This window comes from Artemia sp. Qi Xiang Cuo, chromosome 6 (genome assembly GCF_049724085.1).
Source record: "Artemia sp. Qi Xiang Cuo chromosome 6, ASM4972408v1, whole genome shotgun sequence".
NCBI lineage: Eukaryota > Metazoa > Arthropoda > Branchiopoda > Anostraca > Artemiidae > Artemia > Artemia sp. Qi Xiang Cuo.
Window position 1 is genome coordinate 13,677,692 of NC_142799.1, and position 229,779 is coordinate 13,907,470.

Here is a 229,779-nt window from a genome sequence, read left to right on the forward strand (position 1 = left end):
TCCATTAAAGTGAGAAAGTTCCTGTTTTTCAAATTCTCACTGACAAAAACCATAAAACATCCATTAAAGTGAGAAAGTTCCTGTTTTTCATTCTCACTGACAAAAACCATAAAACATCCATTAAAGTGAGAAAGTTCCTGTTTTTTTAATTCTCACTGACAAAAACCATAAAATATCCATTAAAGTGAGAAAGTTCCTGTTTTTTCATTCTCACTGACAAAAACCATAAAACATCCATTAAAGTGAGAAAGTTCCTTTTATTCCATTCTCAATGAAAAAAACCATAAAAAATCCATTAAAGTGAGAAAGTTCCTGTTTTTTCATTCTCACTGACAAAAACCATAAAACATACATAAATCGATGTTGACATCCATGAAAAACATCAGATAAACTGACCAACACACATAACCGTCGAAGAAAACATCAATAAATGTGACAAATATACTGTTTTTTCATTCTCACTGACAAAAACCATCTCCCTAGGGACTCTATGCCCATATTTGGTGCCCTGTCACGAGTATGAGATAGCTCTCTACTGACGTCATAAAGAAAGATTTAAAGGAAATGGGAACTTCGTGGGCGGGTGTAAAAGGGAGGCTTTGAATAGATTGGGGTGGAGGAGGAGTGTGCGTAGCTGTGTAGGCCTCGGGCGGCTTGGTGCTGCGGTGAGTTGTTATTAGTAGCAGTTGTAGAAACTTCAAAGGGCTTATTCGATAGGAAATTGAAAGGGCTAGTGTCATTTTTAATAGTTGAAAGTGACTGGAGAGCAACTAACGTCCCTCTCACACCTACCATTTCCCCAAACACATCCAATCAAAATTTTGAGATAGCCGTTTTGTTTAACGTACTTGAAAGTTATGGAAATTAGGTCTTTGAGGATGAGAACCCCCTCAAAGCCCTCAAGGCAAGGGTTGTAATTTATGCCCTGGGGGCATATAAGGTGTTTATAGAAAGCGTTGTCGTAGAAACTCAAAAATGGCTCATTCGATTGGAAATTGAAAGGGCTAGTGCCCTTTTTAATAGTCGAAAGTGATTGGAAGGCTTGGCATTTTTATAGTAAAGATCGATGTGGGTACAATGTATTATTATTTTTTTGTTTGTTTAGACCAGGGCACTTCGTATCGAAGGAGTTGTCATATGAACTTCAAACAGGACTCATTCGATTGAAAATAGAAAGGGCTAATGCCCTTTTTAAGAGTCGAAAGCGATTGGAGGGCAACTAATCCCCTTCCCACGCCTACCCACCCATTTGCCCACTGTGTTTAAAAACTAAATGTTGCCTTAAGATTAAATCAAAATGCACTGTGCTGATGCTAATTCTCAATAAGGGATCTCAGCAGTATCCCAAAAATGACTGAGGGTATTATGTTCAAACTTTCGGGGATACTTCTGCTCTTAAAACTTAACCAAAGCAAAATAGCATAAGTGTATCCAGGCTACCAAAGAAAGTAAACAGATTTTTTTTGCGAATGGTATCAAGTTTTCTATTTCAGGTCCACCAAAGGAGGTATGAAACTAAATTAAACTCTACTATTTGTGTCCAGATTTTAAAAAGGGTGTATGCTGTTAAATATTGCTGAAAATTTTTCTGAAAATTGACTAGTTGCCCTCCAATCACTTTGGACTATTAAAAAGGGCATTAGCCCTTTCTATTTCTAATCGAATGAGCCCTTTTCAATGTTCCTACGACAACTCCTTCGATACGAAGTACCCTGGTCTAAAAAAAGAGGAGGCGTAAGGAAGGGGCTTAGTTGCCCTCAAATCACTTTCGACTATTAAAAAGGGCACTAGCCCTTTGAATTTCCAAACGAGTGAGACAATTTTCAAGTTTCTAAGACAAAACTTCCAATAAAAACCTTATATGCCCCCAGGGCATAACTTACAACCCTTACCCTGAGGGCTGTGGGGGGAGTGTCATCCTCAAAGATATAATTTTCGGACCTTTCAACTACTTTGAACAAAATGGTTATCTCAAAATTTTGATTGGATGTGTTTGGATAAACGGTGGGCGTGAAAGGGATGTTAGTTGCCTTCAAATCACTTCGACTATTAAAAAAGGCACTAGCCCTTTGAATTTCCAATCGAATGATTCTTTTTTGAAGTTCCTACGACAATGCTTTCTATATAAAAAAAACTTATATGTCCCCAGGGCATAACTTAAAACCCTTGCCTTGGGGACCGTGGGGGAGTGTCTTCCTCAAAAAATAATTTCTGTCTGGAAATCAACTACGCTGAACAAAATTACTATCTCAAAATTTGGATTGGATATGTTTGGGGAAATGGTGGGCATGATAGGGGGGTAAGTTGCCGTCCAATCACTTTCAACTATTAAAAAAGGCACTAGCCCTTTGAATTTCCAATCGAATGATTCTTTTTTGAAGTTCCTACGACAACGCTTTCTATATAAAAAAAACTTAAATGCCCCCAGGGCATAACTTAAAACCCTTTTCCTGGGGGCTGTGGGGGAGTGTCTTTCTTAAAAAAATTATTTTGTCAATGGAAATCAACTAAGTTGAACAAAATGGCTATCCCAATCTTTTGTTTGGATGTGTTTGGGGAAATGGTGGGCGTGGAAGGGGTGTTAGTTGCCTTCCAATCACTTTCGGCTATTAAAAAGGGTAAAGCACTCCAATTTCCAATCAAATGAGCCCTTTTCGAAGTTTCTACGACAACTCCTTCGATACGAAGTGCCCTGGTCAAAAGGAAAAAAAAATAATAATACATTGTGCCAACATCGTTCTTTACTTAGGCAGCTTGATTGCACTGCCTATTATATCTTTGCTTTTATGGTACTGTATAGATCATTTTTCAATCTTCACTATCATTTTACTTGATTTGGGAAAATTGGCTTTAACTATACCCCCTTCCCAGGATTTTGACGAAGTTACGCCATTGAACGAAGGGGGATATCTTTCCTCTCCTCTGAAGTCTTTAAGTGACTTTCAAACTACATGCATAAATTTCTATGCTAGTGGTAAAATAAATAAAATCATTATTATCATCGTCTAAACTCATCACAATCGTCATAATCAAACTATCCGAAAATTAATAATTTGGGATTTGGATGAAAATTTTAAGTCCGATTCAACGTGAAAGGCTTTCTATAAACTTGTTTTAATTTATTTTCAAAATTTATCAGTTGCTCATCGAGAAATTTTCATTTTTATGTTTCTATATTGACTTTTCATGATGTTCCGTGAGATCAAGTAACATCATGCAAAAGGTTTAAGTCTTGCTTGTGCAATTGTTAACCTGGCCTCTCTTGCGCTCAGGGGAAAATCTTGATTAGTGCCCCTGTCTCCCAAATATTGTCAGGCCAAATTAAAAAAAAAAAATTAAAACAATTTTTTTCATCTATTTAAATCTTCTTACTATAGCCTCTGCAAAATTGTTATTTATCTCGTCCCAATTGATTGCTCGTTAAAGCTAAATCCTTTAGACGATCCTAGCCCATAGTCGATCTAAGGTATGTTTAAGGTTCACTAACGACCGCTTAATACTGAACACCAACACTGCAATCGCTAATACTATTTGACAGACACCTCTGACGTTTGCAAACACCCCTTCATCTCCGTATTGCACATTTAATTCTAACAACATTAAAATTAATTATATGTGTTCTACTTGCTTGTATTTTCAAGGAATGACGATGAAGATATGAGGAAAATAAAATTTTAGATTCAATTTGCTTATACTCACTACCAACACTGCACCCTCAACTTTATTTTAGTAGTGGATTTTTTATTTGGAATTTTGGCACCCCTTTAATTTCTAAGCCTGGAGCTAATGCTCCCTCTGCCCTCCTAAAACTATCTCTGTGATAGTGTGACAGGCTTTACGGCCAAAAAAGGCATCACGCTGATGCTTTTTGGTGAAAGAAGCATCACGATTCCCTCCATAATTTTGTGTCTTATATTTTTGCATTTTTTAAAAGTACCCCTACCCTCCTCCAAACCGATGCCTTTCCCGACACATAATCTGAGATACATCCGTGACATTTTCTTTGGGAAGATTTTACCTTAAAATTTGCAGTGACGTCAATTTGTATGCAGTGACGTCAATTGGAGAGGGAGAGATATGCCTCCCCATTGATTTTTGCCCCTCTCTCCGTAGGTTTTGAAAAATAAACTTTTGAATATTTTCATTGACCAATCCCCTTTTTTAGTATGTTCGTTGAAAATATTGAAGAAATGACAAACTTGCCCCACCATTCTAGATATTGAATAACACATTTGGCCCTTCCCCCTCTATATTCTCATGAATTGACGGCACTGTGTACCTAGACTATAGGAAAGTAATATTTTTACATCTATTTAAAGAAAAAGTTTCCTTTTCACAAAGGTGTTCTGATATTTTGTAGAGGGAGGTGCCCACTAGTCCTTCGCTAACTCAACAATCCCAAGGATTTTAATTGATTTTTGTTTCAAACTTGGGTTTACTCTCATTCCGCCTTGAGTTTGGTAAACTCCATACATAGGGTCAATCTGTTTTTCCCACATCAAGATACATATTTTCGCAAAGTCTGTTATATTTTCTTGTCTCCCTTTCCCAAGAAACTCATAAAATATATATAATAATAATAAAAAAAAGATTGTGTTTAAATATCCCCCACCCTCACTCTCAAAATAACTTTCTATGGATTGCTGAAATGGCTTTTCTTCTTGGTTTTTATACTTAGATTTATATTTTCTAGGTTGAGCTGACGGGCAACCCTATCTATGAATATATTCACCCCGAAGACCATGAAGAAATGGCGACAGTGCTGAATCATATCCCAAATTTCCCCCCGAGACATGCGCAAATAGGACTGGGTAAGATGTCAACTTCTGTTAATTCAAGTTTGTGTTTACTCCTCAAAATTGAAGGTTGCCGTTTTGCAGAACAGTTTTTATTACTTTTTTTTTGTACGATTTGATTTTTCTCCTGTAACGGTTTTGACTTTAAAGATTGGGCAATATGATAACTTTTTTTCTCATTAAAGTGTATGTGCACTTTGAAGTTTTACAAAAGAAATTTTAATTTTAAGAAGAAAGAAAGAGCCTCCTAGTCCACTTTTCCTAATTCTACAGGAGAAAGAAATAAAAATGAAAACGCACAATCAAAAAATCTTTCTCATAAATCAGAACTTGAGAAACTTGGAACTTTAAAGACCGATTCCTACTTAACTTTTCAATTATAATTTGCTGGAAGTGTCCAAATTACTGAATTGTTTGTTACTTAAGAATACATGACTTACACCCTTTTAGCGCCCTTTTGGAACGATTTGTAAATCGGTCAGAATTAAAGACACACCCATCTTGAATTGACCAATCGATAAATCTCTTCGGGCATTTTCAAACCATGTCTTTAACTCATTTTTTGGGGGAAAAGGGGGACTTGGGTCCTTTTTGCAATCATAGAAACTTTGGGATAGCACAACCCTTACCCATAGGCTGTGTTACCTATTTGGAGAAAACGTGTAATGACAAATGAGGGTTTCAAAATATTCAACTGTTGCCAAAGCCATTTCCTTTTTAAGTATCATATACCCTCTGCTTGCTTCTTTCCTTAATTAACAGAGCCTGGAACTCCCTTTCTCGATAAATTTGACAGAATTCCGATATTTTCTCAAAATTGTAGATGGACCGATAATACCACGCTAGTTCCACGAAGAACCGAAATTTTTCTCTGTATGTAGGACAGCTGCATTATGAATCATTCCCATCTTTTCTGACTTTGAGACCATCCGCCCATTCCCAATTTGGTGAACCAGTTACTAACTCTGAGTTTCTACCAGTCTACATTTTACTATATTTAGGGCCAACCCGCTTTCCTGAATATGTTAATGTTGTTAGAATTAAATGTGCAATACGGAGATGAAGGTGTCTTTGCAAACGTCAGAAGTGTCTGTCAAATAGTATTAGCGATTGCAGTGTTGGTGTTCAGTATTAAGCGGTCGTTAGTGAACCTTAAACGTACCTTAGATCGACTATGGGCTAGGATCGTCTAAAGGATTTAGCTTTAACGAGCAATCAATTGGGACGAGATAAATAACAATTTTGCAGAGGCTATAGTAAGAAGATTTAAATAGATGAAAAAAATTGTTTTAAATTTTTTTTTTTTAATTTGGCCTGACAATATTTGGGAGACAGGGGCACTAATAAAGATTTTCCCCTGAGCGCAAGAGAGGCCAGGTTCACAATTGCACAATCATGACTTAAGCCTTTTGCATGATGTTACTTGATCTCACGGAACATTATGAAAAGTCAATATAGTACCATAAAAATGAAAATTTCTCGATGAGCAACTGATAAATTTTGAAAATAAATTTTGAAAATAAATTAAAACAAGTTTATAAAAAGCCTTTCACGTTGAATCGGACTTTAAATTTTCATCCAAATCCCAAATTATTAATTTTCGAATAGTTTGCTTATGATGATTGTGATGAGTTTAGACGATGATAATAATGATTTTATTTATTTTACCACTAGCATAGAAATTTATGCATGTAGTTTGAAAGTCACTTAAAGACTTCAGAGGAGAGGAAAGATATCCCCCTTCTTTCAATGGCGTAATTTCGTCAAAATCCTGGGAAGGGGTATAGTTAAAGCCAATTTTCCCAAATCAGGTAAAAATGATGGTGAAGATTGAAAAATGATCTATAATGAAATTAGGTGATATAGAATTCGTTTATTCAGACAAGAAGGATGGGGTACATAGACAGGGAGCAGGGCTCATAATGAATAAGGAAGCTGCTAAGTCTTTTTTAGGCTGGGAAGGTATTAAAAATAGAATACTAATTGATTTTTATGACTAAAAAGTTCAGGGCATCATTTATAGTAGTATACGCCCCTGTAGAACCGACTGACGGAGATACTAGTGACTCGGATGAATTTTACTTACAGTTGCAGGAGCAAATAGACAAGGTCCCAGGTAGAAATATGATGTTATTACTGGGAGATTTTAACGCCCAGGTTGGTAGAAATAAGGATAGATGGTATCCCAGCTTAGGTAAATTTGGTGTAGGAAAAGAAAACAGTAATAGATACAGACTTTTGCAATTTTGTAGGTATAACAATCTAGTTATAACCAATACGGTGTTTGGTCATAAAATGGCTCATAAGCTAACAGGGTATTCAAGTGATGGTAAGACAGCAAACCTTATTTGAATGTTGATTATTTTATTGTAAAACGAAGACTAGCAGGGTCAATACAAGATACTAGGGTATATAGGAGTGCTGTTATTGATGTTAAAAGTAAAGATCACCATCTAGTAGAGTCAAGGATTAATTTAAAGTTGAAATATCGGAAGAGTAATTACCTCCCGGGAAGTTATGATGTTAGTAGACTCCAGGATGAGAATTTGAGAGAAACTTTCCAGGAACAGTTGAATGCTAAACTTGAGAGTTTAAAATTTGACAATCTGGAAGATAGTTGAAATAATTTTAGAAAAATAATTTGTGAAGTTGGTGAAGGTGTCTTAGGAGGAAAGCAAGGACTGGAGCTAAGAATATTAGTGGAAAAGCTATATGTTTATTAAAAAGGAGAAATGACTTGTACAAGAATTATCTGAGTGATAGATTGCATGAAAACAAAAGAAATATAAAGAAAGTGGAGAAAGCATTGAAATATGAACTAAGGAGGTGTGAAGTGGTGGCCATGGATAAAATTGCCGAGGATTTAGAAGATGCAGCTAGACGGCATAATAGTAAAATATTGTACTGGCACTTTAACAAATTGAGAGGTAGTAGTCAATCCGGACTTGTCCCAGTTAAAGATAGGAATGGGTTGGCAATTAGCGATAAGGAAAAAGCTAAAGCGAGATGGGCCGAACATTTTGAGAACTTGCTTAACCGAGATAGAGTTGCAGGAAAAAATATAGAGGAAAAGGAAAAATATGATACCTTGGATGTGAAGGAAGAATCGTTTTGTGAGGAGGAAATAGCAACAGTACTAAAAGGATTATAGAATAATAAGGCTCGAGGTGCTGATAGGGTAGTAAATGAGTTTCTTAAATATGGTGGCTCTGAGGTTAGAAATAAGTTACTGAAGATTATGAATATGATTTTTGAAAAAGGGGAAGTACCTAACGATTTTAGGAAAACCTTAATTAAGCCACTTTAGAAGAAATGTGATAAAAGTGATTATGGTAATTATCGAGGCATTAGTTTGGTCTCTGTAGGTAGCAAATTACTTAGTAATATGATATTTTTTAGACTGAGAGATGCCGTAGACAAAGTTTTAAGAGAAGAAAAGTGCGGTTTTAGAAAAGGTAGAGGATGTGTTGACCAAATTTTCACTCTTAGGTTAATAATTGAGAAGTGCCTAAGTTTTCAAACACCTTTGGTCCTCAGTTTTATAGATTATGAGCAATCGTTCGATTCTGTTAATAGAAGAGAGCTTTAGCAAAGGTTTTATCCTTGTATGGTATACCAGGCAAATACATTAAAGTGATAAGTGTTTTGTACCAGAATAACACTGTTGCGGTTAAACTGGAAAATAAGGTTAGCAACTGGTTTTCTATTAAATCAGGAGTTAATCAGGGTTGTGTCCTATCCCCCTTTGTATTAATTATTTTGTAGGACTTTGTCTTAAGGAGCACAGGAAAGGCAATGGGAGACCACTGAATCAAATGGGGAGGAAAAAGTCTCCTGGACTTGGATTATGCTGATGATTTAAGCATCCTAGATGAAAGTGTGAGCAAAATGAATGAAGTTTTAGAGGTTTTGCGATTTCAGGGTGCTAGTATTGGTTTGAAAATTAATGTTAGGAAGACTAAGTCACTAAGGCTAGGAATAAGTGAAGATGAAAAGGGGACGTTGGGTAATGAAAAGATTGATCAGGTGGGCAGCTTCACTTACCTTGGCAGTATTATTAGTAAAGATGGTAGGAGCAGTGAAGATGTTAAAAATAGAATAGCCAAGGTTCAGGGTGTTTTTTCACACTTAAAAAAAGTCTGGAAGAATAGGAAGATAAGTCTGCAAACCAAGATTAGAATCTTAGAGGCTACAGTGATGACAGTGGTCAAATATGGCTCTGAAGCATGGACGCTCCGAAAAGCGGATGAAGATTTGCTAGATGTTTTCCAGAGAAATTGCTTAAGGATTGTTCTGGGTACCCGGCTGACTGACCGTATTTCAAACAATAGGCTATACGAAAAATGTGGTTCAATACCGCTTTCTAGGTCTATAATGAAAGAAAGGTTGAGGTGGTTAGGGCATGTTGTGCGGATGAAGGATGACAGATTGCCGAAGATTGTTCTTTTCGGCCAACCATCTAGGGCTAAACGGAAAGTAGGTCGTCCACGTCTGGGGTGGGAGGACGTCATAAAGAAAGATTTAAAGAAAATAGGAACTTCGTGGGCGGGTGTGAAAAGGGAGGCTTTGAATAAATTGGGATGGAGGAGGAGCGTGCGTAGCTGTGTTGGCCTCAGGCGGCTTGGTGCTGCGATGAGTTGTTAGTAGTAGTAGCAGTAATAGTCGAAAGTGATTGGAGGGCAACTAGCACCCCTTCCACTCCCACCATTTCCCCAAACACATCCAATAAAAATTTTGAGATAGCCATTTTGTTCAGCGTAGTTGATTTACAGATAGAAATAATGTTTTTGAGGAGGACACTCCCCCACAGCCTCCAGGGCAAGGGTTTTAAGTTATGCCCTGGGGGCATTTAAGTTTTTTTTTTATATAGAAAGCGTTGTCGTAGAAACTTCAAAAAAGAATCATTCGATTGGAAATTCAAAGGGCTAGTGCCTTTTTTAGTAGTTGAAAGTGATTGGAGGGCAACTAACCCCTCTCTCACGCCCAGCTTTTCCCCAAACACATCCAAACAAAATTTTGAGATAGCCATTTTATTCAACGTAGTTGAAAGTTCTGGAAATTAGGTCTTTGAGAATGCCAACCCCCCCCCCCCCCACCACCACAGCTCTCAGGGCAAGGGTTGTAAGTTATGCCCTGGGGGCATATAAGGTTTTGACGTTGTGGTGGAAACTTAAAAAAGGGCTCATTTGATTGGAAATTGAAATGGCTAGTGCCCTTTTTAATAGTCGAAAGTGATTGGAAGGCAACTAACACACCTTCCACGCCCAACATTTATCCAAACACATCCAATCAAAATTTTGAGATAGCCATTTCGTTCAAAGTAGTTGAAAGGTCCAGAAATAATATCTTTGAGGATGACACTCCCCCCACAGCCCTCATGATAAGGGTTGTAATTTATGCCCTGGGGCCCCAGGGCCCCGGGCCCCAATATACCTTATATGCCCCCAGGCTGGGGGCATATAAGGTTTTTATTGAAAGTTTTGTCGTAGAAACTTGAAAATTGGCTCACTCGTTTGGAAATTCAAAGGGCTAGTGCCCTTTTTAATAGTCGAAAGTGATTTGAGGGCAACTAAGCCCCCCCCCTATGCCTCCTCTTTTTTTTAGACCAGGGTACTTCGTATCAAAGGATTTATCGTAGGAACATTGAAAAGGGCTCATTCGATTGAAAATAGAAAGGGCTAATGCCCTTTTTAATAGTAGAAAGTGATTGGAGGGCAACTAGTCAATTTTCAGAAAAATTTTCAGCAATATTTAACAGCATACACCCTTTTAAAAATCTGGACACAAATAGTAGTGTTTTATTTAGTTTCATACCTCCTTTGGTGGACCTGAAATAGAAAACTTGATACCATTCGCAAAAAAAAATCTGTTTACTTTCTTTGGTCGCCTGAATATACTCATACTATTTTTAATTGGAACAATTCTAGTAACAGTATTAGCCCCGAAGGTCTGAATTTTGGGTCCTTAGTCGTTCTTGAGATACAACCCTAATACGTCATTTGGAAGCAAAATTATCAGAGTGCAATAGAGTATGTTCTTTATATAGCGCTGTGTTCCTAAATATAGTGAGCAAATAGGAGGGAGGGCGTGGGAGAAGGACTAGTTGCCCTCCAATCACTTTCGACTCTTAAAAAGGCATTAGCCCTTTCTATTTTCAATCGAATGAGTCCTTTTTGAAGTTCATACGACAACTCCTTCGATACGAAGTGCCCTGGTCTAAACAAACAAAAAAATAATAATAATACATTGTACCCACATCGATCTATATTATAATTAAATAAAAAAAAAGACAAGGTTTTTTAACAGAAAGTAAGGAACGACGTTAAAACTTAAAACGAACAGAAATTATTCTATACATGAAGGGGGCTGTCCGCTCCTCAACGCCTCGCTCTTTACGCTAAAGTTTTTTTATTGTTTAAAAAAAAATAGAGTTGTGAGAAAGTCAAACTTTAGCGTAAAGAGCGAGGCGTTGAGGAGGGACCAGCCCCCTTCATATACGGAATAATTTCTATTCGTTTTAAGTTTTAACGTTGTTCCTTACTTTCAGTTAAAAAAAACTTGTTTTTTTTATACTTAATTTTTCAACGTTTTGAATTAATGCAGGTTTTGATTTTGGCTCACCGTACATGAATAATTAAACCAAAATTTGCATATTATATTTGGTTAAATGGCTTTCTCGAAACTTGTTTAATTTTATTTACGAACGTTTTTATTAGTAATAAATATACGTAACTTAGAATTAACTTACGTAACGAACTTCTATATTCCTAAATTTTTAACACGTATATTAGGGGGTTCGCCCCCTAGTCAATACCCTGCTCTTTAAACTATAGTTCCATTTTTTTTTTTCAAGTTCTTTAAAAATGACCTCTTAATCACAATCAGTTGATCAGTTGAAAAACTTGTTTTTTTATATTTAATTCCTGATCTTTTTCTTTAATAATGCTGGGAAATCCGGCGCCCCCTTCATAGCAATGTTCCTTCCCCTATGGAAACGTGCTTCATGGACAGATCCTTCCAGATAGCCCCCGGCCCTCTCCTTCTCCCACTTACCAGAAACAAACTCCTCTGAAAAAGTCTGTATACGTCCCAATAACCACTACTATATGTTAACATTGAGTAAAGTTCATAACTTTCAGCCCTCCCCCTGGGGACTTTGGGGGATCAAGTCATGCTAAAAGACATTTTTATCATATTTTCGACCCTGCTAAACAAAATGGCTATTTCAAAATTTTGATCGGATGACTTTGGGAAAAAAGTGAGCATGGGAGGGGGTCTAGTTGCCCTCCATTTTTTTAGTCACTTAAAAAGGGCACTAGAACTTTTGATTTCCGTTCCAATGAGCCCTCCTACAATATTCTAGGACCACTGGGTCGATACAATCACCCCTGGGGGAAAAAAAAACCACAACACAAAAACAACGAAACACGCATCCGTGATCTTTCTTCTGGCAAAAAATGCAAAATTCCACATTTTTGTAGATAGGAGCTTGCAAAGTTGATCGTAAGGTTGTCTAAGACGTGGAATATGATGATGTGATTTTCATTAAGGCTGTGTTACGTTTAGGGAGTTTTTCTGCTTTTTTTCGAAAATCAGCTAAATTTTCTCAGGCACGTAACTTTTGATGGGTATAATTAAACTTGATGAAACTTATATATTTGAAATCAGAATTAAAATCTGATTCTTTTGATGTATCTATTGGTATCAAAATCCTGTTTTTTAGAGTTTCGGTTACCATTGAGCCGGGTCGCTCCTTACTTACAGTTCGTTACCACGAACCGTTTGAAAATGTCAAGCCTTCCAATCACCTTCAACTATTAGAAAGGACACTAGCCCATTCAATTTCTAATCAAATGAGCCCTTTTTGAGTGTCTACGACAACACTTTGTATATAGATCTAATGTGCCCCCAGGGCGTAAATAACAACCCTTGCCATGAGGGTTTTGAGAGGGTTCTCATCTTCAAAGACGTGATTTCCAGAATTTTCACCTGCGTTAAGGAAAATGACAATCTCAAAATTTTGGTTGAATGAGTTTGGGGAAATGGTAGGTGTGAGAGGGACGTTAGTTGCTCTCCAATCACTTTCAACTATTAAAAATGATACCAGACCTTTCAATTTCCAATCGAATGAGCCCTTTTTGAAGTTTCTGCGACAACTGCTACTACTAACAACTCACAACAGCACCAAGCCGCCTAAGGCCAACACGGCTACACACGCTCCTCATCCACCCCAATCTATTCAAAGCCTCCCTTTTTACACCCACCAACGAAGTTCCCATTTCCTTTAAATCTTTCTTTATGACGTCCTCTTACCTCAGACGAGGACGGCCAGCGTTCGTTTTAGTCCTAGACGGTTGGCCAAAAAGAACAATCTTCGGCAATCTGTCATCCTTCATCCACACAACGTGCCCTAGCCACCTCAACCTTTCTTTTGTTATAGCCCTAGAGAGCGGTATTGAACCACATTTTTCGTACAGCCTATTGTTTGAAATACGGTCAGTCAGCCGGGTACCCAGAAAATCCTTAAGCAATTTCTCTGGAAAACATCTAGCAAATCTTTATCCGCTTTTCGGAGCGTCCATGCTTCAGAGCCATATTTGACCACTGTCATCACTGTAGCTTCTAATATTCTAATTTTGGTTTGCAGACTTATCTTCCTATTCTTCCAGTCTTTTTTTAACTGTGAAAAAACACCCTGAGCCTTGGCTATTCTACTTTTAACATCTTCACTGCTCCCACCATCTTTACTAATAATACTACCAAGGTAAGTGAAGCTGCCCCCCTGATCAATCTATTCATTACCCAATGTCACCTTTTCATCTTCACTTATTCCTAGCCTTAGTGACTTAGTCTTCCTAACATTAATTTTTCAAACCGATTCTAGCACTCTCAACTCGCAAAACCTCTAAAACTTCATTCATTTTGCTCACACTTTCATCTAGGATGCTTAAATCATCAGCATAATCAAAGTCCAGGAGACCTTTTCCTCCCCATTTGATTCCGTGGTCTCCCATTGCCTTTCCTGTGCTCCTTAAGACAAAGTCCATCAAAATAATCCATACAAAGAGGGATAGAACACAACCCTGCTTAACTCCTGATTTAATACAAAACCAGCTTCTAACCTTATTTCCAACATTAACCAAAGCAGTGTTATCCTCGGACATAGCACTAATCCCTTTAATATATTTGTCTAGTAGACCATACAAGCATAAAACCTTTGCTAAAGCTCTTCTATCAACAGAATCGAACACTTGCTCATAATCTATAAAACTGAGGACCAAAGGTAGCCTGAGAGTGAAAATTTGGTCGACACATCCTCTACCTTTTCTAAAACCGCAATGCTCTTCTTTTAAAACTTTGTCTACGGCCTCTCTCAGTCTAAAAAGTATCATATTACAAAGTAATTTACTACCTACAGAGACCAGACTAATGCCTCGATAATTACCACACTCACTTTTATCACATTTCATATATTATCACATTTCTTCCCCTTTTTCAAAAATCATATGCATAATCTTCAGTAACTTATTTCTAACCTCAGAGCCACCATATTTAAGAAACTCATTTACCACCCTATCAGCACCTGGAGCCTTATTATTCTTTAATCCTTTTAGTACTGTTGATAATTCCTCCTCATAAAACAAATCTTCCTTCACATCCAAGGTATCACAAACTTTTTCATTTTCGTCTATGTTTTTTCCTGCAACTCTACCTCGGTTAAGCAAATTCTCAAAATGTTCGGCCCATCTCTCTTTAGTTTTTTCCCTATCGCTAATTGCGACCCCATTCCCATCTTTAGCTGGGCCAAGTCCGGATTGACTATTCCTTCTTAATTTATTCACATGCCAGTAAAATATTATACTATTATACCGTCTAGCTGCATTTTTCAGATCCTCGGCAATTTTACCCATGGTCTCCACTTCACTCCTCCTTAGTTCATATTTTAATGCTTTCTCCACTTTCTTTACATTTCCTTTGTTTTCAATAGATCTATCACTCAGATAATTCTTGTACAAGTCCTTTCTCCTTTCTATTAAACATAAAGCTTTTTCACTAATATTCTTAGCTGCAGTTCTAGCTTTCTTCCCTAATAAACCTTCAGCAACTTCATAAACTATTTTTCTAAAATGATTCCATCTTCCACATTATCAAATTTTAAACTCTTAAGTTTAGTACTCAACTGTTCCTGGAAAGCTTCTCTCAAATTCTCATACTGGAATCTACCAACATCATATCTTCCCGGAAGGTAGTTATCCTTCCGATATATCAGCTTTAAATTAACCATTGACACTATTAGATGGTGATCTTTGCTTTTAACATCAATAACAGCACTCCTATATGCCCTAGTATCTTGTATTGATCCTGCCAGTCTTCGGTTTACTATAACATAATTAATAAGGTTTGTTGTCTTACCATCACGTGAATACCATGTTAATTTATGAACCATTTTATGACCAAACACCGTGTTGGTTATAACTAGATTGTTATACCTACAAAATTGCAAAAGTCTGTATCCATTACTGTTTTATTTTCCCTACACCAAATTTAACTAGGCTGGGATACCATCTATCCCTATTTCTACCAACCTGGGCGTTAAAATCTCCCAGTAATAGCATCATATTTCTACCTGGGACCCTGTCTATTTGCTCCTGTAACTGTAAGTAAAATTCATCTGAGTCACTAGTATCTCCGTCAGTCGGTTCTACAGGGGCGTATACTACTATAACTGATACCCTGAACTATCTAGTCATAAAATGAGCCATTAGTATTCAATTATTAATACCTTCCCAGCCTAAACAAGACTTAGCAGCTTCCTTATTCATCATGAGCCCTACTCCCTGTCTATGTACCCCATCCTTCCTGCCTGAGTAAACAAATTCTATATCACCTAATTACATGCTTCCTACCCATAGGATATGAGTTTTTGAAACTCCTAATAAATCCAGTTCAAATCGCCTGAATTCGTCAGTCAAAATTTCGATACGATAGCCATTTTTTAATGTCGTAACATTCCAAGTTCCAATTATCATGTTCTTTAAATCATTGAAATTATTTTTGCCTCAGGAAAAGCAATGATCCCGGATACCAGTGCAGGACGGGGATCACATCTCTTTTCCAGTCGTCACAGAAATGTTTAAACCGGCTGAGAACCGGACAGCAAGAAGTCTCTGGGACCTCCAGTTTAATGGAGACTTTGTGCATCCTGGGCCCATTTTGGTAACAACACGATTTTCAGCACTTTGAATATGCTCTTCTATCAACAAGAGTCGAAATCCCGCACAGACAATCTCAAGCCTATTACCTCCGACTCATTATATATTCATGCCTACAAATATTATGCTACTACGTGGAGGCAACCCATAATAGATAAATTAGCTAGGAAGAGGTTTTCAGCCCAAAGACGCCCATCAAAATATACCAAGCCCAGAAGAACTGTCCATTTGTCAGAATCCCGTGCGAATGCTGTGTCGTTTACTAGGCTATAATTTCCTCGAGGGGCGCCACTCCTCAAGTGGGAATAGAGTTGACCGCAAGGTCCCCAGTCTTGCAGGTACCCCGAAAATGTCGAGACAGTCTTTTGCAGAGGCCGTTGTCCATAGAACTGGATCTTACGCCCTGCCGCAGTTGTCCTCCTATAGAGGATCCTCCCGCGATGGTGTTCTGCATTACCATGCAATTTAACCCATTACTGGGAGAAGGTTTGCAACTCATGGGACTTGTGGACAAACCAGTGGGCCCTTTTGAGTGTACATTTGAGGGACCTTCTTCCTCCTCCGCCTGTATTTATGACCCCGGGTGAGGGTGCCCCAGTTTCTATTATGGACCCGCAGGACAAGGACCCCCTTGGCCCGTGCCTCCTATTGAGGTACCCTACATATCTATAGAGCGTTCCTCTATCCCCACCTGGGGACACGCTGAATGGCCGGTGGGAGGCCAGAAAAATAAAAATGAAATTAATTTAAAATGTTGTGTTTCCATTAAACATGGAAAATGGTATAGTCTTGTGTATGACTTTTTGAACATCAAATTATTATAGAGAGGTATACGACATTATACGACATTATTGCAATAAAAAACCTTATATGACCCCAGGGCATAACTTACAGCCCTTGCCCTGAGGGATGTGGGTGAGTGTCCTCCTCAAAAACATAATTTCTATCTGGAAGTCAACTACGCTGAACAATATGGATATCTCAAAATTTTGATTGGATGTGTTTGGGGAAATGGTGGGCATGGAAGGGGTGTTAGTTGCATTCCAATCACTTTCGACTATTAAAAAGGGCACAAGCCACTCCAATTTCCAATCGAATGAGCCCTTCTTGAAGTTTCTACAACAACTCCTTCGGCTGTGCCTTGATAACATAAATAATAGGGGGGATAAAGAGGTCAAAGACCCATGGGGAATAAAACAAGATGGTCATAAAATAGAGATGAACGACCTACAACGGGTTGGGAGTAAATTTGGGAGATATTGAATGTCGAGTCGGATTGAAAAAACTTGGGAAGGAATCTGAGATTAGTACTATAAACTCAAAAGATATGTCGATCCTTTATAAGGGGGAGGAATCCCTTGGGGAAGATCCCCTGCGGGAAGTCGCGAAAGATAGCCCTTTTCTTCAATGCACAACTGGCGGACAAGTTCTGATCCCTTTACCGAGGTTTGCCTCTCTGATCTGGAATCCTTGGGGGATACTCTCTCCCAGTCACTTCACATTTCACCCAAACCTTTGTCCAGTAACCCTATTCATAGTTGTTATTTTTCATGGGAATCGACAATTATTTCAGGTAAACCATATTCAGTATCTCAGTTTCATCTTCAATTAGCAACAACGCATATTCTTCATTTGATTATCCCAGGGGAGGAAACCCAGAAAAAAAAGGCGATCCATGGTTTGCTCAAAATTTTACTTCATTCCCAGTATCCTTGTTGTATTCAGAGGCCTGTGTATTTTTGGCCTTGGACTATTTCAAATTATGCCAAGGGGCAATTTACTTTTATTGGGATGTAGGGTTGTTTCCACAGATGGAGATGGGAGGCTAGTGCAGCCAATTTTTCATGATGGCTGGTATCATTGAATCTGGCAGAAACTGATTCTCTGCTCATCTCAAATGTAAATTTGTGAGAGCGAGAAAATTTTTATTTTTGACTGCGGTGTGCACGATCATTTTCTACGAGTCTTGGGGACTTTAACTTTCAAAACCTAATGCGGATGCCATACGATAGAGACCATGGTGGTTCTATGGTAGAGACGTGTGGATGACGAGGAATCCGGAGCCGAGCGGTGGAAGTACAGGCACTGCTGGAAAAAGAAGATAAGATAAACAAGTTTGGTGATTTTGAAGTTGGTGTTATTTATTTTATGTCTGAGTTTCCAGCCAATCCACCGGGGATGCAGGCCATTTAAACATTTGCCTATCAATTACTTGGACTATCTGTCTTGGCTTTTCTCTGTCTACAATTACCCAGCCCAGGCTTGATGCAACCTATTGCCCAAAATACTTGATAACTTCAATTTAAAATCAACGTCTTAGGAGGGAGGTGTTGGAACCGTTGGTCCCAGATTCTTTTCTTTTGGTCCTTTAATTATTCTTTTCCCCCCTAGTAATAATTATTAATTTTCCTTTAATTATGGTGGCGCCATTTTCTTTTCTTCTTTAATTGCGTAGTTCGTGAAACGGACCATGAGGCATTAATTGCGCAGTTGGGGATGATTCACCATAGGGCAGTAAATAGTAAGCCTTTGGATTGGCTGGAAAAAATCCACCCATCACCCACCGCAGGCACGCGGTGATCGGACTGGGGGAAAATTGGAAGTGTGATTTTTAGTTCCTTTTGTAGTGTGACTGAATACAGTAAGATTTTTTATACTATATAATCTTTTACTTTTTAGCCTAAATAGAGTCCAAGGAGATATTTAGAAATATTACCGGTAACCCTTGGCCTTAAAGTGGCCCCTGGGACCGTTCGATCACGCTATCTTACCCTAGGGCAGGGTATATTGTAAATCGGGCACAGATATACCCGATAGATATGGAACCGTTGGGGTAAGTGCGGGAATCCCACTAATATTTGGGCCGACAAGGGGCTTCCCCCCTTTAGTATGTGGCATAGCAACATTTTTGCGCCATTTTTGCACCAATAAGTGGCGAGCCTTGTATATTACACCCCCAATACTGGTGGCATTCTAACCTACCAGTTTAACAACAGCGCTATTGCCCCAGCAGCTCCTATGCCCCAGCAGCGGCTCTAAGTATCTTTATCTTCACAGCTAACATGATAATTGTTTATAGAGTGCTCTTGCACAGCGCCTATGCCCCAGCAACGGCTCTGGAGAATCTTTATCCCCATAGATAACATGATAATTGTTTATACAGTGCTCTTGTACAGCGCGTTTGCCTAAGCAACGGCTAACAAGGATATTTATCCTCGCAGATAACATTATAATTTTTATACATCGCTATTGTACAGTGGCTACGCCCCAGCAACGGCTCTAGAGGATCTTTATCCTCGTAAATAACATGAAAATTGTTTACACCGCGCTGTTGTACAGCTCCTATGCCCCAGCAGCGGCTCTCAAGTATCTTTATCTTCACAGCTAACATGATAATTGTTTATAGAGTGCTCTTGTACAGCACCTATGCCCATGCAACGGCTATCGAGGATCTTTATCCTCACAGATAACATTAAAATTCTTACCCAGTGCTCTGTTACAGCGCCTATGCACCAGCAACAGCTCTCAAGTATCTTTATATTGACAGAGAACATGATAGTTGTTTATACAGTGCTCTTGTACAGCACCTAAGCCAAAGCAATGGCTATCGAGGATCTTTATCCTCACAGATAACATGATATTTACAATATGATGTATTTACTTGGAGATTTTATAGCCCAGGTCGGTAGAAATAGAGATAGATGGTATCCTAGCCTAGGTAAATTTGGTATAGGACAAGAAAACAGTAATGAATAGATTTTTGCAATTTTGTAGGTATAACAATCTAGTTATAACCAATGCGGTGTTTGGTCATAAAATGGTTCATAAATTAACATGGTATTCACGTGATGGTAAGACAGGAAACCTTATTGATTATGTTATAGTAAGCCGAAGACTGGCAGGATCAATACAAGATGCTAGGGAATATAGGAGTGTTTTTATTGATGTTAAAAGTAAAGATCACCATCTAGTAGTGTCAAGGGTTAATTTAAAGCGGAAATTTCCGAAGGGTAACTACCTCCCGGGAAATTATGATGTTGGTAGACTCCAGGATAAGAATTTGAGAGAAACGCTCCAGGAACAGTTGAATGCTAAACTTGGGAGTTTAAAATTGGATAATGTGGAAGATGGTTGGAATAATTTTAGAAAAATAATTTATGAAGTTGCTGAAGGTGTCTTAGGGAAGAAAGCTAGGACTGCAGCTAAGAATATTTGTGAAAAAGCTCTATGTTTAATAGATAGGAGAAATGACTTGTACAAGAATTGTCTGGATGATAGAACATATGAAAATAAGAGGGCTGTAAAGAAAGTGGAGAAATTATTTAAATATGAACTAAAGAGGTGTGAAGTGGAGACCATGGATAAAATTACTGAGGATCTGGAAGATGCAACTAGACGGCATAATAGTAAAATATTGTACTAGTATGTTAATAAATTGAAAGGGAGTAGCCAATCCGGACTTTGCTCAGTTAAAGATAGGAATGGGGCCACAATTAGCGATAAGGAAAAAATTAAATAGAGATGGCAGAACATTTTGAGAATTTGCTAAACCGAGATAGAGTTGCAAGAAAAGATATAGAGGAAATTGAAAAAGTTTGTGATGCCTTGGATGTGAAGGAAGGTTTGTTTTGTGAGGAAGAATTTTCGACAGTACAAAAAGGATTAAAAAATAATAAGGCTCCAGGTGCTGATAGGGTGGTAAATGAGTTTCTTAAATATGCTGGCTCTGAGAAATTATGAATATGATTTTTGAAAAAGGAGAAGTACCTAACGATTTTAGGAAAACCTTAATTAAGCCACTTTATAAGAAATGTGATAAAAGTGAGTGTGGTAATTATCGAGGCATTAGTCTGGTCTCTGTAGGTAGTAAATTACTTAGTAATATGATGCTTTTTAGACTGAGAGATGCCGTAGACAAAGTTATAAGAGAAGAACAGTGCGGTTTTAGAAAAGGTAGAGGATGTGTAGACCAAATTTTTACTTTTAGATTAATAATTGAGAAGTGCATGAGTTGTCAAACACCTTTGGTCCTTAGTTTTATAGATCATGAGCAAACGTTCAATTGTGTTGGTTGAAGAGCTTTAGTAAAGGTTTTATCTTTGTATGGTATACCAGACAAATACATTGAAGTGATTAGTTTTAAGTACTTACACGAGAATAACACTGCTGCGGTTAAGGTAGGAAATGAGGTTAGCAGCTGGTTTTGTATTAAATCAGGAGTTTAGTAGGGTTGTGTTCTATTCCCCTTTATATGGATTATTTTGATGGACTTTGTCTTAAGGAGGACAGGAAAGGCAATGGGAGACCACGGAATCAAATGGGGGGGGGGGGAGTCTAGACTTAGATTATGGTGATGATTTAAGCATCCTAGATGAAAGTGTGAGCAAAATGAATGAACTTTTAGAGGTTTTGCGAGTTCAGAGTGCTAGAATAGGTTTGAAAATTAAGGTTAAGAAAAATAAGGCACTAAGGCTAGGAATAAGTGAAGATGAAAAGCTGATGTTGGGCAATGAAAAGATTGATCAGGTGGGCAGCTTCACATACCTCGGTAGTATTATTAGTAAAGATGGTGGGAGCAGTGAAGATGTTAAAACAAGAATAGCCAAGGCTCAGGGTGTTTTTTCATAGTTAAAAAACGTTTGGAAGAATAGGAAGATAAGTCTGCAAATCAGGATTGGAGTATTAAAATCTACAGCGTTGACATTGTTCAAATATTGCTTTGAAGCATGAGCACTCCAAAAAGCAGATGAAGATTTTCTAGATATTTTCCAGAGGAACTCCCTACGGATTGTTCTGGGTACCCAGCTGACTGACCGTATTTCAAACAGTAGGCTGTATGAAAAATGTAATTCAATACCGCTCTCTAGGGCTATAATGAAAGAAAGGCTGAGGTGGCTAGGGCACGTTGTGCTGATGAAGGATGACAGATTGCCGAAGATTGTTCTTTTCGGACAACCGTTTAGGGCTAAACGGAAAGCAGGTCGTCCTCGTTTGGGGTCGGAGGACGTCATAAAGGTGGGAGGACGTTTTCTGAGTGTGGAAAGGATGTTGGGAAGACATGGAAAATTATTAATTCTGTACTTAGACCTACTCCCCCTCCGCCTTCAGTTCCAACAACGCTGATAGTCGATGGTAAAATTGTCCAAGGAGAAGAAAATGTTAGCTTACTAGAGCTTACGTCTTATTTTGCTAATATAGGAAAGCCGACTGCTTCCTCTGTGAGCTCTACAACTCCTCGTTGCGATTTCAGAGCCTATCTTGGACCCTCATGTTTAAAATTCAATGGTCTTGAACCCTGTTTCTGAGTTTGAGGTAACTCGGATCGTAAATGCACTTAAAGGTTCATCGTCTTCAGGGCCAGACAGAATCCCTACAAGGGTTATCCGTGCCGTTCTGCCTGCTATTCTGTCACCATTGAATAAGGTTGTCAATCTGTCTTTCGAGAAGGGAATTTTCCCTGAATCACTCAAGCGAGCTAAAGTTATAGTGCTGTATAAAGGTGGGTCCCGGAGTGATCCTGCTAATTATAGGCCAATTTCTCTTCTATCTGTTTTCAGAAAAATTTTTGAGAAGGCTATGCTATCCAGACTTCTTAGTTTTCTGGATGTCAAAAAAATTTTCCATGATCTCCAGTTCGGATTCCGAGCGAATCACTCTACACAGCATGCTTGCGCATCTCTCTTGAATTTCATTCATTCGGCAATAGATTTTGGTCTTATTCCGGCAGCTTTATTTTTGGATGTTCGTAAAGCTTTTGATTCTTTGACTCATCAGATTCTTCTTTGGAAACTATCACATATTGTTATAAAATCAAATGCTTTTTATTTGTTTGAATCATATCTTTCTGTTAGATTATTTCAATTGACCCGCTTTTCCGGAGCCATTCTGGAGTAGAATATGGCGTCCCCCAGGGATCTGTTCTTGGCCCCATTTTATTTCTGATTTACGGCAATGATCTGATTTCAGCAGTCAAGAACACCGGTCCTCTAGTATGCTGCAATCTGTGTCATCCGGATGTTCCTTCGTGTCCCAATGCTACTTCTAATGAAGATTGCCTCGTTGCTTTTGCCGACGGCAGCACTTTTGGGACTCTAGGGAAGACGGAATGTGATATCAGGTCTAACCTGGTGGCAATATTCGAGAGGAGTAGTTTCATGGTTTGATGTGAATTACTTGGCCTTGAATGTTGCCAAGTCACATTTTTTTATTTTTTCTCGAATTGGTGTAGCTTTCCCTCAACTGACACAGCTTCAGGTGTCACAAGGCTCCTTGTGTAGACCAAAGAATCGATTAGTCCGGTTTCTTGGTATCCTGCTTGATGAAAACCATTCGTTTAGACACCATATAGCCATGATTAGGGTTAAGGTCTCACGGAGTTTGGGTGTCATTCGAAAACTCAAACACACCATTCCTGGATCTATTCTGAAGCTTTTTTTTTCTTCCTTGTCCAGTCATATGTCTCTTATTGCCCCATAGTATGGATGTCTACTTTTACTTGTACACTGCGGTCGCTTAATGTAATGCATAACAAAGCAAGGCGTCTCGTTATTGACACCAGCCTTTCTCCACCAAAACGCCGTCTAAATCTTAAGTCTGTCTGCAGTCTTTCTTGTGACTCTTTTGTTTTTCATCAGCTTCATGGCAATCTTCCAAAATCTCTTCAAAAACCTTCCTCAGTTTATTTCTGATTCAGCTCCATATAACCTTCGTTCGTCACATAATATCTGCATTCCTCCTACTCCCACTGTGCGGTCAGATTTCATTCCCCTCATCGCCTGTCATCAGGTTTGGAACTCCCTGCCTTCTTCCGTAGGCTAAAGAAATGCCACTCGTTTGGCACTTTCAAGAGGATCTTAAGGACCATTTAGTTAAGAATCAAACAGAATAGTTTTTTTGTTTTTTTTTTGTGGATTTGATGTCCCCTGAATGTTTAGTTTTGTTATATGGTGGTCTACTCTGCGCTATGACTCCAAGGCCTCAGGTATGGTCTCTTTTTAATTGTATATGTTGTTTGGAGATTGATTTCTTTTTTATGGTTGTTTGGATATATTGTATTCTTTTTTCTCATTCCCCCTTGTATCCCTGGCCATGAAGCCTTTCGAGGGGAATTAGGAGTGTTGTGATTGGATTGTGTATGTATTGTGGAATAGAATAAAAAATTATACGCGGACCAAATAAAGAACTTTTATTAAATTCTTTGCCAAACGATGCTACAATAACGCTGTATAAAACTTTATCATGTTATCTGTGAAGATAAAGAAACTTAAGAACCGCTACTGGGGCATATGAGCTATAAAATAGCTCTATATTAACAATTATCATGTTATCTATGAGGATAAAGATCCTCCAGAGCCATTGCTGGGGCATGGGCGCTGTGCAATAGCGCTGTATAAACAATTATCATGTTATCTATGAGGATAAAGATCCTCTAGAGCCGTTTTTGAGGCAGAGGCGCTGTAAAATAGCGCTGTATAAAAATTATAATGTTATCTGTGAGGATAAGGATCCTCGATAGCCATTGCTTGGGCATAGGCGCTGTACACGAGCACTGTATAAACAATTATTATGTTATCTGTGAAGTTAAAGATCCTTGAGAACCGTTGCTGTTGCATAAGCGCAGTGCAATAGCGCTGTATAAACAACTATCATGTTTGCTGTGAGGATAAAGATCCTCGAGAGTTGTTGCAGGGGCAGGAGCGCTGTACAATAGCGCTACATAAACAATTATCCTGTTCTCTGTGAAGATAAAGATCCTCCAGAGCCGTTACTGGGGCACAGGTGATGTGCAGTAGCGGTGAATTGACAATTATCATGTTATCTACTACTACTACTACTACTAACAACTCACCGCAGCACCAAGCCGCCTGAGGCCAACACAGTTACAAACGCCCCTCCTCCATCCCAATCTATTCAAAGCCTCCCTTTTTACACCCTTCCACGAAGTTCCTATTTCCTTTAAATCTTTCTTTATGACGTCCTCCGACCCCAGCCGAGGACGACCTGCTTTCCGTTTAGCCCTAAACGGTTGTCCTTAAAAGAACAATCTTCGGCAATCTGTCATCCTTCATCAGCACAACGTGCCCTAGGTACCTCAACTTTTCTTTCATCAAAGCCCTAGAAAGTGGCGTTGAAATACAGTTTTCGTACAGCCTATTGTTTGAAATAGGCTCAGTCAGCCGGGTACCCAGAACAATCCTTAAGCAATTTCTCTGGAAAACATCTAGAAAATCTTCATCCGCTTTTCGGAGCGCACATGCTTAAGAGCCATATGTAACCACTGTCATCCCTTTAGATTCTAATATTCTAATCTTGATTTGCAGACTTATCTTCCTATTCTTCCTAACTTTTTTGAACTATGAAAAGACACCCTGAGCCTTGGCTATTCTACTTTTAACATCTTCACTGCTCCCACCATCTTTACTAATAATACTACCAAGGTAAGTGAAGCTGCCCACCTGATCAATCTTTTCATTACCCAACGTCACCTTTTCATCTTCACTTATTCCTAACCTTAGTGACTTAGTCTTCTTAACCTCAATATTCCTACCTATTCCAGCCCCCTGATCTCAAAAAACCTCTAAAGTTCTTTCATTTTTCTAGAAATATCATATAGGATGCTTAAATCATCAGCATAATCTAAGTCCAGAATCCCCCCCCCATTTGATTCCGTGGTCTCCCATTGCCTTTCCTGTCCCCCTTAAGACAAAGTCCATCAAAATAATCCATATAAAGGGGGATAGAACACAACCCTGCTTAACTCCTGATTTAATACAAAACCAGCTGTTAAACACATTTCCTACCTTAACCGCAGCAGTGTTATTCTCGTATATAGCACCAATCACTTTAATGTATTTGTCTGGTATACCATATAAGGATAAAACCTTTACTAAAGCACTTCTATAAACAGAATCGAACGTTTGCTCATGATCTATAAAACTGAGGACCAAAGGTGTTCGACACCTTAACCTACCTTATTTCCTACCTTAACCGCAGCAGTGTTATTCTCGTATATAGCACTAATCACTTTAATGTATTTGGCTGGTATACCATATAAGGATAAAACCTTTACTAAAACACTTCTATCAACAGAATCGAACGTTTGCTCATGACCTATAAAACTGAGGACCAAAGGTGTTAGACAACTGAGGCACTTCTCAATTATTAAACTAAGAGTGAAAATTAGGTTGACACATCCTCTATCCTTTCTAAAACCGCACTGTTATTCTCTTAAAACTTTGTCTATAGCATCTCTCAGTCTAAAAAGTATCATATTGCTAAGCAATTAACTACCTATAGAGACCAGACTAATGCCTCGATAATTACCACACTCACTTTTATCACATTTCTTATCAAGTGGCTTAATTAAGGTTTTCCTAAAATCGTTAGGAACTTTCCCTTTTTCAAAAATCATATTCATGATCTTCGGTAACTTATTTATAACCTCAGAGCCACCATATTTAAGAAACTCATTTATCACCCTCTCAGCACCTGGAGCCTTATTATTTTTTAATCCTTTTAGTACTGTCGAAAATTCTTCCTCACAAAACCAATCTTGTTTCACATCCATGGTATCACAAACTTTTTAATTTTCCTCTATATCTTTTCTTGCAACTCCATCTCGGTTTAGCAAATTCTCAAAATGTTCTGCCATCTCTATTTAATTGTTTCCTTATCGCTGATTGTGGCCCCATTCTTATCTTTAACTGAGCTAAGTCCGGATTGGCTACTCCCTCTCAATTTATTAACATGCCAGTACAATATTTTACCGTTATACCGTCTAGCTGTATCTTCCAGATCCTCGGCAATTTTATCCATGGCCTCCACTTCACACCTCCTCAGTTCATATTTTAATGCTTTCTCCACTTTCTTTACATTACTTTTGTTTTCATATGATCTATCATCCAGATAATTCTTGTACAGGTCCTTTCTCCTTTCTATTAAACATAAAGCTTTTTCACAAATATTCTTAGCGGCAGTCCTAGCTTTCTTCCCTAAGGCACCTTCAGCAACTTCATAAATTATTTTTCTAAAATTATTCCAACCATCTTCCACATTATCCAATTTTAAACTCCCAAGTTTAGCATTCAACTGTTCCTGGAGCGTTTCTCTCAAATTCTTATCCTGGAGTCTACCAACATCATAATTTCCCGGGAGGTAGTTATCCTTCGGAAATTTCCGCTTTAAATTAACCCTTGACACTACTAGATGGTGATCTTTACTTTTAACATCAATAAAAGCACTCCTATATTCTCTAGCATCTTGTATTGATCCTGCCAGTCTTCGGCTTACTATAACATAATCAATAAGGTTTGCTGTCTTACCATCACGTGAATACCATGTTAATTTATGAGCGATTTTATGACTAAACGACGCATTGGTTATAACTAGATTGTTATACCTACAAAATTGCAAAAATCTATTCATTACTGTTTTCTTGTCCTATACCAAATTTACCTAGGCTAGGATACCATCTATCTCTATTTCTACCGACCTGGGCGTTAAAATCTCCAAGTAAATACATCATATTGTAAACATCATGTTATCTGTGAGGATAAAGATCCTCGATAGCCGTTGCTTGGGCATAGGCGCTGTACAAGAGCACTGTATAAACAACTATCATGTTCTCTGTGAATATAAAGATACTTGAGAGCCGTTGCTGGGGTATAGGCGCTGTAACAGAGCACTGTATAAGAATTTTAATGTTATCTGTGAGGATAAAGATCCTCGATAGCCGTTGCTTGGGCATAGGCGCTGTACAAGAGCACTCTATAAACAATTATCATGTTAGCTGTGAAGATAAAGATACTTGAGAGCCGCTGCTGGGGCATAGGAGCTGTACAATAGCACTGTGTAAACAATTATCATGTTATTTACGAGGATAAAGATCCTCTAGAGCCGTTGCTGGGGCGTAGCCACTGTACAATAGCAATGTATAAAAATTATAATGTTATCTGTGAGGATAAATATCCTCGTTAGCCGTTGCTTGGGCAAAGGCACAGCCTATCCAACATTATAAATTTTTAACCTATATCTTTTTTATCATAATCGGGACATGCTGTCAGCATTTCCGTTATCTGTCCCCGGTCTTGATTTTATTTCGAAATCATATTCCTGTAAGCACAGGGCCCACCGTGCCAATCGTCTGTTATCTGGCTTAATTATATTTAGCCGTCTTAAAGGGTTGTGATCTGTCACTATTTTAAACATTCGTCCATATACATAATAGTCAACTTTTTTGACCGCATATACTATTGCAAGACATTCTTTTTCAATTGTGCTATAATTTAATTCTGCTTTTGATAATTTTCAGGATATGAATATGATTGGATGTTCCCCATTCTTAAAATATTGAGATAAAACTGCCCCTAATCCGTAATTTGAACTGTCTGTTTGTAGCACAAATGGTAAGAAAAAATCTGGATTTTTCAGTATTCTTTCGCTACAAAGAGCATCTTTCAGTGTATCAAATGCATTTTGTTCACTTTCTGCCCATTTAACGGGGCCTACGGACCCCTTCCTTGTTAACTCCGTCAAAGGTGTAGCAATCGTTGCAAAATTTGGTATGAATTTTTGGTAATATCCTGCCAACCCCAAAAATGACTGTACTTTTTTCTTTGCATTCGGAACTGCTGCATTTTTTATTTTCTCTGTTTTTTCCCTTAATGGGGTTATTATACCATTTTCTATTTTGTGTCCCAGGTATTCTGTCTGTGACTGTACCAATTTACATTTTTCTACATTCAAAGTTAGTCCTGCGCTCCTCAGCCTGGTTAACACTTCTTCCATATGGATTAGATGTTCATTGAACGAGTTCGAAAATACTAGAATGTCATCCAAGTAGGTTCTTGTATATGGTAAGGAATTCAAGATATAATCTACTAGTCTTTGGAACGTTGCTGGTGCCCCTTTTAGTCCAAATGGCATATACCTAAATTAGTATAACCCAAAAGGCGTAATAGCGGCAGTTTTTGCTGAATAATCTGGGTGCATTTTTACTTGCCAATACCCCCTTCTCAAGTCCAAAACTGATATAAATTTTGTGGAACCTACTGACTGTAGAATTTTGTCCATTCTTGGTATCGGATACGCATCTGATTCGGAAATATTATTCACTTTTATATAGTCTACGCAAAATCAAATGGAGCCATCTTTCTTCGGGACTAATACGACTGGCGCCGCACATTCTGAATTTGATGGTCCTATAACCCCTAAATCGAGCATTTGGTCTATTTCTTTTTTCATTTATTTCCTTTCAGCTTCTGGTATTCGGTACGGGTATTGTTTTATTGGTTTCTTGTCCTTCAATAGTATTTTATGTACCACATTTTCTGTTTTTCCGATTCCGTCTGTTAGTACTTCTACAAATTCCGTGAATAATTTATTTAACTGTGATTTCTGAGCTCGGCTCAGATGTGTTTCTGCCAAAACTCTTTCAATGGCATTTATATGTGTTTCCGCCAGGTCTATTGTACCCAAAGGGACACTTTCCTCGTCATTTTCTGAGGTCAAAATCATGAGGCAGCGCTTCTGGAGATCTTTGTGGCTTCCCTTTTCATTCTCTTTGTTAAATTTCCTCAATATATTCACATGGTGAGCTTCTTCCTTTTTTCTTACACCATCTAATTCTATCATATAATTTACCTCATTTATTTTCTTTTTCACCTTAAATGGTCCTTTCCATCTTACTTCCAATTTATTATTTCCGTCAGGTAGCAATATGAGGACTTCATCGCCTTCCGTGAATTCGCGCATTCGGGTGGATTTATCGTACCATATTTTCGTTTTTTCCTGCATATTCCCCCTGTGCTTGCTTGGCAATTCCATGGTATTTATGCAGTTTTTCTCGTAGTGATAGCAAGTGGGTTATTACTGTTTCTTCATTTTTTCCTCATTCTCCCATGATTCCTTTAAAATGTCTAACAACCCCCTCGGGTTTGTTCCATATAGTAATTCAAACGGCGAGAACCCTGTAGCTTGGTGTGGAGTTTCTCTGTATGCAAAAAGGACAAAAGGAAGCATTTTGTCCCATTGGTTTACATCATCACTTACAAAACGTCTCAACATACTAATTAGGGTTCTGTTAAATCTCTCTGTCACTCCATTTGTCTGAGGATGGAATGGAGTGGCTAGTACTTGTTTAATGTCAAGAATTTTGTACATTTTTCGAATGTATGTTGATCCAAAATTTGTTCCATTATCTGTTAAAATTTCCTTCGGGATTCCGTGACGTGAGACATATTTTGCTAATTCTTCTGCGATTTTTGGCGATTTCACTGTCCGCATTGGGATAGCTTCTGGGTATCTCGTAGCCAGATCATTAATAACTAGAATAAATCTATTTCCAGCACTAGATTTTGGGAGTGGGCCTATAATGGCATTGAAATTCTCTCATACGGTTTGCCGAAAATGGGCATTTTTTTCATTGGAACTTTTTCATTCGGTTTTTTGTATGCGACTAATAGACAATCTTTGCATCTTTTCCAAAAGTTGATAATATCCTTTCTTAACCTTTTCCACCAAAAACGTTGCAAGACTCTATCTCTTGTTCTTTGGGATCCCATGTGTCCCCCCGCTGGGCTTGAGTGAGCCAATTTTATTACTGCTTTTCTCAAATCCTGTGGTATCAAAAGTTGTAATTTTCTAGGGTTTTCCCCAGTCTCCATTATTTTGTAAAGTAGCTTTCCATTACTGGAAAACTGTTTAGATTGCGGAATTTTTTTTATTTATCTGTGCTAGTTTTATTTTTCTACAATCTCTATCCTTTGCTTGTAATTCCTCGAATGTTTCGGAAGTTATCCCGAGTGTTTCGGTTAGTTCCTCTTTTGTTTTCTCTGGTTCTCTTTCTACGGTAAACGATTTCTCTCGTTTCTGGTTATATTCCTTTTTATCCGCCCTTTTTTGGCTTTTAGGTTTTCTCAGTTTTGCATTTTTTATGAACATCTCGTCGTTAAACTGAAATTGGTTTTGTATATTTTGGCCATCATTTTCATTAGTGGGCGGCACAGCCACCCATTTATTTTTTTTTTATTGGTTTCGTGTCACCGCATTTACTTTTTTAATAATGGAGGTTGCTTTTAGTGCAAGAAAGTTTTCGATATTGCCGAAATCTCCCCCTAATAAAACGTCTAATGCAACAGTAGGTACAACACCTACTTTTAATTCCTTTTTAACCGTATTTCCTTCTTTATTGCATTTATTTATTGCTCTTTATTTCAAGCATTAAATTTACTGCGGACGATCCTTGCTGCTCCTGGGAATATTTCCCTGCAATTATTTGCATTAGTTCTCTTATATCCTCTCTATCTGCCTCTTCCTTTCGTTCTCTGGCTATTCTATCAGCCTCTTCTTTTCGTTCTCTGGCTATCCTATCAGCCTCGTCTTTTCGTTCTCTAGCTATCCTCTCTTTCTCTCTTTCTTTTCTATCTTCCTCCTCTTTTTGTTCTCTGGCTAATCTGTCTTTCTCCATGAAATTTAATAGTTGTTGTGTCATATCTATTTGAGTGCTTTTTCGCGAGCTCCTGCTGGAAATTGAGCTTTTAATACTCCTGCTACTTGGACTACTATTATTCTCACTGTCTTTATATTCTCTCAATTCGTTTTCTGCGTCTGTTCGTTCCATAATATTTTCTCTTACCCGCAACTCCCCTACTTTTTGCACCTCATCTGAAGGGTGATTTGGTTTTGTATTACCCGTATTTTCATATGAGGATTTTTCTTCATGTATTATCGCAACTGTTCGTTTTGTCTGGGTTTCTCTATCCGGGAATAATTCTTTCTGAATCTGCCTTAAACTCTTTTCTTCTTCCATGGTTTGTACCGGAGATCACTCTATTACTGATTTTGTTTTGAAGATTTCCCCTTCACACGTGTCAGAAATGTCTATTTCACCTGTTGATTGATATATGGTTCTATTTGATGGTGTTTTTGTTAGGGTATTTCCAGCGGGAGTCGCATACAATTGTGTGTCTGAATTTGATTTTTGTTTTACCGCGGTAGATCTTGTCTGAATTCTCCGTTTGTCCACCATTATTTCAAGGTTTACTTAACGTCTTCCATCCAAATAAAAATCCTTTTACCAATCTCTCTTTTTATCTTTTCGTGAAAAATTGTTTCGTTTTAGTTTGCCGATTCTACGTGGTCAGTGCAGCCTTCTTTGTCTCACAAATTAATTATTCGCGTGGTATATTGATTATTCAATTTTATTACTTATTATTATTTAACTAGGCACAGCCCAGATAATTACTATAATTTTATTAATGTAATTACAATAGGCTACTCTGTAGGCTAAAGTAATTTATCTTTTCGAAAGCGCGGAATTTTTTCACTATTAATGCTGTTAATAGCTCTTTTCTTACTGCCACCAGTGTTATACTGGTAGGTTACAATGCCACCAGTATTGGGGGTGTAAGGTACGGGGGTCACCACTTATTGGTGCAAAAATATTGCTATGCCACTTACTCGAGGGGGAGAAGAGCCCCTTGTCAGTCCAAATATTATAATGTGATGCCCGTGTCTACCACACCGGTTCTGTAAATATCGGGTTTGGTACTACCCTATTGACAGTACACCCTGTCCCAGGGTATGATAACGTGATCGAGTGGTCAAATGGCCACTTTCTAAAGCCAAGTGTACCCGTCCTGGGTTACCGATAATATTTCTAACTATCTCTTTGGACTCTACCTAGGCTAAAAAGTCAAAGATTATATATTATAAAAAATCTTACTGTATTCAGTAACGCTACAAGAGGAACTAAAAACCACACTTCCAATTTTCCCCCACTTCGCTCACATCGTGCCTGCGATGGGTGGTGGGTGGATTTTTCCAGCCAATCCAAAGGCTTACTAATTACTAACCTATGGTGAATCATCCCCAACTGCGCAATTAATGCCTCATGGTCCGTTTCACGAACTACGCAATTAAAGAAGAAAAGAAAATGGCGCCACCATAATTAAAGGAAAATTAATAATTATTACTAGGGGGGAAAGAAATAATTAAAGGACCAAAAGAAAAGAATCCGGGAAGGGCATTTATCTGGTATAAACTAGGACCAACGGTTCCAACAGCTGTGTAAACAATTATCATGTTATTTACGAGGATAAAGATCCCCTAGAGCCGTTGCTGGGGCGTAGCCACTATACAATAGCGCTGTATAAAAATTATAATGTTATCTGTGAAGATAAATATCCTCGTTAGTCGTTGCTTGGGCAAAGGCGCTGTACAAGACCACTGCATAAACAATTATCATCTTATCTGTGAAGACAAAGATCCTTGAGAGCCGTTGCTTGGGCATAGAAGCTGTACAATAGCGCTATATAAAAAAATATCATGTTATCTATGAAGATAAAGATCCTCCAGGGCCGTTGCTGTGGCATAGGCGGCACACGTATAAATAATTATCATGTTTTCTGTGAGGATAAAGATCCTCGAGAGCTGTTGCTGAAGCATAGGCGCTGTACAATAGCGCTGTATAAAAACTATAATGATATCTGCGTGGATAAAGGTCCTCAATAGCTGTTGCTTGGGCATAGGCGCTGTACAAGAACAGAGTATAAACAATTATCATGTTATCTGTGAAGATAAAGATTCTCCAGAGCCATTACTGGGGCATAAGCACTGTAGAAACGCACTGTATAAAAACCATAATGTTATCTGTGAGGATAAAGATCCTCCTGAGCCGTTGCTGGGGCATCGGCGCTGTACAATAGCACTGCTTAAACAATTATCATGTTATCTATGAGAATAAAGATCCTCCAGAGCCGTTGCCGGGGCATAGGGACTGTATAACCGCGCTGTATAAAAATTATAATGTTATCTGTAAGGATAAAGATCCTCGATAGCCGTTGCTTGGGCATAGGCACTGTATAACAGCACTGTATAAAAACTATAATAGTATCTATTAGGATAAAGATCCTCTATAGCCGTTGCTTGGGCACATGCGCTGTACAAGAGCACTGTATAGACACTTATCATGTTATCTGTGAAGATAAAGATACTTGAGAGCCGTTGCTGGGGTATAGGCGCTGTAAAATAGAGCTGTACGAAAATTATATTGTTATCTGTGAGGATAAAGATCGTCGATAACCCGTTGCTTGGGAATATGCGCTGTACAAGAGCACTGTATAAACAATTATCATGTTATCTGTAAAGTTAAAGATACTTGAGAGCCGTTGCTGGGGCATAGGAGCTGTAAAATAGCGCTGCATAAACAATTATCATGTTATATATGAGGATAAAGATCCTCCAGGGCCGTTGTTGGCACATAGGCGCTGTGCAATAGCGCTGTATAAGCAATTATCATGTTATCTGTCACAGCTATTATGTTATCTGTCAGGATAGAGATCCTCGAAAGTCGTTGCTGGGGCATAGGTGCTGTAAAATGGCGCTGTATAAACAATTATCATATTATCGTGAGGATAAAGATCCTCGAGAGCTTTTGCTGGGGCATAGGCGCTGTACAATCGCGCAGTAAAAAAATTATGATGTTATCTGTGAAGATAAAGATCTTCTATAGCCGTTGCTTGGGCATAAGAGCTGTATAAGAGCACCGTATAAACAATTATCATGTTATCTGTGAAGATAAAGATCCTCCAGAGCCGTTGCTGGGGCATAGGCGCTGAACAATAGCACTGTATAAAAATTATAATGTTATCTGTGAGGATAAAGATCCTCCAGACCCTTTGGGGCATAGGCCCTGTACAAGAGCACTGTATAAACAACTATTATGTTCTCTGTCACGTTAAAGATACTTGAGAGCCGTTGCTGGGGCATAAGCGCTGTACAACAGCGCTGTGTAAAAATTTTAATGTTATCTATGAGGATAAAGATCCTCGATAGCCGTTGCTTGGGCATAGGCGTTGTACAAGAGCACTCTATAAACAATTATCATGTTATCTGTGAAGACAAAGATACTTGAGAGCCGCTGCTGGGGCATAGGAGCTGTACAATAGCGCTGTATAAACAATTATCATGTTATCTATGAGGATAAAGATTCTCCAGAGCCGTTGCTGGGGCATAGGTGTTGTGCAATAGGAATGTGTAAACAATTACATATTATTTACGAGGATAAAGATCCTCTAGAGCCGTTGCTGGAGTGTAGGCACTGTAAAATAGCACTGTATAAAAATTATACTGAGGATAAATATCCTCGTTATCCGTTGCTTGGGAAAACCGCTGTACAAGAGCACTGTATAAACAATTATTATGTTATCTGTTAAGATAAAGATCCTTGAGAGCCGTTACTGGAGTGTAGGAGCTGTACAATAGCGCTGTATAAAAATAATAATGTTATCTGTGAGGATAAATATCTTCGTTAGTCGTTGCTTGGGCAAAGGCGCTGTACAAGAGCACTGTATAAACGATTATAATGTTATCTGTTAAGATAAAGATCATTGAGAGCCGTTGCTGGAGCAGAAAAGCTTACAATAGCGCTGTATAAAAAATTATCATGTTATCTATGAAGACAAAGATCCTCCAGAGCCGTTGCTGTGGCAAAGGCGCTGTACAATCGCGCTGTACAAGAGGATAAAGAGGATCTTAATCCTCTGTGAGGATAAAGATCCTCGATAGCTGTTGCTTGGGCATAGGCGCTGTACAAGAACACAGTATATACAATTATCATGTTATCTGTGAGGATAAAAATCCTCCAGAGCCGTTTCTGGGGCATAAGCACTGTACAATAATACTGTTTAAACAATTATCATGTTATCTATGAGAATAAAGATCCTCCAGAGCCGTTGCCGAGGCATAGGCACTATGTAATAGCGCTGTATAAAATTTATAATTTTATCTGTAAGGATAAAGATCCTCATTTGCTTGGGCATAAGCGCTGTAAAAGAACAATGTGTAAACAATTATCATGTTATCTGTGAAGATAAAGATCCTCCAGAGCCATTGCTGGGGCATAGGCGCTGTACAATAGAGCTGTATAAAAATTATAATGTTATCTGTTAGGATAAAGACCCTCAAGAGCCGCTGCTGGGGCATAGGCGCTGCACAATAGCAGTGTTTAAACAATTATTATGTTATCTCTGAGGATAAAGATCCTCCAGAGCCGTTGAAGGGGCATAGGCACTGTACAATAGCGCTGTATAAAAATTATAATGTTATCTGTAAGGCTAAAGATCCTCGCTAGCCGTTGCTTGGGCATAGGCGTTGTACACGAGCACTGTATAAACAATTATCAAGTTATCTGTGAAGATAAAGATCCTTGAGAGCCGTTGCTGGAGCATAGGAGCTGTACAATAGCGCTGTATAAAAAATTATAATGTTATCTATGAAGTTAAAGATCCTCCAGAGCCATTACTGTGGCATAAGCGCTGTACGATAGCACTATATAAATAATTATCATGTTTTCTGTGAGGATAAAGATCCTCGAGAGCTGTTGCTGAGGCATAGGCGCTGTAAAATAGCGCTGTATAAAAACCATAAAAACTATGCTAGGGCATAGGAGCTGTACAATAGCGCTATATAAGCCATTATCACGTTATCTATGAGGATAAAGATCCTCCAAAGCCGTTGCTGGGGCATAGGCGCTGTACAATAGCATTGTAAGAACAACTATTATGTTATCTGTGAGAATAAAGATCCTCGAAAGCCGTTTCTGGGGTATAGGCGCTGTACAATGGCCCTGTATAAACAATTTAAATGTTATCTGTGAGGATAAAGATCCTCGAGAGCTTTTGCTGGGACATAGGCGCTGTACAATCCCGCAGTAAAAAATTATAATGTTATCTGTGAGGATAAAGATCCTCTATACCCGTTGCTTTGGCATAGGAGCTGTACAAGAGCACCGTATAAACAATTATCATGTTAGCTGTGAATATAAAGATCCTCCAGAGCCATTACTGGGGCATAGGCGCTGAACAATAGCGCTGTATAAAAATTATAATGTTATCTGTGAGGATAAACATCCTCCAGACCCGTTGGGGCACAGGCGCTGTACAAGAGCACTGTATAAACAACTATTATGTTCTCTGTGACGATAAAGATACTTGAGAGACGTTGCTGGGGCATAAGCGCTGTACAAGAGCACTGTCTAAAAATTATAATGTTATCTATGAGGAAAAAAATCCTCGATAGCCGTTGCTTGGGCATAGGAGCAGTACAATCGCGCTGTATAAAAACTATAATGGTATCTGTGAGGATAAAGATCCATGTGAAGATAAAGATCCTCCACAGCCGTTGCTGGGGCATAAACGCTGTACAATAACGCTGTATAAAAATTATAATGTTATCTGTGAGGATAAAGATCCTCCAGAGCCCGTGGGGCATAGGCGCTATAAAATACCACTGTACAAACAATTGTCATGTTATTTTTTCCACCATGTGTTTTTTTTCCACCCGGGCACTTCGTATCGAAGGAGTCGTCGTAGAAACTTTGAAAAGGGCTCATTCGTTTGGAAATTGGAGTGGCTAGTGCCCCTTTTAATAGTCGAAAGTAATTGGAGGGCAACTAACCCCCACACGCCCATCATTCCCCCAAATACATCCCATCAAAATGTTGATATAGCCATGTTGTTAAGCTTAGTTGATTTCCAGATAGAAAATATGTCTTTTAATGGGGCATTCCCCCACAACTCACTGGGTAAGAGTTGTAATTTATGCCCTGTGGGCAGATAAGATTTTATAGAAGGCGTTGTCGTATAAACTTAAAAAAAGGCTCATTCGATTGGAAATTCAAAGGGCTAGTGCCCTTTTTAATAGTCGAAAGTGATTGGACGGCAACTAGCCCCCCTTCCCCACGCCCATCATTCCCCCAAATACATCCAATCAAAATTTTGAGATGGCCATTTTGTTCAGCGTAGTTGATTTCCAGATAGAAAATATCTTTTTGTGAAGGACAATCCCCCACAAACCTCGGGGCAAGGGTTTTAAGTTATGCCCCGGGGGCATATAAGGTGTTTATAGAAGGCGTTGTCGTAGAAGCTTCAAAAAAGGTTCATTCGATTGGAAATTCAAAGGGGCGAGTCCACTTTTTAATAGTCGAAAGTTATTGGAGGGCAACTAGCCCCCCCCCACGCCCATCAGTCCCCCAAACACATCCAATCAAAATTTTGATATAGCCATTTTGTTCAGCGTAGTTGATTTCCAGATATGACATATGTTTTTGAGGAGGACACTCCCACACAACCCTCGGGGCAAGGGTTTTAAGTTATGCCCTGGGGACATATAAGGTTTTTATAGAAGGCGTTGTCGTAGAAACTTCAAAAAAGGCTCATTCGATTGGAAATTCAAAGGGCTAGTGCCCGTTTATTAATTTGACTATTAAGTCGAAAGTGATTGGATGGCTACTAGCCCCCCCCCCCGCACCCATCATTCCCCCAAACACATCAAATCAAAATTTTGAAATAGCCATTTTGTCCAGCGCAGTTGATTTCCAGATAGAAAATATGTTTTTGAGGAGGACAATTCCCTACAACCCTCGAGGCAGGGGTTTAAGTTATGCCCTGGGGGTATATAAGGTTTTTATAGAAGGCGTTGTCGTAGAAACTTCAAAAAAAGGCTCATTCGATTGGAAATTCAAAGGGCTAGTACCCTTTTTAATAGTCGAAAGTGATTGTAAGGCAACTAGACCCCCCCCCCACGACCATCATTCCCCCAAACATATCCAATCAAAATTTTTGAGATAGCCATTTTGTTCAGCGTAGTTGATTTCCAGATAGAAAATATGTTTTTGAGGAGGACACTCCCCAACAGCCCTCAGGGCAAGAGTTTTATGTTATTCCCTGGGGGCAGTTAAGGTTTTTAGAGAAGGCTTTGTCGTAGAAACTTCAAAAAAGGCTCATTCAATTGGAAATTCAAAGGGCTAGTACCCTTTTTAATAGTCGAAAGTGATTTGAGTGCATCTAGCCCCCCCCCCTCACACCCTTCATTCCCCCAAACACATCCAATCAAAATGTTGAGATAGCCATTTTGCTCAAGGTAGTTGATTTCCAGATAGAAAACATACTTTTAAAGAGGACACTCACCCACAACCCTCAGGGCAAGGATTATAAGTTATGCCCTGGGGGCAAATAAGGTTTTCCTTGAAATCTTTGTCGTAGAAACTTGAAAAAGGGCTCATTCTAATTTAAAATTCAAAGGACTAGTACCATTTTTAATAGTCAAAAGTGATTTGAGGGTAACTAACCCCCCTCTCTCGCACACCTTTTCCCAAAACACATCCAATCAAAATTTTTAGATAGCCATTTTATTCAACGTAGTTGAAAGTTTTGGAAATTAGGTCTTTAAGGATGAGAATCCCTCCCCCCACAGCCCTCAGGGTAGGTGTTGTAAGTTATGCCCTGGGGGCATATAAAGTTTTTATTGAAAGCGTAGTCGTAGAAACTTCAAAAGGGCTCATTCTATTTGAAATTTAAAGGGCAAGTGCCATTTCAAATAGCTGAAAGTTATCGGAGAGTGAATAGTACTCCTTTGATACCAATAATTTTTCAAAACACATCGAATTAAAATTTTGAGATATCCATTTTTCTCAATGTAGATGAAAGTTCTGGAAATTAGGTCTTTTAGGATGATAACACCCTCAGAGCCCTCGGTGCAAGGGTTGTAAGTTATGCCCTGGGGGCATATAAGGTTTATATAGAAAGTTTTTGTATATGATTATATAGAATATAGATATAGAATAGATTTTAGTCTTCCTCAAATCCAATTTTTATATGTTTAAAAACTAATTGGTGCCTTAAAATTAAATCAAAATGCACTGTGATAATACTAATTCCTAATAAGGCATCTCAGCAGTGTTCCAAAAACGACTGAGGGTATTATGTTCAAACGTTCGGGGCTACTTATGTTCTTCAAATTTAAGCAAATCAAAATAGTTTAAGTGTATCCAAGCTATCAAAGAAAGTAAAAAGTTTGTTTGGGAAATGGTATCAAGTTTTTCATTACAGGTCGACTAGAGGAGTTATGAAACTAAATCAAACTGTACTATTTGTGTCCAGATTTTTAAAAGGGTGTATGCAGTTAAAATTGCTGAAAATTTTTCTCCGGCATACAAATAGCAGGCCAAACTATAAAGTCTTAAAAAACAAAAAGAGTTAAAGTATTATTTCCTTTTTCCCTGAAAAGACTAAGTCAATATAAAACGAACAGAAATTAATTAAAAAAACTTTTTTCCCCAAAATAAGTTTATCAAAGAAAAGTAAAGAACTCCATTAAACAAAAACTGAGAACTGCAAAACAAAATTTGCACTTTACTGAAAAAAAATTAATGTTTTTACTTTTATAACTTTAATAAATCAAATAATATTAACGTTTTGATTGCTAAATATCAGTATATGTATATTAAATTGACAATAGACATTCATTTGTATTTTTTCAGTAAAGTACAAATTTTGTTCTGGCCTTGGGAAGGCATAGGAGTTTTGCGCCCAACTTATGTAAATTTCTGCTCGTTTTGAGTTTGACTCGGTTAATTATTGTAATTTCTGTTCGTTTTGGGTTTCATTTATTTATCAATGCTGATTTGTGGTAGTTTCACGCTTGGTAGATTATTTGATTTTAGTTTTGCTCATTTTTTGTTTCATGTAGTTCTTTACTTTTCTTTGAAAAACTTATTTTGCGGAAAAAGTTTTTTTAATTAATGAGGATAAAGATCCTCCAGAGCCCCTGCTGGGGCATAGGCGCTGTACAATAGCGCTGTATGAAAAATGACCATGTTATCTGTGAGGATAAAGATCCTCGAGAGTCGTTGCTGGGGCAAAGGCACTGTACAGTAGCGCTGTATAAACAATTATCATGTTATCTGTGAGGATAAAGATCCTCGAGAGCTGTTGCTGGGGCATAGGAGCTGTACAATCGCGCTGTATAAAAACTATAATGGTATCTGTGAGGATAGAGATCCTCTTGTTTGGGCATATGCGCTGTACAAGAGCACTGTATAAACACTTATCATGTTATCTGTGAAAATAAAGATCCTTCACAGCCGTTGCTGGGGCATAGGCCCTATACAATAGCGCTGTATAAAAATTATGATATTATCTGTGAGGATAAAGATCCTCCAGAGCCGTTGGGGCATAGGCGCTGTACAATAGCACTGCATAAACAATTATCATGTTATCTATGAGAATAGAGATCCTCCAGAGCTGTTGCTGGGGCATAGGCAATGTACAATAGCGCTGTATAAAAATTATAATGTTATCTGTGAGGATAAAGATCCTCGATAGCCGTTGCCTGGGTATAGGCGCTGTAAATGACACTGTATAAACAACTATCATGTTCTCTGTGAAGATAAAGATACTTGAGAGCCGATGCTGGGGCATAGGAGCTGTACAATAGCGCTGTATAAACAATTATCATGTTATCTATGAGGATAAAGATTCTCCAGAGCCGTTGCTGGGGCATAGGTGCTGTGCAATAGCGCTGGGTAAACAATTATCATGTTATTTACTAGGATAAAGATCCTCTAGAGCCGTTGCTGGAGCGTAGGCACTGTACAATAGCGCATTATCAAAATTATAATGTTATCTGTGAGGATAAATATCCTTGTTAGCCGTTGCCTGGGCAAAGAGCACTGTATAAACAATTATAATGTTATCTGTTAAGATAAAGATCCTTGAGAGCCGTTGCTGGAGCATAGGATCTGTACAATAGCGCTGTATAAAAGTTATAATGTTATCTGTGAGGATAAATATTCTCGTAAGCCGTTGCTTGGACAAAGACGCTGTACAAGAGCACTGTATAAAAAATTATCATGTTATCTATGAAGATAAAGATCCTCCAGAGCCATTACTGTGGCATGGGCGCTGTACAATAGCGCTGTATAAATAATTATCATGTTTTCTGTGAGAAAAAAGATCCTCAAGAGCTGTTGCTGAGGCATAGGCACTGTACAATAGCACTGTTTAAACAATTATAATGTTATCTATGAGAATAAAGATCCTCCAGAGCCGTTGCCGGGGTAAAACTATAATGTTATCTGCGAGGATAAAGATCCTCGATAGCTGTTACTTGGGCATAGGCGCTATAAAAGAACACAGTATAAACAATTATCATGTTATCTGTGACGATAAAGATCCTCCAGAGCCATTGCTGGGGCATAAGCGCTGTAAAATAGCACTGTATAAAAATTATAATGTTATCTGTGAGGATAAAGATCCTCAAGAGCCGTTGATGGGGCATAGGCAATGTACAATAGCACTGTTTAAACAATTATAATGTTATCTATGAGAATAAAGATCCTCCAGAGCCGTTGCCGGGGTATAGGCACTATATAATAGCGCTGTATAAAAATTAAAATGTTATCTGTAAGGATAAAGATCATCGATAGCCGTTGCTTGGGCATAGGCGCTGTACAAGAGCACTGTATAAACAATTATCATGTTATCTGTGACGATAAATATCCTTGAGAGTCGTTGCAGGGTCATAGGAGCTGTAAAATAGCGCTATAATTAAACAATTATCAAGTTATCTATGAGGATAAAGATCCTCCAGGGCCGCTGCTGTGGCAGAGGCGCTGTACAATTTCACTGTATGAAAAATTATCAAGTTATCTGTGAGGAGAAAGATCCTCGAAAGCCGTTGCTGGGGCATAGACACAGTACAATAGCACCGTATAAAAAATCATCATGTTATCTATAAGGATAAAGATCCTCGACAGCCGTTACTTGGGCATAGGCGCTGTACAAGAACCTTTTGTAAGAAATTATCATGTTATCTGTGAAGATAAAGATCCTCCAGAGCCATTGCTTGGGCATATGCGCTGTAAAATAGCGCTGTATAAAAATTACAATGTTATCTGGGAGGATAAAGATCGTCCAGAGCCGTTTCTGGGGCAGAGGTGATGTACAATAGCACTGTTTAAACAATTATTATGTTATCTATGAGGATAAAGGCACTGTAAAATAGCGCTGTTTAAAAATTATAATGTTATCTGTGAGGATAAAGATCCTCGATAGCCTTTGCTTGGGTATAGGCGCTGTACAAGAGCACTGTATGAACAATTATCATGTTATCAGTGAGGATAAAGATCCTCGATAACAGTTGCTTGGGCATAGGCGCTGTACAAGAGCACTGTATAAACAATTATCATGGTATCTGTGAAGACAAAGATACTTGAGAGCCGTTGCCGGGGCATAGGAGCTGTAGAATAGCGCTGTATAAACATTTATCATGATATATATGAGGATAAAGATCCTCCAGAGCCGATGCTGGTACATAGGTGCTGTGCAATAGCGCTGTATAAACAATTATCATGGTATCTATGAGGATAAAGATTCTTTACAGCCGTTGCTGGGTCAGAGGCGCTGTACAACAGCGCTGCATAAAATTATAATGTTATCTGTGTGGATACAGATCCTCGACAGCCGTTGCTTGGGCATAGAAGCTGTACAAGAGCACTGTATAAACAATTATTATGTTACCTGTGAAGATAAAGACCCTTGAGAGCCGTTGCTGTTGCATAAGTGCTGCGCAATAGCGCTGTATAAACAACTATGATGTTTTCTGTGAGGATAAAGATCCTCAAGAGCTGTTGCCAGGGCAGGGTCGCTGTACAATAGCAATGTATAAAAATTATAATGTTATCTGCGAGGATAAAGATTTTCGATAGCCGTTGCTTGGGCATAGGCGCTGTAGAAGAACAATGTATAAACAATTATCAAGTTATGTGTGAAGATAAAAATCCTCCAGAGCCATTGCTGGGGCATAGGCGCTGTATAAAAATGATAATGTTATCTGTGAGAATAAAGACCCTGCAGAGCCGTTGCTGGGGCATAGGCGCTGTACCATAGCACTGTTTAAACAATTATTATATTATCTTTGAGGATAAAGATCCTCCAGAGCCGTTGCCGGGGCATAGGCGCTGTACAATAGCGTTATATAAAAATTATAATGTTATCTGTAAGGATAAAGATCCTCGCTAGCTGTTGCTTGGGCATAGGCGCTGTACAGCACTGTATAAACAATTAGCATGTTATTTGTGAAGATAAAGATCCTTGAGAGCCGTTGCCGGGGCATAGGCGCTGTGCAATAGCGCTGTATAAAAATTATAATGTTATCTGTAAGGATAAAGATCCTCGCTAGCCGTTGCTTGGGCATAGGCGCTGTACAAGAGCACTGTATAAACAATTATCATGTTATTTGTGAAGATAAAGATCCTCGAAAGCCGTTGCTGGGGCATAGGTGATGTACAATGGCACTGTATAAAAAATTATCTTGTTATCTGTGAGGATAAAGATCCTCGAGAGCTTTTTCTGGGGCATAGGCGCTGTACAATAGCGCTGTATGAACAATTATCATGTTATCTGTGATGATAAAGATGCTCGGGCTGTACAATAGCGCTGTATAAACAATTATCATGTTATCTATGAAGATAAAGATCCTCCAGAGCCGTTGCTGGGGCAAAGACGCTGTACAATAGCGTTGTATAAACAATTATTATGTTATCTGTGAGGATAAAGATCCTCGAAAGCCGTTGCTGGGGCATAGGCGCTGTACAGCGGCGCTGTATAAAAAATTATCATGTTATCTGTGAGGATAAAGATCCTCGAAACCTTTTGCTGGGGCACAGGCGCTGTACAATCGCGCTGTATAAACATTATATTGTTATCTGTGAGGATAAAGATCTTCTATAGCCGTTGCTTGGGCATAGCCGCTGTACAAGAGCACTGTATAACAATTATCATGTTATCTGTGAAGATAAAAATCCACCAGAGCTGTTGCTGGGGCATAGGCAATGTACAAAAGCGCTGTATAAAAATTATAATGTTATCTGTGATGATACAGATCCTCGAAAGCCGTTGCTGGGGCATAGGCGCTGTACAACTGCGCTGTATAAACAATAATCATGTTATCTGTGAAGATAAAGATCCTTGAGACCATTGCTGGGGCATAGAAGCTGTACAATAGCGCTGTCTGAACAAATTATCATGTTATCTTTGAGGATAAAGATCCTCGAGTGCCGTTGCTGGGGTATAGGTGAGGTACAATAGCGCTGTATAAACAATTATCATGTCATCTGTGAGAATAAAGATCCTCGAGGGCTTTTGCAAGGGCTAAGGCGCTGTACAATCGCGCTTTATAAAAATTATAATGTTATCTGTGAGGATAAACATCCTCTATAGCCGTTGCTTGGGCATAGGCGCTGTACAAGAGCACTGTATAAACAATTATCATGTTGTCTGTGAAGATAAAGATCCTCGAGAGCCGTTTCTGGGGCATAGGCGCTGTACAATATTACTGTATGAATAATTATCATGCTATCTGTATGAATAAAGATCCTTGATAGCCGTTGCTTGGACATAGGTGCTGTACAAGAGCGTTGTATAAACAATTATCATGTTATCTGTGAGGATAGAGATCCTTGAGAGCCGTTGCTGCGGCATAGGCGCTGTACAATAGCGCAGTATAAACAATTATCATGTTATCTGTGAGGATAAAGATCCTTGAGAGCCGTTGCTGGGGCATAGGCGCTATACAATGCCGTTGTGTCAACAACTATCATATTATCTGTGAGGATAAAGATCCTCCAGAGCCGTTGCTGGGGCATAGGTGCTGTATTATATAGGGCATAGGCACCTACTGCATTATAACTGGTACCACTAAGGGTTAGCCATATATAGGGCAAGGTTTAAAAAGCAGGTGTGAAACCCTGGTATAATTTTTCTATGGTGCCAAGACTGGCTAGTGAGGAAAAAAATTGCGATTTTTTGCTGATTCAGGAATAGTAACTATTATTTCAATTACTCTTAATAGTAAAATTTTATTTTTAAGCCAAATTTGAGGGAATTCTGAGAAATAGCCTAAAACCCCTAAAATATGGTGTTAGACTAAAACAGAAAGTATGCCATTAGAATTACCACGTTCGATACTCGTATATAGGGAAGTTCCCCTTCAGGGAGTAGTCTCCTGTTTATCACTTTCCTGTCAAGGAATATTACTTCTTTGCATAGGTGGCACTGATGTATCTTGGTTGTTCCTTTTCTTTCTCCATTGCAAGCGGGGCACTGGAATGTCATGTAGAGCTATTTAGGGGATTTTTTTTTAATGCTACATCTGCAAGTTTTGTAATTAGCAAATATAATGTTAAAATGAAATCTATTTTATGACAAAACTGCTTCTTTGTATACCCGATCAGGAATGATGTCATAACCTTTTGGTTTCAATCATATGTGATGTCATAGTAAAGTTGCATAATAAGATCACTCGTGATGACATCATTAAACATATAAAACGTCAACTAATCCACTCAACTTAACAGTTAAAGTTTGTAAATATAGAGCTAAAGATAAAATGAAATTTGTTATGTTTGTACTATTTGTACTTATTTTTGTTTGTACTCTTTGTGCAACGCCTCTACTTGGCAACAACGATGGTAAAGAAGAATCAGATGAGTCAGGGATGCTACCTTACATTTTATTATCGCCAATACTATTAATAATTGTGATGTCAATTGGCACTGGTGTTGCTCTTCTCCGACTAGCGAAAAAAATTAACGCCCTTCAGAGCCAACTTGAACTCTCCGTGAAAGACATTAAAGTTCTGAATAACGAAAAAGCTTCAATCAAAAAGAAGAAAATTTCACTTCAGGAAAAATTGTGTCAAGATGCTATAACTTACTTAGCCTGCTGTAATTCACTTAAAAGCAAACGAGAGAAATTAACAGCTGAAAAGGACGCTTTCCAAAAGCAATTGACTGATTATAAAATTAGATATCAGACGATGGAAATCGAACTAGCAAACGCTTTGGAAAAAGTAGCTCAACTTGAAGCTGCTGAGACCGAGTGCTCACAGCCTACTAAAAAATACAATCTTCAGGTCACAGTCCAATCTTTTGAAAATGAAAAATTCAAAGAAGAATCTAGCCCTAATGATGAAAAGTTGAAAAGCTTGCCCCTTAAAGCCCCATTAAGTAAACTCAAGCCGATCAGAGGTTCTGTGCCTGCTGGTCAAATGTATGCTCTGCTTGATGCAAAGAAAATCAGAACAGAAATAAATATTACAAAAGAAGAGTGTGATGCTCTGAAAAAGCAGTTACCTGAAATGGAAAACTCAAACTCTGCGTTGCAAAGAGTAAATGAAGAATCGCAACAGAGATGTGACAGTCTTGAGAGCCGCTTCGCCAGTGAGCATGCAGAAGAAAAGCTGACGATGTATAAAGGTGCAACTGACTCTATAATCAAAACCCTTGATCAGCGGCTGGACCCCGCTAGGACAAATGAGGTAACACTCAACCGAACCATCAAAGATTTACAGAATCAACTTCAAGACCGCCACCAAAAGAATAGACGACTGATGGTGCAAAATCAGGAATTGCACAAAGAGTGTGCAGCTTTAAGAAAAAAATTTAATGAGATGGCTTCCCAAATGAGACACGCTAACTCTCTAGTCCCTGACCTTAATGTACTTAATTTTGTTTATTTTCACTTACTGCCGTACTCTGGCCGTCCTTTGGCCCCTGCATTTAATTTACCTTACTGTGACGACCGAGGACCTGCAAATTCCATGAGAGCCTTCTCGCCTCAGAGTCACCCACGACGCCAGCAGGAAGAAGCATCACCCAGCAGCAGGCAGACACATCATTTAACACTGAAATAGCTTTAGTGTCTATTAGATTTTTAGTTTAGAGTTTTAGTTTATAGTATTAATTTAGATTTTTAGTTTAGAGTTTTAATTTAGAGTTTTAGTTTAGTTTTAGTTTAGCGTTCTAGTTTAGAGTTTTAATTTAAAGTTTTAGTTCAGGTTTTTAGTTTAGTCTTAGTTTATAGCATTAGTTTAGAATTTTAGTTTAGAGTTTTAAATTAGAGTTTTAGTTTAGAGTTTTATTTTGAAGTTAGAGTTTTAGTTAAGAGTTTTAGTTTAGAGTTTTAATTAGAGTTTTAATTAGAATTTTAGTTTTGATTTTTAGTTTAGAGTTTTAGTTTAGAATTTTAGTTTAGAGTTTTAGCTTAGAGTTTTAGTGTAGAGTTTTTATCCAGATTCTCACTGTAGAATTTTATTTCAGAGTTTTAGCTTAGGGTCTTAGTTTAGGATTTTTAGATTAGAGTTTTATTTAATAGTTTTAGTTTAGAGTTTTAGATTAGAGTTTTAGTTTAGAGTTCTAGTGATTTAGACTACTCTGCGGATGCGGTGCTTAAGCTAAAAGTTCATAAGAGCTTATTCAGTTTCAAGTTCTTGACAGTTACACAAAAAAAGATTTGTTCAGCTATTTCAGTCTAGGGACGAAAATTTGTCACTGATTCATGTCCAGGGTTCACCATTCAAGAAGAAAGACTTTGAAAACTGCCCCTTTGCATTGTGAAAATAGGTTTTGTGTTTTCATTAGCGAAAATACGAATACATTCTAGAATTGTTGAACTAAATTGTGCTTTAATTTGTATTTTCATTTGTAACAATAGAATTTAGTCAAGAATTCTTGGATTTAATTTCGATTTGTCATGTTTTGCCTTAATTGACACTTATATTCAGAGTATTTTGGTTTTTCAAACTCGTTAACAAAAATATTTACTAAGACCTACTATTTACTGTGTAATATTAATAGCTGATTTGGTAAAAGCTGATGGGCACTTTTACATCATTGTATTACGAAGCAAGTCAATCGGGGTGTCATCCATCCCAGCTGTCCGTATCGTTTTCGTCTTTGGTAGACTTATTTGGAGGTCATTCATAAGTCCTCTGCTCGCTACTTCATTAATCATGACCTGGGCATCTGTAACAGACTCAGCAAGTATATCCATATCATCAGCGTTATAAAGATCCGTGACAGAGAAGGACGGGCTCACTTTCACACCTTTTTACTTGTCGAGGGCCACGAGAATCCAATCGATGAAGAAGTTGAATGAGGTCGGTGACAGAATGCATCCTTGACATGCCTCCTCCACAATCAGGACCAGATCCGAAAGCTCACTATTAACTCTAACTTGGGCCTTGGTTCTATCGTAGTATGCCTTCAACAGTCTGATTATCTTCTCAGCGACTCCGTCCTCTAATTGCGACCCATACTGGCGTCCTAATGGACTAGTCAAAAGCCATGATGAAATCGATGAAGATTTGGATTGTGTCCTGCTGGCGTTTGAAGCGATGTTATAGGACCTGTCGTAAGCTAAATATCTGGTCACTGCAGCCCATGCCTGGTCAAAATCCTGCTTGGTTGGGTCGCGTTCGGGAATTTATAGTGTCTCGGAAATTATTTAGAAGTATAATTGCGAACATCTTTGCAGCAATCGGGATGAGGGATATGCCTAGGTAGTTTTTACATTCCATTTGATCTTCTTTTTTGAAGATAGGGACAATCATCGATGAGTTCCACTCATGGGGAATGTATTCACTGCCCCATATATCCGTAAAAGTTCATGGAGCTCATCTGTAGCCGACTCAGGCAGAGCTTTCAGCAGCTCAGTAGGGATGCTATCTGTTGGTACCTTTGGCCCTATTTATCAGGAAATGCCCTGTTTGTAAATTTAACTTATTCTATCTTCAATTGTAATGTTAAACCTTCAGCCAAGCTGTTACTAAGTGACGTCACAAAAGATTTCGCTATAAGCCTGAAAAATACAGACCGACGATAACTCATACAGCTTAAATTTACAGTCCGAGCTCCAAAGGATACTGGGAAATTTTAATTTGACTCGGCCATTCAAAAGGAGGTCCAGAGCATAAAGCGTCTCAAAGTGTATTTGTTAATTGTAAGAGTTTTTGAGTTTCAGTTCATGTACAGAGTTAAGTTAATTTAGCTTAAAGCTTACCACTTTAATTTCAGAACTGTTTCAATACAGAGTAATGATGTAAGTGTGACTTTTATTGCAAGGCTTAAACAAAGTAAAAGTGTCACTTTGTCATTAGGCATGTATGCTAGAACATACTACATTGATTTTGAAAAGCACCTTTTTTGTGTCTTCATTAAAAAAAAAACAAAAAAAACAGCAAAACTGTTGTATCCCTTTGTTTTCATGAATTGGTACCCCTGGAAACTCTTAAAATTATTAACAAGGGAATCTACCTAGCTGGGCAACAAACAACCATTGGAGCCTTTCCCATGCCCATTACATTGCTTTTTCATCTCAATACATCCTTAGTTTCAATGAAACTTTAAAGGAAAAGAGGAGGGAAAGGCCAGATACTAAAACTAAAACGTATAACTATGCTTGACAAAAACTTGGGTATTGTAATTTTGATAATTTCAAACATTGAATTAGTCCTTCTTTTGGGAAATGTTTCTTTGTAATTTGCTCTTTAGCTTATGTTGCTGCTGCCCAGGGTGCTTGCCACCCTAGATCCTGTCCTGAGCACTGATGATAGGGGATTTGATTTGCTAAATAATGAACTTTCTTAGGTGATGGATAAAGATACACCAAAAGAACATGAGGTAATAGAGCAGTTTGATAGCTCAGCAAAAATCTCAAGAGCTGCATATGAACAGTTAGACCCTTTGTCAAGACTGCTTGCAACACCTAGACATGAAAGTGAAGCAGCAGCCAGCTTTAAGTTAGATGAATTTGTGTTTTTGCCACCTCGACCAAAGAAACCCAAGAAAGAAAAGGCAGACGGGGAGTCAAGCTCCACTTTAGGGCAGGGAGACCCAGCTGAACTACAAAAAATGAAAACAAAGAGGAAACTTGAAGAAGAAGAAAGAGAAAAAATGCAGTAAGTTTAAAATAATTAATTTTAGTGTACAGTGTTGCAACTTTATGCTAGTATTAGATCATTTGATTAAATGATAACTTGAATAATGATTACTCACTACTTCTTTGGTGTTTTGCAGCCTAGTAACCAATCTGATTTTGCATTAAACAGTTTTCTATTGAATGTTGTGTTTCAGATATTCTTAGCAAAAAGCTTACTAATCAGTCAATGTATTGTTTGGTTTCAATAATTAACATCCACCAATTTTTTTTAACTAAGCAACATTGAAGGAAGATTTTCCCCTAGTCTGCTTGATAGACATTCCCTACCTGTTGGGAAAACTTTTCAACTAAATTTATTGCTTTGAAGAATTTTTTGCTAGAATTCTGGTGATTCTTTGTCAAGGAGAGCTTATTTTTACTGCAAAATATTCTCATGATAAAATTGTAATAGAAATAGATTCAGATTGAAATAACACTAATTATTCTAAATATGTTTTCTTGGTTCTAAGTATGTTTGATTCCTCTCTAGGGTATTAGTATCCAACTTCACTGAAGACCAGCTCAACAGATATGAAATGTATAGAAGGTCTGCATTCCCAAAAGCTGCTATTAAAAGGGTAAGTTATTGTCATGTTTATTACAGTTAACCTTCTAGAAATATGTTTATGAATAGAGAGAATCCTATACTCAGCAAGAGATCTTTCCTCGAGGGAAGGAAAGGGAATTGGAGGAGTTCAATCTTTATGGTGCCGGGGGCCAAATAGTTTGGCACAAGCAGAAATCCGTGGCGCGTATAAGTTACGCTGGAATCTGGGGTACCGCAAGATTACTTTGGTGGCATTAGAGGTTTTCTCTAATATCAGGTAGCAACCGTGGTTGCTATATCTGATACCATCTACTCCAGGACTTTTGTGATTTTTAGCAGTTTGATTGCCAGGACTACTTCCTCTCTAGTAGGTGGGCCCGTAGACATTATTTCATTAGAATTGTTTTCTGATGGATTGAGTGAGGCTATGGAGTATTTGTTTTCGCTGCTAGTAATTCCCGGTAACAGCAATTCTGAAAAGTGTGCCCACCACCTTTCGATACGTTTTTCCCTACTTGTAAGCAGTTTCCCGTCTTTCGCTTTAAGCAGAGGGATGGTAGATTGCTTTTTCTTCCCCGTACATTCTCCAAGAATCTGGTAAAGTTTCCTTGTATCATTTTGTGAGGCGACTTTTTCTATCTCATCGGCCATATTTGACCAGTAAGTCTTTCTGTCGGCTCTAGCAGACTTATGGCATTCCTGGCACAACGATTTATATGCAGCGGACTTTCTGCTGGTTATCTCCATCTTCTTTGCAGAGAGTTTTAGTGTTTTCTCATAAATCCATTTTTCGGCTTTTCATTTAACAACTCCGAGGATGTTTGCGGTTTGATCTTAACGTTACTGCTAGTAGCACAGTTTCTACAAATAAATTCACGATTTCAGCAGTTACGGAGAGTCTAAATACTGTTATCAGTTTGGTAACAGAAACTGGATAAGAGCTAGATTCTTTAGAAAATAGGATTAAGAGAATTGAAGATAAAGTGGCAAATTTGGAGACATCACATGCAGGATTTGCAAGGCAGCTGACTGAAAATGATGAGCGAGTGAGGCAACTTGAGCAAGTCAAAGAATCTCTAAAGAATCAAGTAAAAGCAATTGATGATGATTGTATAGCTGGGAGTAAAGAATCAAATAACTTGAGTATGAGATTGGCCAGGCTGGCGTTGCATAAACTGGAAAAGAATATTATTGTATGGAATGTCTCTTGTGAATCTGAACAAAATGCAAAGGAAATCTTCAAAAGTATTCTTACGGAAGGATTCGAAATAGCTCCTGTCCCACCATTCAAGCTAACCGAACTTAGTAAGCAACAGAAATTAATTCGTGTTGAAGTATCAGATAAAAAATCAAAAATTGATATTTTGAAAAATGCTAAGAAATTAAAAGGTAAAGTAGTGTCGTCGTTCCGTGATATTTACCTCAGTGATGATGTCCCAGATGAAGTTCACAAAGCAAGATGTTGATTAAAATAAAAAAAAAAGTGTTTTAAACTGAAAGTAAGGAGCGACATTAAATCTTAAAACGAACAGACTTTCTCACAAATCTTTTTTTTAAACAATAAAAACTTTAGCGTAAAGAGCGAGGCGTTGAGGAGGGCACAGCCCCTTTCATATACGGAATAATTTCTGTTCGTTTTAAGATTTAATGTCGCTCCTTACTTTCAGTTTAAAACACTTTTTTTTTTATTTAAATGCTGCGAAAGCGGGGGGTTTGGGGGCGGCAGCCCCCCCAACTGTGCCTCCAAATCACTGTACGTTTTAAGGTTCGACCTTGTAACTCAGCCTCTTTAACTCTTTAGAAAACGTAATTTTTTTCAAATAATCGATAAACAAGAAGACTAATTTGTATGAGAAAAAGGTAAGTCATCCCTGCGATAAAAATGAGCGAATCCATAAGAGTTAACGTAATGAGCTAGACAGACTCCTGCGAAGGGCTAGACAAGATGACTATAAAATAGAATTTAAAAAAGCATCTGGAAGTCCATCGAAAACATGGAATGTGATAAGAAGCACTTTAGGACAATCATCTGGAGGGATCCCTCAGGAAATATTCCGTAAAGATAGAAGCAGTCTTAAAAATCCAGAGGAAATTTGTGAAGAATTTGCTAACAATTTTTCGACAGTTGGATAGAGAGTGAAAGAGTCAATTATAAGCAAACCAGGCGACCAGGCTTTTCAAAATTACCTTACTAAGGAGATGAAAATCTCTTCAAATCTACTCCCAGTTCAGGAATCTGAGGTTCGAAAAATTGTTAATGGTATGAAAGGTACGGGTACGGTACGGCAGGTACGGCTTCTGGCTCTGATATTGTTTCAATTAGAGTAATAAAAACAATTTGGGAAGTGATTACTCAAACTTTTGTTTCATTAATTAATCAGTGTCTAAAAGACGGAGTGTTTCCGAGCTGTTTTAAATCAGCGAAAATTACACCAATACATTAATAAGGGAATGCTGGTGATGTTGAAAATTATAGACCCATATCAATTTTACCCATTATGTCTAGAATGCTTGAAAAATGCTTTTCGGTCAGAATCTATCAGTACCTGGAAAACCAGAGAATATTTACTCCTACACAATTTGGATTCCGTCAAGATGGCGCTACTGAGCAAGCAAACATATGTTTGACTAGCATTATTAATATGGCGTTAGATAATGAATACAAAGTGGCAACTGTATTTTTAGATATTGTAAAGGCTTTTTATACGGTCAGTTATAATATTCTTTTAATGAAGTGTGAAACTTATGGGATTAGGGGTCCAGCTCTTTCGTTTTTACGTTCTTTTTTGTCTTGTAGAAAACAATATGTTCAAATTGCTAATATGGGTTCTGATGAAAATTATATTGAGTGTGGAGTTCCACAGGGTTCGGAACTTGGACTCTTATTATTTTTGATTTTTGCGAATGATCTTCCACAGTCTGTAAGTAAACTGGAAACAAAAATGAGTGAGATCGTCAAAAAGGATAGCGCGGTTACAATGCCTATGTTTGCTGATGACACTTCTTTAGTGGTGATCGCAAAGTCAGAGAGGTTGCTCCTAGAGAGTGTAAGAGAATCGCTAAATGAAGTTTTAAGATGGCTGAGAGTGAATCAGCTAAAGGTGAACCTCACTAAAATTAATTTTCTCATATTTTCGAGGACATAAAATTGTTATCCATGGATACAGCATATAGCATATGAAGACGGTATGATTGTTCGTCAAAAGGCAGTAAAGTATCTTGGAATTATTATAGATGGAAACTCTCAGTTTCCGATGGAAACTTGGAAACTTGGAAAGATGGAAACTTGGAAACTCTCAGTTTCCGATCCCATTTTGAAACTTTATCCCGGATTTTATCGCGCAATTTGGGGATGATTCGTAAACTTAATTATATGTTTCCAACTAGTATACTCAGGCTTCTCTATTTTTCGTTAATCCATCCCTATATTTTAAATTGTTTATCCTGTGCGAATTATCCAAAACAAGTCTATTAGAGTATTATCAGGAAAATCAGAAAGAGAATCAGTTCGAGAAGTTTAGGGATCTTAGGTTATTGCCAGTGGCGGGTCTTCATCATTTTTATATTTTAGTATTTATGTATAGGTACAATGTGAACCAGCTGCTGGAGTGTTTTAACGGTTGGTTTTACAGCCGATGGAATCTACATAACCAAAATACTAGGGGTAAAAATGGTTATTACACACCACCTCTAATGTCTCCCAGGTCAAGGTTTTCTTTTACTATAGAGGGTATAAATTTATGGAATAATTTTGATAATGATATGAAGAAGATAGAAAATTTTAGTGATTTTAAAGGAAAATTGAAAGAAAAGTTATTAAGTAAGTATGAATTCTAGTTTTGTTTGTTTTGGAGGAGATTTGATTCAATTTAAGTTAAGTTGTAATTGTTTGTTGGTTTGTGTCTGTGACCCCACAGCATGACATGAATATGGTATGTATTTGCTGTCCCTGTAGTATTATTGTTATTTTTTTTATTATTTCTTTTGTTTTCTCTCTTTTTCTTTCTTTCTTTCTTATTATACTGAATTTAAAAGACGTTATATGTACGTCTTTTTTTTTACCTGATTCACCCCACGTCAACCGTTTGGTTTTGGGTAAATCATAATGACTTTTGTATGTACATTTTTTGATAAAGTTAATTAAATATATCAATAAATATCAATATATATATATATATATATATATATATATATATATATATATATATATATATATATATATATATATATATATATATATATATATATATATATATATATATATATATATATATATATATATATGTGTGTGTGTGTGTGTGTGTGTACATATATATCAATATAATTACTAAGACATCTTTCTTTTCTTCTTCTTTTTCGGACAGTCCAACTGAGTGGTAGCAAATCTATTTATTTTTTCACAGTATAAATTTCAAACGACATAAGTCGTTATATATAACAATAAAATGACTCAACTTTTCATTCTTTTTACTGTCATGTCGTTCAATAAAATATAACAATTTAGCGAGTGGTAATAAGAGGAATTAGCATAAAAGTGTAATTGAAAAGAAAAACTACCTGGGGAAGAAAGATTTTTCCCTTTGCAAGTACTCCCAGAGGTTTTTTTGTATTTTCCCAAGGACATCATTCAAACGCTGTATAGATCTTCGAAAATCTTGAATAATATGAACATGCGATGACATTGACGTTTCTGAAACCTTCTTCATAAGCGTCGAAAAATCAGAGCTAAAACATATTTAGAAAATTAAGCCACTGTTTAAGAAATATTTAGAACCGGTAAAAAAAAAAGAAAAAAAAGGCATCTATACCTTGTACTGAATCAAACGCATCACACATTATACCACCTTATCAGGCATCTAAAGGAGTATAAAAAGGATATGTAGTGGCTCAACACCCTATTTTTGGCTTCTCGAAAAAAAACGAACAAAGCGTGCTTTCATTTCTCACCCAGAATACTAACACACTTGTTTCTTCTCCTTTCATTGTTATACATAATTCCAATATCGTTTTAGTCAATCTCAAGTCTATGGAGTCCCAACCATCAAAAAATTCCTTCAAAAACCCAAATACAATTTCAAATAACTAGTCTTCGAAAACCTATTTTGCAGAAAAAGCAACTTTCTTTTCCGTAGGTACTTTTTGTAACTTCTCAGCTGTTCGTTTCTTCCCTTCAGTGTCTCTGTCGCTGACAATAGCTTCAACTTTCTCCCTTATTTCTTGCCATGTCTTTAACTGTATGTTATGTGTTCGTGTTTGAGCCAAACCAGTTCGTGATACTGATTAGATTATTTCCCAACGCCCATGAACTTTTGCTGATAACAAAGGGAGACCAACTTTCTCAAAAAATTTTCTCCAAGTTTAAGCGCATCGCCTATAGCGTCTGGCCACAGCCATAACTGTTCAGAAATTCTTGTTTTGTTACCCAGCAGCAAATAGTTGACGCCTTAGTAGTTTTATTCGTACAAATTTAGTATGACTATGGTGTGAATATTTGATTATTTTGACGCGCTGCTTGAATTCTACCTCAGACTTCTTAGATCTTTACCCGTTGGAAAAATATTTTTCTCAATAACATTCTTGTGAGTTTCATCTCTCCTACATCATAGTGAATTACTTAAAAGCTGTAGTTTCAAGACAAACTTAATTCGGATATTTCTTACGCAGAGGGGGAAGCCAAAAATAAAATGTCAGAGCCATATAACCTTCTACAAGGTTTCTTTGTTGTACAATATTCATTAATGAAGCATTTTGAAATGTCAAATTCATACATCAGGTTGGTACCAAAAAGCGACAGGCAGTGGCATATAATGGTCTAATTTTTTTTTAACTGGGGTTGGGAATGAAGCTATTTTAAACACGGATTCCTGCTCGCAACAGAAAGCTACGAAACCAATTTGAAGGCTTTGCCAAAATCTGCCAAGCCAATCTACGGTGGTTGTAGAAAGTGAGTTTGGTTACTATCATTTCGGTTTTAGAACACAGCTACATACTTCATAGCGATAAAATAAAAGTTCAAAATAGGGATAAAATCCTTTTTAATAGACAGTATATAGAAATTCACGAAAATACCAGATATTTCGGTCACATATACAGTGATCGTCATCAGTAGTAAAACTAAACAAAAACAATTTAAAACAAAAGTATATATACGAAATCAAATAAAACTACATATTGTTTAATTCTCTGATTTTTTTCAAAGCAAAGGCGGAAGCTAGCCTCTTTGACCTTCTTGGATTCGGTTCATTAGCGTTTAATGATATAAAATTTGGAAAGAGGTCAACTACATTGGGTGAAATTATCTACGACATACTTCATAGATACTTGTGCTTACTTATAATAATAATAACAGTATATTTTTAACCTGTTATAAACAGCAGGACAAAAGTGAAGTAATGAATCACAGAAAAAAATGAATAAGAAGTTATCAATTTAATGCTTCTTATCTAATAATAATCTGACGTGTCCTTTCCAAAAGTCTAAAAAGGGTCTTGATTTTGGAGGGCTTGCAAATCCTTAAAAAGGGGGTGTGACTTTTTCCAAGTCATGTTAGTTTAGTATTTAAATTACTAGTGGAGAAACAAAGAAATTTTAAGGCAAGATATAAAACTGCTATATAAATCCTTGTCACTGAATAAGCTGATACGGCTTCTACTGAAGACATATAATTAGAATTAATTTCAAATAAACTGCAATACTTGAATGAAATTTAAATATAATTTTGTTCAATTATGTTCAATAAAAATGATGTGAGAATAGAAGCAATTAAAAAAAGGATGAAATTTAAACAAAACGATGAATCCCCCCCCCCCATGTATGATTTTCAGCAATTGGAATATCTGGATATTTACATTTAATGGGCCAACAAAACACTTGCCATGCCTTCTGATAAAATCCTCAGTAGCACCTGAAAAATACAAGAAAACAACAGAAATAGTAACTCAGCTGGGAGAGGCACGCCGTCATATCTAGTCTCACCAATAGGCTTGATATCTTTCTTAGCAGAGATAGCATGTGACATAATCCTATCCCCTCCCTTAAACCTCTTCATGAATGTGGGTAAATATATTAAACTATGTAAGCAGTTAACCTGATACGGTGGAAACACGATGTTTCAACTGGAAGCAAAGTTTTTATGTCGACATTACTAGTAAACATTCCTTCAAGATAGACCCAACGTCTGTGTACATCATTCCAAACATCAAACAAAGGATTGGCACTGTCAAGTTTGGCTTCCCAAGTAGATGCCTTCTCTTCGAAAACCTAGAAAGAAATGTTTTTGTACATCGTCCAAATATGTATTTCGGAAAACTTTCTAAATCAAACTCTCATGAACAGAGGCGTGGCGAGGCATCATAATCTCAAAGATGTTCAACTCTTTACCTATTTTTTTTTACTAAAAATTCCATCCCCTTCTCTCAAAATATCTTTCTATCCTACATATTAGGAGATACTTTCAGACAAGACAAGGCAAACAAGCTAAATATCGCAATGCTTAAGGCATGACTTAAGCTTTCTTTAAAATATGAAATTCATATGCCGCCAGAACTTCTTTGTATCTTGGGCTGTTCTTCCAACTTCTCATTTTCAGAAAGCGAATCCTTTTCTGTATGGGAAACAGTAACTTCACGATTCCTAACTAAATTATTTGTTTCTGTTGGAGTGTTGGCAACAGAGAAACAGATACTTTAATCTTTATTTTGTCAATATTCTCAAGATGATTTATGAACGATGTTGTTTTTCCAAGTGATTGATGCATGGGCAGTTACAAATGGAAGATTGAAGATCGATTTTTGGAATGGCTTTTGTATTTTCAAGGCTTTTTTTGAAGAAGTATTAAAAAAAAGAGCGTTAAAATTGCAAAAGAAAAAAAAAAATCACATAAATAAATAAATCTTTAGTCTTCTTATAGATACCTCCTCATGCATCAATCACTCTGAAGAACACTATATTTTTGGAGGGGAGTGGCCTGGCAGCTTTACCATGAATTTTTGCTTTATGAATGTAGAAATAACTATTTAAGGCAGTTCTGAGGTTTTAGGTTCAGCTCAATTCAGACATGGGGTGGCTAACCTTTTCTGATTACCTGAATTTATTCACACTAATGCAAATTCAAGGTCATACTCAATCATTTGCCTCTCTGGACCATTTATTTTTTGTTATTCAAGACTACCCTTGACTTTGTTTCTTCTATTTCATTTTCTTTTTCTGTTATACAGACGCTACGATCTTTCACCGCCAGACAGCAGAGCAGGTTTGCTGACCTTAATCCGCTAGACAATTAAGAAAACACAAAAAAAAAGGATAAAAATCCTCCTGAGCCATTACTAGCTAATAGGGCGTCGAATCGACGTTTCAGCACCTGGGTCTTTTTTACAGGGACAAGTCGCAAGCTTGTCACCCAACCTTGCTGCCGCGGGGTCAAATCTCGGGTCTCCTATTGCCAAGCAGAGCATTAATCCACTGTGCTACAACAAGAGTAAAAACACAAGCGCTCGGTAATATTAAAAAAAAAACAACAACAAAACACACAAAAAAACAAAAAAAAAACGGAAAATAAAGGTTAAGAAAAAAACATAGCAGAAACAGGTCCGGCAAAAAAGCTAGTCTGTTTCTGTTCTGTTGTGTTTTTTTTTTTTTTTTGAAAACAGAAACAGGTTAGATAAAAACAGAAACAGTTCGAAGGCTTAACTGGAACACCACTTTCACAACAAGCACGCACATAGTTTGTTTTGTTTGGGTTCGCCTTCCTTCGCAACATCTACTCAAAGTGATAACCTTTTTTGGAGACACAACAGACCCCATATCCCAAAAAAAGGGGTATGTCAAAAATACCCATTTCGTGGTTTCCAGCGGTTGCTGCAAAATAGTGAAGGATGAAACTTAGCTCACAATACCCAAATTTAATTATTTTGAAAACAAATCGGATCGAAATAAGAAATACTTCATCACCATAGCCGAAAAACCCTGTAAAGAAACTTACAGATTCCTGGGTTAAACTACAAGCAAAATAATGTTTTTATGCCTTGGCAACAATGTTGTGTCCTCTTTTTTCTCTTTTTCCACGCTGCTGGCGGGGCACTTGAACATCATAGATGTGCTACTATATACACAGTGCCTTTTGTAATTACCAAAACACAATATGTAGAATTTCTTAATAGTTTTTTATTATAATCAACAACGAGCAACTTGCAAAATCTACCAATCTTATCACATCTGCTATAAAGGGAGTGGGAGTGGTAACAACCCTGGAGGCAGTATTTATTTGACGTTTTGACTGCTTTGAACAAGACCCCTATCTCAAAAGTTTGATCGGATGACACTGGGGGGGGGGAATGGCATTGGAAGGAGACTGGTTGCTCTGCGGTTGCTAAACAAAGGGAACTATAATTTATAATATCCAATCAAACGAACCCAATCCGAAATTTATATGACTAGCCTTTCCATATGAAGGCGCTCTGGAAAAAATACATAGCAAGAAGAATAGACTAAATTAATACGGTGCCACTGTTTCCTACAGACAGCGCTAAAGTGTTGTCTCTGGTTCATCGTATATAAGAAGTTGGCGTAAAAACTTCAGAAGGGGTTCACTCGATTGAAAATTAAAAGTTAAAGTGCTCTATTTACGAGTCAAAATGGATTGGGAGGTAAACATTAGACTTTCCAATGAATGGAATAGCTATGAGTGTTTTTGTTAATTAATTAAAAAAAAACTTTTTCCAAAAATTAAGCTTTTCAAAGAAAAATAAAGAACTTCATTAAACCAAGAATTAGCAAAAATAAAATCGAATAATCTGCCAAGCTTGAAACTACCAAAAATCAGCATCGATAAATAAATGGAACCTAAAACGGAAAAAAATTACGAAAAATACCTTAGCCGACTTCGAAACGAGCCGAAATTAACATAGGATTTGCGCAAAACCCCTATGCCTTCCCAAGGTCAGAACAAAGTTAGCACTTTACTGAAAAAATATATAAATGTTTTTACTTTTATAACTTTTATTAATCAAATAATTTTAACATTTTGATTACTAAATATCAGTATATGTATATTAAACTGACAATGCACATTCATTTGTATTTTTTCAGTAAAGTGCAAATTTTGTTCTGGCCTTGGGAAGGCATAGGGGTTTTGCGCCCAACTTATTGTAATTTCTGTTCGTTTTGGGTTTCATTTATTTATCGATGCTTATTTGTGGCGCTATTTGTTTCACGCTTGGTAGATTAACTGATTTTATTTTTGATCATTTTTTGTTTAATGGAGTTCTATACTTTTATTTGAAAAACTTATTTTGAGAAAAAAGTTTTTCTAATTAATTTCTGTTTGTTTTATATTGACATAATCTTATCAGAGAAAAAGAAAATAATACTTTAAATCTTTTCGTTTTTTAAGACTTCATAGTTTGGCCTGCTATTTGTATGCTGGAGAAAAATTTTCAGCCGTTTTTAACAACGTACACCCTATTAAAAATCTGGACACAAATAGTATTGTTTAATTTAGTTTCATACCTCTTCTAGTTGACCTGAAATGGAAAACTTGATACCATTCGCAAAAAAATCTGTCTACTTTCTTTGATAGCTGGGATACACTTACGCTATTTTTATTTGGTTAATTTTTATGTGCAGAATTGGGAGGATTGGCGTGGGAGGGTGGTAGTGGAAGGGGGATTAGTTGCCCTCAAATCACTTTCGACTATTAAAATGTGCATCAGCCCTTTCTATTTTCAATCGAATGAGCCCTTTTTGAAGTTCCCACGGCAACTCCTTCGATACGAAGTGCCCTGGTCAAAACAACAAAAAATAATACATTATACCCACTTCGATCTTTACTATAATTAATCAAAAAAACTATCCGAAAAATATTTTTTTAAGTGAAAATCTAATACCATTTCAAAATTAAGCTCAGGGGATACAAATACATTTTAAAATTCAAACTTAACATAACAAGAAAATTCTATCAACTAACGCCTAAAGTTAATAACAAATAAAAATCATATAAACAATACAAGCAAAAAACGTACAATAAGTAATAATCACTATGAATAATCGGATCTAAAAGCGAGTAATGCTTAGATTGAATATGGATCCGCCACTGCCTTGCACTCTCTGTTTCTTTCCTTGTTAGGGAGGAGAGCAGATGCCTAATAGGTGTGTGTTAATACCAAAACATTCTAACTCTCATTGGGCCTTCAGGTATAAACAGAATTAGTTCAACGGAAGGGGTAGGGAAAAAGGGCGTGGGGGGGGGGGGGGTTATTTGCCCTTCGATCAATTTTGACTCTTAAGAGCTGGACTAAAACTTCCAATTTCCAATCAAATAAGCCCTCTCTGAACTTTATACGAGAATCCCTTCTTGCCCCGGACCCTGGGGGGTTTTGTCGACGCCAGAGTTTTGTTACTTAACCTTTCAACTATTTTTAACAAAATGGTATTTTTAACCCTTGCATATAAAGCAGCTCCGGGGGGGAAATAATAAAAAATATTGAAGCTATATAAGATTTATACATTTATTTATGTTTGCACCGGTTATCTTTATGGTTGTAAGATAGTTAATTTTAATTTCTGTTCGATCGGGGTTTTAGGCTTCTTAAGTGAGGCGATACCCAAACTCTTGTTTGTAGTTATTTTATTCGATTCAAACTACGTTTAATAAAATGGCTGTCTCAAAAGTTTTATTGGATGTGCTTGGGGAAAAGGTGGACGTGAGAGGGGGGTTAGTTGCCCTCAAATCACTTTGGACTGTTAAAAGGGCACTAGCCCTTTGAATTTCCAATCGAATGAGCCTTTTTTGACGTTTCTACAACACCACCTTCTATAAAAACCTTATATGCCCCCAGGGTATAACTTAAAACCCTTGCGTTGAGGGTTGTGGGGGAGTGTCCTCCTCAAAAACATATTTTCTATCTAAAAGCAACTACGTGGAACAAAATGGCTATCTCAAAATTTTGATTGGATGTGTTTGGGGGAATGATGGGCGTGGGGGGGCTATTTGCCCTCCAATCTCTTTCGACTATTAAAAAGGACACTAGCCCTTTGAATTTCCAATCGAATGAGACTTTTTTGAAGTTTCTACGACAACGCCTTCTATAAAAACCTTATATGCCCCCAGGGCATAACTTAAAACCCTTACCCTGAGGGTTGTGGGGGAGTGTCCTCCTCAAAAAAATATTTTCTACTTGGAAATTAACTACGCTGAACAAAATGGCTATCTCAAAATATTTATTGGATGTGTTTGGGGGAATGATGGGAGTGGGGGGTGGGGCTAGTGGCCCTCCAATCATCTTTGACTATTAAAAAGGGCTCTAGCCCGTTTAATTTCCAATCGAATGAGCCTGTTTTGAAGTTTCTACGACAACACCTTCTATAAAAACTTTATATGCCCTGAGAGTAGAAATTAAAACCCTTTCCCTGAGGGTTGGGGGGGGAGTATTCTCCTCAAAAACATATCTTCTATTTTGAAATCATATACGCTGAACAATATGGCTATCTCAAAATTTTTATTGGATGTGTTTGGGGAAATGATGGGCGAGGGGGGGGGTAGTTGCCCTTCAATCACATTCGACTATTAAAAAGGGCAGTAGCCATTTGAATTTCCAATCGAATGAGACTTTTTTGAAGTTTCTACGACAACGCCTTCTATAAAAACCTTATTTACCCCCAGGGCATAACTTAAAACTCTTGCCCTGACGGTTGTGGGGGAGTGTCCCTCTCAAAAATATATTTTCTATCTGGAAATCAACTACGCTGAACAAAATGGCTATCTCAAAATTTTGATTGGGGGTTAGTTGCCCTCCAATCATTTTCGACTATTAAAAAGGGCACTAGAACTCTCGATTTCCAATTGAATGAGCCCCCTTTGGAGTTTCTAAGACGACCCCTTCCATATGAAGTGCCTCGGGGAAAAAATAATAATAATAATAATAAAACATTGAAGCCGTATGGCCTTCACTATAGGCAGCGCTACAGCGTTGCCTCTGAAAAAATGTCAAGCCTTCCAATCACTTTCGACTATTAAAAAGGACACAAGGCCTTTCCATTTCCAATTGAATGAGCCCTTTTTGAAACGACAACGCTTTCTATAAACACCTTATATACCCCCAGGGCATAAATTACAACCCTTACCCTAAGGTCTGTCAGGGTGGTTGTCATCCTCTAAAACCAAATTTCCAGAACTACCAACTACGTTAAACAACATGGCTATCTCAAAATTTTGATTGGATGTGTTTGGGGAAATGGTGGGCGTCCGAGGGGCAGTAGTCGCTCTCCAATCACTTTTAACTATTAAAAATGGCCCTAGCCCTTTCAATTGCGAATCTAATGAGCCCTTTTTAAGTTTATACGACAAAACTTTCAATAAAAGTCTTATATGCCCCCAGGGCAGAACCTACAACCTTTGCCCTTGGGGCTCTGGGGAATTTGTCATCCTTATATACATAATTTATAGAACTTTCAACTACGGTGAACAAAATGACTATCTGAAAATTTTACTTGGATGTGTTTGGAGGAATGGTGCGCGCAAGAGAGGGGTTAATTACTCTCCACTCACTTTCGACTATTAAAAAGGGCAATTTCAATTTCCAATCAAATGAGCCCTTTTTGAAGTTTCTATAACAACTTTCTATATAAACTTTATATGCCCCCAGGGCATAACTTAAAACCCTTGCACTGAGGGCTCTGAGGGGGTTATCATCCTAAAATAGCCTAGTTTCAAGAACTTTCAACTACGTTGAACAAAATGGATATCTCCGAATTTTGATTGGATGTGTTTGGGAAAATAGAGGGCGTGAGAGGGGCGTTAGTCGCTCTCCAATCACTTTCAACTATTAATAAAAAAGACACTAACTCTTTCAATTTCCAATTGAATGAGCCTTTTTGAAGTTTCTTCGCTTTCAATAAAAACCTTATACGCCCCCTGTGCATAACTTACAACCCTTGCCCTGACGGCTGAGTGGGGGGGGAGAGGTTTTCATCCTTAAAGATCTAATTTCCAAAACTTTCAACTACGTTGAATAACATGGCCATCTAAAATATTGATTGGATGTGTTTCGGGAAAAAATAGGAATGAGAGGGGGGTTAGTCGCCTTCCAATCACTTTCGACTATTAAAAAAGGCACTAGCCCTTTGAATTTCCAATCGAATGAGCCCTTTTTCAAGTTTCTAAGACAAAGCTTTCAATATAAACCTTATATAACCCCAGGGCATAACTTATAACCCTTGCCCTGAAGACTGTGGGGGGGGAGTGTCCTGCTTAAAGGTATAGTTTCCTGAACTTTGACATGCGTGAAACAAAATGGCTATCTCAAAATCTTTATTGGATGTGTTTGGGGAAATAGTGGGCGTGAAAGAGGTGTTAGTTGCTTTCCAATCACTTTCGACTATTAAAAATGGCACTAGCCATTTCAATTTACAATCGAATGAACCCTCTTTGAAGTTTCTACGACAACGCGTTATATTAAAACCTTATATGTCCCCCTGGGCATAATTTACAACCCTTGCCCTGAGGGCTGTGGGGGGAGGGTTGTCATCCTCAAAGACCTAATTTTCAGAACTTAAAACTACGTTGAATAAAACGGCTATCTAAAAGTTTTGATTAGATGTGTTTGGGGAAAAGGTGGGCGTGAAAGGCGGGTTAGGTGCCCTCTAATCATTTTCGACTATTTAAAAGGGCACTAGCCCTTTGAATTTCCAATCGAATGAGCCTGTTTAAAGTTTATACGACAACACCTTCTTTAAAAAACCTTATATGCCCCCAGGGCATAACTTCCAACCCTTGCCCTATGGGAGACTGTCCTTAAAAACATAATTTCTATCTGGAAATCAACTACACTGAACAAAATGGCTATCTCGAAATTTTGATTGGATGTGTTTCGGGAAATGGTGGGCGTGGAATGGGTGTTAGTCAACTTCAAATCACTGTCGACTATTGAAAAAGGCACAATCCACCCCAATTTACAATTGAATGAGCGCTTTACGAAGTTTCTACGACAACTTCTTCGATACGAAGTGCCCTGCTCTAAAGGAAAAAATTAATAAATAAAACATTGTGCCAACATCGTTCTTATATAACCCCAAGGCATAACTTAAAACCCTTGCACTGAGGACTGTAGGGGAGTGTCCTCCTCTTCACTTAGTCCCCGTTTCTTGTCTCGTTCTCGAGTGTCCTCGTTCTTTACTTAGGCTCGCGCTGCCTAATATTTATGCAACAACTTTGTATATAAACCTTATATGCCCCCAGGACATAACTTACAACCCTTGCACTGAGAGCTCTGAAGGGGTTATCATCCTAAAAGACCTAATTTCCAGAACGTTCTACTACGTTGAACAAAATGGATATCTCAAAATTTTGATTGGATGTGTTTTGAGAGGGGCGTTAGTCACTATCCAATCACTTTCAACTATTAAAAAAGGCACTAACCCCTTGGATTTTCAATTGAATGAGCTCTTTTGAAGTTTCTATGACAGCACTGTCAATAAAAACTTTATATGCCCCAGGGCATAACTTACAACCCTGCACTGAGGGCTCTGAGGGTGTTATCATCCTAAAAGACCAACTTTCCAGGACTTTAAACTACGTTGAACAAAACGGATATCTCAAAACTTTAATTCGATGTGTTTGGAAAAATGGTGGGCGTGAGAGTGGCGTTAGTCGTTATCCGATCACTTTCAACTTACAACCCATTCCAATCACTTTCATCATACAAGCCCTTTCAATTTCCAATTGAATGAGCCCTTTTGAAGTTTCTACGACAAAGCTTTCAATAAAAACTTTATATGCCCCCAGGGCATAACTTACAACCCATATCCTGAGGGCTGTATGGTTGTCATCCTGAAAGACCAAATTTCCAAAACTTTCAACTACGTTGAATACAATGGCTATCTAAAAATTTTGATTGGATGTGTTTGGGGAAGTGGTGGGCGTGAGAGGGGGGTTAGTTGCCCTCAAATCACTTTCGACTATTAAAAAGGGTAATGGCCCTTTGAATTTCAAATCGAATGAGCCCTTTTTAAAGTTTCTACGACAAAGATTTCAATAAAAACCTTATATGCCCCGAGTGTATAACTTATATTCCTTGCCCTGAGGGTTGTGGGGGAGTGTTCTCCTCAAAAACAAATATTCTTTCTGGAAACCAACTACGCTGAACAATATGGATACCTCAAAATTTCTATTGGATGTGTTGGGGGGAAGGATGGGTGGGGGGGGCTAGTTGCCTTCCAATCACTTTTGACTATTAAAAAGGGCACTAGCCCTTTGAATTTCCAATCGAATGAGTTTTTTTTTTAAGTTTCTACGACAAAGCCTTCTTTAAAAACCTTATATGCCCCCAGGGAATAACTTAAAATCCTTGCCCTGAGGGCTGTGGGGGAGTGTTCTCCTCAAAAATATATTTTCTATTTGGAAATCAACTAGGCTGAATAGAATGACTATCTCAAAATTTTGATTGGATGTGTTTGGGGAAATGATAGGCGTGGGGGGGGGGGCTAGTTGCTCTCAAATCACTTTCGACTATTAAAAAGGGTAATTGTCCTTTGAATTTCAAATCGAATGAGCCATTTTTCAAGTTTCTACGACAAAGATTTCAATAAAAACCTTATATGCCCCAAGGGCATAACTTATAACCCTTGCCCTGAGGGTTGTGGGGGAGTGTCCTCCTCAAAAATATGTTTTCTATCTGGAAATTAACTACGTTGAAAAAAATGGATATCTCAAATTTTTTTTTGGTTTTGTTTGGGGTAATTTTGGGGGTGGGGGGGGGGGGGCTAGTTGCCCTCCAATCACTTTCGACTATTAGAAAGGGCACTAGCCCCTAGAATTTCCAATCGAATGAGTTTTTTTTGAAGTTTCTACGACAATGCCTTCTTTAAAAACCTTATATGCCCCCAGGGAATAACTTAAAACCCTTGCCCTAAGGGCTGTGGGGGAGTGTTCTCCTCAAAAAGATATTTTCTATTAGGAAATCAACTAGGCTGAATAGAATGACTATCTCAAAATTTTGATTGTATGTGTTTGGGGAAATGATAGGCGTGGGGGGGGGGGCTAGTTGCTCTCCAATCACTTTCGACTATTAAAAAGGCCACTAGCTCTTTGAATTTCCAATCGAATGAGCATTTTTTGAAGTTTCCGCCTTCTATAAAAATCTTATATGCCCTCAGGGCATAACTTAAAACTCTTGCCCTGAGGGTTGTGGGGGATTGTCCTACTCAAAAAACATATTTTCTATCTGGAAATCAACTACTCTGAACAAATTGGCTATCTCAAAGTTTTGATTGGATGTGTTTAAGGGAATGATGGGCGTGGGCGGGGGGGGGGGGGGGCTAGTTGCCCTCTAATCACTTTAGACTATTAAAAAGGATACTAGCCCTTTGAATTTCCTATCGAATGAGCCTGTTTTGAAGTTTCTACGATAAAGATATTTTCTATTTGGAAATCAACTACGCTGAATAGAATGACTATCTCAAAATTTGGATTGGATGTGTTTGGGGAAATGATAAGCGTGGGGGGGGGGGGCTAGTTGCTCTACAATCACTTTCGACTATTAAAAAGGCCATTAGCTCTTTGAATTTCCAATAGAATGAGCATTTTTTGAAGTTTCCGCCTTCTATAAAAACCTTATATGCCCCCAGGGCATAACTTAAAACCCTTGCCCTGACGGTTGTGGGGGAGTGTCCTCCTTGAAAACATATTTTCTATCTGGAAATCAACTACGCTGAACAAAGTGGCTATCTCACAGTTTTGATTGGACGTGTTTGGGGGAATGAGGGGCGGGGGGGGGGGCTAGTTGCCCTCTAATCACTTTCGACTACTAAAAAGGGTACTAGCCCTTTGAGTTTCCAATCAAATGAACCTGCTTTGAAGTTTTTACGATAACACCCTCTATAAAAACCTTACATGCCCCCAGGGCATAACTTAAAACCCTTGCCCTGAGGGTTGTGGGGGAGTGTCCTCCTCAAAAACATATTTCCTATCTGGAAATCAACTACGCTGAACAAAATGCTATCTCAAAATTTGGATTGGATGTGTTTGGGGGAATGATAGGCGTGGGGGGGGGGGGCTAGTTGCCCTCCATTCCAATTGAATGAGCCCTTTTCGAAGTTTCTACGACAACTCCTTCGATACGAAGGGCCCGGGTATGGAGAATAAAACACATTGTGCCCATCGTTCTTTACTTAGGCAGCGCTAACGCGCTGCCTATAAAATTGACATTGCATGTTGAGTGAGAAATTGATCAAAACTAAAATACACTATGTGTATCTAAGGTTGTCAAAAGGGTGTATCTGCGATACCTAAGGAAAAAATGAAACTTGAGGCAATGAGAAGGGGAGATACTAGATTAATACTTGTCAATGTTCAAGATCAAAACATAAGGGGGGCTTTATATTAGCTTCCATTAGCCAATAGAACGTTTAGAGAAGAAATGAAAAGATACAAACTATTCTTTGTTTAACCTATGAAAAAGACCACGTCAATAAAAAATAACCAGAAATCAATCTAAAGAACTTTTTCTAAAAAACATGATGGTGATTTTTCTTCTTTTTTAATCATAGACAGCGCAATAGCGTTGCCTAAGTAAAGAGTGATGTGGGCACAATGTATAATTTTTTTTTAGACCAGGGCACTTCGTATCAAAAAAAGTTGTCGTAGAAACTTCAAAAGGGGCTCATTCGATTGTAAATTCAAAGGGATAGGAGGTCAGTAATAATCGAAAGTGATGGGAGGGCAACTAACCCCACTCCTACGCCCACCCTTTCCCCAAACACCATCAATCAAAATTTCGAGATAGCCATTTTGTTCAACGTAGTTCAAAGATCCGGACATTATGTCTTTGAGGTTGACAAGCGCCCCACCCAGAGCCCTTAGATTAAGGGTTGTAAGTTATGCCCTGGGTGCATTTTAGGTTTATATAGAAAGGGTGATCGTGTAAACTTCGAAGAGGGCTCAATGGATTGCTCCTCGTTTTTTCCCGAAATGCATCTGATTTAAATTTTGAGATGGCCATTTATTGTCGAAGATACTTTGAAAACAGCTCATTCGATTGGAGATTGAAAGGGCCAGTATTCTTTTTACTAGTAGAAAGTGATTGGAGGACAACTAATCACCCTCCCTCGCCCACCATCTCCCCAAACGCAGCCAATCAAAATTTTCAGATAGCCATTTGTTGAACGTAATTGAAAAGACTGGAAATTATGTCTTCGAGGATGTCAGTCCCCTATACAGCCCTCAGGGCAAGGTAAGTTAAGCTCTGGGTGCATACAAGGTGTATACAGAAAGAGTTGTCGTAAATACTTCAGAGGAGGCTTGCTGGATTCGTAATCAGAAGTTCTAGTGCCCTTTTTAAGATTCAGAGTGATCAGGGGGGGATAAACCCCACCTCCACAACCTCGTATTTTCCCGTAATGCATCTGATAAAAATTTTGTGATGGTCATTTGTTGTCGTAGAAACTTAGAAAGAGGCTCATTCAATTGGAAATTGAAAGGGTTAGTGCCCTTTTTATTAGTCAAAAGTGATTGGAGGGCAAAAAGATAGCCATTTTTTTCAGTATAGCAGAAATGTCCAGTAACTATGTCTTTGGAGATATTAGGTATGTCAACCCCCCACAATTATGTAATTGTCCCATTATGATTTAAAACTAAATGTTGCTTTAAAAATCAATCAAAAGGTATTATGTTAAATGGTTGCCAATAAGACACCTCAGCAATATATCGGGAACAACTGGGGGTATTAAGTTGAAATTTTGGGGATATTACTAGTACTACTTCTGTTCTTACAATTTAAATAAATCAAAAGAGTGTAGGTGTATCCAGGTTGTCAAAGAGCATAGAGAATCTTTTGGGAATGAAATTAAGTTTTACTTTCCAGGTCAATTTCAGAAGCTATAAAATTAAATTAAAAAATACTGTGTGGGTTAGGAATAAAAATTGTTAAAACGTTTCTCCAGCATAGAAAGAACAACCCATGCCACAGATTCTTATGGAAGAAAACTGAAAAGATATACAATATTTTTTTTTTTTTTTCATGAAAAAGACTATGTCAATGAAAAACGAACAGAAATTAATTTAAAAAACTTTTCCACAAGACAAGTTTTTCAAAGAAAAGTAAAGAACTCCAGTAAGGCAAGAATGAGCAAAAATAATGTCAAGTAATCTTCCAAGCTTAAAACTACCCCAAATAAATAAATGAAACAGATTTTATAAAACCTAACCGAGTCAAACTCAAAGCAAACATTAACATGAGTATGGCTGATAATCCCCATGCCTTCTCAAGATCAGAACACAATTTGCGCTTTACTGAAAATAAAATACGTTTGAAGTATTTTCATCTTTCTTACTTTCATAAATGAAAAATCATCAAAACCTTAACAAAGAAATGTCAGTATATGTCAATTTAACTCACAATCCACGGTCACTTGTTTATTTATTGTTGTTTTTTTTTGGTAAAGCGCAAATTGTGTTCTGGTCGTGAGAAGCCACAAGGGTTATCAGCCCTACTCATGTTAAATTTTGCTCGTTTTGAGTTTGATCCGTCTATCTATTGTAATTTCCGTTCGTTTTGAGTTTCATTTTTGTATTGATGTTGATTTGTGGCAATTTTATAATTGGAAGACTATTTGACTTTATTTTTGCTCATTCTTGGCTTAATGGAGCTCTTTACTTTTCTTTGAAAAACTTGTTTTGTGGAAAAAGTTTTAAAATTATTTTATGTTCATTTTTTATTGACATTCTCTTTTTCATTGACTTGGCTATTTATTGTAATTTCTGCTCGTTTTGAGTTTCATTTAATTATTGATAGTGATTTATGGTAATTTTACGCTTGGAAGATTATTTGACTTTATTTTTGCTCATTCTTGACTTAATGGATCTCTTTATTTTTCTTTGAAAAACTTGTTTTGTGGAAAAAGTTTTAAAATTATTTTATGTTCATTTTTTATTGACATTCTCTTTTTCATTGACTTGGCTATTTATTGTAATTTCTATTCGTTTTGAGTTTCATTTAATTATTGATAGTGATTTATGGTAATTTTACGCTTGGAAGATTATTTGACTTTATTTTTGCTCATTCTTGACTTAATGGATCTCTTTATTTTTCTTTGAAAAACTTGTTTTGTGGAAAAAGTTTTAAAATTATTTTATGTTCATTTTTATTGGCATTCTTTTTTCATTGACTCGGCTATTTATTGTAATTTCTGTTCGTTTTGAGTTTCATTTAATTATTGATAGTGATTTATGGTAGTTTTACGCTTGGAACATTATTTGACTTTATGTTTGCTCATTCTTGGCTTAATGGAGCTCTTTACTTTTCTTTGAAAAACTTGTTTTGTGGAAAAAGTTTTAAAATTATTTTATGTTCATTTTTTATTGACATTCTCTTTTTCATTGACTTGGCTATTTATTGTAATTTCTGTTCGTTTTGAGTTTCATTTAATTATTGATAGTGATTTATGGTAATTTTACGCTTGGAAGATTATTTGACTTTATTTTTGCTCATTCTTGACTTAATGGATCTCTTTATTTTTCTTTGAAAAACTTGTTTTGTGGAAAAAGTTTTAAAATTATTTTATGTTCATTTTTTATTGACATTCTCTTTTTCATTGACTTGGCTATTTATTGTAATTTCTGTTCGTTTTGAGTTTAATTTAATTATTGATAGTGATTTGTGTTAGTTTTACACTTGGATGATTATTCGACTTTATTTCTGCTCATTTTTGGCTTAATGGATCTCTTTATTTTTCTTTGAAAAACCCGTCTTATGGAAAAAGTTTTTTAATTAATATTATGATAAATCAAAACCCATAGCTCATACTAAAGATTATCTTCGGTACAGTAAAATTTACATTCTGGTCTTTACAGTAAACGTTAGCAATAGTCCTCTTCTTGGTAGTTGTTACTTGTTTAAAGTTTAATTTGGTTATTTATTATTGTTTCTACTCGTTACAGTTTTCATTTATCTATTAATTGGGATTTATGGTAGCTTTAAGCAAGAAAAATTATTTGACTGTCTTTTCTACTCATCCTTGATATAATCCAACTCTTTACTTTCATTGAAAAAAAACAGGTTTTATTGAATAATTTTTTTTTTAATTAATTATAATTAGGAGCCCACTGATAAACATGAGCACATAGTTCAAACCTGGAAGCATAGGACATGAAATAAACTCGCGTGGAATACGTTGATGTCAAACTTGTTTGAAATATGAGGAATTACACAGAAATAGGGGAACGGAGAGAGGTCGTTCTTTACAAAATAGTAACTAACCTTATTGTATTATTTCGTCCTCAGAAATACTAGGCTTGTTAGAAATGGGCAATATAAACCTCCGAGATCCAGATATAATAAAAGATGAAAAAATACATACCTTAGGCTTCTTTTTTGTTATTTTGGCACATCGTCTTATTTTGCAAACTTGGCGACATTTATCATTTGTACAGGGGGCGCATTTTCCACAACTGTCTTTTTTCACACAACCTGCACACTCACCACAGCGTTTTCGCTTAGTTTTTCGCCAGGGAACTGAATTTAGGTCTGACATTATCATACAACTGGTACGAAATCCTTCAACAACCCCACATGTCCTACTCATTTCTGAGCTTGGGATCGATGGTATTTGGGCAGCGGTTCTCCCAGGGTGTTTTAATGCAACCATTTTCACCCTAGGTTTCCTCCACCTCTCAGTTTTCTTGACAGGAATTGATGTAGTGTTGGGATTCTCTTGGTAACGTCTTGATAGAAAATGTTCAGTTTGAGGAGGAGAATGAGGAAATAGTATATTATTTTTTGCTCGTTCTGGCTGTATAATTAGAGATTTGCTAAGAGCCACTATAGCTTCTCCCATTCCACTCGAGAAAGTAAGATCTTTTTTTTCATTATTTGAATGAACTTGTTCCGTCGTCAAAGGTGGTACACTTTGTAAACTAGAAGGAGGATGCTGTAAGAACATAGGCCTAGTATGAGACAAAGGCAAAAGTTTGCAAGAAAATGGAAAGTTTCCCGGAAAATACGATTGAAAAGACGACATTCGAGGATCCCTAAGTGCATCAGATGTTTCCCAAAATTTGACAGTTGTAGCTTGAGAAGGCTCTGGTGATGGTAGAACCTCAGTTTTTCCCAGCTCCAGCATTGTTGAACCTCCTTGGTCATTTTTGGGGCTCAATGGTCTGTACTGAATATTTCCATTCTGATTTATCTGCCCTGGCATATTAGGATTAGATAAATCCGTTAAAGAAGCAGTAAGACTTTCTCCATAGAAGTCCCGCGTTTTACCAGAAATATCAGGCTGCCCAATGTCAAGAGATCTTCCAGGTAATGCTTCAAAATTACTTTCGATGCCCAAACTAATTAAAGGAGGTGGCGATCTAATCGGATCATCGTAGAAGCCTTGTTCCAAATTGAACCTTAAGCTGTCATGCGTAAACATTTCAGGGGCAGTCAACAAAAAGTTTGACCCGGCTGAATTTGATCCCGAGCTGCTGCAACTTTGTCCATTACCCATTGTATTTCCAGTATCCGAGTCACCTAAAAGAGATAACATGGTTCACACATGAAAAGAAGCACAATTTCTGGAACGATACACATCCGTGAGAGCTGTTCTACATAAGCTCTGTCTCTGGAGTCAGGAATGGATATTTATTTCAACAACGCGCACACATTATTACTACTAAAATCTAGCCAAGTTTAAGTTTAAAAGAGAAACTTCAGAATGATATCAGTTTTTGAGAGTGATGTCTTAGTATCTATGACAAAGATTATTCAACAGAAAGCCAAGTAGTAAACCATGCATAACAGCAACCGGTGAAAACCGATCCTTTTCTATCAAATAAACGCTTTCTGTCACGAAAAATAGATTACTACCTGTTAATTAACTCTGCCAATATGAATTTTAAAGACCCTTTTTTGGTTTAAGACTCTCTCGAGAATTGTTACTTTTTATAATAATGTTTCTTTCTTTTTTCTCCCTCTCTCAGTGTTAAGTTATTGATACTTAGAAAGTTAGTTGTATGTACCCACCAAGTCGTAAGTGCGTTTTGTACCTTTCTTGAGGCAGGTACAAGCAAGTTTAGTTGAATTCCTTTTTTTGCCTTAAAATTAAATTAGTTAAGATAGATAATTAGAAAAAAAAAATAAATCAAGCTCTTCGCAAAACCAGGCCTAGTAGAAAGAAACTAAGAAAGCAGAAATCAATTTCGATGCCCCCTCCCTCTGGAAGGCCTATGTCCCTCTATTCTCCAATATTTTGTAATTTTCTAAAATTTTATCCTAAAATTTGCTTCCACTTGATTTTAACGGTAAACCATGATTTTTTGTTTATTTATTATATTCATTTCTAGATATTTTCAAGTCCAATAGTTTAACGATTTTATCACAAATACAATGGTCACTAACGTTTTGGTAAAAATGGTTTAGTGCGAGACTAGTCATATTTTCAAAATATTAGGCTAGTTATAGTTATAACCCTGATTACTAAAAAAAAGAATATGTCCGACATGCAACTTCTTAACCTACCAAGGACTTAATAGTTCCAGTATTTCAGAGAATTTCAAGCCAATCGGAATAAAGAATGGCCGCTTCAAGGGCCCACCTTTAAGAAGCCCTACAACCAAAATTTGAAATTAATTTGGTTGCTCCTCCAATCGTCATTTTGACCAAAAGACTTACGGTTTCAAGTCTGAAGTTGTTAAGAAAATGAACTCTTTCTTAACACCTTTATGGTCCACTGACGGGAGACCATTCCTTTGTCTACATTTCCTATTATATTTTGGCTGTTAGCGCAAACAGAGACAGGTATAAAAACCAATCTAGGAATGTCACACTCTTTAGTATCAATTTTTAGGGCATTTGCTCCTAATTCATCTTACAGAATTACTGTCCAGTTGCCAAATTAACTAAATCCGTAAGTTTTAAGGAAAACAACATTTTCCACTTTGGACATGATATAGGTGAACGCATAAGAGTCTTATAGGAGGACTGGCTCCCACTCCAAAATCTTGTTTGTCTAACATTTGGTATGTTTTTCTTTTTTCCAATCTTTTCTGGCATTTTCTTTTTTTTATGTTATGACGTTAACAAGAACATTAGTGATAACTATTCCCAAAAGCAAACAACACACCAAAGCAGAACATTTCCTTTACACTTTCGCCATAGTTTTTTTTTCCTTTGACTCAATTTTAAAATTAATAATATCTTATCTCTCCGTCTACACTAGGTAAAAAACCTTCCTTTTTTTTATTTTTCTATCATCATTTTAAAATATGTCTTTGATTTTCTATTTCATTTTTGAATAAGATTTCTATTGACTGAATTTTAATGGATAAATCATGAAACTTTAGTTGAGTTATTTCTTCTATCCGTAATTCTGGACAAACAATAGAGTTCGCACTGTTTTTCACAGAAAAATACTAATTTTTCTTTTTCACCATGATTTGCATTCTCATTGTCCTTGGAAATTGTATGTTTAGGCAAAAAGGGGGAAATCTCCCAATACTACTAACTACTACTAACAACTCATCGAAGCACCAAGCCGCATGAGATCAACACAGCTACAAACGCTCCTCCTCCATCCCGATCTATTCAAAGCTTTCCTCTTTATTCCAACCCAGATATTCCTATTTCCATTAAATATTTTCTTACGACGTCATTCCACCCCAGCAGAGGACGACATGCTTTTCGTTTAGCCCTAGACGGTTGACCGAAAAGCGCAATCTGTCATATTTCATCCACATAACATGCCCTGATTACCTCTACAATCTACTGTTACTGTTTGAAATATGGTAAGGTAGTCGGGTACCTAAAACAACCTGTGGGCAATTTTTCTGGATAACATCTAGCAAATCTTCCTCGATGGATATAATTGAAAAACTACAGAAAACCTTCCAAAAACGTTTCATTGATGAGCTCCTTGAACAAACTTAAACATGGTTTAATTTCGTTGGAAGAAACACAAAATGTCAGGGAGTACCCACACAAAATAAGTCCCAACAGAGGCCCGATATGGTTCAGGCAATCGAGAACTATAACAAAATTATTTTAAATGCATTTAAGCAAGGTTTGAATGGAAGATTATATCTCCCTTTAATTTACAAAAAAACATAGAAAATCTTGAAGCAGCAACCGAGGATATAGATCGGACTTGTGAGAAAGATGCTATGGAACTGAGGCATCAAAAATTATTAATTAATAACCTAGAAAGAAATCCCCAGACAGTTCGATAAAACCCTTCATCCAAACGGACATCGAGTACAATTCGAAATCTAACGCCCCTGACCAATACGTCCTTTGCTTTTCAAGCGGTAGTCAGCTTAACAGTTTAAAAATCTTCAAATATATTAACAAAAAAGGGAATACTATAGAACTAATACATAAGCAATCGTATATATGTATATATATATATATATATATATATATATATATATATATATATAAACTTCTTTTAATTTTTGATCGTTTTTTTTTTAAATAATGTCGTTAAATCTGACTCCCCCTCCATGGAAAGGTCCCTTTTTCCATGAAAAATTCCTCCTTGAAAGGATCCTCCCACGTAAATCCCCCCCTCGAAAAGTATTTGCATACTTCCTAATAACCAATTCATAGTTTGCAGCCCTTCTCTCGGGTGCTGGCGGGGGGGGGGGGTCACGTAATCCTCGAAGACACTCATTAGATCTTTCGACTATGTTGAACAAGATGGCTGTACAAGATCAAAATTTGTATCGGGTGACTTCGAAGAAAAAAGGGGCGTGAAAGGGAGGCTAGCTGCCATTTAAAAAGAGCACTAGAACTTTTCATTTGCAATCAAATGAAATCTCTTCCGATCTTATAGGATCACTAGTTCGATATGATCACCCCTGGGGAAAAAAAACGAATAAACAAGCATCCGTGATCTTTCTTTTGGCAAAATCTATAAATTTTTAAATGGCCTACTATTTTGAAAATACCTCTCCAGCATGGAAAATTCTTAACCAATATCGTTTCGGCACTCTTCGATATTTTCGCCAACTTTGATGCTCCATATCGTTAACTAGTCTACCCAAAGCCACTATCAAAAACTGGAAAAACTAATATTCAAATAGATATTCAGTCATAAAGCCCCAGGCTAAGTTATTAATTTGATGCTTCCTCATTTGTCCCCCAGTAACACTATATTTCTTTGTAAATATGTTTTAACGCATAAAAAAAGAACACGGTCAAAAAAATTCAAGTACCTTTAAGGAGAACTGCGTCCAAAATGCAAATACATACTAAGCCTAATCGGAGGCAACGCTGTAGCGTTGCGTATAGTAAAGGCCATACGGCTCCAATGTTTTATTATTTTTTTCCCCCAGAGGCACTTCATATGGAAGGGGTCGTAGTAGAAACTTCAAAGGGGGTTCATTCGATTGGAAATCGAGAATTCTAGTGCCCTTTTTAATAGTCGAAAATGATTGGGGCGCGACTAGCCCCCCATGCCCATCATTCCCCCAAGCACATCCACTCAAAATTTTGAGATAGACATTTTGTTCAGTGCACTTGATTTCAAGATGGAAAATATGTTTTCGTGGTGGAAACTCCCCCACAACCGTCAGGGCATGGGTTTTAAGTTATGCACTGGGGGCATATAAGGTTTTTATAGAAGGCGTTGTCATAGAAACTTCAAAACACGCTCATTCGGTTGGAAATTCGAAGGGTTAGTGACCTTTTTAATAGTCGAAAGTGATCGGAGGGCAACTAGACCCCCCCACGCCCAGCTTTTCCACAAACACATCCAATCAAAATTTTGAGATATCCATTTTGTTCAGCGTAGTTGATTTCTAGACAGAAAATATACTTTTGAGGAGTACACTCCCCCACAACCCTCAAGGCAAGTGTTTTAAGTTATGCCCTGGGGGCATATAAGATTTTTATAGAAGGTGTTGTGGTAGAAACTTCACAAGGGGCTCATTCGATTGTAAATTCAAAGGGCTAGTGCCCTTTTAATAGTCGCTAGTGATTGGAGGGCAACTAGCCCCCCCCCCGCCCATCATTCCCCCAAACACATCCAATCAAAATTTTGAGATAGCCATATTGTTCAGCGTAGTCGATTTTCAGATAGAAAATATGTTTTTGAGGAGGACACTTCCCCACAACACTCGGGGAAAGGTTTTAAAGTTACGCCCTGAGGGCATATAAGGTTTTTACAGACGTTGTCGTAAAAACTTCAAAAAAGGCTCATTCGATTGGAAATTCAAAGGGATAGTGCCCTTTATAATAGTAGAGTGATTGGAGGGCAACTATCCCCCCCACGCCCAGCTTTTCCACAAACACATCCAATCAAAATTTCGAGATTGTCATTTTGTTCAGCGTAGTTGATTTCCTGATAGAAAATATGTTTTTGAGGAGGACAATCCTCCCCCCCAAAACCCCTAGGGCAAGAGTTTTAATTTATGCCCTGGGGGCATATAAGGTTTTTAATAGAAGGCGTTGTCGTAGAAACTTCAAAACAGGCTCATTCGGTTGGAAATTCAAAGGGCTAGTGACCTTTTTAATAGTCGAAAGTGATCGGAGGGCAACTAGACCCCCCCACGCCCAGCTTTTCCACAAACACATCCAATCAAAATTTTGAGATATCGATTTTGTTCAGCGTAGTTGATTTCTAGATAGAAAATATACTTTTGAGGAGTACACTCCCCCACAACCCTCAAGGCAAGGGTTTTAAGTTATGCCCTGGGGGAATATAAGATTTTTATAGAAGGCGTTGTGGTAGAAACTTCAAAAGGGGCTCATTCGATTGTAAATTCAAAGGTCTAGTGCCCTTTTAATAGTCGCTAGTGATTGGAGGACAACTAGCCCCCCCCCCCCGCCCATCATTCCCCCAAACACATCCAATCAAAATTTTGAGACAGCCATTTTGTTCAGCGTAGTTGATTTCCAGATACAAAATATGTTTTTGAGGACTCCCCCACAACCCTCAAGGCAAGGGTTTAAAGTTATGCCCTGGGGGCATATAAGATTTTTATAGAAGGCGTTGTCGTAGAAACTTCAAAAGGGGCTCATTCGATTGGAAATTGAAAGGGCTAGTGCCCTTTTAATAGTCGCTAGTGATTGGAGGACAACTAGCCCCCCCCACCCATCATTCACCCAGACACATCCAATCAAAATTTTGAGATATCTATTTTGTTCAGCGTAGTCGCTTTCCAGATAGAAAATATGGTTTGGAGGAGGACACTCCCCCAAAACCCTCAGGGCAAAGGTTTTAAGTTATGCCCTGGGACAATATAAGGTTTTTATAGACGTTGTCGTAAAAACTTCAAAAAAGGCTCATTCGATTGGAAATTCAAAGGGATAGTGCCCTTTATAATAGTAGAGTGATTGGAGGGCAACTATCCCCCCCACGCCCCTCCTTCCCCCAAACACATCCAATCAAAATTTCGAAATAGTCATTTTGTTCAGCGGAGTTGATTTCCAGATAGAAAATATGTTTTTGAGGAGAACACTCCCCAAAAACCCTCAAGGCAAGAGTTTTAATTAATACCCTGTGGGCATATAAGGTTTTTAATAGAAGGCGTTGTCGTAGAAACTTCAAAACAGGCTCATTCGGTTGGAAATTCGAAGGGCTAGTGACCTTTTTAATAGTCGAAAGTGATCGGAGGGCAACTAGACCCCCCCCACGCCCAGCTTTTCCACAAACACAGCCAATCAAAATTTTGAGATATCGATTTTGTTCAGCGTAGTTGATTTCTAGATAGAAAATATTCTTTTGAGGAGTACACTCCCCCCCAACCCTCAAGGCAAGGGTTTTAAGTTATGCCCTGGGGGCATATAAGATTTTTATAGAAGGCGTTGTGGTAGAAACTTCAAAAGGGGCTCATTCGATTGTAAATTCAAAGGGCTAGTGCCCTTTTAATAGTCGCTAGTTATTGGAGGACAACTAGCCCCCCCCCGCCCATCAGTCCCCCAAACACATCCAATCAAAATTTTGAGATAGCCATTTTGTTCAGCGTAGTTGATTTCCAGATAGAAAATATGTTTTTGAGAAGGACACTCCCCCACAACTCTCAGGGCAAGGGTTTTAAGTTATGCCCTGGGGCATATAAGGTTTTTATAGACGTTGTCGTAAAAACTTCAAAAAAGGCTCATTCGATTGGAAATTCAAAGGGATAGTGCCCTTTATAATAGTAGAGTGATTGGAGGGCAACTATCCCCCCCACGCCCATCATTCCCCCAAACACATCCAATCAAAATTTCGAAATAGTCATTTTGTTCAGCGTAGTTGATTTCCAGATAGAAAATATGTTTTTGAGGAGGACACTCCCCCAAAACCCTTAGGGCAAGAGTTTTAAGTTATGCCCTGGGGGCATATAAGGTTTTTATAGAAGGCGTTGTCGTAGAAACTTCAAAACAGGCTCATTCGGTTGGAAATTCAAAGGGCTAGTGACCTTTTTAATAGTCGAAAGTGATCGGAGGGCAACTAGACCCCCCCACGCCCAGCTTTTCCACAAACACATCCAATCAAAATTTTGAGATATCGATTTTGTTCAGCGTAGTTGATTTCTAGATAGAAAATATACTTTTGAGGAGTACACTTCCCCACAACCCTCAAGGCAAGGGTTTAAAGTTATGCCCTGGGGGCATATAAGATTTTTATAGAAGGCGTTGTCGTAGAAACTTCAAAAGGGGCTCATTCGATTGGAAATTCATAGGGCTAGTGCCCTTTTAATAGTCGCTAGTGATTGGAGGACAACTAGCCCCCCCCCATGCCCATCATTCCTCCACACACATCCAATCAAAATTTTGAGATAGCCATTTTGTTCAGTGTAGTTAATTTCCAGATAGAAAATATGTTTTGAGGAGGACACTGCCCCACAACCCTTAGGGCAAGGATTTTAAGTTATGCCCTGGGACATATCAGGTTTTTATAGACGTTGTCGTAAAAACTTCAAAAAAGGCTCATTCGATTGGAAATTCAAAGGGATAGTGCCCTTTATAATAGTAGAAAGTGATTGGAGGGCAACTATCCCCCCCACGCCCATCATTCCCCCAAACACATCGAATCAAAATTTTGAGATAGCCATTTTGTTCAGCGTAGTTGATTTCCAGATAGAAAATCTGTTTTGAGGAGGACACTCCCCCAAAACCCTCAGGGCAAGGGTTTTAAGTTATGCCCTGGGGGTATATAAGGTTTTTATAGAAGGCGTTGTCGTAGAAACTTCATAAAAAGGCTTATTCGATTGGAAATTCAAAGGGCTACTGCCCTTTTTAATATTCGAAAGTGATTGGAGAGCAACTAGCCCCCCCCCCCACGCCCACGATTCCCCCAAACACATCCAATAAAAATTTTGAGATAACCATTTTGTTCAGCGAAGTTGATTTTCTGATAGAAAATATGTTTTTGAGTTGGACACTCCCCCAAAACCCTCACGGCAAAGGTTTTAAGTTATACCCTGGGGGCATACAAGGTTTTTATGGAAGGCGGTGTCGTACAAACTGAAAAAAAGGCTCATTCGATTGGAAATTCAAAGGGCTAGTGCCCTTTTTAATAGCCGAAAGTGATTTGAGGGAAACTAACCCCCCTCTCACGCCCACCTTTTCCCCAAAAGCATCCAATTAAAATTTTGAGACAGCCATTTTATTAAACGTAGTTTTAAGTTCTGGAAATTATGTCTTTGAGGATGACAACTCCCCCACAGCCCTCAGGGCAAGGGTTGTAATCTGAGGATTCTCCGAATCCTTCCCATTATTTCTTATGAAAGGGATGCTCGTATAAACTTTAGAGGGCTCATTTGATTGGAAATTGAAAGTTCTTGTTCACTTTTTAAGAGTCAAAAGAGATTGGAGGACAACTAGCCCCCCCTCCTCCCTCCTCCACGCCCGAAGTGCATTAGATAAAAATTTTGAGATAGACAATTTGTTAAAATAGTTCAAAGTTCTGATAACAAAAAACTCCGGTGTCGACACAGCCCACCGGGGGTAGGCGATGTAAGTTATGCCCTGGGGCATATTAACAATCAAATAATCATTAAATAAACGATCAATGCAAACAAACATACAATAGATTTTAATGTAAATTAACAAATAAATTTAGTGCTGATATTAATGTAAATTAATAAATAAATTTATACTGGGTGGAATTTAACACGGGGGAATTATCAGCTGGAAAATAAAATGTTTTTTGAGGGGGGGGGGAAAATTTCCCAGGGGTGGGTTTTCCAAATGTGAATTATTCAGGGAGGGGACGACTAAACCCATTCGATAATATTCTAAATTTTACATCTGAAAGTAACGGAAATAAAGAATCAACGAAAATGTCAGAGTTCATGTTCCTTTCATGTTCCTTTAGACGACTTTGTTCGTGTCTTTTGCAAAAAGACATTTTCAAAAGACAGATTATTTTCTTTTGCAATTATTCTTTGGCGCCTTCTCGATTATTCTTGCGAGGTGGGAGGCTCCTCCTCAAATTATTCTCCGCAATAGTTTCAGTTTTTATCTCGAGGTTTAAAGATGAACATAATATAATAGAGCTATACCCAAAAATAACATATATAGAATAATATAAGCACATAACACGGAAAAATTAATCAAAATTGCATGTTATGAGTTGAGGCTCACCCAAATGATGACCCAGGGGGCTCACCATTCCAAAATCTATGAAAAAAATCCTGCAATAACTGAAAATCTAAAGTATTTTTGAGTATTTTAAGGTCTTCCGCAACTCAAAGGTCCAACATTCTACAGCCCAATGAGTCTGTCTAATCTCCTAAATCGGGAACGGAGGAGATAAGTGAAGTTCCGCCCCGTATTGGTTGAGTCTCCAACCTCACCCTCCCCCTCTCCTACTATCTACGCTAAAGTTTTCTTCTTTATGGCAACTACGCCACCCCCACCCCAAAGACTTTAATATGGTAAAGTTTTGTATGGGAAGGCCACATAGTAAATCTATTATAATTATCCAATTATAAGGTTAAAATACATACTCTGTGATAGATGCAAAATTGTTTTGGCACACAAAATCCTATTAAGGTCAATTCCAAACAGTCATAATCCCTTTGGGTCAGCAAGTGAAATGGTCTAAACCCCGTTATTGGGCTATTTTTTCAATCCATTCATTGTTGTCAATCGCTGTCCACAAGTTATGCAAGCTGTCTATTGTTCATATATAAGGTTTTTATCAAAGAAGTAATCGTATAGGCTTTGAAAAAAACCTCAGTCGATTTAAATTAAAAGTTCTAGATCCGTTTTTTAAAGTCAAGAATAATCGGACATTATGCAACCCCCCCCCCCCATGCCATAAAAACTTGAAACTTTTTGCAATCAAAAACGAACAAAAATTAATTTAAAAAAAACTTTCCGAAAAATAAGTTTTTCAAAGAGAAGTAAAGGTCATTTTAAACTCAAGATCAGCAGATAGAAATACCTGTTAAAGTCCAAACTCAAAACGACCAGAAATTACTATTAAAGAATAAATGAAACCCATAATGAACAGAAATTAAATAAACAATCATAGCCAAAAACATACAACAAGTAATAATATAAATGAATAAATAGATCTAGATCTTAAAGCGAGTAATACTTAGATTAAATATGATAATTAAGCTTAAAACGAAAAAAAATATTTTGCTATTAAAGTGTAAATAAAACTTAAAAGGAACAGGAATTAAATAAACATCAATGCAAACAAACAAACAATATATATTAATGTAAATGAATAAATAAATCTTAAAACGAGTAAAACTTAAACTGAATATGCAAATCAAGTTTGATTCGAATAAAAGTAACTACAAACAAGAGTTTGGGTATCGCCTCACTGCAGAAGCCTAAAACCTACTGCGTCATTGGCGCTTTACTGAAAATGAATTATATTACAAATGTTTTCTTTGTACTTAATATTGAAAATAAATGTTAAAATTAAAGTACAATTTTGATCTGATGAGCTTTCAGCAATTGCAGTGAGGCGATACCCAAACTCTTGTTTGTAGTTATTTTTATTCGATTCAAACTTGATTTGCATATTCAATTTAAGTTTCACTCGTTTTAAGATTTATTTATTCATTTGCATTAATATATATTGTATGTTTGTTCGCATTGATTGTTTATTTCATTTCTGTTCGTTTTAAGTTTTATTTATACTTTAATAGCAAAATATTTTTTTCGTTTTAAGTTTGATTTTCATATTAAATCTAAGCATTACTCGCTTTAAGATCTATTTATTCATTTATATTATTAATTATTGTATGTTTTTGCTATGATTGTTTATTTAATTTCTGTTCGTTTTGGTTTTCATTTATTCTTTAATAGTAATTTCTGGTCGTTTTGAGTTTGAATTTTAACAGGTATTTTTATATCCTGAGCTTAATTTTAAAATGGCCTTTAATTTTATTTGAAAAACTTATTTTTCGGAAAGTTTTTTTTTTAATTAGGCTAATTGTCAGTTAAAACATCAGCCAAGAAACAATTAAAGAGAACAGACAAAACCAAATCACGGACAATTGATAACAGGTGTGTAACAAACACCCGGAGAATACAAGACAGTAGCTAGGTCAAAGCGATTCTCTTATGGAATTTATAAGCGCGCGATGTATGAACTATACTATGAAAATTAGATACTACACAATGTGTTTAAACAAATTAATGCGTACATTAATGGGAGATTGGTGGGCACTAGTATGAATTATCAAATTAGGCAGGCTACCAACAATTTATGCTGATGACTCCAAAGTCATATAAGGAATTTAAAGGTCAAGCGATGACATATGAATATAGACCGGATGTGTATGCTGCGGGAAAGATAACTGAGGCAGTGGCCAAAGAGTATCACTTAGTAGGCAAATTAAATAATGAAACATTTAGTATCGCCCAATGGTTGCCATTCAACATTACGGTTAACATAAATTCAACACTTGCAGGGTTGCCACTGGTTCAAGAAGTCAAAAACAAGGACTGTTTGTGAAACAAGGGACCTTGGTGACATGAGGACGAATAGAGACCTAGTCCAGCTGTTGCTTACCGTATAAATGAAACAATCAGCATCATACTCGATATTCAAACCGATCTCTCATAAATCTGAAACCAGAACGGTCGGAAATGTAGCGTCATCATATTCTGGAAAGATAGTAGTGGAATCCCTTGCTATACTAATGGAACCCCATATTTGGGAGACAATTCCACTCCAGCCAGAACATTTAAAAATAGCCCATGACGATAAATCTACTCATGTAAGAAACTTGATCTAAGAACAACCCCTGACGCTGGACGAACATCAAATTATTTCTTCAGGAATTTGTCACATAATTCTTACATAGACATAAAATGAGAATAATTATTTAAATTTTCGATGAGAGAAAAGGGTTAAAAGGATTTAACCTACTTTACAGAGAGGAATATAATGCAACACTGCCACGTGAAACAATACCTCTAATATCTACTTAGCCGATAAAGCTGAGGGGTTGGGGAGACATGTTGCATAGAGTTGGTTAAGTTAGGTACATAACATAATGCGTTCTGGGCGGCCTTCTTTTCAGATTGAACAATATATAGTTGAGATTATGCCTGCTCTTCAGATTGAACAATATACAGCTGACATTATAGAGAATAAAAATGGAGTTAACCTATTCTTCGATGTAAGTTACTTTTTATAATTAAATAGTTTGTATATAATTAATTTAGATATTACCTTCCTTCTAAGCTATTATCCTCAAGTACTTCCTTTCTAAAATAGTGACTTCATTTCAAGTTATCTATTGCCAAATAGTTTATTATTCTCCAACACTGTGTCTCATGCTAACCTCGTATCAACTTCAATAGATCAAGGAGGCACACTTGTGCCTCTATAAAGAGGCGACCCACCACAATGTTAAGCAATTTCCGGTCCTAGCGGTCGCAGAGAGACAGCGGTAATCGCATTTTGTAGCCCAAACTCAAACTAAGAAACTCGCAAAATTTCACCCCCCTCCGACTTTATCTTCATGGGTGAAAGTGGACCGGATGTTTCGACCCTCCGACAACAGCCCCCCTTTAGGGTTTTACGACCGGACTGAAATTTAGAAGTTAAGGTTTTCTTGAACCCGGGAGCTTATCCTCGAAATTTCAGCTCAATCCGATTACTCCTTCCCTGTTTTCCAAAAAACAAATATAGCAACTTAAAGTTCATTTTTTTTTCTTAGCCACGCCTACAGGCCACAGTTGGCAACTGATCCGGGTGAATGAGGACTCATTCGAAGCAGAATTCGACCTGTTAGGGCCTTTTGATATTTTCAGACCGAAAAAATTATCCCCCGAATTTATATTTACGAAAAACCTCGCTTCAAGGAGGCAAACTTGTGCCTCTATAAAGAGGCGACCCACCACAATGTTAAGTGATTTCCGGTCCTAGCGGTCGCAGAGAGACAGCGGTAATCGCATTTTGTAGCCCAAGCTCAAACTAAGAAACGTGCAAAATTTCACCCCCCTCCGACTGTATCTTCATGGGTAAAAGTGGGCCGGAAGTTTCGACCCTCCGACCACAGCCCCCCTTCAACGTTGTCTGATTGGGCTGAAATTTAGAGGTTAAGCTTTCCTAGGGCCCGGGAGCTTATCCTCGAAATTTCAGCTCAATCCGATCACTCCTTCCCTGTTTTCCAAAAAACAAATATAGCCACTTAAAGTTCTTTCTTTTTTTTTCTTGTTAGCCACGCCTACAGGCCACAGTTGGCAACTGATCCGGGTGAATGAGGACTCATTCGAAGCAGAATTCGACCTGTAAGGGCCTTTTGATATTTTCAGACCGAAAAAATTATCCCCCGAATTTACATTTACGAAAAACCTTGTTTTCCTATAAGAGCCCATGTTAATTTTTCCCACCACAGCCCCCCCCCCCCCTTTAACGTTGTCGGATGGGGCTGAAATATAGAGGATAAGCTTTCCTGGGGCCTGGGAGCTTATCCTCGAAATTTCAACTTAATCTGATCACTCCGTCCCTGTTTTTCAAAAACCAAATATCAAGTTTTGTGGGGATTTGCTTGCGTCAAAAATAGATTCCACATACTAAAAATACAATTAAAATTGTTTCTCTCTAGTACAGCGGTCGATACTCCTGACTGTCACGTGGAAGACCCGGGTTCGATTCCCTGTCAGAGGAAATTTTTTATAAACTGAATTTAAAGTTTAAAAAAGAAACTCAGTTTCTTTTTTAAATTATTTGAAAAAAATTAAGTTTTATAAATAGTTAAAGAGTCTGAGTTACAAGGTCGACCCTTAAAACACCCTGTCGAGAAAGAAAAGAATAATACACAATCATCTAACAGTTAGTCAAGCAATAATAAGTAATAAACTGTACAAAAACGTGCAGAAATTATTTGAAAAAAACTACGTTTTCTAAAGAGTTAAAGAGGCTGAGTCACAAGTTCGAACCTTAAAACGTACAGGGATTAGGAGGTACAGTTGGGGGCTGCCGCCCCCCAAACCCCCCGCTTTCGCAGCCTTTAAATAAATAAAAAAATTTAACTGAAGGTAAGGAGCGACATTAAAACTTAAAACGAACAGAAATTATTCCGTATATGAAAGGGGCTGTGCCCTCCTCAACGCCTCGCTCTTTACGCTAAAGTTTGACTTTCTCACAACTCTTTTTTTAAACAATAAAAACTTTAGCGCAAAGAGCGAGGCGTTAAGGAGGGCACAGCCCCTTCCATATACGGAATAATTTCTGTTCGTTTTAAGTTTTAATGTCGCTCCTTACTTTCAGTTTAAAAAAAAAAATTATTTAAAGGCTGCGAAAGCGGGGGTTGTACTGTACCTTCTAATCCCTGTACGTTTTAAGGTTCGAACTTGTGACTCAGCCTCTTTAACTCTTTAGAAAACGTAGGTTTTTTTAAATAATAACTTTAAGAAATCAAAAATTGATTAAGATTTTAAGGAATAAATATCAGCATATGTATATAAAACTTACAATGCTCATTTTTTCATTTGAATTATTTTCATTTTTTCATTCTGATGCGTCTCATCAGAAACGGGTGGGCCAACACAATATGATAATAGTGATTTTTAGATCTTACAAGCGATCCATAAGTGCTACTGAAATGTTCAAGAAGCATAGAACGAGAACTTTTCAGAAATGACTAAATCGGCAAATCTAGATAACGCACTGTACTCACAAATTCAATTACATTGTCACCTAATACAAAACTTTGTGACCAATAATCACTACGGTTACTAAAAAGTCTCATTACTTCACTCTTACTCGCATTGAACTCCAGGACGATACACGGATATTTTCCACTTAAAATTTTTTTTTTTCTATTTGAGATAACGACTTGCTCGAACTTAGAAAGTCGTCCGCATAATTTTATAACGATAAATCCAGAGCACAGAAAATAAAATTTGTCATAATTCTTTTATGCAGACACAACGCTATCATAGGCAGCGCAATAGCTCTGCCTAAGTAAAGAACGATATTGGGACAATGTATTATTTATTGTTTTGGTTTCCGTACCAGGGTACTTCGTATCGAATGAGTTGTCGTAGAAACTTAGAAAAGAGCTCATTCGATAGGAAATTGGAGTGGCTAGTGCCCTTTTTAATAGTCGAAAGTGATTGGAGGGCAACTATCCCCCCCCCACGCCCATCATTCCCCCAAACACATCCAAGCAAAATTTTGAGATAGTCATTTTCTTCAGCGTAGTTGATTTCCAGATAAAAAATATATTTTTGAGGACGACACTCCCCCAATACCCTCAGGGCAAGGGTTTTAAGTTATGCCCTGGTGGCATATTCAACTATCAGACGCTCTAGTGCTTTTTTTAAGAGCAAAGTGATCAGAGGGTAGCTACCCTCTCCCCCCTACACACACGTCTTATTGTCCCGAAATGAGTCTAATAGAAATTTTGAGATACCCATTCTATTCAAAATAGTCTAAATATCATATAACAAGGCTTTTGGGGTTGAAACAAACCTCGGAGATTAGGGGCAAGGGTTGTAAATTATGCCCAGGGTGTATTAAAGGTTCTTATGGAAGAAATAGTTGTTTAACTTCAGAAGAGGCTCAGTCTTTCTCCCTGAAAAAGACTATGTAAATATAAAACGAACAGAAATTAATCAAAAAACTTTTTGCACAAAATAAGTTTTTCAAAAGAAAGTAAAGAACTCCATTAAACCAAAAATGAACAAAAATAGAATCAAATAATCTACCAAGCATACAACTACCACAAATCAGTACCAATATATAAATGAAACCCGAAACAAACAGAAATTAAAATAAGTCAAACTCAAAACAAGCAGAAATTAATATGAGTAGGGTTCTAAGCCCCATGCTTTCTAAAAGCTAGAATATAATTTGTATTTTACTGAAAAAAACTTTTAAATGTTTTCACTTTTATAACTTTAAGAAATCAAAAATTGATTAAGATTTTAAGGAATAAATATCAGCATATGTATATAAAACTTACAATGCTCATTTTTTCATTTGAATTATTTTCATTTTTTCATTCTGATGCGTCTCATCAGCAACTAGTAGTAGTGAGGGGGTAGCTACCCTCTGATCACTTTGCTCTTAAAAAAAGCACTAGAGCGTCTGATTACCAATCCAATGATTGAATCCCTTGAAGTGATTGAATCCCTTACCAAACCAATCCCTTTGAAGTTTATATGACCACACTTTCTATCAAACCCTATATGTCTCCAGGGCATAACTTAGAACCCTTGCCCTGAGGTCAGGGGGGATCTGTTATCCTCAAAAACGTAATTTCCAGACCTTTCTGATAGGCTTAACAAAATGGCAGTATCAAAATTTTGATTGGAAGTGTTTGGGGAAATGATAGGTGTGGAGAAAGACATTTGCCCTCTGATCACCTTTGACTAATGAAAAAGGCACTAGTCCTCTCAATTTCCAATCGAATGAGCCCTTTTTGAAGCTGAGATCGGAAATGTTTGGGGAAATGATGCGATTCTCCCTCTGATTACTTTCGAGTATTTAAAGGGGCAATATCCCTCTCAATTTCCAATTGAAAGAGCTCTTTTTGAATTTTTTACGACAACACTTTCTATATGACATTATATGCCCCCAGGGTATAACTTACAACCTTAGCCCCGATGGCTGTTGGGGGTAGTCATACTTAAAAACATGATTTCCGGACCCTTCAACCACGTTCAACAAAATGGCTATATCAAAATGTTGATCGGAAGTGATTGGGGAAATGACGGGTATGGGGGGGGGCATTCAGCCTCCGATCGCTTTTGACTATTAATAAGGGCACTAGCCTCTCAATTCCCAAATGAATGAGTCCTTTTTGAAGTTTCTACAACAACGCTGGAAAAGACCCAATTCCCCGAAATTTCAACTACGTTCAACAAAATGTCTCTCTCAAAATTTCGATTGGATATGTTTGTAGAAATGGTGGGCGTGAGGGGGCGTTAGTTGCCCTGCAATCACTTTCTACTATTAAATAGGGCACTAGCGCTTTTATTTTCCAAACAAATGAGCCCTTTTTGAAGTTTCTTCGACAACCCTTTCTATAAAACCTAATATGCATTGAGCTGAGGGCTGTTTGTCATCCTCAAATACATAATTTCCGGACTTTTCCACTACGTTGAACAAAATGGCTATCTCAAAATTTTTATTTGATATTATCGGGAAATGGTGGGCGTGGGAGGGGTGTTAGTTTTCCTCCAATTACTTTTGACTATTAAATCAAAATTTTTTACTATTAAATTTCCAATCGAATGAGCCTTTTTGAAGTTTCTACGACAACTCTTTCTATAAAACCTTATATGCCCCACTTAAAACCTTTACCCTGAGGGCTGTGGGGAGGGGGTTGTGATCCTTAAAGACCTAATTTTCAAAACTTTCAACTACGTTGAACAAAATGGCTATCTAAAAACTTTGATTGTATGTGTTTGGGGAAATGGTGGGCGTGAGAGGGGGGTTATTTGCCCTCTAATCACTTTCGACTATCAAAAAGAGCTCTAGCCCTTTGAATTTCCAGTCAAATACACCCTTTTTCAAGTTTCTACGACAACGCTTTCAATAAAAAACCTTATATGCCCCCAGGGTATAACTTTTAACCCTTGCCCTGAGGGCTCTAAGGGGGTTATCATCCTCAAAGACCTAATTTGCAGAGCTTTCAACTACGTTGAACAAAATGACTATCTCAAAATTTTGATTGGATGTGTTTGGATAAACGGTGGTCGTGGAAGGGGTGTTAGTTGCCTTCCAAAAACTTTCGACCATTAAAAAGGGCATAAGCCATTTCAATTTCCAATCGAATGAGCCCTTTTTGAAGTTTCTACGACAACGCTTTCTATGAAAACCTTATTTGCCCCCAGGGCATAACTTATAACCCTTGCCCTGAGGGCTGGTGGGGGGGGGGCGGGATAGAACTAGTTTCCAGAACTTTCAATGACGTTGAATAAAATGGCTATCTCAAAATTTTTATTGGATGTGTCTGGGAAAAAGGTGGGCGTGAGAGGGGGGGGGGGTTAGTTGCCCTCCAATCACTTTTGACGATTCAAAAGGGCCCTAGCCCTTTGAATTTCCAACTAAATGAGCCTTTTTTTAAGTTTCTAAGACAAAGCTTTCTATAAGAAAACCTTATATGCCCCCAGGGCATAACTTACAACCCTTGCCCTGAGGGCTGTAGGGGGGAGTACCCTCCTCAAACATAATTTCTATCTGGAAATCAACTACGCTGAACCAAATTGCTATCTCAAAATTTTTATTGGATGTGTTTGGGCTATTGTTATAATAACTTTCGAATATTAAAAAGGGCACTAGCCATTCCAATTTCCAATCGAATGAACCGTCTTCGAAGTTTCTATGACAACTCCTTCGATACGAAGTGCCCTGGTATGGAAAAAAAATAATACATTGTGCCAACATTGTTCTTTAGCTTGGAAGTGCGATTGCGCTGCCTATGATTAAGTTTCGGCGGCACAAGGAAAATGCTCTACATGTTGCATTCTCCACAGCATTAACTTATCATTTGGCTCATGTGCTGATGACATCATGCTAGAATTCAATTCACAAAAATCATAAACTGTTCTTTTTAACTGCCATGATGATTACTTATGGCAGGCAAATATCCCTTAGTACAACTATTTTTAAGATCGTTGACAGTATCACATACATAGGCCTCCATGTCGATAACCTTAGTTGCTCCACCTAGCTTTCTATTCTAAAATCCGCTTCTTTAAGAAGAAATTGTATGGAGTCCATGTGTAATTCAAAAATTTGTCTTTCTTCTTAGCGCTTGGTTGAACTATAAACTGTGCAGTAAAGGTCAATAGGTTAGTAGATTAAACTTAATTTTTTAAGACGCTTTAGAAGGACGAGTAAAAAGATACCAAGTAAAAAAAAGTAGAAAGTAGAAATGCAGAAAACGAAATTAGAAAGAATTAGAAAATGGAAAATGAACGTGGCACGGAAAATAGAAAGAGAAGTACAGATGGCTAGTTTTCTGTTCCATTTTATATGTTCTAAATTCTAAAAAAAGAAATTATTTTTGTGAATAGAAATAAATTAAAGTCAGTCACTTTTGAAATGGATACATTTAAACTGGCATCTATATTCTCTTGATAATTGTCAATTAAACGTTATAATTGATCAAGGTCATTGATATCACTGATCGTTTATAGTGTCTATTTATCTTTTCAGTTGCTTTTTTTCAGGACTCTTATATTTTGAAATTCTTTGGATTCGTCATGGAAAATAATTTGGCCCCTTTGTTATAAGAAACTTCTGCGAATACCTTCCCTGTAGGTGAACAAAAAAATAAGGTTTTTAATAGTGATGACGGTCTTTCCGTAAGTCCAGTTCTATTTGCTCCAACTTCAACGTAAAATATTTTTGCATTAGCAGTTTATTTTTATCTAAAAAAAATTGGACAAAAACTATGTCTTCATGTACACGATGTAACACACGAACGATATACGCTAGTTACTTTAAAGAGTAGCTTGGGTTAAAACAACGAAAACCTAGTTGTATTTATCTTTTACTAAGATTCTTGATTAAGGTCACCCACCTGGTTTGGGACAGTTAATGTGATAGCTATTTATATGATTCATAAGCTCTTCTTTGACTTCGAAGTAAGTAGAACAGTCAAAGCATCTGTAAAGACCTGTTTCAGCAGTCTCAGTAGGCCTGATTCCACAATTGGCCAAGTCCCTTTCATTAATATACATTGCGTTTATGTGAAAGCGCAAATAATGCCTCTTAAGACTAAAACCTCGTTTGCAGATGACGTTGCAGATGTCACACCGGAAACGCTGATTTTTCTTCAATCCATTTTCGGATGGAATAATGCTATCCTTTTGAAGCTTGAAGATGTAGTATTCAAGCGGCTTTTTGTTCATCATTTTTTGCTCCTTTTCCGTACACACAAGGGCACTGTCTGAAAGAGAAACAAACATTTAGAAGCAAGTCATGATAAAAGTATGTGACAAGCTTGCTGACAAAAAGGACGTAAAATTCCATTGTAAAGTGAAGCAATTGAAGCTTTTCCCAGCAAATAGCAAATGAAGCACAGCAAAATCTGTGATTGGAAGGCATGCAACATCGAGCGTCAAAACGTATAACAAACTAAAATTATTCACGACGAAATCGGCGTTCAGAAGGCAAACAGCAAAACGCATCATGACAAAAAAAAACACAACAAAATTAGCGATAACAAGAACAACGCCATCACTACGCTCGACGGTAACGAGCTACGGTACAGAATTCAGTGTAAGCAGCAAATGTACCGTAAACTGCGGAAGTGTTTACTACAAGTTATTTAGACCCTTCAAGACAGTAAATATTCACTGAGGAGCCCTTCATTTCTTTAAGGAAATAGTATTAAATAAAGGTAATTAATCAGGAGATTGCAGCTTGCATGGTCGAATTGTATTGGCACCTCCAGTGTTTCAAAGCGAATTGATTTGCCTTTTTTTATGACCTCAACCCCTGTCTAACAAGTGACATAAATCAATCTAAAGCTTAAACTAATCTTTTGCTTCCTACAAAGTATCTGGAAAAATGTACTTTTTAGACCCAAATTATACTGTTGACGACTGCCTTGCAAAACCACTAAATTATGGAGTCAGTGGTATATTAGTAGTAACCACATATGGAATTCTGACGCAGGTATAGCAAATACCATGTTATTATCGTACAGGTATAGCAAATACCATGTTATTATCGTACAGGTATAGCAAATACCATGTTATTATCGTACAGGTATAGCAAATACCATGTTATTATCGTGCAGGTATAGCAATCCTGTACCAAACAGGTTTTTCTGGTAGGTATTCTACCGGTCCAATTCTACAGGGCATTACACCTTTACGTGACGCCTATGTACCAAACAGGTTTTTCTGGTAGGTATTCTAGCGGTCCTATTCTACAGGGCATTACACCTTTGCCAACGCCCCCGTACCAAACAGGTTTTTCAGGTAGGTATTCTACCGGTCCTATTCTACAGGTCATTACACCTTTGCCAACAGGAACGAGTATAACTTGATTGGTGATTAGGATTTGAATAAAAGGAATAGTTTTCTTTACAATTCATATTAGTAAGAGAATTGAATTCAAAGAGAATAGTTTATTTGAGAGGATATTAGTGGAAAAAAAAATGGGTGGTGCATTTACGCTATTGAAGATTAATGATAGAACTGACTAACTATTTAGTTTAAATAATTCTAGGAGGAATTGAGTTTTATGGATGATATGGAAAAATGGTACTTGTTAAATATTCGGGTAAACATACGACTAAGAAACGCTTCACTATAAATAAGGCTATCGTGTTTTTCCGATTTTTCTAGGCGTGGTTAACTATTTAGTTTAAATAATTCTAGGAGGAATTGAGTTTTATGGATGGTATGGAAAAATGGTACTTGTTAAATATTCGGGTAAACATACGACTAAGAAACGCTTCACTATAAATAAGGCTATCGTGTTTTACCGAATTTACTAGGGCGGGGGTAACTATTTAGTTTAAATAATTCTAGGAGGAATTGAGTTTTCTCTTTGGGCTGTTTGTGTCTCTTTGGGCTGTTTGTGTTTCTTTGGGCTTTTTGCGTCTCTTTGGGCTGTGTGTCTCGATGGACTGTTTGAGTCTTTTTGATCTATTTGTGTCTCTTTGAGCTGTTTGAGTCTTTTTGGGTTGTGTTTGCCTCTTTGGGCTTTGTCTCTTTGGGCTGTGTGTGTTTCTTTGGGCTAGGTTTGTCTCTTTGGGCTGTTTGAGTCATTTTGATCTGTTTGTCTTTCTTTGGCTGTTTGTGTCTCTTAGGGGTCGTGTGTGCCTGTTTGGGCTATGTGTGTCTCTTTGGGGCGTTTGAATCTTTTGGTATGTATGTGTCTGTATGGGCGTTTTTTGGTCTGTGTGTGTTTCTTTGGGTTGTTTGTGTCTCTTAGAGGCCATATGTGTCTCTTTGGGCAATTTGTGTCTCTCTGGAGTGTTTGAATATTTTTGGTATATATGTGTCTGTATGGGCGTTTGTTTTCTCTTTTGGGTGGGTTTGTGTCTCTTTTGGCGTTTTGTGTGTCTTAGGACAGTGTATGTCTCTTTAGCCGGTGTGTGTCTCTGGGCTATGTGTGTCTCTTTAGGCTGTATGTCTCTTTGGGCAGTTTGAATCTTTATGGTCTGTGTGTGCCTCTTTTGGCTGTTTGTGTCGTTTTGGGCTTTGTGTCTCTCTGTTGGATGTGTGCGTCTCTTGTCTCTTTGGGCTGTGTGTCTCTTTGGGCTGTTTGAGTCTTTTTGATCTGTGTTTGTCTATTTGGGCTGTTTGAGTCTTTTTGATCTGTGTTTGTCTCTTTGGGCTTCTGTCTCTTTGGGCTGTTTGTATTTCTTTGGGCTATGTGTGTCTCTTTGGGCTGTTTGAGTCATTTTGGTCTGTGTGTCTTTCTTTTGGCTGTTTGTGTCTCTTAGGGGTCGTGTGTGCCTCTTTGGGCCATGTGTGTCTCTTTGGGGCGTTTCAATCTTTTGGTCTGTATGTGTCTGTATGGGCGTTTTTTGGTCTGTGTGTGTTTCTTTTTGCGGTTTTTGTCTCTTATAGGCCATGTGTGTCTCTTTTGGCAATGTGTGTCTCTTTGGAGGGTTTGAATCTTTTTGGTATGTATGTGTCTGTATGGGTGTGTTTTTTGTCTTTTGGGGGTGTGTGTGTCTCATTTGGGTGTTTGTGTCTCTTCTGGCTGTGTGTGTGTGTCTTTTGGCTTTGTGTGTCTCTTAGGACTGTGTGTATATCTCTTTAGCCTGTGTGTGTCTCTTTGGGCTGTGTGTGTCTCTTTAGGCTGTATATCTATATGGTCAGTTTGACTATTTATTGTCTGTGTGTGACTCTTTTGGCTGTTTGTGTCGTTTTGGGCTTTGTGTCTCTCTGTTTGATGTGTGCGTCTCTTTGAGTCGTGTACGTCTCTTTGAGCTGTATGTGTCCCTTTGGGCTGTGGGTGTCTTTTTGTGATGTGTGTGTCTCTTTAGGCTGTGTGTGTCTCGTTGGACTGTGTGTCTTTTTGGGGTGTCTGAGTCTTTTTAGTCTATGTTTGTCTCTTTGGGCTGTTTGTGTCTCTTTGGGCTGTTTGTGTCTCTTAGAGCCCATGTGTGTCTCTTTTGGCAATGTGTGTCTCTTTGGAGGGTTTGACTCTTTTTGGTATGTATGTGTCTGTATGGGCGTGTTTTTTCTATTTTGGCTGTATGTGTGTCTCTTTTGGCTTTTTGTGTATATTAGGACTGTTTTTATGTATATTTATCATGTGTGTGTCTCTTTTGGCGGTGTGTGTCTCTTTATGCTGTATATCTCTTTAGGCAGTTTGAATCTTTATGGTCTGTGTGTGCCTCTTTTGGCTGGTTGTGTCGTTTTGGGCTTTGTGTCTCTTTGTTAGATGTGTGCGTCTCTTTGGGCCGTGTACGTCTCTTTGAGCTGTATGTGTCTCTTTGGGCTGTGGGTGTCTCTTTGTGATGTGTGTGTCTCTTTAGGCTGTGTGTGTCTCGTTGGGCTATGGGATCTTTTTGGGTTGTCTGAGTCCTTTTGGTCTATGTTTGTCTCTTTGGACTGTGTATGTTTCTTTGGGCTTTGTATGTTTTTTTGGGCTGTTTGTGTCTCTTTGGACTCTGAGTCAATACGTTTAAGCAATAAATATCTTTAAGCTTAACCCGTCTTTATTCTTTATAATAGTTTTATTGTAAGCAAGTAACAAACTCTCTCCTGAAGTTGCCTCTTGGATACACAATGCAGAAACTTCATTTAAGAAACTATGAAAAAATTGTAAGTAAGTAACAAATTCTCTCTTGAAGTCACCTCTTGGATACACAATACAGAAATTTCATTAAAGAAATTATGTGGGCTGTTTGTGTTTCTTTGGGCTATGTGTGTCTCTTTGGGCTGTTTGAGTCATTTTGGTCTGTGTGTCTTTCTTTTGGCTGTTTGTGTCTCTTAGGGGTCGTGTGTGCCTCTTTGGGCTATGTGTGTCTCTTTGGGGCGTTTGAATCTTTTGGTATGTATGTGTCTGTATGGACGTTTTTTGGTCTGTGTGGGTTTATTTTTGGGGTTTGTGTCTCTTAGAGGCCATGTGTGTCTCTCTGGGCAATGTGTGTCTCTTTGGAGGGTTTGAATCTTTTTGGTATGTATGTGTCTGAATGGGCGTTTTTTGTCTCTTTGGGCTCTGTGTGTGTCACTTTGGGCTTTGTGTGTCTCTTCGGACTGTGTGTATGTCTCTTTAGCCTGTGTGGGTCTCATTGGGCTGTGTGTGTCTCTTTAGGCTGTATATCTCTTTGGGCAGTTTGAATCTTTATGGTCTGTGTGTGCCTCTTTTGGCTGTGTGTGTCGTTATGGACTTTGTGTCTCTCTGTTGGATGTGTGCGCCTCTTTGGGCCGTGTACGTCTCTTTAAGCTGTATGTGTCTCTTTGGGCTGTGGGTGTCTCTTTGTGCTGTGTGTGTCTCTTGTGGCTGTGTGTGTCTCTTTTGTCTGTTTGTCTTTTTGTGGTGTCAGAGTCTTTTTGGTCTATGTTTGTCTCTTGTGGCTTTTTGTGTCTCTTTGGGCAGTTTGTGTCTCTTAGAGGCCATGTGTGTCTCTTTGGGCAATGTGTGTCTCTTTGGAGGGTTTGAATCTTTTTGGTATGTATGTGTCTGTATGGGCGTTTTTTGTCTCTTTGGGCTGTGTGTGTGTGTCTTTGGGCTTTGTGTGTCTCTTCGGACTGCGTGTATGTCTCTTTAGCCAGTGTGTGTCTCTTTGGGCGGTGTGTGTCTATTTAGGCTGTATATCTCTTGGGGTAATTTGTCTCTGTTTTGTCTCTGTGTGTCTCTGTTGGCTGCGTGTGTCGTGGTAGGCATTGTGTCACTCTTTTGGATGTGTGCGTCTCTTTGGGTCGTGTACGTATCTTTGAGCTTTCTTTGTCCCTTTGGGTTGTGGTTGTCTCTTTGTGATGTGTGTGTCTCTTTAGGCTGTGTGTGTCTCGTTGGGCTGTGGGATCTTTTTGGGGTGTCTGAGTCTTTTTGGTCTATGTTTGTCTCTTTGGACTGTTTGTGTCTCTGAGTCTTTTTGGTCTGTGTTTGTCTCTTTGGGCTGCGTCTGTTTTTTTGGGCTGTTTGTGTCTCTTTGGGCTCTGTGTCAATACGTTTAAGCAATAAATATCTTAAAGCTTAACCCGTCTTTATTCTTTAGAATAGTTTTATTGTAAGCAAGTAACAAACTCTCTCCTGAAGTCACCTCTTGGATACACAATGCAGAAACTTCATTTAAGAAACTATGAAAAAATTGTAAGTAAGTAACAAATTCTCTCTTGAAGTCACCTCTTGGATACACAATACAGAAATTTCATTAAAGAAATTATGAAAAAATTGTAAGTAAGTAGCAAATTCTTTCTTGAATTCACCAGCTGGATAAACAAAGACATTTCGTTCAAGAAATTATGACAAAACTCTAAGTAAGTAACAAACTCTTTCTTGAAGTTACCTCATGTATACATAATGCAGAAATTTCATTTCAGAAATCATGAAAAAATTGTAACCAAGTAACAAACTCTTTCATGAAGTCACCTCGTGGATATGAAAAAATTGTAAGTAAGTAGCTAATTCTTTCTTGAATCCACCTGCTGGATAAACAAAAAATATATTTCATTCGAGAAACTATAACAAAATTCCACGTAAGTAACAAACTCTTTATTGTTTTCATGACTTAGATACACGATGTAGAAATTTAATTCAAGAAATTATAAAAAATTCTCAGCAAGTAACAATTTCTTTCTTGAAGTCAACTCTTGTGTAGAAATTTAATTCAAGAAATTATGAAAAAATTCTCAGTAAGTAACAACTTCTTTCTTGAAGTCAACTCTTGGATACACAATACGGAAATTTCATTGTAAGTAAGTAGCAAATTCTTTCTTGAATTCACCTGTTGGATAAACAAAGACATTTCGTTCAAGAAATTATGACAAAATTATAAGTGAGTAACAAACTCTTTTTTGTTTTCACGAGTTAGATATATGATGTAGAAATTAAATTCAAGAAATTATGAAAACATTCTCAGTAAGTAGCAATTTCTTTCTTGAAGTCAACTCTTGGATACACAATATGGAAATTTCATTCAAGAAATGATGAAAATATTTGTAAGTAAGTAACTTTTTTTTTCGCTTTATCACAAACAATTTTCACTTAGCTACACGATGTAGAAATTTAATTCAAGAAATTATTAAAAAATTCTCAGTAAGTAACAATTTCTTTATTTTCACTTAGCTGCACGATGTAGAAATTTAATTCAAGAAATTATGAAAAAATTCTCAGTAAGAAACAATTTCTTTCTTGAAGTCAACTCTTGGATACACAATACGGGAATTTCATTCAACAAATTATGAAAAAATTGTAACTAAGTAGCAAATTCTTTCTTGAATTCACTTGTTGAATAAACAAAAAGACATTTCATTCAAGAAATTATGAGAAAATTCTAAGTAAGTAACAAACTCTTTATTGTTTTCACGAGTTAGATATACGATTTAGAAATTAAATTCAAGAAATTATGAATAAATTCTCAGTCTAAGTAGCAAATTCTTTCTTGAATTCACCTGTTGGATAAACAAAAAGACATTTCGTTCAAGAAATTATGACAAAATTCTAAGTAAGTAACAAACTCTTTATTGTTTTCACGAGTTAGATATACGATGTAGAAATTAATTACAAGAAATTATGAAAAAATTCTCAGTAAGTAACCATTTCTTTCTTGAAGTCAACTCTTGGATACACAGAACAAGCTCTTTATTGATTTCACCTCTTGAATATACAGTACAGATACTTCATTCAAGAAACGTGATTAAACACGTTTTGAAACTACATGCTATTTGCTTGCCTTTCCTTGGCATCTTTCCAAATAAGTGGGTATTCCCCACTGCTTCCTACACATTGCAAAAAAGTGAGCAGTACGAAAACTCCACGTTTTCAACCAGACTGGTTTTTTTAGACAACACGAGAGACATGCCAAGTCGACATAGCTTTATTTCATTTTTAAGGTTAATTTAGACGAGGTTACGTGCGGCACGTAACCTCGTCTAAATTAACCTTAAAAATAAAATAAAGCTATGTCGACTTTGCATGTATCTCGTGTTGTCTAAAAAAAACCAGTCTGGTTGAAAACGTGGAGTTTTCGTACTGCTCACTTTTTTGCAATGTGTAGGAAGCAGTGGGGAATCCCCGCTCATTTGGAAAGGTGCCAAGGAAAGGCATGCAAATAGCATGTAGTTTCAAAACGTGTTTAATCACGTTTCTTGAATGAAGTATCTGTACTGTATATTCAAGAGGTGAAATCAATAAAGAGCTTGTTCTGTGTATCCAAGAGTTGACTTCAAGAAAGAAATGGTTACTTACTGAGAATTTTTTCGAAATTTCTTGTAATTAATTTCTACATCGTATATCTAACTCGTTAAAACAATAAAGAGTTTGTTACTTACTTAGAATTTTGTCATAATTTCTTGAACGAAATGTCTTTTTGTTTATCCAACAGGTGAATTCAAGAAAGAATTTGCTACTTAGACTGAGAATTTATTCATAATTTCTTGAATTTAATTTCTAAATCGTATATCTAACTCGTGAAAACAATAAAGAGTTTGTTACTTACTTAGAATTTTGTCATAATTTCTTGAATGGAATGTCTTTTTGTTTATTCAACAAGTGAATTCAAGAAAGAATTTGCTACTTAATTACAATTTTTTCATAATTTCTTGAATGAAATTCCCGTATTGTGTATTCAAGAGTTGACTTCAAGAAAGAAATTGTTACTTGCTGAGAATTTTTTCATAATTTCTTGAATTAAATTTCTACATCGTGTATCTAAGTGAAAATAAAGAAATTGTTACTTACTGAGAATTTTTTCATAATTTCTTGAATTAAATTTCTACATCGTGTAGCTAAGTGAAAATTGTTTGTGATAAAGCGAAAAAAAGTTACTTACTTACAAATATTTTCATCATTTCTTGAATGAAATTTCCATATTGTGTATCCAAGAGTTGACTTCAAGAAAGAAATTGTTACTTACTGAGAATTTTTTCCTAATTTCTTGAATTTAATTTCTACATCATACATCTAACTCGTGAAAACAATAAAGAGTTAGTTACTTACTTAGAATTTTGTCATAATTTCTTGAACGAAATGTCTTTTTGTTTATCCAACTGGTTAATTCAAGAAAGAATTTGCTACTTAGTTACAATGAAATTTCCGTATTGTGTATCCAAGAGTTGACTTCAAGAAAGAAATTGTTACTTACTGAGAATTTTTTCATAATTTCTTGAATTAAATTTCTACACAAGAGTTGACTTCAAGAAAGAAATTGTTACTTGCTGAGAATTTTTTCATAGTTTCTTGAATTAAATTTCTACATCGTGTATCTAAGTCATGAAAACAATAAAGAGTTTGTTACTTACTTGGAATTTTGTCATAATTTCTTGAACGAAATGTCTTTTTTGTTTATCCAGCAGGTGAATTCAAGAAAGAATTTGCTACTTACTTACAATTTTTCCATATCCACGAGGTGACTTCATGAAAGTTTGTTACTTGCTTACAATTTTTTCATAATTTCTTAAATGAAATTTCTGCATTGTGTATCCATGAGGTAACTTCAAGAAAGAGTTTGTTACTTACTTAGAATTTTGTCATTATTTCTTGAACGAAATGTCTTTTTGTTTATCCAGCTGGTGAATTCAAGAAAGAATTTGCTACTTACTTACAATTTTTTCATAATTTCTTTAATGAAATTTCTGTATTGTGTATCCAACAGGTGACTTCAAGAGAGAATTTGTTACTTACTTACAATTTTTTCATAGTTTCTTAAATGAAGTTTCTGCATTGTGTATCCAAGAGGTGACTTCAGGAAAGAGTTTGTTACTTGCTTACAATAGAACTATTCTAAAGAATAAAGACGGGTTAAGCTTAAAGATATTTATTGCTTAAACGTATTGATACATAGCCTAAAGAGACACACAAAGTCCAAAGAAACATACACAGCCCAAAGAGACACAAACAGCCCAAAGAGACAAACATAGACCAAAAAGACTCAGACACCCCAAAAAGACACACAGTCTAACGAGACACACACAGCCTAAAGAGACACACACATCACCAAGAGACACCCACAGCCCAAAGAGACACAAACAGCTCAAAGAGACGCACACATCCAAAAGAGAGACACAAAGCCCAAAACGACACACACAGCCAAAATAGTCACACACAGACCATAAAGATTCAAACTGCCCAAAGAGATATACAGCCTAAAGAGACACACACATCCAAAATATACAAACAAAGCATAAATATACATAAAAACAGTCCGAAGAGAAAAAAAAACCCAAAAGAGACACAAACACTGCTCAAAGAGACAAAACACGCCCATACAGACAAATACATAACAAAAAGATTCAAATCCCTCCAAAGAGACACACATTTCCAAAATAGACACACATGGTCTCTAAGAGACACAAACAGCCCAAAGAGACACAAACAGCCCAAAGAGACAAACAAAGACTAAAAAGACTCAGACACCCCAAAAAGACACACAGTCCAACGAAACACACAGCCTAAAGAGACACACACATCACAAAGAGACACCCACAGCCCAAAGAGACACATACAGCTCAAAGAGACGTACACGGCCCAAAGAGACGCACACATCCAACAGAGAGACACAAAGCCTAAAACGACACAAACAGCCAAATTAGGCACACACAGACCATAAAGATTCAAACTGCCCAAAGAGATACACAGCCTAAAGAGACACACACCGCCCAATGAGACACACACAGGCTAAAGAGACATACACACAGTCCTAATAGACACACAAAGCCCAAAGACACACACACACACCCCAAAGAGACAAAACACGCCCATACAGACACATACATACCAAAAAGATTCAAACCCTCCAAAGAGACACACATTGCCCAAAGAGACACACATGGGCTCTAAGAGACACAAACAGCCCAAAGAGACACAAACAGCCCAAAGAGACAAACATAGACCAAAAAGACTCAGACACCCCAAAAAGACACACAGTCCAACGAGACACACACAGCCTAAAGAGACACACACATCACAAAGAGACCACCACAGCCCAAAGAGACACATACAGCTCAAAGAGACGTACACGGCCCAAAGAGACGCACACATCCAACAGAGAGACACAAAGCCCAAAACGACACAAACAGCCAAAAGAGGCACACACAGACCATAAAGATTCAAACTGCCCAAAGAGATATACAGCCTAAAGATACACACACAGCCCAAAGAGACACACACAGGATAAAGAGACATACACACAGTTCGATGACAAACACAAAGCCCAACCAGACATACACACCGCCCAAAGAGACAAAAAACGCCCAAACAGACACATACATATTAAAAAGATTCAAACCCTCCAAAGAGACACACATAGCCCAAAGAAACACACAAGGCCTCTAAGAGACACAAATAGCACAAATAAACACACAAAGACCAAAAAAACGCCCATAAAGACACATACAGACCAAAAGATTCAAACGCCCCAAAGAGACACACATAGCCCAAAGAGGCACACACGACCCCTAAGAGATACAAACAGACAAAAGAAAGACACACAGACCAAAATGACTCAAACAGCCCAAAGAGACACACATAGCCCAAAGAAACTCAAACAACCCAAAGAGACAGAAGCCCAAAGAGACAAACACAGCCCAAAAAAGACTCAAACAGACCAAAGAGACACAATTATATCAAAAAGACTCAAACAGTACAAAGAGACAAACAGCCCAAAGAGACGCAAAAAGGAAAAATACAAAAACACACCCCAAATAGACACACAAAGCACAAAGAGAAAAACACAGACCAAACAGACTCAAACAGACCAAAGAGACAAACACAGACCAAAAAGACTAAAACAGCTCAAAGAGACACACAGCCAGAAGAGACAAGAGACGCACACATCCAACAGAGAGACACAAAGCCCAAAACGACACAAACAGCCAAAAGAGGCACACACAGACCATAAAGAGTCAAACTGCCCAAAGAGACATACAGCCTAAAGAGACACACACAACCCAAAGAGTCACACACAGGCTAAAGAGACATACACACAGTCCTAAGAGACACACAAAGCCAAAAGACACACACACACACCCAAAAGACACAAAAAACGCCCATACAGACACATACATACCAAAAAGATTCAAACCCTCCAAAGAGACACACATTGCCCAAAGAGACACACATGGTCTATAAGATACACAAATAGCCAAAATAAACACACACACACAAAAAAACGCCCATAAAGACACATACAGACCAATAGATTCACACGCCCCAAAGAGACACACATAGCCCAAAGAGGAAAACACGGCCCCTAAGAGACACAAACAGACCAAAGAAAGACGCAAAGCCAAAAATGACACAAACAGCCAAAAGAGACACACATAGCCCAAAGAAACACAAACAACCCAAAGAGACAGAAGCCCAAAGAGGCAAACACAGCCCAAAAAAGACTCAAACAGCCCAAAGAGACACAAACAGATCAAAAAGACTCAAACAGTCCAACGAAACACACAGCCCAAAGAGACACACAAAGCCCAAAGAAACACACACAGCCCAAAGAGACACAAACAGCCCAAAGAGAAAACTCAATTCCTCCTAGAATTATTTAAACTAAATAGTTACCCCCGCCCTAGAAAGTTCGGTAAAACACGATAGCCTTATTTATAGTGAAGCGTTTCTTAGTCGTATGTTTACCTGAATATTTAACAAGTACCATTTTTTCCATACCATCCATAAAAGTCAATTCCTCCTAGAATTATTTAAACTAAATAGTTACCCCCGCCTAGAAAAATCGGAAAAACACGATAGCCTTATTTATAGTCGTATGTTTACCCGAATATTTAACAAGTACCATTTTCCCATATCATCCATAAAACTCAATTCCTCCTAGAATTATTTAAACTAAATAGTTAGTCAGTTCTATCATTAATCTTCAATAGCGTAAATGCACCACTCATTTTTTTTTCTCCACTATTTCCTCTCAAATAAACTATTCTCTTTGAATTCAATTCTCTTACTAATATGAATTGTAAAGAAAACTATTCCTTTTATCCAAATCCTAATCACCAATCAAGTTATACTCGTTCCTCTTGGCAAAGGTGTAATGCCCTGTAGAATTGGACCGGTAGAATACCTACCAGAAAAACCTGTTTGGTACGGGGGCGTTGGCAAAGGTGTAATGCCCTGTAGAATAGGACCGCTAGAATACCTACCAGAAAAACCTGTTTGGTACATAGGCGTCACGTAAAGGTGTAATGCCCTGTAGAATTGGACCGGTAGAATACCTACCAGAAAAACCTGTTTGGTACAGGATTGCTATACCTGCACGATAATAACATGGTATTTGCTATACCTGTACGATAATAACATGGTATTTGCTATACCTGTACGATAATAACATGGTATTTGCTATACCTGCGTCAGAATTCCATATGTGGTTACTACTTATATTAACAGATCTGTTGAAAGAAACTTTTAGGACCAAAATGATCGGACCCTTAGTTATAGTTGGCTTTGAGAAGTGCCGGATGGTATAAATCAACATGATGTTGCAATGGGAATATAACTCCCTTCATTATTTTAAATAACATTCGTAATACAAAGAAGAGACTTGTGCAAGGTTTCAGGAACTTTCCAGTATAACAATTGAAAACTTTAAGGGATGTTGAGATAAATGTTGAGCTAAATAAATAAAAAAAAATGCGCATACAAATTTCCAAAAGAGAGTATCTACAAGATTTCGGGAACAACAGAGGATATTAAGTTGAAACTTCCAGCGATTGTCCAACTAAATCGAAAGAAACTTTGGTCGTCCAGGCTAGCAAAATAAAAGTATCTGTAATACCTTGGGAACACCTAATGTTATTAAAGTGAAACTTTAACGAGATTGATGGGGACAATCAACTAAATTCCAAAACACTGTGAGTATGCTGTCTGTAATAAAATCATATCTGTAATATCTGACGATTGGCTAATGGTACTTTTGTCAAGTTAATATTAAATTAAATCAAAATACCCTTTGCCCATCCAGGCTATTAAAAGTGTCTATCTGCAATATCTCAACAGCCGCTAGGGGTACGAAGATGAAAATTTTATCGAATGTTGAGGGCCGTACCAAACTAAATTCAAAGACAATATGCATCCTGGTTGTGAAAATGCTGTAACTACAAAATCTCAGAAATCGGCAATGTATTAAGTTAAGACTTTTAGAATATGTTGAGAGGGAGGCATAACAACGTCAAAAGAGTTGTGTAATGCTTTTTCTTGTATTTCTTAAGAGTTATTTCTGTTTAAAAGAAATGATTTCGATTATGTTTGAACTTTTGTATTCTATAAGAAGCATCTGGAACGATTTCAGAATTTCTGGTTTTGTAGCAAGTATTTTGTGTTCTGCCCCAACTATTTTTCATGCTGTTAGAACTATTTTAGAGTTGTGTAATGTATTTTTTTTTGTATTTCTTAAGAGTTATTTCTGTTTTATAGGAATGATTTTGGATTATATCTGAACTTTTGTATTCTATAAGAAAGTATTTGGAGCGATGTTTGAATTTCTGTGTTTTTTAACGAGTATTTTGTGTTCTACACCAACTATTTTTGCTAGAAATACTTTTGAGTTGTTTTGTGTGCCATGGTGATGTGGGGGTGTTTTGATGAGCATCATGAAAGGCTTGGCTTAGGAAAAACTTGGATCAATGGGTTGAGAGCATAATTTTTAACAAGAAATGTCTGAAAAATGTTTTGCAGGTGATGATGTGAAGTCAGAGGGTAACACATAGTAGTAATGGTGTGGCAATGTGTCGCGATTTGCTTGGAGTATCACGCTTTAGCAATAAAATGCCGAGTCCTGCTGTTCCAAAAAAGGTGTTTTTATGATTCACATGCTTATTTTCGGCGGGAAACCGGATTGAATGTGTAATTTTTAACATGAAATATCTGAAAATGTCTTGAGGGTGATGAGAAGATATTGTTCAAATGCGCATATTGTCATGGTGGATGAAAATTCATAGGCTGAGCTCAAAGAAACGAGGTATTTTCGTTAATAGATCTCAGAAATACCTCAATATGGCCCTGAATTTGCCTATAATATCAAGCCTGCCCCTCTGGAAATGACTGCTAGGATGCATTTTTCTTTAATACATGGTTCTTTTTGCGTATATTTTATTCTTTATAAGATTTTCCGTGTTTTTAGCTGATTTTTCTGTGTTTTAATAATGTTGTAAGTTTGTTTTAATTAACAGAAATTTTATTTACAAAGGTCTGTTTTTTAGATTTATTGTTTAGGACGAGTATTCAGTACATAATCGTTTACACAATTTAAGCATCTTGTAGTCCCTTTTCGCCTTTCTTACACATTTGCCTTGAAAACAATAATTTCTGGAAATAGATTTTCCCCTCTCCACGTCAAATATCGCAGGTGTATGAAATAAATAATTGTCATTCTAGCATGCGTGAAAAATGGAAACTCTCCTTGCGTTCAAATAGGCTATTTCTAGAATATATTAGTCAGAACAAAATATTGGCAACAGCCTGTTGGACCTGGCGTCTGGGGCGTTGATCTATTGGATAAAAAGAAAAAATCTTGAAAGAAAGAAAAAGAAACGCTTTGAAAGAAAAAAAGAAACGCTTTGAACATCTTGACGAAAACTAAAACCTCAAAAAAGTTGGTGTTCCGTTGTCAATACGCAACACCCAGGTGAGCACCGTCATTACATAAGACCCGAGTGTGCGTCGTCACTACATAAGATTATTTGAAAAAAACTACGTTTTCTAAAGAGTTAAAGAGGCTGAGTCACAAGTTCAAACTTTAAAACGTACAGGGATTAGAAGGTACAGTTGGGGGCTGCCGCCCCCAAACCCCCGCTTTCGCAGCCTTTAAATAAAAAAAAATTTTTAAACTGAAAGTAAGGAGTGACATTAAAACTTAAAACGAACGGAAATTATTCCGTATATGAAAGGGGCTGTGCCCTCCTCAACGCCTCGCTCTTTACGCTAAAGTTTTTATTGTTTAAAAAAAAGAGTTGTGAGAAAGTCAAACTTTAGCGTAAAGAGCGAGGCGTTGAGGAGACCACAGCCCCTTTCATATACGGAATAATTTCTGTTCGTTTTAAGTTTTAATGTCGCTCCTTACTTTCAGTTTAAAAAAAAATTTTAAAGGCTACGAAAGCGGGGGGTGGGGGGCGCCCCCCCCCCAAACTGTACCTCCTAATCCCTGTACGTTTCAAGGTTCGAACTTGTGACTCAGCCTCTTTAACTCCTTAGAAAACGTAGTTTTTTTCAAATAATTTATGCACGTTTTTGTACAGTTTATTACTTATTATTGCTTAACTAACTGTTAGAGGATTGTGTATTATTCTTTTCTTTCTCGACAGGGTGTTTTAAGGGTCGACCTTGTAACTCAGCCTCTTTAACTCTTTAGAAAACGTATTTTTTTTCAAATAATTTAAAAAAGAAACTGAGTTTCTTTTTTAAACTTTAAATTCAGTATATAAAAAGTTTCCTCTGACGGGGAATCGAACCCGGGTCTTCCGCCTGACAGTCAGGCGTATCGAGCACTGTACTAAAGAGACACATTCGTAATTGTATTTTTAGTATGTGGAATCTATTTTTGACGCAAGCAAATCCCCACAAAACTTGATATTTGGTTTTTGGAAAACAGAGAAGGAGTGATCAGATTGAGCTGAAATTTCGAGGATAAGCTCCCAGGCCCCAGGAAAGCTTATCCTCTAAATTTCAGCCCGATCGGACAACGTTAAAGGGGGGCTGTGGTGGGAAAATTTAACATGGGCTCTTATAGGAAAACGAGGTTTTTCGTAAGTGTAAATTCGGGGGATAATTTTTTCGGTCTGAAAATATCAAAAGGCCCTAACAGGTTGAATTCTGCTTTGATTGAGTCCTCATTCACCCCGATCAGTTTCCAACTGTGGCCTGTAGGCGTGGCTAACAAGAAAAAAAATGAACTTTAAGTGGCTATATTTGTTTTTTGAAAAACAGGGAAGGAGTGATCGGATTGAGCTGAAATTTTGAGGATAAGCTCCCGGGCCCTAGGAAAGCTTAACCTCTAATTTTCAGTCCAATTAGATAACATTAAAGGGGGGCTGGGTTTGGAGGGTTAATACTTCCGATCCACTTTCACCCCTGAAGATAACGTCCAAGAAGGGTGAAATTTTGAGCGTCTATGACTTGGACGCTCGGATACAAAATACAACCGCCGCTGTCTCTCCGCAACCGCTAGGGCCGGAAATCGCTTAACATTGTGGTGGGTCGCCTCTTTATAGAGGCACACAAGTGTGCCTCCTTGATGCCGTTAAATCTGACTCCCCCTCCATGGAAAAGTCCCTTTTTCCATGAAAAATTCCTCCTTGAAAGGATCCTCCCACATAAATCCCCTCCCCCTCGAAAAGTATTTGCATACTTCCTAATAACCAATTCATAGTTTACAGCCCTTCTCTCGGGTGCTGGCGGGGGGGGGGGGTCACGTAATCCTCGAAGACACTCATTAGATCTTTCGACTATGTTGAACAAGATGGCTGTACAAGATCAAAATTTGTATCGGGTGAATTCGAAGAAAAAAGGGGCGTGAAAGGGAGGCTAGCTGCCATTTAAAAAAAGCACTATCCGATCTTATAGGATCACTAGTTCGATATGATCACCCCTGGGGAAAAAAAACGAATAAACAAGCATCCGTGATCTTTCTTTTGGCAAAAAAAATGTAAAACTCCACATTTTTGTATGTAGGAGCTTTAAACCTCTGCAGAAGGGATCTCTGATATGCTGAATCTGATAGTATGATTTTTATTAAGATCACGTGATGTTTTGAGGGATGATACCCCCTTTTTCAAACATAGGGCAAATCTTCTTAGGCTCGTAACTTTTGATGGGTAACATTAAACTTGATGAATTTTATATATTTTCAATAAGCATGAAACCTATCATTATTAAGATTCTGTTTCTTAGAGTTGCTATTGAGACACATCAATGCTTACTCACAGTTGGTTACCAAGAATTGTTTGATAAAATTAATGATACAGAACTTCGACAAAACAGACTTTAACTTCACCTATGAAATAGCAGAAGAAAACTTGTTATCTTTTGAAGAAATTAAACGAGCAAATTTAGTAGTTTTGGTTGCTCAACAAGGTCGAAAATAGCTTATCAGAAAAGTAAGGGACAGAGATTAGGAAGTTCATGGACCCCAGAGAAATAAAGCGGTTCTGGAAAAAAAAAAACTAAATTAACCATAGGCACTCAGACAATATTTAGTGTTTTTAAAAACCAATTTGAGCAAATTTCCAGACAGCCCCGCAACTTTCTGATGTCAAACCTATATCTCACGGACCATTGATACCCGTTTACCACGGAGAAAACAGAAAATACGCTTGAAATGTTGAAAGATAATTAATTGCCCAGTTTTCGAATTGGGAGATGGAGAGCTCTAAACTAAAATTTCCGTTTGAAAACCCTTTGCTAAATAACCATTTCAATACTTCCCTCTTTATTCAAGAAATTTATAAATATCTTCTCATTATTTTTCTATAATATTAATTTTCCGAAATCTATATATTTTTAAATGGCCTACTATTTTGAAAAATACCTCTCCAGCATGGAAAATTCTTAACCAATATCGTTTCGGCACTCTTCGGTATTTTTGCCAACTTTGATGCTCCATATCACAGTTTATAGACAGTAAGCTTATCGCAGATAATTTCTGGTCTTCAGTCTCGGTGCGAACAAAAAGCTCCTCCCACTTGTTTCTGCCTTAGCGGATTAGTCTGTTATCGTCAATCACTGAGAAATGGTTACCAAGTGCATTATTCGTAATAGAGGGTTTCCACTTGTTTCGTGTCCAAGAGAAATCTGACTTGTCTACCCGAGAAAAGATCTGATAACGCCTATGTTTCTATCTGCAAAAACGTTCTCCGGAGCACTCGCACCCCTGTCCGGGTTTTTATAATGGGAGAGATAGAGAATGATCATACTGCTAATTCTATAAACTGTGCTCCATATCGTTAACTAGTCTACCCAAAGCCACTATCAAAAACTGGACAAACTAATATTCAAATAGATATTCATTCAAAAAGCCCCAGGCTAAGTTATTAATTTGATGCTTCCTCATTTGTCCCCCAGTAACACTATATTTCTTTGTAAATATGTTTTAACGCATAAAAAAAGAACAGGGTCAAAAAAATTCAAGTACCTTTAAGGAGAACTGCATCCAAAATGCAAATACATACTAAGCCTAATCAGAGGCAACGCTGTAGCGTTGCCTATAGTAAAGGCCATACGACTCCAATGTTTTATTATTTTTTTTCCCCAGAGGCACTTCATATGGAATGGGTCGTCGTAGAAACTTCAAAGGGGGCTCATTCGATTGGAAATCGAGAGTTCTAGTGCCCTTTTTGATAGTCGAAAATGATTGGAGGGCAACTAGCCCCCCACGCCCATCATTTCCCCAAACACATCCAATCAAAGTTTTCAGATAGCCATTTTGCTCAGCGTAGTTGATTTCCAGATAGAAAATATCTTTTTGAGGAGGAAACTCCCTCGCAACCCTCAGGGCGAGGGTTTTAAGTTATGCCCTGGAGGTATATAAGGTTTTTATAGAAGGCGTTGTCGTAGAAACTTCACAACAGGCTCATTCGGTTGGAAATTCGACGGGCTAGTGACCTTTTTAAGTCGAAAGTGATCGGAGGGCAACTAGACCCCCCCCCACCCCCAGCTATTCCACAAACACATCCAATCAAAATTTTGAGATATCCATTTTGTTCAGCGTAGTTGATTTCTAGATAGAAAATATACTTTTGAGGAGTACACTCCCCCACAACCCTCAAGGCAAGGGTTTTAAGTTATGCCCTGGGGGCATATAAGATTTTTATAGAAGGCGTTGTGGTAGAAACTTCAAAAGGAGCTCATTCGATTGGAAATTCAAAGGGCTAGTGCCCTTTTAATAGTCGCTAGTGATTGGAGGACAACTAGCCCCCCCCCCCCCGCCCATCATTCTCCCAAACACATCCAATCAAAATTTTGAGACAGCCATTTTGTTCAGCGTAGTTGATTTCCAGATAGAAAATATGTTTTTGAGGAGGACATTTCCCCACAACTCTCAGGGCAAGGCTTTTAAGTTATGCCCTGGGACATATAAGGTTTTTATAGACGTTGTCGTAAAAACTTCAAAAAAGGCTCATTCGATTGGAAATTCAAAGGGATAGTGCCCTTTATAATAGTAGAGTCATTGGAGGGCAACTATCCCCCCCCCGCCCCTCATTCCCCCCAAGACAACGAATAAAAATTTCGAAAGATCCATTTCTTTTATCTTAGTTTATTCCCAGATTTCAATAATGTTTTTGACGAGGACACTCACCCACAACTCTTAAGGCCAGAGTTTTAAGTTAAGTCCTGGAGGCTAAAAAGGTTTTTATAGAAGGCATTGTCGTAAAAACTTCAAAAAAGGCTCATTCGATTGGAAATTCAAAGGGCTAGTGACCTTTTTAATAGTCGAAAGTGATCGGAGGGCAACTAGACCCCCCCACGCCCAGCTTTTCCACAAACACATCCAATCAAAATTTTGATATATCCATTTTGTTCAGCGTAGTTGATTTCTAGATAGAAAATATACTTTTGAGGAGTACACTCCCCCACAACCCTCAAGGCAAGGGTTTAAAGTTATGCCCTGGGGGCATATAAGATTTTTATAGAAGGCGTTGTCGTAGTAACTTCAAAAGGGGCTCATTCGATTGGAAATTCAAAGGGCTAGTGCCCTTTTGCTAGTCGCTAGTGATTAGAGGCCAACTAGCCCCCCCCCCCGCCCATCATTCCCCCAAACACATCCAATCAAAATTTTGAGACAGCCATTTTGTTCAGCGTAGTTGATTTCTAGATAGAAAACATGTTTTTGAGGAGGACAATTCCCCACAACTCTCGGTGCAAGGGTTTTAAGTTATGCCCTGGGGCATATAAGGTTTTTATAGACGTTGTCGTAAAAACTTCAAAAAAGGCTCTTTCGATTGGAAATTCAAAGGGATAGTGCCCTTTATAATAGTAGAAAGTGATTGGATGGCAACTATCCCCCCACGCCCATCATTTCTCCAAAACATAGTTGATCATAGTTGAAGGGTCTGAAAATTATGTCTTTGAGTTTGACAACCCTCCAGCCCTCAGGGCTAAGGTTGAAAGTTATGCCTTGGGGGAATATAAGGTTATTATAGAAAGTGTTGTCGTAAAAACTTCAAAAAGAACTCATTCGAATGTCTAATGGGGGGGTTTTCTTTTGGAAATGGTTCGTCAGCGGAGTTTGGTTAGTTAAAGCTAATTCTAATGGGAGGGTTTTCGAAACGACTAATTCTTATATCTTTTTTGAGAATTTCCGATTGAATTATCCAATGGGAAATTTAGTTAAGCTCTTGGCTAGCGGTCCGCGGGTGGCTTACCTGAGTGGAGGCTGAACATCTAGAGTGGGGAGCTTAATGTAGGAGTACAGGTAGGGAGCTCATATTGATGGCCATACTGACTCGAAATCAGATTGACGAGTTTCAGTTCCCTTAGGAGCGAGTGGAGCCACAATGACCAACAAGCTTGAGAAATATCAACACAATAGGATAAAATAAAATAATAGTGCGTTTATTGTCACTTACATAGTTATTTCAGAGCTCGTGGTTGTATCAAAAAATTAACAACACAGGTTTCCAATACAAATTGTTCTGAGACGAAATATCTCAAAGTTAATACACTTCGAAAGTTTATTACAACGCAATCATGATCAAAAAAATAGCTAGAAGACTGGTGTAAAACTCAAACTAAGACTCCAAATAGACTGAAAATAGACTCATAGTAGACTGAAAAAGACTGGCGCAAAATTGTTAAGTTCTAACTATCTATCCTCTGCAACTATGCCCGAGGTTACGTTTAGGCGTTGCTAGAAGTATATTTTTTCAGTCCTTATTGGCTGCACTATTGTCCTACATTACTATTGGACTGGCTTGCACCAATGAGCTACTCGGGTTTAATTACAGTTTATGAGTTTTAAGATGCCACTCTGGAACTAAAAACTAAAAATAGCAACTAAAAATTCTACACTGCAATATTTTGCTAACAGGTGTCGCTTAATTTATGACTTTTAAGCTATCACTTTGGGATTTTTCGAACGATCGAAGTTTTATATTGTAACATTTTACCAGCAGGGGGTCGCTTTAATTTCAGTTGCATTATATTTTATTTATTTGTAATTTTGTAATTTTTAAAACAAATTAATTGAACAAATATAATAAGGTGTTAAACTTATTCTACAGAAAAATGCAATTAGCTTAAGCAAGTATTTTACATCTCGAGTGACTACTTTTTTTGCATTGTAAATCTTACTTTCTTGACAGTTTGGTATTTTCGAGTTCTTATTATTCGAACACAGGTGTTAGTCACCTGCCGTATGAGATTTGGTCAAGCTAATATTTATTGAATACTTTGAGGGCGGGGGGTCAGATTTACTTATTACATTTTCTGTGGGAAGGAATTTTGTTTAATTCACTACGCTTATTTCTGTATTTTAAATTGAACGCCTGATCTTTGTTTGATCTGTAGGTTACTATAATTTTCGAATATACATTCTTGGGTGATGTTATTTTACTGGGGTAAATTTTACTTGGGGAATTTTGATGTATATTTTTTGAGAATCCATCCCATTACATATCATCCATCCCACTTTTAACGATGTCCTAATCGTTTTTATGCTCCTCCCACTTTCGAATTTGTTTTTTTTTTTTTTTTAAGGAATTTATTTTGTACTTATTAATTTAATTAGCTCTGCTTTGGTAAAATTCATATATATTCTCATTTTTTATATTTGATTGCTCTACTAGAATATACATGTAACAACATCACTTTTAAAGTTTATGGTCTACTCACTCGATTTGGCGAAGGGGCCAAAGCGTTTCTGCATTAGGTTATGTGATTATATAGTAATTATTATTTCCTCCACCTAACACTAAGTTTACCTTCACCTGATACGATTATCTCATCACTGAAAATGGTACATTTTGCCTTTCTAATACTCGACTTTACTTTCACCTGACGCTAAGATGACACGATGAAATTTTTATTCCTTCACCTGATATGATAATACTTCTACTTAGTTTTAACTAATCTAAGTTCGGCATTAATAATTGCTTTATTACTTAACGTGATACATGTTTGCTACTTCTATTGCTAATTTATACTTCCACCTGATGTTACATAGGCACGATTATATTACTATCTCGTCACCTAATATTACAAGTCCTTCACTTGATGTTCTAATACTTCTATATGGCTCCAACTGGTTAAGTTCTGCTTTTGTAATTATTTTGTTATTTAACGCTAGTTTATAATTACACCAGACGCTATATTGGTATGATGGGTATTTGATTCAAAAACATCTATCTACGTCTAAAACATCTAACTACATCTAAATTTTTGGCACATTAAAATTAAAATAATTTGCAAGAAAAAGTTTGACACATTAATAGATTCTGATATTAATGTCTGATTGCAACACTGAGCTTACGTAATTTACACTGATTTTCATATTTTATGAAAATCTCTTTATGTTCTTTAAAGTTATTAGCTAGATACATAAGATTTCACACTTACTTCATCATTCTACGTGTCTATATTACTCACATACGTTTTCACTCTACTTTGGGCTTCTGTTCACTTAATTACTAGGTTGGCTAATTGTTCATGGTTTGTCTTCTTGGTGTTTTGCTTTCTGTCGTTCGTTCTTTGGAATAAGTGTTTGTGTTGTTCGCAAGTATGACTGTATGCACAAAATTGTCCGTGCGTGGTTCCTTACGTCATATACGAGGGGTTAATGTTGTAGATTCGTTGAAATGTCTATTAGGTATGTAACCCTTATGAATTAATTACATGAAATCGGTATCTCGATCGCTGGGCTGGGTATCTCTTCTTGACACTTTTTACCCTCGGAAAATCTAATACTCGTACAGTCTGTATTTCCCGTAAATTGTCTACGTTTAGTCCATCTTTCATTTGGACTATGGGCTGTGTTTCTACGTTTAACGTTGTTTATGTCAGGATCAAAACTTGATCTAATTATACACAATCATTGAGGGCTTAATTATGGAGATTACAACGGTAATAACTGTTTGGTTCTCTTCTCCGAATACTTCATGTTGGGAAAAACTTTAACACGTACAGTTTATGTTTCCCACAAAATTTATTATGAGTGGTTCTTCATTTCATGGAAGATGGTTTGGTTTTGTGACATCTAACAATAATTGGAAAATCAAAACATAAACCTTTTGTCTTGTTTAACATATTTTCTCTGATATGGGGCTTAAGATACATAGTCCTTGAGGGATTGACTCTAGGTTTATTCTTGGTGTTTTAAACATTAAATCTTAAGGCCGTTGCCGTCTAAGGATTTGACGGGTATTTATGCAGTTTTACGGCATGACAGGTCGAAGCGGCTCTTTAGGTAATCATTAATTCAGGTATATATTTGTGTATAGGGTCCTTGGTTCCCGACACAGCTTGAGGTAATATTACCTGGTACTGGGTTCTGGTGATCTGGATTGGTAATCAGCATATCGTCTCCAGATATTTTCTTGGTGAGTACTTGTCGGTGGTTGACGAATGATGAAAGTAGATGCTATTGTGCTGTATTAGTGTCGCATGTTGGTACCATAATTAGTCTGCACTGAATACTCTGCTTCCTAGAATATAAATATCTTTTCAGAATCATTTGCTCTTTACAATTACAGAAGTTAACACATATATAACAACAACATACAGTTTTCATAATATTCTGCGTGGACAAATTTTTTTTGAAATAATAGTTATGATTCATGGTGCTAATAACATAAATTTAGTGCAGTTACAGTCAAACACAACGTAAAAAAAATAAGGGCAGATTTCATGATTTCAGGTATGTTGCCGCGAACATTAAATTATTACCAAATAAATGATGTGATCATTACAAAAACTATTATGTTTAAAAAAAATAACACTAAAAATTTCCAGATTGGTGGCTATTGGTATACACGTATATATGTGCATTTGGCACATATTCTATATTCAATACATTTTTTAAATATTATTAACGCTCATCTACTTTAACATTTACTTTCCTATTATACTACTATTTGCGAGGTAGGCAATATGGTTTATATGAGAGGTCTTGGTTTACTATAAATTTACAAATCTTTATTGTCTATGCGTGTTCATACCGCTTAAGAAATATATCTTTTGCAGCCGCATGGGTCTGCAAAAACAAAAAAGAAAAATTTGGGACTGGACATGACACGAATGAGGACCTGTATTCTCACTCGCTCGATCACGTCCTCCCTTACTCTTTTTTTTTTTTTTTACTTTAAGGGTTATCAGGGAGTGCTGGGCTTAGGTTTTTCATCTCACTATGCTCGATGTTATCTGACTTTTCTATCTTTCTACGTGTTATTCTCAACACTCTTCCGTAATTTAGGTTCAATGCGATTCGTATAGAGTATGAGATTATGAATACGAATCCTATCGTCAGTAGGGTATACCACCAGAAATTTGTCGAAAATAGTCCGTATCTACTTTCCACATACGTCAGTCTTTGGTCTTCATTGGTAAATAGGGGAATTTGAGAGTCTAAAGCTTCTTTTATTTTTGTTAGCGGTAAGGTTCCCTTGATATTCTCTATTTTTGACCATATTGTGGCTCTTACTTCTTCATTATCAATGTTAGGAATTGTATACGATAGATTAACTGGTTTGAAGTTGTTTATCTTTGGACTTATTATGTTGGTGCTTGTTGTTATGAGGGGCGTTTGCACCGTGGCTTCTTTAGTCAACAGTCGGCATCCTTGTTTTATTGATTTTGTTCTCACGTCTTGTAATAGTAGCTCAGTTCTGTATCTTGGATCGATTTTTTCCGTATTATTATAACATGAGATTGTCCCAACTGTTTCTTTTGGAACAGAAAACAGCCACAGATCATTTCTAAGGTGAATAAATATTTCTCTTTTATTACTGCCTACTAACGCTTCGCATGAGTTGGGAATTTCTTCTTGTTGAGTTTTTTTTAAAAATATATCCAACATACATGATCCGGGTTTTACATTATAAATGGGCAATGTTAGTTGACATACTAGGTTTTTGAATGCTACACATTCCTTTAGGTCTTGTGGATTTGCTAAGGCATATTTCCTCCTATCTTGATTGACTAGCAGGTAATCCGCTTCGGGGGTAATAGTCATGAACGAATTGGTTCTACCTATGTTGGCTGGAAATGTGGAGATTTTATACAAGTCATATATTGATTGTTGGTTTATTAACGGGAGTGTTACTACTACAAATAATTGCTCGTTTATCTCTGTGATGTGAACTTTTAGTATGGTGTAATTGTGGAATAAGTTTGCTACCTCTAGTTCTGTCGGTAGGTGTAGTCCGAATGTTAAATGCGTTTTTATTTCGTCCAGGACACTTTTAAGGTTCGAAGGATCTCCTAGGTCGTACGATAAAGTTCCTCCGGTAAGGGCAAATAATGCAAATTCAAATTTGCTAACGTTAGTTGCCAGGTTAAGTAAGGACATAGTCACTATGTCTAGTGATACCATGGTGAGGCTCGAATCGGTAATCACGCGATCTACTTCATTTTTTAAATAATTCATTATGTTTACTGTTTTTGATATTTTCTTTGAGATTGCCTCAATTTTGTCTCTCTGGTAATTGGCTACACTGGCTTGTATTTTTTGGACATGTAAGGTTACGTTCATGGCGTTATTTAGTTTTCCTACGTTTTGCCTCAGTATATTTAGGTCTTCTTCAGTCGAAAGCCCGAACAAGCGTGAGGCTAATTCTCCTATGATTGGTATTAGACTAGCTGATCTTCGATATTTGATTTTTCAAAAAAATACCTTGAAGATTCTTGTGGTACTTTGTTTTAACTTTTGTATTTCTGTATTGAACAATTCAAATAGTGCTTGCAATCTCTGTCTATATAATATTAGAAAGGATTGGTGAATTGATACTCTTAGAGTGTTTTTCTCGTTTAGCTCAGGTAATGGTTCGATATCTTCCCTTGCTGGCTCATCGGCCATTGCTAATCTAGCACAAGTACGTTTACCGTCTATTGTCCAACATTTCTTGTGTGGGTAATCATCTTCTTCCTCCTTTTTAGTTTTATCTTTCTTTTCTTCTGGTTGAATTGCTTGTACCTTTATCGTTTGCATTTCTGTGTGCCTTACTGGGAGTCTTGCTCTTAAGCCTATAGTAAATACGCCAATTGACTAGGTGCGGTAAAACATGGGTCCCGTTGACCAAGTCCATTTTGTAAGTATCGTGGGTCTTAGATAAGTTATTGTGGTCAAATTTCTAGGTGACTCGTTGCCAAGTGCGGTTATTTCTGGGGCTGTGCTTGTCGTAGTTTCCGACATTGAAGATTGTATATCTCTTACCGGAGTCTCATACGTAGGCGTGGTTGTTTTGGTGGCTTTTCTTTTTCTTTCAGTAGGCTTTTTATTTTTTTCATCTTGTTGTGTATTTGAGAATTTTAATTCCTTTAGATTGATAATTTTCTTGTAATCCTTTTCCTTTGTGAGTTTTGATATTATTCGCTTCGTAATAATTTGTTCGGCATGATCTTGCCACAATTCCTTAAGGAAGGTCCATAGGCTCGGTAATTCATTTAGCATGGCGTAATTCCCATCATAGAGTTTATTCTTCTTAGAAGTTGCCAAAAGGGGATCGGTAGTATATTTTGCCGTGGTATATTCGTCTATAGATCCGTCCATACTGCGTAATTCTCTTTTTCTCCTGTTTCCTATATTGTTAGTTCCTAGAGCTTTGTCGATTTCTGCCATTTTCTTGTCAAAATCGTCTACTATGAATTTTGACTTTAGTTTGGGAAGAATGGGAGGTAGATTTCCTGTATTTTCCCTGTGGTGCATATCCTTTGTGGCCTGCAAGTTTTTGTCCGATCTTAAGAATTGGAATATAGAATCCTTTAATTCATTGGTGTTTTTCTCCAGTCTCATTACCTGTTGAAATAGGGTTTCAAATGGTTTTGGATCCAGTTTCATAAATATTTTCCAGGCATTGTGGCTTGCAAGTAACGAGTTCTCATGTTTGAATATTATTCCATGTTTTACGATGTCTTGGGCTATAGTTTGGGAAACGAAGATTGTTATGAGCTTTGTTATTCACATTCTGTTTGCCTTTTCTTGAATTAATATTTCATTAGACATTATATTGGAAGAATTATTATAATTTATAATTGAACGAGAGATTAGATTCCTATCATTTGTTCTTTCTTTTTTTTTTTGGGGGGGGGAGACAAGATACTAACTATAAATTATATTTTTAATATTTTATAATAATTTTTTTTTTCTAAAGGAAACAAGGTGAGATTAAGAGATGTTGTCGTTGAATTTGTTACCCTGCTCATGGTCGTCGTATTTTTGATTCTTAAGCTGGAGGGGATAGATATTTTAATTACTTTCACGTGAAAATTTAATTGTTTTAACGTAAGAGTAATTGGGTTTTAATTATTTGATTGTTTCAGCTTTTTTGTTTTCTTGATCACTTTTGATTTTGATTGATAAGTTTTAATTCTTTTAAAAACAATTTCATTTCTTCTCGCTCTATATAGTGCACTCTTTGGATTGTACAAGTACTGTTTGTAATATTTTATTTCTTGGAGGGGGTCATGTTTACCATTTGGGTTTCCTTCAATTTTATAAACTAATTTTTGCTTTCTACATTTGCCAAGGAGTAATAAATCTGTCTGGCAAGGACCTTTAACATACCAGTACCTAATTTTATATAGTTTTTGCAACTTTCTTACCTCGTGTTGAACTAAATAAAGGTACTTGCCCTTTCTGCCGTAATATTTTATTCCTAATTTGCCTCTTGCTGGTCGATATTTGGGTTAAGTCTAGCAAATACGCCCAAAAATATATGATCCTTTGTCGTATCCCCTTAAGTCGTACTTGACGTCCCATTTTTTCGCAAAGATTTCTTCCCCTGATTTATCCACAATAATCATTGCCGCTGAGTATATGACATTCTCTTTGGCATGTTTAATGGATATGAATTCTGTGTCTATAATTGCTTTGGCCATTTTTCTGAAACAAAAGGTAGTTTCTATTGATCTTTGATTAATTTACGATTTACTTTTTTTCAAGATTGGTTATGATTATGGTACACTCTGGGTCGAAGTCAAACTACCTTTTCGCCGGCATTTCCTCAATACCTCGGTTATTAATTCGTTCGACCATAACTTACTTAAAGCTCCATGTTAACCAATAATGAATATTTACTTTGTGTGGAAAAACAAGGCAACTTTAGGATGAAGTTGAACTACTTTTTCACCGGTGCCACCTTGCACCTGGTTACGTGTGTGTTCGAACATAATATCATTCCTAAAGTTCCGTACTCTAGTTTAACGACTTTGCGGTCGCGTTATAATATTAAAAGTATAGAGATTTTCGAGAAACTACCTTTTTGTCAATACATAGATAATGTATTTGTATCTCGTGACATTTACTCTAATTCGTAGTTCCATAAATATTATCACAATACTGGTTTATCATGCATTTTTTGATATTAATCGATTTTCATGGTTATAACACTTCAGGTAATATTATAGGGTTCTTTCGTCATTCATTTTAACAAGATTATTTATATATACAGTTTCTCCCACTGAGGTTGGGTTTTAATTTCAATATGGGTGCATCCTCCGGCAGTGCCGCCTCTGAATTTGGAGATTTAAGCATATCGAGAAGTCGATAATTTTCCCATGACGAAATATTTGGGCTGAGAAATTGTAGTTCAAATACTATGTCATTTTTACCGTGTTCAGGTATATTGAGGTTCATTAAATACACTAAAAGTTGGTTTGGGAGGTGCAGGGCTTCTAAAGTGGCGGTTATGTCATTCCTTCGCATATTTTGACGAATGACTTTCCGGCACAACTGAGATAAAGACAATGGGTTATTTATTATCTTTACTAAGGAGAAACTTAAATTCACGTGCGATTGGCAACAGCATAATTGCTCACGTATTATTACGTCTAATCCAGGGACTATTTTTCTTCCGAGATTTTCATCCTCTTGGAAGAAATTCAGGGTCATTTCCTTTATGTATTTATACTCTCTTGGGGCAACTTGAAAAATTGCGGCTCCCGTTGAAGGGTTTATCGGATTCAGATACGTGTTATTTACACAATTGACGTACAGGATTTTAAGAAAGTTTTCACCTTCTAACATATGTCCTTGGTCTATTAATATGGAGAGAAACTTAATTGGCCAAATTGTAGTTATGTTATTATCATTTTGATCGTACCACATATTGTTGGCGATATATTCAGACAACGAGCTATACTTTGTTGCTGGGATATATTGTACTAAAGTTCGGAAGGCCAGATTGGCACTTCGCCTTGTGTGCTCTAGTGTTTTTGTTAGCGCACGCGCGCTAAAATTATATAGCACTAGGCTTGCCGTTAATCTTAGGATTATTCTTGGTTCCAACATAGTTTTTTGAGATTTTAGAAGATAATTTAGTTTTGGACAGTCAAGATTTTCTACTGCTTTAATAAGTTCCTCTTCTTTCATTAAATTGTCAATATGTCCCCATTCCCTTAACGGAGCATTAATATTGTCTACGCTATGTCTTATTTTAAGATTCCATAAGATTTTATTTTCTCGTCTACGATTATTTAATTGTTGATTACTTGGGTATCTCATCATGGTTACTATTTTGATTGTTTTACTAGATTTTAGGTTCAATATAAGCACATACCGTATGGTTGCGTGTTCCGGCGTTTCTCTTAACCCGTGGTCGATGGTTACTTACACACCGTATCTGGAAATGTGTTCTTATGTAAAATTTATCAGTAATTATGAAATAAATTAACTAAATATGAAAAAGGTTATAATGATTAAGGCATAGTAATAGATTGGTTAGGTGCCTTTAATTTGACAATCTTTGTTATAAATTTTAGCTGTTCTTAGTTTATTCCTTTAATTCTTGATATTTAAATTTCACTGGTATTCTTGGGTTCCTTTTCCTACTTTAGTTGATCTTCATAAGAAATGTCTTGGCACGGTGCCCGAACACGAAATTAAATCTACTCGCGTCCCAGCACCGTGTCAACGTATTCCCCACGCATCGGGATTTCTGTCCATTTTTATTCCATATTCTCGTATGGTCACTTGAGTTATCACATTTTCAAATGGTGAGGGTTAGGTAGGGTAATTTTGGCGGGTCGCATAGTTGATTTTACTAGTCTTTATGGCATTCTTCTTTCGGTTCTGGTTGTATTTCGTAAGAGATACTCTCACTCTGCACACCTCCCCCAAACAGTCAACAGGAAAGGCCTACAGGGTGAAAGTATTCCCCACGTATCAGGCTTCATGTCCTTCCTTTTTCATTTCATATTCCTGTCACGGTCACTTTTGTCGTCACATTATTTTCCTATGGTAGGGATGATTTGGGGTAATTCTTGCGGGTCACTTTTTATAGAGAGGTTAGTTGATTTTCTCATGAGAGTTCGCCGGTTAAACAATAATGACTAAAGGGATATAATGCACCACATGTCACTTCATTCGACCAGCGGGTCCCCATGTTTTAGGGTAGTTTTGTCCAACTCCAAAACTGTAGTTTCTCATTATGTGATGATTAATTTTTTGTAACTGTTTGGTAGTTTCTCATGAGAGAGCTAGGGCCAAATGGAAACGGGATGTTATGTAGACACCATTTGCCATCTCCACTTTGCCACGGCTTCCCATGACTGGGGGGGGGCATTCATTTATCACATTTGCTTGTTTCTTATTTGCTTTTTGTATTTCCATATCGAGAAATTTGACAAATAGGGGTTGTAGTGTTTGCCAAGCAACGTCTTGTTGTGCAATTAAGTCTCATATCCATGTAACTCTTTTTTTTTTTTTACAGGTGGTGAAAGTCAAGTGATTGCATGGTGGGATAATGGACACCATGCTAATCCTTGGCCCTAACCTCTCATGGTTGAGGGACGATCCATATTCATCATCGTATACTGTATGGACATTTGAATTATTGCTCTTATTCCATTTCTAGAGTACTTCATTGGGTTGTCGCTGACTATTTTATTTTGCTTTTATGAATTAGAATTGCCATGTATATTAAGCTTTTATTGATTGCCGAAAGAGAAAAAAAATTTTTTTTACATTCGAAGTGTAAGGGATTCTAATACTTATTCTTCGGTAAAAATTTTGCTTCGCTTTTTTTATTTTTTATTTTTTGAAATAAAAAAAAAAAATTTTTTTTTTTTTTTTTTTTTTTTTACCGTACGAAGTAAATGAGGTGTTAATAGTGGGTTTTTTTTTGCAAAAATTATATTTTAAATGGTCCGAGTGGGTTTTGGAGTTTGAATCGTTAGGGAAAGGATTGTATTATATTACAGGTTAGTATATTTCAATTAGTGCGATATCTGTCGATCGGCTTGAGGGAATTCTAAAGTTTTCTATTAGAACTCGCTGTGGCATTCGATATCTATAATTGTTGAACCCTTATTTACAGCAAAATTTTTATTAAGTAATCTATGGTTAACGAGGCAAATTTTTCTTTTTAAACAATCTTTTTTTTTTTAAATATACATAGTTTCAATTAATTTCGTTAAGGCCATTTTTTTGAAAATATATACTTATTTTTTAATGTATTCAAAATTCAGCTAGTAGGCTGTAACGTTTTTTTTTCTTTTCATTTATTTAGATATTTTATTTAGCCGTGACGCGACTAAAGTATTACTTTTATCGGTTTTGTATATTATTAGTTAATGGGAGTTAAGTGAGTTGAAGTGTAACTTTAATTTTAAGATGTCGAATCGTTCTTCTCCTGTGGCGGAGTTAACGCCACTGAATATCGTGTTCTAAGTTGATTTCCAAATATACAGCCTTTGAAGCCTTATCATCAAGTAAATTTTAGCTGAATGATCCTCACAAACAAGGATGCTGATTTGGGAGTCAAAATTCAGTACATAGCCCGACAACAACTCACTAGTCTATAATGATTTTCACGTCTCCACCACGTGGCGTTATTACTGAAGAGTTTCGTTGTTAGGCATAGGACATATGAAATTAATTCCTTTATAATTCTCAATTGAAAACTAGTATATACTCTTTTATGATATATTTTGATGACACTAAGGTGACGCACGACTGAAGGGGGGAGGGCTCATAAATTTGATTATAATGTTACTTATAGTATCTGTAATTCTTTTTCTTGGTATTTTATCGCTATAACTCTTTAGTAGGTTACTCTTCTGTAAGAGCTTGATTCAGGGAGAAAGTTTGATAATTTATCTTTGTTAGTTTAGGGTGTTCGAAGTGTACGTTCGAACAAAGGGCTAAATTATCTCACAGGTGTTGTAGTCTATTTTATGGCTTTTACTTTCACTTAATTGCGTTAGAAATTACTCTTTCAGTTATTCATGCTTCGTATAAATGTCTGTTTTGTTCTATCAATTTTAGTTAAGCACATGCTCACTAGTGAGTGCACATTTTTTTTGAATTCTTAAATACTGTGCTTTTTACAAGGCTTAAATTTTGTGAATAATATGTGATTTACCATGTCATATTATTTATTGGGGAAAATTAAGGATTTACTGGGACCTGTGGTCGCAACTGGCTTATAAGGTTAGTAGAAATTATTAAATGTTATCTTGTGATATGAGTATGTATGACTAATCGTCAATTTTTGGAAGGATTTTCTTCCTTTCGCGTTCATTGGTTATTTTTTGTAATTCTTTACGTCTGAATTATTTTGGTTATTAGAGTATTTCGACAGACCTATGTTAGTTTAATTTTACTCTACTTGCGCGGTTCATTTGTATGCTTTAATTCAATTTAAAGTAAAATTGGTTGAACTTGTTGTTGCAAATTGTTACAGTTTTTGGTGGTTATATTATTCTTTGCCTATCGGCTGTAAGCGTTCTACGGTTTTTGCTAATTATTGCAAGACTAAGGTGTTATTTAGCTCTCTTTAGTTACGATTTTAATTTATGGTACAACAATTATCTATTAGAGAAACATATTCTCTATAGTTGGCAATCAAAAATAAAAGTAAATCACCGCGCGTTTTTTTTTTGTCTTAATTCTATTTGAATTTTGACTTCTTGGTACGATATTTTGGAATTTTGGTAATAATTTAACGTACTTGGGCTTCATGGAAGGTTTTTCTTTAACGTTTGTCGCTCTTGACTTAGAGGACATGTTAATTAATATTTAATTATGCCATCAAAAAATTTAATTTAACCGAATAGGCTATATTAAAAACATAGGGTGGGCCACCAAAAATACTTTTTCCTTTTAGGTTTTTTTTTTTTTTTTTAAAGATTTATTTGGCTTGTTTTTTTGTTTCTACCGGATTACACGGCCTTGGGGGTTTTAATGGTACTTGTGGATATATCTCCTATTTAGGATTATATCGCATTTCTGTAAGTTGAAATGTCTGCGTCAAAATTAATATTTTAAGTTCTGCAATTTTGACTTATTTTTACGTTTTATAGAGTTTTTATATAGGACTTATTTTTACATTTTTCTTGCAAACTAGTTTTTACGTTTTTTAAGGTTACTAAAATTTTTCGTTTTGCGTCAATTTTCTAGCAACTAATTTCCTTTATTCGTTTAGGTTTCGGAACGGAACTGTGTATTATTTTATTTATTTTCTATTATGCCAGACCACTCTATTAACAATATACGACTAAATCTATAGTTAAGGATATATCATAGATATCAATTTTTGATAGCAAGCTATATTTTTTTTTTCATTTTTTTATCTTTATCAGGCCTAATTTTTTTTTTCTGCTGCGGGGGTCTTGATATTTGAGGAACATTTCGGTATGGTAAGCTAATTCTTAGTTTTTAGGCGAAAGGACTATTAATTGTAGGTGTGCAATTAACTCAGAGTACACGATATCACACGGGTCAAATATTTTTTTGTTAATGAAAAGATGAAAAGTGAAGACGATTTAACTCGAGGGCTTTATGCTTATGTGGTTTGACTATACTATCATAAATCTTAGTGGTTAGAACTACGTTTGGAAATTACGGGCTTTGATTATTGTTGCAACTTATCGTGTCGATGCTTTACATGGGGTCAATTGAATTGTACACGCGATTATTGACATCTGAGGTAAATTAGTATCATTTTTCTTGAAGAATCACAACGTCATTTTTCCTTTCAAATTTCGGGAAATTGGTTTGTGAATTTTTTAAATTTAGTAAAGGATTTTGAAGGAATAGTAAGGACTGCCTTTGTTGTTCTGATTGATTAATAACTCTTTGTCTACAATAATTAAAATTTGCACTAATATTTAAGGGAAAATTAGCGTATTTCCTACCCTTTGGGTTGGAGTGGAGGCCGGCTAGTACGCATGGTGCACGTTAGGGTAAATAAATTTTTTTATTTACTTGTTGGTACGTACATTCTTGAGGTAAAACAAGCGAAAACACACGGTGGTAAGGCTTTGGATGGCCAAATTTCGTCGTTTTGGCTTTTGATTCGTAGAATGCAGTGGAGTTTGTGGTTGTGTTCGGAGGAACACGTAAGCGAGTCTATCAATTTACCATTATTGTTTGTTTGAATTGTTTTCGATTGTTTAATTTTTTCAAAATTTTCAGTTCATATAATGACTGAGGCCTGCTTCTGTTATTTAGATTGACAGAGGCCCTATATCTATAATTTGGTTAATTATCGTATGCTTATTTGCAGGTAAATCATGCCTTGTATTGTTATTCTCTTACACATATACATATGTATATATATATATACACATATATATGTACACATCTAACTATCTAGTAACCATGATAAGCTTGCTTATTATGTTGCCGCCAATTACCTGTTTTCCTAATTGTTTCTTAGCTGGGCGATTAATACAATAATAACTCGCGTGTATACTTTTTTGACTTAATATTTTAAGTTGCTTGGTATTTCATAGCCTTTACGGCAAGTTTGGGTGGTGGTTATTTTCGGTCACCTTTTCTTGTGATTAGATTTAGTATATTTTGGAGTTCCGTATTCGATTATATCGTTGGCATGATGATTAAAAATAAATATTCCACAAAATTGATTTTGAGAAGACATAGAATCTATTCAAGCGCCAATCCGAATACTTTTTTTTGAATTAAAAGTAATTTTTTGGAATTTAGTGGTCTGGGGTTATGGATTGATAGACGGCCGAACCTAGGACGCGGATTTGCTCCTCGTGCCCTGAAGTAAATATCCTCATTAAGCGATCCATTGCGATCGTCTGGCTTCCAACTCGGGGGGGGGTGTCCGAAATTCTTTTTAGATATTCCTTATTAATATAATGTGGGCTATTCATTGCATTTTTTTTTTTTTTTTTTTTTTTTAAACTTTAATTTTCAATGGGCATTTTTTTTTATTTTTTTTTGTTATTTAAAAAATATTTTATTTATAGCGTAAAAAAAATTATATATTTTAAATATTTTTAGATCGGCTATTGGGTTACTTATTACTTTTTTTGTCGCTAAACATTACATTCTATAAAAAGTAGTCGTTTTAATGTATTCGAAGGGGATTTTGACGGGGAAGAATTTTTACATCTTTTTGTTTTTGTTTAGCTCGATTTATTCTGGTGTTTGGCATTTCTTAGTTTTCTGGGGCTTCTAGCGACGGTTGGGTATTGGGTGTTCCTTGTTGTTCATAGCTTTTTGAGGGATCTTGGCCCGTAATAGCATTCTCTTGGGCGTCAGGGTACTGGTTCCTCGTAATTATATTATTATCCGTTAGAGGATTCTGCTGATTAGTTTCCACTTGGGGTTTCATGTGATGCTGACAAGCCTGATTTGGAATCGTAAAATATGCAGGTTGGGATGATCCTTTGTTGTAACTATTAGTAAGAAAATTTTCCAAATGGGGGCTGAGGGGTAGATCAATTTCAACGGTTAAATATGTTGCAACCACTTGTTCCAAATTTGAGCAAAAATCTCTCTGTTTCTGTAGTTCCTTATTAATTTCGACATGGTTTTCTTTTAGCTGTTTCTCTACGATATCTTGTTGCAGCTTAATTATTTCTTTTTGTGCCTTCAAGTGGTCGTACTTATGTTGCATTTCCAGAATCTTTGCCCTCTGGGGTGTTAGGAGTTCTTGTATTGCCATCGTCGCGGACAAGATGGTACTATTCTTGTAATCTTGTACTTTTTTTCCAATTTCCTGCAATTTATCGTACAATACTTGTAATTTTAGGATCTGTTCGGGATAATTATATCCTTCGACAATTGCGGTGTCACTAATTGATTCCATCTCGTTCTGGATTTTGGTGATTTGTTCTTTCACCTCTATAAATTGGGCCTCCATTAACTTGTCTACTTGCTTAGTAATTAAGATCTCATTTATCTTTTTGTTCATTTTTTCTTGGGAGGCCTTAACCTCGCTAAGCGATTTAAGTATGGTTTCTATCATATTTTCAATTTTCGATTTTTCAGTTATTAATTCGGCCGATGCCACTAGGAGTTTTGCTCGTACTTGAAATAGCTGATCCATACTTGTTCTGTCAGTAATAGGATTGCACTAGTTATCCCTCTTCCTGTAGAAGTGGTTGAATAATTCTTATTTTTCTTTTATCGTCTGGTTTTTCTTTGTCAAGCCGGAATTCCGTTTATCTGGAAAGATTTAACTATCAACTTGTTGAATCTTAAGGGTTGCTTTTATTGTATTCCGTCTGTATATGTTCCTTTTTCTTTCAACTGCTCATTTCGATTTATTATTATCTCATTATAAGTTTTTTGGGTTATTCAATTTCTAGACGTATTTCCATTTGTCTGGTTTCCTACTAATTCTGCCAGATTTCGTGGTAGTTTCCTGTTCAGTTTCTGGCGTTTTACTCTTTTTTGACTTTCCCATGGAGATCAGATCAAATTTCTTATATTGTTTCAAAAGGAATTTCTGGCCCTTTGCCTTAGCTTGTTTTGCATGGGCGGTAGCCGAAGTGGGTTTTTGTTTCTGTGTGTCTTGAGGCTCATCGTCGAATTCGGTAGAACTAGTTCCTGAGGATTCATCGTTATGGCTTTCTGGGGTTGTCCTTTGAGGTTTTGTTGTATCACCTGCTGTTGCTTCGTATATCTCGTCTGCTCTAGAAGTTGAGGGTTTATTTTCTATTTCCTCACACTGAGGTCCTGTTTCGGGGGAGTTAAAAGATTCCTGGGAACTCTGGGAGGAGTCAAATACTTTTTGAGAATGTCTCCACTGCTTGAATGCCATATCTTCCGGGGGTGTGGTGTATTTCGTAGCATGGTCTGTTTCCAGGAGTGAGATTCCTTGGGTTTTACTTTAGATACCGTTATGTGATGGTACTGTCCCAAGTTTTCATCTTCAGGGCGTTCCTGTGTCCACGGCAAAGTACTTTGCCTTGTTTTTATCGGATAATTAATAATGTCCATAGCCTCTCTCAGGTTTTTTGTATTTTTATCCCTGGGAGGAGTCTTCCTCCTTTTTGTACCTGGGGTTTCCACGGCTCTGTTTAGTTCCTCCTGTAGCGACAGGGGTCTTTCTATTGGGGTTGCTGGGGATACCATGTCATCAGGAAATATTTTGGGGGGACATGGAGTTGAAATTCTATCGGGGAAAAATTGGGTTTTTGGCGACAGCGTATAATCCAAGTCTTGCTCTGAGCTTTCTGGGGACGAGCTCTCTGGGCTCTTTGGGGTCCTTTCAGGCATGGGTGTGAAAGGCTTTCTTTTGGTGATGACTAGATTTTTCATGGTCAAAAATTCTTTAAAATATTCCTCTTCGCTATTGTTTTCGAAATGGTTTTGTTTGAAATTAAATGGTTTTAGTTCTGATAGACTGGACTTAGGAAATTGATTTTCCGCGTTTGATGAATCTGAAAATGGGGGTTCGGGTGCCCATTTACCTGGGTATTTGGCAACTTTCATATGTCTTACATGCGCCTTGTATGTTCTTCCGATTTCTGGACTTACCATTTTAAAAGTAAATTTGTTGTCATATTACTTTATTAGTATATAGGTTCCTGACTATTTATTTTAAAGTGTTTTGCCTTCCAGTTTATCTTCATTTTTCAAATATACACGGTCGCCTACCTCGAAATTTATATTCCCTTTGATTTTGGATTCATTTTTCAACTCTTGATTCATTTTACATTTTTCTAACTCTTGTCTAACTATTTTATAGGTTCTTCTCATCTTATTTATAAAATCTTGCTTATAGTCCTCTGTACTATTGTAATACTGTCTTGATTCTATAATTTCTTGATAAGGTATTTCATAATCGCGTCCGAATAAAAGAAAAAATGGACTTTCTTTAGTCGTTTCCGAGTATGCCGTATTAATTACATTGGTCAAGTAAGGTAGATATTGATCCCAATCGTTTCGATTGTTCTTTGTATAAATGCTTAAAACGTTTGAAAATATTTTGTGCCTATTTTCAATTTTTCCATTTGCTTGGGGATGGTAGGGGGAGGTTATTAGTTTTTCTGTTTTAAGGAAGCTCATTAAATCCTTTGTTACTTTAGAAACGAAGTTAGATCCATTGTCACTAATGACCCGTTTAGGAACTCCAAACTACAAAAATATTTTTGCTAAGGCTTTGCTAGTGGCATGTGCGCCTTGATTTTTCAATGCTTTGGCAAAAGTGAAGCCGGTAAAATGATCTATTACTGAGAGGATGCAAGTATGACCTCTATTAGAAACGGGTAGTCCTCCACTTGTACCAAAAAGGTCAAATGAAACGATGTCGAAAGGGAACCTTGCTCTCGGCACTCTTCCCAAGAGGTGATTAGGGTACGTTTGAGGATTTTTTCTTAAGTTACAAGCTTCGCATGTACTTATAAAATCTTTGAGTTTTGTTAACGCCGACGGAACATAAGAGTATTGTTTTAGCTTGTGAAAGGTCTTGGTTATTCCTAAGTGTCCGCTTGTTTCCGAATGGAAGTACTCAAAGGCAGGTATTATTAAGTTTTGGGGCAGTACTGGGATTATTAAGGTTTGATTTCTATTCGTTTCGCCTGTTACTATCCGGCAAAGGATTTCTTCGTCAAGGTCATAATAAAAACTGTCTATGTCCCGTCTTAGGGCTTAGAACTTATCAGGGAGATTATCTGAATTCACAAAGTAATTAATGAGAGTTAAACACATTTCATCCTTAACTTGGTTTCTTTTAATATTGGCTAAGGATAAGGGACTTACTCGTGGTCCTTCTTCTTCTATAAGGATTTTTGTTATATCCTTCTTTTGTTTTTGTTTAATGTGATTAATGGCATTTATCTGTTTAGTTTCAGTGTCTGAGGAGTTATTCTCAGGGTATCTACTTAGGTAATCGCAAGGTGCATTCTGTTTACAGGTCACGTGTTCAAACTCGTAATCCAGATCCTGGATTTTCATTATCCATCGCGCTAAGATTCCGGTTGGATTCTTGAATGTGCTTAGGTACTGTAAGCTTTTCTGGTCCGAGCGCAACTTAAATTTTCGTCCTACCAAATAATGTCTTAATTTGTCTACGTGGTGAATTATAGATAGTAATTCCAATTGCGTTGCTTAAAAACTACTTTCGCCTTGGTTTAGAGTTCTGATTTAAGAGAATATGTATTTCTCTATATATCGATGGGGGGTCGGTTTTGGATTTGGGTTATTTTCCACGAGGATTATTTGAGAAAGGATTGCACCGATACCTAGGGCTGAAGCTTCTGTGGTAACCACGAATGTACCTTTTTCAAAGTCTGGTAACGCTAATATTGGTTCAGAAGTAAGAGCTTTCTTGAGAGTGTCCAAAGAAGTTTGAGCTTCCTGAGACCACGTACCGTTTTGGGACTTTCCTTTAGTCAGGTCTGTTAGGGGTTTTGTGATTTGGGCGTAGTTACGTATAAATTTTCTAAAATAACTGGTTAAACCAATAATGCCTCTTAATTGTTTCATAGTTTTTGGCGGCTTAAGATTCTCTACACATTTTATCTTCTCAGGGTCCGGTGATATTTGACCTTGGGTCACTATCATTCCTAAGAATTTTATTTCGGATTGAAACAAATTTACTTTTTCCGGTCTACATTTCAAATTACCCTCTCTGAATTTTTCGAAAACTTTGGTTAATGTATTTAAATGTTCCTCTGGTGTTTCTCCCACACAAATAATATCATCCACAAAATGGATAATATTTTCTATACATAGTAGCAAGTGTAACAGGGGTCTACATAATGCACTTGAACTAGTTTTGAGTCCGAAGGGTACTCTCAAATATTCATAAGAACCACATTCCGTCGTTGAAAAGGCCGTTTTATAGACGTCATCATCTGCTATCTTAACTTGGTGATAACCTTGCGTGAGGTCAAGAGAGGTAAAAATTTTATTTTTGGTTGAAATGGAATCCAGGATTTCATCAATTCGGGGCAGGGGAAATTTGTCACTTACTACTTGCTTATCGAATCAAAATTTTGAGATAGTCATTTTGTTCAGCGTAGTTGATTTCCAGATAGAAAATATGTTTTAGGCGACTCAACGGTCGGGCGACTCACACGCGAACCTAATCTTCAAGGGCGATCAGACATCCCCCAATTTCTTTTCAAGGGATAACTCCCCAGTAGCACAAAGAAACAAAACGCCAGAACCCGCTAGGCAGAAAACCGTACGTTTTCAGCCCATTAACCCTACAATAATACGGTGCTATAACTGCAATCGTGTTGGCCACATAGCACGAGAGTGCCACTGCGTCACCAATCCCATACCAAGAACTGCGGTCGGTAATACGCAAAATGACGGTAACCATTTGTTCAGAAGAACAAATATTTGTACCCGTCGTGTAATAGGCTATAGCAAGGGGGGATTGCGCCAATCAGTCCCTTATAATGCGTACCAACCAAATCTGGATAGCCCTTTTCCCAACAGGCCAATTAATTACCGGTTTTAAAACCAAAATACTCGCCAAGGCAAAAATAAGGCGATAATGCAATATAAAAATCACGAAAATTTGCCTATTAGAAATGTAAGTTTTACAAGCAAACAGAACTGGAAAACAGCGACAGCAAACGGCACTGACACGAGACATCCACGTTACCATAATAATACATGGCGAAGACGGGCAGACGTAAATCATTTAAATATGCCTACGGAACCTAGGGCGTCTGAATATCTATTACAGGAACCGACAAGTGAAATAAATTCTCAGGGAAACGCTTCAGGCCCCTCAGAAACATAAGTTGGACCCCGAGGGTGCCAGGGATATTTAATAGGTCCAAAACAATACTAGTGCCTTCTTGTAGTGATATTATTAACAAGTTACCTATATTTAATGATTTTTGTGTAGAAAACGTTTACTTTACGGCCTTAGTTGACAGTGGAGCTACTATAAATATCATAAACTCTTGCGTATTTAATATGTTGCCTCTGCACATTAGGCGACAAAAGAACCCCAATAATCCCAATTTAACAAGTATTACAGGCCATAAATTAAATGTAAAAGGGTCAATTTGCCTAAACGTAAAAAGAGACAACAGAACCTTCATGACAAATTTTATTATATGTGATAATCTCCCATATGAAGCTATTATAGGGGCAAATTTTCTAAGGTCTAATAGAATACTATTAGACGTAGCCAATGAGAAGCTTGTATACCCAACTAAGGTGGGGGAAAATATTTCTACCTTAAGAAATCGTAACAGAGGTTACGAAGATAACATAACAGTAAACAAAATTTCTAGTGGTATAATGTCGAAGAATTTTGAACCCCAAGTCTCACAAAGACAGTGCATAATTGGAAATTTGTTCAATTATCCCGAAAGATATCGCAGAAATGAAGTAAATTTAAATAATAACAGTATTGAATCTTCGAAAATAAAAATAGGAGATATGCGACAGTAGAGATCAAATGAAATTAAGAAAGTAGTGGAATTGTGGAAAAACATAGTAAAACCAAACGTGAAGTCACAAGATACCGCAATGGCTCAGCATAGCGCCAGCATGAATCAAATAAACAAGGAACATGAAGAGAAAAATTACGGATTTGCGATAAGGAAAACAAAAGTCCCTCCCAAAACGATGCAAAAAATCCAAATATCACAAATGATCGAGCAAATAATTAGAAAATCAGAAATATGGTTTGCGACACCGTCTGAAATACCTGAAAATCTGTTATGCGAGGAACAGATTATATCTTATAACAAAGGTAAAGGTTTTATTTGGGTAACCAATAACCATGAAAACCATACAATTACAATTAAAAAGGGGACTTGATTAGTCCAAATCGAGGTTTTAACGGAAAATGATTTAAATACATGGTAAAATTCTTAAATAAACCTAGTTAACGGTATTAAAACTTCAAATAACGAATATCCTTTGACTAAATCGAAATTTTTAAACAAATTTAAAATGGATCATATTACGGATATGGAACTTAATAAAAAATTATGCTATTTTTTTTGTATTTTTAAGTATTTATTTTCTGAATCTTAATATTATTTGGGTCTTATTAAATTTTACCATAATTAATTTTTAACGACTGGTAATCCCGTATCAAAACAGCCATATCGTGTGCCATACAATCACAAAGAGTGGTAAAAAAATAAAATCCATGAATTAGAAAGAAACGAAATTAGATCTCCAAGTAAAAGTCCGTATAGTGCACCAGTGTTCTGATAACCAAAAAAGAAGGGAGATCTTTGGATCGCAAAGTACTAATCATCCCTCAGCACCGAAGTATTTAGCGCCAATTTTCCCTGAGAACTAATGAATAAAACCCTTGTATCTCTTTCCAGACACCCCTAAATTTTTAACTCTTCAGTCCATACCAAATTCCCAAATCAACTAAAGAGAGGAAAAAAGAGTTTTCAGAAGACCGAATTCTCAACAACTAAATATAGATCTTATGACTATTTATGAACACTGTCTGCACTGATAACAAGTTCTAGTGCGCTATGTAGACCCCTATTGCACCTGTTGAGAGGATTAAGGAATATAATTCATTTTGTTGATTATATTATATGCGTGGGGGAAAACACTGAGCAACACTTGGCAACTTTAGCTAAGGTGTTCGAGAAGTTCAGGCAAGGCAATTTAAAATGCCGGCCTGAGAAAGTAAATTTATTTCAATCCAAAATTAAATTTTTAGGAGTAGTAGTAACCCAGGTAAAGATATCCCCAGACCCTGATAAAATAAAATGTGTTGAAAACCTCAAGCCCCTCAAAACTATGAAAGAATTAAGGGGAATTTTAGGCCTTACTGGACATTTTAGAAAATGCTTACGCAATTATGCCCACAGCGCAAAACCACTCTCATAATTGACGACAGGAAATTCAAATAAGGGTACCGGGACTCATGAAGCTCAAACGTCGATGGACCAACTCAAGCAGGTACGCTCGGCTGAAACTCTGTTAGCGCTCTCTGACATCGAACGCGGACAATTCATCACTACAACCGATGATAGCTCGAAGGGCATAGGTGCACTTCTTTCGAAAACAATCCCAGTAGAAAACCCTAACCCTCTTCAGGGAACACCCAAACAAATAGAAAAAGTTATATGCTATTCAAGTAAAACTTTATCAAAGGGCGAAAGCAGCTATTCCGCCACAAACTTAGAATTGTTATCTATTATCTACCACTTGGACAAATTTAGACATTATTTAATTGGTAGAAAATTTATATTACGATCAGACCATAAAAGCTCGCAGTACCTGTGCACATTTAAAAACCCCACGGGAATTCTAGCTAGATGAATTATTAAAATACAAGACCTAGTTTATGAATTTGATCATTTAAAGTGAAACCAAAAAGCAGCTTGTGACTTTTTGAGTATATATCCAGAAAATGATCCGTCGGAAAATGAAGAAAATAAAGTTAATGCTATAAATGATAAAAGCAATCCTGGACATATGAAAAACAAAGTAAAAAATGAGTCGAAGGAAAATAAGATTAAAGTGTGTCTCCCATCTTCGTAAAGCGTAAAAAGAAAGCAAAAAAAGGACGGAATATGCGCAGCATTACTTGAATGTTTTGCAAAGAATAATGCGGTACAAGATACATTCGAAACCATTAGAAAAGATAGACAGTTTTTAATATGATCTTGATGAAGAAATACTGTGTAGAATTTTGACTGCTGAGACAAATAGAAACCAAACCTCGATAATACCTGTATTACCACAAAACTTGATAGGGCCTGCATTTGAATATTTTCATTCGGACACATGTTGACATTTAGTAGTTATGAAAAAGTTCCATAAGTTAAAACAATACTTTTACTTACAATCGGCACTGACAAAACTTAAAGAATTTGTAAATACATGCGAAGCATGTAATATAGGAAAAATCCCCCCAGCTTATCCAAATCCCCCAATGGGAAGGATACCAGTAGCAAAGTACCACTTCGATATTCTCTCATTTGACCTGTACGAGACAAGTGGAGGCTTACCTGTTTCCAGCAGAGGCCATACATGTATTCTTTCTGTTGTATATCATTTTTCAGGATTTACTTTTGCAAAAGCATTAAAAATTCAAGGTGCTTATGCCACAAGTAAGGCATTTGCAAAATTATTTTTACAATTTGGCATTCCTAATAAAATTTTGAGCGACAACGGGAGCAATTTCGTTGCAAAAGTAACAAAAGATTTAATGAGTTTCCTTAATATAGAGAAAATGGTGATAGCGCCGTACCACCCACAAGCTAATGGCAAAATAGAAAACAGACATAAAATATTTTCTAACGTTATATGTATTTATACTAAAGACAATAGGAGCGACTGGGATAAATTCTTACCTTATTTAACCAACGTAATCAAAACTGATTATTCCTAAACAACCAGAGAAAATAATTTTTTTTTACTTTTTGTTCTAGATTTTAGAATCCCTTTTGATTATTTTTTTTAATCTCGGCAGTTTTATCACGACTCAGAAGATTATAAAAAAGAATTCATAAATAGGATGAGGAAAACTTATAAAATAGTTAGGCAAGAATTGGAAAAATGTAAAATAAACCAAGAACTAAGAAACCAACCCTAAGTTAATGGGAATGTAAATTTCAAAGTGGGAGACTTCGTTTACCGAAGGAACGAGGCGAAAACGGAAGGACGAAAACTTTCCATCAAATATTCTGGACCATACAGAATAGTCAAAAAGTACGACAATGAATATACCGTTAAAATGGAGAACCCCGATAGTGGAAAAACTTACAAGGTGCACGTTAGCCGAATAAAAAGAGCAAAAGGTCCAGAGAGATGGATGTCACATCCCTCTTCTACTGATTCATCAGAGTCGGAAAATGAGCCCCCCAGGTCAAGACTGGCAGAGCTAAAACCCTTTAATTTTAAACAAGATTATTTTGAAAATGAAAGCGATGAACTAAACTTTGAACAATTTTTAGCAATGGAAAATCTAGTTGTTCCTAAGAAAAAATCCCTAATACCAGGATTTTTTCCTGAAATAAAAACGCCAAAAAGTCCAAAAAGTTATTCATCGGCGAGCGCGGGAGATTTAGATTATACAATATCTCCAAAAACCCAATTCTTCCCCGATAGAATCTCGACCCTATGTCCCCCCAAAAGATTTCCAGACAATATGGTTTCCGCTACAACACCAATAGAAAAGCCCCTGTCTTTAAAGTAAGAATTAAACAGAGCTGTAGAAACCCCCGGTATTACTGTCAAGAAAACTCCTCCCAAAGATTTAACTAAAACAAACCTGCGAGAAGCTATGGATTTAATAAATTTTCCCATAAAAACGATTCAAAGTACACTGCCTGGGAATAAAACTCCAAAGGACGACCATCAAGGTCAATCTCATGATTTAACTGTGTCCAAGGTCAAACCTAAACACGAATGGATGTGGACCTCACGGAGGGAATCCCTATTGCAAAGAATTCCCCATCCCCCTGAAGACATGGCCTTCAAACAATGGAGGAACCCCACAAAAACTATTGATTACTCCCAAAGCTCTCCAGAATCTTTCAAATACCCCGAGTTGAGAACTCAAGGCGAGGACTTAGAGAATAAACCTTCTACTTCCAGAGGAGAAGAAATTTACGAAGGAAGGGCATGTGACACCTCAAAAAAGGCCACCTCTCAAAGCTCTCTTCCAGAGTCATCGGCAACCAGTTCAGAAGAGTCTGACGGCGAATCAGATCAAATAGTAGCTAAAGAAATAGGGAAATCTAGGCCAACCTCAGCAGCCGAACACGTTAAAAAAACTATATTAACAGCCAAATAATTTTTTGAAAAGCAATCCAACAAATTGTACATCAATTTTCTAGAAACCCCGAAAAAGAGAAAACTAAACGACCACTCAGAAATTATAACAAAACAAACAGGTAGACCGGTTCAAAAACACGGCACATGGAAATACCTCTAACTAACGTAAAGAAAAATTTCAAATATATGAATTTAACACCATAATAAATTAAAATGTGTGCAAGTATATTTAACCAATTCAATATTAATGAAAAAAAAAAAATAATACGAGTGATGTCAAACCGTTGACGATCACAGAAAATAACCACCGGTAGGAAGCGAGTGGTCTACCGAAAACGACAACTCGCATTGGACCACGTCTTATGGGACGCCCAGGGAGGAAGTCAAGGCCCATGATTTTTTTGTAATTTTTTTGTTTGTAAATGAACGTAAGAAGGGATATTTCTCAGTCCTTCAAGTGTAAGAAATAATTATTTTTATGCCATTCAGGGCCAATCAAAACAATACTCAAAGGTTGAATAGAAACTTCTGTGAGCTAGTTAAGTTTTCGTTTTTTGAATCAGAATGCTTTGAAAGAGAAACAGAGAGTTTACTTTCTTATAGCTCCGAGAAAAAAAAAAGCGTTTTAATTTCATTATATTATATCTATGACGTATACTGTCCTACAGCTGTGTTAAACATTACTTTCATATAGAAACAAAGTTATTTATGTATTTAGCTCCTTGGCGAAAAAAATTTAATTTCATTAGTTTATATCTATGACGTATACAATAACAGAGAGATCACTGTTCTATAGTTCGGTGACAAAAATGTCCTTTAATTTCATTGGTTTATCCATGACATATATTTAGCTCTATTGACTCTTACATATTTTTGAATTTATGTCATTTTATATCTTACATATCATTACTCAGGTCTCCCTCGGATTTTCAATGAAAAATCGACCCATGTCCTAACCAAGAGGGATATTATCAAAAAAAAAGAAATTTAAAGTACAGAAGCGTCTAATTATATTAAATATTTTATCTTAGTGCAGATTATAATTATTTTAGGCCTACCAGTGTAAGTAAGCGCCGCAATTTTGCTTATTCATGTGTTTCTTACTCGAGAAATATAATGTTTCTCACTCGAGTAATATATGTACCAATATCCAACTATTGGTAACTATAACCAAACAGCCTATTGATACGTTTATATGTAGAACTGTGGATGTGGAATTATATCCTCAGTAACAATATGGAAAATTTTAAAACCATTTGATCAATTAAGATACATGGATTGAAACCCTGTGTATGTCCAATGGCGACTAAGTAAAACCCACAAGGAATTCCCCATTAATTTGAAGGTGTTTCTCGCTTAACGGATTCTAATAAGACTTTAATATAATATTTATTTATTTAGTGCTGAAGGATTTTCTGAAACAATAGCCTTCTAAAAAGATATTGATGTCAGTTCTTCATTATGCTTATATTCTTTGCCAAGCATTAACTGAAATCTACGGAGGCAAGCTTGGAAATCCTGCACCTAATGACCTTATTCGAAAAGCGAATATGAGGCACCAATGTGGACTTGCAATTACGGAAAAATCCCGAGACTAAGAACCTCTGCATTTCAGCCGTTAAACCCGGAACCACATGAGAACGTCTAAGCCAAGAAATAGGGAAGACATCAGAAAACGAGTGGGTATAGAGGTCTCCATTAGTCCTTGTTATGTCTTGTTCCCCCATTGTAGTATCGTTTGCGTAAAACCGTGTGGTTATGACGCTGCAACATGCGTTTCTTATACAGCACGGACTTGCGTGAACAATGCAGGCATGAAAAATATTGTAAAAAGTAGACCTCAAACTTAATAATGTTGGGTAAATTATGTTTATTTATTATCGATATTTTCGTTATCAAAACAAATTTGAAGAAATTTCTGTTTTAGATTTTCATTGTGAGTACCAATATTAGTGTATTTATTTAATTCTGTCTCATAGCTAAGAAATTATAACCCAATTAATGCGTGAATTATTGTATGTGTATTTACTTCAAAGAACATTTGATTCTGCCGCGTTGTTTTTATTACAGGAAAGTAAATGGACACTTTTGTCATTGAGTATTACAATAAACTGCCCAGTACAGATATGACCCAGTAACATCTATTTTCATCATATCTCAACCAACGAAGAGTACTCACCATAACTCCAGGCAACTTTCATCCCAACTTCGTCTACGAAAACAACAGTTACCTTCGATCGTCGTTTCTTCGACTATGAACCATATTATGTATCAGGTAACACTATATTTGAACCTCAGTATCAAGTGCTTTAACGAACTATATAATCACATAAATGCTGAGAACCTCGTCGATCAGAACAAAATAAACGATATTCAACGATATTTGACGTTTAAAGATACTTAAAGACATTTGAAGATATTTGAAACTGAAGTTAGAGACACTTTGAAGTTTAATTTTGAGATCCCGATCGATCAGAACAAGATAGACAATATTTAAAGATATTTGAAGTTGAAATATACTTAAAGACATTTGAAGATATTTGAAGACGAAATTAAAGACAATTTGAAGTTTAATTCTGAGAACTCCGTCGATCAGCACACGATAAACGATATTTGAAGTTAAATAACACTTAAAGACATTTGAAGATATTTGAAGCAGAAATTAAAGACAATTTGAACTTTAACTCTGAGAACACCATCGAGCAGTACAAGATAAACGATATTTAACGATATTTGAAGTTAAATCATATTTGAAGATGTTTGAAGTTGAATTTAAAGACAATATATTAAGAGAGTCACTATAATATTACGACAACCCGTTTCAAAAGGCACAAATGAACAATTTTACGCGAGAATACATTCTTTAAGTGCCTCAAAAATCCAAAAAAATGTTATGCTGAGAAGAAAAACACCAACACCTACAGTGGGAAGAATCATTTCCCAGTTGACTATCAGAACGGTATTTAACGGTCATTTCCCAGTTGACTATTAGGGAAAACTTACCATGTAAAGACAACTAGACTCAAACTGTTCCATGAAGAAACCACAACGTAAGTGCTTTAAAATTTTTGACAGGACAAAAGAAGTGAAGAACAGTAATTTACAACAGAAGGTTGTAGTACACTAAAGACACGATAGGTGACGAATAGATGTGAAGCTACATGTGTTACTTCCTAACAGCTTTGACAATTCAAAAATCCCAATAGTGAAAGTGTTTTAATGTCATCAGTGAATATGATGAACCCAATATTGTATGTTATAAATCATTCATGTATGTGCCACAAGTAGAATTAGGTGTAACATTATCATGTTATTAATTTAACGTTGTGTAGATATTTTTTAGTACTTCATATATACAGCAAAATAAAAAAAAAACTAATTTAAAAGTAGAATAGTCCCAACCTTATTGTAAAAGTAAAAGTAATCATTGTTAGATGTATAAAAAAAAAAAAAAAATCTTTAATATAATAGCAAACCTAGAACCAAAAAAAATATTAGTCCGGTAGATGAATTTTATATAGGGATGTAGAATAAAATAAGAAAAAAAATTGAAAAATATTAAAATTCCTAATGCGCAATAACTAATGACGGGACGTCATTATTTCTTGGGAAGGGTGATATGTACCATGAGTAAAATGTGATGTATTTGAAGTACCAAAATAAACTTCCTTTCTAAAGATAATTCTGATTTCTTATAATTAAGCTAAATTTAGTCGCAAAAAATGAAAAGTCCTTAATCAGCAAAAAGATAAATTGCATTTCTAGCTTCAGTCAGACAACTGCGGTAGTCGTTCAAACTTCGCTAAGATAATTGTAGAAAAAAAATGCAATGCATAACATTTCCAAGGAAGTTTAAAAGGCAAAAAACTGTGTGAACTCCTGAATCATCTGAAAAATCTTTAAGATATTATTGGACGAGGATTCGTATCCTTGGGGCACGTGAGCCAAGGGCAGGCAGTCCCTAGAGCGCAGCACGAAAGAACTACGTTTGGGAGCGGGGTAAATGTGTTTTTTAATTTTAATATGATTTCAGACTTATAGATGATTCGTACTGCAAATAATCTCGGTCATCATTTATTGTCATTGAAGTGAACCATTGCTGTACAACTAAGCATGTAAGTTCAATAAATCTACTGTCTTTTTATATGTGTTTGTTTCTCTTATATGTCTGAGTCTAGTCCGATAATAGGTAATTAGTTCGCCAGTCTCCAAGGTAAATGCTCCCAAAGGAATCTGATCTCCAGATAGCTCAAGAAAGAAGGAACCACATTTGTATGTATAAATATTCAATTTTCTCTCATTGATTGAGAGCAGTGCTAGCCTAGTTGACACACTCTCCATTGCTATAAGTGGCGCTATCGGATAGGTTTCTATCGCCACGAGCAAATCTTTTCTATTACTACAAATGATCCTTCAATGGTACACTATTAAAGTATAAGTGAAACTTATAATGAACAGAAATTAAATAAACAATCAATGCGAACAAACATACAATATATATTAAGATACATGAATAAATAAATCTTAAAACGCGTGAAACTTAAAATGAATATGCAAATCAAGTTTGTATCGAATAAAAATAACTACAAACAAGAGTTTCGGTATCGCCTCACTGCAGAAGCCTAAAACCTACTGCGTCATTGGCGCTTTATTGAAAATGAATTATATTACAAATGTTTTCTTTGTACTTAATATTGAAAATAAATGTTAAAATTACAGTACAATTTTGATCTGATGAGCTTTCAGCAATTGTAGTGAGGCGATACCCAAACTCTTGTTTGTAGCTATCTTTATTCGTTTCAAACTTGATTTTCATATTCAATTTAAGTTTCACTCGTTTTTAGATTTATTTATTCATTTACATTAATATATTTTGTATGTTTGTTCGCACTGATTGATTATTTAATTTCTGTTTGTTTTAAGTTTTATTTATACTTTAATAGCAAAATATTTTTTTCGTTTTAAGTTTGATTTTCATATTAAATCTAAGCATTACTCGCTTTAAGATCTATTTATTCATTTATATTATTACTTGTTGTATTTTTTCCTTATTATGGCCTGCTTTATTTCGCTCTGTTTTGGATTTAATTTGCTCTGTGGCTGTAGTATCATGTTGTTCTGAGCTTTAATCTCTGCTTGTATTTCTATCAGAAGAGGATAAGTTATATATGGCCTTTTATTTCAATTTAATAAATTTTATACGGAAAGTTTTTTTTTTAATTAGGCTAATTGTCAGTTAAAACATCAGCCAAGAAACAATTAAAGAGAACAGACAAAACCAAATCACGGACAATTGATAACAGGTGTGTAACAAACACCCGGAGAATACAAGACAGTAGCTAGGTCAAAGCGATTCTCTTATGGACTTTATACGCGCGCGATGTATGAACTATACTATGAAAATTAGATACTACACAATGTGTTTAAACAAATTAATGCGTACATTAATGGGAGATTGGTGGGCACTAGTATGAATTATCAAATTAGGCAGGCTACCAACAATTTATGCTGATGACTCCAAAGTCATATAAGGAATTTAAAGGTCAAGCGATGACATATGAATATAGACCGGATGTGTATGCTGCGGGAAAGATAACTGAGGCAGTGGCCAAAGAGTATCACTTAGTAGGCAAATTAAATAATGAAACATTTAGTATCGCCCAATGGTTGCCCTTCAACATTACGGTTAACATAAATTCAACACTTGCAGGGTTGCCACTGGTTCAAGAAGTCAAAAACAAGGACTGTTTGTGAAACAAGGGACCTTGGTGACATGAGGACGAATAGAGACCTAGTCCAGCTGTTGCTTACCGTATAAATGAAACAATCAGCATCATACTCGATATTCAAACCGATCTCTCATAAATCTGAAACCAGAACGGTCAGAAATGTAGCGTCATCATATTCTGGAAAGATAGTAGTGGAATCCCTTGCTATACTAATGGAACCCCATATTTGGGAGACATTTCCACTCCAGCCAGAACATTTAAAAATAGCCTATGACGATAAATCTACTCATGTAAGAAACTTGATCTAAGAACAACCCCTGACGCTGGACGAACATCAAATTATTTCTTCAGGAATTTGTCACATGATTCTTGCATAGACATAAAATGAGGATAATTATTCAAATATTCGAGGTGAGAAAAGGGTTAAAAGGATTTAACCTACTTTAAAGAGGGGAATATAATTCAACACCGCCATTTTAAACAGTACCTCTAATATCTACTTAGTCGATAAAGCTGAGGGGTTGGGGAGACATGTTGCATAGAGTTGGTTAAGTTAGGTACATAACATAATGCGTTCTGGGCGGCCTTCTTTTCAGATTGAACAATATATAGTTGAGATTATGCCTGCTCTTCAGATTGAACAATATACAGCTGACATTATAGAGAATAAAAATGGAGTTAACCAATTCTTTGATATAAGTTACTTTTTATAATTAAATAGTTTGTATATAATTAATTTAGATATTACCTTCCTTCTAAGCTATTATCCTCAAGTACTTCCTTTCTAAAATAGTGACTTCATTTCAAGTTATCTATTGCCAAATAGTTTATTATTCTCCAACACTGTGTCTCATGCTAACCTCGTATCAACTTCAATAGATCATGAAAGAGGGTGACTTTTAAACTGTTTCAAATAGTGGATTTTTGACAGTTTCAATCCAAATATATTTCGTGCTAATTTAAATGTCTACGTAAACCTGTTATAAAATATATATTAAAACGACGGTGAGAATTTTTTTAAATGATAAACATGTAATAAGCATCCTTTTGATATACTGAAATAGGAAAACGTTTATATTTTTTTATGTAAATACATTCTTAGACCATCGATTTTCGTTGGTTTCTTTTTCTTTTCTTTCTTTTTTGATTAGCCCCTAGGACGACTCGGCGGAGGTCCTTGCCGAAATATTTGCTTTTTTCTTCTTCACGGTTCGCCACTGGCTGACCAAATCCAAGTTTTTTCACCTTTTTTTATTTTATTTTTCATTTTGTTATTTTCTTTCCTCTCTGAGTTTCATTTGTCATTTTTTTATCTTCAAACAGTTCGGTATAACAAAATGTTAGTAAAGAGCAACCCACGTCTTTCAATTTGACTTTTACGTTCAGAGCTATCTCATGTCTAAATCATTTATGACAATGGAGGAACTATTGACACAAAAATTATAACAAAAAAGGTACATTTCAATAAAAATTACTTTCATAATAATCTAATACCAATAGCAGTGGGTTATTCGTCTAACAATGGAGGATCTTTTGACACAAAAATTATAAAAAAAAGGTGAGCTTCAATAAAATTACCTTCCTAATAATTCAATAAATGTGGGTTTTTCGTCAGCAACCCGCGTCCTTCAAACTGACTTTTATATCGACTACTATGCAGTATATTTTAATTAATTATCTAATGTATATAGTTGGTTAAGTGATCCTCTTTGGTTTCATCTTATGCTACTTGTCAATTATAGCGACCACACTCAAGTTCATTATCTGAGTACAACCAATTTTTGTGTCTGCCTTCAGAGATAATTAGCTTAGTCTCAGTGAGATAAACTACTATACAGGTATATATTAATTAATTATCTAATGCATAGAGTTGGTTAATTGATCCTCTTTAGCTTCATCTTATGATACTTGTCAGTTATAAAACCTCTATACTCCTCTAAGTGCATTTTTTGTAGTTATAGAGGGTCCAATTAAATTATGATTATTATTATTATTAGAACGAGCACACTCAAGTTCTTGATCTGAGTAAAACCAATTTCTCTGTCTGTATTCAGAGATAATTATGACACTGAGGAGCATGAGAAAGAAATAATGAAAAGGAATTTTGACTTGGCTGGAAGTCTTGTGGATATCCATAACATGGTTAGTATTGCTTATTGGTAGCCTTGTATGTTAAATTTTTTGAGTGTTTCTTTTTTTTCTTCTTTAAAACTCTAAAGTACGAAGGACAGTGGAAACTTGGTGGGATAATTAGACAACCAAGTGTATGAGTACACTCAAGTTCTTGATCTGAGTAAAACCGATTTCTGTATCTGTATTCAGGGATAATTAGCTTAGTCTCAGTGAGATAAACTACTGTGCAAATATATTTTAATTGATTATCTAATGTATAGAGTAGGTTAAATGATCCTTTTTAACTTCATATCAATTATCTAATGTATAGAGTTGGTTAAGTGATCCTCTTTGGTTTCATCTTATGGTACTTGTCAATTATAGTGACCACACTCAAGTTCTTGATCTGAGTAAAACCGATTTCCGTGTCTGCATTCAGAGATAATTAGCTTAGTCTCAGTGAGATAAAATACTATGTAGGTATATTCTAATTAATTATCTAATGCATAGAGTTGGTTAAGTGATCCACTTTGGCTTCATCTTATGTTACTTGTCAATTATAGTGACCACACTCATGTCCTTGATCTGTGTAAAATCAATATCTGTGTCTGTATTCAGAGATAATTAGCCTAGTCTAAGTGAGAAGAACTACTTTGCAGATATATTTTAATTCATTATCTAATGTATAGAGTTGGTTGAGTGATCCTCTTTGGTTTTAATTTATGGTACTTGTCTATTATAGCGACCAGACTCAAGTTCTTGATCTGAGTAAAACCGATTAATGTATCTGCATTCAGAGATAATTAGTTTAGTCTAGCTTTGTTTTATATTACAGTTTTAGTTAGAGTTTCAGTTTAGAGTTTTAGCTTAAATTTTTAGTTTAAAGTATTAGTTTAGAGTTTTAGTTTAGAGATATAGTTAGAGTTTTAGTCCAGAGTTTCAGTTTAGAGTTTTAATTTAGAATTTTAGTTTAGAGTTTTAGATTAGAGGTTAAGTTTAGAGTTTTAGTTTAGAGTTTTACTTAGAGTTTTATTTTAGTTTTAGTATAGAGTTTTAGGTTAGATTTTTAATTTAGTTTAGTATTAGTTTTAGTTTAGAATTTTAGTTAGAGTTTTAGTTTAGTTTTAACTAAGATTTTTAGTTAGAGATTTAGTTTAGTTTTAGTTAAGCATTTTAGTTAAGTGTTTTAGTTTAGTTTAGTTAAGAGTTTTAGTTAGAGTTTACGTTTAGTTTTAATTCAGTTTTAGTTTAGTTTTAATTTAGAGTTAGATTTTTAATTTAGTTTAGTATTAGTTTAGTTTAGAGTTTTAGTTAGAGTTTTAGTTTAGTTTTAACTAAGATTTTTAGTTAGAGATTTAAGTTTAGATTTTTAGATTACAGTTTTAGTTAGTTTTAGTTTAGAGTTTTAATTTAGAGTTTTAGTTTAGAGTTATAGTTTAGAGTTTTAGTTTGGAGTTTTATTTTAGAGTTTTAGTTAGAGTTTTAGTTTAGTTTTAATTTAGGGTTTCCATTTAGGTTTTTAGTTTAGTTAAGTTCTAGTTTGATTTTAGTTTAGATTTTTAGTTTAGAATTTCAGTTTAGATTTTTAGTTTAGAATTTTGGTTTAAAATTTTAGTTTACAGTTTTAGTTTAGAGGTTTAGTTTAGAGTTTTAGTGCAGAGCTTTAGTTTAGTTTAGAGTTATAGTTTAGAGATTTAATTTAGACTTTTAGTTTAGAGTTTTAGCTTAGTTTTAGTTAATAGTTTTAATTTAGAGTTTTAGTTTAGTTTAGTTTTAGTTTCGTTTAGTTTCAATTTAGATTTTTCGTTTAGAAATTAATTTTATAATTTTAGCTTAGAATTATAGTTTAGAGTTTTAGTTTAGAGTTTTAGTTTGGAGTTTCTGTTTTGAGTTTTAGTTTAGTTTAGAGTTTTAGATTAGAGTTTTAATTTAGAGTTTTAGTTTAGAATTTAAGTTTAGATTTAAAGTTTAGATTTTTTAGTTTAGAATATTAGTTTGGGGTTTAGGTTAGCTTTAGTTTAGAGTTTTAGTTTAGATTTACAATTTAGACTATTAGTTTAGAGTTTTAGTTTATTTTAGTTTAGAGTTTTTATTTAGTTTTAGTTTAGTTTTAATTAGAGTTTTAGTTTAGTTTAGATTTTTAGTTTAGAGTTTTAATTTGGAGATTTAGTTTAGATTTTGAGTTTAGAATTTTATTTTAGATTTTTAGTTTAGAATTTAGTTTATAATTTTAGTTTAAAGTTTTATTTTAAAGTTTTGGTTTAGTGTTTTAGTTTAATGTAGTTTTAGTTTAGAGTTTTAGTTTTCATTAGAGTTTTAATTTAGTTTTAATTTAGAGTTTTAGTTTACTTTTAGTTCAGCGTTTTAATTTAGTTTTAGTTTAGAGTTTTAGTTTAGGTTTAGTTTAGTTTCAGTTTACTTTCAATTTAGAGTTTTAGTTAAAGTCTTAATTTACAGTTTTAGTTTAGATTTAGTTTAGCGTTTTAATATAGAGTTTTAGTTTACTTTTGGTTTAGGGTTAATATTCAACGAAAAATAAGACATTTAAAAGGAATCTACTGAAACCTGAATCTCGGAAGCTCATTATGTTATTTTTTATTATTATTGAACACTTTCAATCAAATAAACGAGAATATTCAAAGAAAAAGATGATATATTTTTATTATTATTAAACAATTTCAATCAAATAAACGAGGATATTCAAAGAAAAAGAAAACATTTAACTGAAATCTCCTGGAACCTAGATTCTTTTTTTCTCTTCTTTGAGAAAATTCAGAACAGAATCTGAACTTCTTTGAGAAAACTCAGAATTAAAGTAGAACTTTTTCTCTTCTTGGAGAAAAATTCCGAATCGAAGTATAACCTTTTCCATCTTGTACAGAAAAATTCAGAACAGAACTTGATTTTTTTCTCTTCTTTAAGAAAATTCTGAACTGAAGTGGAACCTTTTTTCTCTTAGGAAAAATTTAGAATTGAACTGTAGCTTCTTTTCTCTTCTTTGACAAAATTCAGAAGAGAGCTTGAATTACTTTGAAAAAACAAAGAATTAAAGTGGAACTTTTTCTCTTCTTGGAGAAAAATTCAGAAAAGAGCTTGAAGTTTTCCTCACTTCGTTGAGAAAACTCAGAATTAAAGTGGAACTTTTTCTAAAATGTACAGTGTGGAAAAAAATCATACCATTAACTAGGTTACATTATTTTAACTGTTGTTTTGCTGTTTTCACATCTAATTATAGATGGCAGCACACCCACTCAAACACAGACATAGTGAGAGAGACAAGCAAAAATTTAGGTTCATTTAGGTTCACTTAGAGTGGCGCGTCAGTTTTACTTAGTTTTTTATTTAAAAAACTAAACTAGAACTCTAAAATAAAAAAACTAAACTAAAACTCCAAACTAAAACTCTAGATTAAAAAATGCTGAAATTCTAAACTAAACTAAAACAAAACTAAAACTAACTAAAACTTTAAACTAAAGCTAAACTAAAACTGTAAACTAAAACTCTAAATTGAAACTCTAAACTAACTAATACTAAACTAAAACTAAACTAAAACTCATAACTAAAATCTTAACTAAATCTAAACTAAACTAAAACTAAACTCTAAATTAAAACTTTAAACTAAAACTCTAAACAAAATCTAAACTAAAACTCTTAACTAAAATAAACTCAAACTAAAATTCTAAACTAAAATTAAACTCAATTACAACTCTAAACTATAACTCTGAACTAAAACTCAAGCTAAAACTCGAAACTAAAACTTTAAGCTAAAACTCGAAACTAAAACTCTAAGCTACAACCCTGAACTAAAACTAAGTTAAAACTCTAAGTTAAATCTCTAAACTAAAACTCTAAACTAAAACTCTTAATTAAAAGTAAACTAAAAATCTAACTAAACCTCTTAACTAAAACTAAACTAAAACTCTTAACTAAAACTAAACTAAAACTAAAACTCTTAACTAAAACTCTAAGCTAAAACTCTAAACTAAAACTCTAAGCTAAAACTCTAAACTAAAACTCTATTCTAAAATTCTAAGGTAATACTCTAAACTGAAACTCTAAACTAATTCTCAAAACTAAAAATGTAAAGTAAAACTCTAAATTAAAACTCTAAACTGAAACTAAACTAAAACTCTAAGTAAAATTCTAAAATAAAACTAAACTAAGACTTAACTAAAACTCTAAACTTAAACTCTAAACTAAAATTCTAAACTAAAACTCTAAACTAAAACTCTAGACTAAAACTCTAACTAAAACTCTAAACTAAAACTAAACTAAAACGCTAAACTAAAACTAAACTAAATAAAACTCTAAATTAATACTCTAAACTAAAAATTTAAACTAAAACCCTAAATTGAAACTCGAAACTGAAACTCTAAACTAAAACTAATCTAAAACTCTAAATGAAAACTAAACTAAAATAAAACTAAAGTGATTATCTCTGAATGAAGACACAGAAATCACTTTTACTCAGATCAAGAACTTGAGTGCGGTTGCTATAATAGACAAGTACCATAAAATGAAACCAAAGAGGATCACTTAACCAACTCTATACACTAGATAATTAATTAAAATATACCTGCATAGTAGTTCATCTTACTGAGACTATCCTAATTAGCTCTGAACACAGACACAGAAATCGGTTTTACACAGATCAAGATCATTAAGTGTGGTCACTATAATTGACACGTAACATAAGATGAAGCCAAAGTGAATCACTTAACCAACTCTATACATTAGATAATTAATTAGAATATACCTGCATAGTAGTTAATCTCACTGGGACTAAGCTAATTATCTCTGAATGCAGACATAGAAATCAGTTTTCAGATCAGGTCGGCTCAGATCAAGAAATTGAGTGTGGTCTCTATAATTGACAAGTACCATACGATGAAACCAAAGAGGATCCCTTAACCAACTCTATACATTAAATAATTAATTCAAATATATGAGACTAAGCTAATTATCTCTGAATACAGACACAAAAATCGGTTTTACTCAGATCAAGAGCTTGAGTGTGTTCACACATTTGGTTGTCTAATTATCCGACCAATTTTCTACTGTCCTTGGTACTTTAGGGTTTTAAAGAAGAAAAAAAGAAACACTCAAAAATTTAACGTACAAGGATACCAATAAGCATTACTAACCATGTTATGGCTGTTCACAAGACTTCCAGCCAAGTAAAAATTCGTTTTCACTATTTCTTTCTCATGCTCCTCAGTGTCATTATTATCGCTGAATACAAACCCAGAAATCGGTTTTACTCAGACCAAAAAATTGAGTGTGCTCATTATAATAGAAAAGTATGATAAGATGAAGATAAAGAGGATCAATTAACCTTATCTATTCAGTAGATAATTAATTAAATATACCTGCATAGTAGTTTATCTCACTGAGACTAAGCTAATTATCTCTGAATGCAGAAACAGAAATCGGTTTTACTCAGATCAAGAACTTGAGTGCTCGCAATAATTGACAATTACCATAAGATGAAACCAAAGAGGATCACTTAACCAACTCTATACATTAGAAAATTAATTAAAATATACCTGCACAGTAGTTTATCTAAAAGTCAATTTGAAGGACGCGGGTTGCTGACGAAAAAACCCACTGTTATTGGTATTAAATTATCATGGAGGTAATTTTTAGTGCAATACACCTTTTTTATAATGTTTGTGTCAAAAATTCCTCCATTGTCAGGCGAAAAACCCACTTTTATTAGTATTAAAATATTACGAAGGTTATTTTTATTTAAATATACCTTTTTTGTTATAATTTTTGTGTCAATAGTTCCACCATTGTCATAGATTATTTGGATATTAATTATTTCGAACTTTAATAACAAATTGAGAGGATGCGGGTTACTTTTCACTAAAATTCTATAATAACAAAAGATTTAAAGATAAAAAAATATAAACCTATTCCTATTTTCGTATATCAAAAGGATGGTTATTATATATTTATCACTTTAAGAAATTCCCACCATCATTTTAATATATATTTTATAACACGTTTATCTAAAGATATTTAAATTAGCTCGAAATATATTTGGATGGAATCTGTCAAAAATCCACTATGTGGAACAGTTTAAAAGTCACCCTTTTTCATGGTCTATTGAAGTTGATACGAGTTTAGCAAGAGACACAGTTTTGTTGAATAATAAACTATTTGGCAATAGATAACTTGAAATGAAGTCACTATTTTAGAAAGGAAGTACTTGAGGATAATAGCTTAGAAGGAAGGTAATATCTAAATCAATTATATACAAACTATTTAATTATAAAAAGTAACTTACATTTAAGAATTGGTTAACTCCATTTTGATTGTCTATATGTTTCTCCAACCCCTCAGCTTTATCGGCTAAGTAGACATTAGAGGTAGTTTCACATGGCAGTTTTGCATTATATTCCTTTCTGTAAGGTCAAATTTTTTAACCCTTTCCTCTCTTCGGAAATTTAAATAATTATTCTCATTTTATATCCATGTAAGAATTATGTGACAGATTTCTGAAGAAACAATTTGATGCTCGTCCAGCGTCACAGGCTGTTTTTAGATCTAGTTTCTTACATGAGTAGATTTATCGTCATAGGCTATTTTTAGATGTTCTGGTTGGAGTCCTTTTGTCTCCCAAATATGGTGTTCCATTAGTAGAGCAAGGGCTTCCACTACTAGACATGGGTATTATCAATATAATCCAACCCCTTGGCTTTCGATCTTCTCGGGTTTCTTTTTTTCTTAAAAAAAGGTACCTTCAACTATGCAGATACACAATTCGAAAAATACACAAGAAACCATTTTGTATTAATGACCAGAAAATCATCAAAAGACCGCGATATTTCAAAATCACAGTTTATTTGTTGCTGTTTAGCTCTTTTTTCTGGCTTTGGCTTTTCTTCCTTTAGACTTTCAAAACTGCAGTTACCAGTAACCTCCTTTATTTCAGCATGTAATTACCTATTTTCGACAGCTTCTGATTTCTTTTTCGGTTTGGTGTGCAACCAAAGTCACCCATCTAACATGGTTTGGATGAGCTGAATTACTATCAGGTTTTTCTTCTCAATGTCCACTTTAAGCCAATTTCTAGTTTGTTAAAACATCTTGTCAGTAGCTTGCTCTTTGTACCCAGTGGCTTAATTTTTCTGGTAATGACTTTTCAAGAGACTCTATTCTTTGCCGGCTGGAAGAAAGTTCATGGAGCATTTACGGGTCTTTTTCTGCAAGCTTCCGTCGTTCTTCTTCACTTTTTTTTCCAGCTCTCTCTGATTCTCGAGAAAAATGTCGTAATTCGAAACGACATTCTCGTTGCACAGTCGTTGTTTTAATTGATGATAGGGAGAGTATTCTATTGCTGAGGAGAGTAGCCTGACCATGTCCTACATACTTTCACACCAAATTTCGAGTACGAAACTTGAACTCGAAGGCATTACATAAGTATAGCAACCTATACTACTTAAGAGAACGGAGATGGAAAATAGAGAAATAATGATGTCAGTTTTTTGGTTTTGAAGTAGATAATTAGTTTTAGTACTGATGACGGTCACTGTATATGTGACCGAAATATCTGGCATTTTTTGTGAAATTTATTATACACTGTCTATTAAAAAGGATTTTATCCCTATTTTGGACTTTTATTTTATCGTTTTGGTTTTGAAGAGGGGACTATACAAACCTAATGAAAGGTTTTTGAATATGACAATTTCAGTGGTGTACTTTTTGATCTGAGGCCATTTTCGAGCAGTCTCAGGCGTGTTTATTCAAGACTACAAATTAATGGCGTGAAAAAATTTTCAAGATTACAAATTAATGTTGAATTAAAAGTGAATCAAAATGAAACAGTTATCACTCCTGAATTTCTTTTAGTTGAGTATTTCTTAGCATTAATTTCTTAAAACCATTTGTTTAATTTTCGGTTACCATGGTCCGAGGATTGTTCTTTACTAGGTTGCAGCTACCAATGAAACAATGACAAAAGGATCAGGTACAGAAGGGTTTGACATCAATGACTTCTTTGGTGAAGTTACTAATACATTAAGAATGAACTGAGGAAAATATCGAATCTCGAGGAATACATATCTAAAAAAGCCATCAAATATCTTCGTCCATTATTATCAAGAAGACTTGGACGCTGTAGCCTTGAAATTATTCTGCAGTCTTAAGGACACAGATGGTCAAAAGCAATCATTCAGAGAGTTGATTGACTCTAATAAGGACGTAGAGGAATTCAAGATTAAAACGACAAGTAAAATGGTCTAAAGACATTCTAACGCTAATATATGGATCAAGTATGAGTCGATTGCCTCACGAATAACCTTGGAAAGGTACCAAAAACCAACCAAATGCTCGTTAATAATACCTTTTCTGCTCATTCCCCCACCTCTTGGCATAATTGAAGAACTTTTTGGCTGAAAAGTTGAATTTCTAAGGTTTTGTTCCGCGCATGGGGCTAAATATACAATGAAGCTAAAAAATAAAAAACTGTTCTGAGGGAAGTATAAACAAAAACCCAACTTAGAAGAAAGTTAAATACACTTTTTGAAGGTCTGCTGTTCATGCATATGCTAGTTTCAGCCATAAAAATCAGGATTGAAGAAAGAGAGAAAAAAAGATTTACAGAGAATGATAAACAGAACGGGAGGTTGGAGGGGGAAATCCTAATACTAATTGAAACGGGGGATTTTATGCTCAGAGCGCCATTTTTATTAGTAGGAATTATGTGATATAAAAAGAAGTTTTCTCAGCAACTTCAAAGAAATATCTTACCTCATTCTTACAAAGAAGGATCAGAGCAATTTATTGAACCTATACTGTAAGGGGGGAAGTCACCAAACTCCTAGGCAAGTCCAAGTAAATTTATCTGCCTTGGAAACAGCGAACGCCATATAAAATAAGCTTTCCCTGCATCTTTGATATAAAGTAAGGCTTCCTTATATCATAGGCAGCGCAATAGCGCTGCCTAAGTAAAGAACAATGTTGGCTCAATATGTTATTTAGTTATTTCTTTGTTTCTTTTTTACCAGGGCACTTCGTATCATAAGAGATGTCGTAGAAACTTCGAAAGGGTTCATTAGATTGGAAATTAGAAGGGCTTGTGCTCTTTTTAATAGCCGAAAGTGATTGGAAGCCAACTAACACCCATTCCACGCCCACCATTTCCCAAAACAATCAAAATTTGGAGATAGTCATTTTGTTCAACGTAGTTAAAAGTTGTGGAAATTAGGTCTTTGAGGATGATAAACCCCCCACACCCCTGAGGGCAGGGTTATAAATTATGTAAGTTATGCCCAGGGGACATATGAGGTTTTTGGAGAAAAGGTTGTCATAGAAACTTTAAAAAGGGCTCAAACTATTGGAAACTGAAAGGGTTAGTGCCCTTTTTAATAGTAGAAAGTGAATGGAGGGCAATACCCTCCTACCTAGGCCCACCGTTTCCCCAAATACGTCCAATAAAATTAGGAGATAGCCATTTTCTGAACGTAGTTGGAAGTTATGGAAATTATGCCTTTGAGGATGACCCCCCCCCCCACACACACAAACACAGCCCTCAGGGCAAAGATTGTAGGTTACGTCCTGGGGCATATAAGGTTTTTAGAGAAATCGTTGTTGTAGAAACTTCAAAAAGGGTTAATTCGATTGGGTTCTGAAAGGGCTAGTGCCCTTTTTAATAGTCAAAAGTGATTGGAGGGCAACTAACCCCCCTCTCAAGCCCAACATTTCCCCGAACACATCCAATCAAAATTTTGACATGATCATTTTGTTCAACGTAGTTTAAAGTTTACGAAATTATATCTTTGAGAACGACAACCCCGTACAACCCTCGGGGCAGGGGTTGTAAGTTATGTCTTGGGGGCATATAAGGTTTTTACAGAAAGTGTTGTCGTAGAAACTTCAAAAAGGGCTCATTCGATTAAAAATTGAAAGAGATTGGTGAGTGCTTGCTAGTACTATTTTAATAGTCGAAAGTGATTGGAGTGCAACTAACCACCCTCTGACGCCCATCATTTCCCCAAACACATCCAATCAAAATTTTGAGATAGCCCTTTTGTTCCACATAGTTAAAAGTTTTAGAAATTATGTCTTTGAGGCTGACAAACCCTCTACACCTCTCTGACCAAGGGTTGTAAGTTATACCCTGGGGGCATATAAGGGTTTTATTGAAAGAGCAATCGCAGAAACTTCAAAAAGGGGTCATCCAATTGGAGATTGAAAGGACTAGTATCCTTTTTAGAAATCGAAAGTAATTTTAAGGCAACTAACAGCCCCCTCATGCCCACCATTTCCCCAACCTCCTCCAATCAAAATTTTCAGATAGCCATTTTGTTCAACGTAGTTGAAAGTTCTGGAAATGAGGTCTTTGAGGATGACAACCCCCCCCCCTTCAGCCCTAAGGACTAGGGTTATAAGTTATGCCCTGGGGGCATATAATGTTTTTTTTATAGAAAGTGTTGTTAAAAAGACTACAAAAAGAGCTCATTTGATTGAAAATTGAAAGAAAGAGTTGTCGTGGAAATTTCAAAAAGGGTTCATTCAATTGAAGATTCAAAGGGCTAGTGCTCTTTTTAATAGAAGAAAGTAACTAGAGGGCAACCCGCCCCCCCCCCCTCATACTCACCATTTCCCCGAACACATTCAATCCAAAATTTTGATATAGCCATTTTTTTTTACTTAGCTGAAAGTTCTGGAAATTAATCTTTGAGCATGACAACCCTCCACAGCTCTCAGGGTAAGGATTTTAAGTTATGCCCTGAGGTTAAATAAGTTTTTTATAGAAAGCGTTGTTGTAGAGACTTCAAAGAGGGCTCATTCGATTGGAAAGAGAAAGGGATAGTACCCTTTTTAACAGTCGAAAGTGATTGAAGGGCAACTAACCCCCTCTCACGCCCATCATTTCCCCAAATACATCGAATCAAAATTTTTAGATAACCCTTTTGTTTAACGTAGTTTAAAGGTCTGGAAATTAGGCCTTTGAGGATGAAAACCCCCCACAACCCTCAGGGCACCGGTTGTAAGTTATGCCCAGGGGGCATATAGTGTTTTTTATAGAAACTGTTGTAATAGAAACTTCAAAAAGGATTCATTTGATCGGAAATTGAAAGAGCTAGTGCCGTTTTTAATAGTCGAAAGTGATCGTATAGCAATTGTCCCCCCTCTCACGCCCACCATTTCCCCGAACACATTCAATCAAAATTTTGAAAATTTTCGAAAGCGATCGGAGGGCGAATGCCCCCCACGTCCATCATTTACCCAAATACTTCCGATCAACATTTTGATATAGGCATTTTGTTGAACGTAGTTGAAGGGTCTGGAAATTATGTCTTTGAGTATGACAGCACCCCCACAGCATTCAGGGCTAAGGTTGTAAGTTATGCCCTGTGGACATTTAAGGTTTTTATAGAAAGCCTGGTCGAAAAAACTTAAAAAGGGGCTTATTCGATTGGAAATTGAGAGGGCTATCTCCCTTTCTAATAGTCGAAAGCAATCGGAGGGAGAGTCTACCCCCCCCCCTTTCCACACTCATCATTTCCCCAAACATTTACCATCAACATTTTGATATGGCCATTTTGTTCAACGTATTTGAAAGTTCTGAAAATTAGGTCTTTGAGGATGATAAACCCCTCAGAACCCGCAGGGCAAGGGTTGTAAGTTATGTCCTGGGACACATAAAGTTCTTATAGAAATTTGTGTCGTAGAAGCTTCAAAAAGGGCTCATTCAATTGGAAATTGAAAGGATTAGTGCCTTTCTTATTAGTCGAAAGTAATCAGATGGCAAATGGCTCTCCCCCCCCCCCTCCCCATGTACATCATTTACCCAAACACTTGAGTTGTTTTTCCATTACATATTCTGTTGCCTTATTTGGGCATGATATGCAAAACCCATGTTTCGTCTCTAGTTCAACTGGTTGCCGCATCAGTGGCACCATTGAAAAGACAACAAAGTAAAAACAGCAGTTAATTCTTGGTTATTGGAGCTGGCGGCAAGTTCTTATAAATACTTTACTTTAAAATTAGTTGAGAGGTATGATAAGCGTTTCAAAAAACTTGGTAACTATGTTGAAAAATAGAGTAAAGTACGCACTTTCTCAAAGAGACCTTAATTAAAAAACATGCCTTGTACATTCCAAATGCCAAAGCTCTAAGAATAACAAAATTTAACAGGTTTTTAAGTAGTTAGTGGGAAAGCATAGCAAAATTCGAGATGAGAGATTTACCCTATTTTCAAAAGTCTATGAAACAACATTCCTCTTTCAAAAATTTGCAGACAATCTAACTCTTTACTCATTTTTAAGGTTTGATGCCAACAAAAGAATTATTAGTACTTATTTCCTTTGTATACATGAACAACAATTGCTAGGGAAATTGTTTATATGCATAAAATTACATAGTACCTATGAAAAAAAACTTTTCTTTTTTAGCCCAATTTTTGCAATGGATTTAGGGGCCTTTAACTATTTAGCCTTAAAATTCTCTTTTATTTTAAACTATAAGTATGCTCATTTACGTTTTCTTCAATTTTGTTGTCTTTTAATTAATTTTTAATTAAAATAACGTATAAAGGATGTGGTATCTGAATTTATTTTGAACATTTTTCAGAATAAGACAACGTTCAGTTTTGAGTTAACATAGGAGAGTAAGATAAAGGTTAAAGAAAATAATTTTTAAATATGAAATTAGTGGTAACTGTAGAATGGTGCCCTGTGATGCAAGTGCACAGATACAGCTACCAGTTCACTCACTGCAAATGAAAGTGTCTCCACTAGGTGCATATCAATAGGTTTTTCACAATTGATATTGTGATAATGCTCTTTTCATGCTTCCCATCCTTTCCACTCCAGAAATGGCCCCTTAACTGCCATTTTCTGATAAAAAAAAAAACACCGTTATAAACACTGTTCAGAAATAACATGGAATAAATTATCAATTTCAACAATTTAGAGCCCTCTCACCCATGAAACATCCCCTCCCCCCCCCCCACCGTCATGTTAAAAAACAACACTAATTCTTACCAAAATCAAACAGTTTACCGACATTTCTCGGAAAATGTCAGAACTTACATACGCATTTGAATATAAATTTTCAGACGAATAGAAGATACTTCTGGCGGGAGGGAAAAATCTGTCCTAGGAAAAGGGGGGGGGGGGGGTCAATCCAAAGATTCATTCTTAAGCTGTAAATTTACATGAGGCATTTGGTACAACTCAAAAGTGAGAGAAAATTCTCCTCTTGTTTCCTTCCTGGTATGATGTGCGATAAGAGAATAAAACCTTTTGTGAGACTACAGCCATAACATAAAATTGAAGAAATCATATATTAAAAAAGGTACAGCTCACTGTGACTAATATGTAATTGGTCTATGTGCCCTGTCTCTACAAGACTTGACAGGTTTTTCTCCCTCCTATATTTACCTGTTTTATTTTTGCTATTCTTTTTTTGCTGAAAACCCTTGTCAGAATTAATATTTAATCAAAGAAATTTGATAAAAAAAAAAAAAAAAAAAAAAAACTTTTTTTCCAAAATTCAAAATACAAGGATATACCTTTTATTAATTCTGCTTTCATCTTACGTTTGAGATTGCCAGAGTTGTGAGTCAGAATTGACTTAGATTCTAGCTGGTGCTCCTGTGGCAAATTTTTAGGCTTTTCTTTTGCTTTAGAATCAGTCGAGGATAAGGTTGATGACATGTGACCAGCAGAAAGTACATGCTCCTTCATATTGTCAATGTTCTTGCACAAGCAAATTAGGCATTTCCGTTCTGTTCCTGCTTCGTGCTCCAGAATATGTATAAAAAGGTCAGAAAAGCCTTTAATCTTAATGCGGCATATTTCACAGTGGGATGGTAAATGTTTCTCACACAGTGTGCTTTTATGAAGCTGAAGTAAAAGCACAGAATTTTGCACCTGTTTACACAAGTCACATTCTAGTGTGGTAGCATGAATGTCCGTGAAGTTTTCCTTACGTATGCCATTCGTCGATTCATTAGCCTTGGAAGACTCAACCTCTAAAGGGTCAACTTCATCAGGAGAAAACAGTGCAATTTCTGGTAATGACATACTAGTTTCAATTGGAAACGAATGTCTATTGCAGCTTCGTGGCGCTTCTTCCTCTGAAATAGGTAAATAAACGGAAATAATAAAAACAACAACTAATGCACAATTTATGCCATTTATTTCAATAGTTTATTCTCTCATAGAGACCTTTATATTTTGGTAGTTATATGAAAAAACATATTTTACCTCCCAATTTATCCCCTGATGCCTAGGATTATCAAGATGGTGGCGGTAGAAAACTTTTTGGATGCAACAGAGGAGATAAAAGAGACGTTGACAGTTTTTTTTTATAGGGAGGTATCAGTCATTTATTAGGCCAGCGTTTGAGATGACTTTTACTGTCATTATGAAGGTGTTTGTGGAGGGTATATTCAAAGATATCCTGGGAATATTTGCAAAGATGGAAGAAATGAGAATCAATATTGAAATAGGGAAACTACTATGGCCACTATTGTGGGCCAAGCGCAACTACTAGAGGCATAACTAGCTAACTCTTTGGAGGAGTAGAATGGGAGGGGAATATATATTTCTGATAGTCGGGTCATTTTCACTGAATGAGATAAGCATTTTGTATTATGTTGTTTATATTTATATAAATAAAGAGTTGAGTTCAACAAGAAATTGCAGAGCAATTCATCAGGATTGACTTGACCATGTAACATTATGAGGTTCATAACGAAACCCCTTACTCAAAACAGGATAGTCAAAACATAATCACTCTTAAAAAAAGAAAAAAAACATCTGTAAATTATATTAACAATGTTAACTCACACATAGAATCACAGAAAAATAATTTCTTATAACCTAGAAGGTTAAGAAATATTTGACCATCATTTTTGCAAGGGCATGCTACTTCAAACGCATTTATAACTGCAAAAGGGATTAAAGCAGTGTAATCAGATATTTTAGCTGTCTTTATGGTCCATATAGGTTTCGCCCCATGGCATGGCCCTGTTTTAAACAAGATGCAACATGCTTATGTCTTGGAGAACAGTTTCTGATGGAAAGAACGGAGTATCAGAGGGATTAAGGACCCAATCTGTAACTCCAACGATATAGCTTCATCATTCTTCTACAAAAGATTTTACATACCTACCTTTCTACTAGGCAGCTGCCAGTGATCAGGAAAGGGAAGGGGAAACAAGCCTTACATGCTATTAAAAAATTGGGAGTAGATGTTAAGGACTGTTGGAGGGTCAACTGCTAACAATTCTATCATTTGAATTCAAGATCTTTGTCTGTTTCCAGTTTAAACAAGGTGTGAGTTGCTTAACCCTCTGCTGGGAAGTTGAATTTTGAGAGGAGGTGAAGAGGAGGTCAGAGTCAGAATTTATACCTTAAAACACAAACTATAATCATTTAGAAAGCAAAGAAAAGCCAGGGGTGTCTTTCTTGAGCAGTTAACTACAGCCAAAACAATTTTTCCCACGAACAAGGATCTTTATGATCTTGGCACAAACATGGTCAAAGTTTCTCTAGTTCAGGAATTTGCTGACATTGGAAACATTGTAGCATACTAGCTCCTCGACTATGTATACCACCATTTAAAGAATAAAGAGCTGGCAGAAGGTGAGCAAAATTTGGTAGTGGTAAAACTTCTGAAAACATGTGCTCAAGAACAAATGTGATTTTGATTTGGCCATAAAAGGGGGCAAAGTCCTTAGTCAGATAAAGGAGGGCCTATTCATAGGGGCCAGAATCTCAAAAGAAAATATATATATACAAATGACAGTTACAGAAGCTCCAATTGTTTTGTTTGGCATGAGGTATTTACCTTCTGATGTCCAAATATTTTCTTACTATATTTTAACTTTTTTTTTTCCTCTCTCAGTGAGTGCATTCTGAAAATTCAAGCTTCAAAACAAATGTTTCCTCTCAACAGCTTTGGCTTGAAAGCACTATTTGGGCTGTGATCACAAACCAAATGTTCTAAATTTTGAATCATACAACAATACTTTTTAAAATTCTGAAAAAATTTAGAGTTCCTAAGGAGAAGCTGAAACTAATATTTTGCACTTTCATCCGCCCCTTAGTTGAATATGCTTGTCCGGTTTTGCACTTTCATCCGCCCCTTAGTTGAATATGCTTGTCCTGTTTTGCACTTTGCACTTGGATGAAACTGATAAAATAGAACGAGTTCAGAAGAGATCACTGCAAATCATTTATGGCGGTTCCCCTCAACCTTACTCCTTTTACCTCAAAAAAATTAAACTTGAATCCCTTTCTTCCCACCGAGAAAAATTATGCCAAAGATTTTGCTCCTGCCTCCTCCAATATCCCATCTACCGATCATTCCTTCCCCACCTTTTGTCGCTATAAGACCTCGTCCCCCCGGGGAAGTGGCTGAGAAGGTTCCGAAACTGACCCCAATCCACTGTAACACCATGCGCTACAGTAAAAGCTTTGTGCCAAGCTTTGTGAAATATTACAATGATCTCTAGTGTGTTTATTATTTAGTTTATCTTATCCTGACGAAGGTTTATTAGACAACTTTATTTTGCTATTTATGACTAAGAGACACCATATTTGGGCTTTGTCCATGAGAGCTATGTCTTGTTTTTGAATTAAATGAAAAATAAATTTGAATACTGAAAGATAATCAAACGAAAATAATAAACCCCATGGATATTGCTGATAAATCTAAGGGAAATGAAAAGATAACATGGATATGTAGGTTTATTTTCACCTAATCTAAAACAGACTCTAGTAAACAATTTACATCAATTTTTTTTACAACTAGTTTTTCCATATTTGCTTCAGTAGCCTATAATTATTAAGATATGCATTAATTAATTAACATAATTTTTTTCTACTGGGAGAACCAAGAGCTCAAATCATTTTCTATATATATATTCCTAATTCATTAAACAGAAAAAAATTAAATTTTTATTAAACATAATCTGCAAAAAAAGCTATACATTATTTTTGATGAACAAATAAACTTCCAAATGGGAATAAATCCCTTTATTAGACCAGTGAAAACAGATATAAAAGTCTGAATATTTTGACCACATATAAAGCAGTCGTAATAAGCAGAAACACTAAAATATTAAAATCAAAAGTAACATATTTATAAAGAACAAAATAATAACTTCCAGTTCATTCAGTCTAATAACTTTTGGAAGTTATTATTTTGTACTGTATAAATATGTTAGTTTTAATTTTAATACTTTAGTATTTCTGCTCATGGCAACTGCTGCACATGCGGGTTGAAATATCCAGACTTTTGCATCTGTTTTCACTGTCTAATAAATAGACTTATCCCCATTTGAATGTTTATTTGTTCATCAAATTTTTATTTGTTCATCATGTTTATTTGTTGAATGTTTCATAAAAGGCATTGTGGTCTTTGAAAAAAATACCTAAATGAAGGTATTACGTCAAAAATAGATTATTTTTGAAACTCATACCAATGAAAGGAATGATGCTACCACATTTCATTGGGTCTGAGACCAAGGGCATCAAAATACCATTGTTATCATTTTTACATGAATAACTGAAATTTAAAGTACACAAAAAGACTTTATCTAATAGAATTAAAACTTGCTGGTGTTGAGCAATGTTTATACACAAGAGATAATCTTTTATATGCTTTCTATTAAAAAAAAAAAAAATACCTTCTTCCTTTATAATAAGTGAGCCAATGTGTACCAGAGGTGAAGTGCAAGAGCTGTTTGTAACAATATCCACATCAGTGTGTAAAGCTTGGAAGTGTGTAATGGTTCATCAGCTGTGATAGCAACAGATTCTGAAAGAGAAAGGGAGTGAATAGCTCATAAAAACAATCCAGAATGTCTGGATATTCTTCTTGGAGATCCAAAAATGGGTGGACAGTTGGAAAACAAAACAGAAGAAACTGTTCTTCATGAAATTTCTGAAAGGATTTGGAATTCTTACACAGCCTGGGCAGAAATTAAAAAAAAAATGATCAAAAATGGTTTAATGGATGCTGGAATTCAAATCATTTTTAAAAAGAAGGGAAATGGTAATTAATACTTAATAAGATGCTATGCTGTATAAAGTATTTAGCCAAAGAAAATTTAGTACTTAGCTCTGAGACTAATGAAAGGAAAGGAAATATCTATCATGTACAACTTCAACCAAAATTAGGCCACTAATTCAGGCTCTATTTGGTGGCCACTGCCTATCTGTTACCAAGTACACGCTTGAGAATTTGGATCTACAAAATTAGATGATAACTGGCTTATTGCTGTTTGTAGCCTATATGGAGATAATTAGCTTCAGCTCAGAGGAAACTACTTTATAGCTATGTTTTAATAAATATTTAGTTGGTATTTTGGTTAGGTTACATCTTGTGGTAAACCTATGCTTAATGGAGTATATACCCTCACCCCCCCCCCAAATGTACAAATACATTCTCTACCCAGAACTTCATAAGGAATAAATGTTGTATTTGGGGGTGGGAATGAAGTTCATTTATGACACAATTGAATGTTATACTTGAATTCCTTCTGCAATTCTGAGTATATATTTGTATACTCTGATAATATGTAGGTTTACCTGTTTAGCATGCAGCCCTGTTATACTTAACCCCCCTAATGTGTAAATATACAGCCCAAATTAGCCTATATGTATTCCATTTATCTCCTAAATGTCTCAGTTGTTTCAACCCTGTACCTGTATATCCATATTCTCAAGTGTGTACTGGCTAACAGATAATTAACTAAATTAAGGTAGGTTAAATCACATCTAAATTTATCCTGACCTTGAACTCCTATGAAATATGTCAAATTTCATTATGTTAATACCTCCCACTTGGTTAACAAGCAGTTGACAAAAGGACTTCCCACTATTTTGCCTATATAATATATCTATGGAGAAAAACAAAACATCCCCTATATCAATAGAAAAACAGTTCAATCAATCAGTTAGTAGCTTAAGCTCTGGGAATCACATAGCCTAATTAGGTAAGCTATTGTAGTCTAATTATATTTACCTTGTTTTGGGATTTACAGCATGTTTTCTCAGGTATTATACTACAATATTACCCAAAATCAGATTGGAAGAAACTTAAAAAATTCAAAACGTGTGAAACAACAAGCCAAATGAGAATCAGATATTAACCTAATTTCAATTGAATTGAAATGGATGGTTCCTCTTCTCTTCCTGCAAGGACTCAGTTTGTATAAGATGTATCCAATTAATATCCTTTAAAACTTGCATATCAACTTAGTCAATCAGCACAGTCACTGTTCAAGCCTACTCCACTTAGTATGTCACTACTCTGTCGAATTATTGTTTCTCTAATAAACTGTCTAATATCCTTCCTCCTGTCTTCTGTTCCTGCAGATTCAAATAATATATGTTCAACTGTTTCCTCATTTCCACAAAATACACATCTCAGATCTTCATTATAAAATTTATAAATTCTTGCATGACCTGAACTTAGTCTAAATATCACCCTGGATTCAGATTTACTTAGCACTCCATATATTTTCTTTTCAAATTGCCTTTCTTTCTTTTGTATAACTAACATATTTGTTGAGAATGCACAGCTGTCCTCGAATGTCTTTATTCTCAATTGCTTTATCACTTCCCCAATTTGATTAACCATCCTGGGCATAATATCTACAAATGTTTGCCCATCTTCTATGGATGCTTGTTTTGCTGCAGTGTCAGCCATTTCATTTCCATTAATGTTTGCATGTCCTGGTACCCAATTCAATGTGATGATTACTCCCTTTTCCAGTAGTTTCTGAAATTCTTGACACTGTGGATATCTTCACAGATACATCAAAAGCGGATAATAGAGTGGCGGCTGCTTTTGTAATTCCCTCCAAGAATTTCCACTAATGTTTGCATGTCCTGGTACCCAATTCAATGTGATGATTACTCCCTTTTCCAGTAGTTTCTGAAATTCTTGACACTGTGGATATCTTCACAGATACATCAAAAGCGGATAATAGAGAAAATTTCAGTTTCTGAAATTCTTCAGAAACACTTCAGCAAAAGATCACTCTCGGAGCTACTTTATTTGCTAGATAAATATTCTTGATTGCCTCCAAACTACTTTTTGAATCCAGACAGATTCAATATTTTTCACTTGTAGATGCCAAATCTATTAGGTATCTCACTGCTTTGGCTATTGCAACTACTTCTGCTTGAAACACTGTAGTTATATCACTTAATTCAATCAATTCAACTATATTCTTGGAGGGAATTACAAAAGCAGCCGCCACTCTATTATCCGCTTTTGATGTATCTGTGAAGATATCCACAGTGTCAAGATATTGCATTTCTTTTGTCATCTTAAATGATTGATCATAGTCTAGATTATCCCACTTTTCAAATTCAGCATTGAAGTGGCATAGGATGGATTCCCATGGAGGGGTTATGAACATATTGGACACTCTCAACATTGGTGTCAACTGACAATCCATTTGAAACTCTTCCATTATCTCCTTTGCCCTCACAATACTGAATTGTTTTTTTTTCCATGAACACCACAACCTTCCCTCTTTTAGCATTCTTGATTTAATTGGATTTGACTGGTCAGCAATCCATGTCTTCCATGAAAAACTTTGATGTTGCTATGTCTCTCCTGCTACCTAGCTTCTCAATTCCACTTTCTGATTCAAGAAAGCTCCATGGAGTTGTCTTTCTTGCTCCAAAAGCTGTCCTTAAAGCACTGTATTGAATAGTTTCCAGCTCCTCTTAACAATGACTTAGATGCTGCCATATAAATTATTCCTCCATATTCCAATTTTGCTCTTATGTATTTTATATAAAATTCCATCAAAAAGTCAGGCTTTGGGCCAAAATTTGCTCCATATAACATTTTCCCAATATTTAATCTTTTGACACATGTTTTCATTAACTGTCTTATATGAGCTTTAAACATCAGCTTTCTATCAATGATAATTCCAAGCCATTTAAATTCATTCATGGTCACAATTTGTTCCCCATTTAGAAAAAGACAAAGAGCAGAGTACTTTTTTGTTTGCATGATTACCATTGCTTTGTTTTTTTTTTACCAAAAACTGCACAAAATTTTCCATGGCCCACATTTCCATTAATTTTATTTTCTCCTGGGCCACTCTTGGCCCCTTCTCAATATTATCACACACTATCCACATTCCATTATCATCAGCAAAAATTCCAGCTCTATCCTCTCCTGTATCCAGCGGTATATCAAATTCACTTATACTGTAATAATCTGGCCCCAATGAGGAGCCTTGTGGTACCCCATGTTTTCTCAGTACCTTTCTTTCTGAATATGCTTTACCCACTTTTACTGTCACTTCTTGTTCATGTTAATAATCATAAGAAAATCTTAGTAAATGTCCTCTAACGTTTGCTGCAATCACTCCTTCTAATGTATGTGGATGAACCACACTATCAAAAGCACAACTCACATCCAAGAAAACTGCTAAACAGATTTTCCTATTTTCCAAACAATATACTGTGTCATTTACAAACACTTGTAACATTTCTATAGTAGATCTGTTCTTTCTAAACCCACATTGAACATCTTTAAAGTGTTTATTTTTTCCATTTTCCAAGTAAGCCTCTCCTTAACCATTCTTTCATAGACTTTTCCTAAAACAGGTAGTAGATTCGGAGAATTTCAATTTTTGAATTATCTTTGCCTTGTTTAGGAATCATAGTCACTACCCCATCCTTCCATATTTTTGGAAATTTTCCATTTTCACAGGCTTTGTTAATAATTTCTAACAATGTTTTTATCCATTTGTCACTTAAATGTTTGATATACAGTGGGTAAATCATGTCTAAACCTGGTACTGTTGATGGTAATCACATTCTTTACCTCCTCTACTGTAAAATATCTGTTATAATCCATATCATTTTCTATTTTAGAGAGTCTTATTACCTTAGCAAATGTAAATTTTTCATCATCCTTAAAATTGTCTAGTCTTCCAATCACTGACTCTATTTGCTTTTTCTTGTTCTTCCACTAACTCCTCTCCATTAACAACCAAGGGTGGATTACCATTATCATCTGTCTTCCCTGTGATCAATTTTTTCACTGTTTTATACACTCTACTTGCAGGTTGTCTAAAATACAGGTTGTCTTCTCCACAAATTTTTTTTTTTACTTCCACTGTTTGGCACCTAAAGACTGCATATCTTCTTTGAAACATTAAAAAAATTTCAAAGTTTGGAAACTGACTGTACCTTCTTCTTGCCTCTAACAGCTGTTTCTTTGCAACCATACATTCATTGTTCCACCAAACACTCAGCATATGGTGAATAGGAGCTCTTTTACTTTTTAAAGCAGTTCTTGTGCTATTTCTAAGAGTGGGTTTTGAAATGCATCTATCTTTCCATTGACATCTTCACAACAGTTCACTTGTGACTGAATGTCTGTTTCTTGTAATTTATTCTTAAAATTTTCCCAGTTAATTTTCTTTAAATTCACTTTGTTAGATTCGTCATAATTTTTGCATACACTATTATCTTGAAATATCTCAACCAAAATGGGAAAATGCACTATATAGGGCGGATTCCTTGTCACTTGTTATTGATACTTTTGGTGCCAATGAAGCTGATCCTATGGCCATGTCTAATGTCACTGATCTTCCTGTTCTGCTACTGATTCTAGTTGGCAAATCCTTTGGAGTAAACAGGCACATATCTGAGTTTTTCATTAAAAATTCTAAGATTGTTCTCCCATTTCTATTATCACACCACACCAGAGACCATTGTGTGCATTTAAATCACCAATAATCAATAGTTTTCCCCTTTAGGAACTGTTTCTATAATTTTTTCTAGACCTTGATCACTTAAAAGTAAGTTACCATCTGGTATATAAATATTGAATATATATAGCTTTGCATTATTTTTCTGATATATTTTGCATCCTACAATTTCTATTTGATAATCCTCCTGTATTAAAAAATAAATGGCAATGTAACTGATTTCCTTATAAATTCCAATTACCACTCCACCTCTCTCTTTATTCCATCTATCTAATCATACTATTTTATAATATCTGAATGATGGATTTATATATGGTTTCAAATAAGTCTCTTGAATGCAAAACATGTCAATATTATTCTTAATGCAATAGTCTAGTGCTAGATCCTTATTCACTTTAACCAATGATCTTGCATTCCAAGACATAATTTTTATGTATGATTTAACAGTCATTTATTTATGCACTGATTCAAAATAAGGCTGCTATTCATTTGCATGATTCCCAAACTTTCAATAAAATTACAGAGTTTATCTACTTTTTCTCTGACAGGCAAGTTCTCTATGCTTAAAATTTCTGGTGACAACACTAGACCAATCACAATCTTGTTTATAGTATTACTCACTATTCTTTGCTGCATCTGACAATATTTGGATTAAGATCGATTAATGAATTCCCACCCTCTAATGGGGGTTCCCCCTGGGGGAAGTGTCACAGTGGGAACTAGCCATCCACAACAGACAAAACATACACAAACAAGATCAACATCAGCACTAGTAGGACTTCACCACAAACATCATTCTCACCACCACACATAGCATACTCACCATCTCATACCCAGCCATTTCCAGTATACTCTGGACAGCCCCATCAAACACCTGTACAATTTCCTCACCCAACATATCAAGATACTCAAGGTCCCCCCACAGTTTACTATGCACCTCTGCCATATTCAATTCATCAAGCTCATTTATATCATGCACCCCAAACCCAACATTTACAATTTTGTACCATCAGTAAGTGTTCATATTAGATTTTCAGGGTTGTCAGTTGATTATCCTCCCCTCCCCCAAGAAGAAGAGGAGGAAATCAAAAATGTTGTAAATCCTATGGAGGCTGAAGGGATCAGTGATTTACTGAAAAGGAATGGTAAGAGAAGTGGCTCACCTCTTGAGCAAGAAACTTCTAAAACTGTTAAACCTCCAATAGTTGAAAGATTTCCAGAGAAATTCAGAGCTAAAAATAACAGAATAGAGGCAGCTAGTGAGTTTATAAGCAGTGTATCAGGGACTAATCTAACAGTGGTTTTCACCTCACAGGTAAAACTCCCATCAGCCAGAGCAATCACTCTAGAACTGAAGAAAATTCTCCAATCAGAAAAAATTGACTTTTACTCAAACTATGATAGAAATAGACTATCAGTATATGTTAAATCACATACTGCATTGGATACTTCAATGAAAATTCAAAAGCTAGATGTTGTTGATGTAGCACCTGAAGAGAAAAGACAAGTCAGGTATGGTGCAATCAAGCAAATAGCACTAGATTATTCAAAGGAAGAACTGCTGACAAACCTCAGGGACGAAGCTAATATTGAGATGAAAAAATTAAAGAGGTTGAATAGATATAATCAAGGAACCAAAAAATTAGAAGATAGCCTGAGTATTTGTGTTATATTTGAGAGTAATTCTCTTCCCCAGTGCATTTGTTTATATGGAAGAAAAAGAATTATTGAGAGATACAACCGACCAATTATTCAGTGCATTAAATGCAAAAAGTATGGTCACACTCAAGAAAAGTGTAGGTTGCCTCATACTGTATGCTTGAGATGTGCAAACAAACACTCTTCTAATGAGTGTCCCTTAAAACTAGAAACCAAAGAGTTAGGAAAATACCAAAAGTATGTCTGTGCTAAATGTGGGAAAAGCCATTCAGCAACATCTGGTAGCTGCTCAGCCCAACAACAAAACCGTGAAATCATAAAAATGGCAGTTGCCCAAAACAGACACATGAAAAGAGCATCTAATGCATACTAGAGTTATGCAAATGTACTGAATAAGAAGGCTGTGAAAGAGCCACCCCCCCTTTAACCACAAAACACCCTTCAACAGCAAGTGTTATTTGTATCCAAAGTGCCAGAAGTGATAGACATCAAGGAATTAGAAATGAAAGATAGGATAGTGAAGTTATGTCAACTTATGTACTCACTTTTCAAAGTTGAAATCAATGTAGAAGAAATTTGGAATCTAGCAAATAAACTAGAATGAACTTGCTATCTTTTAACATCCAATCTAATATGAAAGACAAAAAGGCTTTATTAGAGCGCCTTTTAGAAAAAGAAAAAATTGATGTCGGATGCTTTCAAGAAAGATGGCTACAACCCCAGAATTCCTGGAGACTTAGAAATTATGAAGTAATAAGAAAAGATAGAGCAGAACAGTCAAGAGGAGGAATATTAATTTGCATTAAAAAGTCATTAATGTTACAAAAACTAGACATTGAAGACATCACAAGTTCTAAAATTGAGATGGTAGCTTGCTCAGTATTCCGGTGTAAGAGGGATACAATAGTTATTGTTAGTATACACAACTCCAATGGAAATGAGACACAAACAGAGGAAATTTTCAATAAACTGAAACATATGATTAAAACCAAAGAGCCTTTTATTATTACTGGTGAATTTAATGCCCATTCAGATGCCTGGTGTTTATGTGGATCTCATAATTGTTGTGGTATAGGTATCCTAAGTGCTCTGGATAAGAATGATGACATTGGCCTAGTGACCCCACTTGGACTTCAAACTAGAAGAAACCCAATTACAGGAGTATACTCTACCATTGACCTGACATTCTCTGCAGTAGCAATAATCAATCAACTAAATATAAGTATAACTCCTGAACCAACCCTAACCAGTGATCATGAGCCAGTGATAATTGAGTATAAAGAATCTACACTAAGAAGTCAAACCCCACCAACACGCCCTACCTTTAAATTGAAGAAAGTTAACTGGGATTACTTCCAGGAAGAACTTACAAGGATAAGTCTTGAAGAAGAACTGGCAACAGTTATGACTAAAGAGAAGAAAATTGAAAGATTACAGGATCTACAGATTAAAGTGTCTAAAAAGACTATCCACATCAAGACATTGGGCAAAAAGACTAGGAGTAAACCAATATGGTGGGACGAAGTTTAGCTTAAATATGGAGAAACTAAACCAAGCTTCATACAAGTAGAACAAGAGTCTGACAATTGAAAATTACAGAAAAAAAATATTGGCACAGGCAGAATTTAGAAAAACAATAAATCAAGCTAAAGCAGAATCTTGGAAGCATTTTGTTTCAAATCTCAACTTCAGAGATCCATTTGGAAAAGTGTATACCTTCATAAGAAAGATGAATAGGAGAGAATTGTACCACCATCCGCAGGGGCCAACAACCTACCAAGGACAAGTGATTGCTGATAACAAAACAAAAGCTGAGGCAGGAGCAAGTCATCTCCACCAGACAATAGGTAAGAAAGATCCATTTGAAGGAACCAGCCCACATTCAACAAATTTCACTAACACAAGAAAACTTTCTATGCATCAGTCAGTATCAAATTAGAACAAACTCCTCTCAAAATCAGAATTTGAACTTGTTCTAAAGACACTACCACAGACTTCATCTGGCAGCAACAACATATACCCTGTATTCTTTAAAAGGTTGACTGATAAATGGAAGGATGCTCTGCTACAGCTCATCAAAAGATTGTGGAAGCAGGGCAATTTCCCAACAATTTGGAAGAATGGCACATCTATCATGATCCCCAAACCAAATAAACCATACAAAGCAGAAAATCATCATTTTATAACTCTGCTCCCAGTTGAAGGTAATATGTATGAAAGGCTAGTAAAGAAAAGACTGCGATTTGCAATAGATGAAGCTAGCCTGCTGCAGGATATTCAGATAGGTTTCTGTTGATACAGAAATACAGTAGATAACCTGGTCAGGATGCAGAGGGACATCATTGATGCACTTGATAATGGCAAAGTAATGATTGCAGTGTTCTTGGATGTCAAAGGAGCTTTTGATAATTTGGTTCACAGACAGATACTACAAGGTTTATCTAAAGCAAAAATAAATGGATATTTGATGAAATTCACACTGAGTTACCTGTCAGACAGAAAAATTGCTGTGACTGTAGGACAAGAAAGATCAAAGGAAATTGAGGTGGAAAGAGGTGTTCCACAAGGAAGTGTTCTTGGACCAGACTATTATAATGTTGGAGAATTTGAGATCCCTCTAGAAGACAATAACTGCAAAGGAGGAATTTTTGCAGATGATAATAATACATGGACAATCCAAAACACAGTGGAAGAAGCAGAAAAAGTTGTCCAAGAAACATTAGACCAAATAGAGTTATGGTCCCTAGGAATAGATCTTGATTTTGAACCATCTAAAGCTAAAGTTATGTTGTTCACATCTAAGAGGAATATTAGACCTCCCCTACTTACTCTATTTGGAGAGGAACTGCTTGTAACCAATTGTCATAAAGTCCTTGGAATACACATTGATGTTAAACTTCAATTTAGTCAACATGTCAAATATCTAAAAGAATCCTGTGCAAAGCGACTGAATTTGATGAAGATGCTTTCATGTGAGAAGCATGGTGTCAACATTGTTACAGCAAGACAATTTTATATCAAATACATAAGACCTAAAATTGATTATGGGAGTTTGATATACAGCATTGCCCCAGAATCTACTCTCAGAGAACTTGATACAATACAGAATACAGCCCTAAGATTGGCATTTGGAGCTCACCAGAGCACCCCAATTCCTTTTCTCCTGGGTGAGTCGGGAGTGGAGAAACTCAACACAAGACGGGAAAAAATGCTTATAGTGTACATGAACCATCTACGGAAAGCAGATTTTAATCACCCAGTTAAGAAATTGATAATTAAACCTGGTCTAACCCACACTAGAAATCACCATAGAATAAGGAAACGTCTAATTCCTTTTGAAAATTTTGAACAATTACTAACTCAGGAAGGTATAGAGGTACCTATTACCCAAATGCTATGTTATGAAAAACCACCGAAAATTCCCCCCTGGGATTGGGTTCAGATTGAGTGTCAGATTGAATACATGGAAAAAAAAATGGAAAATAACCCCCTAATAATGAGATATGAATTCTTCTCAGTTTTGAATAGCAAGTACCAAGAATATATTAAAATATATACAGATGGTTTAAAAATAAATGGTTTAGGAGTGGGTTGTTCAGCAGTGGTTCCAGAATTTAATACAGTGATAACAAAGTCACTAAGTAAAGAATCAACTGTTTTTGAGGCAGAAATAAAAGCAATTGAAAGTGCACTAGAATGGGTATTGAGGAAAACTAGTGAAAGTGGTGAAAACCAATCTAAGTTCCTCATATGCAGTGACTCAAAATCTGCCCTCCAGTCCCTAAAGAATTTTCCAAATAAACAAAATGATGAGGTCCATAAGTGCTATAGTTCAATTCTGAAGATTGTTGGGAAAGGAATAGTGATACAATTTTTGTGGTGTCCAGCCCATATGGGGGTGGTGGGTAATGAAAAAGCAGACAAATATCCCAAACTGACAGCACAAAATATGACCCTTACACCCCCTACAGAAACATATAAACAGATTAGAGAGATGGTGAGAAAGATTTACGAAAAACATTTTGAGGAAATGAGGGATAATAGCAGTAATATAGCTCTTACCCAGAAAAAGAAGCCTGGCTTTGGTATGAAAAATTATAGTAGATTAAAAAAAAAATCTGCGTGCTTAATGTTACGTTTTCGGTCGACACACGTAGGTATTAATTATAGGGTGTTTATCATAGGCAAAACTGCTAGTCCTCTGTGTGAGAATTGTAGTGAGATAGAAAGTATTTTCAATTATGCTGTAGAATGTAAGGAGTATGAAAATTTGAGAAAATAAATGATGAATTTGTGCATTCTGAAAACCACATAAAATCTAGACTGCCTAATGAGAAATTTAGAAAATTTCTTTTTGAAGCTTTTTTAGCAGCATAAAGGTTTATGAGTCTATGAAACTTCAATTTCTTACCAAATTTCCCCAACTCTTTTTTTACTGTTAGATATTCCTAAGCTAGAGACTTTTTTTTGTCAAAATTTCAGGTCGATGAAAAAAACAATTTCTTCACTAGAGAGTCTAAAAGATGGAACAAAAATTATCATCTGATTGGATTAATATTTTAATGGGCTCATGATTTTAGTAAGGGGATAACAAACTTGTTAAAAAATATTTTAAGAGATATAAGGTATATGGCATTAAGGGGGTAGCTTTGAGCAGTTCTGCTTGTATACCGTCTATCCCGGGTTCTTTATTGGATACCAGGATGAAGTTATCTCCTGGCTCCCATCTCCGGGTTTATCTCCCTGACCTAAAATTGCTTACCCTATAGCTCTGAAAATAAAAATTATCCTTAAAAAAAACTGCTGAAACTTACAGCTCTCAACTGATACCAAATTTTTGAATTTTTTTGCTGTTTTTGATATTTTACTTAAAAGTACAAATATAAGCGTGAACTTAAAATTAATGACTGAAATATTTTTTTGACAGAATTTTTCATTGTTATTTGGAATTCCTGTGTTATGAGCTTTCCAAAGAGGTGTTACATGACTATATTAAAAAAAAATATTATTTTAACTGTTAGGCCTTTTGAGGTGGAGGAAAACAATTTTTTTTGATTAATTTTTTATTCAAATAATATCATTAATAAAATAATTTTAATGCTATCTTCCTTATAATCTTGTTTAAAGCGTATTCTTATAAATTAAGTATAAAGCGGCCCCATAAATCCTCTTTTGCGTCCCATCTCACCTGTCCTCACAAACCCTCCTTGTCAAAACAATAAAAATGAAAGTTTGCAAAAAAAGTCGGTGTAGTAAGATATATCTTCAATGGAGATGTTTTCATTGCCTAGGAATTTCCTAGCTTCATAAACCCCCCTACCCCAGAATATAATTACCTCCCAGAGAAAAACATGACAAATTTTAATTTTGTTAAAAAACTATTGGATAAAACTTGGATATTTAAAATCTTTATGTCAGGAGCTTTCAAATGAGGTGTTGCATTACTATATTCAATTATATTTTATCTTTACTGTTACAGAGGTAGTCTAGAGGTAGGCCAAATGAGGTCTTTCATTTTTTGTCAAAGCTTATGAAACAGCACATCATTTGAAATCTATCCTTCTTTTGAACATGTTCCTAGCGTTGTTTTCTACGTTAAACCTAAAAGGGCCACACATACACTCTTTTGCCTCCCATCTCCCCTTTCCTCTCAAACCCTCCATTTCGAAACAAGAAAACTGAAAGTTTGTAAAAAGATTTGTTATAGTAACATACATCTTAAATGGAGAAGTTTTCCTCGCCTAGGAATGTTCTAGCTCCATAAGCCACCCTACCCTTGAATATAAGTACCTCCCAAAGAAAAACATGGCAAATTTAAATTTGGTCCAAAAACTGTTGCATATGACTTAGATATTTAAAATCTTCATGTCAGGAGCTGTCAAATGAGGTGTCCCATGACTATATTCAATTATATTTTATTTTTTGTTATTATGAAGGTAGTCTAGAGGTAGACAAAGAGAGGTTTTTGCTTTTTGTAAAAGCTTATGAAACCGTACATTATTTGAAAGCTAGCCTTTTTCTGATCATGTTTCTAGTGTCGTGTTCTTTAACAAGAAACAAATGGCCGAAACCCAACACTTTTTTCGGCCCTATACCCTTTACTCTAAAAACCTCCCAGTACAAAAAAGAAAAAAGAAAAATCGTAAATATATTATTTATATTAATATATATCTTAAATAGAGAAGTTTTCATTGCCCAGGAATGCCCTAGCTCCATAAACCCCCCACCCCAAATGATAAGTACCACCCCAAGAAAAAAAAGGCAAATTTAAATTTTTTTCAAAAACTATTTGATAAACTTGGATATTTAAAATCTTTATATCAGGAGTTTTCAAATGAGGTGTCGCATGACTATATTCAATTATATTTTATCTTTTCTGTTACAGAGGTAGGCCAAATGAGGTCTTTCATTTTTTTGTCAAAGCTTATGAAACAGCACATCATTTTAAAGCTATCCTTCTTCTGAACTTGTTCCTAGAGTTGTTTTGTACATTAAATCTAAAAGGGCCACACAAATCCTCTTTTGCCTCCCATCTCCCCTTTCCTCTCAAACCCTCCATGTTAAAACAAGAAAAATGAAAGTTCGTAAAAGGATTTGTTATAGTAATATCCATCTTAAATGGAAAAGTTTTCCTGGCCTAGGAATGTCCTAGCTCCATAAACCATCCTATCCCTGAATATCAGTACCTCCCAAAGAAAAACATGGCAAATTTAAATTTGGATCAAAAACTATTGGATAAGACTTGGATATTAAAAATATTTATATCAGGAGTTTTCAAATGAGGTGTCCCCTGACTATATTCAATTATATTTTATCTATACTATAACAGACATAGGCTAGAGGCACACCGGATAAGGTCTTTTATTTTTTGCCGCTGCTTATGAAATAACACATATTTTTAAATATCATCTTTTTCTGAATACTTTCCTCGCGTTGTTTTCTATCTTCTACCAAAATCTGTTACGCAAATCCTCTTGTGCCCCCAATCTCCCCTTTCCTCTCAAACCGTCCATGTCAAAACAAGAAAAATGAAAGTTCGTAAAAGTATTTGTTATAGTAACATCCATCTTAAATGGAGAAGTTTTCCTTGCCTAGGAATGTCCTAGCTCCATAAACCATCCTACCCCTGAATATCAGTACCTCCCAAAGAAAAACATGGCAAATTCAAATTTGGTTCAAAAACTATTGCATAAGACTTAAATATTTAAAATCTTTATGTCAGGAGCTTTCAAATGAGGTGTCTCATGACTATGTTCAATTATATTTTATTTTTTATCGTTATGGAGGTAGTCTAGAGGTAGACCAAATGAGGGTTTTTGCTTTTTGTCAAAGCTTATCAAACAGCACATCATTTGAAAGCTACCCTTGTTATGAACATGTTTCTAGTGTTTTTTTTCTGAAAAAATCTAAAAGGGCCGCACAAATCCTCTTTTGCCTCCCATCTCTCCTTTCCTCTCAAACCCTCAATGTCAAAACAAGAAAAATGAAAATTCGTAGAGATTCGTTATTGTAAGATATATCTTAAATTGAGAAGTTTTCACTGCCCAGAAAAGCCCTAGCTCCAAAACCCCCCACCCTAAATATAATTACCTCACAAAGAAAAAAAATGAAAAATAAAATTTTGTTCGAAAAATATTGGATAATACATTAATATTTAAAAACTTTTTTTCAGGGGCTTTCAAATGAGGTGTCGCATGACTTTGTTCAATTATATTTTATTTTCACTGTTATGGAGGTAGTCAAGAGGTAGACCAAATGAGGTCTTTCATTTTTTGTCAAAGCTTATCAAACAGTACATCATTTGGAAGCTATCCTTCTTCTGGACATGTTTCTAGCGTTGTTTTCTATATTAAACCTAAAAGGACCACACAAATCCTCTCTAGCCTCCCATCTCCCCTTCCTCTCAAACCCTCCATGCCAAAACAAGAAAAATGAAAGTTCGTAAAAAGATTTGTTTTAGTAACATGCATCTTAAATGGAGACGTTTTCCTTGCCTAGGAATGTCCTAGCTCCATAAACCACCCTACCCCTGAATATAAGTACCTCCCAAAGAAAAAAATGGCAAATTCAAATTTGGTTCAAAAACTATTGCATAAGACTTATATATTTAACATATTTATGTCAGGAGCTTAAAAAGGAGGTGTCGCATGACTATATTCAATTATATTTTATTTTTTTTCGTTATGGAGGTAGTCTAGAGGTAGACCAAATGAGGTTTTTCTCTTTTTGTCAAAGCTTATCAAACAGCACATCATTTGAAAGCTATCCTTCTTCTGAACATGGTTCTAGTATCGTTTTCTGAATCAAACCTAAAAGAGCCACACAAATCTTCTTTTGCATCCCATCTCCCCTCTCCTTTCAAGCCATCCATGTCAAAACAAGAAAAATGAAAATTCGTAAAGAAATTCGTTATAGTAAGATATATCTTAAATAGAGAAGTTTTCATTGCTAAGGAATGCCCTAGCTCCATAATCCCCCCATCCCCGGAATATAATCACCTCCCAAAGAAAAACAAGGTAAATTCAAACTTGGTTAAAAAACTACTGGATAAGACTTGGATATTTAAAATCTTTTGGCCACGATCTGTCAAATGAGATGTTGCATGACTATATTCAATTACATTTTATTTTTACTGTTATGGAGGTAGTCTAGAGGTAGGCCAAATGAGGTGTTTCATTTTTTGTCAAAGCTTATCAAACAGCACATCATTTAAAATCTATCCTTCTTCTGAACATGTTTCTAGCGTTGTTTTCTAAATTAAACCTAAAAGGGCCAAACAAATCCACTTTTGCCTCACGTCTCCCCTTTCCTCTCAAACCCTCTATGTCAAAACTAGAAAAATGACATTTCGTAAAAAGATTTGTTATAGTAATATATATTTTAAATGGAGAAGTTTTCCTTGCCTAGGAATGACCTAGCTCAATAAACCCCCCTACCCCTGAATATAAGTACCTCCCAAAGAAAAACACGGCAAATTCAAAGTTGGTTCGAAAATTATTGCATAGGTTCTAATATTATTGCATTTGGTTCTAAATTATTACTTAGATATTTAAAATCTTTATGTCAGGAGCTTTCAAATGAGGTGTCGCATGACTATATTCAATTATATTTTATTTTTATCGTTATGGAGGTAGTCTAGAGGTAGGCCAAATGAGGTTTTTCGCTTTTTGTCAAAGCTTATGAAACAGCACATCATTTAAAAGCTATCCTTTTAGATATGTTTCTAGCGTTTTTTTCTACATTAAACCTAAAATAGCCACATCATTTGTAAGCTATCCTTATTTTAAATATGTTTCTAGCGTTTTTTTTCTACATTAAACCTAAAAGGGCCACACAAATCCTCTTTTGCCTCCCATCTCCCCTTCCCTCTCAAACCCTCCATGTCAAAACAAGAAAAATGAAAATTCCTAAAGAGATTCGTTATAGTAAGATATAAATAAAAAAACAAGTTTTTTAAACTGAAAGTAAGGAGCAACATTAAAACTTATAACAAGCAGAAATTATTCAGTATGTTAAAGGGGGTGTCCCCGCCTCCATTCCTCGCTCTTTGCGCTAAAGTTTTTTGTTGGTTTATAAAATTAATTTGTGAGACCAGAGTCAAACTTTCGCGTAAAGAGCGCGGCGTGGCGGCGGGGACAGTCCCTTTCATACTCGGATTAATTTCTGTTCGTTTTACTTTTTAATGTCGCTCCTTACTTTCATTTTAAAAAAATTGTTTTTTTTGTTTAATTTCTGATCGTTTTTTAGTTAATTCAGCTTTTTTTTTTGGCTAACCGTCTTTGAATAATTAAATAAAATTTTAATAAAAAAATTAATATTATTTTGCTAAATGGCTGTCTTTAAATTTGGTTCTGACGTAATTTACAAATTAACGTACGTAACGAACTTCTATATTCGTGTATTTTTCTTCTGGCAAAAAATACAGAGTTGCAGGTTTTTGTAGATATGAGCTTGAAACCAATGTAATAGGGTTTTCTGATACGCTGAATCTGATGATGTTATTTTCATTAAAATTCTTTCACTTGTAGGGTATGTTTCCCCCCTCTTTAAAAATCAGGTAAATTTTCTCAGGCTCGTAGCCTTTGATGAGTAATACTAAACTTAATAAAATTTATATATTTAGAATCAGCATTATAAGCCCATTTTTTTGATACATTTATTTACATCAAAATTTCGTTTTTAAAAGTTCCGATTACTATTTAGCAATATCGCTTGTTTTTTTTTATTGTTTTTTTTTATTGCGTATATGTTATTACGTAGATGAGGAGGTTCTCCCCTTAGTCAGTACCATGCTCTTTACGTTAAAAGTTAAAAAAAATTTAATTCACAAAGCCCTGAATCACGAAGGCCGTTTAATTAGAATAGATAGCTCTTTTGAAAGCACTAAAAAAACTGCAGCGTAACGAGCGAGGTATTGACTTGGGGGAGAACCCCCATATATACGTAATAATTTCTGTTCGTTTGAAGTTCTAATGTTGCTTCTTATTTTCAGTTGAAAAAACTTTCGTCTGATCGTTTTTTAAATAATGCTTGGAAATCCGGCGCCCCCTTCATAGAAATGTCCCTTACCCCAAAGAAACATCCTCCACGGACAGACTCTCCCGATTACGCCCCGCCGCCCGCCCCCCCCCCCCCCCCCCAATAGAAAAAAATCCGTCCTGAAAATGTTGGTATTCGTCCTAGTACCCCAGCCAATATGTAAGCTATTTGCAAAGCTCATTAGTTGCACCCCTTTCCCTGTGACCTGTGGGGATTAAGACATCCTAACAGACATATTTATCATAATTTTGAAGAATTTAAACAAACTCTCTCTCTCAAAATTTTAATTGGGTGACTTTGAGAAAAAAATGAGCGAGGGAGGCGGCCTAGTTGCCCTCCATTTTTTTGGTCACTTGAAAAGGGCACTAGAACTTTTAATTTCCCTTCCATTGAACCTTCCTACGATATTCTAGGACCATTGGTTCAATACTATTACCCCTGGGAAAAAAAAACAACTAAACAAGCATCTGTGATCTTTCTTCTGGCGAAAAACGGAAAATTCCACATTTTTGTAGATAGGAGCTTGAAACCTCTGGAATAGGGTTCTCTGATACGCTGAATATGATGGTGTGATTTTCATTAAGGTTCCATTACTTTTAGGGGTCTTCCCCCTTTTTTTCAAAAATCAGCCAAATTTTCTCAGGCGCGTAACTTTTGATGGATAAGATTAAATTTGATGAAACCAGAATTAAAATTGAAATTTGAAATCAAAATTAAAATCTGATTCTTTTGATGTATCTATTAGTATCAAAATTCCGTTTTTTAGAGTTTTAGTTACCATTGAGCCAGGTCGCTTCTTACTTACAGTTTGTTACCACGAACTGTTTGATATCTTAAATAGAGAAGTTTTAATTGCCCAGGAATTCCCTAGCTCCATCAACCCTCTTCCCCTGAATATAAGTACCACCCAATGAAGAACTTGGCAAATTCAAATTTGGTAAAAAAAAATATTGGGTAATACTTGGATATTTAAAATCTTTGTGTCGGGAGCTTTCAAATGAGGCGTTGCATGACTGTATTCAATTATATTTTATTTTTACTGTTATGGAGGTAGTCTAGAGGTACCCCAAATGAGGTTTTTCATTTTCTGTCAAAGCTTATCAAACAGCACATCATTTGGAAGCTATCCTTATCCTGAACACGTTTCGAGCGTTGTTTTCTACATCAAACCTAAAAGGGCCACACAAATCCTCTTTTGACTCCAATCCCGCCTTTCTTCTCAAACCCTCAATGTTAAAATAAGAAAAATGGAAACTTGCAAAAAGACTCTTTTTAGTAATATATATCTTAAATGGGGAAGCTTTCCTTGCCTAGGAATGTCTTAGCTCTATAATCCCTTCTACCTTTGAATGTAAGTACCTTCCAAAGAAAAACATGACAAGCCCAAATTTGGCTAAAAAACTATTGGATAAGACTGGGATATTTAAAATTTCTTTTTTGAAGAGCTATCAAAGGGTGCTGCATAATAATCATCAGAGAGATCTTTAATGGGTCATTAAAACGTAGATTGAATATGCTAGTGCCTTTTTTAAGTGACCGAAAACATTGGAGGGCAACTAGCCACTCATCTCAAAGTCGTTCTATAACAATTTGTTTAAAATAGTTCAAAGGCCCAATAAATATGGTTTTGATGATGATATGACCCTTCATAGTCCCTAGGAAAGGGCTGCACGTGGTATCGGGCGTATCGGTATCGCAGTATCGGTATCGGGCATATTGGTATCACATATATCGTATCGGTCATATCGGTATCCAGTGTTTTATTTTCAGTCATTTTCTAGGCTCATTTTTCAAAGCATGTCCCGGGAAGGAAATATATCAGAAGTTTTCAAATGAGGTGTCACGTGGCTATTTAAAAACTAAAAAATACCATTATTGTATTAAGCCCAGCTTAGATTTAGCCCAAACAAGTTTTTTTTAGTGTCAAGTTGTCAAATAGCACATCATTAGAAAGCTCTGGTTCTAAATTTATTTATACCATTATTTTCTAAATCACACCTTAAAGGGCCACACAAAACCTATTTAGTCTCTCACATCCGCTTTTCTCTCAATCATTCCTTCACACCGAGATAAATGAAAATTCGTAAAGATTCTAAGTAAAGAATCTACCTAAGCTAAATATACCTGCTAGATATTTAACTTAGGGGATGCAGCTCAAGGCTAATTGCCTTTCAGTTAGCGTAAGATTTAAAGGATATTCAAGACGCAAGATTAAAAAAAATATTCCTCCCTCCCAATTAATCCGGAAGGGAGGAAAAGGAAAGAAAAGAATGAAAATCTAAAATGTGGTAGTGATGTCATTTCAGCTTATTTGATTCATGTATAAAAGTATGTTTATTTTATGCAATGTAAAATTAAGCTGAAGTTATACTGTAAAGTATTTTGTATCAATTTGAGACGCCTTTTCCGGGTCTCATGTTAGCAGAGTTTGTTATATATATATTTCAACCAGAGCTTGGTCAAGGGGGGGGGGGGGCTTTAAGTCCGAAAGTGAATCTTAACAAAGGGTTTGTTCCCAGGCCGGTCCAAAAGACAAAAGCAGGGACTTCCGATTCTAGAGCGTTGGGGCCAAGTGTATACTTTTAAAAGGCATTCCATCTTTCGCCTTCGTCTTAGTTGTTTGTTCTTCTGCTACCTTATTTTCTCTGTATCTTTATTCTCATGTCATTAAATAAAGACCATATACCGTCGTGTATTGACTATCTGTTAGAAGTTACCTAAGACGTTAAGTCAGCTAAAATAAAAGGTAAAAAAAAAAGAGGTACACAGTAGTTTACAATACAGGGTGTTTTTATTATTGGGGGGGGGGGGGAATGGATTATGTTTTATTTAGGTATTTTTACCTGAATTAGAATTAAAGAAATTTTTTTATTTTATATTTTAAATTGGTCACCGTAAGCTGGGACTTCCTTCTGCGGGAGGATGGCCTATGCGGAAGAGCATTTTTTAACATGGTATAGAAGTAGGACTTCAATAATGTAAAGACCATTCTTCGGCTACTATCTTTATGTAAATTAAAGTGTAGTGTTCATTTAGTTTTTTGTAAATGCTTAAATATTTTTATTATTATTATTGGTGCCACTAAGAGGAGATGAGGTGGAATGAAATTAAAAAATAAAAAAAAGGTATTCAAAAGAAAGATGTTCCATTGAATTATACATCCACAATATTGTTGACAAGTGTTATAGTGTAGTGAAACAAAAAAGTTATTTTTTTGTACTAGTGAAACTTGTGAACCGAATTTGCCTCCTGTATGTGATTATTCAAATCGTTGAGTCTGGTTTTATTTCACATCCAATCCTTAATAATTTAATTTTCTATTTAGAATTAAATTTTATTTTATCTAATATTCAGTATCGCCTGATTTGGAAGTGTCCAAAGTTAAATGTGACTCAAACTTGATATCTCATCTCTTTGCTTTAGGAACAATAAAAGCTGGAAATTGGTGGTCACGAGATATATCCCGCCTGTCATAAATTAGCCTCTTGAATGTGCAAAATTTGAAGCTAATAAAATCTTTGTTAGAATGACAGAATGACAAAAGTGATACTCAAACAAAGAGCATTATATATCAAGTTTATAGGTTAGAAAGTTGGAATCACGACTTGCATCTGTTTCCAAGTATCGATTTAAGGTATAAAACAAATTAAAGAAGGGAACATAAGATTTTTATTCAAACACAAAAGTAAATACACAAGCTTGACAGTTGACACATACGGTCCATGCCTGGTTGCATCTTTCAGCGTGGCAGATAATTCACAACGGTGACAAAAACACCTTAAACTATCTCATCAGACAAGAAAAAAAAAAATAATACAAATTTCTCTCTTAAGGATCAGAATTCCCGAAAAAATGAGAAAATATCAAATTCAGAAAATCCAAAGAGATTTATCATATTTTGTTGTTTTTTATAAATCATAAAATAAACAGAAGAAGATTGTGAATGAAAAGTAAAGTGCTTCATTAAATGAAACCCAAACAGAAATAAAGCTAAATCATAATTCAGCCGTAAGATGTTACCAACAAATAAATTGCTATCAATAAATAAATAAAAACGAATAGGAATTACACTAACCAATCCAGTTAAACTTAACAACGAACAGATATTACTACAAAACAAGTTGGGCTAGCCCCCTTGTGCTTTCTAACGAGCAAACAGCTGTTTGCTATGCATTCAAAATAATTTACGTTTAAAGCGGTGTTTATTTTGCATACTGATTATTTACAAAAAAGAAAGTAAATCTCAAAACAATCAAAATCAATGAAATTAACTAATTACTATAATTATAAAATTTAATGTAACTGGATAATTTGGTACAGAATCAGTAATGAAGAATAAATAACCTTATTTTAAAATGTATTATGACTTAAAGAAAGCCCAAAAGACGGGTCAAGGGATTGAAACTACTCCCATCCCAAAACAAATCATTCATAACGTCCAGATCATAACAAGGTAAACCTTCAGGTGAAAAAAGTGATGTTAAAGTTCAAGAAATAAAGAATAATAAGAGTACATTTCAGACATATCAAAGAGACTTCCAAGGCGTATATTATTCGTTTAAAGAGGACAAAATATTTCTCCTCCCGGATTCCTTGAGTGTTTTACAAAAGGCTCTTTCCGAGAGCACTAAATCAATGCAGTCATATTTTCATCTTTTCTTGGAGCAAGAAGCAAGAACAAAAACTAATAATGTAGCAACAGCACAACTGCAATTATTTTTCTCGAAGACGAAAAAGCCCGATAGCATTGACTACATGCAAAGACTATTTTGGCTTCCTTTTTGCCTTGTCTTATTTACAGAAAATTATTTGAAAAAAACTACGTTTTCTAAAGAGTTAAAGAGGCTGAGTTACAAGGTCGAACCTTAAAACGTACAGGGATTAGGAGGCACAGTTGGGGGGCTGCCGCCCCCAAACCCCCGCTTTCGCAGCCTTTAAATAAAAAAAAGTCTTTTAAACTGAAAGTAAGGAGCGACATTAAATCTTAAAACGAACAGAAATTATTCCGTATATGAAAGAGGCTGTGCCCTCCTCAACGCCTCGCTCTTTACGCTAAAGCTTTTATTGTTTAAAAAAAGAGTTGTGAGAAAGTCAAACTTTAGCGAAAAGAGCGAGGCGTTGAGGAGGGCACAGCCTCTTTCATATACGGAATAATTTCTGTTCGTTTTAAGATTTAATGTCGCTCCTTACTTTCAGTTTAAAAGACTTTTTTTATTTAAAGGCTGCGAAAGCGGGGGGTTTGGGGGGTGGCAGCCCCCCAACTGTGCCTCCTAATCTCTGTACGTTTTAAGGTTCGACCTTGTAACTCAGCCTCTTTAACTCTTTAGAAAACGTAGTTTTTTTCAAATAATTTCTGCACGTTTTTGTACAGTTTATTACTTATTATTGCTCCTTGTAACTCAGCCTCTTTAACTCTTTAGAAAACGTAATTTTTTTCAAATAATTTAAAAAAGAAACTGAGTTTCTTTTTAAAGAAAGTTTGAATTCAGTATTAAAAAATTGCTCTGATGGTGAATAGAACCCGGGGGGTCCACCTGAAAGTCTGGAGTATAACCGCAAGACTACACAGACACAATAGTAATTGTTTTTTAGTATATGGAAGCTATTTTCGACGCAAGCAAATTCCCAAAAAACTTTAAATTGGGTTTTTGGAAAACAGGGAAGGAGTGATCAAATTGAGCTGAAATTTCGAGGATAAGTTCCCAGGCCCCAGGAAAGCTTTTCCTCTAAATTTCAGCCCGATCAGACAACGTTAAGGGGGGGTCTGGTGGGAAAAATTAACATGTGCTAATATAGGAAAACGAGGTTTTTCGTAAATGTAAATTCGGGGGATAATTTTTTTGGTCTGAAAATACAATAGGCCCTAACAAGTTAAAGTCTGTTTTAAATGAGTCCTCAGTCACCCAGATCAGGGGCCAACTATGTCCTGTGGGCGTGGCTAAAAAAAAAAGAAATGAATTGTCAATGGCTATATGTTGTTTTTTGAAAACAGGGAAGGAGTGATCGGATTGAGCTGAAATTTCGAGGATAAGCTCCCGGGCCCTAGGAAACCTTAACCTCTAAATTTCAGCCCAATCGGACAACGTTAAAGGGGGGCTCTGGTTGGAGGGTCCAAACTTCCGGCCCAGTTTACCCCATGAAGATAAAGTCGGAGAAGGATGAAATTTTGCAAGTTTCTTAGTTTGAGCTTGGGCTACAAAATGCGATTACCGCCGTCTCTCTGCGACCTCTAGGACCTGAAATCGCTTAACATTGTGGTGGGTCGCCTCTTTATAGAGGCACAAGTGTGCCTCCTTGATTCCAGATTAGTTTAGCTGCTTCAGAGATAGAACAAAATTGACCCTTCATTTTGATGCTGCTGAGGGTATTATATGCAAGATAGGTAATAACAACAAAAGGAAATACCTAAATGCGTTAGTTTCTTCCAGCGGTAAGAAAGGAATGTCTCCGTATTCATAGTTTGAAGCAGTCTCGGAACGACACGATACAGGCTCGATTTCGACTATTTTGCAAGACGTTAACTATGCTATTCGCCAAAAAACGCAAATAAGGATTCCATACATAGTAATTGATGTTTTGGGTACTAATATATGCGGTTCTTTGAATTTTTAACGATCATAGCTTGGACCAATATTTAGATTGGTCTTTCGATATGGTAACTTCTGGGAACACAGGAAAAGGAAAATAAAAATTGATTATCCGCGGAGCTCATATGATAAAATGTATACAAACGTTCTGTGCTGCAGCACATTAAGAATCTTTGATTTCAGGGTTTGTGGTATTCAGTAGTGTGAAGGTGATGCAGCAGCGTTTGCTGCAGTCCTTAATTAGACGATGGAAATATTCAGAAATTCTGCTCACAGAGACATACATAACAGAGAGAAAGAGGATTGCCGTCTCTGAATTAAAAAAAGATAATAAATGCAAAGCCTTCGGTAGAAACTATAGTGAAAGAGGAATCAAAAGTTGAATATTCACATCCTGAAGAATTTTTAAGCACCATGGAGTGACAGAATAAGAACTTCTTTTCCTGGTATTTTGCTTCAAAAAAGTGGACAGACCACACAGAAAACTTTCAGTCAAATGAACCCAAACTATCAAACAAATATTGCAATTTGAAAATATTGCTCAGGTTGGAATAGCTGATTGACATTCCGTGCTCATTAACAACCGCCCTTCTTCTTCCAGATGACAAAAATAAATTAACTAATTCTTCCCTAGAAGTTTTTTTCAAAATAATGGAGAGATATGAGGTAATTTTAGTGTCAATGGATTCCATTGATTCTGTGAAACAATTTACCAAAATACCATAGAAACTACCACAATAAGAAAAGCTTTTAGTGTAGATCCATATTTTCAACCAGATGATATTATTTAAACATAAGGGGAAGATACGAATTTAGATACTGATAATATCGAAATTGAGAGAAAACCCCATGGAAAATGCATATATCTGCCAACTAACGAGAACAGTTAAAATACCACTGAAAAACATGAATGTTTTCCATCATCCGAAAATGTCAAAGAAGTTTGGAAAAAGAAAAGTAGCCTTGCACTCGCTAATTTCCGTTCGAAATACTACAATGCTTTCCATGTTTCTCCTATGAAGGAGTATAGCTGACGGTGATTTCCAATATAATTCCAAACAAAAGCCAGACATCTGATTCTTGAAGTTTAACAAACCTTTTGCTGATTATGAAGGCGAGTTAAAGAAATGTGGGTCGATACTAAACCAAACTATGAGAATCTAAATACGGAAGATTAAAGTTTCTGATGGGAAGGACACAATCTCTAGTAGGGGAGACTGGGGTACCTCCGCACACGGGGCACCTCCAGACATCGAACCTGTTGGCTTTGCTATCTAGCGGAAAAATTGGAAAAAAATCACAAAGATGTGCCATTTTACTGTTCATCTTGGAGGCAAGATGGCACTTCCATCAAATAGCATAGCAGTGAGTCAGTCGGTAATAAGACTTTAAAGATACAGCTGCCAATTGTTTCGCGTGATGATAAAAGTGAAATAGAGAGGTAAGTTTTATAGATACATTTAATGTAATGTTCTAGGAACAAGCAAAACGAACCCAAATATGCTTCCTCTACATAAGATTGACGTAACTCTAGGTGTTCTTTGGTTATGACTCTTTTCTTCTTAAAGGCTCCTTAGGGGCACCTCCGGACAATTTTTTTGGGGCAGGGTTGGACACTGTCCGGAGGTGCCCCGATGATTTGAGCAGCCATTGGTGTTTTTTTCTTTCATTTTTAAAAGGAAAGGAAGGATTGATGATATAATTAGATGTATGAAAGAAGCTGAAAAAATTGCGGTTCCCGAAGAGCGTATTCGTATTAAAACGCGAAAATCTATATGAGCTGCCGATCCTGAATTAAAGAATTATAAAAATAAGGCAAAACTTTGGTTGCGAATTTGGGTTGATTGTGGTAGACCTGCGTCGGGGTCTGTTGCGGATATAAAGCAGAAAACAAAGAATGAATATAAAAAGTACCTTAAATCCATTCGTTATAAGGGTATGGAATTTCCAACATCTAAGAATGATTGGTCTAAATTGATTAATTCTGAGAAGCTGGATAAAAGTGATCTTCATAAAAGTGATTCGATTTCTAGTTCAGCTTGGTATGATTATTATTCGTCAATTTTTTCCAAAATTAACTTTTTCGTGCAGTCACATTATTCTCGGTTACTTTCTAAAATTCTTCCGCCTTCGCTTCATCAGGGCCATATTAGTCCAGTATCAGTAGCTGCTGTTGAAAGTGCAATTAAGCAACTGAAATCTTCATCCGTTGATATTGATGGTATTAGTGCAAATAATATAAATCCAAAGTGTGTTGTTCTTTTATTTCATTTGCAGTTGTTGTTCCAAATGTGTTTAACATCTTCGCTGGTTCCGGATAGCTTTCTTTGTGGAACTGTCACCTCAATATTAAAACGAGGAAAACTCCCTTCTCATTGTTCATCTTATCGCCCTATAACCACTGCGTGTAACTTGAGTAAAATCCTCGAATATATTTTACTTCCTCATTTAAATGAAAATATAAATTTCGGATCGAATCAATTTGGGTTTCAATCTGGTATTGGTTGTCAACATGCACACCGTGTTCTTTCTTCCGCCCTTAAGAATAGCCTGGCTGAGGGGTCGCCACTTTATATGTGCACTTTGGACCTTTCTAAAGCTTTTGACCGTGTAGTTCAAAGTCAAGGTTTTTTTTAATTTTTTAATAACGGTTTAAATCTTCCAGTTATTTTTCTTCTTTGTTTTTGGTATGAAAATTTTTTCTTCCAAGTTAATAAACCTGGATCTCCGAGTGTCCGTGCATGTCAGGGTTTCATACAGGGAAGGATTTTGTCACCTAGTCTATTCAAAATGTGTATTTCTGGTATATTAGATGAAATTAGATCAAAATATTTCATTGGACTTTCAGATGTTTCTTATCTTGCTTATGCGGATGATCTTCTACTTTTATGTAAAACTAAGCAAGGTCTCTCTTTTATGGTCTCAAAAGTTTCACGTTTATTTTCTAAAATTGGTCTTTCTCTTAATGTTGAGAAATGCGAGTTTCTAGTTTTTAATGGTCCGACTTCCTCTAATGTTCCCTTAGTTTGTCGCGGTTTTTCTATACCCTCTGTTTCCGCCTTTCGGTGGTTGGGTATTACTGTTACTAATTCAATTTCTAGCTTACGGCAGTGCACTGTTCGTGATGTTCAAAAGAAAATTCAAATGGGATATTCTAAGATTGTTGCCAATCGAGGGAAGTATAATAGACGTGCATTGGGTAGGCTATATTCTACATTCTGTGATCATTCTGTCCTTTATCTTTCTGGTCTTTATCCCCTTCTTAAGAAAAAAGATGTTAAGCAGATCCGGTCTTTTTACTTCAGATATTGTAAATTTTTACTTTATCTCCCCCCCTGGCATAGTAATGGTAAGATAACTCGTAAGTTTGAAGTCCCTGATATAACAGCAAAGTTGGCCGTGCTGCATGGAAGGCTGTCGGATTCAGCTTTTTGTCGTTTTTCGCCTCATCATCCTTTGGTCCGTCTGTTCGGTTAATTTCCTTGTAGTGTACTTTATTTCATTTTCTCTTTTGTCTTTTTTTTTTTTTTCCTTGTGTTACTCCACAAGAGTCATAACTTGTTATGACGCGGGTTAAAAATAAATTATTATTATTATAGCACCTAGTAAGTGCTTAATAACTGAGTTTTACTGAAGGCAGCATTTTTCTTTCCAGAAATGGTGCGAAATTATATCCCTACTAAGTCCGAGCCAAACGAAGAAGCTATCAAACAAGGGCTAAAAGCCATACAAGATGGAGATTCGGTCAGAAAAGCGGCCAAGACCCATGGAATAGCTGCTTCAACATTATTTGATCGCTTGAAGAAGTCAAAATCAGCCAACGAGACTAGTGTGGATGAAGGAATAGCCAGATCAGCCAATTTGAAACGAGGAAAGTATTCCACCCGTCAGGTTTTCACTGACGATCAAGAGGAAAAACTTAAGACTTACCTTCTTCGTTCCTGCGAACTTCACTATGGTTTGACTTTAGCACAAACTCAGAAGCTGGCATATCAATATGCAGTGAAGATGAGGGTCTCTTATCCCAAGAACTGGGATGAAAAGTGTGCCGCCACATATGACTGGTCATATGGATTTATGAAGCGTCATCCAGAGCTGAGTCTTCGGAAACCTGAGAACACCAGCCTGGCCAGGGCTTCAGGATTCAATCCCTTCAATGTAAACTCGTTCATGAATAATCTTGAAGCTTTATACAATCGGCACCGCTTCACACCTGAACGAGTGTACAACCTAGACGAAACCGGAGTAACAACTGTCATGGATAGCCCTAAAGTCATAGCGAAATCTGGTATAAAGCAAGTGGGCAAGGCTGTTGCTGCTGAGCGGGGGGAGTTAGTTACAGTGTGTTGCATCGTTAATGCCATCGGGAACACCGTCCCCCCAGCGTTTGTGTTCCCACGCGTGCACTTCAGAGAACACATGCTCCATAGAGCACCACCTGGTAGCCTTGGGTTAGCTTTCCAGTCTGGTTGGATGACTGGACCGAACTTCTTAGAAGTTATGAAGCACTTCGTCAAGCACACTCGATGCGACAAGGAGAATCCGGTGTTGCTCATCCTCGATAACCATGAAAGCCATATTTATTTGGAGGCAGTTCTATATGCAAAAGAGAATGGAGTAGTGCTTCTCACATTTCCGCCACACTGCAGCCACAAAATGCAGCCCTTAGATATATCTGTCTATGGCCCGTTCAAGGCGTATCTGAGGGCTAAGTTCGGCGAGTGGCAAACAAACCATCCACACGAAAGATTTCAAATAACTCACACCGCAAACCTAGTTGGTCAAGCTTATCCCCTAGCGTTTACTCCGAACAACATCACATCGGGCTTTTCAAAACCAGGAATATGGCCATTCTCAAGATCAGCGTTCACTGATGCAGACTTCATCGCCGCTAAGGTCTCAGACAGACCAAACACCGCTGGAGAAGTAACTGATAGGGTAGAGTCTAGGAATACTTTGGAAGCAGTTGCTGACCCTGTCCTGAATTCCTCGGCCTTAGAGCAACCACCAGGGCCCAAACATGATGTCAATCCAGAAGACATTTTTCCATTCCCGAAGGCTAAACCAAGAAAGCTAACTGTGAATAGGGCTCGAGTTGGCAAAACGAGAATTTTAACGGATACGCCAGAGAAAGAAGATCTGGAGAAAAGAGCACAAGCAAAGTCAGCAAAGAAGACTGGTAGGAAAAGAGTAAAACTGGCAAAGAGCAAGGAGCAAGAGTTGTCAACGATAAGAGAACCTTCCTCCCCTTCGGAAATCTCTTTCCATGACTCTTCAGATGAAAGCCTCCATGCAGGGTCAGACTGTGAAATACCTGAAACTGAAAGTGAAGTTTCATTCATTCCAGAAGAGATCAAGGTTGACGAATTTGTGCTAGTGAGGTTTCAGCTTAAGAAAGATTTTGTTCTTTATGCAGCAAAGATCTTGGAGACTGATATTATGAACAGGGAGTTTCAGGTTTCTTTTCTACGGAGAAAGAAAGACTCTGATCGATTTCACTTTCCTGATATTGAAGACAAGGCATCGGTGTCGTTTGAAGATGTCGTGAAGAAGCTGGAGGTGACTCGACACGGTGGAACTGCTCGGGTCCAAGCTACTTATGTTTTTGCAGGTCTTTGGTTGGATCATATCCGCTGAGTGATTTAAGTTTGATAACTATGAACCTTTTTTCTTTTCTATTTACTTTTGTATCCTATATCTGAAGAATACAGTATCTGAAAGCATGTCCGGAGCTACCCCCACACCTGTGCAAAGCTGCCCCTATATAGGGGCAGTTTCGGACATTTTGTGGACCCAGGGACAACGTCAACTCCTTAGCAGCGCTTGCATATTTTCGCTTTAACTCTGTCCAGGCTCTGTCCAAGTGGCTAAGCTATGCTGGTGCCAAATAAGAAGTCCCGATAGCGCGCACAAGCCGAAGCAGGTAACTTTGATTAAAAAGTGCACGGAGGTGCCCCAGTCTCCCGTATAGATCTGTCAACATTGACAGGGAATAAGTGGCTGAATGATAAAATAATGGAATCATCCATAATTTTATCCATAGAAAAATCTACTTGGAAAACGAAATCTGGAAGTTTAATCAGTCCATTTTACATAAAAAAAAAGATCTCTACGGGGGAACTGTCAATGAAAGAAAGGAAAACTATGTGTGTTTCTGATAAACAGACCAAGTCACTGGATGCTAATAATAATCGACGTTCAAAATAAAGAATTTGAGTTTTTTGATCCACGGCAGTTTAAAGATATATCTTAGACCTATAAATTCAAAGCAAATTCGTATAAAACTATTACCAATACTTTTAAGAACAATGATACATTTATAGACAATTTATCAAATCTCGAAAGTAGCAGAAGAAAGCGCTCAGAAGCAGTTACATTTATTGTAGACAAGGAGGACAACTTCCTTAATAATTTGTGTAGTATTTGCTTCTTCGATGACATTTAGAAAGATAACAAGTGTAATTTGAAACCAAGTAAAATTTATATTTTCTTTCAGGAAGTTATGATCACGTCATCGGAAAGGAAAAAAAACGTAAAAAAAACAAGGATATTTCCAGTCAGTAAAAAAATCAAAATACGAGAAAATTATTTCTTATTTTGTGTTAGTAGTTGTTTCTTCTAGATTTTTAAAAATTATTCAAGTGCTTTTAGGTCTTCTTTTTTTATAATTTTTCCCCAAGGACGGTTAAGCCACAGTATTTGTATGTATTATTTACAAATTGTCTACAGTATTTACATTTTCAATATTTGGAAATGTCTTCCTTTATGAGTGTTTTTTTTCTCATCTTGCAAGGCTTGGCATGTGTGGTATCAGAAATTATTTATGATCCCGTCTTTTGCTCATCACTCAAAACCACAGTTTATATAATTATCCAGTATGATCTTTCCATATCTCACCCATTATAAAAACCCGGACCAAGGTGCGAGTGCTCCAGAGAACGTTTTTACAGATATAAACATAAGCGGAATCAGATCTTTTCACGGGTAGACAAGTCAGACTGTGATCTAATTGGAAACAAGTGGAAATCCGCTATTATGAATAATCCAGTTTGTTGGAAACAATCTGAAATATACTAACCCTCTAATGCAGAAAGATGTGGGAGGAGCTTTTTGTTCGTTCAGAGAATGAAGACCAGAAATGATCTGCGATAAACTTACTGGATAATTATATAAACTGTGCTCAAAACATTCTAATTCAAGCAGTACTTTCCTTATATATTTATTTATCATAACATCCACAGAGAAAGAAAATCACCATGCTAACTAAGATTCCTGAAAGGAACTGATGAATGTAGTTGAAAATTTGCTATAAACTGACGTTGATCACTGAGTCTCAGTAATTTTTTTTTTATAATGACACAATACAAAAAATAAATATATTCGAAGCATTTTTATTTCAATAAAAGGGAATGACGGGTTCAGGACTTGAAACCCCTCTGGCCACCCAAAGAATATACTTAAATTTAGACAATGGTTGCATAAATGAAGAAAAAAGATTGTTTATCTTAAAAACTAAAAAATATGTCTCCCGCTTGTAAATTTGTCTTTAAATTGCAGATAAGAACACCTTAATCCCCATGTCTTCAAGAAAGTTCTTTTGTCACCCCTCCCGAATAAGATCCTGTTTTCTTGTCAATAGTTTTGTAAATAATTCAGAAGTACAAATGTAAATAATTTAGAAATCTAAATGCCAAATATGTATGGGACTTCCGTTTTTCTGGCAATTGCTAGCACGTTGAATTTGGTAGATACTATCAATATTAATAGAAATCTATTTTACCTGTTAAATGTAAAGTATATCAACTCTTCTGAACGGTTCGATGATAAGAACCATATATGTCCCCAGGGCATAACTTGTAACCCGGACCCTGAAGACTGAGGGGGGAGTGTCCAGCTCAGAGATAGACGGACCAGAACTTTCAACGACATTGAACAAAAGGGCTCTCTCCCATTTTTGATGGAATGTGGTTGTGGACAAAGTGGGTGTCGTCGAGGCGCTAGGGGCCTTCCCGCCTTGTAATAATATCAATCATCAGAAGCGCACTTTAAATACACACTCAAAAGAGAGCTGTTTGAATTTTATAAGGCAAAACTTCTATAAAAAACCTTAGCGGCCCATCGTGTACTAATACAAGAATGGGCAATGAGTGATGGGGGGGGGTGTAAACCAAACCGAATTTATGTACAGATATTTTCAACTACTTTCAAAAAAATGGATATATCATCAGTTTAGGGGAAGGAGTTGGGAGGATCGGAGCCCTGTGCGGGTTCCTAATTAACCCCTACTCCCTGTTGAATCGTATAAGGTTTACTATAATATTCTAGATAAAATCATCTGAGATACTTTCGAATTTTATACTACACTTCAGTGTGGAAAAACCTGAAAGGCACCAAGTGCATAAACTAAACCCCTTGTCCTGAGGGCTCTAGGGGAAATGTCCTCCTCAAAAACATTTTTCTATCAACAAATCATCTATCGAGAACACACTTGTTATCTCAAAATTTTTACGGGAAGTTGTTTGGGAACTGGTCGGCGTTGACGGGATGTTAGTTACCTCCAAATAACCTTTTACAATTAATATGGGCTATATTATTTTCTATTTCAAATCAAACGTGCCCAAGGTTAAGTTTCATCATCGACCTCGTCGATATGACGTACCTCTGGATGAAAAAAATAATAATAATAAAACATTGGAGCCGTCTGGCCTGGACTCTAGGCAATGCGAGAGCGTTTCATATGTTAATCCCCTGTCATGATCTCTCAGACAGATTTGTGTTTATGATTGTCGTGCCTTAAGTAGAGCGGTATTTTTAAAATAGTAAGCATATTTATCAAGTTTATTTGGATTGAATTTTTAGGTAAATCTTAAGCAATATGAAAATGTGCTTCACTTGTATAAGAAAAGATCTTGTTTTTTGAACAAATTTTACAACTAGAGAAATGTTGTTGTTACAAAATTCCATAGTAGGCTGAGCAGCCAGCAGACAACAGACTCTGCTGCAGCACACTTGCAGATGCAAGTTCTGTGTGGTGAAAAGCTATAAAATCTTACGCTTCTTATTTTTTCATTTTTGGTAGTTGTTTCTTCGTCCCCGCAAAGCAAATTCTCATCGTCATTTAACACCGTTGCTATGTCAGCCAGGAAAGTGCTACAGTTAAACCAAGGAAAATATATCCGAGGAAAATAAAAAAAGAGAAAGTTAGCATTTTCATTATTTGGATGTTCGTTTGTTGTGAAGAACTGCCAGCACATATATTTTGGTTCTTAATCTTGCAGAAAATCGCAGTTTTTACACCAGTGGCACACTTTTGTGTGTTCTGATCACAAACTACTAAAAATCGAATTGTTGTTCTTTCGTGAACCTTCTAAGTAATGGCCCATAGAGAACAATACATAAGTTTCCTAACTTAATTGATAGGATTTATAAATTTTTATGTTTTTGAATAGTTAAAAAGGATTACTGTTTATTTGACAACGATATAATAGATATATTTATATATCTTGAAACACCATAATGCAGCAACGACAGCTGACTTTTTCTGCTTACTCTCATATCAACATTGTGGTTGGTGTTTATTTATTTATTGGGCTTTTTTCAGTTATTAGAAATCTTAACACATGGATTTAATGTTTGCATTATGTAATGTAAATTTTTTAAAAATATATTAAAAATAAATTTTTCAATTTTCTTTTAATAAAATTGTCATTATTTCTATTATTAACATTACGGATACTATCATTTACATTTAAAATATACTCAGTTATAATATACGGAGATACTTTAAGTATGTATACGAATAAAACAAAAAACAACCCAGTTTTACCTTGAAGCTCCTTGAATACGAACCGTCTAAACTGATAAATCCAAAATAATTGTGAAGTTTTTCAATGACATATTTGAAAACTATTTATTATGCTTGAATAATTTCATCAACACACATTTTTAACTCACATTTTCTAAGTCCAGATTTTGCTCGTACGGAATTATATACTGATAGTTTTAATGATTGGTAGGAAATTTAAAAACAAAAAAAATTTTTTTTTATACTGGCGGGTACATTACAAGTACTGTAAAATTTTTCTTTTAAAATTTGTACTAAATAATCTAAAATATATGAAAAAAACAAACAAAATGGAATTTAAAAAAAAAAAAATACAAATGCAAAAAATCATAAATTTTATAAAATTTAAATAAAAAACAAGTTTTTTCATCTTAAATTAATTAGCTGAAGTAATGACTAAAAATAACAGAAATTATTTCGTATATAAGGGGTTTCCCCCTCCTCAAGACCTCGCTCTTCAAGCTAAAGTTTTCGGCACGTGTAAAAAAGTTCATCATTGTTATAATTAAATGACCCGTGTCGTTCAGGACTCGTGTTTAAGGAATTTGGAAAACAATTTAAAAGTATCGTAATGTGAAAATTTTTTATTTAAAAAAGACCTTAGTTTAAGGACTATATTATTTTATTTTTATTTTTTTATTTTTATAAAAAATTTGTGCTGAAAAAACTGTCTTTTTTAATTTGATTTCCGATAGTTTTTTAAACAGCGACAGGAAATATGCCGGGTAAATCCCCATCCCCATGAAAATATCATCTGAACAATTCAATCCTGGTGACACTTTACTCCTGACAATTACCTTTAACATTTCTACGCCTAAAAGTGACTCGGTACTGAGAAAGCAATATATAAAAACAAACTTTGCATAAGAATTCAGATGAAGTCCCCCAGTGCCAGATACCGCCTGAAAAATTCACTCCGTAGAATTTTCCATCACCGTGGCAAATTCTCTCCGTGCGAAATACCCGATTATAATATTCGTCTTCTCCTCCCCACCTGACAAGTGTATGCATACGTCATAATAAGAAAGACTCTACGTACACACGAGGCACAGTATATAGTGTAAAGACATTTCCTCGGGAGCTCTGGAGGGCCATATTATTTACAATGACACAGTTATTTGTCCTTTCAACTCTGCTGAACGACTTGGTTATCTCAAACTTTGATCAGATGATTCTTGGACTAAAGTAGCTTGACAGAGGGCCTAATTACCTTACAATTTTTGGTAACTTAAAAAAGACACTAGAGCTTTTAATTTTCTTTAAAACGAGCCCTCTTCTGATGCTCTAGGACCACTGGGTCGATACGATCACCTCTTAGGAAAAATAAACATGCAATCGTTATCTTTCTTTTAGAAAAAAATACAAATTCCTCATTTTAGCAGATAGGAGCTTGAAATCTATGCAGTAGTGTTTTCTGATACTCTCAATCCGTGTGATTTTCCTTCAGATTCTCCGACTTTTAGGGGGTGTTTAAACCCTTTTTGGAGAATCAGGCAAATTTTCTCAGGTTCGTATCCTTTGATGGGCAAAACAAAACATAATTAAACTTATATATTTGAAATTAGTGGCGGACCCAGGGGAGGGGGCGCCCCCGTAGCTGAGTCTAAAGTAGTATAAATTACTCAATTAACTCAAGCTTGTGTGAATTAGACTTGCTCCTAGCGCAAGTTTATCAGATCAACCACTTTTGCGCCACCCCCCTAAGAAAAAATCCTGGATCCGCTCTGTTTGAAATCAGTATAAAAACCCAATTCTTTTTAATAAAATTTATCGGTATGAAACTTCCGTTTTCTATAGTTTCGATTGCTATTGAGCCTGGTCACTCTTTACTTACAGTTTGTTGCTAAAAACTGTTTGACATCCTGATACCTCAGTTTCCACTATGCCTCGGAGATGAAATTCTGCATATTCAATATACTTAGTTAATTGAAGCATCTGCAGAAAGAGATCAATTTTCTATGGTATAACTTTGCCTTTCCAGTACGCTCACCCTCATTTTCATTGTAATTCCTTGTTGAATTGTTAAAATTCTCTCCCACTCCCCCCCCTCCCCCAGCGTTGGGTCCCGATTTCGCCACGGTCCCTCCCTGAGTCAGGTTTGTGTACCTTAGATCATACACATGAAATAGTATTACATAACGACACACTAAAATGTTATACAACTTGCCATTTGAATTCCGTTGTGTTAATCGAAGCAAATGTTAAATTCAAGCTCAAGCCTTTAACATGACATAATTCATTGAGAAAAACCAATGAATATCCGTGGTAAGCCTATTCTCACCGCTGAGTATCATTTTTCACCTCAGAGACCATTCATGCTTGTGACTCACGCGTAGTATGTGCCTGAAAATTTTCCACATGAACATCTGTGATAAAATTTGTACACGCTTCTCTCAGTGTGTTAAAAATTAACAGAAGTGAGTCCTCTTATCTGTGCTAAAAATTGTACGAGGGCTATTTGAAGCAAACAGGCTGCCTATTTTCAAACGGCACTTTTATTTAAGAACGAATATTATATTATTATATAAAAAAAAATAAAGTTTATTTTTGGGAGTTTTTTTTTATTGACATTATAATAATTATATTTAACCGACTCTGCTAATGTGACAAAATGGAAGTTGTGCAAGCCACAACAAATTTAAACTTGTTTTGATCATTGAAAAAAATTGCTGTATAATTTTTTCCAACACAGAATGGGCGTGAAGAATAAAGAGTATTCACGTACAATTTAATCTTTGGTTTTTATGCGTAAGTCTGAGTGGTACTTATAGGATAAGATCAAATTTCAATGTAAAAAACTTTGTACTTTCAGTCTAAAAAAGATATTTTTTTTAGCCCCTATAGAATCGCTAAGAAATGTAGAAGGGCTCCCAAACCAGATGGGACAAAGCAATATAAGTCTCAAAGGAATGCTAAACCTTCTTAAACTTTTTGGTACCATATTTTTTCGCTTAATGTTGTTGATTTTTCACCTACAGTTCTTTTTTCTTCTTTTCTTTTAATTTGGCAACGGCTACAGCCATAAATCACAGAAGTTCATATGAGTTTTTTAAGCAAGAATTGATTTACAATTTTTTGTCGAAATTTTGAAGATGGCTGGTGAGGAAGGTGAGTAAAGTCCTCTTTTTCACTTTCCATTAGATCTTCACAACAAAACTAAAAAAAAAAACTCAAATAAAATTCTCAAATTTGGAAAACCCTATCTTCCCGGGAGGAGGAAATTTTCTATGGGGTGATATTTTCTGCGAGGGGGTATTTTACTCGGGAGGGGGGGGGTAAAAACATATAAACCAAGCGGGGGTCAAATCAATTCTTATTAATCCTGTAGACACTCAGCTTTTCCCACGTAATTAGCTGTAAAAACGTTAATTAGTCATCCATTTTACTAAAAGAATATTTTCGCGTTACATTTCAATACAACCAAAATAGTAAAGTACAGCCAGATTTTTGTCTTAGCTTGTTACCTCATGATATCAATCAAGGTTAATGAAACAGCTGGTCTCTTCTCTTCATTCTTCGGGCTTCGGGTTTACAATTGAAGAAAAAATGCTTTGTTTAAGAAAGCTTCTACCCGATTTTGACACCATACTCCGATTCAAAATACCCCTACAATCACTCTAGACACTTTATGGATTCGCGTAATAAATCTTTCTTCTCTTTAAAAATAGGAGTTAGTATTTTGGGCCCATGTGACACCAGCTAATGTGCCAAACTTGAAGAGACTATATACCAACCATGGTTCTCAAAAATCTCTCAATCCAGTACAATCTTAAGCTTAGAACCTGTTAATGAAAACAAATGTTTAAAACGTTTTTAAGAGTGACAAGAGAAAAAATAACTACTCTTCAGTTTAAAAATAGGCATTTTTGAATAATTGGGCTTCAAGGTCAGTATTATAATGGGCTTTAAAAGCGAGAACGAAAGAATTTAAAAACTTGAGGGCAACCTTAACGATTTTGGTATTGGACATGGGTGTTATAACCAGGGTTTTAGGATTCTGAAAATTAGTATGCTGGAGTTTTTAATGAAAAAAAATTTTTAAAACGTTTTGAAGAGAGAAAATAGAAAAATTAACTTTTATTCATTTTTAAAATTGGCTTTATTTAATAATGTCCCTTAAAAGACATAATAACACTGGTCTTAAAAAACGACAAGGAAAGAATATAGAAAATATGGGGGGGGTAACAATGTTGGTATTGGAAGTGGGTTTTATAACCAGGGTTTTAGAATTCTGAAAAATAGGAAGTGGAAACAGAGCATAGATCTAACAACATACAATTTATAGTTTCCATATAATTTAGTGGGTTGTAGGGGTTCGAGCCGTTTGTTTAAAAATAAAGTTACTATGCATTCTGCCTGTTACAATTGTATCCCTTAAAAAAACAATAATTAAAAAAAAAAGAAAAAAAAAAGAAAGCGAGACAACAAAATAATTGACTCCTCCACAGTGAGTTCACCGCTTAATTTGGAAAGATTTAATTCCTTGTTTTTTCAAGATTATCCGACCGATTTGTTGTAACAAATGAATCGTGGTATTACCTCCACAATTCTACGGCTTCATCAAAGAGCTAAACTTAAAAGGTAATTCATTTTATTTGCATTGTTTGACGAATTTGCTCGTAAAAAAATTGAGAGAAGGCGGGTTAAAATATTGTAACACCACCTCGTCCTGCATTCGATCCATAATATCACTGACATGTAAAAGAGATTTTTGCTTTTTTATACGGCTTCGTATATCCTTTTACTAAAACCATGAATGATTTGTTGTTAAGTTATTTGATTTATTCAATTTGTTATAGCCTACATTTTTCCTTATATTTTTATTTTACATTTTTCGGGCTAAATCAACGATACTCCCTATTAAACATTGAAATATAATATCTGTAAAATAACAACTACCTTCATAAATATAAATTCACAGATTGCATTATTGTAATAAGTTTTCAGAAAAGTTAACTTAACACGTCAGCAATCAGTTTCAAGATTATCAAAGCGGCACTGGTAACCTGGTAAAATTTTTGTAACTTGGGAATGAATATTTGTCATCAAAGCAATGCAAAATTTGTTCGAAAACGTCTCCAATTCAGGCTTATCATTTTTTTTTGGCGAAATGCGAGTTCACCAATCCTCCTGCCATTCATAATTTACTAAAAAATTTTACTAGATCATCTTCTGTCAGTGCGCAACGTGCCTATCAATCTCTTTGGATGCCCCTACTTTCAGCAAGAGACTTTAAAAGATAAACTGCCAAATGAGTGATAAAAAAGCGAAATTTTGGTATCATAAGCATTGCTATAGAGCTGCCTAAGCAAAGAGCCATGTGCATTTTAATCTTATATTATTTTTTTCCCCAACAAGGGTGGATCTAGAGAAAAATTTTGAGGGGTGGGGCTATTGTGATGAGGGCTTAAATAAGTAAAATATTGGGGCGGTGGTTCAATGTACCACGGGTGCAAATAATTCACCACATCGAAAAATTAATTAATAGAACGATAGACAAATAGAAAAAACATAAGAGCGGCGACCCCCACAAAACCTCTTGGGGGGGGGCTCCCCCTCGGTCCCCCCCTGCCCCAACATAGTATTTTTCCCGGAGTGGTTTTTTAAATTTAGAAGAGGGGATGGTACATTCTAATTAAAAATTGCGGTCTCAGTTCAGTTAAATTAAAAGTCAACCCCGCCCATGCTCATTTTTGCTACCAAATCCTAGTGCAACTTCTAAGACGTCCTAATAGGGTATGGACTTAAGTATTTTGTTCAAAATAATTGAAAGGATTGATAGATTATTTATCTAGCTTAAAAAATATATTATATTATATTTAGGAAATGAGTCAATAAATTTTGTTTAGATTTTACAACACAAAAAAAAACAAACAAACAAAAAAAAAAAAAAATATGGCATTGAGTCACATCTGCATCGTTGAAACCCAAGTTTCCGGCCACTACAGCGTAATGCCCCTCAGAAACGGAAAGGCCTACATACTGAACATAGCTTGCAAGTTGTAATTTGGTAGGTTGGTCAATTTTAATTTTATGATCAACTACCAACTCATGTGCAATTGATATAGATTTGGAGACTTTTGTATTCTGGGACAAGAATCTGGAAAAATATACTCCTAACGCTAGAATATACACAACGCTAGAAAACTCATTGTAAAAATTTCAGTACAAATTGAGGTTTTTATATCAATTAATAAAAAAACAACTTTCATAATATGGACTTTTTAAAATAAAATAAAATCACAATATTAAGCTAAAGACCCCATAAAAGTCATAAAATAACTTAAAATGTAAACGACAAGGACTTATTATTAAAGAATAAATAAAACCTGAAACGAACCTAATTAAACTAAGCTATTAAACTGGATCTATTAATCAGGAATTGCAAATAAAATGTTGCATTCTAATAGTCCCACAACTTTTACTTGGCCTTTAATGATGGGGTAATAAAAACAATTCACTTATTAATATAAGAAAAAAAAACCATAAAATTATAACTCGCAAAGAGAAGAGTGTCAAGTAGACAAGAGAGAAAATAGAACAGTTTGTTTTTAATCTAATGAGTTCCCCTTCGGATTTTATACAACCATTTCATCCATTTAAAGTGGTTGTTGGAGGTTTTTATAACAACGATACATAGAAGATTTATATGTGCCTTTTTGATATAGGCAACGCTAGAATCTTGCCTCTCAAATATACCAAAGTCATCAGTTTTCCGATGAGTGTATTAACTAACCACTAGTATAGCAAATTTTATATATCTCACATCTCTTTGTCTTGTAGGATACTGAGAAAAATCCTGCTGTCCCTATTTATCAGACTTAAGCATTTAGGTCACACTCGTCACGAGTCGTCAAAGACTTCTCCCGCCAAACAATACCCCTTGACATTTAAGGATTATAGTTTTATAATTTTCATACTTTTGCTATCCTTGATCGTATAGTAATTATATATTATATTTTGTGCGTGGTGGGTTAAAAAGGTTTATTTTAAGAATAACATTATTTATCAATTTCTAATATAACTTGATTACTTTATGTAAAAAAAAAAAAAAATGAATAAGCTTAACCTTTTTAAATTGAGTAGCAGGACTGGAGGTAATGATTGCACGAGGCACTCCTTTATGCACAAATATTAATTAAAGCGATTACACCAAAATTAAAATAATAAATGTATTATAAAGAGAAAGATATGTGAACCGAGAAATAATGAAAAGAAAAACATTTAGAATCAAATCTTTTCATCAATAAACGTATTTTTATTATATATTTTTTTTCGAAAACATGTTATAAGGAATATTAATTTTTTTTTTCTATTAAAAGCAAGCGAAACCCAAATTAAAAAAACAGTCCAAAAATAGGCTAATAGTGAAAAATTTTACTACAGAAATGTATATAGTGGAGAGATCAAAGCATAGGGATTATCTACACACATCACTTGTGATTAATAGATAAAACATCTTCAAAAATTTCTAAAATGTAAAACTAAGTGGATCTAAAATTCAAACCGCTTATACTGAAAAATTTGATCAAAGTGAGAAACCCCTCATATGTGACGCCCCCCTCACTTCAGCTGGATTGCCTGGATCAGCTGACCAGGTTACCCTCCTTGCAATGTTTTTGTATAAAATTTAAACATCAAGAAGAATATATTTTTCATTTTCATTATAATATCTGTTTTTTATCAATTAAATAAAAAAAAAACAATTTTCAACTGAAAGTAAGGATCAACATAGAAATTAAAAAACCTGAAATTATGACACATATGAAAAGGATTTCCCCCTCCTCAACTCCTCACTGTTTACGATAAAGTTTATCACTAATTTTAAAAAAAGCTTCTCATTGTTTTAATTAAACAACTCGTGTGTTTCAAGAGTCGTTCTTAAATAATTGGGACAAAATTAAAACATTAGCTTAAAGAACGTCGTGTTGAGGAGGGAGCACTTCCCGTCATATATGCAAAAATTTCTGTTCGTTTCAAGTATTGATGTTGCTCCTTACTTTCATTTGAAAAAAATTATTGTTTTTTTATTTAATTTCTGATCGTTTTGTGAATAAGGACATGTAATTTGGTCAAACATCAATGGAAAAATCCCCCGCCCCACGGAAATATGGAATCCCCTTCCCAAGGAGAGATATCCCCCGCTCAACACGGATCCGTAAGACACCTCTCACTGACCTTCATATGTTTGTAATCAGCAGGATAAGCAAATTCTTTTGATATATCTATTGGTATCAAAAGTAGAGAGCTATCTTATACTCCTACGCCCACACCATATATGGGCATAGAACCACGTGGTTAATGGGGTCAATGACCTCTTTCTCCAGGTGTGTTTTTGGCATGCCCTCAGCGAATGCCAAGGTCAATGTTGTTATTGTTTCCGAGGCAAAATGCCAAGGTCAATGTTGTTATTGTTTCCGAGGCAAAATGCCAAGGTCAATGTTATTGTTGTTTTGAACAGAGTCATTAGAGAGAACACGTGGTTAATGGGGTCAATGTTATTGTTGTTTTGAACAGAGTCATTAGAGAGAATACGTGGTTAATGGGGTCAATGTTATTGTTGTTCGAAGCAAAGTTAATGACACTTCCTTCCTGTTCGAGGCAGATGTTATGATCCAATTTGTTGTTGTTTCCGAGCCAAATGTTATGAGGTTCCGGGAAACAGTTAATTAATGTCTGACAGATAACGTCAAGTTAATTAATGACTTTACATTTCCAAAGAGAAAAGTCTCCGAGAAACAGTTAAATCACAGATGATGTCATGATTGATTGATTGACATGGAAGGGGAATTAATTTATTGTTCTAAAGAGAATTGATTCATGAAAGGGAAATTAACTTGGACTTCTAACAAGAGAATCGTTTCCGAGGGAGATGTTTTGATCTTAGCGCGCGAAAAGGTTTCCAAATAATTTGAAATGCATTAGCGCAGGGATGCCAAACAAAAGGAACATGCTGAAATTACGTTTGGGGATAATTTTGGCGAAACCGTTTTAGCTATTTTATGGAATTATTTCGGCGAAACAGCTAGAGACATTATAAAATATGATTTTTGAAGAGATTTTGGAAGAGAATTTGAGTGTGGTCCTTATAATACACAAGTTCCATTTGAACAGTGTTGTGAGGTCCTCTAGCCCCAACCCCAAAGGGCACCAATCCCCCTACCCCAACCCCAAAGGGTTCCGATCCCCCTATCCCAACCCCAAAGGAAGCCCCCGGTACTAAAAAGCCCCCAAGCTCCCCAAGGGTCCACACACCCCCAAGGCTCACCCCGGGCTCCCCAAAGGCCCTTCACCGGTCCCCAAAGATCCACCGGGCTCTCAAAGGGCCCCAGGACTACCAAAGGGCACCCCGGACCCCAGAGGCCATCCCCCGCTCCTCAAAGGTCCCCCGGGCCCGAGAAGCGTCGCGGGGCAGAAATGCGCCGCAGGAGGATGCACCGCAGGGATGCGCCGCAGGGATGCGCCCCAGGGAAGCGCCGCAGGGATGCGCCGCAGGGATGCGCCGCAAAAAAGTAAACTAAAAAGTAAAAATTTCGAAATGTTATCCCCCAAACGCCCTCCTCAGACCCCAAAGGCCCTCCCCCCCCAGTCCTCAAAGGTCCCTCAGGCTCCCAAAGGACCCCCGGACCCCCAAAGGCCCTCACCCGGTCCCCAAAGGTCCACCGGGCCCCCAAAGCCCTTCCCACAGCCCCCAAAGGCCCTCACCAGGTCCCCAAAGGACCCCCCGGCCCGTTTGGCTAAGTTTTAGTTAAGAGTTTAGAATTTTAGCTTAGAGTCTTAGCTTAGACTTTTTTTGTTAGAGTTCTAGTTTATTTTAGTTTTAGTTAAGAATTTGATGTTTTACCTTTGAGTTTCAGTTAGAGTTCTAGTTTAGTTTAGTTAAGAGTTTGGTGTTTTAGCTTAGAGTCTTAGCATAGAGTTTTGGTTAGAGTTCTAGTTTATTTTAGTTTTAGTTAAGAGTTTAGAGTTTTTAGCTTAGAGTCTTAGCGTAGAGTTTATGTTGAAGTTCTAGTTTAGTTTAGTTTTAGTTAATAGTTTAGAGTTTTAGCTTAGAGACTTAGCTTAGAGTTATAGTTTTAGTTTAGTTTTAGTTAAGAGTTTAGAGTTTTTTTAGCTTAGAGTCTTAGCTTAGAGTTTGTGTTAGAGTTCTAGTTTAGTTTACTTTTAGCTAAGAGTTCGATGTTTTACCTTAGAGTCATAGCTTAGAGTTTTAGTTAGAGTTCTGCTTTAGTTTGGTTTTAGTTAAGAGTTTAGAATTTTAGCTTAGAGTCTTAGCTTAGAGTTTTTTGTTAGAGTTCTAGTTTATTTTAGTTTTAGTTAAGAGTTTAGAGTTTTTAGATTAGAGTATTAGCCTAGAGCTTTTGATAGAGTTCTAGTTTAGTTTAGTTTTAGTTAAGAGTTTGATGTTTTACCTTAGAGTCATAGCTTAGAGTTTTAGTTAGAGCTCTAGTTTAGTTTAGTTTTAGTTAAGAGTTTAGAATTTTAGCTTAGAGTCTTAACTTAGAGTTTTTGTTAGAGTTCGATTTTATTTTAGTTTTAGTTAAGAGTTTAGAGTTTTTAGCTTAGAGTCTTAGCTTAGAGTTTTTGTTAAAGTTCTAGTTTAGTTTAGTTTTAGTTAAGAGTTTAGAGTTTTAGCTTAGTCTTAACTTAGACTTTTTTTTGTTAGAGTTCTAGTTTAGTTTAATTTTTGTTAAGAATTTAATGTTTTACCATTGAGTTTCAGTTATAGTTCTATTTTAGTTTAGTTAAGAGTTTGGTGTTTTAGCTTAGAGTCTTAGCATTGAGTTATGCTTAGATTTATAGTTTATTTTAGTTTTAGTTAAGATTTGAGCGTTTTTAGCTTAGAGTCTTAGCGTAGAGTTTATGTTTAAGTTCAAGTTTAGTTTAGTTTTAGTTAATAGTTTATAGGTTTATATTAGAGAATCTATATTATATTAATAGTTTTAGTTTAGAGTTTAGAGTTTTAGCTTAGAGTCTTAGCTTAGAGTTTGTGATATAGTTATAGTTTAGTTTAGTTTTAGCTAAGACTTCGATGTTTTACCTTAGAGTCATAGCTTAGAGTTTTAGTTAGAGTTCTAGTTTAGTTTAGTTTTAGTTAAGAGTTTAGAATTTTAGCTTAGAGTCTTAGCTTATAGTTTTTGTTAGAGTTCTAGTTTATTTTATTTTTAGTTAAGATTTTAGAGTTTTTAGCTTAGAGTCTTAGCCTAGAGTTTTTGATAGAGTTCTAGTTTAGTTTAGTTTTAGTTAAGAGTTTGATGTTTTACCTTAGAGTCAGAGCTTAGAGTTTTAGTTAGAGTTCTAGTTTAGTTTAGTTTTAGTTAAGAGTTTCGAGTTTTAGCTGAGTCTTAACTTAGAGTTTTTGTTAGAGTTCTAGTTTAGTTTAGTTTTAGTTTATAGTTTTATTTTAGACTTAGAGTTTAAATTAGAGTTATAGTTTTGTTTAGTTAAATTTATTAATTTATAGTTTTATCTTAGTTTCATAGATTAGATTTTTACTTAAAGTGATAGTTTGGTTAAGTTTTAGTTAAGTGTTTCGAGTTTTAGCTGAGTCTTAGCTTAGAGTTTTTGTTAGAGTCCTAGTTTAGTTTAGTTTGAGTTAATATTTCAGAGTTATAGTTGAGATTCTTAGTTTAGTGTTTTTGTTGATGTTCTAGTTTAGCTTAGTTTGTGCAGATTTTTTGATCTTAGTCTTAGAGTTTTTTTTAGATTTATATTTTACTTGTATTTCTTATGTTATATCTTTTCATTTTAGTTCTATCTTAATGTTTTTGTTAGATTTATAATTTATTTCTCTTTTATTTAAGAATTTATTGTTTTACCTTAGACTAATAGCTTATATTTTTAGTGATAGTTCTAGTTTATTTTGGTTTGATTGTATATTTTAGATTTTGAACTTAGGGTATTATATTCTAGTTTTTTTGTTAGAGTTATATTTGAGTTCTTTTTATTTAATAATTTTATTTTTCAAAGTTTAGATTATTTTATGTTTATCTGTTATTTTTCCTTTTTTTAGTAGTTTAGTGTTTTACCCTAGAGTCTTAGCTTAGAGTTTTAGTTAGAGTTCTAGTTTAGTTTAGTTTTAGTTAAGAGTTTAGAGTTTTTAGCTTAGAGTCTTAGCTTAGAGTTTTTTGTTGAAGTTCTAGTTTAGTTTATTTTTATTTAATAGTTTATAGTCTTAGCTTAGAGTTTTTGTTATAGTTTAAGTTTAGTTTAGTAATAGTTAAGAGTTTAGAGTTTTTTGCTTAGAATCTTAGCTTAGAGTTTTTGTTATAGTTGAAGTTTAGTTTAGTAATAGTTAAGAGTTTAGAGTTATAGATTAGAGTCTTAGCTTAGAGTTATAGTTAGAGTTAAAGTTTAGTTTAGTTAAAGTTAAGAATTTAGAGTTTTAGCTTAGTGTCATAGCTTAGATTTTACCTTAAAGTTCTAGTTTGGTTAAGTTTTAGTTAAGTGTTTAGAGTTTTAGCTGAGTTTTAGCTTAGAGTTTTTGTTAGAGTTCTAGTTTAGTTTAGTTTTAGTTAAGAGTTTAGAGTTTTACCTTAGAGTCTTAGCTTAGAGTTTTTGTTAGAGTTGAAGTTTAGTTTAGTTATAATTAAGAATTTAGAGTTTTTAGATTAGAGTCGTAGTTTAGAGTTTTTGTTTGAGTTCTAGTTCAGTTTAGTTAAGAGTTTATATTTTTATCATATAGTCATAGCTTAGAGTTTTTGTTGAAGTTGAAGTTTAGTTTATTCTTAGTTAAGAATTTAGAGTTTTTAGCTTATAGTATTAGCTTAGAGTTTTACTTAGAGTTCTAGTTTAGTTTAGTTTTAGTTTAGAGTTTTATCTTAGAGTCTTAGCTCAGAGTTTTTGTTGAAGTTCTAGTTTAGTTTAGTTAAGAGTTTAGAGTTCTACCTTAGACTCTTAGATTAGAGTTTTACTTAGAGTTGAAGTTTATTTTAGTTATAGTTAAGGGTTTAGAGTTTTAGCTTGGAGTCTTAGATTAGAGTTTTAGTTAGAGTTCAAGCTTAGTTTAGTTTTAGTTAAGAGTTTAGAGTTTTAAATTAAAGTCTTAGCTTAGAGTTTTAGTTAGAGTTCTAGTTTAGTTTTAGTTAAGAGTTTTAAGTTTTATCTCAAAGTCTTAGATTAGAGTTTTAGTTAGGGTTGAAGTTTCGTTTAGTTTATAGTTTTAGCTTAGAGTCGTAGCTTGGAGTTTTAGTTAGAGTTATTGTTTAGTTTAGTTTTAGTTAAGAGTTATAGCTTAGAGGTTTAGCCTAGAATCTTAGCTTAGAGATTTAGTTAGAGTTGAAGTTTAGTCTAAACTAGAGTAACCACAAAATACCGCAATAGTGCATAGAAATACCAAAACCATATTATAGGTTAGGTTGGGTTAGAAGTTAGATTTCTCCACGTTTAAGTTAGAGGTTAGGTTTCTCCACGTTTAAGTTAGGTTAGATTAGGTTAGCTTATCATGAGCACTCAAGATAATCTAACTGGTACAAAGTCGACATGGGGGGTTAGATAGCTTTTTGCACCGCGGGACCCGGGAAGCACCGGTGGGCCCGGGAAGAACCGCGGGAAGCGCTGCGAGATTAGGTTAGGTTAAGTCAGGTTAGGTAAGTTAGGTTAGGTTAGCTAAGTTAGGTTAGGTTAGGTTAAATTAGGTTAGGATAGGTTAGCCTACGTACGTGCGCGTACGTAGGCTAACCTAACCTAACTTAACCTAACCTAACCTAACTTAGCTAACCTAACCTAACTTACCTAACCTGACTTAACCTAACCTAATCTCGCAGCGCTTCCCCCGGTTCTTCCCGGGGCCCACCGGTGCTTCCCGGGTCCCGCGGTGCAAAAAGCTATCTAACCCCCCATGTTAACTTTGTACCAGTTAGATTATCATGAGTGCTCATGATAAGCTAACCTAATCTAACCTAACTTACACGTGGAGAAACCTAACCTCTAACTTAAACGTGGAGAAACTTAACCTCTAACCTAACCTACCCTATGGTTTGGGTATTTCTATGCAATATTGTGGTATTTTGTGGTTATGCTAGTTTAGACTAAACTTCAACTCTAACTAAATCTCTAAGCTAAGATTCTAGGTTAAACCTCTAAGATATAACTCTTAACTAAAACTAAACTAAACAATAACTCTAACTAAAACTCCAAGCTACGACTCTAAGCTAAAACTATAAACTAAACGAAACTTCAACCCTAACTAAAACTCTAATCTAAGACTTTGAGATAAAACTCAAAACTCTTAACTAAAACTAAACTAGAACTCTAACTAGAACTCTAAGCTTAGACTTTAAGGTAAAACTCTAAACTCTTAACTAAAACTAAACTAAGCTAGAACTCTAACTAAAACTCATCTAAGACTCCAAGCTAAAACTCTAAACCCTTAACTATAACTAAAATAAACTTCAACTCTAAGTAAAACTCTAATCTAAGAGTCTAAGGTAGAACTCTAAACTCTTAACTAAACTAAACTAGAACTTCAACAAAAACTCTGAGCTAAGACTCTAAGATAAAACTCTAAACTAAAACTAAACTAAACTAGAACTCTAAGTAAAACTCTAAGCTAAGACTCTAAGCTAAAAACTCTAAATTCTTAACTAAGACTAAACTAAACTTCAACTTCAACAAAAACTCTAGGCTATGACTCTATGATAAAACTCTAAACTCTTAACTAAACTAAACTAGAACTCCAACAAAAACTCTAAACTACGACTCTAAGCTAAAAACTCTAAATTCTTAATTATAACTAAACTAAACTTCAACTCTAACAAAAAATCTAAGCTAAGACTCTAAGTTAAACCTCTAAACTCTTAACTAAAACTAAACTAAACTAGAACTCTAACAAAAACTCTAAGCTACGACTCAGCTAAAACTCTAAACAGTTAACTAAAAATTAACCAAAATAGAACTTTTATTCAAAATCTAAGCTATGACACTAAGCTAAAACTCTAAATTCTTAACTTAAACTAAACTAAACTGTAACTATAACTATAAAACTAAGCTAAGACTCTAAGCTAAAACTCTAAACTATTAGATGTTAATAAAATACAATAAAACTATAGAGAAAAATATAATATATTATTATAATAAAAAAACTATAAAATATAAACTATTACTAAACTAAACCTAAACTCTAACAAAACTCTAAGCTAAAACTCTAAACTCTTAACTAAAACTAAACTAGACTAGAACTTCAACAAAAAACTCTAAGCTAAGACTCTAAGCTAAAAACTCTAAACTCTTAACTAAAACTAAATAAACTAGAACTCTAACAAAAACTCTAAGCTAAAACTCTAGGGTAAAACACTAAACTCTTAACTAAAAGTAAACTAAACTAGAACTCTAAGTTAAACTCAAAGGTAAAAAATAAAATTATTAAATAAATTTAACTCAAAGAGAAAAATAACAAAAAAACTCTAAGCTAAGAATCTAAGTTAAAACTGTGAACTCTTAACTAAAACCAAACTAAACTTGAACTCTAACTAAAACTCTAAGCTATGAGTCTAAGGTAAAACACTAAACTCTTAACTAAAAGTAAACTAAAATAGAACTCTAAAAAAAACTTAAAGCTAAGACTCTAAGGTAAAACTCTAAACTCTTAACTAAAAATAAACTATAACTATAACAAAAACTCTAAGTCTTAGCTAAAACTATAAACTAAAACTAAGCTAAAATAGAACTTAAAAAAAAACTCTAAACTAAGACTCTAAGATAAAACTCTAAACTCTTAACTAAAACTAAACTAAACTAGGACTCTAACAAAAACTCTAATCTAAGACTCAGATAAAACTTGAAACTCTTAAATAAAACTTAAACAAAATATCACTTTAATTAAAAATCTAAGCTATGACACTAAGCTAAAACTATAAATTCGTAACTTTAACTAAACCAAACTAGAACTCTAATTGAAACTCTAAGTCTAAACTAAAACTCTAAACTAAAACTAAACTAAACTAGAACTCAAACAAAAACTCAAAGTTAAGACTCATATAAAACTCGAAACTCTTAAATAAAACTAGACTAAACTAGAAATCTAACTAAAAATCTAAGCTCTGACTCTAAGGTAAAACATCAAACTCTTAACTAAAACCAAACAAAACTACAACTCTATCAAAAAATTTAGGCTAAGACTCTAATCTAAAAAATATAAACTATTAAATAAAAATAAAATAAACTAGAACTCTAACAAAAACTCTAAGCTAAGACTATAAGCTAAAATTCTAAACTCTTAACTAAAACTAAACTAAACTAGAACTCTAACTAAAACTCTAAGCTATGACTCTAAGGTAAAAAATCGAAGTCTTAGCTAAAACTAAACTAAACTAGAACTCTATCACAAACTCTAAGCTAAGACTCTAAGCTAAAACTCTAAACTCTTAACTAAAACTATTACTCTAAGCTAAGTCTCTAAGCTAAAACTCTAAACTATTAACTAAAACTAAACTAAACTATAACTTCAAAAAGAAATTTACTCTAAGATTCTAATCTAAAACTCTAAACTATTTAAGAAAACTAAAATGAACTAGAACTCTAACCAAAACTCTATGCTAAGACTCTAAGCTAAAACACCAAACTCTTAACAAAACTAAACTAGAACTCTAACTGAAACTCAAAGGTAAAACATCAAATTCTCAACTAAAATTAAACTAAACTAGAACTCTAACAAAACCTCTAAGCTAAGACTCTAAGGTAAAATTCTAAACTCTTAACTAAAAGTAAACTAAACAAGAACTCTAACTGAAACTCAAAGGTAAAACATCAAATTCTTAACTAAAATTAAACTAAACTAGAACTCTAACAAAAACTTTAAGCTAAGACTCTAATGTAAAACTCTAAACTATTAACTAAAACTAAACTATAACTCTAAAAAAAACTCTAAGTATTAGCTAAAACTCTAAACTAGAACTAAACTAAACTAGAACTTCAACAAAAACTCTAAACTAGGACTCTAAGCTATAACTCTGAACTCTTAACTAAAACTAAACTAAACTAGAACTCTAACAAAAATTCTAAGCTAAGACTCAGTTAAAACTGGAAACTCTTAACTAAAACTTAACAAAACTATCAATTTAAGTAAAAATCTAAGCTATGACAATAAGCTAAAACTCTAAATTCATAACTTTAACTAAACCAAACTAGAACTCTAATTGAAACTCTAAGTCTAAACTAAAACTCTAAACTAAAACTAAACTAAACTAGAACTCACTCTAAGTTAAGACTCAGCTAAAACTCGAAACTCTTAACTAAAACTAAAGTAAACTAGAACTCTAACAAAAACTTTAAGCTAATACTCTAATTTAAAACTCTAAACTCTTAACTAAAACTAAACTAGAACTCTAACAAAAACTCTAAGTCTTAGCTAAAACTCTAAACTAAAACTAAGCTAAACTAGAACTTCAACAAAAACTCTAAACTAAGACTCTAAGCTATAACTCTAAACTCTTAACTAAAACTAAACTAAACTAGAACTCTAACAAAAACTCTAAGCTAAGACTCAGCTAAAACTGGAAAATCTTAACTAAAAATTAACAAAAATATCAATTTAATTGAAAAACTAATATATTGCAATACTCTGAAACTCTAAATGCGTAACTTTAAACAAACAAAGCTATAACTCTAATTGAAACTCTAATTCTTAACGAAAACTTTAAACTAAAACCACACTAAAATAGAACTCTAAACAAATATCTAAGTTAAGACTCAGCTAAAACTCGAAACTCTTAACTAAAACTAAACTAAACTAGAACTCTAAGTAAAACTCCAAGCTATGACTCTAAGGTGAAACATCAAACTCTTAACTAGAAGTAAACTAAACTAGAACTCTATCAAAAACTCTAGGCTATGATTCTAAGCAAAAAACTCTTAAATAAAGCTAAAATAAACTATAAATCTATCAAAAAATCAAAGCTACTACTCTAAGATAAAATTCTAAACTCTTAACTAAAACTAAACTAAACTAGAATTCTATATAAAACTCTAAGCTATGACTATAAGGTAAAACATCGAAGTCTTAGCTAATATTAAACTAAAATAGAACTCTATCAAAAACTCTAAGCTAAGACTCTAAGCTAAAAACTCTAAACTCTTAAATAAAATTAAACTAAAACTATAACTCTAAACTATGTCTCTAAGCTAAAACTCTAAACTATTAACTAAAACTAAACTAAACTGGAACTTTAACATAAACTCTACGCTAAGAATCTAAGCTAAAAACTCTAAACTCTTAACTAAAACTAAAATAAACTAGAACTCTAACCAAAACTCTATGCTAAGACTCTAAGCTAAAACACCAAACTCTTAACTAAACTAAACTAGAAATCTAACTGAAACTCAATGGTAAAACATCAAATTCTTAACTAAAATTAAACTATTCTAGAATTCTAACAAAAAAAAGTCTAAGTTAAGACTCTAAGCTAAAACTCTAAACTCTTAACTAAAACTTAGCCAAACTAAAACTTGAAGTAAAACTCTAAGGTATGACTCCAAGCTAAAACTCGAAACTCTTAGCTGTAGCTAAACTAAACTTCAACTCTAACTAAAACTCTAAGCTAAAACTCTAAGCTAAAAACTCTAAACTCTTAACTAAAACTAAACTAAACTAGAACTCTAACAAAAACTCTAAGCTAAGACTCTAAGATAAAAATCTAAACTCTTAACTAAAACTTAACAAAACTATAACTTTATGTAAAATTCTAAGCTAAGACTCTAAGCTAAAACTCTAAACTCTTAACTATTACTAAACTAAACTTCAAGTCTAACAAAAACTCTAAGCTAAGACTCTAAGCTAAAACTCTAAACTATTAACTGAAACTAAACTAAGCTAGAACTTCAACAAAAACTCTAATCTAAGACTCTAAGCTAAAAACTCTAAACTCTTAACTAAAACTAAAATAAACTAGAACTCTAACAAAAACTTTAAGCTAAGATTCTAAGGTAAAATACCAAACTCTTAACTAAAACTAAACTAAACTAGAACTATAACTGAAACTCAAAAGTAAAACATCAAACTCTTAACTAAAATAAAACTAAACTAGAACTCTATCAAACAACTCTAAGTTAAGACTAAACTAAACTAGAACTCTAACATAAACCCTAAGCTAAGACTCTAGGCTGAAAACTCTAAACTTTTAACTAAAACTAAACTAAACTAGAACTTTAACAAAAACTCTAAGCTAAGACTCTAAGCTAAAAACTCTAAACTCTTAACTAAAACTAAAATAAACTAGAACTCTAAAAAAAAATCTAAGTTAAGACTCTAAGCTAAAATTCTAAACTCTTAACTAAAACTAAACTAAACTAGAGCTCTAACTAAAACTCTAAGCTATGACTCTAAGGTAAAACATCAAACTCTTAACTAAAACTAAACTAAACTAGAACTCTATCAAAAACTCTATGCTAAGACTCTAAGCTAAAAACTCTAAACTCTTAACTAAAACTAAAATAAACTAGAACTCTAACAAAAAACTCTAAGCTAAGACTCTAAGCTAAAATTCTAAACTCTTAACTAAAACTAAACTAAAGTAGAACTCTAACTAAAACTCTAAGCTATGACTCTAAGGTAAAACATCGAACTCTTAGCTAAAAGTAAACTAAACTAGAACTCTAACACAAACTCTAAGCTAAGACTCTAAGCTAAAAAAAACTCTAAACTCTTAACTAAAACTAAACTAAAACTATAACTATAAACTAAGTCTCTAAGCTAAAACTCTAAACTATTAACTAAAACTAAACTAAATTAGAACTTCAACATAAACTCTAAACTAAGACTCGAATCTAAAAACTCTAAACTATTTACTAAAACTAAAATAAACTAGAACTCTAACCAAAACTCTATGCTAAGACTCTAAGCTAAAACACCAAACTCTTAACTAAACTAAACTAGAACTCTAACTGAAACTCAATGGTAAAACATCAAATTCATAACAAAAATTAAACTAAACTAGAACTCTAACAAAAAAGTCTAAGTTAAGACTCTAAGCTAAAACTCGAAACTCTTAACTAAAACTTAGCCAAACGGGCCGGGTGGTCCTTTGGGGACCTGGTGAGGGCCTTTGGGGGCTGGGGGAGGGGCTTTGGGAGCCCGGTGGACCTTTGGGGACCGGGTGAGGGCCTTTGGGGGTTCGGGGGGTCCTTTGGGAGCCTGAGGGACCTTTGAGGACGGGGGGGGGGCCTTTGAGGTCTGAGGAGGGCGTTTGGGGGATAACATTTCGAAATTTTTACTTTTTAGTTTACTTTTTTGCGGCGCATCCCTGCGGTGCATCCCATGCGGCGCGTCCCTGCGGTGCATCCCTGCGGCGCATCCTCATGTGGCGCATTTCTGCCCCGCGACGCTTCTCGGGCCCGGGGTACCTTTGAGGACCGGGGGAGGGCCTCTGGGGTCCGGGGTGCCCTTTGGTGGTCCTGGGGCCCTTTGAGAGCCCGGTGGGCCTTTGGGGACTAGTGGAGGGCCTTTGGGGGGCCCGGGGAGAGCCTTTGGGGGTGTGGGGGCCCTTTGGGAGCTTGGGGGGCTTTTGAGTACCGGGGGCTTCCTTTGGGTTGGGGTAGGGGGATCGGAACCCTTTGGGGCTGGGGTAGGGGGATTGGTGCCCTTTGGGGTTGGGGCTAGAGGACCTCACAACACTGTTCAAATGGAACTTGTGTATTATAAGGACCACACTCAAATTCTCTTCCAAAATCTCTTCAAAAATCATATTTTATAATGTCTCTAGCTGTTTCGCCGAAATAATTCCATAAAATAGCTAAAACGGTTTCGCCAAAATTATCCCCAAACGTAATTTCAGCATGTTCCTTTTGTTTGGCATCCCTGCGCTAATGCATTTCAAATTATTTGGAAACCTTTTCGCGCGCTAAGATCAAAACATCTGCCTCGGTAACGATTCTCTTGTTAGAAGTCCAAATTAATTTCCCATTCATGAATCAATTCTCTCTAGAACAATAAATTAATTCCCCTTTCGTGTCAATCAATCAATCATGACATCATGTGTGATTTAACTGTTTCTCGGAGACTTTTCTCTTTGGAAATGCAAAGACATTAATTAACTTGACGTCATCTGCCAGACATTAATTAACTGTTTCCCGGGAACTCGTAACATTTGGCTCGGAAACAACAACAAATTGGATCATAACATCTGCCTCGAACAGGAAGGAAGTGTCAATAACTTTGCTTCGAACGACAACAACATTGACCCTATTAACCACGTATTCTCTCTAATGACTCTGTTCAAAACAACAACAACATTGACCCCATTAACCACGTGTTCTCACTAATGACTCTGTTCAAAACAACAATAACATTGACCTTGGCATTTTGCCTCGGAAACAATAACAACATTGACCTTGGCATTTTGCCTCGGAAACAATAACAACATTGACCTTGGCATTCGCTGAGGGCATGCTAAAAACACACCTGGAGAAAGAGGTCATTGACCCCATTAACCACGTGGTTCTATGCCCATATATGGTGTGGGCGTAGGAGTATAAGATAGCTCTCTACTATCAAAATTCCGCTTTTTAGAGTTTCGGTTAGTATTGCGCCGGGTCGCTCCTTACTAACACTACATAACCCAGAATTGTTTGATTGGATATTACCCCCTCGGGACTAAACACTCGGGGACGCAGGGGCTTAATTCCATATGCGCCAGGGGAGGGGGGGCAACTGCCGCTCTCGGACCACGGTTTTCCACCCCCCGCCCCGAGTTTGGCCCCCCCCCCCCACAGACCCAAGTTTGCCCCCCCAGCCGAAATTTTGTTTCTTCCAAAATCTTGCCAAAGTTTAGATAAACCTGAATAATTCAAGCGTCAACAGAAACATATCATTTCTTTAGTAAATTATTTATCTATATAGTACTATAAATTAAATTTATATTACTTTAATAGCAATAAAAAGTACCTTAATGGTACTAAATGGGGTATTTTTAGTTTTACTGTCATTTTCACTTTCTTTGTTAAATTAGGTCCCTCTCTCACCCCTCCCAGGGGGTTGACGTAATTACGCCACTGCTGGGAAGCTTGGAACATTTGCAACGAAAAGCTCTGGTCTCACAGACTCAAAAAGTGCATTATTATAACCAAGAATTTTTCTTCTTGATAAAGATGAATTCTGTCAGTCATTTTTTCCGGGTCCTCATATTAGCACAAAATCGATGATATTTCAAAACAAGCTATGCTTGTGGTAAGGTAGGCTAAATCCAAAATTATTTTCTAAGCTTTCAAAAAAATGAAGCGCCAGTGTGTTAAAGTACCAAAAACCGTGCTTTTATGTTCATAAGCATTGAGTTTACCTGGAATCAACCTCTTCAGACTCAAATGTTTTTGACAACATATCTTCGAGTGAGTTTCCAGAACAAGTTATCGAAAGGCAATTAAACGATCCTGTCCTCGTTGAGACGTAGTCGCAGATCTGACATATGCATTTTTGTTTGATTGAGCCTTCAAAGACTTTATTCTTCGTGTCCGTCTCCTCTTCCATTTTATTCACGAGTGTAATTAAAAATTCATGAGCATCATTCTGCTGTCCAATTTGGAAATAGGGAGAAAGGCCTTTAAAACAAAACCGATCAGAACTGATCTTGCTGGTTATTAAAAGAAACATCAACTTCGTCATCTGTAATTAAGAATATGATTTAAAAAAAATATTTATTTTTCCAACAAAGATATACAAATCGAGTCTATACATGGTTTTTTTAAAAACATATGTGTATTTTTGCGCATATTTATATTGCTGCCACTTCTTCAACTCTAAGCTTAAGTTGGACTGTGTGTTCCATTTCTTTATGAACTCAATGAAAATGTAAGAGGAGCGTGAGTAGCTGGGTTGATCTTAATGTGCGTGGTACTCCGATGGTTTGTTAGTAGTAGTAGTAGTTCTTTAGGAAAGAATGCTCAAATACAAGTTCTGTTTAATTTGTATGGAAAGTATTTTTAAAGAAATTTAAGACTTTGGCCTAAAAAGCGAGGATTCCAGAAAGGGGAATCCGCCCTCAAATACAGAATAATGTCTGTCCATGTTAAGTTTTAATGTTGCTCCTAACTTTCAGTTAAAATTTTCTCTAGACAATTCCATCCTCGTTGAAATCACCCCCTCCCTTCTCAGTAAAATATCTTGTGGACAAAATAATTCTTCTCAGCATATTCTTTCTCGAAAAAGCAATTTAATTTATAATCGTTTTAACAATCACACAAGGACTCACCCCTTCCATTGTAATTTTTTTAAGGGTGTCCAAAACAACTGAAAATTTCCTCCAAATCTCTCCACATGCTAAATCGAGTTGACAGAGGGAAAGCACGACTGATAAAAGAATTTTGTATAGGAATCCCGCTAAATCCCAAGTGCAGAATTTTCCCTGGAAAGTTCACCGTCAGAAAGTTTCCTCTCCTGCAGAAAATACTCCGCATGAAAATCCACCTCAAGCACAAACTCCCCCACCCACTAAACGGTTTGCTTATCTCCCAGTCATAAATTCTCTACGCATGCAAGGTGTGAATTTTACAAGTAACCGCACTTTTCACATGAGCTGTAAGTCGTCATGTTACACTACAAGGTGTAGTTATTGGATCTTACATCTCAATTGTTTTTGGAAAATAGCAACAAAAACTTTGGAAAAAAGCAACAAAAATACAAATAAACACGCATCCGTGATCTTTCTTCTGGCCAAAGAAAAAAAATACATAGGCTAAATAAAATAAAAAAAATGTAAAATTCCACATTTCTGTAAATAGGAGCTTGAAAGTTCTACATTTGGGTTCTCTGATCTGACGCTGTATCTGATATGTGTTTCACCCTTCTTCAAAAGTCAGACCAATTTTTTCAGGTTCCTAACTTTCAACGGGTAACACTAAACTTGAGGAATCTTATATATTTGGAATATTGTATTGAACATATAAATCCTTATATGCTCACAATGTGCAAGTTTGAAAACAGTCTTGGAGGAAGAATAGCAAAAATCAACTTTTCTCATTCGGTTCTGAAGTTTAATAATTCAATTTGTAAGATGTATGAATCAATTTGTAATTATCATTGTATAATTCAAATTCAATTATTGCTATTGTACAATTTTAATTTAATTTATTGTACAATTCAATTTGTAATTTTGTAAATATAATTCAATTTGTAAGATGTACATATTTTTGATTGAATTCTTGCAAAATTGGATTTATAAATAGCAAAAAGTGAATTAAAGAACTCTTTTTAGAAGCTAGAATTGGTACGTGGACTATAGACAGATAGAAGTACAGTTTAAATATAAAAATGTTGTAGCATACGTACTTGGCAACAAACTGCAAAATATATCAGGCCTCACAATCATCTGTTTCTTGTAAAGCATTGAAATGACAACCAAATTACAAAAAAAACACTTGTCATTTTGTGTGCAGTTCGGACAGTGAATTTCTTTTTCATGTTCTAACCAATCAATAAATTTTGTTGACTAGAATAAAAGCTGAAAGGCAAAAAAGGCAATAAATTGACAATGAAATAAAAAAAAATTCTTCACTATTTCTGTAAGATCAAAAGACACACGCAGACACTTTATATTTATATATATATATATATATATATATATATATATATATATATATATATATATATATATATATATATATATATATATATATATATATATATATATATATATATATATATATATATATATATATATATATATATATATATATATATATATATATATATATATATATATATATATATATATATATATATATATATATATATATATATATATATATATTATATATTTCGGCCGGAGATAGCCCGAACAATATTGGTATTCTCGTAAATCATTCTCAAAGTAGTTAACGAAAATGTTTACTCGTTTCTTGTCTTTCTCGTGTAAGTTGATACGCTTCTTAAGGGGTCCGGCGTATTCTCGCTTGAAAATTGAACCCCTAGAAAAATTCGTCCAGAGATTAGCTCCCCTCGGAAACTAAGACCCCTTAAAAGTCTCCCTCTAAAATTGAATCCTTCACATCTGAGAACTTTCACCCCAGACAATTTCCATCTAAGAACTTTTCTCCCTGGGCAATTTTTAACCTGAAAATAAATACCATTTATTGAAAATTGATTTGATCTGTATTGATATATATGTCGTTTTTATGGTTATGAGCAATATTCTGATGAAAGTTCGATTAGAGCTTTTGCATTTATGGGTCAACATATTTTAAAATCAAACTGGGCTTTTTCAAAAACAAATTTTAAAAAAAATTTAAAAATTTGTTTATAAGTGTTTTGTTACTTTTTTACGAGATGATCGAAATTTTTGGAGTGGCGGGTAAAACCTCTTTCCTGGATATGGCCTTGGCATTTTATAAATTCAGCTTTTTCCTTTGCTTCATTAAAAAACCTCCCTTTCCTCAATCCATCAAATATGTAATTGTTATTTATTTTTGTTACATTATTATGAAAGTTCAGTCACAGTTATGATAGTTAGGGAGTCGACGTGTTGAAATTTGAACTGAACCGTTTACAAAACTGTATCATACTTTTTTGTTTGTGGAAAGGTATTTTTGGCGGAAGGTTAATATAGCATAATTCGAACTTACATACTTCTAAAAAAGAGGGATGTCAATTGTAAATAACTGACCTGCAATACCGAATTAACATAACAAGGGTTTCCAAGGTTAAGAAATCCAGTAACTGTTGAGTTACAATTCATTTCGTGAGCTAATTTGAACAAGAAATCAAGTTAGTTTTAGGTCAAAGATTTTCTTATTAACTTCAAATTTTTAGGGTCAGCCCATATATTGAGCCACCTACTCTAAAGTTGATAAGGTGGATCAATGAAACTTCTTTTGCTAAATACCAACACTCTTTCGGTCTGAGATGTTAATTGAACCAATATCCTAACGAAAAGGAAACGCTACGCCGTCATAACTTGCCGAGTAATACTTGCTAATTAACAAACATAGATTTTCAATTTTTAATTCATGTGGCCCAAGGTTAACTGGAAAAAAACTGAATATATCCGGATCATCAAACGAGCCCTCTAGAGTTTCTTAAGAATACCTATTACTACCTGAAAATTTCATATTCGTCCCAAAGCTTTTTCAAGATATTGTCTTAGGGACCTTAAATATACACATAATGTCTTTCAGATTAAATCATTTCCCTGGATCAAAGTCATAAGCTCAATTGGTCCACCTCCCCGCCGCAACTCCCTACCGGTTCTAAGCTTATCCCTACGCCTAACCCGCCCCCCCCCATAGGTCTGCGGGTGACGTCATTTTATTATTTTTACGTGTCGTGAATTTTATAAACACCTCTTATAGTTAGAGACAAAGATCTTTCGTTTACAATAAAAAATAATCATGGTTTAATGCACTAATATGACGTTATAGTTTACGAGTGGCACTCCATATAGAAACGGTGGGCATTTCAACTTCGACAAGTGGTTCAATCTATCCCCAATGAAGAACTTGTGTTAATTTTGATTTTAAAAAGTTATTCGAGAGCAACAAACAGCCCCCAAACCGTTTATACCCTAAACCACTATCCAAAATTTGTGCGAGTGCCAGAGAGGAGTTTGCCATATATTTCCATTAGAATAGTCTCAGAAACGATTTTGGCCTAGAAATATTAGGCCGCCACCGCCCGTATCGCTGGTGCGCTGTAGCCTTTGTTACGGTGACGCGCAGAAATATTTCCGGTAGCGTATCACCGGTCTTTGGCTCATCTTCGTGGACTACTCAAAGCACCAACGGTCTTGCAAGCTCATTGTACGACATTGTTTGTAACCCAGTAGAATATCAGATGTTCAATTTTACATAATTTCTATCGAAAAAATTATAAAAAGTTGGATTAAATTCGTAAACAGCTGACCTGCAGTACAGAATTAATATAACAAGTGTTTCCAAAATTAAGAAATCCTGATACTGGCCTGTGACATTTTATGATATACGATCATTTCTAGAAGAAGCCAACTTATTTCTCGCTCAAAGATTCTTTTACTAACTACACAGTCTGAAAGTCAGCATATCTCTTGCGTAATGTATTTCAGGTAATGTAAATTCTGCCTTTCTATGTGTGAAATTTCTAACGGGTTCCTCTCATTAAAATGTCAAAGTTTTTTCGTTCTAAGAAGTCACTATAGTCATAGTTATTCTTCAAAATGACTCTGATCACATGGTTCTGATGTGAGGAGTCAAATAGCCAATCCCCAAAATATTTCGGTCCAAGTGTCCATATTTCGTCATAATCTTAACTTCATGCTTATGTTTTAACGTCACTTCATTATCTTGCATCACTGTCATCAATATCCAACCCCATCTAAAATTGCTGTCTCAGGGATGTTGTCGTATGTGTTTCCTTCACTTACTTTTCTTTCGTAGTAAGATGCTTGACGAAAATTAATTAATAAATTTGCCGTTGCGCTGTTGTCCATATCCAGTTGGACTGCCCCTGATTTAAAGACAAGGTCGTATCCAGAGGGGGGGAAGGGGGCTTGACCCCCCCCCCAAAAAAAAATAAAAAACGATATATATTATCGATTTCCTAAGGTAGAGACAAAGAAAAAAAAATGTTGTCCATATCGAAACATGTTTTATTATAATTAACTGAAAAAAATAAAATGAGGCAAAAAATATCACATTCAAATAACTTTCAATTCGAAGCTCAATCAAGACACTGATTGTATAAGTCCATGTTTCAATGAACCAAAAAATGAAACATCACACTTTTATGTCCTAAATAAAGCAAAGAAAAAAAACGAGAATTGAGTGAAAAACATTATTCATTATTTGATGTCTGCAAAATAAAATTGTAAATCTTGACATGAATATATTTCACTAGCATTGTCCATTTCCATATCAGAGGTTTAGCAGACTGATAAAAGTGTAGTGTCTTTATACAAAGTTACCTCAAAATCAAAATTAATTATTCATTTTAAATAAACCTGGCAGATGCATATTGGGATGTAACAGCAAACACTAACATGGAGGTTTAGACTGACATCTTTCTCATGTACGGAGGGCAATGAGGACCCCTCCCTCGCTCATTTTTTTCCAACAGTTAAGTCATAAAAATTTTGAGACAGTCATTTTGGTCAGCATCTGATAAAAGTTAGTAAACATATCTTTGATGATGACTTAAACCCCCACAGGTCCCGGGTGACGAACTGCAATATATGAACATTGTCCATTGTTTACATCACAGTTTACATAATTCTTTAAACTGTGGCTTACATATAGTATTTGTTAATGGGGAGTATATAAACATGTTATGGAAGGATTTTTTTCTAGTTGTGATGTCTTTAATTTTTTTATAACTACTTGAAAGTCCTAAATTTACAGGGGACATCGTCCTCCTGTCCCCACTTACCGGTGCCCAAACATGCTAAACAACAATATTAAAAATCGCTTTTTTTAATTTAATTTTCTGCCAAATCAGAAACTTTATTAAATATTACTTCTCTTGAATTAAACAACTCTGTACAACAACAGAATGCAACATATCATTTGTGAGCTGCTGACATAAAGATTTTGAATATCCAAGTCTTATCCTATAGTTTTTTAACCAAATTTGAATGTGCCGTTTTTTTCTTTGTGAGTTACGAATATTCAGGTGTAGGGGGGGTTTACTGAGCTAGGCTATCCCTAGGCAAAGACAACTTATCCGTTTAAGATTTATGTTACTATAACATATCTTTTTAAAACTTTAATTTTTCTTCTTTTGACATGGAGGGTTTGAGAGGAAGGGGGGCGGGGAGGCGAGAGGATTTGTGTGGCCCTTTTAGGTTTAATGTAGAAAACAACGCTATCAAAAGAGGTATCTATTCTCATTAAACGGCGTTTGTGATTGAGGGATTTGTGATTCGGACAAAATTCGAACTTTAGCGCAAAGACCGAGGTACTGACTGGGGATGGCGAACCCCCTCAAATATGTAATAATTTCTTGTAGATTTAAGTTTTAATGTTGTTCCTTACTTTCAGTTGAAAAAAATTGTTTGCACTAAAAAAAACTTTGACGTAAAGAGCAAAGTACTGACTAGGGGGCGAGCCCCATCATATAGGTAATGATTTCTGTTCGTTTTAGTTTTAATAGTGTTCTTTACTTTTAGTTGAAAAAACTTTTTTTTATTTAATTTCTGATCGTTTTTTAGATAATGCTGGGAAATACGGCGCCCCCTTCATAGAAAGGTCCCGTCCCCCAAGGAAACATCCTCTATGGAAAGGTCCTCCCACTTAATCACTTTTAGGGGTGTTTCCCCCTTTTTTCGAAAGTAAGGCAAATTTTTTCAGGCTCGTAACTGTTGATAGGTATGACTAAATTTTATGAAACTTATATATTTGAAATCTGCATAAAAATCAAATTCTTTTGATGTATGTAGCCTACTGGTATCAAAATTCCAGTTTTTAGAGTTTTGGTTACTATTGAGCTGGGTTGCTCCTTACTTTCAGTTCGTTACCACGAACTGTTTGATTACCAAGTTTTAACGTCTCCGGGGACTCAACTGACTCAATGGTGAATAAATCGTGGAAAAGAAAAAATTACTCAATAAATATATAATTTGAGCTTCATATTTCCACAAAATGAATAATATTCGTCCCTAAAAGAAAAATAATTTCACAAATTTATTATAATTACTATTTTGTCTTTATGGTTAAATACAAATATTTCATATTTTGTGTCGACATTAAGTCTTAAATTTAGTAATGAAAGGTAAAAAATTCTCAAGAGAGTAGATGTCTTCAAGAGAATCTTGTAAGAGCGATCTTTTTTGCAAGTTTGGTCAAATTAAGTTCAATTTGATGACAGTATTGAAAACTGTTCTGTACCAACAATTTAGTACGAGTTTAACACATCTTTACATGCTGAGTAAAAATTCATTAACGATTTTAACCCTTTCTACAGTCCACCTGGTAATAGAAAGAA

At 35.8% G+C, this 229,779-nt stretch overlaps 2 protein-coding genes across 2 annotated transcripts; one reads left to right on the forward strand and one right to left on the reverse strand.

Moving 5' to 3' along the window:
- Positions 1 to 55,707: 55,707 nt before the first annotated feature.
- Positions 55,708 to 177,772, reverse strand: LOC148950890 (uncharacterized). Its single transcript, XM_089090941.1, has 7 exons — positions 177,752 to 177,772; positions 166,215 to 166,345; positions 162,087 to 162,653; positions 94,074 to 94,442; positions 73,502 to 74,658; positions 58,242 to 58,414; positions 55,708 to 55,879 (listed from the first exon to the last, which is right to left on the reverse strand). Exons 3-7 carry the CDS (start codon positions 162,598 to 162,600, stop codon positions 55,708 to 55,710), a joined length of 2,385 nt encoding a protein of 794 aa, XP_088947067.1. The 5' UTR covers positions 162,601 to 162,653; positions 166,215 to 166,345; positions 177,752 to 177,772.
- LOC148950891 (uncharacterized) lies at positions 175,264 to 186,952 on the forward strand. Its single transcript, XM_089090942.1, has 2 exons — positions 175,264 to 177,022; positions 186,831 to 186,952. The coding sequence occupies exons 1-2, from the start codon at positions 175,264 to 175,266 to the stop codon at positions 186,950 to 186,952; spliced, it is 1,881 nt and encodes a 626-aa protein (XP_088947068.1).
- Positions 186,953 to 229,779: the final 42,827 nt, after the last annotated feature.

What these genes read in the sequence shown, in the direction of transcription:
- LOC148950891 (XM_089090942.1), top strand. Translation starts at nt 175,264, where the DNA reads ATGCAGAGGGACATCATTGATGCACTTGATAATGGCAAAGTAATGATT. An exon ending in GAAAAAGAAGCCTGGCTTTG is followed by an intron (nt 177,023 to 186,830) that starts GTATGAAAAATT and finishes TCTAATATTCAG; the next exon opens with TATCGCCTGATTTGGAAGTG.
- LOC148950890 (XM_089090941.1), bottom strand. Translation starts at nt 162,600, where the DNA reads ATGTCATTACCAGAAATTGCACTGTTTTCTCCTGATGAAGTTGACCCT. An exon ending in GAAAGCAGAATTAATAAAAG is followed by an intron (nt 94,443 to 162,086) that starts GTATATCCTTGT and finishes TTTCTCTTTCAG; the next exon opens with ACAGTGCCCTTGTGTGTACG. An exon ending in TAACAAAAAAGAAGCCTAAG is followed by an intron (nt 58,415 to 73,501) that starts GTATGTATTTTT and finishes ATTTCTTTCTAG; the next exon opens with GTTTTCGAAGAGAAGGCATC.